The sequence below is a fragment of the Rattus norvegicus genome, chromosome 13 (assembly GCF_036323735.1).
Source record: "Rattus norvegicus strain BN/NHsdMcwi chromosome 13, GRCr8, whole genome shotgun sequence".
NCBI lineage: Eukaryota > Metazoa > Chordata > Mammalia > Rodentia > Muridae > Rattus > Rattus norvegicus.
In genome coordinates, this window is record NC_086031.1 from 76,268,059 (window position 1) to 76,537,646 (window position 269,588).

Consider the following 269,588-nt stretch of genomic DNA (forward strand, 5'->3'; position numbering starts at 1 on the left):
CAGTCCTTCACTGAAGCATTTGTTTTATATTTGTATTATTATACTCTGATCTTATTGGCCCTGCTCACTGACCTTCACCGTCAACCATCCCCATGCCTTTCTGGTCCCTTTCCCAAATGGTCCCTTCCGCTCTCAAGTCACATATTTATTCCTTTAGTCTTTCATGCTCTCCTTCTCCCTCTTTTAGACTCTCCTCCCCCTCTCATGATACCTTTTCTATTTTTATAAGCTACACATAAATATAGACTCCACATTATTGGAGAAAACATGCAGTATTTGTCTTTATGGACCTGGCTTATTTAATTTAACACAACAACAAGTGAATAGTTAAAGGAAAATAGCACATGTATAGAATGGAATTTTATTCAGGTTTAAAGAAAAGCAAGATTATGATATTTTCAGAACAGATATGACCTGACATTATCTGTCAAGCAACACCTAACAACTTGCTACTGATTTTAGCCAAACTACCGAATCATGTGGTAATCATATCATTCTTCAATTATTGAATAGCTTTCAGTAAACCGCAAGCATTTCTTGAGTTCCCCCCCCCCCCACAGGGTTTATTGAAAAATCTTCAGACATTGACAGACTAGTACAATGATTTTCAAACTGGGAAACCTGGATTCTTGTATAATTCTGGCTCCACCCACACTTTTTAATTTTTTCTTCAGGACAGGGATTCAATATATAGGTCCTGACTGGCTTGGAAATAGCCACATGTACCAGCTGACCTTGAACCCACAAGAGATCCACCAGCCTTTGGCATTTTGTGCTACTGTGCCTGGTGATTCAGACCTTTAGAATCAGGTGCTCTGTGAGTAAGTTGACCATCTCTACTTTTACTTTTCATAACTTTTCCAGGAGACTCTAATGCATCTCAGCATTAGACACATTTTCCGGTAGTGTCATTACCTGTCACCAGGCATTACATATACATATGATATAACCAGTTGTCAAATTCCTTGTATTTGCCACCTAGATACTCAGTTGTTCCTGGGCTCACTTGCTTGCCTGTCCCTCCCTCCCTCCCTCCCTCCCTCCCTCCCTTCCTTCCTTCCTTCCTTCCTTCCTTCCTTCCTTCCTTCCTTATTTTCATCATCTGTAACATGTCTGACACCCAGAGGAGAAAGCATGAGTTCTGGGTTTTCCCTGGATGCCGTCATGATGAGATCATTGCCAATCTGCTATGTGCCAACTTTTATTTTTCCTTCAAAGCTGGTGCTGAAGTGGGTACAGGAATAGAATATTAATGCAGCCTTCAAGGCAGTTTCTCTTCCTTTTATATTTGTATGTTCAGGAATGTTGATTTTAGGTCTGGAGGCATAGAGCAATAGTCTCTAGTTAGGAGGCTGAGACAGGAGCATCAAGAGTTCAAGGACATACTGGTATAAAAAATAAGCTTAAGGCCAGCCCAGACAACTTGGTGAGACCCTCTCTTAAAATAAAAACAAAAAGCATGGTTGCAGCTCAGTGAAAAAGCACCTGCCTTACATGGGCAAGGTCTTGGATTCAATCCCCAGCAACCTAAACAAAGGAAGAGAAAAAAGGGGGGGTGGGAATCACTGGATATTACAATAAAGAAAATGTAGTTGAGGACAGGAGTTAATTCTCTTCACTTTTGTGGTCTTTAATTTCTACCTTTGAGGCATTATCTTCAACACCAAGATGACTTCTGTATCCTTTGGTGGTTCTGATACAATCCTATTCAAACCCTGGGGCTGTACTCAGTGCTAATGATTCTGAACTTTGCTCTTCACTTATGATGAGAGACTTCACATTTTGTAGAATAAAGAAACTGTTCTGTAAGCTGTGGTCATGTAGAAACCCTTTGTCTCTTTGACATCTCCCAGATTCCTTAGCATCTGGAGATGCTCTGGGGAGTTTTGCTCTTCTTTGTATTCAGACATGGTGTTTAGTATGTGGAGGTAGACCAGATGTCTTTGGATTATTTTCTCATGAGGCCCAGGTTGTCTCTGGCCTTTGCTTATGATGAGAGACTTCACATTTTGTAGAGGTTTTGCTCTTCTTTGTATTCAGATATGGTGTTTAGTATGTGGAGGTAGACCAGATGTCTTTGAATTGTTTTCTCATGAGGCCCAGGTCCTCTCTGGGGTACAGATAGTCAGAACTTAATTCAAGGACTTTGGTAGTTTTGATATGTTCTTTAACTTATTCTTCCTTTTAAAAATATTTTATTTTTTTTCACTTTTCACATATAAACCACAATATTATGTAGGGTAAATTATAAAAATTATATGGATTTTGTTTTCTGTGTATCAAAGAATAATGTCTGATATTTGTTGACCCCCTTAAATATTTTTTCCGGAGCTGAGGACCGAACCCAGGGCCTTGTGCTTGCTAGGCAAGTGCTCTACCACTGAGCTAAATCCCCAACCCAACCCCTTAAATATTTTATGTCAAGTGTTAAACATTCACACATATTCTCTCATTCAACCTCACACCAGCCTTTTGAGATGATAGACTTTTTCTATCCCCACTTCACAGATAAGAAATTGAAAATCAGCAAGTTAATATAATTTTCTAATGGTCACATAAAAATATTCTAATATTATAGACAATGAAAATATCATTAGTCAAGAACGATTTTGTTTTATTATAGGGTTTACTATTGGGATTGTATTTTCCTTTTCTTCCGTTTCTTTTATTGGATGTTTTCTTTATTTACATTTCAAATGTTATCCCCTTTCCTGGTTTCTCCTCCAGAACCCCCTATCCCATCCCCCTCCCTCTGCTTCTATGAAGGTGCTTCCCTACCCACCCACCCATCCACTTCCTCACACCTCCCCATCCTGGCATTCCCCTACACTGGGACATCAAGCCTTCACAGGATCAAGGGCCTCTCCTCCCATTGATGCCTGACAAGGCCATCCTCTGCTACATAGAGACACTGCTACATAGAGACATGGGAGCCTCCATGTGTATTCTTCAGTTGGTGGTTTAGTCCCTGGGAGCTCTGAGGTGTCTGATTGGTTGATATTGTTGTTCTTCCTATGGGGTTGCAAACCTCTTCAGCTCCTTCAGTCCTTTCTCTAAGTCTTCCATTGGGGACCCTATTCTCAGTCCAATGATGGGCTGCAAGCATCTGCCTCTGTATTTGTCAGGCTCTGACAGAGCCTCTCAGGAGACATCTATATCAGGCTCCTATCAGCATGTACTTCTTGGCATCTGAAATAGTTATGGGTTTGGTGACTATATATGGGATGGATATCCAGGTGGGGCAGTCTCTGGATGGCTTTTCCTTCAGTCTCTGCTCCACAATTCTATGGTTGTAACTAATGTATAATGATATATATCCCCCCATTATAGCTTCACTATCCTCAAACATCTCCTGTGTTGCTCCTGTTTAGCCCTCCCCAGTTATTTTAGTGCAGTTTTGCTACAACCAGAATGTTTTACAACTGGAGTCACACAGAGTGTAGCCTTCACTGGTGGTTCTTTTATACAGACATACAAAGTGAAGCTACCCCCACAGCTTTTCATGACCAGATGACTAGTTTCTGGTTGGCACTGAAGATAATAGTCACTTTGTGGCTGCTCCACAGTTGCAAATAAGCATTGGCAGTTAGGACCTCAGCTTCTACAAGTTTTTGTATAAACAGAATGACTTAATATATTTGGTATGGGGACACAGCAATCAGGTATGAAGGATCTGATTTAGGCCTGAGGTTATGATCCCAATGGGCAAAACATATAAGTAGAAATAGACAAGAGAATAACTGAGAATTTCTGCGCAATTGCCATGTGTCAGCAAACTGCTACATTACTTTCCTTAAACTATACTGTTAGCTCTTGCGGGTATTCCAACTACAGTCCAATGCCAAGAAATGGTTTATGTATTTCCCAAATTTGCAAAGCCAGAGAAGTTACAATTTGAAACAAACCCAAGTCCATCAAATCTGCCTTTGTCTTGCCCTATCAGGTTCTTCATCTAAGGGGAAGGGGATTAAAGAAAAGAGTTGGTTTAATCATTAAATCACAAAAAAGATATTTGTGAAGTGTGAGTACAAGGTTGTAGCCAGGTCAAACATGATATTGGCTTTGGAACTGTGGGGATATCTCTGAACTGCATGGAAAGTCTCTGAGCAGTGTCTCTAGATATTGAAGCATATCTCTGGGAAATGTGGGAATGTCTCTGTGAAGGGATGAGGTGACTCTGAGAAATCCAGGCAATCGGGTGTGTGTCTGGGGAGCGTTGGGTGACTCTGGGAGACTCTAGGGCTTCCTCTGGGCAGTTGGGTAGCTAGTGCCGAACATCAGGTGCCCAGAGTGAGAGCAGAAAAAGTTCAGGGAACAGAAAGTATCAGCTTTTTTTTTTTTTCCAATACACAGAATTACCTGAATCTGCTAAATGGTTGTTTCTAAGAGGTTTCTGAGGATATGCTAATTTCCACTCTAGGTGACCTTTGGGAGAAGGAACAGGATGTTAGGGGTTGCAGAAGATCAAACCAGTGGAGGAAGTCACATGTGCTTTTCTGGCAGCCTCTTGACATTTCAGTCCCAGAAGATGCCCTTTTGGTCATAGTTCCTCTTATAACGTCAGGACAACAAAAAGAATCTACACACACACACACACACACACACACACACACACACACACACACGCATGCACGCACGCACACACACACACTACACGGAACCTTTTAGAGTCTTTCACAAAGTCAGTAAAAATAATCAAACCACATACCTAGTGAATTTAAAGTTGACAAGACTCTGTCATAATCAAAAGGTTTTTAGAAGGGTTGGAGGTGGCTTGGTGGTAGGACTGGTGAAGAATTTTCTTAGAATGTGAAAGGCCCTGGATTCAATTCCTAGCAAGCACCATAAAAAAAAGAAAAAGAAAAGGGAAAAAATCAAGTCACAAGGACTTTTGGGATCAGAAGTAAATTCGTGAATGGGGAAACTTCCTGTTTTCTTCACTTTCGATTAACTCATTAACTTGGGGTTGCCAATTTAGTTTTGTTTCTGAAATTTAAGACAATCTGAGCTTGCTATGTAGACTAGGATAAGATCCATCTGCCGCTGCCTTCTCTGTTGGAATTAGAGGTGTCTGCCACCTCACTGACTAGTTTTTTGTTTGTTTGTTTGTTTGTTTATTGCTTTTTGGGAGTAGTTTAAATATAACTATCATGGGAAGCTACTGCATGAGAAGCTGGTCCTGACATGGATGGCCACAGTGTTGTAGTGATTTTTAACAAGGACAATTTGATGCTCAGGGAGATTGTGATACTTAATCTAAGACCACCCAGTATTTTCTTGTCTGGTATCAGAACTCAAGAGCTGCATGCTGTGCTGAGCCCTATGCCACTGTGTAGGCCACTTTTGACAAGAGTACTGGCACCACCAGCCCCAGAGCACAGGGCCATTTATTTGTCTAGGGGATTGTAGTAGAGTGGGTAATGGGTCTCTTGAGAGGTCTTCTAGAATACTCCCTAAAGCACAAAGAAACAGCAGGTAAAGGGCTGGGAGCCAAGACTTGAATTCCTATCCAATGCAACCTTTCTCCCACCTGCTCATGGGTAACCATCATTGTTCTTTTCAGTCCAGGGACCAGCGGGGATCGGGGAAAGCCCTCTTTCTTCCCTGTTGTAGCCTGTTGATTTTAGCCCATGAAGGACTGTGATCCTATTTAAAAGAGAAGTAGGGGATTCCTCATTTGTGTGGGGAGTCCCCAGTGGAATCCTTTTGACTGTGGCTAACTAGTCTGCCAGGAAAGGGGGAAGCAGGGATTTCGCTGCTCAGGGCAGGAAAACAAATTTCTCCCAAGCCTCCGATTAGGATCTCCTGCCAAAAATAACCTTGCAGCTGTTGTTCTTGGCGGGAACAGTGGGTCTTCTTCTTCTTCTTCTTCTTCTTCCTCTTCTTCTTCTTCTTCTTCTTCTTCTTCTTCTTCTTCTTCTTCTTCTTCTTCTTCTTCTTCTTCTTCTTCTTCTTCTCCTCCTCCTCCTCCTCCTCCTCCTCCTCCTCCTCCTCCTCTTCTTCTTTGTTAGTAGGGAATCCAGCAAACGGCTCCCCTCTAAAACTGTAGACACCATCTGTAACTGGCTTCTTCTTTTTTTTATTTTTGGTTTTATTTTTTAAAATTTTTTCCATCTTTATTAAATTGGGTACTTCTTATTTACATTTCAAATGTTATTCCCTTTCCGGGTTTCTAGGCCAACATCCCCCAACCCCTCCCCCTCCCCTTCTATGTGGGTGTTCCCCTCCCCATCCTCCCCCCATTACTGCCCTCCCCCAACAATCCCGTTCACTGGGGGTCCAGCCTTGGCAGGGCCAAGGGCTTCCCCTTCCACTGGTGCCCCTATTAGGCTATTCATTGCTACCTATGAGGTTGGAGCCCAGGGTCAGTCCATGTATAGTCTTTGAGGAGTGGCTTAGTCCCTGGAAGCTCTGGTTGGTTGGCATTGTTGTTCATGTAGGGTCTCATGCCCCTTCAGCTCTTTCAGTCCTTTCTCTGATTCCTTCAATGCGAGTCCCATTCTCAGTTCAGTGGTTTGCTGCTGGCATTCGCCTATGTATTTGCCATATTCTGGCTGTGTCTCTCAGGAGAGATATACATCTGGTTCCTGTCAGCCTGCACCTCTTTGCTTCATCCATCTTATCTAGTTTGGTGGCTGTATATGTATGGGCCACATGTGGGGCAGGCTCTGAATGGGCATTCCTTTAGTCTCTGTTCTAAGTGTTGCTTCCCTATCCCCTCCTAAGGGTATTCTTGTTCCCCTTTCAAAGAAGGAGTGATGCATCTGCATTTTCGTCATCCTTCTTGAGTTTCATGTGTTCTGTGCATCTTGGGTAATTCGAGCATTTGGGCTAATATCCACTTATCAATGAGTGCATACCATGTGTATTTTTCTGTGATTGGGTTACCTCACTCAGGATGATATTTTCCAATTCCATCCATTTGCCTATGAATTTCATAAAGTCATTGTTTTTGATAGCTGAATAGTATTCCATTGTGTAGATGTACCACATTTTCTGTATCCATTCCTCTATTGAAGGGCATCTGGGTTCTTCCCAGCTTCTGGCTATTATAAATAAGGTTGCCATGAACATAGTGGAGCATGTGTCTTTGTTGTATGTTGGAGCATCTTTTGGGTATATGCCCAAGAGAAGTATAGCTGGGTCCTCAGGTAGTGCAATGTTCAATTTTCCGAGGAACCTCAAGACTGATTTCCAGAATGGTTGTACCAGTCTGCAATCCCAGCATTGGAGGAGTGTTCCTCTTTCTCCACATCCTCGTCAGCATCTGCTGTCACCGATGTAACTGGCTTCTTGGTGCATTCTTTGAGAGACAACTCAGTTTGTACAGGGATGTTTCTGGTTTTTTTTTCTTCATCTTTTTACTTTTTTATTGGATATTTTTAATTTACATTTCAAATGTTAATTGAGCTTTACATTTCAAATGTTAATCGAGCTTTTGGGCTAATATCAACTTGTGAGTGAATACATACATGTGTGGTTTTTGTGATTGGTTACCTCACTCGGGATGATATTTTCTAGTTCCATTCATTTGCCTAAGAATTTTATGAAGTCATTGTTTTTGATAGCTGAGTAGTACTCCATTGTGTGATGATTCTGTTTTTAATGGACTTGAATATATGGTTCTGCCCCTTGTTATGACTTGGATGCATTTTGAGTTTCTTTGCCTTTGGCTGCCAAATTCTGTGAGTTTTTATCAAGGTTCTTGCTGTTTTACTTCTCACTGCCATGTACCGACTTGATTCATGTTAGGTTTCTCAAGCTGTTGAAGAGAAGGGAAAGATCCAAGGTTTAAAACCAGCTAATTTGGCTGGTGGGTTGGCTCAGTAAATAAGAGCACTGGTCCTAATCCTAACAACAGGTGTCTGAGTCCCTGAAACTGTGTAAAGGTAGGAGATAACTGATTCTACAAAATTGTCCTCTGACATGCACATGTGTTCCGTGCCCCCCCCCCCACATGAATGTATGTGCAAACTCAGGGACCCATATGCACACACACTGTCTCATGTACCTGTGTTCTAACAGGTTAGAGCAGGTTATATTGACCCTTAAAAACAGGGTATGTTTACTTCTGTGCTGCAGTGGAAGAAAAAGCAAAGAAAAAGCTTCCATAACTTTTTTTCTAGTTTCTTCTGAGAGTCTGTGAGTTTGGATTCTGTTGTTGTTGTTGTTGTTGTTGCCTATAAAGTGTGCTGGTATTTAAATAGAGAAAGGGCTCTGTGAACCAACATAATAATCCAAAGAAGAGTTTAGCAGAAGTGAAGAGTTCAGATGCTTGCATGGTAGAGCGGAGCGATCCTCTCCCATTAGAAGAAATGTGATGTGTAGGAAAGGAAAGGCTGTGTAGCGAGTCCGGGTCAAATCCTCACAGAAAAAGCTGTCTTTTGTTGGGTATTGTTCCTGTGAGCTGCAGTATCTACTTCCCTTTTCTCTTTCTCTAAATATATATCTTTGTCCTTCCTTAGGCGAAGGACTCTCCAATCCAAAGACTCAGAGCACCAGTTACCGGTAAGTATTACTGAACGTTTAGTTGATCTTTATGTACTTATTGTGTGTGTCTGTTTGCTCCATGTGTGTCTGTGTTTATGAGCACACACACACACACGCGCGCGTGCGCGCGCGTGTGTGTGTGTGTGTGTGTGTGTGCGTGCGTGTGTGTGTGTGTGTGTGTGTGCATGTGGAGGCCAGGGGTTGACACTGGGTTATCTTCCCAATGTGCTCTTCACATTATATTTTGAGACAAGGTCTCTCACCATATCTGGGGATCACTGGTTTAGCCAAATAGGCTGACCAGCGAACTCCAGGGATTCTTTTGTCTTTGCCTCCTCAGAGATGTGATTATAGTCCACAGTCACCGTGCCTGACATGCATGTGTGCGTGCATGCATGTTCGTGTGAGGAACTGAGGAACTGAGCTCAGGGCCTTATCTTCAGCAGCAGGCACCTTATTGACTAGCCCACTATTATAACCTTGTTCCCATGTCTTTAATAGATTCTTTTCTGTAGTCTTATTTTTCTCAGAATATAAGATCTGTCATTTCCCTTAGGAAAGTGTTGCATCCCCAGATTGTTGGAGTCTCCTCCTCCTCCCTCTCTTCCTCCTCCTCCTCTCCCTCCTCCTCCTCCCTTGCCCCCTCCTCCTTCTCCCCCTCCTCCTTCTCCCCTCCCTCCTCCCCCCTCTTCCTCTTCCCCCTCCTCCTCCCCCTCCTCCTCTTCCCCCCCTCCTCCTCTTCCTCTTCATCATCATCATCAAAAAAAAAAAAACAAAAACAAAAACAAAAAACAAACCAAAAATGAAAAACAAAAACAAAATAAAAAGGGGAATAGTAACCAAAGAAGTGCCTGTCTCTGTGCTTGCCTTTCTTCATCCTCCCAGAAATATTTTCTGGGTAGGAATTTTATTTGGTTTTCATCTGTGGATTTTAAGGCTGCCTCGCTGTAAGACATCTGTCAGTTCTGCTTTGTAACTTGATGATACTTTAAGGAGAGCCAGGGAGGCCAGATATGAAAAAATTACTTTGATCAAAAGAATATCATTTGGCCTCTTGATCACAGCCAACCACCAGGAGTTTCTATATGAGTTTTCAAGGATTTATTAACCTCTCTGAGCTAAATGGGAAGTATTTTTCCCCTCAATAAGTCATTCTTATTTTCGATTCAAAGTACAGCTCCAGAGCCTAGTACAAAGTAAGACTTACTGAATTGGGGTCAATACTAGGGTTCTGCCATTTTCTATCAGCAAGAGCCATGAGTCAGAGTAAGTGTATATGATATAGTTGCTTAGCCATTCAAGGTAATATTCAGGCTGATGCAGAACTGTAAGAAAGTTGAGCTTTGGGGCTTGCTTCTAGAAAGGCCTGGCACAAACCTTCCAGTGCATCTGCTTCACTTCTCCCTCCTCTTCTTCTTCCTCTTCCTTTTCATTCTCTGTGGCAGTGCCTCTTTCCAAGTCATGAGTTAAAGGACGTAGAAGGAAGAACCACATGGCTATGTCTTTGGCCTCTTTCTCTGGGCTTTCAGGACTAAGCCCACTTTGATTCCACATGTATCCTGAGCTTGACTTCATAACTAAACTTATTGGACTGCTGCCAAAGACCACTTAGTAATGCTTTCAGTAAGTCTGATTCCCAGGGGCATGTGGAAGATGGGTATTTCATGGTCAGGTGGAAAGGTCTAGGGAAAAGCTAAATGCAAATGCTCTGAGTCGAGATAATCAGAGATGGACAGGACCAAGACAATGCAGGTCCTGTTGTCCCACCTCTGCCAACCTTTGTGGTAGTCTATGGACTATGTTGTAGACTCAGCTGGAGAATAAGCACTAAAGATGCCTGCCATTTCTTGTTTTTGAGAAAACCAGAGGATATTGGAACCTGTTTGTCTGTCCTGCCATATGTCTGAGGTGACAATGGCTTTTATCTCTCAGCTCTGTCTTACAATCTCTTCTTACGCTCTCTTGAAGACTGACATTGCCCCCCCTTCTATTCCTCAGGCACAGTTGCTTTGAGATATCAGTATACCACAGCACTTCTCTACTCTCAGTTTTTCCAAAGTCTCCTTCTTTGTTCCGTTTTCTTCACCTGATCTAGCTTTACTGGAAGTTTCTCATCTCATATTTTGCTTAGGGATAATCTTGTTTTCAATTCTTTTAGGATGTGAGGGGGGAAGACTATTCATTGGCACATCCAAGAATGAGTATGAAACCATGGAGGTGCAGAACAATTCGGTCATCATCAACTGCGATGGGCTTTATCTCATCCACCTGAAGGGCTCCTTTTTCCAGGAGGTCAAGATCAACCTTCATTTCCGGAAGGATCGCAGTCCAATCTTTGTGCCAATGCTGAACAATGGTCAAAGGGTTGTTTTCACTGTGGTGACCTCTTTGGCTTTTAAAGACGAAGTTTACTTGACTGTAAATGCTTCTGATACTCTCTGTGAACACCTCCAGATAAATGATGGGGAACTGATTATTGTCCAGCTAACTCCTAATGGATACTGTGCTCCTGAAAGACCTTATAGCAGCACTGTGAACCAAGTACCACTGTGAATTCCACTCTGAGGGTGGACAGGACACAGGTTCTTTCTTGCGAGAGATGAGTCCATCCTGCTCAACTCCATGACATGTGATGGAATGCAGATCCCACCCCACTTCCTCACTCAGGGATATTTAAGTCGTGTCTTACATAACAGTTGACCTCTCATTCCCAGGATTGCCTAGAGTCTGCTAAGAGCTCTACAGGGAATGAAAAAAATAAATGTCTCTTCAAGATGCATTGTTTCAGTTGGTCAGAAGATCATTGTAATAAACATCTGACACTGAAAATGGGGCTTGATTATTATCTTCTAGAATTTTGACATTGTCAAAAGAAAGAACTAAGAATGGGACTGTGAGTCTGGAAAGGGTGGTGTCTACCAGCCAGTAGGAGCTGGAGTGCTCTATTCAAGGTTAAGGTGATAGACAACTGTTTAGGTGATGAGGTGATGTATACTGTGAGCTTCTCCCATTATCTCTCTTCTTTCCTGGCCTCCAAATATACATAATAGAAAACGTCCTTCAAAGAGCTATCTAGGATGATACCACCGAGTACTGCATCAGTGATGTAAAGAAAACCAGTAGAGCTTTGTTTGTTATACAGAGCATAGGAGAGATTTTACCCCAACAGTTATTTTTATAATCTAGGATAATAGTGAACTGAATGTCGCAGGATAAAGGTCAAGAAGGGTTTTGACAGTCTAAGCAAGACTGTTTTCCAAGTTCTCTTTTCCAATATTTTATGTAAATCTTTGATAATTTAAAAATTTTTAGTATTTTTTGGCCATTTTCAATAGAAAATATAGCTCAAACTATTTCCAGATGACTTCATATCCCCATAAGGATTATATTGTGTTACAATACAGTGCGTATGTCTTGAACCTCCAGAAAGTCTGAAGGCTACTAATCCTTATACTAAGTGAATTCAGTTACATTTGGAATTTTTTGTCTGATAGTATATTTTCTCTTATGCATCTATCTATACTTCTATGTACCCTCTGTTTTAATCTGTTATTAAAAGAAGCCAAATAAAAATGCTACATAAAAGAATTTGTGCACAAGACAACCACAGATGTTAAAACTGGAAAGCCTGCCACAGGCTACACATTGGGTGAGATATTCTGTGATCTCTGTCTTGGTGACTTAAGAGACTTAGTGTGTGTGTGTGTGTGTGTGTGTGTGTGTGTGTGTGTGTGTGTGTGTGCGTGTATGTAGTTACATTTTTGCTATTGACTAACGTTTATAACTACAGGTAATATTTAAGAAAATGTATATTTATTTTTTAATTTTGGACGTATGTCTATATTTTTTATGGATTTGCAAGTACAGGCCTAGCATAAGCATCACTGTTCTGTTGTTCACAGCCTTGAGTACCACGCTCCCTGTTCCGGAACCTCACTCCTCTGGAGTACACCCAGCCTGCTACTTTTATTCTGGCCTCTGGTAGCCACTCAGGGATAATGCTGTTGTGTGCCAGCCTCAATCGTCCCCGTGCCAACACATGTGGTCTGTGTTTTAGTTCCTTTATCATTTCCTTCAAAGGAATATTTAACCCTGACTGTACTTGAAGAAGAGATTCCCAAGAAGAGAACTGAGTGAGAAATCAGGAGTCAGGAATTCTAAGTCTGACTCAAGGCACAAAGCAAGTACCCTTGGACAAATGACTTCCTATTTCTGCATTCTGCTTCCTTCCTGTTAAATGACAGAATTGCAAAATGTCTAAAAGCTTGGGATATTGTGTTTGTAATGTTAGCCGAGGATCCCACATGTTAAATGTCTCCGTGCTGGGCAACTTTCTTTTATTATATGGAAATAGTTTTGTTGTTGTTCTTTTCTCTGCACTCGACAAGCTACATATCTTCCCTTAGGAGTCTTGGTAACTTCTTCAAGAACAGTTACCCACCTTAACTAATGACTTTCAGTTTATAGGATACTATAAGGAGAATAGAGTCTTGATGTCAATCATGATGATGATCTTAAGCTTATCAAGTGCTTTCCTAGTTATAAGGCATAATTTTGTATTCAGTGTATTCCTGGCTCTCAGAGAATATAAATATTAATGTTAACTATTATAGACAACAATAGTGTTTGTGTTTACCTTTGAATTCCCTGATGGTTTGAGTGTTGATTTCCTTTGTGTTTCTTTTCAACATGTCCTGATCATCCCTCATACTTCCTCATAAGCTTGGAGGATGGGGCAAACTTCTGGTTTCCTACCTGCTCTGTGCAGGGGATGGTTGAACTGGCAACGTTCATCTTTGCTTTTGACAAGACTCTGGGAGTCAGTGCCCCTTCCTCACAGTTCGAGGGATCTGACTATCAGAGTCCTTTCACGGACATACTAACAGTTCACATGGGGTTTTTCTTCTCATATCTAACCCTGAATGATCTCTGAGAATTATGTCCCTTTTGTCTCATAGTCATTATTTGCTATGTCAAAACAAGGTCACAAGTATGAGTGGCATCTGTGACATAGAATGGACACAGGAATCTTGGTGCTGCCTCAATGATATTAATAACTCTCTCTTCCCTAACTGCTTTTTATATTTAGTGCCTTTGGTCTTCCTTCCCCCTTCTCTTCCTCCTCCCTCCCTTCTTTTCCTTCCCTTTTCCCCTTCTCCCTTCACTCCCCTCCCTTCCTTTCTTTATTACCACTCCCATTTTCTTCTTTCTCTTTCTCTTCGCTCCCCTCCCCTCTCCTTCCCTCCTCTCCCTTTCTCCTTTCCTTATCTTCCCTCTTCTCCCTCCCTTCTCTCAGCTTGCCTTTTCTCTACTCTGCCTTTCTTAATCTTTACCTCTTCTCTTTCTCTGTTCAGTGCCTCCGCCTTCTTCCTCTGTGCCAAAGTCCACAGTTAAGATTTCAACAAGCCATGATGAACATGTGTGTGTGTGTGTATGTGTGCGTGATATTTCTTTATTTTTAATTTTCAATATATAAACACTGAGAAATTTCTAAATGCTTTGAACAATGAAACAACAGACAGGTCTTAACTTTGGCATGCTAGTAACCATCTCCAGCAGGGGAACAGTTTCTGTCTTCTGGAATGTTCTTTTTACTTTTCCTCAAGTCCCATCATCCATCCTCTGTTCAAATATTCTCACACTACCTCTCTAGATGCTAGCCTGAAGGCATTTGCACCGTTGTAACTTCTCTGTGTATTCTTCCAGTGCTGCTGCTGCTTATACACCAAGAACATCTAAAGTCACTTTTACAAAACCCAGATCTTTCCATTCTAAAGTCACAGATTGTTATTATTTTCATCATTAATAAAAGAAGAACAAACAAGAAACTCTCATGTAGTGTGTACTCAACCTACTCTAGGCATTGTACTAGCTTTCAATGAAACTTATTTAATTCTGTCCTTCCATTAACTTTTTCATGTAGGTTTTCACTATGATTCCTATCATAAACACAAGAACTTGAGACCCATAGGTAAACTTGCTCAAAGAAATCTCACAAATGCAAGACCAACAACTTCTGACACCAAAGAGCATGTTCCTAACCACTTTACCTCTGACCCTCACAAACATCTCTATGTGGTTGTAGTGGGCACTTCTACACAGCATGTCTACTGTAGAAAAGTCTGCCTTCCTGGCTAAGCCCATCCTCCTGGTTCATGGTGTTGACTAAAGGCATCATAATCATTCCTGAATCTTCTGTCTTAGTTCCTTCACCCTCCCTTCATTGACTATGGCTTTACTTAGTCTCCCTATTATTGAGATTTGGTCTGTTGCTGTGTACTGTAAGTGCTAAGTGCAGGTTGCCCCAGAGATGAGAGAGGACACATGCGACTCTATGTGACCTTGCCCCCAAATTATTTCTGATTGGTGAATAAAGATGCCAACAGCCAATAACTGTGAAGAAGAGACATAGGCAGAGATAAGGGTTCCTGAGCTTGGGGGGTAGAAGGAGAACCACAAGGGGGAGAAGAGGGCAAATAGAGGAAGTTGCCAAGGGTTGGTTGAGCCATGAAATAATGGCCTTGTGGGTTGGCTAATTGGAGTTAAGAGCAGCCCAGACAGAACATGGCAAATTGTATAGTGGGATTATTGGCTGGGAAATAGACACAATATCATAGAGGATATATATCTGCCCAGCTCTAGTGCTGAATAAGGCTTATTGTTAATATAAAGGTTGTATGTGTCTTTTATCCAGGAACCAAATGGTTAAACACAGAGTAGAAAACCTGGATTGGGATTAAAATTCTCAACAACACCCTATTAGTCCTATTTTAACTATAGTAGCAAGTTCTCGCAAGGCCTACTAGTGATTCTAGTTTGGTATACATTAGTTCAACGAACAAATAAAATGTATAAACAAAACAAGGTTGGGGATGGAGAAAGCCTGGCATTGAGAACACAGTTTAAAAGACTCTTATTGCTTCCTGGTGGCTGCCGCCGTGGAGAGCTCATAAGCAACACCCCACGAGCAAACTTGAGCCTCAGGACCACAGGTAAGACCAACTTTTCTGCTGCAAGCGACCTGCCTGGTGAACTCAGGACACACAGAGGCAAAATTCCTCTAGGACCGGGCACTTCTGGTGTTTAATGGGAGTCCCAAACCGGCGGATCCCGGACCGCAGGAGCTCTCTGCTCCCAAACCCCTTGGGAGAGAGACCTCACTGCCTGGTCAGGTGGGCACTCCTGAGGCTGCAGAGCGGAAGAGACCACCAACACTGCCCACCCCTGCCCACATCCCTGGCACAAGAGGAAACTGTATAAGGCCTCTGGGTTCCGGTAGAGAAGGGCCCAAGAGCAGCAGGACCGCTGCATCTGAAACACCGCCAGAACCTGAAGGGATCTACCGGATAAACAGTTCTCTGCACCTAAATCCCGTGGGAGGGAGAGTTAAACCTTCAGAGAGGCAGACACGCCTGGGAAACCAGAAGAGACTGCACTCTGCACACATTACTGATTCCAGAGGAAAACACCAAACACCATCTGGAACCCTGGTGCACGGAAGCTCCCGGAAAGGGCGGCGCAGATCTTCCTGGTGGCTGCCGCCGCAGAGAGCTCATGGGCAGCACCCCACGAACAAACTTGAGCCTTGGGACCACAGGTAAGACCAACTTTTCTGCTGCAAGCGACCTGCCTGGTGAACTAAAGACACAGGCCCACAGAAATAGCTGAAGACCTGTAGATAGGAAAAACTACACGCCCGAAAGCAGAACACTCTGTCCCCATAACTGGCTGAAAGAAAACAAGAAAACAGGTCTACAGCACTCCTGAAACACAGGCTTATAGGACTGTCTAACCACTGTCAGAAATAGCAGAACAAAGTAACACTAGAGATAATCTGATGGCGAGAGGCAAGCGCAGGAACCCAAGCAACAGAAACCAAGACTACATGGCATCATCGGAGCCCAATTCTCCCACCAAAGCAAATACGGAATATCCAAACACACCAGAAAAGCAAGATCTAGTTTCAAAATCATATTTGATCATGATGCTGGAGGACTTCAAGAAAGACGTGAAGAACTCCCTTAGAGAAAAAGTAGAAGCCTACAGAGAGGAATTGCAAAAATCCCTAAAAGAATTCCAGGAAAACATAAATAAACAAGTAGAAGCCCATAGAGAGGAGTCACAAAAATCCCTGAAAGAATTCCAGGAAAACACAATCAAACAGTTGAAGGAATTAAATATGGAAATAGAAGCAATCAAGAAAGAACACATGGAAACAACCCTGGATATAGAAAACCAAAAGAAGAGACAAGGAGCTGTAGATACGAGCTTCACCAACAGAATACAAGAGATGGAAGAGAGAATCTCAGGAGCAGAAGATTCCATAGAAATCATTGACTCAACTATCAAAGATAATGTAAAGCGGAAAAAGCTACTGGTCCAAAACATACAGGAAATCCAGGACTCAATGAGAAGATCAAACCTAAGGATAATAGGTATAGAAGACTCCCAGCTCAAAGGACCAGTAAATATCTTCAACAAAATCATAGAAGAAAACTTCCCTAACCTAAAGAAAGAGATACCCATAAGCATACAAGAAGCCTACAGAACTCCAAATAGATTGGACCAGAAAAGAAACTCCTCCCGACACATAATAGTCAAAACACCAAATGCACAAAATAAAGAAAGAATATTAAAAGCAGTAAGGGAAAAAGGTCAAGTAACATATAAAGGCAGACCTATCAGAATCACACCAAACTTTTGCCAGAAACTATGAAAGCCAAAAGATCCTGGACAGATGTCATACAGACCCTAAGAGAACACAAATGCCAGCCCAGGTTACTGTACCCTGCAAAACTCTCAATTAACATAGATGGAGAAACCAAGATATTCCATGACAAAACCAAATTTACACAATATCTTTCTACAAATCCAGCATTACAAAGGATAATAAATGGTAAAGCCCAACATAAGGAGGCAAGATATATCCTAGAAGAAGCAAGAAACTAATCGTCTTGGCAACAAAACAAAGAGAATGAAAGCACACAAACATAACCTCACATCCAAATATGAATATAACGGGAAGCAATAATCATTATTCCTTAATATCTCTCAACATCAATGGCCTCAACTCCCCAATAAAAAGACAGATTAACAAACTGGATACGCAACGAGGACCCTGCATTCTGCTGCCTACAGGAAACACACCTCAGAGACAAAGACAGACACTACCTCAGAGTGAAAGGCTGGAAAACAACTTTCCAAGCAAATGGTCAGAAGAAGCAAGCTGGAGTAGCCATTCTAATATCAAATAAAATCAATTTTCAACTAAAAGTCATCAAAAAAGATAAGGGACACTTCATATTCATCAAAGAAAAAATCCACCAAGATGAACTCTCAATCCTAAATATCTATGCCCCAAATACAAGGGCACCTACATACGTAAAAGAAACCTTACTAAAGCTCAAAACACACATTGCACCTCACACAATAATAGTAGGAGATTTCAACACCCCACTCTCATCAATGGACAGATCATGGAAACAGAAATTAAACAGAGATGTAGACAGACTAAGAGAAGTCATGAGCCAAATGGACTTAACAGATATTTATAGAACATTCTATCCTAAAGCAAAAGGATATACCTTCTTCTCAGCTCCTCATGGTACTTTCTCCAAAACTGACCATATAATTGGTCAAAAAACGGGCCTCAACAGGTACAGAAAGATAGAAATAATCCCATGCGTGCTATCAGACCACCACGGCCTAAAGCTAGTCTTCAATAACAATAAGGGAAGAATGCCCACATATACGTAGAAATTGAACAATGCTCTACTCAATGATAACCTGGTCAAGGAAGAAATAAAGAAAGAAATTAAAGACTTTTTAGAATTTAGTGAAAATGAAGGTACAACATACCCAAACTTATGGGACACAATCAAAGCTGTGCTAGGAGGAAAACTCATAGCGCTGAGTGCCTGCAGAAAGAAACAGGAAAGAGCATATGTCACCTGCTTGACAACACACCTAAAAGCTCTAGAACAAAAAGAAGCAAATACACCCAGGAGGAGTAGAAGGCAGGAAATAATCAAACTCAGAGCCGAAATCAACCAAGTAGAAACAAAAAGGACCATAGAAAGAATCAACAGAACCAAAAGTTGGTTCTTTGAGAAAATCAACAAGATAGATAAACCCTTAGCCAGACTAACGAGAGGACACAGAGAGTGTGTCCAAATTAACAAAATCAGAAATGAAAAGGGAGACATAACTACAGATTCAGAGGAAATTCAAAACAGATCTTACTATAGAAGCCTATATTTAACAAAACTTGAAAATCTTCAGGAAATGGACAATTTCCTAGACAGATACCAGGTACCAAAGTTAAATCAGGAACAGATAAACCAGTTAAACAACCCCATAACTCCTAAGGAAATAGAAGCAGTCATTAAAGGTCTCCCAACCAAACATGCCCAGGTCCAGACGGGTTTAGTGCAGAATTCTATCAGACCTTCATAGAAGACCTCATACCAATATTATCCAAACTATTCCACAAAATTGAAACAGATGGAGCACTACCGAATTCCTTCTATGAAGCCACAATTACTCTTATACCTAAACCACACAAAGACCCAACAAAGAAAGAGAACTTCAGACCAATTTCCCTTATGAATATCGACGCAAAAATACTCAATAAAATTCTGGCAAACCGAATCCAAGAGCACATCAAAACAATCATCCACTATGATCAAGTAGGCTTCATCCCAGGCATGCAGGGATGGTTTAATATACAGAAATCCATCAACGTGATCCATTATATAACCAAACTGAAAGAACAAAACCACATGATCATTTCATTAGATGCTGAGAAAACATTTGACAAAATTCAACACCCCTTCATGATAAAAGTCCTGGAAAGAATAGGAATTCAAGGCCCATACCTAAACATAGTAAAAGCCATATACAGCAAACCAGTTGCTAACATTAAACTAAATGGAGAGAAACTTGAAGCAATCCCACTAAAATCAGGGACTAGACAAGGCTGCTCACTCTCTCCCTACTTATTCAATATAGTTCTTGAAGTTCTAGCCAGAGCAATCGGACAACAAAAGGAGGTCAGGGGATACAGATCGGAAAAGAAGAAGTCAAAATATCACTATTTGCAGATGATATGATAGTATATTTAAGTGATCCCAAAAGTTCCACCAGAGAACTACTAAAGCTGATAAACAACTTCAGCAAAGTGGCTGGGTATAAAATTAACTCAAACAAATCAGTAGCCTTCCTCTACACAAAAGAAAAACAAGCTGAAAAAGAAATTAGTGAAACGACACCCTTCATAATAGACCCAAATAATATAAAGTACCTCGGTGTGACTTTAACCAAGCAAGTAAAAGACCTGTACAATAAGAACCTCAAGACTCTGAAGAAAGAAATTGAAGAAGACCTCAGAGGATGGAAAGATTTCCCATGCTCATGGATTGGCAGGATTAATATAGTAAAAATGGCCACTCTACCAAAAGTGATCTACAGATTCAATGCAATTCCCATCAAAATACCAATCCAATTCTTCAAAGAGTTAGATAGAACAATTTGCAAACTCATCTGGAATAACAAAAAACCCAGGATAGCTAAAACTATCCTCAACAATAAAAGGTCTTCAGGGGGAATCACTATCCCTGAACTCAAGCAGTATTACAGAGCAATAGTGATAAAAACTGCATGGTATTGGTACAGAGACAGACAGATAGACCAATGGAACAGAATGAAGACCCAGAAATGAACCCACACATCTATGGGCACTTGATTTTTGACAAAGGAGCCCAAACCATCAAATGGAAAAAAGATAGCATTTTCAGCAAATGGTGCTAGTTCAACTGGAGGTCAGCATGTAGAAGAATGCAGATCGATCTATTCTTTTTTTTTTTTTTTAACTTTTCTGACTTTATTGAGGCATGATTGAGAAATAGTAATTTCATGTATTTACCGTATAGAATGCAATGTGTGGACATTTGTATATTGTAAACGGATTGTCATAATTGAGCTAATTAACATACCGTTACTTCATATTGTTCCCTGCTTTGTTTCATGTGGTAAGGGCACACAGTATGTGTTATTACTAACTATCCCCATCAAGCTGTCCACTGGGTCTCTGATAAATTAGTTTATGTGGATTTTGTCCGCTTGCTTGCTTTAGACAGGGCTGCTTTAGACTAAGACCAGGCTGGAACTAGCTGACAAGCACAGGATGACCTTAAACTTGTGATCCATGTGTTTCCCGTTCCCAAATGCTGTGCTGAGAATTGAACTCAGGGCTTCGCACATGCTAGGGGCAACATTCTACCAATTGAGCTCTCAGCCACCTCTTCCCTCTGCCTTCAGATTTTACCATTTAGTGGGGCATATAGAAAGTATTAAAAAAAACACGTGACATGTTATGGAAATAGGTTGATACGCCTATAACTAAAACTGCATGTACACACATGGGCAAAGAGAGGTATTTGGTGTGGCCACAGGTTAATTGGCCAACATGGTTTTGACGAGGTGTGACTCCTGACAACAGTCAAGTACTCACTGCAATATTGCCGTCTGCACACAGTGTGAATTAGCTTCAGATGTAAATTGTCTCATGCACTTTTCTTTACAACCTTAAGTAGACATTTTGTATCTTACTGATAGGAAAACCCAGGCTAACACTGTCAAAAACATTGCGTGACTTTAGTAGAGAAACCAGAGATTCCACATCAAGGGGCGCTGTCTTGGGGATCCAGGGAAGGACGTACACCAATGAGAAAGAGCAGGGGTCCAGCCATAAAGCAAATGGTCTTCAGTCTTGTTGGGCAAAACCATAGCTGAGTTGACAGCTAGGTGTCATCAGCGTACGTGTGTCTCTTTAGCCAAGCACTAAGTGAAGCTGGGGAACCCAGAAGAAGAGGGGGAGAAGGAAGGAATCTAGGAGATAGAGAGGTCAAGGACACCACAAGAACACAACCCACGGAATCAGCCTAGCAGGCCTACTAGGGCTTCACAGAGACTGAAGCAACAGTCACAGTGTCTGGGTCTGACTTAGGTTCTCTGCATTTTACTTTATGGTTGCATAGCTTGGAGTTCTCCTGGGACCACTAACAGCAGGCATGAGGAGTACCTTTGACTCCTTTGTATGTGCTTGGGACCCTTTTCTTTCTACTGGGTTGCTGGGTTGCCTCTGGCCTTGACCTGGGGGTTCGTGCCCAGTCTTACTGTATTTGTTATGCCCTGGGAAGCCTGCTTTCTTTTTTTAAGATAACTGAGGAGGAGTGGATGTAGATGAGAGGTGGGGAGGGAGACTGGGAGGAGTGGAGTTAGTGGAAATTGTAGTCAGGATGTAATGCATGTAAAGAACAAATATTAGAGAACAAAACACTCAGTTATCTTCCTGTCTCTCCAGCAGTGAGTGCTTTTCTTCTGTGTGGCTAGCTCTCCTTCTCGGCACTTCCTTGTTTCCTAAAGATTTTCCCAACATCTCATGCCTCCTTGACTTGGAGACAGGAAGGAGCCACACTTCCAGTTCTAAGTGCCTTCAGGGAAGGAAAGGACTGATTTCAAATCAACGGATGGTGAATGGATGGATAGATAATTTTGTCTAGCCCAGGATACCTACATTTTTGTTAAATTGGGTGTAGATGTTATTTGAAGGGGTCCAGAGTAGTTTTTTTTTTTTGTCTTTCTCCTTTTTTTTTTTTTTTATTAACTTGAGTATTTCTTATATACATTTCAAGTGTTATTCCCTTTCCCGGTATCCGGGCAAACATCCCCCTCCCCCCTCCCCTTCCTTATGGGTGTTCCCCTCCCAACCCTCCCCCCATTGCCGCCCTCCCCCCATAGACTAGTTCACTGGGGGTTCAGTCTTAGCAGGACCCAGGGCTTCCCCTTCCACTGGTGCTCTTACTAGGATATTCATTGCTACCTATGGGGTCAGAGTCCAGGGTCAGTCCATGTATAGTCTTTAGGTAGTGGCTTAGTCCCTGGAAGCTCTGGTTGCTTGGCATTGTTGTACTTTTGGGGTCTCGAGCCCCTTCAAGCTCTTCCAGTTCTTTCTCTGATTCCTTCAATAGGGGACCTATTCTCAGTTCAGTGGTTTGCTGCTGGCAATCGCCTCTATATTTGCTGTATTCTGGCTGTGTCTCTCAGGAGCGATCTACATCCGGCTCCTGTCGGTCTGCACTTCTTTGCTTCATCCATCTTGTCTAATTGGGTGGCTGTATATGTATGGGCCACATGTGGGGCAGGCTCTGAATGGGTGTTCCTTCAGTCTCTGTTTTAATCTTTGCCTCTCTCTTCCCTGCCAAGGGTATTCTTTTTCCTCATTTAAAGAAGGAGTGAAGCATTCACATTTTGATCATCCGTCTTGAGTTTCGTTTGTTCTAGGGATCTAGGGTAATTCAAGCATTTGGGCTAATAGCCACTTATCAATGAGTGCATACCATGTATGTCTTTCTGTGATTGGGTTAGCTCACTCAGGATGATATTTTCCAGTTCCAACCATTTGCCTACGAATTTCATAAACTCGTTGTTTTTGATAGCTGAGTAATATTCCATTGTGTAGATGTACCACATTTTCTGTATCCATTCCTCTGTTGAAGGGCATCTGGGTTCTTTCCATTTTCTGGCTATTATAAATAAGGCTGCGATGAACATAGTGGAGCACGTGTCTCTTTTATATGTTGAGGCATCTTTTGGATATATGCCCAAGAGAGGTATAGCTGGATCCTCAGGTAGTTCAATGTCCAATTTTCTGAGGAACCTCCAGACTGATTTCCAGAATGGTTTTACCAGTCTGCAATCCCACCAACAATGGAGGAGTGTTCCTCTTTCTCCACATCCTCGCCAGCATCTGCTGTCACCTGAGTTTTTGATCTTAGCCAATCGCACTGGTGTGAGGTGAAATCTCAGGGTTGTTTTGATTTGCATTTCCCTTATGACTAAAGATGTTGAACATTTCTTTAGGTGTTTCTCAGCCATTCGGCATTCCTCAGCTGTGAATTCTTTGTTTAGCTCTGAACCCCATTTTTTAATAGGGTTATTTGTTTCCCTGCGGTCTAACTTCTTGAGTTCTTTGTATATTTTGGATATAAGGCCTCTATCTGTTGTAGGATTGGTAAAGATCTTTTCCCAATCTGTTGGTTGCCGTTTTGTCCTAACCACAGTGTCCTTTACCTTACAGAAGCTTTGCAGTTTTATGAGATCCCATTTGTCGATTCTTGATCTTAGAGCATAAGCCATTGGTGTTTTGTTCAGGAAATTTTTTCCAGTGCCCATGTGTTCCAGATGCTTCCCTAGTTTTTCTTCTATTAGTTTGAGTGTGTCTGTTTGATGTGGAGGTCCTTGATCCACTTGGACTTAAGCTTTGTACAGGGTGATAAGCATGGATCGATCTGCATTCTTCTACATGTTGCCCTCCAGTTGAACCAGCACCATTTGCTGAAAATGCTATCTTTTTTCCATTGGATGGTTTTGGCTCCTTTGTCAAAAATCAAGTGACCATAGGTGTGTGGGTTCATTTCTGGGTCTTCAATTCTATTCCATTGGTCTATCTGTCTGTCTCTGTACCAATACCATGCAGTTTTTATCACTATTGCTCTGTAATACTGCTTGAGTTCAGGGATAGTGATTCCCCCTGAAGTCCTTTTATTGTTGAGGATAGCTTTAGCTATCCTGGGTTTTTTGTTATTCCAGATGAATTTGCAAATTGTTCTGTCTAACTCTTTGAAGAATTGGATTGGTATTTTGATGGGGATTGCATTGAATCTGTAGATTGCTTTTGGTAAAATGGCCATTTTTACTATATTAATCCTGCCAATCCATGAGCATGGGAGATCTTTCCATCTTCTGAGGTCTTCTTCAATTTCTTTCCTCAGTGTCTTGAAGTTCTTATTGTACAGATCTTTTACTTGCTTGGTTAAAGTCACACCGAGGTACTTTATATTATTTGGGTCTATTATGAAGGGTGTCGTTTTCCTAATTTCTTTCTCGGCTTGTTTCTCTTTTGTATAGAGGAAGGCAACTGATTTATTTGAGTTAATTTTATACCCAGCCACTTTGCTGAAGTTGTTTATCAGCTTTAGTAGTTCTCTGGTGGAACTTTTGGGATCACTTAAATATACTATCATGTCATCTGCAAATAGTGATATTTTGACCTCTTCTTTTCCGATCTGTATCCCTTTGATCTCCTTTTGTTGTCTGATTGCTCTGGCTAGAACTTCAAGAACTATATTGAATAAGTAGGGAGAGAGTGGGCAGCCTTGTCTAGTCCCTGATTTTAGTGGGATTGCTTCAAGTTTCTCTCCATTTAGTTTAATGTTAGCAACTGGTTTGCTGTATACGGCTTTTAATATGTTTAGGTATGGGCCTTGAATTCCTATTCTTTCCAGGACTTTTATCATGAAGGAGTGTTGAATTTTGTCAAATGCTTTCTCAGCATCTAATGAAATGATCATGTGGTTCTGTTCTTTCAGTTTGTTTATATAATGGATCACGTTGATGGTTTTCCGTATATTAAACCATCCCTGCATGCCTGGGATGAAGCCTACTTGATCATGGTGGATGATTGTTTTGATGTGCTCTTGGATTCGGTTTGCCAGAATTTTATTGAGTATTTTTGCATCGATATTCATAATCCCTTATTGGTCTGAAGTTCTCTTTCTTTGTTGGGTCTTTGTGTGGTTTAGGTATAAGAGTAATTGTGGCTTCGTAGAAGGAATTCGGTAGTGCTCCATCTGTTTCAATTTTGTGGAATAGTTTGGATAATATTGGTATGAGGTCTTCTATGAAGGTTTGATAGAATTCTGCACTAAACCAGTCTGGACCTGGGCTCTTTTTGGTTGGGAGACCTTTAATGACTGCTTCTATTTCCTTAGGAGTTATGGGGTTGTTTAACTGGTTTATCTGTTCCTGATTTAACTTCGATACCTGGTATCTGTCTAGGAAATTGTCCATTTCCTGAAGATTTTCAAATTTTGTTGAATATAGGTTTTTATAGTAAGATCTGATGATTTTTTGAATTTCCTCCAAATCTGTAGTTATGTCTCCCTTTTCATTTCTGATTTTGTTAATTTGGACACACTCTCTGTGTCCTCTCGTTAGTCTGGCTAAGGGTTTATCTATCTTGTTGATTTTCTCAAAGAACCAACTTTTGGTTCTGTTGATTCTTTCTATGGTCCTTTTTGTTTCTACTTGGTTGATTTCAGCTCTGAGTTTGATTATTTCCTGCCTTCTACTCCTCCTGGGTGTATTTGCTTCTTTTTGTTCTAGAGCTTTTAGGTGTGCTGTCAAGCTGCTGACATATGCTCTTTCCTGTTTCTTTCTGCAGGCACTCAGTGCTATGAGTTTTCCTCTTAGCACAGCTTTCATTGTGTCCCATAAGTTTGAGTATGTTGTATCTTCATTTTCATTAAATTCTAAAAAGTTTTTAATTTCTTTCTTTATTTCTTTTTTGACCAGGTTATCATTGAGTAGAGCATTGTTCAATTTCCACGTATATGTGGGCATTCTTCCCTTATTGTTATTGAAGACCAGTTTTAGGCCGTGGTGGTCCGATAGCACGCATGGGATTATTTCTATCTTTCTGTACCTGTTGAGGCCCGTTTTTTTGACCAATTATATGGTCAATTTTGGAGAAAGTACCATGAGGAGCTGAGAAGAAGGTATATCCTTTTGCTTTAGGATAGAATGTTCTATAAATATCCGTTAAGTCCATTTGGCTCATGACTTCTCTTAGTCTGTCTACATCACTGTTTAATTTCTGTTTCCATGATCTGTCCATTGATGAGAGTGGGGTGTTGAAATCTCCCACTATTATTGTGTGAGGTGCAATGTGTGTTTTGAGCTTTAGTAAGGTTTCTTTTACGTATGTAGGTGCCCTTGTATTTGGGGCATAGATATTTAGGATTGAGAGTTCATCTTGGTTGATTTTTCCTTTGATGAATATGAAGTGTCCTTCCTTATCTTTTTTGATGACTTTTAGTTGGAAATTGATTTTATTTGATATTAGAATGGCTACTCCAGCTTGCTTCTTCTGACCATTTGCTTGGAAAGTTGTTTTCCAGCCTTTCACTCTGAGGTAGTGTCTGTCTTTGTCTCTGAGGTGTGTTTCCTGTAGGCAGCAGAATGCAGGGTCCTCGTTGCGTATCCAGTTTGTTAATCTATGTCTTTTTATTGGGGAGTTGAGGCCATTGATGTTGAGAGATATTAAGGAATAGTGATTATTGCTTCCCGTTATATTCATATTTGGATGTGAGGTTATTTTTGTGTGCTTTCATTCTCTTTGTTTTGTTGCCAAGACGATTAGTTTCTTGCTTCTTCTAGGGTATAGCTTGCCTCCTTATGTTGGGCTTTACCATTTATTATCCTTTGTAGTGCTGGATTTGTAGAAAGATATTGTGTAAATTTGGTTTTGTCATGGAATATCTTGGTTTCTCCATCAATGTTAATTGAGAGTTTTGCTGGATACAGTAACCTGGGCTGGCATTTGTGTTCTCTTAGGGTCTGTATAACATCAGTCCAGGATCTTCTGGCCTTCATAGTTTCTGGCGAGAAGTCTGGTGTGATTCTGATAGGTCTCCCTTTATATGTTACTTGACCTTTTTCCCTTACTGCTTTTAATATTCTTTCTTTATTTTGTGCGTTTGGTGTTTTGACAATTATGTGACGGGAGGTGTTTCTTTTCTGGTCCAATCTATTTGGAGTTCTGTAGGCTTCTTGTATGTCTATGGGTATCTCTTTTTTTAGGTTAGGGAAGTTTTCTTCTATGATTTTGTTGAAGATATTTACTGGTCCTTTGAGCTGGGAGTCTTCACTCTCTTCTATACCTATTATCCTTAGATTTGATCTTCTCATTGAGTCCTGGATTTCCTGTATGTTTTGGACCAGTAGCTTTTTCCGCTTTACATTATCTTTGACAGTTGAGTCAATGATTTCTATGGAATCTTCTGCTCCTGAGATTCTCTCTTCCATCTCTTGTATTCTGTTGGTGAAGTTTGTATCTACAGCTCCTTGTCTCTTCTTTTGGTTTTCTATATCCAGGGTTGTTTCCATGTGTTCTTTCTTGATTGCTTCTATTTCCATTTTTAATTCCTTCAACTGTTTGATTGTGTTTTCCTGGAATTCTTTCAGGGATTTTTGCGATTCCTCTCTGTAGGCTTTTACTTGTTTATTAATGTTTTCCTGTGCTTCCCTAAGTGTGTTCATGTCTTTCTTGAAGTCCTCCAGCATCATGATCAAATATGATTTTGAAACTAGATCTTCCTTTTCTGGTGTGTTTGGATATTCCATGTTTGTTTTGGTGGGAGAATTGGGCTCCGATGATGGCATGTAGTCTTGGTTTCTGTTGCTTGGGTTCCTGCGCTTTCCTCTCGCCATCAGATTATCTCTAGTGTTACTTTGTTCTGCTATTTCTGACAGTGGCTAGACTGTCCTATAAGCCTGTGTGTCAGGAGTGCTGTAGACCTGTTTTCCTCTCTTTCAGTCAGTTATGGGGACAGAGTGTTCTGCTTTCGGGCGTGTAGTTTTTCCTCTCTACAGGTCTTCAGCTGTTCCTGTGGGCCTGTGTCTTGAGTTCACCAGGCAGCTTTCTTGCAGCAGAAAATTTGGTCTTACCTGTGGTCCCGAGGCTCAGGTTCGCTCGTGGGGTGCTGCCCAGGGGCTCTCTGCAGCGGCAGCAACCAGGAAGACCTGTGCCGCCCCTTCCGGGAGCTTCAGTGCACCAGGGTTCCAGATGGTCTTTGGCTTTTTCCTCTGGCGTCCGAGATGTGTGTGCAGGGAGCAGTCTCTTCTGGTTTCCCAGGCTTGTCTGCCTCTCTGAAGGTTTAGCTCTCCCTCCCACGGGATTTGGGTGCAGAGAACTGTTTATCCGGTCTGTTTCCTTCAGGGTCCGGCGGTGTCTCTGGCAGGGGTCCTGCCGCTCCTGGGCCCTCCCCCACGGGAGCCCAGAGGCCTTATACAGTTTCCTCTTGGGCCAGGGATGTGGGCAGGGGTGAGCAGTGTTGGTGGTCTCTTCTGCTCTGCAGCCTCAGGAGTGCCCACCTGACCAGGCGGTTGGGTCTCTCTCTCACCGGGTCTGGGAGCAGAGAGCTGCTGCGGGCCGGGATCCGCGGGTGTGGGACTTCCGGTAAACACAGAACGTGCCTGGTCCTAGAGAAATTCTGCTTCCGTGTGTCCCAAGCTCACCAGGCAGCTTTCTTGCAGCAGAAAATTTGGTCTTACCTGTGGTCCCGAGGCTCAGGTTCGCTCGTGGGGTGCTGCCCAGGGGCTCTCTGCAGCGGCAGCAACCAGGAAGCCAGATCGATCTATTCTTATCACCCTGTACAAAGTTTAAGTCCGAGTGGATCAAGGACCTCCACATCAAACCACATACACTCAAACTAATAGAAGAAAAACTAGGGAAGCATCTGGAACACATGGGCACTGGAAAAAATTTCCTGAACAGAACACCAATGGCTTATGCTCTAAGATCAAGAATCGACAAATAGGATCTCATAAAACTGCAAAGCTTCTGTAAGGCAAAGGACACGGTGGTTAGGACAAAACGGCAACCAACAGATTGGGTAAAGATCTTTACCAATCCTACAACAGATAGAGGCCTTATATCCAAAATATACAAAGAACTCAAGAAGTTAGATCGCAGGGAGACAAATAACCCTATTAAAAATGGGGTTCAGAGCTAAACAAAGAATTCACAGCTGAGGAATGCCGAATGGCTGAGAAACACCTAAAGAAATGTTCAACATCTTTAGTCATAAGGGAAATGCAAATCAAAACAACCCTGAGATTTCACCTCACACCAGTGAGAATGGCTAAGATCAAAAACTCAGATGACAGCAGATGCTGGCGAGGATGCGGAGAAAGAGGAACACTCCTCCATTGTTGGTGGGATTGCAGACTGCTACAGCCATTCTGGAAATCAGTCTGGAGGTTCCTCAGAAAATTGGACATTGAACTGCCTGAGGATCCAGCTATACCTCTCTTGGGCATATACCCAAAAGATGCCCCAACATATAAAAAAGACACATGCTCCACTATGTTCATCGCAGCCTTTTTTATAATAGCCAGAAGCTGGAAAGAACCCAGATGCCCTTCAATAGAGGAATGGATATAGAAAATATTGTACATCTACAGAATGGAATATTACTCAGCTATCACAAACAATGACTTTATGAAATTCGTAGGCAAATGGATGGAACTGGAAAATATCATCCTGAGTGAGGTAACCCAATCAAAGAAAAACACACATGGTATGCACTCATTGATAAGTGGCTATTAGCCCAAATGCTTGAATTACCCTAGATGCCTAGAACAAATGAAACTCAAGACGGATGATCAAAATGTGAATGCTTCACTCCTTCTTTAAAAGGGGAATAAGAATACACTTGGCAGGGAATAGAGAGGCAAAGATTAAAACAGACACAGAAGGAACATCCATTCAGAGCCTGCCCCACATGTGTACATATACAGCCATCCAATTAGACAAGATGGATGAAGCAAAGAAGTGCAGACCGACAGGAGCCGGATGTAGATCGCTCCTGAGAGACACAGCCAGAATACAGCAAATACAGAGGCGAATGCCAGCAGCAAACCACTGAACTGAGAACGGGACCCCCGTTGAAGGAATCAGAGAAAGAACTTGAAGAGCTTGAAGGAGCTCGAGACCCCTTATGAACAACAATGCCAAGCAACCAGAGCTTCCAGGGACTAAGCCACTACCTAAGGACTATACATGGACTGACCCTGGACTCTGATCCCATAGGTAGCAATGAATATTCTAGTAAGATCACCAGTGGAAGCGGAAGCCCTTGGTCCTGCTAAGACTGAACCCCCAGTGAATATGATTGTTGGGGGGAGGGCTCTAATGGGGGGAGGATGGGGAGGGGAACACCCATAAGGAAGGGGAAGGGGAGGGATTAGGGGGATGTTTGCCCGGAAACCGGGAAAGGGAATACCACTCCAAATGTAAATAAAAAACACTCAAGTTAATTAAAAAAAATAAAAAATACTCTTATTTACTAGCTGAGTGAATTGGGCAATTTTTGTGAACCACCAGAATCTTGCTTTCCTCATCTATCAAAGGCAGGTATTAATATATAACCTCTCAGTTAAGGTTTTATTGTTGTGAAGAAACATTGTGACCATGTCATCTCGTATAAAAGAAAGCCTTTAATTCGGCATGGCTTACAGATTCAGAGGTTAATCCATTGTCATCACGGCAGAAAACATGGTAGCATGCAGGTAGACATGGTAATGGAGAGGTATCTGAAAGTTCCACATCTGGATAGGACGCACTGATTTACCTGGCCAAGGTCACCTGGTATGACTGTGAAGAATTAAACCAGACTTGGGTTGGAGGGCCCACAGCAACACTGAGACTGTGATTATTGTATTGAGAATATTCAAACTTTTTATACCATGATCAGAAACAGATCATAATGGAAATTGCCAGGATTAATACAGTTGCAGAACACAGTGAAGTTTGCAAGCTATACAGGGTACACAAGATTAATATCCAAGACCAATTTTCCTGTCAGATTTCTATGGTTCCTTGATGACAAAGAAATACAAAGCAGCACGAACACTTCGCTGCCCACAGGAACATGCCAGTCTCTCAGAAACTGGAAGGCATATTTTGCCCTAGGGAGCCATGGACTCTAAATTGAAAGACCTATGATACCTGCCTCTGTAGGCAGCTAGGTCAGCCCAGCTCCATGTTATCTCTAGGCAGGCAGGCAGGCAGCAAGAAAAGGGACACTGGGCCTGCTTTGGGCATTCGAAACCCCAAAGCTTACTCCCAGTGACACCCTTCCTCTAACAAGGCCATCCCTACTTCAACAATGTCACCTCCTCATAGCACTACTCCCTGGTGACCAACTATTCAAATATACGAGCCTACATGGGGCATTCCTATTCAAACCACCACAATGTATACCTGATTTCTGTGTCATTGTGAACACTAGAGATAGTTCTGGGAAATAATTGGTTTCAGTAAATAATATATAAAAATCCTTTGTTCTGTTAGGGCTGAAAGTAAGGGTCAAATGCATAAGGACAGAGAGGTCACTGGAGCAAGAATGACAAGCTTTGGGATGCTTAGGTAAGAGAAGAAGAAAAGAATGTAATGGGAGGGTCAGCATGTGTGATGCACAGAGGTGGGACTTCTCATGGTTGTTTTCAGACACAGCAGGGTCCACTATTGTCATTGTACCTACTATGTCACTGTGTCCACTGTCATTATGTCCATTGTGGTTATTGTCTCCACTATGTCACCATGTCCATTGTCATGTGTCCTCTATGTCACGGTGTCCACTAAGTCACCATGTCCATTGTGTCACTATGTCTACTATGCACTGTGTCCACTATGTCACTGTGACCACTATGGTCAATGTGCCCATTATGTCACTGTGTACACTGTCATCATGTCCATTTTGGTCACTGTCTCCACTATGTCACCATGTCCACTGTCACTATGTCCTCTATGTCACTGCATCCACTATATCACTGTGTTCACTATGTCACCATGTCCATTGTCATTGGGTCCACTATGTCACTGTGTCTACTATGTCACTGTAACCTCTATGTCACCTAGTCCATTGTGTCACTATGTTCACTGTGTTACTGTGTCTGCTATGTCACTGTGTCCACTAAGTCACTGTGCCCATTAAGTCATCATGTGCGCTGTCATTGCGTCCATTGTGTCACTGTGTCTACTATATCACTGTGTCCACTATGTCACCATGTCCACTGTCATTGTGCCCACTGTATCACTGTGTCTATTATGTTGCTGTGTCTATTATGTTAGCATGTCTACTATGTCACTGTGCCCATTATGTCACCATGTCCACTGTCATTGTGTCCACTGTGTCACTGTGTCTATTATGTCACTGTGTCCTCTATGTCACTGTGTCCTCTATGTCACTGTGTCAACTATGTCACCATGTTCACTGTCATTGTGTCCACTGTGTCACTGTGCTTACTATATCACTGTGCTTACTACATCATTCTGTCTACTATGTCACCATGCCCACTATGTCACTGTGCCCACTATGTCACCATGCCTATTATGTCACTGTGTCCACTATGTCACTGTGTTCTGTATGTCATTGTGTTACTGTGCTCACTATATCACTATGTCCGCTATGTCAGTGTGTCTTCTATGTCAGTGTGTCACTATGCCCATTGTGTCATTGTGTCCTCTATGTCTCTGTCTCTACTAGGTTACCATGTTGACTATGTCACTGTGTCTACTATATCCCTATGTCCACAATGTCCATGTGTCCACCATGTCACTGTGTCCAATATGGCCCTATGTCCTCTATGCCACTGTGTCCACTAGTCATTGTGCTCATTTGCTCTTTCCCTTTTCTTGACCATATTCATATTTTCTAAGGTGAAAATTTGGTTTTGGTCACAATTAAAAATAATGATTAATGGGCAGTTTGAGAATAAAATTTTGAAACTGTTATAAGCTTGACTGAAAAATATTGATCCTACCCTATAATGAGATGCTGAAATTTTTCCAGTAGAGAAAATTTACTGCAGCTGGGGAAAAATTTAAGGTCTTGCTGATATTATGTTTTTCATTTAACCTAAAATTCATAGGAATATTTTGTTTTCTTTCAGTTGAGGAAAAGCACTGAAGTATTTTTATTAGATGAGAAAAGAAGAAATGGCATAGCAGATAAGTTCATAATATTTGGCAAAAAAAGTACATATCTTATTAAATTCAGATTGTATGTTTAATACAGATCAGGTTGTATGCTTTTCAGTAGATGATGTTGTGAATGCTACATAATCCCCATGGGATTTCAAACACTCCCATATACAAATTGCTTATTACTTAATATATCCTGTTAAAACACACACATATACACACACATACATACACACACACACACACACACACACGAGAGAGAGAGAGAGAAAGAGAGAGAGAGAGAGAACATCAAAATGTTATGTCAAAATGAAGTTATCTAGTTTAAATTAGGAAGAAAAATGAAACATTTAAGTCAAGACCAGAATGGGAAGAAACCGGGTCTATAGAACGCAGCCAGTGAGGTGGAGGAGACAGAAGGAAAGAGAAGTTCAAAATACCATCTAATAAATATAATCAATTGGGAAGGGAAGATGTCATTTTTGTCAATTTTATCATTATTTTAATATGACTATGTTTATATATGACTATAAACTGGTGCCTCCATTCAGCTTTTTTTTCTCTACCATCAATATAACAAGCAGTAAAGTCACAGGATATCGAAGCATGGGTATAACTCAGCAAAGAGAAAGAACAACCATCCAAAGATGGATCAGATTCATGTTTCTTATCTGGAGGGAGAACGAACATGGTTTTGTTTGCTGAAGAGATACATTCCTCAACTGAGTAAGAAGCATCTATTTCCTATTGTAGTGAGTTGAAAGTCAAATCTAATTAAAGATCTGTGTATTGATGCCAGGTTGCCAAAGGCAGAAATGTGGTAGGTTCTGTACTAGTACCAGTTAGCTAAAAAGAAGATTCTCCACCTGGGGTCATTTCTCTCTGATAGTTACAGGGAGAGTTCTGCCTGAGATTGGATGTATAAAATAAAGGGAAGCCATGTTGTTAATGAAAAGGTCAGTGCTAGACAAGCTCATTGCTGTTTGTGGTGAAGCAAGCATCTGGTCCTGTTTAGCTCACCGGAACCCCTCTGGCTTACATAGTTTCCTTATCTCAATTGTCAGCTTCTCCAAGTCATGTCCAGCTGTGTGTAGATTTTCAGTTAAAGTATCTACTTCCTTCTGTGAGTCTGCAATGTCTTTAAAGTTAGGAGTTCAATGTGGCTTCCGGCTTGCCTGTATGGGATCCAGCATTCAATAAAAAGTGAGAACACTGAGACTAAGCTGAGAACATTGGATATATATGAGAATATGAATCTTCCAAGACTGAAACAAGTATTCTAAGTGAAAAGTGCTAAAAACACTGAGCAGACTCCATACCCATCCTGAATGGTCAATACAAATTATTGGGCGAAAATATCTGAAGAAAACATAGATGATAAAAATATTATCATCCTACTTTCTGAGATTAATTCTCCATTAGTTTCTATTCCCAATATATTAAATGATCACAAACTAAATGACTTTAAACAGAAATACGTTATTTTTAGGTTTAAAGGCCAGAAATCTGAATCCATCTTACAGGGCAAAGGTCAAGGTCAGATGTGAGTAGAACTGGTTCCTTCTGGATCTTCTTCATTGGATTCATTTGGAACCCCAAGGTTATGGAACTTACCCTCATGCTTGCCTAGCAGCCCTGAATTTCATCGTTTCTCCTTTTAATTATTGCTCCTCCTTCTTTCATTTCCAATCTGACTCTGGCTCACTCTCACAAGGAAAGCATGACCCTGATGGCCCCCTGGATAAATATAGATTATTTCCCTTCTCGTGATCCTTGTTGCTTGTGAAACCTCTTTTGTCATATAAAATAATACATATAGATTCCAGACCTGAATATCTTTGGATGCCACCTTTTCAGACTACTACAAATACTTTTAAACCAGAAAAATTAAAATTAAAAATACCCAAGAAAATAAAATAGAAGCAAAAGGATTTTATATTCAGCAAGTCTGACTTTCACTACAATGGAGACAGATAAATTGTTCACATGCTCCTTCCTGAAGAAACCACTAGAAAATGAGCTATAGATGACTAAAACAACTAGATAAGTCATTAACCTAAGGAGAGCGTTGAACATTAAACATCCAGATTTTACGGAACAAATTGTAAGAGGAAGAGATTATAGCATATAATTGCTGTACATTCTGACTATATGCATGTAATACTACTGTAAACATAGGGTAGGGTAGATTGCACTAGAAGTATTTTTAAAATTATTCTTACCAATTGCATTGACAGTGGTTATAAAAGTATTGCTACAGTGAAACCTTTGTGTATAAATATGTGATAATGTGAGTGTATACTCATTTTTTAAGGATCAACAAGTTTTCAATGAGTTTGTCTTTCATTCTGCTTGGAAGGAGTCCTGTGGACTTCCTTTTCAAAGTATAGAATAGAGTTTATTCAGTGCATGGGGAGGGGAGTTAAGAGGGTAGGAGAGAGAGAGAGAGAGAGAGAGAGAGAGAGAGTAGTAGAGGTGTAGAGGCCAGCCATAAACACATGGAGAGAAGGGGGGAGGGAATGGGGCTAGAAGGGACAAAGGAAGAAGAGGGGAAGAAAGCAAGAGATGAGCAAGAGCTCTGTAGACTTTTCATTAGTTTGTTTCCTATTCTAGTTACACATTATATAATTTTATGACCTTTAGTACTTTCTGTTTTTGTATTATAGTGATTTGCATTGTCTACAGCACCACAATAATGGGTCTTTCTACATAGCATAGTGCCAAACACAGGGAATTGCTTAATAAGTATATGTCTGTGAATAAATAAAAGATTTCTTTTAAAGAAATAGCCACTCAAATCTCATACAGGGCCTTCATTTCTTCTTTCCCCAAATGATGAACATCTGGGGGATAATTATTTTTAATAATAATGGCTCATCATTACATAGTAAAATTTTCTTTGTAGATACCCAGATCCTGCTGGAAATTATTTTGTTATTACTGGTAGCATGGAATAGGTTCCCAAGGGCCCAGAATTTAAGATGGTTAGTTCTTAAGGATATATTTGTAAGGCAAGCTTCATAAATCATAATTATCTGTCCACAAATAGAGCAATTGCATCATTACTAATTACCTGCTACAACTTCTTTATACATAGGGTATGATATCTTATGTAAGATATAAGAAAGCTGTAGCATGTATTCTGGGTGTCATGTAAGCCATAAACTAACAATTGGAAAACATTTATAAGAATAGACTTAAGCCAGCTGGTCTTAGACTAGAGCAAAAGTAGAATTTCCTATTACCTTGGCAGACTTCCACAGTGTTCCAGTGTCAATTGAAAACATAACTCATGTAACATTTAAAGGAATTTTTCTGGAAGAGAAAGAAACTCTAGGAGCATGGAAAAAGAAGAAATACTAGTCTTAATTATGTTAAGTCTAGACATTCAGACAACTTGTGTCTAGAATCACATGTCATAAGAACTTCTGGCCAGAACTGACTGATTTCACCATAGACTTAAGTCAGGAACCTCTGCAAAGTTACAACCACCCTTTTCAGGAGAATTCTGCCAGATGTTCTCAAGCAAGTCAGTACAATTCATATGGAATCCATATGAATAAACTCCTTGTTTTCTCAGCAGGGTTAAGCCTGTGAACATAAGGAAAGGAACAAGAAACTAAAATGTAAGGAAGTTAAAAATATTATCAGGTGTAGAAGAGAAAAGAAATCAAGAAAAAGTTGATGCCAGTGGTTTTAATGAGTACAGGTTTATACCAGAGCTTTATCCAGAGCTTTATTAAACTTAAGATGTGCATTGTGAATGGCTTCCCAAAGACCCATGAGTCAGATACGTATTCCCCACAGTGATGCTATTGGTGGAACTTTTGGAGATTGTGGGGTCTCATGGGAGAGTTTGAAGTTGTTGACAGTGTGTCAAGTTGGAAGGTGTGTTAGGTAGGGTTTCTATTGCTGTGATAAAACACCATAACCAAAAGCAAGTTGGGAGGAAAGGCTTTATTCAACTTACATTTATATATATCACTGTTGATCATCAAAGGCAGTCAGGGCAGGAACCCAGAGGCCATGACGATACACTGCTTACTAGCTTACTCTCCCTGGCTTGCTTAGTCTGCTTTCTTATAGAACCTGGGACCACCAAACCAGGGATGGCTCCACCCACAATGGTATGAGTTCTCCTCCATCAATCACTAATTAAGAAAATGACTTACAGGTTTGCCTACAACCTGATCTTATGGAAGCTTTTCTCTTTTCTTCTTAAGCTTTTAAAAAATGTACTCTTCTCTCACATATTATATCCCAAATGCAGTTTCCCCTCCCCCCTCTCGTCTTCGTCTCTTCCCTACCTCTACTCCCCACCCATTCCAACCTCTATCTACTCTTCCTCCATTTCCCTTCAGAAAAGGGCAGTCTTCCTAGGGATATCAATCCAACATGACATATCAAGTTACAAGAAAATTAGGCACCTCCCCTCACTTTAAGTCTGGAATAGGCAACACAGAGGGAGGAAAAGGGTCCCTAAAGCAGGCCAAAGAGTCAGAGACAGCCCCCACTTCAATTAGGAGTCCCAAAGGAGATCAAGCTACACAAACGTGCCCTGGGTCAGACTCATGCAGTTGATTGTTGGTTTAGTCTGTGAGCCCCTAGGAGCCCAGATTAGTGGGTTTTCTTGTGGTATCCTTGGCCCTTCTGATTCTTACAATCTTCTTACCACTTTTCTGCAGGACACCAAGAGCTCTACCTAATGTCTGGTTCCTGTGTATGTTCTGCGGGGGGCCAGCCCATTAGTCTTTTTTCTTGTGTTGGTTCTTCTAGAGGCAGCAGAGGGGGAAGAGCATCGGCGGAGGGTAAGACTTTGTCTTACTAGATATGGGGGTAAGACTTGTCTTACGAGATATTTAGGGTTGCTGTATAATAATAATTTTGCTTATCTAAGTCTAAGTTACTATGTATCTATAGCTGTTTTACTTTTCTATGTCTAAGTCACTATGCTCTGCTACTGTAACTGACTAGTCTTCTGTGTTCCTCTGAGGCCGGGGAAACTGCAGTCTCTGGCATTTAGCACCTCATTCTAAAACAGCAGGAGATAAAGTAGAGGATTACTTACTGGAGCCTTTTCCCTTTTGTCTCTATGCCTCTTGCTTGTCAGGCTAAGGGGAAGTTTGGAGCAATAAACTTCTATTGAACCAAGAGAAATGAATAGTGCTTGCAGAAGGAAAAGCTTCTACATTGCCAAATATGCATAAACGTATATAATTTCACACACGTATTCATAAATGCGCATTTATACATTTCCACTCATAATCAGTTGGGCCCACCTTACCTACATCATCACAATTACATTCTTACACACACACACACACACACACACACACACACACACATGCATACATTCTCACAATTACATACTTACACACACATCCATACTTACATATGCATATGGAGCAAAAGACCAAGCACCAGTGCAGAAAGAACCCACTCATTCTGGTTGAAAGGGTAGAAAGAAATAGCTTCTACCCTTTTCATGCTAAGTGAATTAAGTTTGTAAGAGAAAATGCATGTTCCTTTTAATAAGACTAAGCCTGCCTTGCTATTGAGAAATGGCCTGTTCTGTCCCATGGTAAGGAAAAACCTGCCTGCTCCTTCTGCTCTCTCCAGCTTCTTTTTTCCTCTTTTCCTCTGCATTCTGCATATTGCTCTCTTATGCTACCTATAGTCTCTAAGTTATTCCTCTCTTCATTTCTTCTCAGACCAGACCTTTTAAGTTCAGTTCTCCTTAGCTCAAACCTGACTCTTCAGCTCAGTTTCCTTCTGTGTTCTGTCCTTCTGTTCAGTCCTTCTCTTTGTCCTCAGCACTTAAACATCTTTCAGAATCCATGATCACGTGTTACAAAGTTCACAAGTTCATATGAAAGATCAAATCATAAATTGAGATAGAAGTTTACAACAGAGAATGTTTATGTGCATATCCATCAGGAGTAAAAAGCATATAGTGTAGTATGACATCACAAAGTAGTCACATTCAGAATGACATAATATAACATGTATCTGGTATAAACTTAAAAAAAAGATCAACGCAGTATTCAGTTATAAATATATAGTACATAAAGATATGACATTGAAAACAAAATGTGTTTGGCATGGAGAAACAGCGTAGATAGTTCTTGCAATTTAAGTTGCTGACAACTTAAATGGGCTGATAGGACGATGTGATGGTGCATGCAAACTTTGTGTGGTAACCAGCAGGTGAAAGACTCTGAGGTACCACACTTATATTACAGTGAAAACTGTAGGAGACAAGGTGAGAGGGTTCAAAATGCATATAGGTGTGGAAAAATCACTGCACCATGAGGGAAGACATCAAGAAAAGGTAAGAGAAATAAAAGATCTATATATCTAGGATGCAGCTAAGCAGATGTCAGCAGCCCATACTCATTTGTCATCAACAGCATAGAAAGCATATGGATTCAATTCTCAAATCCACAGAGAAAGGCTGAAAGGATAGTAAACCATGCCAAACCAATTTACCACGCAAAAGCGAGGTAAAATGTCTGCGAGACATTGACCATGGCTTTTAGGACACACACATACTATGAAGGTATGTAAAATATATGCTAGGCTTTCTGCCAATGCTTTTAATTCCAGCATTCGCTCAGAACTCAGAAATAGGTGGTGGAGGTCTATGAGTTCAAGGCCAGCCTGGTTCAGGTAGTGAGTTCAAGGCCAACCAGGACTACATTGTGCGACTGTGTCTCAAAACACACACACACACACACACACACACACACACACACACACACACACAGGTATACATACTCCTTATAATGGTAGGTAAAAGAGAGATATAGATATAATTATTCAGGAAAGTAGGCATTAAGTAAAAAAACCTGAAAAAAAACCACAGAAAATGTCATCATACCTGAAGCTGTGGTTTTATTTAATAGTTTTGTATTTTAAATTTCCAAAAGATAAAAGAAAATTGTATACAATCATCATAGTATTAGAGTAGTCCTAATTTAATTACTTTTATTCTGGTTTTAATGTTTCAGATATAACATATAAAGAGACAAGAATTATACTATAGGAACATCTACTAAACAATATAAGCAAACATTAATTGTATCTAGATGGAGAATTAAACAATAAGGCAACAATAGTATAGGACTTTAGTACCTCCCTGTTTGCAATGAACTGATCATCTAGACTCAAAATTAAACCAGCAACACTGGACCTGAGCTATACTTTAAAACAGATAGACAAGGACACACAAGCTATTCTATCTCCAGTGGAAGCATACAAGATAGAGTGTATATTCAAATTAGGCCAAACATCAAGGCTTTCCCAATTTAAGAAGACAGAGATCAGAGAATGCACACCTTTTAACCATAATGACATCAAATTGGAAATGAATTAGTAGTAGGAAAAATGGAAAATAGACAAATGTGTGGAATTAAAAAATATGTTTATGAAAATCCAAATGGATCCAGGAAGAAATCAGAAAATTTAAAAACTCTTGAGGCAAATGCAAATAGGAACACAATATAGCAAAGTTTACAGAATGTGGCAAAAGCAATTCAATTAATAAGAGGTAAATTTGTAGCAATAAATGCGTAAATTTAAACGAATGGTCTTAATTGAACAATAGAAACCCCGCCTCCCCCTCCCCCCCAAAAAAGACAAATAAGAGAAGGATAAGGAAGAACACTTGTAGTAACAGCAGCAGAAGCAAAAGGCAGGTTGTTAGGAAATGCTGGATACTGTTCACCACGGAGACAGCTTGGACATCACTTTACCTCAGGGGAAAAGAATTATTTTATTTAAATGACTGCTCTGGTGGTTTCTATTTCTACACCATACACAATCTATAAGTTGTATTTGTGGCTTTCTGGGCTATGTGTGGCTTGCCTTTCCAGACTCATCTCCCATGACATCTGCCCACCTTTTATCCTCAATTAGTAAAGACCCACACCCCAAGCAGAATAAACAACTTTCAGTTCCCCATTCTTGTCATTCTGCTCACTCTGTCTGAAGTATTCTAGTCTCTGTGTGTGTCTACTCTTCTTTATAGTTTCCCTGCTTATTCCGGTAAGACTGTCTTTTTATCTGAAATCTGAATAATTATTTTGAATAATTCTCATAAAACATGTCTGGTATCAATTATAATTATTAAATCATCTGTCTGGTTCTTCCCCTAGGTTCTAAAGAGTACATCTAAAGTTTTTACCTCTAATTGTTTAGCTGGCATGTAGAGTGTTAGGACACGTGTGGTGACTGGAAACAAGTAGATAAATGAATAGCCCCTCCCCTTCCCAACACATTTTGGTGAAACTGACGGACTTGTTTTAATGAGTTCTGGACTAATTTACCGGTAAAGAGAGGTCAAAGCACGGCTCCAGCCAGCAAGAGCCAGCCACCCAGCCTCTCCCATTCCATAGAAATAGGCAAAGATGATAAATTTCCACTTCCGTGTTTGATTTACCTTTGTCACTTTACACACCTCATCTTCCCTCCTCCTGTTCTTCTTACCACAAAGCCCACACACCTCGGCTTAGAGGAAAAGCTAATTGTAGATGGATAGCTCTTCAGAGAAAAACCCTGTCTTTAAATCAAATTCTGAGGCGTTAGTCTGGCCCCTTTGAGGTTGAGCAGTGGGCTGGAGGTTGTGTGCTGTCACATGCCGCACCAGTGACCAACTCAGCACAAGGTTGACTTTCTTCCTCCCAGTTTTGCTGTTACTCACACTTTCATGTCCCCCTTTTCATCTCTTGTAAAGAAGTAGTAGTTTGCATAAAGTTGTCTTATTGTGGGGTCTGTGTCTTGAGAAACGAAACCTACTTGGAGATAGTGACGTTGAATCATGCCTTGTCTAGCACCTTCTAACAGGTTCACCATTCAGCCGTTATGCACGTAGCAGCTGTTGAGATGATCAGCTCAACCGTGGCAGTATTGCAGGCTATGCTCAAGTAACGTTTGCCTTGTAGCCTCACCTGACTAAACATAAGGCTAATGCTTTTTCATCTCACCATTGGACTCCACACTCACAGGATAGATAAAGGCAGTAATGGCACAGGCTCTCCATCCCAGCACTCTGGAAGCAGAGGCAGGCAGGCTGTGAGTTCAAGGCCAGCCTGGTCTTTTTTTTTTTTTTTTTTATTAACTTGAGTATTTCTTATATACATTTCGAGTGTTATTCCCTTTCCCGGTATCCGGGCAAACATCCCCCCCCTCCCCTTCCTTATGGGTGTTCCCCTCCCAACCCTCCCCCCATTGCCGCCCTCCCTCCACCAGTCTAGTTCACTGGGGGTTCAGTCTTAGCAGGACCCAGGGCTTCCCCTTCCACTGGTGCTCTTACTAGGATATTCATTGCTACCTATGAGGTCAGAGTCCAGGGTCAGTCCATGTATAGTCTTTAGGTAGTCAGCCTGGTCTTTAGAGAGAGTTCTAGAACAAAAGAGAGAAAGCCAGTCAGAACAGTACAATAAGACATTTCAAGAGGGAGAGCTCATATATTTATATTTTTCTAGAATACTGTTACAATTGTTCTGTTATTATTAATTATTGTTCCTAGTTGTTCATTGTGTTTTAATTTTAAAGTTAAACCTTACCAGGCTTACCACAGAACAAAATGTCCACCTTCAAAGATGATGAATAAAATTGTCAACTTTTAAGTGTGTGCAAAGTTAGTTTTTCATTTCGATGACTTTATATTCTGTTACCGAATGAAATGCATTTCCTTAATTTTATTTTTAATTGGCATTCAGATAGTTCCTAAGCTCTACAGAGGAATTTTGAGACTTTGGGGCCAGAAAAGCTTCACCTTTGTTGAGCTTTTTAGAAAAATTTCCCCAAAACATCTGTGTGCTCTCATCTCAATGATTAATGTCCTGACACAATGGAGCACAACTAAAATTCACGGTATGTTTATCTTAATTCTTTTAGGAGCAGTAACGAAAGTTTTCAAAGCCACTCAAAAATTTTGAAACTTTTTGTAGACACCTTTGAAGTGGTATGTTGAAAACGAGGTTTTCTTTTCTTTTTCTTTTTTTAACATATCAGAAATAAACAATGTACTCGAGTCTCACACCCACTGGTGCAAACTTAGAAAGCAGAGAAGATGGTGAGGAGATGTGGAGGCAGGTAGAGTTGGGCAAGAACAGGTTTAAGTATCCCACAGACTGTTGCTATCTCTTTACTGTGTGTAGAGCAGCACTAATTGGTTTAGATGGTCTCTTCCACTTTTTTGCTGTTGTAGAATCAGGAGTCTATTAGCCTAGTATTCTGGGTAGCCATTCACACTGATTGGCATCAACGAGACACGGATTTGTCCCTAAAGAATTAAAAGCAGAGGTGTTAAAAAACAAAACAAAACAAAACAAAACACTGAGCCATAATCACTGAGATGGGTTTGTCAGAGGTCCAAACAGCATGCCTGTGTGCCTGGGAGTATCAATGTGAGGCTGGAGGTAGAATAGTTGTTCCAAGGGATGAGGGACGTAGACGGAGATGCTGGCTTTGCACAAAGTGACTTGCCACTCTGATATAAATGGCATCATCTTCATTTTTGGCTCTGTGATTTTTGCACAGGTCAGTATGATGCTCTGTGCTGTTGTATCCCCACATGTGAGATTCCATGACAGAGCTGTAAGACTTAAATGATATTACCCAAAGGGTTTTTTTTAAACTTATAAAGTGTTATAGAAACTTAGTAGGATCAAGAGACTACTGATTGGTAGCCAATACTAAGGTATTTGTTTCACTGGTGTATGTGAAATGTTGAGAACTGCCGGAAGGCTAGAAAGTCCTCAATATAAGCAGTCCACCAAGATAAAAGATCTAGTCACCGATGGGAGAAAGTAACTGTGAAGGCAGAGGCGGTTGGGACCTCTTAGACTAAAACCAAGAGTTCTAGGAGACCTTAGAGCAGTGGTTCTCAGCCTTCCTAATGCTTCTGGTTGTGGGATCTCCCAACCATAAAATTATTTTTGTTGCTACTTCATAACTGTAATTTTGCTACGGTTACGAATGTAATGTAAACATCTGTGTTCTCTGATGGGCTTAGGTGACCCCTGTGAAAGGGCCAGCAACCTGTAGTTCGAGGATCACTGTCCTAGAGGCTTCCTCAGGGCGATGAATTGAGTCCGTGTTTGTGGTAATTAGGGTATTATATCACACAGTAAGGAGTCACTGTACTGTGTGTGGGTATAGACACGCAAGGAGAAGGTTCGGGTGCATATCTAGATCCTCCTTCAGAGAAATCTGAGGCAAGTTAGGTTATCCAGAAGTCAGGTCACTCAATGCAAAGCTGGAAAGACTCTTAAGGAAAACCTACACCATGGTAAAGAAATGCCAAAGTCAAGAAACAAAACTGTTCCCTATGGTTGGGAAAGTCTGTGATAGAAATCTGCATATGAAAGGAGAAACAGATTTCAGGGGAAAGGGATAATTTATCCTAACCCAGACCTAGGTGGGGATGTAAGTCCCAAAGCCACTGAGCAATCAACTACGTCATGAGCTATGTGCGTTGCTGATGCTGTGGACTCATTCATTACTCATGTTTTTGCATTATGGACTTGTGTCAAAAAGTTGTGAAAATGTTTGGCAGCTGATAATGATTCTAGAATAGACTTTGGGAGTGGGCAGAGTTTCTGCAATGGAGGGGTTGTGGGTAAGCACTGAGTTCACACAGCCTTTGGGTAGGCTTCTCATAAATTGTAGGACAGATTCGTGCTGAGAAAGTAACAGACCTTTGGTCATATACTCTTGGATTATCTCCTGGACGCTTTCTACTCAGTGACTTTCCATGACTCCTACGTGATATAATTGGTACTCACAGAAGATGATGGCATATATGTATTTCTGATCATTTGTCACATTTATTATGATGTATTAAGCATGAAAGTCAGATCTATGAAAGTATGAGAAATACTGATGGGTGGATTTCTCTTCCTTTTCTTTTAGCTGCTTTTATAAATAGACTAAATGACAAGTCAGCAACAAACCCTGTGACAGGAACCCTGGGGGCAAGTGAACAGCATGGACATGATTGGCTGCAGTGGTAGAAAAAGGAAAGGGGGTCATTGGAATTTTTGAGAAAACTTTATATATGTGGTGAACTACCATTAACTTTTAGGGCTTTCAAGTGATGGAAAGGATTGAAAACATTGTGGCCAGGCCTGCAGCTTTTAGTCTGTGCAGACTGTGGTCAGGATGGTACTTTGAAGGAGTTGCTAAGCCCAGCCCTTCCTTACCAAAGTTGGGGTGGGGGCAGGAGTAAGAGGGCATTTGCTTCCTTGGCAACAGTCTGGAAGAGAAATCATTGCGGGAACCACACTTCTCATTTACCCACCTTGAGTCAAGGGCATCCGTGATCGAGGCAGATGTCTTGACGTGCCTTTGTTATTATTCTTGCCTGCTCTATTTTGGATCTGGAATGCCCTTCAAATGTCTACATGATAAAAGTTTAGTCCATAGCTCAGTGCTGTTGGGAGGTGGTGGAACCTTTGAAATGTGGAACCTGGGGAAAGACCTTATGGCACTGGGGTTATGTGTTTGAAGACTGGCCTTTCCTCTACCTCTCTTTTGTGGCTGACCATGAAGTAAGCTGCTTTACTTCCTATGAACTCTTACCATGATGTGCTTTCACAATTCTGCAAGCAATGGGGCCAACCAACCAAAGATCCATAAACTGAGAGCCAAATAAAGTTTTCTCTGTATAAATTGATGACCTCATATATTTATTCCATTAACAGAAAGCCGAGGAAAATAGCACCTGTTTTTGGATAAGACGTTGCTGGAACCTAGTCTAGAGTCTACCAGTTAGCCTCATACATACAATTTCGAGATGATATATATGAGGAAAGTATGAGAGCAGGTGGCAGGGGTGGCTTGGTTCAGTAGTCAGTAGAGGGATCATTAAAGTATGAGCTTCAAGAAGCAGGTTTGGGAATCCCAGCCACTAACTTATTTCTGGGGTAGCTAAAAGTTCAATGATCAACTCTTGTTTCTTTCAGCTAACAAGAATGACTCTCTTTTTGTAACTGAAAGGCTTGGCTGACCTTCTCTGGGTGATTATTTTTTTTTTTAGACCATGGTTTTAAGTCTTCATCCCACTGAGTGGATCACATGACACATGATGACATGCAATAGGCTATCACAGAACTCATTACAAAATCAAAGCGTAAGTTCATTGTTTCCCTCCATCCAGTCACTGTTTAGTCAGAGGAGATAGTCCTTCCTCACTCCTAGGTTAAAAACTGTGGTCCTCCATGACCATGTTGTGCAGGACACATAACCATTTTGAATTAATGAATATATTCAAATCGGTAACAAGAACATTTACTAACAGATTTTAAAGTATAGCAGTGGCGCACCTCCATATCTAGATATACCTAGATCAGTCTGCTTCCCCTGGGCCTTCTGGGGGGAAGTGGGAAGTTGACTGTGTCTTTGTCTCCCTAACTTCTCGTGTTCTTTCCAAAACTCAATGGACAGAGAGTCTAAGACGGAAATGTAGGAAAATGCTTCCTGAACGGACCCAATAGGATCTGTTTAAGTACTGCACATTCTTAAAGCAGAAACCCTCAGGAGGTTCTTCAGTGGCTCCTTAGAAGCCAGGATTCCTTAGTCTCTTGGATGTTCATATCCTTGCCCTTTTGGAATCTGGGTGGCCACTTGCTCTTCTCTGGCAATCCAAAAGTCATTTTTAGTTTTTTTCTTTTAACAGTTTGGGATGGATTTATACAAGGTGATTATTTAATGTGACTCTAGTCTTTGCTAAACAGGGCTTCCCTTTTCATTCTTTGCCCTGACAAACCTAAGTAGTAGTGCCTGACTTTGACCAACACCTGCTCTGCCTCTGCCCCCAGAGCAGTCGTGCCGTATTTTTAATAAATTTTTTTTCCTGAATTCAAATCCTATATCTTACAAACTATAGTGATCATATGTCAGTCTGCCTCTCTGAAGTCCACACTTCCAGGTGTGAGAGGAGACAGATATTCCTTTTTTAAACCCTGATGTATGGGACAAGCATGTGTCTTGAGGAAAAAGAAAAGTGTTTTTGAAAATGCCATGAACTCAACTCAGCACATATGTGTCAGGAAGTGAGCTAGCCAATAGGGTGCTTTCTTCCTGCATTACAGAAAGAATGACACAGATCACTCTATTGGAATGGTGTTGGAAGAGCAGATTCTCGTAGAATGTGTGATGACACGATCCAGGGAAAGTAACCCATAATAATTCCATGGAAAATGCTTGCGTGTATGACTGACAAGAAAATATGGGAAAATTTGAAACGGAGAGACGATACTACGCTAGGAATTCGGCCTGTTGAGCTAGTTTCCCTTCCAGGGCAACTTTAGTTTGAGATTTCTTATCTTGAGGAAACACCCCAGGTGATACCTGGAAGTCTTATGGCGTCAAATATTTGCATATTTTGTTGGCTTCTTGTGTCTGCAGAAGTTGACTGTGAACCCCAGCGAACACTGCCAAGACTTTTGTTTCTTTAAAAACTCTTTCATGGGAAACAAGAGCCAAACAGTAGGAGTTCCTCCTCCTCCTCCTCCTCCTCCTCCTCCTCCTCCTCCTCCTCCTCCTCCTCCTCCTCCTCCTCCTCCTCCTCCTCTTTTTTCTCCTCCTCCTCTTCTTTTTAACTTCTTTTAATTGTTGTTGTTGTTGTTTTGGTTTTTTTTCTTTTCTTTTCTTTTCTTTTTTTCGGAGCTGGGGACTGAACCCAGGGCCTTGTGCTTGCTAGGCAAGTGCTCTACCACTGAGCTAAATCCCCAGCCCTTAACTTCTTTTAATTGATTGTGAATTTCACTTCCCATTTATTTCCCCAAGTTTGTATCTATCGTCTGCCTTTGCAACTTCCCCCAACAAAAGAAAATGAAATATAAAAATACAATTCTTAATGAGCAGAATTATTTTTCTCTGTGAGAAAGCAGGTTGTGCCAGCCTTCATTGGCAAAGAGGCCTTGTTGCAAATGTCTGTTAGCCAGTGAACCAGAAATGATGCAGTAGGGAGAGCCCATAGGTGACAGTAGTAGAAAACAAGGTGGAATTAGTGGAACTAAGAATGGAAGCTCTTTTTGTCAGCAGGGTTCTGCAACCGAGAGAAGCTAGTATAGCAAAGGGGAAACTGTCTCTGGAGGGAAAGCAGTGAAGAAAAAAAAATCTGGGAACTGGTAGGTTTCTCCACCAAGGTAACAAATCGAATTGAGTGCGATTATAGTATAAAGGCAGGCTTAGTATGGCAGCTCTGGGGTGCGTTCAGTGATCTCACAGGAGGAGGTCAGTGAAGTTGCAAGGCAGAGCTGAGGTAGGGGCTTCTTAAAGGGGAGGGGAGGGAAAGACGATGTGATGGCGAGGTACTGGGTAATAGCCTTATTTGGTGAGTCTTTAGGGCCCTAGTATAGGGTAGTCTTAGATTCAGTGGTCACTTTGGAATCTGGAGCTGGCTTTGTCCAGTGTTTTGCTCTGCCTTTTGTGAACATGGGCTCCTGATCAAAAGAGAAGGGCGGATGCCTCTTGACCCATGCCATCTTGGCTTTGTCCCAAAACTTCTGGCTTAACAGGAACTAATAAAGTAGCGTCTGAAAAACCTAAAACTGCTTGGGAAATCAGAACGCTGAATACAGACTGGGCTGCGCAAGAGTTCACAACTTCTACCCTGGCTTCTGTACTGGAGCAGCAGACGTGAAGACAAGTTGCAAGCCTAGTGTAAAATAGGGAAACAGTCACCACCACCACCCTGTGCTGGCAGCTGTTTGCAGTCCTCCAGTTTGGGGCTTTGTCCGAGAGATGCAACCTTCACAGCAAGATGGGACCGGAGAAGAAATCTGTCTCGTCGTGGCTCAGTAAAGTCTCAAAGGGCTCTCCCAGAAGCCACCTTGAGAAGGGTCCCTCAAGTTAAGGACTAAACCTTCCTGTGGACTAGAAGACACACAACAATCACAAGTTTTGTTTCTAGTGGTCAGCCGGCATTGATCTGGATGTGAGTAAGTCTACTAAGCCGGTTAGTTTAGCCGAGGGTGTCTTTCAAGAGATTGTAGTGATTGGGGATCAGAGAGGAGTGGGAAGTGAAAATATGTCATGCAGCTTTTAGAGATTTAGAATGAGACCATCATATTGTATTATTGGATAACCAACCAATAATTGGGGATATGGATACATATATATATATATATATATATATATATATATATATGTATATATGTGTGTGTGTTTGTGTGTGTGTAAGAACTATTAAAGAGGGGTTGGGGATTTAGCTCAGTGGTAGAGCGCTTGCCTAGCAAGCACAAGGCCCTGGGTTCGGTCCTCAGATCCGAAAACTAAAGAAAAAAGAAAAAAAAAGAACTATTAAAGAGACAATACATTTGAGAAGGAGCTAAGGGTAACTCATGGGAGGGATTGAAGGGAGAAAAGGGGAGAGGGGATAGTGTAATTATATTATAATTCCAAAATTAAAAACATTATTTTTTTAAAGGGGAAACCATGGTTGGAGTGAGGAGCTGGCCACCCTCCTCTACAACCCCCTTTAGTTTTTCCAGGGGCTTGCATGTTAGCCTGGACCCCAGGTGCTCAGTCACACACAGTCTGACATATCTGCTGAAACCTCGTCCAATCTATAAAATATGCCACTCTTAACTCTTAAGAGAGGTAGATTTAATAGAAAAAGTCTCCACTGTGGCCCAATGTTAGGGCTGCAGCAGGGTGCACAGAGATAGGGTCTTGGGCGAAAGGGAACACAGCACGGCTCTAAATATTCCGAAACTAGAGGGCTCCCAGCTGGTTCAGTAGCATGTATTGCCCTAGGGGTTCCCAGGAAACACATCCCGGACTTGTTCAGCAGTCTCTGAACCTACGCATGGAGAAACTTAGGGGAAGCATGCTAGAGCCCTAATTGGTTTGACAACTTGCCTAAGCAGATTGCATTAGCACCCTGTTCCCCACCTAGACCAGCAGAGGCATAGGAGACCTGGAACACAGGGCTTGTATTCCCAGGTCCAACCAGAATGTAGACAATATTCTATCGCTTCTTGGCCTTTTGGCCAAGATCAAGTGTAGAAAAGACATTCTACACAAGGCTTTCTTCTTTTCTGCTTTCTTTCCCTTTGTCTTGTCTAACTTTGATTTTTTTTTCTGCATTTTCATACGGTTAACTATTTCATTTATTTCTTTAATTGGATTTTTATCTTGATTTCTTTCCTTTCTCATTTTCCCCAATTAAATTCTGTTTTATTAAAAAAATTAGTGGCAACGAATTCAAACAAACACACTTAAATATTCAGAGTAATAATTAAATTTGTAAATTAGCAGTGGCTAATGAAAGGCAAATATGTTGGAGGCAGAAAGGTCTTTGCACCCACAGACCACTATGGAAACCAGGAATGTTAAAGACAAGGGTTATATCCTTGACAGAGGAAATAAAATGCCTGCAATCCAGCCAGGAAGCTGGGAGTGGATATTGTTAATGACCCGATGACCTTTTGATATCTCTAGAGGCAGCTGTCAAATCTTGCCCAAATCCCTTAGAATGTTATCTCAGACTCAATCCTTAGACTTTTATCATTAGCTCCCAGTTGATGGAACCCATCCTTAGGGGAGGTGTCACACGTACACATGGCCTGATGACCTCTATGCGATCTCAGTCAGAGACACACTAAATCCTAGGCCCTTAAGCTATAGAACCCATTTCCATGGTCACAAATCCTTGGTCATGGAATTCCTATGTAGCCCAGCCATAAGCTTTATTATGCATCTAGAATAGGAATGATGGTTGCCTGGAAACAAAATTTTCCAAATTCCATCATGTTTGAATATGCCTAAATAAACAGCCTGGCATCAGTCTCCTTGAAATTTGGTCCAGGATGACAAAGTCAATCTTCACTGAGTTCTCATTCTCACCGCTTAATGGTTAGCTTCACTGCTGTTTCCCCATATTTTTGCATCATTCTTTGTTATTATCTTCTCTTAAAAAAACAAAAAAAACAAGCAAACAAAAAAAACATTTCTGCAATATTCTTTGGAAATCTCTCTTACCTTTCTTTTGTTTTGCATTCTTACTGTTGTAAATACCGTTTTAGCATATATTGTCTCTTTTTAAAAACTAGATGCTATAGTTATAGTTTTTAATGTAGATTTAACTGTATTTCTGGATTTTTTGCATAAGCAGTGTTGAATGTCAAACCTGACACCTCAGACACACTTGGTGGGTGTTTCTCCACAGAGCTGTTTTCCAAATCTAGTTGAGAAGAATTCCACTCTTGTGTAGACCACATCTTGTTCTGCTGGAAATCTGGCAGATTTTAAGTATTAGTCAAAGTTAAAGCATCTCGTTGATGACCTGGGCCAGAGTACACATAGTTGGAGGAAGACTAGAAGTCCCAGTGAAAGCACAGTAATCAACACAGAGAGATAAACCACGGCTGTAGATACTGCAGCTACAAAAGGCAAGGGAGATGTGCCTGTATATTCACACTGCTAACTAACCCGGAAGAACAACCACATAGGATATTCCCCACACACCATGCTTGTTCAACACATCTGCCTTCACTTTCAAAGGGATTAGATAACTCTAGAGATCTGTAGGGAAAGCTGGCCACTCAGGTTTTAACATAATGACAGCAGTAGCAAATCCTACTGACCACAACCTAACAAGCCACCTGAAATCTCACACTGACGCGAGCGAACATGGAATGTAAACTCGACAGTACGAAGCTGGCCTACATTCTAGGGCACAGCCTCAGAAGAAAGCTGTCCCCTGCAAAGGCTGTCACGCAGAAGTTCAAGAGATTTGTATCCCAACTGGTGTCTCAAAGTGGAAAGACAAACGAACAAAAAACTTTTTTAAATGTCTAAACTCAACAATTCCATAACTGATCCCAATAAGGTTGAAGTACTTAACATACTATATAAAAAATTCAAAGTGATTATTGTAAAAACGATCAAAAGCTAAAAAAGCAAACACAAACAAAAACAGATTAAAAAAAAACCCAAATATATAACTGAATGAAATAAGGAAGCCAGGTTGGTGCTCCAGTACACACGTGCACAGCTGTAGTGAATGGCTGAAAAATCTCTTAACATAAATGTTGAAAACAAAAAGCTCCATAAATCAAACAATGTCAACAACAGAAAACTTATTTGAAAGACTTATCAACAGACTAGATAAAGAAGATGGCTGGAAGAAAAAGTTGACAATTTAGGCTATTAAGACAATAAAGAACACCTTAAAGACAAGGCCACATGTATCTAAAAACTGCTAAAAAGCTAAAAAAAAAAAAAAAAAGAGAATTCTCTTCAAATGCATAAGTAACAAGAAAATAAATGGGGTGTTTTAACTTCCTAAATAATAAGATAAACTGTATTTATCAATCCATTGATACTCATAAGCATACTTTATGCTTTGTTTTTTTTTCTCATTATTTTTCTTTTGAAGTAATACCTAAGATTATGGGGAACATTTCTCACTGATATCACATTTATTGGGGGCAGAAGAGTAAGTAGGGCTTTGGGAAAGAGGCACCAAGACTAACATATAAAATAAGTATGTTGTCAAAAAGACTACCACCTACACCCTCCCCATCATCAGGGATACATGTAACAAAATAGAGCATGGATGAGAAACAGCCCCAAAGTCCTCCCACCAGTGCAGGTGATATATATGTGGCCTATAAAGGCGCAGGTATCACACTCATGGCAGGGATAGAAATGGGAGGCCATTAGAGTTGTGACTTCTTAGGTCTCTGCCTGCTTCCATGCTTGGGAGTATTTGCTTTCTTAAGCTGTCTCTGCTTCTATAATTATCCACTTGCTCCAGGTCTAATTCTTTATGTTGCAATATAAGAAAGTGGAAATCTCACCAGGGTCCCGTTGGATTCTGATCCATGCCTCTAACAGTAAGACAGCAGTTTTGGAGGGGCAGAGCTCCCAGAGACATTCAGAGATTCTGTGGAAAAAAAAATGTGTATAAAGGATAGGGGTTTTTGTGTTTTATTTCCTGGGATTTGGAGGTAATTTTTATAAGCAGGGTTTCCAAGTCACTTGGATAGTGCAGGCTTTGTCATGTGCTCTCTGTTTCCTGTAGTTCCCCATGTCTCATTCACATCTTCAATCATTATAGGAATGAGCCTTTGCCCTTTAGGATTATAATGAGTCAGAGAGTCACCTTAAACATCTCAGTGCCTCTGCACCCCTGACTTTAGCTAGCTATAATCGGCTTGGAGGCACTGATTTATCCATCCCTTTTCTTTGCCAAAATGTTTTTCATCAAATGCTGATTCCTTTAGACCTTCTGATAATTTTAACTTGAAAAATACGTTTGGAATATTTGGTGGGAAAAAGGAATACAGGTTGTTACACAGTTTTTCTTCTGCAAACTCTGCCCTAAGGTGCAAGTGCAGGCTAACTATGTTTGGAATGCAAGAAAGAATCTCAGGAATCAAGTGAGAACACATCGATTATCAGCAAATCATCCCTTCTAGGCTTCAAGATTGAGTAAACTTGTGGAGTTTAAGGTTGGGGTGTGGAAAGTTCTACTCGAGAAATTTCCCATTCATTGTTAGCACAGGCCAATACCTGGGAAGCCACTTGGGGAAAAAAATGCTGCACTGGGGCGTGCTCTGTGATGATGACTTGTTCTCTTTCATGCACAAGAACTTGGCCCAGCTCTCACCACATCTAGGTTATAGCTAATGAGTGTGTAAAAATGTGTAAACAGAAGCAGGAAGCCCTGTAGACTGCAGCGGAGAGAATAACTGTCACAGAGAAGTGAAAGCCAATGAGAAAGGGGTCATGTAGAGAAGACAGCTGAGTCTTTGCATCTGCATCATAAGATGTTAATAGCTAATATCCTCAAACTGGGGGATTTTTTTTAAAACATGAATGTATACAAAAGATCAAGGCCAAGCTAGTTTTGGGAAACTCAAAATCCAGATCCAAATTTCCATGGCATACCTCTTAAGTATGTTGGGTTGTTTTTTCCCAAAGTGTGGGTTCTTTTTTTAATGACCTCTTCCTCTTGTTTACATAAGAAGAAACTTACCCATGGTGGCAGGAGTGAAAATATTCTTGCTCTTCCCTTTGGCTATCAGACTATTGAAATAATAGTTCCCAAAGAATGTGAACTTCTCCAGGAATTTTATTCTGGGAAACAAGACCGGGATGAAGCCTGGTGCTAGCCAGAGAAGGAAGTTGTCTCCCAGAAAGAGACAGTGCTATTTGTGAGACCACCTACAGGAGAGTCAGGAACACAGACAACCTACTAATGATGACTGGCTAGATAACCTAGAGAGGGACTGCTTAGTTATGTATGGAAACCTCTCGCCTTCTATTTAAACCCAAACCTCTTGTCAAGACCTCAGAGGTAGACTTGGGTCACTACAGCAGGGGAGAAGGGAGAATGGGGAGAGGAGGCATCACTTTAGTATGCAAATGAAGCTAGTTCTCAGAAGGACTGGAAACTCTCTCCACCAGGGAAAAACCTGCAGTCTCCAAATTCAGGAGAAGGAAGGCACCATGAAGAATAGCAAAAATGGCTTATGACTCCTATGGATCCACGCACCTCCCCACACCTCACTTCTGTCTTGCTGGCCTACCACCATCCTGGAAAGTGCTCTCCTAACTGTCTCTCTTTCTGCTGTTCTTTTATTCATGTTGGGATTCTGGTCTTGATCCCAGCAACTGAGAATCTTGAAATGGCAGTAGGTGCTCTCATAACTTTGATTAGCAATCGCCCTTATGCAGATCTACCTTGAAAAGGTGCCAGAGGGCAAAGAGTAAGAAGTACAAAATGTACAATTTGAAGGGAAAAGAGCACTGAGAAAAGTAAATTTGGAGTCAGTTCTTGTGCTCAAAGAGATAAAATACCTAAAGAAAGGCTGAAACACTTAAAGAAAGGCCAGATGTGACGTAGAGTAAATGGAATAGTGCCCTCTGGGAAAGACCTCACCCATCTTAGCTTCCAACTTGTAAAAAGTGACTAAAAGAACACTCACACAGACACAAACAATGCAAAGCTTATGCATATATAACTCAAGAAGTGGGCCAGGTCCCAGCCCCAGCAAGCAAACTTGGAAAGCTTCAGTCATGCAGTTCTGGCTTTAGAGTCAAGGATGACCCAGGTAAGAAGTAATGGAATCTTCCTCCTTGGTTAAGGAAGGCCAGTGAAGCCAGGCCTATGGCAGGAGAGTCATTGCATGGAGGTCCAGGAACACCAGCAATAAATCTTTTTACTCAGTCCCCTGCTGCTTTATGGGGTGTTGTTAAACAAGTTTCTGGCCTCAGAGGGACTCAGACAGGCAGATCAGCTACCCAGAGCTAAGTGACTTAGACTTAAGGCAGGAAAATGTTTTATTATTATACAGCAACCCTAAATATCTTATAAGACTAAGTCTTACCCCACTGATGCTCTTCCCCCTCTGCTACCTCAGGAAGAGCCAAATAAGAAAGAAGACCACAGGGGACCCCTAGCACCAGGCATTCTGGTCTCCGGTAGAATAATCCCATTTGTTTTATTTAACACCCTTGTTTGAGCAACCTCTTGGAAAAAGAATAGTCTTTGTAGGTAATCTTGATTTATGTTAGTTGGGTGAAAGTTTTTGATTCTCAGTCAGAAACACACACATGCATACACACACATATGATACAACAAACACACATACATACATACATACATACAATACACACACACACACACACACACACACACACACACACACACACACACACACACAGAGTTGATATCCTGGGAAGAGGGGCCTTTCCTTCCCAAGTTCTCTTACTTTCGCCTATGTTTCTATCTTGTTTCATATTCTGGGGACACCATACAGGAAGAAGTGTGGCTATTGTGGGAGCTGGTTGGTAACACAGTGTGGAATAAAAGGTATTTGCTCATTTGTCATATTATGGAGAAGAAAGACTACAGAGAAGATCAGGGAGGAATCAGAAGAGTCCAGGAAAACTAGCTAATGCATGTACAGGGCTAGCATTACTCTATGGAAAGGCACAAGGCTGCTGCTGTGATGGTTAGGAAAGTCTTTCTCCTAGAAGCAGGGTGGGGTACAGTAGCAGAAGAAATCAAGCTTGCTTGTAGGAATGACCATAAAGGGAGGCAAAGAGCCAAAGAATGGGAACAGGACGAGATAGCTTTGGTATTCAGGAGCAGCCAAGATTTTTAGGATAGTCTTGAGTTCTGGGAAGGAAGAGGGAGAGGCCAGGACCAGCTCTGAGCAGACTTACACAGTTTATAGTCACAGCGCTTTACTTTACATATTCAGATGATCGCAGCCCTACCGCGTATCTTGGCTATGCTTCCCCAGATGCGCAGTGTGGGGTGCTAAGTTTGCAGTGTCAGAATCATCAAGGCACTTACAGGTCCAGGAGCCAGACGCTCACATTTCATTTGAGTAATAGGGAGGTGAGGCTTCATCTGGCTACTAAAGGAATTTAAGGCATGCCAAAAGTTGGAGGGGCAACTGAAGTTCCTAAATCCCCACAGGAGAAACTTGTCTATCAGCATTGAGGTCAAAGCTTCCTTCTTTGCTTGGCCGAGGGAGCAAGCAGCTGAGGCTCAGAATGCAACAAGGCAGGGAAGCAGATGGCTTGGTTTCACTTTTCAAAGCTCCAACTAACATTATTGGCAGAGAAACTGTCTGAGACAGAATTCCTCTGGGGCTTCCTCTTCTTAATGATGTAACTGGGGCTGGGAGCAACAGTGAGGCAAATAACTTGGGCCAGCCCAGGAGGACTCTCTCTTCTGGGCAGAACAGTCCAAGGAGATTTTCTGTCAGTTGCCACAACGAGCATCAGTACTCAGTAGGCGGGGCATGCCTCTCACATGTTTACATTTTTGAAGCCACAGTGGAGACAGCCCCAGAGAGGAAGTTTGTGTTTTTGCTTCTATTCACTTAGTTGAATTGCTTTTTAAGGAGTGAAGTGACCCTCCCCACCACCTTCCTTCCACCCTTCACTCCCACCCCTAGAAGGCAGTTTTACCTTAAGTCACCCTAAAGTGATGGGAGGAGTCATTCATCCTTTAATAAGATAATACACTTTTTCTCTCTAGAATTCTTGCCCCCATGGGCCCTACTAACCGCCATGAGATTTGTTGGGTCTGTCTATTTTTCTGAAACTAAAAAAGTTCAACTGTTCTTTGCTTTGTCTCTTTCAGATGCTAGCCAGAACTCAAGGGACTTATTCAGTTACTTCAGGCTTCCTCGTTCTATCCCTAAGGTCCCCTTTCCCCTGTGTGGTTGACCTTGGAGTCAGCTTAAGTCAAATGGTGTGGCTTTCCCCTTCTCTTCTCCATTTCACTCCTCTGGGCAACTGCTGTGATGCACATTTTGCCTGCCCTAGGATGTTTTTCTCTTATTCTTTAATAAAATTATCCTTACACTTTTGTTTGAGTCCATTCTTTTTTTATTAATAATTTTATTTTTCTTGGAATATTTTATGTATTTACATTCCAAATGTTATTCCCTTTCCCACCTCTCCCATACCCTTCCCCCCTCTCCCGGCTTCTATGAGGATGCTCCCATTCCCACCCACTCACTCCAACCTCAACACATTCCCCTACACTGGGGAACAAGTCTTCACAGGACCAAGGGCTTTTCCTCCTATTGATGCTGGACAATGCCATCCTCTGCTACATATGTGGCTGGAATCATGGGTCCCTCCATGCATACTCATTGGTTGGTGGTTTAGTCCCTGGGAGCTCTGGTGGGGCTTGGTTGGTTAATATTGTTGTTCTTCCTATGTTGTTGCAAACCCTGTTTGAGTCCATTCTTAAATTCTTTACTAATGAGACTAAAAATCTAAAGAAAGAATCTACGTTTCTCTGAGATCACTGGCTCCCCCAAGAACTAGACACATGCCTTTTGGTACATTTAAAAAAAAAATCTCTCTGTGTGCCATCTTGCAAATGCCAGTGCCAAGGACTGCTTGGATAATGTAGAACAGGTAGAATCTGGTTGCTGTAAGACAGATAATTCTGGTTCTTCAGGAACTGGTGGCAACGGATGACATAACGATATGCTCATGTTTTGTGCTCTTTTTTTTTTTCAATTTCCAGGTGTCTCTGTGATTTGAATTTAGAATGCCAATACAGGGCTCGTGTGTTTGAACAGTTAGTTCCTGCCTGGTGGCACTGCTTTGGAAGATTGTGGAAACTTTAGTAGGAGACAGAGGGAGTGCTTCACTGAGACCTGCCTTGAGAACTTGTAGACCAGCCCCACTCTATGGCTTGATGGTAGACTCAGTGTGGCTGGTCTCCTCACGCCCCTGCTGCCAAGACTTCTCCATTCATGGACTATATCTCTTTAAACTGTGAGTTCAAATAACCCCTTCTTCTTTTATGCTTCTTTCTTATCAGGGATTGGTCACAGTCGTGTGACAAAGGACTAATACATCTCTTATAAACAGATTGAAACACTGACCAACACTTTTAAAGACATGATAAACTTGGCTGTCTGTACATCTATGGCACACTCCATAGTCAGCTGTTACTATGACAAAGCACTGAGGTACTCTCTAGAAACAATGCAAAGATAATCCAAAAATAACATTTCCTCTAGCATTGTTGATTAAAATGGACTCCATTTTTTTAACCTTTGGCATTTATCAAAAAATGTCACAGCTGCAATTTCCTATCCAAGGTCAAAACCTTAGAAGATTCCACCCTTGAGATGGAGGTGTGTCTTTTCTTCCAATCTGTCTTCCATATTCCCATGGTTCACTGCTTTTCTTCAGCATCTGACCTAAATTAGCCAAGAAATTTAGCTCCTAGCATCCTATTTTCCCGTAGTTAGTCTTCAGGATGTGTAGAGGCAATGCAGGCTGTCCTCAAAGCAATATCTCACTAGATTCTTCTTAGGAGGAAAAAAACAAAATGAAGCAAAAAACCAAGCCACCACCACTACCACCACTACCAATAACAACAAAGCTAACAAAACTAAACTACAACAAAACCAAGCAACACCAGCAAAAGTGTCTAGAAGTATGATGAGGTCCACTAAGAAGAGTTTCTGCTTGGGGGTGAGGAACGTATATACCTACCCAGGGCCCCAGAACCAACGTGGTCAGCTGGCGCTCCATGCTACCCTTCCTAAGGCTGCATCCTTTCCTGAAGGAGTGTCAGCAGAGCCATGTGATTATAAACTGACCAAACCTTATAGACACCTAGGCTTCCTTGTTTCAGGACTTGGGGGTCTATACCTTGTATCTGCCCTTCAAAGGCAAAGGTATGTACATTCCCAGGCCTCCAAGTAGCCATGCTAGAGCAGTTGGTAATGAAGTAGAGGAGGGGCTGTGGACAGAATTGGGATGTGTAAGTCAGGATAATGTCTGTATATTTACACCAACTTTCCTCAGTGTGTGGTAAGAAGCTAATGACAGAATGGGTAGGAGAGTGACAGAGGCTGGCTCTTGTCATGTCATTTTTTTATATCAGTTGTGAGGGAGTTAAGAATTTGAAATTTATTCCTGGTCTTCCAGATCATTTTCAAGGCTCTTTGTCAAATCAGTATGAAACTTGCTTTTTGACTCATGTCCACCTAGATCTGTGGTATGACAGATTTTTGACAATTCAGAATATGTCTTATGCTCTTGTGGCAAGGTTCTTCTAGTTCTTTTAATGCTCTTATGTTGTCTTTACATTGGGAGGCAGGGTTTCAGTGTATACATTCTAGAATTACACAGTCATACACACTGTTCTCTTCATTCCCAGTTGTTTTGTGATAGGCAGGGACAAAGGATTAGTTGTGTCCATTGGTGTGTCTAAAGAGTTGAACAGTAGAAGTCTAAAATTCATGTGTTCATGCCTTATGACATTCATGAATACAGCCAAAGACAGGGAAGAGAACCAGACTGCCCATGGTTTCTTAGGTCTTTCCTGACATTTACCTCTCTTCTGGACTTGTTAAAAGTTGGCAGAGAAAACAAAGTTCTCTACATTTTCTCATCTTTTTTCCCTATACTCTATCCTCAAAAGCACGCACCCATATGTATCAAGATTTTACAAGATTCTTATAAAAAACTGGAGCCTGTTTTATCATGTCTGAGGTTTTCTGGAACTTCCTTCATATTTTACTGCTGCAGGGCATTTTGTTGTTGTTCCATCAAAAAGGCATGGCTTAGAAAAAAAAGGCCTTCAGAAAAGGGAAGAAATCTCCAGAATATGGAAAACAAATTCTAAAAATAACTCATAGTTTCAGATTACCCTTCAGACATGATGCCAGCCCTGTGAAATTTAGGAACCACTGATGCCCATAACATTATATCTGGTACTGGATCTTTCTCATCAATGTCTTCTCAAATCTAGGTTCTGTATAATGATTCTTGAATGCACCCCTATAAAAAAGTAAACACTATCGCTGAGGATGGGGAGTTGACTCATCTAAGCACTGACTGCTCTTCCAGAAGACCAGGGTTCAACTCCCAGCAACCACATGGCAGCTCAGAACTGTCTGTAACTCCCAGATTCAAAACCTTCACGCAGGCAAAACATCAATGTGCATAAAATAAAATTAAATGAAAAGAAAAGAAAAGAAAAGAAAAGCGTGAGCCAAAAACTCTTCTGAACCTGGAGTGTTCTGAGTGAAGTATGGAGACCATGGAACGGGAGGTAAGTATTCAGATTGTTTCCCCAAGGGCAGCTCCCCCAAGGAAGTCAGCCAGACAGAAAGGGAAAGAGAATGAGGGTCTTTAAGGCAGAGGAAATGGGTACACTGAGGTCCTTATGGAGGGCCTAGTTTAATGGAGCTTGGTCATAAGGCTTTGTATGGAGATGATGCCCTGCGCTAAGAGTCAACATGGAAATTCACTTCTGCAAGACAGAATCACAGTTGTTGGGGGAAGAAGAGGACATAAGAGACTGTCGACAGCACAAAGGCTCATGTTTAGTTGGAAGAGGGAGTAATAACATTCCATCTAACTAGGAGAAAATAAGTGAATAGAATTGGGTCACTTGCTCTCTGGGGGAAAAAAGGTATACTTGTTTTCTAATGGGGATTACAAATATTTCTTTAAAAATACCCCAAGATTTCTCCAGTTTTTTATATTTCCAAGCATTAAACCATTAAGCTAATGTGAATTTAGGGTGATGTTTCACATATGTCAAAATGTTTTAACACAGGCCATTTTATTGTTCAGAAAAAAGAAAAATTACTAGTGGCTCCAAACATTTTCAATTTCTTTCTCTCTCACAGTGTTTAAAAGACTCAAAGAATTAGTTCAGAAGGGGTTTCAACAGTAATTTAATGTGTGTTGACGAACATCAGTTTTGTCATCTGTCTTAGAAGAGAGAAAAAAAGAAAGATTATATGTGTTAGTTAGACTTTTTATTGCTGTAATAAAATACCATGACCAAAAGCAACTTGGAAAGGAAAGGGTTTATTTCACTTATACATCCATATCATAGTTCATTGGTGAATGAAGTCAGGGCAGGAACTCAAACAAGGCAGGAACCTAGAGGCAGGAACTGATGCAGAGGTCACAGAGGAGTGCTGCTTACTGGCTTGCTCCTTTCGACTTGCTCAGCTTGTTTTCTTGTAGAACCCAGGACCACCAGCCCACAGTTGGCACCACTCACAATGGGCTGGGCCCTCTCCCTTCAATCACTAATTAAGAAAATGTTCTACAGACTTGCCATGGGTTGATATGATAAGCCACTTCCCTTCTCTCAGATGACTCCAGCTTGGTTCAAGTTGACATAAAAGTAGCCAGCACATTACAAATGGCATTCATTTCTTGGACACGTATAATCGGTACAGTTCTGATAAAGTCTCTGAAAATCACTCACTCTAGAAATAACCAGTACATTACCAGTGCCACGCACTCTCCTGGGTATGGGGGGTGGGTGCATAGCAGAGAGTGCAACAGACATTTCTGACTTGACAGAACTTGCTGTACTAATATTTCCTAGGAAAAATATGATTTGATTAAATACTTTCCAATTTATCCAACCTCAGAATAAGTTTTTCAAAATACCCTTTATGAAATACAAATCTACAGCCATCCACACCAGCTTCCTAATGAGAAGGTTAAGACAGAAAGCACCATGGGCATGTATCTAAAATCAGACAGACCGTGTTTTTAATGATGGTTGATGATTAAAAGGCACTGGGAATTGAGAAGAGTATAGCACTGTAGCACATGATTATGGGAGAATGTGAAGCAAAGCATAGGAAACAGCTAACAAAGAATACATGGGCAAGTGTGAGGTGACCCAGTTTTCTAGATCTTGGTGATTATAAATTGGTTGACAAATGCCAGACAATGGCATAATGGCACAAGGGAGGAGCAGGTCAATGTGTTCTAAAATAAGATGCTCATTTTGAGAAATCTAGGCACAAAGAATTACAAATTCTCTTTCTTTTTTCTTTCCTCCCCCCTCCTCCTCTTTTTCCCCTTTCTCCTCCTCTTCCTCCTCCTCCTCCTCCTCCTCCTCCTCCTCCTCCTCCTCCTCCTCTTCTTCCTTTTTCGAAATAAGGTTTCTCTGGGTAGCCCTGTCTGTCCTGGAACTCATTATGTAGACAAGGCTGTCCTCAAACTCAGAAATCCCCTGGTTCTGACTCCTGAGTACTGGGACTAAAGGCACTTATCATACCACTCAGAGTAAATTCTCTCTTTCAACTGTTGGAGAATTATGTAGAATTATAAATGTTCTCTATTGCCAAGTAGTGTATGCTGATAGGAGCCTGAAATAGTTGTCTGCTGAGAGGCTTAGCCAGAGCATGACAAAAACAGAGGCGGATGCTTGCAGTCAACCTTTGAACTGAGAACAGGGTCCCTGTTAGAGGAGTTAGAGAAAGGATTGAAGGAGCTGAAGGGGTTTGCAACCCCATAAGAACAACAATACCAACTAACCAGAGCTCCCAGGGACTAAACCACCATTCAAACTGTACACGTGGACAGACCCATGGCTCCAGCTGCATATGTAGCAGAGGATGGCCTTATTGGGCACCAATGGGAGGAGAAGCCCTTGATCCTGCAAAGGCTCGATGGCCCAGTGTAGGGGAATGTCAGGGCAGGGAGGCAGGAAGGGGTGGGTGGGTGGGTAGGAGAACACCCTCATAAAAGAAGGGGGGGTGGGGATGGGATAGTGGGTTTATGAAGGGGAAACTGGGAAAGAGGATAACATTTGAAATATCAATAAAAATATGCATTAAAAATGATTCTGTCTTCCCATATGGAATATTAAAGTTGTATTTCAGTCTTTAAAAAAATAGAATGTAGAAAGTTGCCCTTGTGGGGATTGGGGTATAAGCCTTGGTGGAGCTAGATACCACCATGGCCCAGGGCAAGTTTAGAAATAAGCAAATCTCAGAGAAACATCAAAATCAAAAGTCAAGACTTGTTTATTAAGTTCAAACCAATTCTAGTCAACTGGAGCATAGCTCTATTTTCCACACCTTAACCCTCTGCCATGGTTGAAGGATAGGCTCTTGCTTGATCAGCCACCTTTCAGTCAACATCATGTTTATAAGACAGCTTGTCTGGGGCTGATTCTCTTCCCTCCTCACTTCTTACCAGGCTATCCCTTCCCTACTCCTCACAGATAAAAACTAAACTCTCCTTGTCTTTCTTTTTTTCTTTCAGTGAAATACATAGCACATGCATTGACCATTTATCTCATCTCAAGTATCAGTGACATTAAGAACATTCCCAGTGGCATGTAGCTATTTCATCACCAGTCCCCTTTTCTGCCCAGAATGTTTTTATTTGAATGTCCATATAATAGAAGTTTGTGCTGATAATACCTCCTTAACAGTGTGGAAGAACCAAGTAACAAAGAATGTATCTGAATATTCTCCAGAAGCCTTTAAAATACCACTCAAATGTTTCTCTGATATAGGATGTAAATGTAATGAATCCAAATAAAATATTTCTGTTTATTTCTTCAACACGCACAAATGAAACTCTTGCTGTACCCTCTTAAGCCAAAGAGAGAAACTTTTCAAAAGGGTTTATGACAAAGTTTTGTTCCCCCTCCATGAAGTACTCACTAGTCAGTCAGAGAGCTCTCTGCATAAACTCTGGGTATGATTGACAAGTGGCATCATCTTGGGATGTCATAATGGTGAAGGTCCTCCCTGGCAGTCTGGTAGTATATGTCATCTGTGGGTACCAGACATCCATGTGGTACACATATGTACATGCAGGTGAAACACTCATGGGTATAGGTAGAAAATATAAAAAGTAAGTAAGTAAATAAATAAATAAATAAATCTTTCGAAGCAGAAAACAGTTTTTAATGCAAAGAGATAGCTACTTGTGAGCTTTGGGGATTCTGTAGAGAGAAAAACAGAGACAGCAGCAGGGAAGGCAGACTCATCTTTACACTTAAACGTAGGTGCTATAATTCCTCCCTTTCAGCCTCTGTAAGAACTGAATTTTCTATCCACACCTGGTCATTTACTAAAGCCACACTTGGCTCTGGCTCCTTTTTACAAAATAAATGGTAACAATGAGAATCAGTCTAACCTGGGGCTGCAGATCTCCAGACGGTTAGCTTGAGGCACTGCAATGGTCTGCTGTGCTGCTAAAAATGTGTGTGTTTCTTTCTCAATAGTTTCCAGCGATCTAAACTATGGGTGGGGAGAGATGAATTGAATCCAGCTGTCTGATCAGGGGATAACTTGGGAACAATCTCCACAGGAAATGATTAAAGTAGAAACCAGAAAGATAAACTCAGAAAACATTACTCACCAACTTTCTCCAGCTGATTTAAGTGCTAGGTCCATTGAAAGGGGGCTGGTGCACTGAATCTTTCTCAGAAGAAGCCTGACTGAGGATGCACTCAAGCCTCTCTGACCATAGTGTAGACCTATAAACCTGTCATGTTGTTCATGAAATCTGGGCAGCAAAATAATTTCAGTATTAATAGATTGATCCTAGCATTGATACTCCTTTTTCTCTTCATTTGCCCTTTGAAGAGGAGTTTGTACCCTAGAAGCAGAAGATGAGGGTCAGTGAGCAGTGTTTCCTCCTTGCTTACCTGTCTCTTCTTTCCCCTAGACTAGAGCATCCAGGACCTTACCTCACATGGGACAGATGAACATTTCTTGGAGTAGGTCCGCTTTCATATCTCTACGTTTAGTCTGTTTCATCGATATCTCCTAGGGCATAAGGCAGCAGCCAGCTTTGCTTTTAAAGTCATGATCATTCTCCATTTTCTCTTAATGACTGAATTTTCTTATCCCTCATTGTGTTCCAAAGCAAAACTCAGATGATTCTGAACAACATGACAGGTTTATAGGTCTACACTGTGGTCAGAGAGGCTAAGTCGTCAGCACAGGCTCACTTGCCTCCGTTTGTTCATGTGATTGGGGCTCTCATTCTCTCTCCTCTGCTACTCTCTTCCTGTACCTTCGAGTAGTCCCTTCCCTCAGCCCCATCCTCTCAAGTAAAATCTCTATTTTCTTGCTTCTTAACATAGATAGGAAATCCAGTTAATATACCCTCACTTTGGCATTAACATTGTCTTGGGTTCATAGTGTTGCCTGGCTCAATTGTGAGTCATATTTCTCTTCAGGGAGATTTCTAGTTGCGTCAATGCACTTGAAAATATTAATGACCCCTTACGTTTTGTTCTTAATGGGTCAATTGCTATCATTTCCTGGAATTTCTTTAAAAATCACCCAAAGAGTTGGTGATTGTGGTGATTTGAATGAGAATGGCTCCCAAAGGCTCATATAATTGAATCCCTGATCACTTGAAAGCCATGGAACTGTTTGGGAAGGATGACAAGGTATGGCTTTGATAGAGGAGCTGTGTCACTATGAGTGTGCTGTTGTCTCAAGATGTAAACTCTCAGCTACTGTGATGGCTATGAACTCTGACCCTCTGGAGCTAGGAGTTCCAATTCAATTTTCTTTTATAAGTTCCCTTGGTCATGGTGCCTCTTCCCAGCAATAGAAAACTAAGTAAAACAGTTATTTTATGTCAAAGGGCAGAGCCTACAATTTCATTAGTTAATTTACACCCTCCAATATTAGATAAAAAATCAAAAGGCAATCTTTTTTTTTTTTTTTGGAAATAGGATCTTGGTTGGTTTAGTACTTGCTGTATAGCCTGGGCTAGCTTCAAACATACAGCAATCATGCACTAGTCTCCAAAGTGCTAATATTAAAGACATGTATTAGTTGTCGACTTGACTATATCAGGAACTAACTAAAATCCCAAAGTGTCTGGGCACACCTGTGAAGAACTTTTGCTTAGTTAGATCATTTGAAGTGGGAAGATCTGTTTATGATCCAGATCTTTGAGGTGGATAGACACACCTTTAATCTGGAACTTTTGAGGTGGGAAGAACTACCACATATTCTGCTGGTGACCTATATAAAGAATATGGAAGAAAGAAGCTTCACCCTTCACCTACTTGCTCTTACCTTGATAGCAAGTCCATTCCTTCACTGACTTTAGAACCTACTTCTGGATTCTGGCATAAACTGAAGACCAACTGAGACATTCAGCCTCTTGGATCGAATAACAACTAGACTCTTGGATCTTGTTGTATTAGCTGGATCATAGCCCGTAAGTCGTTCTAATAAATCCCTTTTCTATATTTACAGAGAAATTCATTCTATAAGTTCTATTACTCTAGAAAATCCAGACTAATACACCCAGATTTAAAAGTGATACTTTAAAATCCCAAACTGGTGGCTGATGCTTCCCTAAGAAGGAACTTGGAGAGTTTATAGAGTCAGATTTGGAGCTGGTGACAGTCTAGCCTGAGACTTTGGAGCTTCCAGATTGGCCTTCTGGTTTTAGAATTTGTCATCACCTACTTGAGTAGAAATTAAGCCAGTAGCTTAGATGTCAGAACCATTGGCATGGAAATCTTTGGCAGCATATGTGATGATCAGGCAGGAAAAAAAATGAGAATGAGAGACAATGCCCTAGTGTGTGGCACATGTCTCTCTGTGTGTTAAGGCTTACTCTGGGGTGACAATGCTTATCAGCCTATGATGGAACTTAGTAGCATCAGTATGAATGGAAGCTAGCATTCTGAAGACACAAGATCAATTTCAAGAATGACTAGCCTGTCAACTTTATAGAGTGCTTCTTGAGAAACAAAGCCTGAAAGTTGGGTTTGAAAGATTTTATTTCTCGAGATCAGGAAAGCAAAGTAGTAATTTTTCTGAGCTGTCTCCCTCCAAGTAGATTACATCTCATTCAATTAATTATGGATTATAAACATTAATTAAGACCAATGGAAGGCTTCCCAGTTCTGGTTTTTGTTGAGAAACAGTAGATGTAGACAGGCTTTGGTTTGAAGTTCTTTAAATCTCAATACAATGTCCAAGGGGATGATGAATTTTTTTCTTAGCCATCCTTGTTCCTTGTGTGACTTAGTTCTCATTTGCCAGCAATGTAAGAGAGCAACATTTGATAGTTCTCCTTTAATATTTTATGTCTCAGTATAAATCATACATTTTTAAGGAACTTCATTCAGGCTCATTGGTTATCTATCATTTCATACTTTATTAGACTCCACAAGGCTAAATGACCTTATCATGCTATCCTCTGGATGGCTCTGTAGAAGACATACATCCTCTTTCTTTCCTAATAAGCAATTTGAAGTTTGTCATAGTTTTATAAAATGTGCCCATCTTCTTGAGGACATATCCTATGCTGACGTTTTGTACTGACAAGAGATTAGTTCAGATGGAGACTGAACTGAGTAAATTTAAAACACATGAGTACCTAAGGAAATACTATACTTCTATATAGAGAGAAAAATATATTTGCACTTCTAATATATTTTTTAGATTAATAAATATAAATATATAAAATTAGATGTATATCTTTGAGATATTTAAATGCATACAGAGACATATATTGGGCTTATTAGAGTGAGCTCTCATGAGATAAAGAACATGGAAATAAGAGAGAGAGAGAGAGCGCACACGTAGACAATAATAACTTGTGACTCAAAACAAGATAAAAATGATATTGTATATCTTTCTGGGTTTGGGTTACCTTACTCAATACCATCCAATTATACACAAAGTTTATGATTTCATTTCTCTTTATAGTTGAACAGTATTTTATAGTGTGGTTTTTTTTGCCACATTTTCATTATACACTCATCAGTTGTAGGACATTCTGGTTGTTTCCACTTCTTAGTTATTGTGAACAGAGCAGCAAGGAACATGGTTGAGCAAGTGTCTGTGGAGGAGGATGTCCAGTCCTTTGGGCATATGCCAAAGACATATGTATATACACATACATGTACACATACACACACACACACACACACACACACACACACACACACACACACACACACAGAGCCAAAGGTGTCGCTGAGTTATACATAGCTTTATTTTTAGCTTTTTTGGAGAATTCTCCACACTGATTTTCACAGTGGCAGCTACTAACAGCTCTTCTAGTTGAATTTCAGAGCTGTTCAAGAAATGATGTCTAGCACTGGAAACTCAGGCAACTACTCAGCGCTAGTGGAGTCGTGGTTATTGGGGAGGAATCTACAACTATTCATTTACAGAAAGAAGCGTGTAAAGAGAGGCTGGGGACTTGTATAAACTGAAAATTTGACATTCATTGTAAAAGTTCCTTGCTGCCAAACAGTGTGGTCTCATGCTTTTTTGAAATCCCCTCCTCAAAGTAGCAAGTCTCCAAGCCCCGAGTCCTTTTAGCTTTCTGTGAATTCTGTGAGAAGCCTATTGTCAAACTTAGCTGATCACCTGAGCAAGGATGACTCCATTTCCAGACAGCGCCATTTAGTAACCCCCCACATAGGTTTCATGTTTCTAGTTCCTGAAATGTAAGGTTCTTTTCTCCTGAGTTTCACCTCCCTACAAAATGTCAGCTTCTCTCCAAGGCCTGCCGCTCCACATTATTGGCCAATGCTCACTACTTCAGTGTACCTTTCTGCAGAAATCAAGTTGGTTTTACTGAGACACTTGTGTCATGTGTCTATTTCTTATGATGCTAACAACAGTAATTCTGTTCTCTGAGTGTTAACTCCTCAACCCAATCTGAGAGTCAGAAGGAATGTGTGGCTAGCCAAGAAGTATTTAGCAAGCACAAATTTCAAACTCCACAAGGGTGTGAGAAGTTTATGTGGAGACTGGGGAAGCATAACTCATAGGACCACCATTTCCAGAAAAAGCTTCTGCTGTGAATGACTGGTAATTCGGATGAGCAATTGAGCAGACAATCTGTTTCATGGCCAAAAGATTTCAAACATATTTTTTTGGCAAACATTCCCCTTATCCATTATGCATTTATGACAGTGCCCTTGTATGAAGGCTCCTATGGCGATGTCACAGGTTAAACATGTGATGCTTCTCAGGACATTGTCTTTGGGGTGGTTGTAAGGCACACTGGTAGTACATTCAACTTAGACCACAAGGATTATAGAGAGGATGGGCAGCAGAAATATTGAAGAAAAGGAGCCATGAGCCAAGTGAAGGTTGTGGAGACAATGGTAAAAATGTTTGAAGCCTAGTAGCTTGATCTAAAATCTAGAACTGAAGAATAATTCTGTATTATCATAGAGACTTCTCAAGAGTATGGTAAGGGATGAGGAAAAGTCAGCATAGTAGCAACAGATAACCAAGGACCAAGATTTTTCTGCAGACAGTGAAAATGCACAGCAAGTATCACAGAGTGATACTGCTGTGACACCTTCATTCTCCCCTTCTTCCTTCCCTCTTTTCACCTCATCTCTCTCTGTCATCATCTCTTTTTCAAAAGATCACGGTGGCTGTCATCTCTGGATAATGCATAGGAAAAAGCGAGAGTGGAAGTCATTGCTGTAGCAATTTAGGCGTTAAAACCAGAAAACAGTGTAACCACAAGATTTACTTAAGACTGTGATGGAGAAGGAAAAGAAGCAGTCTGTAGGAAGGAGGAATAAAGAATGAGCTGTTGGGTAGGTTGTGGTTTGAGCAAAGAGATTTCAAGGTTCAAAAATACAAGAAGGAATTATTTTAATGGGTATTAGATGAACTCACTTTTGGACACGATGAGTCTTGGGATTTCCAAATGGAGATGAACAGTGGGAAATTAGATACATCCATCTTTTAGTTACACAATTCTCATCTTGAGGTATAGCTCAGACTTGTCATCTGTCAGGTTACAATGATCCTAGAGTGACTGCACAGGAAGAGCAGAGGTCATGAACTTAGTGTCCAGGAATAGCAATGTTTTAGGAACGGACAAGCCAAGCCACGCCAAGCCATAAAGACTTAAAACGATGTTGCAGAGACGAAAAGGGACAGAGACACCAGAGCAAGAGCATTTAAAGAAAGAGTCATCAGTTGTCCACAGCAGAAACATTTTTTGGGAATAGTGATACTATGAGTTATGCTTCTGCAATAAAATGTATTACCGTATAAACTTCCCACACCATTGTTGAGTTCAAACTTTGTGCTTGCAAGTACTTCTTGGCAAGCAGTCCAATCCTCCCTGAACTCTCAAATATTCCAGGGTCAGATTCTTCTAGGAGCACAGATAAGACATTTGTTTTTCTCTGTGAAGAAAACCTGTTCTTTTCCTGATGAAAACTTTACAGGAAGCATGAGGCTGAGTCTACACAGGTGAACACAATAGCAGTTAATTTCTTGGAGTGCTGCCATCGGCATCATGACTAACATCACAAGTTTTGGAGAACGGCCCTTTCCCCCTCAATCTTCTCTATCACATAGATTTGCTGAGTGAAACTGTCAGTCTCTGTGGCAACTAGATTCAATGTATTATTTTGTTAATAAATATAAGAAGTGCAGCTATGGCCTGTGTGGGAAGGTGTTGACCCCACAGAGAATGGCTGATGTCATATAATTTACTAGAGTTGATCCCAAGGACTCATAAAGGTTTGGTTCTGTGGTGATTTGAGGAGTCCCCACTAGGACTCAGAGGCACTTGGAATCAGCTGACTCTACCCGGCTGGTCACATAGTCATATTTATGAAACACCAGTGGTCCATCAACTGTTCAGAGAAAGGAAGGACATGTTTGCAAAACTATTTCTTGTAGCTAAAAATGAGAGTAAAAAGGCATTCACTTCCACTAACAGATGTGAGGTTAATCTCCTCTAACTTGAGTGAGTACTTGGGAAATTCTACTCTACTTCTTTTCAACTTTGGTTGCTTTTAATCATAGTGTGTGGCTTTGGAAGCCAAGCTTTTTCTTCTCCTAAGAGGGTGTGGGACTCAGATGGTTTGGATTCTCTACATGATTTTCAATTTAGCACATTTTCAAAGTATGCTCAGAAGTACAATCTCAGAAAAAGAGAAGACAATGCTGACTTATATTAACAATTATATTCTTTTACAGATTGGTATCTTTTCTATGTTAAAAAATTTGAAAAAAAAAAACAAACAAAAACACCAATCCTTCCTCCTCTACCTTACTACGCATTCACCAGTAGGTAATGTGTGATGTTAGTTTTCCACTACTGTGAAGATGATAATCTTCAAAAAAGGGTTGGCTTAAAGTTTTGGAGTTTTCAATCTGTGACCAGATGGCCCTGCTGGTTTTGAGCTTGTGGCAATGAACTTATGGGAGCATATGACCAAGCTATTCATCTCATGGCCAGGAAATGAGATGGGGGGCAAAGAGAGGGTGAGAGAGACAGAGAGACAGAGACAGACAGAGACAGAGACAAAGACGGGGACTGGGGCCCCAATACCTCTTATAAGACCCACCATTACTGTCAGAAGATTTTCCAATAAGTTCTGCCTCTTAAAAATTAAGTTATCATTTATGTATCAGAGACCTGGGAGGTGAGAGACTCTCAGAACTCAAAACTTAGATGAAATGTCCAACAGTAAGGAGAGGGAAATTGAAGAAAGACAGGGCATTAAATGGAGGGATTGGGTTGCCATTCCACAATCAAAAACTCTGACCCAGAATTGCTCCTGTCTGAAAGAATTGCAGGGTCAAAAATGGAAAGGAGCCTAAGAGAAAGTGTGATCCAGATCAAGGGGAGGCCCCAAGGCCTGACACCATTACTATGCTATGGTATGCTTACAAACACGAGTCTATCATGACTGCCTTCTGAAAGGCACAACAAGCAGCTGAGAGTCAGATGCAGATATTTATACCCAACCAACGGACTGAAGCTGGTGACATCTGTGGTTGAATAAGGGAGAGGATGGAGGAAGCTGAGGAGGACGACCACCCCATAGGAAGACCAACCTGGACTCAACTAACCTGGAACCCCCAAGATTGCTCAGACACTGAACCACAAACCAGGCAGTATACACCAACTGATATGAGGCCACCAATACATGTACAGGAGAGGACTTCCGGGTCTTGACTCAGTAAGAAAATATGCACCTAACCCTCAAGAGACTTGAGGCCTCAGGAAGTGGGGAGGTCCGGTGGGGTGAGGGTTGGGGGCTGGGAGTTGGGAACATGCTCTTGAGATGGGGGTGGAGGAGGAGGAGGAAGTATAAGATGTGGAACAGGCTGTTTACCGGAAGTCCCACACCCGCGGATCCCGGCCCGCAGCAGCTCTCTGCTCCCAGACCCCGTGGGAAAGAGACCTCACCGCCTGGTCAGGTGGGCACTCCTGAGGCTGCAGAGCAGAAGAGACCACCAACACTGCCCACCCCTGCCCACATCCCTGGCCCAAGAGGAAATTGTATAAGGCCTCTGGGCTCCCGTGGGAGAGGGCCCAGGAGCGGCAGGACCCCTGCATGAGACACCGCCGGAACCTGAAGGAAACAGACCGGATAAACAGTTCTCTGCACCCAAATCCCGTGAGAGGGAGAGCTAAACCTTCAGAGAGGCAGACAAGCCTGGGAAACCAGAAGAGACTGCTCTCTGCACACACATCTCGGACGCCAGAGGAAAACACCAAAGGCCATCTGGAACCCTGGTGCACTGAAGCTCCCGGAAGGGGCGGCGCATATCTTCCTGGTTGCTGCCGCCGCAGAGAGCCCGGGGGCAGCACCCCACGAGCGAACTTGAGCCTTGGGACCACAGGTAAGACCAACTTTTCTGCTGCAAGAAAGCTGCCTGGTGAACTCAAGACACAGGCCCACAGGAACAGCTGAAGACCTGTAGAGAGGAAAAACTACACGCCTGAAAGCAGAACACTCTGTCCCCATAACTGACTGAAAGAGAGGAAAACAGGTCTACAGCACTCCTGACACATAGGCTTATAGGACAGTCTAGCCACTGTCAGAAATAGCAGAACAAAGTAACACTAGAGATAATCTGATGGTGAGAGGCAAGCGCAGGAACACAAGCAACAGAAACCAAGACTACATGGCATCATCGGAGCCCAATTCTCCCACCAAAACAAACATGGAATATCCAAACACACCAGAAAAGCAAGATCTAGTTTCAAAATCATATTTGATCATGATGCTGGAGGACTTCAAGAAAGACGTGAAGAACTCCCTTAGGGAAACACAGGAAAACATTAATAAACAAGTAGAAGCCTACAGAGAGGAATCGCAAAAATCCCTGAAAGAATCGCAAAAATCCCTGAAAGAATTCCAGGAAAACACAATCAAACAGTTGAAGGAATTAAAAATGGAAATAGAAGCAATCAAGAAAGAACACATGGAAACAACCCTGGATATAGAAAACCAAAAGAAGAGACAAGGAGCTGTAGATACAACCTTCACCAACAGAATACAAGAGATGGAAGAGAGAATCTCAGGAGCAGAAGATTCCATAGAAATCATTGACTCAACTGTCAAAGATAATGTAAAGCGGAAAAAGCTACTGGTCCAAAACATACAGGAAATCCAGGACTCAATGAGAAGATCAAACCTAAGGATAATAGGTGTAGAAGAGAGTGAAGACTCCCAGCTCAAAGGACCAGTAAATATCTTCAACAAAATCATAGAAGAAAACTTCCCTAACCTAAAAAAAGAGATACCCATAGGCATAAAAGAAGCCTACAGAACTCCAAATAGATTGGACCAGAAAAGAAACAGCTCCCGTCACATAATAGTCAAAACACCAAATGCACAAAACAAAGAAAGAATATTAAAAGCAATAAGAGAAAAATGTCAAGTAACATATAAAGGCAGACCTATCAGAATCACACCAGACTTCTCGCCAGAAACTATGAAGGCCAGAAGATCCTGGACTGATGTCATACAGACACTAAGAGAACACAAATGCCAGCCCAGGTTACTGTATCCTGCAAAACTCTCAATTAACATAGATGGAGAAACCAAGATATTCCATGACAAAACCAAATTTACACAATATCTTTCTACAAATCCAGCACTACAAAGGATAATAAATGGTAAAGCCCAACATAAGGAGGCAAGCTATACCCTAGAAGAAGCAAGAAACTAATCGTCTTGGCAACAAAACAAAGAGAGTGAAAGCACACAAACATAAACTCACATCCAAATATGAATATAATGGGAAGCAATAATCACTATTCCTTAATATCTCTCAACATCAATGGCCTCAACTCCCCAATAAAAAGACATAGATTAACAAACTGGATACGCAACGAGGACCCTGCATTCTGCTGCCTACAGGAAACACACCTCAGAGACAAAGACAGACACTACCTCAGAGTGAAAGGCTGGAAAACAACTTTCCAAATAAATGGTCAGAAGAAGCAAGCTGGAGTAGCCATTCTAATATCAAATAAAATCAATTTTCAACTAAAAGTCATCAAAAAAGATAAGGAAGGACACTTCATATTCATCAAAGGAAAAATCCACCAAGATGAACTCTCAATCCTAAATATCTATGCCCCAAATACAAGGGCACCTACATACGTAAAAGAAACCTTACTAAAGCTCAAAACACACATTGTACCTCACACAATAATAGTAGGAGATTTCAACACCCCACTCTCATCAATGGACAGATCATGGAAACAGAAATTAAACAGTGATGTCGACAGACTAAGAGAAGTCATGAGCCAAATGGACTTAACGGATATTTATAGAACATTCTATCCTAAAGCAAAAGGATATACCTTCTTCTCAGCTCCTCATGGTACTTTCTCCAAAACTGACCATATAATTGATCAAAAAACGGGCCTCAACAGGTACAGAAAGATAGAAATAATCCCATGGGTGCTATCGGACCACCTCGGCCTAAAACTGGTCTTCAATAACAATCAAGGAAGAATGCCCACATATACTTGGAAATTGAACAATGCTCTACTCAATGATAACCTGGTCAAGGAAGAAATAAAGAAATTAAAAACGTTTTAGAATTTAATGAAAATGAAGGTACAACATACCCAAACTTATGGGACACAATGAAAGCTGTGCTAAGAGGAAAACTCATAGTGCTGAGTGCCTGCAGAAAGAAACAGGAAAGAGCATATGTCAGCAGCTTGACAGCACACCTAAAAGCTCTAGAACAAAAAGAAGCAAATACACCCAGGAGGAGTAGAAGGCAGGAAATAATCAAACTCAGAGCTGAAATCAACCACGTAGAAACAAAAAGGACCATAGAAAGAATCAACAGAACCAAAAGTTGGTTCTTTGAGAAAATCAACAAGATAGATAAACCCTTAGCCAGACTAACGAGAGGACACAGAGAGTGCGTCCAAATTAACAAAATCAGAAACGAAAAGGGAGACATAACTACAGATTCAGAGGAAATTCAAAAAATCATCAGATCTTACTATAAAAACCTATATTCAACAAAACTTGAAAATCTTCAGGAAATGGACAATTTCCTAGACAGATACCAGGTATCGAAGTTAAATCAGGAACAGATAAACCAGTTAAACAACCCCATAACTCCTAAGGAAATAGAAGCAGTCATTAAAGGTCTCCCAACCAAAAAGAGCCCAGGTCCAGACGGGTTTAGTGCAGAATTCTATCAAACCTTCATAGAAGACCTCATACCAATATTATCCAAACTATTCCACAAAATTGAAACAGATGGATCACTACCGAATACCTTCTATGAAGCCACAATTACTCTTATACCTAAACCACACAAAGACCCAACAAAGGAAGAGAACTTCAGACCAATTTCCCTTATGAACATCGACGCAAAAATACTCAACAAAATTCTGGCAAACCGAATCCAAAAGCACATCAAAACAATCATCCACCATGACCAAGTAGGCTTCATCCCAGGCATGCAGGGATGGTTTAATATACGGAAAACCATCAACGTGATCCATTATATAAACAAACTGAAAGAACAAAACCACATGATCATTTCATTAGATGCTGAGAAAGCATTTAACAAAATTCAACACCCCTTCATAATAAAAGTCCTGGAAAGAATAGGAATTCAAGGCCCATACCTAAACATAGTAAAAGCCATATACAGCAAACCAGTTGCTAACATTAAACTAAATGGAGAGAAACTTGAAGCAATCCCACTAAAATCAGGGACTAGACAAGGTTGCCCACTCTCTCCCTACTTATTCAATATAGTCCTTGAAGTTCTAGCCAGAGCAATCAGACAACAAAAGGAGGTCAAGGGGATACAGATCGGAAAAGAAGAAGTCAAAATATCACTATTTGCAGATGATATGATAGTATATTTAAGTGATCCCAAAAGTTCCACCAGAGAACTACTAAAGCTGATAAACAACTTCAGCAAAGTGGCTGGGTATAAAATTAACTCAAATAAATCAGTTGCCTTCCTTTATACAAAAGAGAAACAAGCTGAGAAAGAAATTAGGGAAACGACACCCTTCATAATAGACCCAAATAATATAAAGTACCTCGGTGTGACTTTAACAAAGCAAGTAAAAGATCTGTACAATAAGAACTTCAAGACACTGAAGAAGGAAATTGAAGAAGACCTCAGAAGATGGAAAGATCTCCCATGCTCATGGATTGGCAGGATTAATATAGTAAAAATGGCCATTTTACCAAAAGCAATCTACAGATTCAATGCAATCCCCATCAAAATACCAATCCAATTCTTCAAAGAGTTAGACAGAACAATTTGTAAATTCACCTGGAATAACAAAAAACCCAGGATAGCTAAAGCTATCCTCAACAATAAAAGGACTTCAGGGGGAATCACTATCCCTGAACTCAAGCAGTATTACAGAGCAATAGTGATAAAAGCTGCATGGTATTGGTACAGACACAGACAGATAGACCAATGGAATAGAATTGAAGACCCAGAAATGAACCCACACACCTATGGTCACTTGATTTTTGACAAAGGAGCCAAAACCATCAAATGGAAAAAAGATAGCATTTTCAGCAAATGGTGCTGGTTCAACTGGAGGTCAACATGTAGAAGAATGCAGATCGATCCATGCTTATCACCCTGTACAAAGCTTAAGTCCAAGTGGATCAAGGACCTCCACATCAAACCAGACACACTCAAACTAATAGAAGAAAAACAAGGGAAGCATCTGGAACACATGGGCACTGGAAAAAATTTCCTAAACAAAACACCAATGGCTTACGCTCTAAGATCAAGAATCGACAAATGGGATCTCATAAAACTGCAAAGCTTCTGTAAGGCAAAGGACACTATTGTTAGGACAAAACGGCAACCAACAGATTGGGAAAAGATCTTTTCCAATCCTACAACAGATAGAGGCCTTATATCCAAAATATACAAAGAACTCAAGAAGTTAGACCGCAGGGAAACAAATAACCCTATTAAAAATGGGGTTCAGAGCTAAACAAAGAATTCACAGCTGAGGAATGCCGAATGGCTGAGAAACACCTAAAGAAATGTTCAACATCTTTAGTCATAAGGGAAATGCAAATCAAAACAACCCTGAGATTTCACCTCACACCAGTGAGAATGGCTAAGATCAAAAACTCAGGTGACAGCAGATGCTGGCGAGGATGCGGAGAAAGAGGAACACTCCTACATTGTTGGTGGGATTGCAGACTGATACAACCATTCTGGAAATCAGTCTGGAGGATCCTCAGAAAATTGGACATTGAACTGCCTGAGGATCCAGCTATACGTCTCTTGGGCATATACCCAAAAGATGCCCCAACATATAAAAAAGACACGTGCTCCACTATTTTCATTGCAGCCTTATTTATAATAGCCAGAAGCTGGAAAGAACCCAGATGCCCTTCAACACAGGAATGGATACAGAAAATGTGGTATATCTACACAATGGAATATTACTCAGCTATCAAAAACAACGAGTTTATGAAATTCGTAGGCAAATGGTTGGAACTGGAAAACATCATCCTGAGTGAGCTAACCCAATCACAGAAAGACATACATGGTATGCACTCATTGATAAGTGGCTATTAGCCCGAATGCTTGAATTACCCTAGATGCCTAGAACAAATGAAACTCAAGACGGATGATCAAAATGTGAATGCTTCACTCCTCCTTTAATAGGGGAACAAGAATACCCTTGGCAGGGAAGAGAGAGGCAAAGATTAAAACAGAGACTGAAGGAACACCCATTTAGAGCCTGCCCCACATGTGGCCCATACATATACAGCCACCCATTTAGACAAGATGGATGAAGCAAAGAAGTGCAGACTGACAGGAGCCGGATGTAGATCGCTCCTGAGAGACACAGCCAGAATACAGCAAATACAGAGGCAAATGCCAGCAGCAAACCACTGAACTGAGAATAGGACCCCCGTTGAAGGAATCAGAGAAAGAACTGGAAGAGCTTGAAGGGGCTCGATACCCCATATGCACAACAATGCCAAGCAACCAGAGCTTCCAGGGACTAAGCTACTACCTAAAGACTATACATGGACTGACCCTGGACTCTGACCTCATAGGTAGCAATGAATATCCTAGTAAGAGCACCAGTGGAAGGGGAAGCCCTGGGTCCTGCTAAGACTGAACCCCAGTGAACTAGACTGGTGGGGGGAGGGCGGCAATGGGGGGAGGGTTGGGAGCGGAACACCCATAAGGAAGGGGAGGGGGGAGGGGGATGTTTGCCCGGAAACCGGGAAAGGGAATAACACTCGAAATGTATATAAGAAATACTCAAGTTAATAAAAAAAAAAAAAAAGATGTGGAACAGCCAGAGTGCAGACTGAGATAGGGATAAAGACTGGACTGTAAAAAAAGATTGAAGAATAAAAAACGTTATGTTAGAATCTGACATTTTTGACGTTATTCATCTGCTTCAACACAGGGTCATTTGATACATTTGGAGAGCATTTTAAATTCTGATGAAAACCCCAGAATGAAAGGGTCTGATCAGATGTCAGCAAATGTTAGTCACAGAGGGTCACATTTCCATAGTTACTTTATTTTTTGTATAGAAAAATGGATATTCTCTCTTTTTTTTTAGCTATACATTATGGCTTTTTAAAGTTTTTTATTATACATTTCATTGCTTATATTTCAATGGTTATTTCCCTTCCCAGCTTCCTGTCCATAAGCCACCATCCCCTCCCCTCCCCCTCCCCCATATGCGTATTCCCACTATACAGTCCCCATATTTTCCTCTCCCATATTCCTGTGCACTGGGGGTCCAACTTTGGCAAGACCAAGGACTTTCTCTTCCACTGGTGACCCAACAAGGCTAGTTTCTGCTACATATGCAGTTGGAGCCTGGGCCAGTTCATGTATAGTCTTTCGGTACTGTTGTTGTTGTTTTTTCCATTTTTTTTCTCCATCTTTATTAAATTGGATATTTCTTATTTACATTTCAATTGTTATTCCCTTTTTGGTTTCCAGGCCAACATCCCCTTAGCCCCTCCTCCTCCTCCCCTTCTATATGGGTGTTCCCTTCCCCATCCTCCCCCCCCATTACCACCCTCCCCCCAATAATCATGTTCACTGGGGGTTCAGCCTTGGCAGGACCAAGGGCTTCCCCTTCCACTGGTGCTCTTACTAGGCTATTCATTGCTACCTATGAGGTTGGAGCCCAGGGTCAGTCCATGTATAGTCTTTGGGTAATGGCTTAGTCCCTGGAAGCTCCGGTTGGTTGGCATTGTTGTTCATATGGGGTCTTGAGCCCCTTCAAGCTCTTCCAGTCCTAACTCTGAATTCTTCAACGGGGGTCCCGTTCTCAGTTCAGTGGTTTGCTGCTGGCATTCACCTATGTATTTGCTGTATTCTGGCTGTGTCTCTCAGGAGAGATCTACATCCGGTTCCTGTCTGCCTGCACTTCTTTGCTTCATCCATCTTATCTAATTGGGTGGCTGTATATGTATGGGCCACATGTGGGGCAGGCTCTGAATGGGTGTTCCTTCTGCCTCTGTTCTAAACTTTGCCTCCCTATTCCCTCCCAAGGGTATTCTTGTTCCCCTTTTAAAGAAGGAGTGACGCATTTGCATTTTGGTCATCCTTCTTGAGCTTCATGCGTTCTGTGCATCTTGCGTAATTCAAGCATTTGGGCTAATAGCCACTTATCAATGAGTGCATACCATGTGTGGTTTTCTGTGATTGGGTAACCTCACTCAGGATGATATTTTCCAGTTCCATCCATTTGCCTATGTATTTCATAAAGTCATTGTTTTTGATAGCTGAATAATATTTCATTGTGTAGATGTACCACATTTTCTGTATCCATTCCTCTGTTGAAGGGCATTTGGGTTCTTTCCAGCTTCTGGCTATTATAAATAAGGCTGCTATAAACATAGTGGAGCACGTGTCTTTGTTATATGTTGGGGCATCTTTTGGGTATATGCCCAAGAGAGGTATAGCTGGGTCCTCAGGCAGTTCAATGTCCAATTTTCTGAGGAACCTCCAGACTGATTTCCAGAATGGTTGTATCAGTCTGCAATCCCACCAACAATGGAGGAGTGTTCCTCTTTCTCCACATCCTCGCCAGCATTTGCTGTCACCTGAGTTTTTGATCTTAGCCATTCTCACTGGTGTGAGGTGAAGTCTCAGGGTTGTTTTGATTTGCATTTCCCTTATGACTAAAGATGTTGAACATTTCTTTAGGTGTTTCTCAGCCATTTGGCATTCCTCAGCTGTGAATTCTCTGTTTAGCTCTGAAGCTCATTTTTAATAGGGTTATTTGTCTCCTTGCAGTCTAACTTCTTGAGTTCTTTGTATATTTTGGATATAAGGCCTCTATCTGTTGTAGGATTGGTAAAGATATTTTCCCAGTCTGTTGGTTGCTGTTTTGTCCTAACAACAGTGTCCTTTGCCTTACAGAAGCATTGCACTTTTATGAGATCCCATTTGTTGATTCTTGATCTTAGAACATAAGCCATTGTTGTTTTGTTCAGGAAATTTTTTCCAGTGCCCATGTGTTCGAGATGCTTCCCCACTTTTTCTTCTATTAGTTTGAGTGTATCTGGTTTGATGTGGAGGTCCTTGATCCACTTGGACTTAAGCTTTGTACAGGGTGATAAGAATGGATCGATCTGCAATCTTCTACATGCTGACCTCCAGTTGAATCAGCACCATTTGATGAAAATGCTATCTTTATGCCATTGGATGGTTTTGACTCCTTTGTCAAAAATCAAGTGACCATAGGTGTATGGGTTCATTTCTGTGTCTTTAATTCTATTCCACTGGTCTATCTGTCTGTCTCTGTACCAATACCACACAGTTTTTATCACTATTGCTCTGTAATACTGCTTGAGCTCGGGGATAGTGATTCCCCCGGAAGTCCTTTTATTGTTGAGGATAGTTTTAGCTATCCTGGATTTTTTGTTATTCCAGATGAGTTTGCAAATTGTTCTGTGTAACTCTATGAAGAATTGGTTGGAATTCTGATGTGGATTGCATTGAATCTGTAGATCACTTTTGGTAAAATGGCCATTTTTACTATATTAATCCTGCCAATCCATGAGCATGGGAGATCTTTCCATCTTCTGAGATCTTCCTCAATTTCTTTCTTCAGAGGCTTGAAGTTCTTATCGTACAGATCTTTCACTTACTTGGTTAAAGTCACACCGAGGTATTTTATATTATTTGGAACTATTATGGAGTGTGTCATTTCCCTAATTTCTTTCTCAGCTTGTTTCTCTTTTGTGTAGAGGAAGGCTTCTGATTTATTTGAGTTAATTTTATACCCAGCACTTTGATGAAGGTGTTTATCAGGTTTAGTAGTTCTCTGGTGGAACTTTTGGGATCACTTAAATGTAGAATCATATCATCTGCAAATAGTGATATTTTGACTTCTTCCTTTCCAATCTGTATCCCTTTGATCCCCCTTTGTTGTCTGATTGCTCTGGCTAGGAATTTGAGAACTATATTGAATAAGTAGGGAGAGAGTGGGCAGCCTTGTCTAGTCCCTGATTTTAGTGTATTGCTTCAAGTTTCTGTCCATTTAGTTTAATATTACCTACTGGTTTGCTGTATGTGGCTTTTATTATGTTTAGGTATTGGCCTTGAATTCCTGTTCTTTCCAGGAAGAACCCTTTTCATGAAGGGGTGTTGAATTTTGTTAAATGCTTTCTCAGCATCTAATGAAATGATCATGTGGTTTTTATCTTTCATTTTGTTCATATAGTGGATTACATTGATGCTTTTCTGTATATTAAACCATCCCTGCTTCCCTAGAATGTAGCCTACATGATCATGATGGATGAGTGTTTTCATGTGCTCTTGGATTCGGTTTGCAAGAATTTTATTGAGTATCTTTGTGTTGATATTCATAAGGGAAATTGGTCTGAAGTTCTCTTTCTTTGTTGGGTCTTTGTGTGGTTTATATATAAGAGTAATTGGGGCTTCATAGAAGGAATTCTGTAGCACTCCGTCTGTTTCAATTTTGTGGAATAGTTTTGGATAGTATTGGTATGAGGTCTTCTATGAAGGTCTGATAGAATTCTGCACTGAACCCATCTGGACCTGGGCTCTTTTTAGTTGGGAGACTTTTAATGACTGCTTCTATTTCTTTAGGAGTTATGGGGTTGTTTCAATGGTTTATTTGTTCCTGATTTAACTTGGGTACCTGGTATCTGTCTAGGAAATTGTCCATTTCCTCCAGATTTTCAAGTTTTGTTGAATATAGGCTTTTGTAGTAGGACCTGATGATTTTTTGAATTTCCTCTGACTCTGTTGTTATGCCTCCCTTTTCATTTCTGATTTTGTTAATTTGGACACACTCTCTGTGTCCTCTGGTTAATCTGGCTAAGGGTTTATCTATCTTGTTGGTTTTCTCAAAGAACCAACTTTTGGTTCTGTTGATTCTTTCTATGGTCCTTTTTGTTTCTACTTGGTTGATTTCCACTCTGAGTTTGTTATTTCCTGCCTTCTACTCCTCCTGGGTGTGTTTGCTTCTTTTTGTTCTAGAGCTTTTAAGTGTGCTGTCAAGCTGCTGATATATGCTCTCTCCTGTTTCTTTCTGCAGGCACTCAGAGCTATGAGTTTTCCTCTTAGAACAGCTTTCATTGTGTCCCATAAGTTTGGGTATGTTGTACCTTCATTTTCATTAAATTCTAAGAAGTTTTTAATTTCTTTCTTTATTTCTTCCTTGACCAGGTTTTCATTGAGTAGAGCATTGTTCAACTTCCATGTATATGTGGGCATTCTTCCCTTATTGTTATTGAAGACCAGCTTTAGCTCATGATGGTCTGATAGGATGCATGGGATTATTTCTATCTTTCTGTATCTGTTGAGGCCTTTTTGATGACTGATTATATGGTCATTTTTGGAGAAAGTACCATGAGGTGGTGAGAAGAAGGTATATCCTTTCGTTTTAGGACAGAATGTTCTATAAATATCTGTTAAGTCCATTTGGTTCATGACTTCTCTTAGTTTGTCTATGTCTCTGTTTAATTTCTGTTTCCATGATCTGTCCATTGATGAGAGTGGGGTGTTGAAATCTCCTACTCTTATTGTGTGAGGTGCAATGGCAATGTGTGCTTTGAGGTTTAGTAAGGTTTTTTTTTTTAACGTATGTAGGTGCCCTTGTATTTGAAGCATAGTTATTTAGGATTGAGAGTTCATCTTGGTGGATTTTTCCTTTGATGAATTTGAAGTGTGCTTCCTTATCTTTTTTGATGAACTTTGGTTGAAAATTGATTTTATTTGATATTAGAATGGCTACTCCAGCTTGCTTCTTCAGACCATTTTCGTGGAAAGTTGTTTTCCAGCCTTTTACTTTGAGGTAGTGTCTGTCTTTGTCTCTGAGGTGTGTTTCCTGTATGTAGCAAAATGTTGGGTCCTCATTGCATATCCAGTTTGTTAATCTGTGTCTCGTTGGGGAATTGAGTCCATTGATGTTGAGAGATATTAAGGAATAGTGGTTGTTGCTTCCTGTTATATTCGTATTTGGATGTGAGATTATGTTTGTGTGCTTGTCTTCTCTCTGTTTTGTTGCAAAATGATTAGTTTCTTGCTTTTTCTAGGGTGTAGCTTGCCTCCTGGTGTTGGCCTTTACTATTTATTATCCTTTGTAGGACTGGATTTGTAGAAAGATATTTTGTAAATTTGGATTTGTCATGGAAAATCTTGGTTTCTCCATCTATGTTAATTGTGAGTTCTGGATACAGTAACATGGGCTGGCATTTGTGTTCCCTTAGGGTGTGTATGACATCTGTCCAGGATCTTCTGGCTTTCATAGTGAGAAGTCTGGTGTAATTCTGATAGGTCTGCCTTTATATGTTACTTGACATTTTTCTCTTATTGCTTTTAATATTCTTTCTTTGTTTTGTACATTTGGTGTTTTGACTATTATGTGATACGAGGAGTTTCTTTTCTGGTCCAATCTATTTGGAATTCTGTAGGCTTCTTGTATGTTTATGGGCATCACTTTCTTTGGGTTAGGGAAGTTTTCTTCTATGATTTTGTTGAAGATATTTACTGGTTCTTTGAGCTTATCCTTCTATACCTATTATCCTTAGGTTTGATCTTCTCATTGTGTCCTGTATTTCCTGTATATTTTGGGCCAGTATCTTTTTTCATTTTACATATCTTTGACAGTTGTGTCGATGATTTCTATGGAATCTCCTGAGGTTCTCTCTTCTATCTCTTGCATTCTGTTGGTGATGCTTGTATCTACGGCTCCTTGTCTCTTCCTTTGATTTTCTATATTCAGGGTTGTCTCCCTTTGTTCTTTCTTTATTGCTTCTATTTCCATTTTTAATTCCTTTACCTGTTTGATTGTGTTTTCCTGTAATTCTTTCGGGGATTTTTGCATTTCCTCTCTATGGGCTTCTGCTTGTTTATTTGTGTTTCCCTGCATTTTTTATGTCTTTCTTGAAGTCCTCCATCATCATGATCAAATGTGATTTTAAATCTAGAATTTGCTTTTCTGGTGTGTTTGGATATTCAGTGTTTGCTTTGGTGGGAGAATTGAGCTCCGATGATGCCATGTAGTCTTGGTTTCTGTTGCTTGGGTTCCTGAGTTTGCCTCTTGCCATCAGGTTGTCTCTGGTGTTACCTTGTTCTGCTATTTCTGACAGTGGTTAGACCATCCTATAGGCCTGTATGTCAGGAGTGCTGTAGACCTGTTCTCCTGTTTTCTTTCAGCCAGTTATGGGTACAAGGTGTTCTGCTTTCAGGTGTGTAGTTGTTCCTGTCTACTGGTCGTCAGCTGTTCTTGTGGGCGTGTGTCCTGAGTCCACCAGGCAGGTCACTTGGAGCAGAAAAGTTGGTCTTACCTCTGGTCTCCGGCCTGAAATCACTCCTCAGAGCCGTGTTTCATCTCTCTGAGGACAGCAACCAGAAGGGCCTGCCCTGCCTTCGCTTGGGACCCTGTGCACAGGCGGCCCAGATAGTGCTAGGCGTTTTCCTGTAGCGTCAGAAATGTGGGCAGAGAGTAGTCTCCTCTGGGTTCCCCGGTATGTTTGTCCCCTGAAGGTCTAGCTCTCCCTTCCACAGTATTTGGGTTCAGAGAGCTGTTTGACCTGGATCCTTCAGGTATGGGCGGTGTCTGCACCGGAACATTGAGTGCCCCTATGTTCCTGTTTCCAGAGGCCCTATACAGTTTCCTCTTGGGCCAGGGACATGGGCAAGGGTGGGCAGTACTGGAGGTCTCTCCTGCCCTGCAGTCTCAGGAGTGCCCACCTGTCTTGGTGATGAGCTCTCTCTCCCACAGGGTTTGGGAGCAGGGAGTTGTTGGCCAGGATGAGCGAGGTTTGGGCCCCAGCTAGAAAATTGAAGTTCCCGGTCCTGGACTTAAATTCAAAATGAGCACTTCAATAATCATTGTATTTGTTTTGCACAGCTCTTAAGTAATTAAAACCAGATATAGTGCACAAGGACTGTAGCTGTGATCTTTTACATGATAATGCTCACATTTTGGATGGCATTATAGAGAATCTAAGACAAGAAGTAGCATGGCAATCAGATTGTGTGTGTTAGCTGCTTTTCTCATTAATGAGATGTTCTGAATGGTGTTATGTCAACTTGACACAAGCCAGAGTCATCAGAGAGGAAGAAACCTCAATTGAGAAAATGTCTCCCTAAGATCAGGTTTTAGGCAAGCCTATTATACATTTTTTAAAGATATTTGATTGATGGGGGAGCACCCAGCTCATTGTAGATAGTGCCTCCATGGGCTTGTTGGTCCCAAGTTCTATAAGAAAGTAGACTGAACAAGCCATGGGGAGCAAGCCAGTAAGCAGCACCTCTCCATGGTCTCTGAATCAGCTCTTGCTTCCAGGTTCCTCCTCTGTTCCTTAGATGATGATCAGTGATAGGACCAACATAAGCCAAATAAATAATTTCCCTCCAACTTGCACTTTGTTCATGGCGTTTCCTTATAGCAATGTCACCCTAACCAAGACATGAGGCAAAATACTTGACAAAAGCAACTTGAGGAAGGAGAAGATTTTGGCTCATACTTCCAGGGTACAGTAAGTCCGTCATGAGAGGAGTAACAGTGGTGGGAATATGAGGAGCTAGGCACATTGAATCCATAGTCAGGAAGCAGAGAGATGAGTGCTGGTGCTCCAGTCTGGGAGTCCAACCCATGGAATGATGCCACCTATAATGAGGATCAGTATTCCAACCTTAACTAACCCATTCTAGAAGCTTCCTCACATACATCACCAGAAACTTGTCTCCTAGGTGATTCTAGATCCTGTTAGGTTAACAATCAGTATTAACTGTCCCACCTGTGGTCTAATCTCAACTCTGGCCCTTGGCAAGCATTTTCACCTCTGTGTGCTTTAATTTTCTTAATGCACAGATTTAGCCTTATCTCCTCAAGGTATTTGTGAAAATCAAATGAAAACTAACTTTCTGGGGCACTCTATTTTACTTTTTTCTTTTCTACATTGTGTGTGTGTATGTGTGTGTGTGTGTGTGTGTGTGTGTGTAGGACACTTGCAGGAGTTGAATTTCAGTTTCCGGACTTGGATCTAATTATAGTAGGAGTCAATATTATGTGATGATGTTTGTGGTCGAAAGAAAGTCCTACTAGAAGTGACTCTTCCATTTTGGACTTCCTAGTTTCTAGCCCTGTAATCCAAATGAGCTTCCATTGTTTATAAACTACCCAGGGTGTGGTGTTCTGTTATAATAATAGAAAATAAAATAAAGCAGCCAGCATAGTCTTTAGCTTCCTCATTTACTCCTCTCTGATACATACAATGGCAGACATAGTGTAGATGGAGATATACAAATATAGTCCTAGTCCCCGAGATGTTTGCAGTTTAACCCAAAGACATTTTTAAAGGACAAGTATGGTATATCATGGCAGGTTAAAGGACAGAACAAGCAACATGATGGTTTCAAGCTGACGACAAACGCAAGGGTTGCTTGGGAGACATGTTAGCTGTTCAGCCCATCATAGATGAGTGGATTATTGTCCTATCTTGGGAAGCACTCTTTCTCTGTCCTTACCCTCTGAAAGGGCTGTGGTTTTGTGGCAAGGTTTATGTTATTGCATAGCTCGATACACATTAGGAAACAGACACACTGTAATCGCTCAAGGCCTACAGGATATCTAGTAAGTTCCTGCTAACTATAAACCACAGACAGGGTAGTTCTGGGCTTCTAGTAGGGACATGACTAGTGTGAGTCATGCTGCTTATGTGATAGGCTTAGGCAACACGGTGAGCACACACTGCTTACCTCCTTGCCTCAGTTCATCTCAGCAGTCATAATCTCATAGGGGAGAGAGAGGGAGTGAGGCGTTATGGTTAGATATGTTGGCCAGTACAGGTAGAATGGGCACCACCCTAACACCTATAGACTCAAGTTGTGGAAACCAAATCTGGTCTGGTTACTGCTCTATGATGATGTAGTATTAACAAAAATGTCCATCCATTCATCCAGTGTTTATTAACTATTCCCTATGAGACAGCCTTAGGTTGAGTTTGAGTGTTAGATAACTTTCAAAACAAAACAAAACAAACAAAAAAAAACAACAAAAAAAAGAAAAACAAACAAACAAAAAAAACCAAACCCTTGCCTCTGGAAGAAATAAAAAAACGAGCAGAAGATTGTACTATGGTGTGCTAAGCACTATGACTATGGGATCTGGGAAAACACAGAAGATAGACTGAGTTAAGATACCAGGATCAAACCGGTGAGATGGCTCAGCCAATAAAGTTGCTTATCATCAAGCTTGATACCTGAGTTTGATCTTCTGAACCAACATAGTAGAAGGAGAGAACACACCGCCTGCAAGTTGTCTTCTGACTACCATGTGTGTGCCTTGTCAGCGCCCCTCTTCCCATTAAATGTAATCTAATGTAAGAAAGACGGGAAGACCAGAAGGTGGTCACTCTAGAGAGAACTGAATTTCAGAGTGTGGCCATAGAGCTGGTCAGCACAAGGTTAGGAAACAGAGACACTGAAAGGTAGCCTTTTAACTTTAATACTGGCCTCTTACATGAGCTCTTCTAGGAGACAGATTCTGGACACGAGGCAAAGGCTTTTATGACCCATTTCAAGTTGAAAGTTCCCCTTAGCAGGAGACTCTTACTGAAGAATCCCCCTCACCCCAAATAGCAAATGTAACACACAGTGGCCGAACCCTTTCTGCCACAAAGCAGTGCTGAGCCTCTGCAGCACGGTGGGCAGTGACATCCCTCAGCTGAAGCAGCACTCAATGTAAGAGGAGAGCACCAGGTAGTTCCGACATCCACTCATACAAGCTTTCATCCCACATTCAAATTGCTCCTGTGCCCAGTTTTGAGTCCAGGTAATAAGTTCAAGTATAGAGAGACAGTGAGGGATAATATATCTAGAATCAGGGCCCACTTCATCTATGGGTTCTTTGTCATGGTGTTTAGCTCCAATGTCTATAGTCAGAATACCCTGAACTCACCTCATTTCATCTGTTTTGTGCCAAAGTTGGAGAAAGACATGTGAAGGCATTTCTAAACCATCTATTGTGGTATGCATTTATTATAGAGAGCATACACATACTAATTATTAACTTGTAGATTATTTACAGCACGGTGATAGCTATTCTATAGGAAGAGAAAAATGACAGGTATGGAACAATTTAAAAATATGGTCCTAGATTTGGTTATGGAAAGTGTTTGTCCTCTTCTTAAATACCTCGTAACTTGGTGACTGGTTTAGGTATTACCACAGAGACATCTCACAGCTAAAGATAAACAAATGGATGTTTTGGTGTAATGTTAAATTTGCAAAACATACAACTGCCTGCTCCTAGTTTTACAAAAAACAGCCTATCAAACTTCAAGCGATCTCCCTTCTTTCTTATTGATTTCAAACAGCCATAGTCAGGGAGAAGGGGCCCTGTCAGACAGAGGAAGGGTCAGGACAGCTCTGAGGAAAAGCCTCGTAATGGGGGCTACCTGGTCTGGTGTATGAGACCATGGCTCCTTTACATGCCTTAGGGCACTTTTCCATCTCTATACAACCAGGCCAGCCTGAGACCAGGTCACATGATAGAGAGTATCAGGCACAGTGGAGTCTTTCTTCAAAACCTTTAAAGATGAGCCTAGAGTAGAGGACTCCTGGAAACATTCCACTACACACAGAGAATGCAGCAATCCTTTCCCCTAGAAGGACCACCCAAAGATGTCCCAACCATAACCTCTGTAATGGGAGATCACTTTCTACAGATTTGATATGTATATGCAGTCATAAGAAGAAGTAATTACAGATTATTTACTAGGCCCAGCGAACTGCAAGGGCCCTTAAGAGCTGAGAACACTGTATGGCTGGTGTCAGAGAGCTTCAGAGCAGGACTCACTACTGAGGGACCGAAGGTAGAAGAGAACTGAATCCTGCCAACTGCCTGAGTGAAGCTAGAAGCCGATTCTTCCCAGCAACCATAGGTAAAAGGCCATGGTGGCTCTTATGTTGGTTGTGGCTTTATGAATCTACTAGATTTCTGGCCTATAGAACTGTAAGGTGAGAACTGTTTCAAACTATTGAGTTTGTGGTAATTTGTTACGACAGCAATGAAGACATGCCTTTTCCCACTTGGTACTTGACCTGAGATTGATTACTGGGCTGTGTAAAGGAATCACAGTCCTAGCTCTCCACTGAGGGCCTCTGTGGATCTGAGCAGTCTCCCTATTTTGTCCCAAATTCTTTATCTGCCTTTCCTGCAGCTATTGTTAAACAGCTGGCCCCAGGCATGGCTAAGATAAGAAAACAAGAATGCAGGTCACATCCAGACCATCTGTTTTTCAACTGTTATAGTCTTATACACATATAGAGTGCAGTGAATCAAAAAGGGAAAAACGTTGGCAGCAGCTGGTGAGAAGTCTCTGTGTATGTTGCTGAGTTTGAGACTTTAAGTCACAGTTCTACTATAATTATGAAAAAATAAAATTAATAAGTCTTGTACATGGAGAGTGTAAGCAGTTTATATACTTACTTATACATGATCTCAATTATTCACTATGCCTTTATGTACCCTTAAATATTATACAGAAATGCATATGCATTGAGACAATCCATTTTGTTTTCCTGAATGGCTTGCACCTCTTTGAGGGTGTAGACTAAGACTTATATAACATTTTCACCATATATTTCTGGAATGTTTAGAGTAACATCTTGGTCCTTGAAAAATCTGAGAAAAATAAATGTTTAAATATGTGGTCATTAAACCTTAAATATATTGACACTTATTAATTAGTAGAGTGTGTGTTACTGCAATACTTTAAATTAAATACTTAATTACTTAACAGAGTAGAAGCAGAATTTTAGGAATCCTAAATAGTTACATCTCTGTACCCATAAATCCATCGTTGGGAAAATGGAGAAGTTTAAAGAAATCCTTTCCAGTGTTTGCATTTTATGATGGGACGACCTCTAAGAATTCTGTCCTGTACACCCACACACCTCAGACACAACAACTCTGCAGAGTGTTCTCAGTTTGGCCGGTTTCTTCACACAAGTGAAGACTGATAGGGAATAAACACCTGGGAAATCTAGCTACTTCATTGTTCATTTGCCGTCACAGACTAGTGTGCATGTGTGTTTTTGTGTGTGTGTGTGTATGTGTTTGTGTTTGTGTGTATGTGTGTGCGTATGTGTGTGTCTGTATGTGGGTGTATGTGTGTGCATGTTTGTGTGTGTGTTTGTGTGTGTGTTTGTGTTTGTGTGTGTTTTTGTGTGTGCATATTTGTGTGTGTGTTTGTGTGTATGTGTGTGTGTATGTGTGTGTGTATGTATGTGTGTCTGTATGAGGGTGTATGTGTGTGTATATGTGGGTGTATGTGTGTATGTGTGTATGTGTGTGTGCGTATGTGTGTGTGTCTGTATGAGGGTGTATGTGTGTATATGTGGGTGTATGTGTGTGTGTGTATATGTGTGTGTGTATATGTGTGTGTATATGTATGTGTGTGTATGTGTATGTATGTGTATGCATATGTATGCATGTGTGTATATGTATATGTGTATGTGTGTGTGTGTGTGTGTGTGTGTGTGTGTGTTAAATAGCCTGGCAAATTCAATTACAAGAGCAGAAAAGCATATCAAATATTTCATATTTGTGAATAGTTTTATAGTTTATAACATTTTTTTTACAGATAAAGAAGTTAAAAATCTAATGAGATTTTTTTCATATTCAGGGTTACACATTAACCAGATACTATCAGACTTGGAATCTGAAAGTTTTGACCTATTGGCTGGACTCTCTAATTCACCAAATTATTACCAATCAAATTTTTCTCATTCCCTCCAGAACAGAAGAACAGTAAGTTGTAAAGAAAGTCTGGCTTCTCCGTATTCATTAGCTCCAAGTGACCATGTGAAACAGAAGTAGGCAAAGATAGACAGGGGCGGGACAGGAAAAAGGTGGAACTAGGGCGTACCGCTCATTCTATTAGTTCATGCATTTCAGAACTCTATTGCTTAGTCTTTGAGACAAACCACATACGCTTCCCATTCATAGGAGACACATAATTCCGGCTTTGACACTAAAATGGTCCTGTAAATCGATTGACCTCAAATCAACACGGCTAAGTATTTATGTTGGGGTGATCAACTCTTGTTAACTGAGAGGAGGATTTGTTGTTATGGCTATGATTAGATCACATTACTTCCAATGGAATATTCCCACCCATCTCTGTGTGCTCAGAATATTCACAACTGACTCAGAAGGTTGCCCAGATGTTAGCCCTATTCTCCTATGGCCCTGTTTCTTTTCTGTTTTAATCAATGAAATTACTGAAATTAGATCATTCATCTTTCTCACAGCTTTCCTTGGTTTTAAATTTCTTTTTAAATTCTGTTTTCCCTTGTCTCAGTAAATTTGCCCACAAAATTTACTTTTCATGTTCTCATCTATAAATTTTCACATAAAGAGTAACATTTATAATATATCATGTTCTACAAATATTATCAAAGTAAAGCATAAAGGTTCCCCCATTGTCAGTTGAGTACTTCTTTTAAGAAGAATTGAATACTGTGGCAAAAATTTTGTGCTTGGAAATACTAATTCTGTTTCCATAATATTTTTGTGTCTTCATTGTAATTTAAAACTTGATGTAAAATGGCACCACTTGGGAGCTAAATTTAGTTTTAGATGAAGGAGAACAATTTAAAAGAATATAAAACTGAATATAAAGCCAAAATATTATTTCTGTCTAATAAATTAGTTAATAACTTTCTCTTTCAGAAGAGGTTATTAACACATATTAGGACATGTCCTTTGTAAAGGTGCTTAAAACACTGCTATTTCTCATGTAAAAGTCCTTCTCCAAGTTCAGATGTTCATTTATACCTCAAGACATAGAGGGAAAAATGGATTTTAGAGTTAAATTGATTTATATCTGATTTTTATCAGTTGTGTGACTTTGGGTAAGTTATTATATAACTTAACCTGCTTTGTAATAATGTTAAGAATATCAAGTGATCAAAATAATCCATGAGTTTAAACTTTAAATATGATGCCTATAAGAGAGCACAACTTTAGTACAAAATTCATTTCCTATTACTAATTTATCATGATTAGTCTTTGGTGGAATTTTGTGATTGACACTACAAATTGCTATTCACTGGTGCTGAAAGCTGAGAGGCTGGATGCTGACATGGTCCAGGAATTCACAGGAGGAAGAACTAAGTGAAGATGTCTCGGGACAAGAGACCAGTGCTTCTGGGTAGCGATGTACGTGTGGGGAGGGGCAATAACTTTACCTCCAGCCAAGGAGATTTCCCTTAGGCTTGCTTGGCAAAGATCACTAGAAAGAATTTGGATCTTATCATTGCATGACTTTCACATGTAAGTCTTCAAGGGTATCTACTCTCTGCTCAGTGAACGGAAACTGCTCATTGCTTTCAGCTGGCTGCATTTCAAATCACAGCTACATTCCACAACTGTGCCTGTGATTCAGTGTTTTTTCCACTGCACACAGGCCTGAAGTTCCCAGAGAGGAACATGCTACTGTATGCATAGGTAATCATCAAACTGGATAGAGAGATAGTTTGGCTTGAACTCTGGATGCTTGGCCAATTATCACTTGAAATTGAATTACTTAGTACCTCTGAGGAAGTTACATAAGAAAGAAATGTGTCATTACAGACTATATTTTTAATACAATTTGGGGAGGCTTACATTTAGAAGACTCAGTGATGACTGAACAATGATTTCTGAAATTAAGAGAATCTTAACTTATTTCCCACCTTTCTCTATTTCCAAGAAAAATGCTTAGAATCATTGGAGTGCTCTACATAGAAGCACAAGTACACATATTAAGTACATTTGTGAATTACATTCTACATAAATATAGTATAATGCTCAAAAAATTCACTAATATAAATGGTAGCTAATTGGCTAATCTTCCTCATGTCTCAGCCCAAATATTCCCTCTTTTATAGAACACCTCAGTAGATATTGAGTACTCAGTTCAGATGTACAGTGCTCCTGATATTGACCTCATATATGTGTTTCTGTTCCCAGTGCCAGGAAGAAGAAAACAGTATGAAATTTGTAGTAATTGGCCTTCATCTATTAGCACCAAAGCATCCAACATTGTATTAGCACAGAGAAGGTATAAAGTAGTATTCCTAATGCAATCCTAAATGAATAAGGACAGTGGCATTTTCTATTGTATGCAGGAGTCATTGCATAGAGAAGTACCCAAGCCTTTCTTATTAATTTAACTTTCCAGTTCAACACCATAAATAAATAAATAAATAAATAAATAAATAAATAAATAAATAAATAAATAAACCAACCAACCAACCAACCAACCATGAATTGCAGGGTGTGGATTGAAAATAACCAGCAATGGTAGTGGATAACCAGGAGAGAGAATGTTTTTATAGAAACACGACTCAGGGTGGAGTGTTGTTCACTGAACAAACACTTCTCTACTTCTACCCTGGACCTGTTATGCTGTCATTGGAAGTGTGAACTTGTAAGATTTTCCTCAGTGAAGAGATAAACATTAGGTTAAGAAAAACTTCCCCAAACTCCTTTCCAGAGATGATCAAGGAATGCCAGGAGAGCTGGGTAAAATAATTAATCTCTTTTACTTCAACTAGATTGGCAGATGAAATGCATAATTTTCTGTATTTGCCCAAATCTCTGATAATGGGCAAAATATGTTTAACAGAAATGGAGGTTTACTACATCATCTAAGGTAGTGTTTTATGGTTTCAAATAGCTGGTATCGTGCCATATTGCAAAATGGGAAGAGCTATTTTAAGTATAAATTATGAGAAGGAAGCATTCCCTCTCATTAAAGGATGTTTAAAAAGTGCTTCTCCCACGGTCAGGATATTTACATGATGACTGACATAATGAATTCAGGGCTCCAAGTACAGAGTCAGGAACGTGCAACCTCACACATTCATTCTAAAAGATTCATAGTAGAGCAGATGGCTAAAGATATAAAGACTTCCATGGAAATTGGACAGTGGAACTGTTACTTAACAATTGTACTTGTGATAATAAAACACACACAAATAGCAAAAGTTTCCGTGAAAAGACGAAACAAAGGAAGACAATGTAGAGCATAGAGACAACTCTCTACATTAAGAGAGTAAAACAGTTTGATCTTATCCAGCTGTGAATCCTGCAATTAAATGGCTTGCCAGAGAAGGTGTGCCTTCCTAGTGCAATAGTGGCGTGAGAGCTGTCATGGAAACCAACCACTTTCTCATTGGATTTGAAGAGGCAACTCATGCATTGATTCTTTTAGTCTCATCAAGAGTTCATGGTAGGGGATGTCATAGGCCCAACTGGATACCTGATACTATTGTTTTGCTAAAGGATCCTACTGTCTAACTGCCTTCTAAACACTCATGTTAATACTTACAGATGAGTGCTATGGAGTTACAACCTCCATCAGAAAAGCTTCATTCTATAGCAGACAGCAGTTAATGTAGGAACTCACAACTGGCCAAAATGCCAAGAGTAAGTGATGACAGAATCCACATGGGACAGCTGCACTATGAGTTCATCTGGTTCAACAGATGAAGATTCCATTCCTCTACTTACATGAGCTAATGAACTATCCTTCCGAGTGTCAGCTTGATCATTTGTATAGAGGACCATGCAATGAAGAATTGCTTAATGTTCAAATGTAGTGATTATTCATGGAGTGGATGTCTAATATGGTTTAGTGTTACCTAATCCATAACTGAATTACAACTACTTATTTATACAATTAATTCATTCTCAATTTAAGACAGTAATGAATATAGTTACGTGATTTGATTGAGCGTGTCTCAGATCCCTTTCTTTCAACCTGAAAAAAAAAAACACATGGAAAGATTTTTAAAAAGTTTTTCTTAACATTTTCATTAATTTAATTTCTAACATTTACAGATGTCTCAACACAGTTCTTAGGTTTTATTATTCTGCCAGGACAACCATTCCAAACCTACCTTTTCAATGGTTTCAACTTACTATCTTATATGTAATATCCACATGGGTACAGATCTCCCTGTGTGTGATTTTAATGCTGTTAGGGTGGCAGGTTCTTTGGTAACTGTGATTTAAACATTCTCCCAAATCTCCATGCAAGATGGTGTATATTGGAGGGTTTGAGGGGATAAAAAGGAAGGAATATATTACATAATTATATCTCAAAAGAGAAAAAAAACAAATTAGATTTGATGGTTGGGTTTTAAGATTGTTTAAATTTTCATTTATGGATACCTAAGCCAAAAGAGTCCTAAATTAAGGCAAATAATTGGATTTGGTATTCATTTGCCTTTGTTGAATTCTGAGATGCCACAAAATTTTTTTTCTGGTTTATGTGAACAAGGCTCCAGTTATGACTCAAAACTTGAGAATGACAAAATCCTTCCCTAGTGGCTTCTGTGCTGACTTGAACTTTCATCATTTCTGAGTCCCGCTTAGTGGAAAGAAGCCCTGGAATGTACATTCTTCTCGAGATAATCGTGTCAATTTTCCTTTGATCCTGTCATAAAGCTAAAATAAGAATACACCCAAGCCTGATCTTATCTGAAGGTGGACGTGGATTTTTACTTGGACCAGTTCCTCATGAGAATGCACCTCTACTGAGGTGAGTAAGCAGAAGTTCCGTCTAACATTTGATTTGGACAGGAGACAAGAAAGGGGTAGATGGGATGAGCAAGGAAGAGAGCTCTGCCTCTCGGTGATGGCTTTTAAACTCTCTGTGTGAAACAGAGTGAAGAGTTACAGCAAAAGTGTTCTTCCTCAAGAAAGTCCATGTCTTGTTCACCCCTATGTAGTGGTATTTAGTCCACAGTCATTAAAATATCTGATATATTGAGGAATCATCTCTGTATTACTATCTTCCTCAATAGTAGCTTATTTTTAAGATACAATGGGGTCAAGCTGAAAATTTGACAACTCAGTAGGAAATACTACACAAAATAGTGTGAAACCAAGACAGATTTGGCTTTGTTACAAAATGCTATGTTCTCCAGACTGCTATTTCCATTTCATCAGCTGCTAGCGGTTTGAGGAACCCCCAGCCTCTAGCAGCCTTAGCTTCTGTTTTCAAAGGATGCTAAATCTGTTCTTTTTTTCTGCTTAAAAAAAAGAACTTGCTTTTCTTTTAGATTCTGTTTAGATTAAAGCAACAGTGTCTCCAAAAATACTTTCATTTAAACTAACTCCAGTTGAGATATTCTCTATGAAAAAATAATAAGGAATATTCATTCTTTTCTAGGATTTTATCATTGAGTTAATCTGAACACTTGAAAAGAGGGCAGGGATGAGCTATACTAACCCTTATGAAATGTTTTACATAAGCTAAACTTTGTACATTTTTTTTTATCTTTGCAAAGGTATGATGAAGTCTAAATGCAGCCTCAGAGAAATTCACTAATGTGCCATACAGAAAGTTAGGGCTGAGCTACACTGGGCAATGCTGTCTAGATTAAAAGTCCACGAGGTTTCTAGCAAATGATTCTAGCATTCTATAAGACAGGTAATATTTTTGTTTTAACTGATGAGTAGGCTTATGTATAGAGAACAAGGGATTTCTTCACTTTTGTGCTTAATTTGTATTTTGATAGCAGGAGGGAAAGTTTATATTTTTGGGTGGAGGACAGAGTATAAGCTGAGATTAGGAACAAGGTACCTAAAATGCCTTTTAAATGATAGGCCATCTAAAAGGAAATAACCTTTAAAGGATAGCTTTATTTCTACTCAATGGCAGAATGGAAATCTGGTTCCAACATGGTACAAGTGTGAGAAAATTGACCATTGTGTTATTTACTAACATTTGCTAAATTCTAGTAACGTACTTGCAGGGTATTTTTTAGATTTGTTTTATATGTCTAAGTGTTTTGCCCACGTATATGTATGCGCATCATCTGTGTGCCTGTCCCCTCGAAGGTCAGTAGATGGAGTTGGACTCTCTGGCACTGGAGAAATAGATGGTTGCTAGACACCACATTGCTGCTGGGAATTCAACTTAGATCCTTTCCAAGAGTAACACATGCTCTTACTGGCCAAGCCATCCATCTCTCCAGCCCCTAGTTGCAGGTTTTTGTTTTCAAAACTACTTCAGAATAAACACATTTTGTAACTGACAATACTTTTTGTGTGTGATTATAGCTTTGACTTGATGTCTTAAAACCTCTACCAAGGTGCAATTAACAAACAAAACGTGTGTATCTATAAACTGGTACCTACGTGAAGAGTACAGTGTGATGGCATCATGAGAACCACGTTGTTTAAACCGTGCTTCCTTACTCTTCAGCTCCTCACCTCGCTCTCTTACCCAGCCATTACATCTGCAGCATGACAAAACTTAGTGTTAAATTTTGTTTTGCCTAATAAGACTTTTTTTTTCACTTGGAAATAATTTGGAATGCACAGTGTCTTACGGCAGCTGAGGCTGGCTGTGCATGCACACAGGACTTCCTCTTGCTTTAGGAAAGACTTTTTCCTTTTGAACTTCCCTTGTAGTGGCTTTTGTCCCCCTCCCCCCCCATCCCGTGTTTCTGTTGGCTCTAAGCCTTCTCATTCCTTTGTTGTTTGGCCTGGTGCCATGATGACTAGGACTGCTTAGCAGTGTTCCAAAGGAAAGCTCCACCCTCCCACACACCCACGGCTAATTACTATAAAACATGACATTGCATCGTTCATCCATCACTTGTGCCTATCTGCTTTGCACGCTCTCATCCCTCCAGAGAATGAGTTCTAACCTCATGGAGGAAATGCCTTTGAGCGAGTCAAGTCCTCGAGGGACAGAGAGGCTCAGGAAGCCATGGCTCTTCTGCATAGTTGCTCTGTTGCTGATGCTGTTCTGTACCTTGGGTACACTGATCTATACTTCACTCAAGGTAAGATGGTAATAGAGCCTTCAGCTGCTAATTATATCATATAAAGGTTGTTCATTTGCTAGTCTGATTATTATCATTGGTACTCAGCATTGCTAGAGGTAGTGGGGAAGGAAGACATTTGACAGCACAAATAGTGTAAACAATTTAAACCTTGTAATGACATGACTCTTCAAATGTGTTTTCACTCATCTAAATGTTTTAAGAGGAGACCTGAAACATGGTGCTTGTCTTAGGTAATGCACAAAACAATAGTGGGAGACAGAATAAAGTGACAGGAAACAAGTACACGTTGAACAGGGGCATGGTGCCAAACTAGAAAAAAGGAGTAGCTGGGTTCCAGTTCTAGATTAACCTCCCCATAACCAGCTGTGCAAATTTGAGAAGGTTGGATCGTTGTTCTGATTTGAGTTTTTAGGTCTGCAACATGGTGATAAGGGAATGGATCTATTTAGTTAATGCCCTGATAGCAGTAATTACAGTGCTCAGTAATTTACCTAGGAGTAGGAGTAGGATAAACCATATAGTTGTAGTTTAGGTAGTTAGGACAATGACTTTGGGCTGGGGTGACCAGGGAAGGCTTCATGGAGGAAGAAGGAGCACATGTGTCTTTGGGAAGCCCCTGATGGTTATTAGGAATTTCCCATTGAACTCTGGTGTAAATTGTGGGTCTAGACAGGATCTGAACTGGGAATGTATATCAGTTAGGTTCTTTCTAGAAGTCTTTTCTTTTACAGGACATCCAGGGCTACCCAGAGAAAACAAAAGAACAAAAAACCAAAACAAACAGACAAAAAAAAAAGCATTGACCAGAAAGACCAGAAAGGAATTATAAAACTTGATACAATTCAAGACTTGGGCTATTTCTGGGTGTATTAAAAGATACTAAATCTTGGGCAGAATAAAATGATGTATACTGGTGTAAGAAAGGGTTGTGATGTGAGCCCAGGAACATTTTTCTAAGAAGACCAACCAGTGATGGTCTCAAAGGTATGCTTCTGCATTGGCAAGATATTGAGAAAAGAAGCAGGAGGAATTAATGCTCTGTTGATTCAAGGTTAGTTAGTATGGTACTGGCTAAAGGCTTACATAGGAGCCCATTATTTTGTAGTCTGTAACTGTACAAATGGATAGAAGGCAACGGGAATTCTAACCCCAGCCCCACCCTTCCAAAGAATGAACCAAGACACAAACTTTCTGAAGCAATGAATGTTGAGCAGACTATCAGATTTCTCAAGTGTTTAAAGGAGGAAAGGTGAGAGTGCATTAATTTCACACTGGAAATGCTCTTTCCTCCTGCAAACTTCCTCGAGTCTTATTTGTCAGGTGGCTTTGAGCATCAGTGAAGTCTAGGTGCCACTGACTCCTGTTTGTGATCAGCGGCCAACGGAAGTGCCTTTCTAAGAGGCATCACTTCCCACAAATCAAACCTACTTAATTCGTGATTTCTGAAATTTTGATTCCAGATTATCCTCTCAAAAGAACACACCCCTTTCAATGAAGGGTTCCTCTTCTAAACATAACTAAGAGTTTATCCCAAATTTAGGGAAGTATAAAGTTTTGGAGTCTTTTTTCCTGTCAGGATGCTTGGCAGCACAGTTACTATGGAAACAACATTGGCCTTAAGGATTAGCTTCAGTATACATGCTCCTTATTAGCTACAAGTAAAGGTCTTGAGCAAAGAGATCTGAGTGGCTGGCAGGTGGTAAGTCATTATGTGGTGGTCGCTTCCACCTTTCATACTTAGGAACTTAGAAGTTTTATTTTTTCCTTCTACTCCAGTTGTTTTTATTTTTTGTTTTTTTTGTTTGTTTGTTTTTTGTTTTTTGGTGCAAATCTCCATTTATAAAAAGCTCTTCTTCTAAAAAAAATCCCCATTTAAAAAAAAAAAAACCTCTTATGTTTAAAAGTAAGATATGAAGCTTGGTTTCTTTCAGAAGTCATCTTGGGAGAATTTTTTCTCTCTCTCTCTCTTCAAGGAGACATCTAGTTAATAGACTAGACTTGAGCTCAAGGAGGTTGGCCAATCCCTTCATGAAAGTAGTTCACAAAAGTCTGTGAAGAATCCAAAGAGTCAGGAAAGTCCCTTTCTTCAGTGATGAATGGTGGAATCCCAGAAGAGAAAATGGAATTTGTACAACTGTACTTGCAAACAGACAGATTAAGATTTCGTTCCCAAACATATGCAGTTAGGGTTAGCCTGGCCTTTGTTTTGGTCATTCTGAGACAAACCAAGTCGATATAGTCTTAAGCCAAAGTGAGGTTAGAAGAGCAACTGATCCTTCTAAATAAAAGCAAAACTGGAGTACACTGAAAGTTTTGTTTGTAGTCTTTTGTAACATCATCAGATTTATAAATAGAAACTGCCCCAGTGAGTCGTGGAGGTGAGGGAGAGTTTTGAATAAGTCTGGTTGGGGATGCCAGCCTCTCTTATCAGCCATATGACCCTGGGCTTGTTGCTTCATCTCCGTGCTCTCATTTCCTCATCTGCAGAAGGAACATGTAATTCTTACAGAGTTGCCTTAGGGAATAATGAGGCGGTAATGTGCCTGACAGGCCTGACTCATGCTAGGTTCTAGATGACTGTGGTTAATATTCATACCATTATTACGTATAAGGTTTACAATGGATACAAACCAACAAGGTCATTTAAAATATGCATGGTTTGTCTGACCTCCCTTCCTCAGTAAAAGACCTCATCTCTCAATCAAACTGATAATTTTCCATTTCCATTTTCACCTAGGGCAACAGTTACAGATGAACTCAGTGGGGTTTTCTAACCCTAAATAGATATTAAAGCAGCTCCCAATGGGCTTTCTGGATGTTTGTCACTGTCAGTTCATTCATCTATAGATTTAGATTTTCTGGGTACTCCTTACACATGGTGATAGCTGGAACAAAATTCGTGACATTTACATTTTGGTGGCTACTTAATTGCTTCATGGGTGATCATGTCATTCTAGTTAGGTTACAAACTTTCTGGGAGATAACAAGTGTACATTAAATTGTCTCACTTGCTTATAATGCTAGTATAATGTTAAGACTATAGGTAATTAAGTTGTTTAATTTTTTTATTATCAAAATAGCTGGTATTTACTGAGAAGCTTCAGGTGGCACTTCTGGAGAAGCCCTCTCCACAAATCAGCATAGTAAAGCAAAACAACAGGTTTAGTGACCCCTGCTTTTACTCCCTGGTTAATAGATAAGGAAATTGGAGCTCTGGGAGTCCCTGCATAAGCCTGTCAGTCTTTGTGCTGAATTGACTTTGGACATCATCTTTAAGAAAACCCAAAATGTGGATGAAATAGTAACAAGAGTACAATGATTTCAGGAAATTCAGTGCCTTTTAGTTTTTAGATTCCTGGCTTCTCCCCTTTTCTATTGCACCTTCTTATCTGTACAAAATGCTCTTATTATAACCTCCAGCAGATGTATACTAAATAGTATCTCATGTCTGTGTATAATACCATGTACACAGGACAGACACACAGGATAGAAATTCACAACTCTGAAAGTCTAATACAGATTTTCCAGTCTAAGTTTATTTTGCTTCAGTTAAGTTGTTGTGTATAATATATTGACATTTGATGCAAACATAATAAAATAACTGAAATACTGTTTCTGTGATGCTTACCCTCCCTACCTCTTAGTCATATTCAAAACCCTAGTGATTTGATAATATTTGTTTTATTTTCTTAATTTTTAGCTTAACATTTTACAATACAGTAACTTGAGGTTTATATTCTAATTTATCTTGATTTATGATTTTGAGTATACCAATTGAAAATTACCTTCTTGGACTTGATGTTCACATATAATGTCATGTCTGAGAGCAACCAATCTTGGCACCATATATCTTCCTTCCTACTTGATATCTAATAAGCACCACAAATCGATACCTTCAAAAGTTGGGATGGTTCCCCTCTTACTTTATTTCTTTTGTCTTGCCATTTATCTTAATTTTTTCAATGACCGCAGTCGCAAATCTTGGAGTTATCTTCCTTTTTTCCCATTGCCTCATGCCAGTATTCACGTCAGAAACTCCAGTTACTTCTTGCTTCCTTTCAGAGATAGCCTGGATTGACCTAAAAGCCACAGTTCTGTTACAGCCTTTTAAGTGCTATTGTGACAGTCATGTGTCACTCTATTAGACCAGTTGGCTTCTTTTCCCTCTGCCAGCACCTCGGTCAGAGACACTGTGCTTTCCGGTTTGTAGATTCCAGTCCATGCCTAACCGACTTCATTGATTTTGCCTTCCATTCTCTTTGTTTTTTTCCTAGCATAATACCTGGACAAATCCTTTAAAAGGAACATATATCAGTCTCCATGTTTAAAAAAAGTCTTTTGAGCACTTTGCTCCCAGAGAACCAATGCATTTTGAGTACCAAAAACTTTGATGTTTGTACCTTATTTTTATCCTGAAGCATTAACAGCATTTAAGTGATTGCATTTGTAAATTAGCCATTATTAATGTCACCTTTCAGCATGTAAGATGAGGCATGTTGCAGACATTTTGAAACACTTGTTTCTGATTCTGAAGACACCCTAGATATTATACATGGCATGGGGTTTTCTAAACATTAAATATTTCTAGAGCCAATACTGTTGTTTTTAAGTAAAGGGAAACAAGCAACAGATCATCTTAGGAAATGATAGGGATATGGAGACTGCTGCTTGTAGGAAACTAGAGAGGAAGAACACAGCTTCCACACTTGCCTTGTGTGTCAAAGGTGGAGGAACAGAATGAGACACCAAAGTCCTGGGTGAAAGATCCCTCTCCCCCGCCAAAAGATCTGCTGCCTTTCTTCTCATTATCAGATCTAGCATTCGATGACACCATTTTAAAAATTAAAATAATGCTGATCACCACTCTCTCCATGCTTTCCTTTGTCTCTGTGTACAGCTAAACTCGTGTGTCTAACATGCCTCTGGTCATGCATCCATACTCACTTGCTTCCTCCTGTCTTCCTAAAACTCAACTGTCAAATGTAAAGGACAGAGCCAGTCATTTGTAGAGGGAAACAAAGAAGTGAGCCAAGTATACAAGAGTCTGCATTTGTGTGTTGGGGAGGGAGTATTTTGGGGGAGGAGTTGGGGGGGGTTGGAAAGTAATTTGCTTCAGAAACTGTAAGCTCTGGATAATCAGTCAAGCAAGTAGCAATGGTACCATCATTCTGACCAGTTCTTCTTTTCCTTTTACAGCCAACTGCCAAAGAGCCCTGCATGGTTAAGTTTGGTGAGTAACCCATCTTCCATGGTTCCCCTTCATTTCCCATAGATTCGGATGCAAGAAGGCAACTGCCAGTGCCCTCAGAAAGCCCGTGCATCCTTTTGTTCGCTTTCCGTTCTGTTTACTACAGTCATTCATCCCACACTTGCCATCTGCCCAGGGAGACCTGAGGCTCCAGGGCTGAGCCCGATTGACAAGCCCACACTTGGTGACACTCTTGGTAGGCACAGACATCCCACTAAAAACCTTGGGGATCTGCACACAGCAGTCAGCTTTTAGTTCGGTGGTTTATTAAGGATATTTTTCAGACGCCTACCACCGTTCGTCAAAGCGTTTCTCATATTCCACTCATGTCTAACGTCTAGTAGGGCATCTGGAACCTTTACTGCTGTGAGTAAGTGCACAGAAGAGAAGGAAGAAGCACTTCCTCTTTGCTTCTGAGTCACTTTTCGTGACAGTCACCTGATATTCGCTCAGAAAACATGGAAAATAGTGCTGCTGACTGTTTCAGTTTTATTTCTGTTGCTTTAATAAGACACCCTGACGAAAAGCAACTTCTGGAGAAAAAGGATTTATTTTAATTCACAAGTGCAGATTACCGCCCCTCACTGTGGAGAAATCATAGCTGCAGTGGTTTGAAGGATTTAGTCAGTCAAGTGCAGAGGGCAGTGGAGCACACGTGCTTATCGCTTTCCTTCGTATGTTCAGTTCCTTTTCCTCGACTTCCTTACAGCTCAGGACATCTTGCCCAGGGAAGGGCGCCAACCATAGTGGGCTGGATTTTCTCATATCTAAAAGCTTAATTAAGAAAATACTCTCTATAAGACAAACTCAAATAGACAGTTCTTGCTTAGACTCTCAGGTAATTGTAGATTGTGTCAATTTGACAAGCAAGCCAACCATCCCACTGAGTCTCAGAGTATTTCTTAGAACACATCCAAAATATCAAGAGTATACCTATTTTTATTGTTCGTATGGCCAAACAAACGCATTTTCACTTGACAGGAGACAAATTTTTTCAATTCAGTTTTTCAATCTTCCATCTTTTGCTGCAATTTTTTCAAGATACTTTGGTGCCCTGAGGTTAGGACAGTCTTTGAATGTGTCCCTCTCTTATTTTGTGCTTTGTTTTTCTAGTGAAAGGAAAAGGATATATAATGTGTTTGAAATTTCTCTTTGATGTGATAAAAATGATGCTAAGGTGTTCTTTTAAAAAATTCCCATAACTGAATTAAATAGAAAAAAAATTAACTTGCTCCTGGAGACCCACCCGCTGCATGCCCCGGAGGAGAAGTGCAGGGTTCACTGGAGATGCAGCGAGTCTTTGCTTTGGCTCTATTGCTCATTCCTCCATTCTCTTCCAGCATCTACCTCTGAGTCTTATCCTAGTTATTCATGTAAATGAGAATCTAAGTCAGTCTTACCTCTCTTAGGCTATGCCCTCCATAAAGTTATGGAGAATTGGAGAAAAGTTTAGATAAGTACTTTGAATCAGTAAAAGCACCTGTTGAGGAGCCCTGAAGTTACATAGTTATACAAAACCACTAAGATTTGGGAAATATTTCAATGTAATACATGGGAAAAGACATTACTAAATTTGTGTATATCCTACTTCCCATGTGGCAAAATTAGGCCAGGGATAGTTATATTCAGTTAGATACACATATATTAATTAATTTGTACCAGTAAATATTTGGAAGTAAGCTAGATAATGCTATATGAAGTTGAAGTAGCACGGAGAACCATATTTTAGATACAAAGCATCAAATTCAGATATACAGAACTGTCAATCAATTTAGAGGTGTTTACTGATGCTGAGCTGGGAGGAGCACTTGAATTCAGAAATTTGAGCCCAGACTGAGCAATACAGCAAGACTCCCATATGAAAATAAAAGAAAAGTTTGTTGACTACACACAATTCTAAGAATTCATTTAGGTGATGCGAGTACAGCAATTGAAAAAGAAATGGAGAAAATGTATTATCAAAGACATCATACGTCAAGTGGATGTAAGGCAGTAGAAAAATGGCCAAATTAATTTAGAACATGTTTCTTGCTAACACTTTATGTGAAGAAAATTAAGGCAATATAGAGTTGGTACTCAGAGGAAAGCAGTGCTGAGTGTAGATTGATTAGGGAATATGTCATTGGTAAAGCACCACAGAGTAAATAGTATTCATATAAGAAAGAGATCGGGGTGCATAGATTATAAGCCGTCCTTATACTAGTCTTGTTATATGATTCGCCTCTCCCTTCCACTCTCTTCTTCATTCATATTACCTGAGAAGAGTTACAGAACCATTAGGATCTTCAGCTTTTGGAAAACAGAAAGATGGTTTATTCTCACAATAGATTTAAAATATGGTCTGGGAAAAGTAGTATAGACCAGGTAAAGAATCTACCTGAAGGCAGTAAAGAATGAAGTACAATCAGATAGAGGATGAAATAATAATATAAACATGATTTTTCTTCTTCCTTTTCAATTTCTTATAGAACTATTATCCTCAAAATGGCAAATGACAGCTCCTGAACCTCACTGTGTGAATATGACATCTGATGGGATGCTGGAGATACTTCAGAATGGCGTGTATTTAATCTATGGCCAAGTGATTCCTGTTGATAAGGAATACATAAAAGACAATGCCCCCTTTGTAGTACAGATAGTTAAAAAAAACCATGCCCTACAAACTCTAACAAACGATTTTAAAATCTTACCTATAGGAGGGATTTATGAACTGAATGCTGGAGATACCATATATTTGGAGTTCAACTCTGAAGACCATATTCAGAAAAGTAATACATACTGGGGGATCATTTTAATGCCAGATCTCTCATTCATCTCCTAGAGATTGGGTTTGGTCTTCTCATCTTCTTCAGTGTATCCAGAGATGCTGGTGGGTGGGCTGGAGGGGGTTGATTGCTAGCAATGTACACAGTTTGTGAGGGCTTACAAATCAACACAGAGCCTCTTGGCATATAAAAGTTTAACCCTCATATCTGTCTGAAGAGGACTCAGCAAATGAGCCGCATCCCTAATGTTGGGTCTGCAAGTGCACTTGCACAATCTATGATAAATGGAATATGGGCAGCAGAAGACAGAAACCCTTCCAAAGACTGTTTGCCCAACCTTGATCCTTGGGTAGAATGAAGTCCTGTTTCTGTGGAAGTCTTTCTTGGCTTGCAAAAAGGGTGTAGGGGCAGTAGCTTGGCCTTTTTTTCCATCATAATTTCCTTGAGTTGTTTTACCTTAATCCCTTCAAACTCACACCATCTGAGAGCCTCCTAATTAAAAGTTGTCAGAATGGTGGGGTGGCCAAGACATGCCAACAACACCTTTCTTTAGAGGTGGTGTTCTTAAAGGACAGAGAACATTACAAAGCCTATAGGGACAGAGGTCAAGATGGCATGAAATGGAATTGATCTGGGAAATTTTTTTTATTTTGTTATTCTCAGGATGCAGGTTCATTTTGAACTTTCCCCTATGCCTTCGTTGCTCTTGTGTGTATGTGTGTATAAATGCTGAAAACAGTAAAATGAGAGTTTGCACCAGTACTCACTAGATTCAACACCAGAAGTGGGTACTTCTCTGGCTGTCTTACACAACGATAGCAAATTTTTGGTTGGTGTTCCTTAACTTGCAATTATAACTGTTTTCTTGCACCACACAATAATGCTATGATGTTAGTCGGGTAGATATTTTTGGGAAAATAATTGCACAGTGAGAACATGGATAGATGAATCCTAAGACTCTTACCTCAACTCACAACTCACAATGAATTAAGTGAGTGGTGTTCTTCATTATGCCATTCGCATGGTCTCTGCTTTGAAACTGGTGTTTCTACCATCACAAGATAAATCTCTAAAATGGAATAAGTTCAACTCTGAAGTGGACGCATCGACTTTACTCCAAGGTGGCCAGAATGAAGCTACAAGAAAGCCATTCTTTTACCAGCAGACATTTTCCTCTTCTTGCCCAGAGTAAGAAGATCCAGGATACTGTTGGAGGAGTCCATCGCACTCCGGCATGCTGACTTTTGAAAACAATAATGAACATTTGTGTTCAGAGTTTGGACTCTGTTAAATTTAGCCAGCTTGTGAGTTCTTGTTGAAAAGTATTTTTAAAAATTTACAATATTTATAGGTATTTGTGAAAAGCTATATAGTGATATTTTATATAAAACTAATTTAAAAATATTTTTATTACATGTAACAAAAATACTTATGATAGGCTATTCTATTTCTTCTTTTTTTTAAATGAGTACTTGCTGAATTGCCATAGTGTACAAAGACTCTTGTGTCTGCATATCTTCTCAGGAAATTAAAATTATATCATATGTATTTATGAAAACCTCTTAGTGTTGATATTCATTGTGTTGTAAGCACCACTGTTTGTGTAGGCTACCACTACTCTATAGGAACCAATTGTTTAATTTTTAGGAATTGTGTAGTCTGAGAGTTTTTATATCAATCCAGAACATGTCTTTCGGAAAACTGGTTCACTAGGACGGACGCCATTCTTTGTAAAAGCGCTCGCTCTCTCTCTCTCTCTCTCTCTCTCTCTCTCTCTCTCTCTCTCTCCCTCCCTCCCTCCCTCCCTCCCTCCCTCTCTCTCTCTCTCTCTCTCTCTCTCTCTCTCTCTCTCTCTGTGTGTGTGTTATGTTCTATTTGTTTGTATGGAATATGTGTAATTGTTTAGGTGAAAACATGTATGTGCTGTGAGAGAGCCTGTGCAAGTGCGTATGTGCTTGTGGGTGGGGCACTGAGTGTCTTCCTTAGTGTCTTTTTCCCTTAATCATTGAGACATCATGATTCATCTATTTGGCTTGGCTGGCCCACCATTTGGCTGTAGGGATTTAGCTATTGCTGCTTTACCTCACCACCCACAGTTCTCAGATTACAGATGTGTGCTGCTACACCTAGATATCACATGGATTTGGGAGATTTGAACTCAGGTCTTATGCTTACATAGCAGGCATGTTATCCACCGAGTTATTTCTGTGGAACTTAATGATGTCATTCTGATGTCCCTGTCTCATTCTTAGGACAATCAAGGCAGGCACAATGACAAAATGGTATTGCCACATTCCCAGCAAAGGCCCAACAGAATTGAGATTTTTTTTCTAATACCAGTAGAGGTTTCTGTAGTCCAGGCAGTGGGATAGCTAACAATATATAGCATCTGGATTTCTTCCTATGTTACCATTTCAGCCTTTACTTTCAATGTATGCTCAGTTCCTTTTCTCTATTTTAAAACTACAATAAAATAATGTATTTATAATTGTACTGCAATTGATTTGTCTTTGGGTCATAGTCAAGTTAGTGATTTAAAGAGCACAAACTTACATCAGAGAAATCCTTTCCCATGCAGACACATCTTGGCAAGTGTTAAAACTTGCAAAAGAGAAAGTTAGGTGCAGTTCATGTTAGCTACAGCCGCCTCCATTCCTGATGAGTCAGACAGTTCATTTCTCATTTCTACCCTTCTCAGCTATTCCACCCTGCCCAGACTCACCCATCCAAGACTCTGCTCACACTAATAGCCTTCTGCATTCCACTTTCCCTCATCCAAGCTGTAACAAGTATGACGATACTGTGAATACGTGACTACTTCTGTAGACAGCATTTAGTTAAAACGTGATGCAACCCCTGTCCTGTTTTAATCATGAAAATGCATCTAAACACTTTGGAGATGGGATGCTTGCCTTGCTTGTCCTTTCCCAATGAGACAATTTCACTGAGTTATTTTTGGTCATTAAATAGGAGAAGCAGAAATATGAGTGATAGGTCAGCAGTTTGAGGATTTCTTTCAAGTAGAAACGGACATACTCCTCAATGTGAAAGAACATGGGGATATTCTAGCATTAACCTACAACTTCATTGATTCACCTCTAGGGAGTAGGAGCTGTACAGTCCTACCTCAATGAAAAGAAATCTTTCTCTCTCTGCCAGTTAGCAGTTGGTCTCTCCCTAACAGACTTCCTGGGTGGGGTTAAATTATAGCCCACAGTCAGCTTTAGCTTTCTTTGGTGGGAAACAGGCACCAATTCTTTGCAGATCCCAATTTTAAGAACTTCATTTCTTGGAAGTAAGTAAGTACCCTTGAAGTTTCCTTACTAGGCCCAAGCTTGGGGTGTTCTGTTGCTCCCTTTCCTTCCTGAAGCAGTGGGGACTGTCTTGACGGTCAACTTAGATGGCTGTGATGTTTCCCCTCAGTCTCTGCTTTTCTTCCCTTTGACCTCATTCTATTTCCTTCTCGATCTGACTAAAGTTTCTAATGGGCAGGTGGCAGGAGGGTCTCTTTCTGATTCCTGTGTGTTGGAGACAAAGGGATTATCTTGGTGTCATACCAGTAGCTAGGTACCAGATCACATTGTACTGTTAAAGCCAACTCCATGAGTCCTACTTTAGTGTGTGGTTTTAGTCTTATATATTTAAAAGATGTGTAGGAGACATAGTAAGTATAGACAATTTAAAAGGTCCAAACTATCATCACAGAGTCAGTTACATAAAAGCCAAATTAAAAGTCAGAAAGAAAAACAATGGTACTGATCAACAAAGTTGGACACCATAGAACACTACTAAAAAAACATCGAAAATAGTACTTTTAGTTTTTTGATAGCTAAAGAAAATTAGAGGAGCTTTCTTATCTGTGTTTCTAAGCACACTGTTTTATTAGAAGAAATATTCTTTTCTCTAGAGATAACACGAAGCACATAGTACCATATCCACACTAGATGTCTTAGTCGGCAAGATACAGAGTGCTTCCTTCATCCCATTTAAACCTATTGGTTTCTGACACTAGTCAACAACCATTTGGAATTCAAAAAAATTGAGCCAAAGACCCCAAAATATTGAGGAATCTTGTAGTGTTTGTAAAAATACACCAGAAGGTCATGTCATATACCCTTATAAACTTTGGGAATGTTTGGCAACAGAGAAATGAAATTTCACTGTACAAAATACATTAAAGTACACTCCTCATCTTTTTGGTAGCATAATAAGCATGGAAATCTTCAACTTCAGAGTGCAGCACAATTGTTCTTTTTCAATCCAGGGCCACTATAGAGAGAGTATATATTTCTCTTAAGGTTTTGAGAACCATTTTCATTCAGATAAGTCTGTTCCAGGGAAACAAGGCTGGTTTAGGTTCCTAGAGCTTCCTAGAAACACAGAGAGTATCTCTCCTTGTTACACTTCTTAGATGATTGACTGGTCTCTGAAATGAATGTGATAAACTAAAGTCCAGGCCTTAATGGTGCCTTCTTCAGAGTCCTTATTATCTATATAATGAACCAATAAGTGGTTCATAACATTGAGTGCTAGGGTTAACATAGCACTTCTTGTGCATTTTGAATAATGGTGCCCCCCAGTTCTCTTTGCTCATTGTCTCCCACCCCATCCTCTGTAGCTCTTAAATAGTCTCCTGTCCTGTCAACAAAAACTGATCTCAGAACACAGTTAAAGCAATCAAGGGGAGGAAATTTGTAGACTGTCTTGTACTAAAGGGAAGTAGCCTAATGACCTACCTTACCTTATCCTTCAAACAACAAAAGTACTATTTTAAATGGCCTGGGCCAGTTGCCCAGAGAGGCCCAATGACTCATTCCATGAATAGCATCAGAGCTTTACAAAGTGAGGTCAAGATTCTGTCTCATATTCATCCAGGATGATTGAAAACAGCAGGTGACTAACATTCATCTACATTCTACGGAAAAGGGCTTCTAGAAGCAAGGCCTGAGAACCAGTTTTTATAGCACTGACACATAGATCATATTTATTAAAGCCACACTTTAAAAACCACTGATTTATGAGCACAAAATTGAATCTCAGATGAACATTTTTTATTTTTCTAGCTATTTGCCCCCACCCCAAAGTCAAGGCTTCTAAACAAATAAGCAAAATAAATATAAAAACTCCAAGTTGGCTATATTCATGAGTCTTCATAACTCATCTCTCACCACAAAGGCAAAGGCCTTTATCCTCTGTGAGTCCGAATGGAGGTCCTACCCTCTTGTGTTCACAACCTAGTGCTAACTTGTAGCTTGAATATTGGCAACCTAAAGCATATTAGCATTGCCACAGTCAATACAACATTTTCCACTTATAGTCTTTTGACCCCTAAATATTTTTCTGTAATCCAGGATGTTCCCTTCCACTTCAGATTTGCAAATACAACTTACATGGAGGAAAAAGGAACACCATGGCTCATTATACCCAAATAGGGTCTCTAAATGTTGACCAAAGTCTTCATTGCCCTTCGACTTTTGTCCTTTATCCATCTAGCCAGTTAGGAAATCACATACATGCATATGTCCCCTCTTTTTCTCCTCCCCTTAAATAAAATATGATCTCTTTTCTGTGTCAAAATAATTATTTGAATAATTTCATAACTAATTTTGTAGTTACTCAAGTCTATTATTTTTGTAAAGAGGCACGTAGTAGGAGAGCTAACCTGAAAAAAATCACAGAAGTGATGAACTAATGAACATCCTATACAAAGACAGATAAGTGCTCTTAGTAACCAAGAATGTGATGGTAGGATCTTATTACTAGAGATACCACACACAGGGCAAGGGAAAATGAAATTGATACTAAGAAGCGCCTCCATGCTAGGTAGCTTTCATAATACCAGAAGGTTCTATACTAGGGTATGGGGTGAGTCACAAATAGTTTTGCAGAGCTGTGAATTCTGTGAGTTACAGCAGTGATCATGTGGTAAGATATGACCGTGGGTGAAATAGGGACATAAATGGGGGTATCCAACTGTTTTCTGATCATATTTAAGGTCAACTCCACAAACATAAGGAAATATATGCTTAATACTATTAATCTGGACAAGATCCAGTATTGGGGAGCTCATAAGACCCAGGTGTGAATATACTATTAATATTTGCTAAATGGTTAGTATTAAATTATTCTGTAAATTCATGTCTCTATATCTACAGATTAGTTAAGCTCTCTGACCTCATTGTAGAAGGTATTTCATTCAGTAGACAGCAGTTAACACAGAAACTTTTCAACTGGTTAAAGTACAGAGAGCAAGTCCTTTTAGAGTGCTCAGCAACAAATGATATGTCTATGTCAAATTCCCTTTCCTCAAGGCTCAGGAGTTATTGTGGAAGAGGAAGAAATATTGTAAGATCCAAAAGTTGGGGAAGAGAGCTGGACTCTCAGAAGTGTGGAAAATCCTGAGAGCTCAGGGGAGTCTACCACTTCTGCTCATATTCCTGGCCCAAGAGGAACCTGCCTAGTGCCCTCTGGATATAGGAACCTAAGAGCAGTCAGGAGGAGAACCCTTCCTGTTTATGCCTGACCCAAAATCTGAAAGCCAGTCACCTGGAGTGCTGACACACCTGAGACCAAATCTTCTGTCCAAGCAATCTGCTTGGAGACTTCAGGGCACACAAACCCAGGAGCAGCTCTCTGTTCTTAGATCCAGCTGAAAGAAAACTGGTCTACACAGGTTTACAGTAGGGTCAAGCCTTTATCAGAGACAGCAAGACAACCTAAGACCAGAGACAACCTGATGGCTAGAGGCAAGCACTGGAACATAAGCAACAGAAACTAAGACTACTTGGCTTCATCAGAGCCCAGTTCTCCTACCAAAACAAATACTGGATATCCAAACATACTGGAAAAGCAAGATTTGGATTTAAAATCACATCTCATGATGATGATAGAGGACTTTAAGAAGTACATAAATAATTCCCTTAAAGAAACACAGGACAACACAGGTAAACAAGTAGAAGCCCTTAAAGAAGAAACACAAAAATCTCTTAGAATTACAGGAAAACACAACCAAACAGGTGACAGAATTGAACAAAACCATCCAGGATTTAAAAATGGAAATAGAAAAAAATAAAGAAAGCAAAGGGAGACAACCCTGGAAATAGAAAACCTAGGAAAGAGATCAGGAGTCATAGATGAAAGCATCACCAGCGCAATACAAGAGCTAGAAGAGAGAATCTCAGGGGCAGAAGATACCAGAGAAGACATAGACACAACTGTCAAAGATAATGTAAAATGTAAAAAGCTCCTAGCCCAAAACATTCAGGAAATCCAGGACATTATGAGAAGATCAAACCTAAGGATAATAGGTATAGAAAACAGTGAAGATTCCCAAATTAAAGGCCCAGTAACTATCTTCAACAAAATCATAGAAGAAAACTTCCCTAACCTAAAGAAAGAGATGCCCATAAACATACTAGAAGCATACAGAACTCCAAATAGACTGGACCAGAAAAGAAATTCCTCCTGTCACATAATAGTTAAAACTCCAAATGCAGAAAACAAAGAAAGAATATTAAAAGCAGTAAGGGAAAAGGCCCAGTAACATATAAAGGCAGACCTATCAGAATTACAGCAGACTTCTCACCAGAGAAAATGAAAGCCAGAAGATCCTGGACAGATGTCATACAGACCCTAAGAGAACACAAATGCCAGCCCAGGCTATTATATCCACCAAAACTCTCAGTTAACATGGATGGTGAAACAAAGATATTCCATGAAAAAACCAAATTTATACAATATCTTTCAACAAATCCAGCCCTACGAAGGAAAATAGATGAAAAAATTCCAATACAAGGAGGGAAACTACACCCTAGAAAAAGCAAGAGAGTAATCTCCTTGCGATAAAACCAAAAGAAGAAAGACACAAACATAATTCCACCTCTAACAATAAAGATAAAAGGAAACAACAATCACTATTCCTTAATATCTCTTAACATCAATGGGCTTATTTTGCTTATTTGTTTAGTGGGAGATTTCAACACCCCACTTTCATCAATGGACAGAACATGGAAACAGAAATTAAACAGAGGCAGGGAAACTAAGAGAAGCTATGAACCAAATGGATCTAACAGATAACTATAGAACATTTCATCCTAAAGCAATAGAATATATCTTCTTCTCAGCACCTCATGGTACCTTCTCCAGAAGTGACCATATAATCTGTCACAAAACAGGCCTTAACAGATACAAGAAGATTGCAATAATCCCATGCATCCTATCAGATCATGACGGAAAGTAAGGCTGGTCTTCAATAACAACAATAGTGACAGAAAGCCCACATATATGTGGAAGTTGAAAAACGCTCTACTCAATGATAACTTGATCAAGGAAGAAAGAAAGACAGAAACTAAAGACTTTAGAATTTAATGAAAATGAAGGCACAACATACCCAAACTTATGGGACACCACGAAAGCAGTGCAAAGAGGAAAACTCATAGCTCTGAGGGTCTCCAAAAAGAAACTGGAGAGAGCATACTTTAGCAGTTTGACAGAACACCTAAAAGCTCTAGATCAAAAGGAAGCAAATGCACCCAAGAGGAGTAGACAGCAGGAAATAATCAAATTCAGGACTGAAATCAACCAAGTAGAAACAAAAAGAACTATAGGAAGAATCAACAAACCCAGGAGCTGGTTCTTTAAGAAAATCAACAACATAGATAAACACTTAGCCAGACTAACAGAGGGCAGAGAGACAGTATCCAAATAAACAACCTCAGAAATGAAAAGGGAGACATAACAACAGAATCTCAGGAAATTAAAAAAAATTATCAAATCCTACTATAAAAGCCTATATTCAACAAAACTGGAAAATGGGGATGAAGTGGATAATTTTCTAGATAGATACGAGGTATCAAAGTTAAATCAGGATCAGATAAGCCATCTAAACAGTCCCATAACTCCTAAAGAAACAGAAGCAGTTATTAAAAGTCTCCCAACCAAAAGGAAGCTCAGGATCAGATGGGTTCAGGACAGAATTCTATCAGACCTTCATAGAAGACCTCATACTAATACTATCCAAACTATTCCACAAAATAGAAACAGACAGAGCGCTACCAAATTCCTTCTATGAAGCCACAATTACTCTTTCTTTTTTATTTTATTTTATTTTATTTTATTAACTTGAGTATTTCTTATTTACATTTCGAATGTTATTCCCTTTCCCGGTTTCTGGGCAAACATCCCCCTAATCCCTCCCCCTCCCCCTCTTTATGGGTGTTCCCCTCCCCACCCTCCCCCCATTGCTGCCCTCCCCCAACAATCTAGTTCACTGGGGGTTCAGTCTTAGCAGGACCCAGGGCTTCCCCTTCCACTGGTGATCTTACTAGGATATTCATTGCTACTTATGAGGTCAGAGTCCAGGGTCAGTCCATGTATAGTCTTTAGGTAGTGACTTAGTCCCTGGAAGCTCTAGTTGCTTGGCATTTTTGTTCATAAGGGGTCTCGAGCCCCTTCAAGCTCTTCCAGTTCTTTCTCTGATTCCTTCAACGGGGGTCCTATTCTCAGTTCAGTGGTTTGCTGCTGGCATTCGCCTCTGTATTTGCTGTATTCTGGCTGTGTCTCTCAGGAGAGATCTACATCCAGCTCCTGTCGGCCTGCACTTCTTTGCTTCATCCATCTTGTCTAATTGGGTGGCTGTATATGTATGGGCCACATGTGGGGCAGGCTCTGAATGGGTGTTCCATCTGTCTCTGTTTTAATCTTTGCCTCTCTATTCCCTGCCAAGGGTATTCTTGTTCCCCTTTTAAAGAAGGAGTGAAGCATTCACATTTTGATCATCCGTCTTGAGTTCATGTGTTCTATGCATCTAGGGTAATTCAAGCATTTGGGCTAATATCCACTTATCAATGAGTGCATACCATGTGTGTTTTTCTGTGATTGGGTTACCTCACTCAGGATGATATTTTCCAGTTCCAACCATTCGTCTATGAATTTCATAAAGGCATTGTTTTTGATAGCTGAGTAATATTCCATTGTGTAGATGTACCACATTTTCTGTATCCATTCCTCTGTTGAAGGGCATCTGGGTTCTTTCCAGCTTCTGGCTATTATAAATAAGGCTGCTATGAACATAGTGGAGCACGTGTCTTTTTTTATATGTTGGGGCATCTTTTGGGTATATGCCCAAGAGAGGTATAGCTGGATCCTCAGGTAGTTCAATGTCCAATTTTCTGAGGAACCTCCAGACTGATTTCCAGAATGGTTTTACCAGTCTGCAATCCCACCAACAATGGAGGAATGTTCCTCTTTCTCCACATCCTTGCCAGCATTTGCCATCACCTGAGTTTTTGATCTTAGCCATTCTCACTGGTGTGAGGTGAAATCTCAGGGTTGTTTTGATTTGCATTTCCCTTATGACTAAAGATGTTGAACATTTCTTTAGGTGTTTCTCAGCCGTTCGGCATTCCTCAGCTGTGAATTCTTTGTTTAGTTCTGAACCCCATTTTTAATAGGGTTATTTGTCTCCCTGCGGTCTAACTTCTTGAGTTCTTTGTATATTTTGGATATAAGCCCTCTATCTGTTGCAGGATTGGTAAAGATCTTTTCCCAATCTGTTGGTTGCCGTTTTGTCCTAACCACAGTGTCCTTTGCCTTACAGAAGCTTTACAGTTTTATGAGATCCCATTTATCGATTCTTGATCTTAGAGCATAAGCCATTGGTGTTTTGTTCAGGAAATTTTCCCCAGTGCCCATGCATTCGAGGCTCTTCCCTACTTTTTCTTCTATTAGTTTGAGTGTATCTGGTTTTATGTGGAGGTCCTTGATCCACTTGAACTTAAGCTTTGTACAGGGTGATAAGCATGGATCGATTTGCATTCTTCTACATGTTAACCTCCAGTTGAACCAGCACCATTTGCTGAAAATGCTATCTTTTTTCCATTGAATGGTTTTGGCTCCTTTGTCAAAAATCAGGTGCCCATAGATGTGTGGGTTCATTTCTGGGTCTTCAATTCTATTCTACTGGTCTATCTGTCTGTCTCTGTACCAATACCATGCAGTTTTTATCACTATTGCTCTGTAATACTGCTTGAGTTCAGGGATAGTGATTCCCCCTGAAGTCCTTTTATTGGTGCGAATAGTTTTAGCTATCCTGGGTTTTTTGTTATTCCAGATGAATTTGCAAATTGTTCTGTCTAACTCTTTGAAGAATTGGATTGGTATTTTGATGGGGATTGCATTGAATCTGTAGATTGCTTTTGGTAAAATGGCCATTTTTACTATATTAATCCTGCCAATCCATGAGCATGGGAGATCTTTCCATCTTCTGAGGTCTTCTTCAATTTCCTTCTTCAGAGTCTTGAAGTTCTTATTGTACAGATCTTTTACTTGTTTGGTTAAAGTCACACCAAGGTACTTTATATTATTTGGGTCTATTATGAAGGGTGTCGTTTCCCTAATTTCTTTCTCAGCTTGTTTCTGTTTTGTGTAGAGGAAGACTAATGATTTATTTAAGTTAATTTTATACCCAGCCACTTTGCTGAAGTTGTCTATCAGCTTTAGTAGTTCTCTGGTGGAACTTTTGGGATCACTTAAATATACTATCATATCATCTGCAAATAGTGATATTTTGACTTCTTCTTTTCCGATCTGTATCCCCTTGAGCTCCTTTTGTTGTCTGATTGCTCTGGCTAGAACTTCAAGAACTATATTGAATAAGTAGGGAGAGAGTGGGCAGCCTTGTTTAGTCCCTGATTTTAGTGGGATTGCTTCAAGTTTCTCTCCATTTAGTTTAATGTTAGCAACTGGTTTGCTGTATATGGCTTTTACTATGTTTAGGTATGGGCCTTGAATTCCTATTCTTTCCAGGACTTTTATCATGAAGGGGTGTTGAATTTTGTCAAATGCTTTCTTAGCGTCTAATGAAATGATCATATGGTTTTGTTCTTTCAGTTTGTTTATATAATGGATCACATTGATGGTTTTCTGTATATTAAACCATCCCTGCATGCCTGGGATGAAGCCTACTTGATCATGGTGGATGATTGTTTTGATGTGCTCTTGGATTCGGTTTGCCAGAATTTTGTTGAGTATTTTTGCGTCGATATTCATAAGGGAAATTGGTCTGAAGTTCTCTTTCTTTGTTGGGTCTTTGTGTGGTTTAGGTATAAGAGTAATTGTGGCTTCATAGAAGGAATTCGGTAGTGCTCCATCTGTTTCAATTTCGTGGAATAGATTGGATAGTATTGGTATGAGGTTTTCTATAAAAGTCTGATAGAATTCTGCACTAAACCCGTCTGGACCTGGGCTCTTTTTGGTTGGGAGACCTTTAATGATTACTTCTATTTCCTTAGGAGTTATGGGGTTGTTTAACTGGTTTATCTGTTCCTGATTTAACTTCAGTACCTGGTATCTGTCTAGGAAATTGTCCATTTCCTCCAGATTTTCAAGTTTTTTTGAATATAGGCTTTTATAGTAAGATCTGATGATTTTTTGAATTTCCTCTGAATCTGTAGTTATGTCTCCCTTTTCATTTCTGATTTGTTAATTTGGAAACACTCTCTGTGTTCTCTCGTTAGTCTGGCTAAGGATTTATCTATCTTTTGGTTCTGTTGATTCTTTGTATAGTCCTTTTTGTTTCTACTTGGCTGATTTCAGCTCTGAGTTTGATTATTTCCTGTCTTCTACTCCTCCTGGGTGTATTTGCTTCTTTTTGTTCTAGAGCTTTTAGGTGTGCTGTCAAGCTGCTGACATATGTTCTCTCCTATTTCTTTCTGCAGGCACTCAGAGCTATGAGTTTTCCTCTTAGCACAGCTTTCATTGTGTCCCATAAGTTTGGGTATGTTGTACCTTCGTTTTCATTAAATTCTGAGAAGTCTTTCTTGTTCTCTAAGGGAGTTCTTCACGTCTTTCTTGAAGTCCTCCAGCATCATGATCAAATATGATTTTGAAACTAGATCTTGCTTTTCTGGTGTGTTTGGATATTCCATGTTTGTTTTGGTGGGAGAATTGGGCTCCGATGATGCCATGTAGTCTTGGTTTCTGTTGCTTGGGTTCCTGTGCTTGCCTCTCGCCATCAGATTATCTCTAGTGTTACTTTGTTCTGCTATTTCTGACAGTGGCTAGACTGTCCTATAAGCCTGTGTGTCAGGAGTGCTGTATACCTGTTTTCCTGTTTTCTTTCAACCAGTTATGGGGACAGAGTGTTCTGCTTTCGGGCGTGTAGTTTTTCCTCTCTACATGTCTTCAGCTGTTCCTGTGGGCCTGTGTCTTGAGTTCACCAGGCAGGTCACTTGCAGCAGAAAAGTTGGTCTTACCTGTGGTCCCGAGGCTCAAGTTTGCTCATGGGGTGTTGCTCATGAGCTCTCTGCGGCGGCAGCAACCAGGAAGATCTGCGCCGCCCTTTCTAGGAGCTTCCGTGCACCAGGGTTCCAGATGGCGTTTGGTGTTTTCCTCTGGAGTCAGAGATGTGGGCCGAGTGTAGACTCTGCTGGTTTCCCAGGCATGTCTGCCTCTCTGAAGGTTTAGCTCTCCCTCCCACGGGATTTGGGTGCAGAGAACTGTTTATCCGGTCGGTCACTTCAGGTTCCAGCGGTGTCTCAGACGCAGCAGATTTCCTGCTCCTGTGTCCTTATCCAAGGGAACCCAGAGGTTGTATACAGTTTCATCTTGGGCCAGGCATGTGGGCAGGGTGGGCAGTGTTGGTGGTCTCTTCCACTCTGCAGTCTCAGGAGTGCCCACCTGTCTCAGCAGTGAGCTCTCTCTCCCACGGGGTTTGGGAGCAGTGAGCTGGAGTCAGGGAGCTCGAGATTCGATGCATATCTTTCCCACAATTACTCTTATACCTAAACCACACAAAGACCCAACAAAGAAAGAGAAATTCATACCAATTTCCCTTATGAATATTGATGCAAAAATACTCAATAAAATTCTTGCAAAAGGAATCCAAGAACACATCAAAATGATCATCCAACATGATCAAGTAGCCTTCATCCCAGGGATGCAGTGATGGTTCAATATATAGAATCCATCAACATAATCCACTAGGTAAACAAACTGGAAGAAAAAAACCCACATGATCATCTCATTGGATGCTGCAAAAGCATTTGACAAAGTTCAACACCCCTTCATGTTAAAAGTCTTGGAAAGATCAGGAATTCAAGGCCCATACCTATGCATAGTAAAAGCAATATACAGCAAACCAGTAGCCAACGAGAGGCTGCCCACTCTCTCCCTAATTATTCAATATAGTACTCAAAGTCCTAGCCAGAGCAGTCAGACAACAATAGGAGGTCAAGGGATACAAATTGGAAAGGAAGAAGTCAAAATATCACTATTTTCAGATGATATGATAATATACTTAACTGAACCCCAAAGTTCCACCAGAGAACTTCTAAGCCTGATAAACAACTTCAGCAATGTGGCTGGGAATAAAATTAACTCAAACAAATCAGTAGCTGTCTTCTACTCAAAGGATAAACAGGCTGAGAAAGAAATTAGAAAAATGACACCCTTCACAATAGTCATAAATAACATAAAATACCTCAGTGTGACTCTAACAAAGCAAGTGAAAGATTTGTGTGACAAGAGCTTCAAGTCTTTGAAGAAAGAAATTGAAGAAGATCTCAGAAGATGGAAAGACCTCCCATGCTCATGGATTGGCAGGATTAATATAGTAAAAATGGCCATTTTGCCAAAAGCAATCTACAGATTCAATGCAATCCCCATCAAAATTCCAACTCAATGTTTCATAGAGTTAGAAAGAGCAATTTGCAAATTCATTTGGAATAACAGAAAATCCAGGATAGCCAAAAGTATTCTCAACAATAAAAGAACCTCTGGGGGAATCACCATCCCTGACGTCAAGCTGCATTACAGAGCAACAGTGATAAAGGAAACCTGTATGCTATTGGTACAGAGACAGGCAGGTAGATCAGTGGAATAGAATTGAAGACCCAGAAATGAACCAACACATCGATGGTCATTTGATCTTTGACAAAGGAGCTAAGACCATTGAACAGAAAAAAATATAACATTTTCAACAAATGGTGCTTGTTCAACTGGAGGTCAGCATGTAGAAGAATGAAAATTGACCCATTCTTATCACCCTATACAAGCATAAGTCCAAGTGGATCAAGGACCTCCACATAAAACCAGATACACTCAAACTAATAGAAGAAAAAGTAGGGAAGAGCCTCGAATGCATGGGCACTGGGGAAAATTTCCTGAACAAAACACCAATGGCTTATGCTCTAAGATCACAAATTGACAAATGGGACCTCATAAAACTGCAAAGCTTCTGTAAGGCAAAGGACATTGTCATTAGGACAAAATGGCAAGCAACAGATTGGGAAAAGATCTTTACCAATCCTACACCTGATAGAGGGCTAATATCCAAAATATACAAAGAACTCAAGAATTTAGAGTCCAGAAAGCCAAGTGACCCTATTAAAAATGGGATACAGAGCTAAACAAAGAATTCTCAGTTGAGGAATATCAAATGGCCGAGAAGTACCTAAAGAAATGTTCAACATCCTTAGTCATCAGGGAACTGCAAATCAAAACAACCCTGAAATTCCACCTCACACCAGTCAGAATGGCTAAGATCAAAACTCAGGTGACAACAGATTCTGATGAAGATGTGGAGAAAGAGGAACACTCCTCCATTGTTGGTGGTATTACAAGCTGGTACAACCACTCTGGATATCAGTCTGTAGGTTCCTCAGAAAATTGGACATTGCACTACCTGAGGACCCAGCTATACCATTCCTGGGCATATATCCAAATGATGTTCCAACATACTACATAGACACATGCTCCACTATGTTCCTAGCAGCCTTATTTATAATTGTCTGAAGCTGGAAAGAACCCAGATGCCCTTCAAAAGAGGAATGGATAGAAAAAAAGTGGTATATCTATACAATGGAGTACTACTCAGCTATCAAAAACAATGACATCATTAAAATCATAGGCAAATGAATGGAACTAGAAAATATCCTGAATGAGGTAACCCAATCACAAAAAAAAAAAAAAAATCCACACATGGTATGCTCTCACTGATAAGTGGATATTAGCCCAAAAACTTGAATTACCCAAGATACAATCTACAGAACACATTAAGCTCAAGAAGAATGACCAAAGTGCAGATGCTTCAGTCCTTCTTAACAGGAGAAACAAAAATATTCATAGGAAAGGTTATGGAGACAAAGTTTGGAGCAGATACTGAAGGAATGGCCATTCAGAACCTGCCCCACCTGGGGATCCAGCCCATATTTATACAGCCACCAAACCCAGACAATATTGATGAAGCCAAGAAGTTCATGCTGACAGGAGCCTGATACAGCAGTCTCCTGAGAAGCTCAGCCAGAGCATGACAAATACAGAGGTGAATGCTAGCAGCAAACCATTGAACTGAGAATGGGGTCCCCTTGGAGGAATTAGAGAAAGGATTGAAGGAGTTGAAGGGGTTTGCAACCCATAAGAATAACAATACCAACAACCAGAGCTCCCAGGGACTAAACCACTACCCAAAGACCCATGGCTCCAGCTGCATATGTAGCAGAGGATGGCCTTGTTGGGCACCAATGGGAGGTGAAGCCCTTGGTCCTGCCAAGGCTGGACCCCCCCCCCCCGCCCCAGTGTAGGGAAATGTCAGGGTGTGGAGACAGGAAAGGGGGTGGCTGGGGAGGGTGAACTCCCTTGTAGAAGAAAGGGAGGGGAATGGGATGGGGGGCTTATGGATGGGAAACTGGGAAAGGGAATAGCATTTGAAATGTAAATAAAAAATATCAACATCAACAAAAGAGAACTCTAACAGGAAAATATCAAATTTTAGGTAATTGTTAGGTAAAAGTGAGATGTTGCATTTTTATGCAGTAAAAAGTAAAAATTAGGTCTCTGGACAGAGTGTGCGAGGTGAGTTCTCATGGCATAGTAAAGGGAGTCAGTGGAGACAGTGGGTAGGAGCTGACCCTAGAGAGCAAGGAAGTCAAATCCCAAGAAGAATTTTGTTTTGCTACTGAGAAAGTTAGTTTTAGATGGTTAACGCTTCATTTTTACCTGATTTATGCAAAAGACGGATGAAATGGGTAGGCAAAACTTCTTAAAAAGGCCATTAATACTTCCTAGGTGAGAATGGTCTTCAGCAGCAGGGCAGTAGCAAGGTGGACGGCTGTGCTACAGATGCATCAGAAACAAACAAACGAAAACAAAACAACCCCCACCCCAAACCCAATGTGGATCTCAAGCAGTAAGCAACAGCAAAGTAATTTATTTATCTCATTTATCAAAAAATCTATTTCATTTTGGATACTTTTGCTTTTTTTTTTTTATTATTAACTTGAGTATTTCTTATATACATTTCGAGTGTTACTCCCTTTCCCGGTTTCCGGGCAAACATCCCCCTCCCCCCTCCCCTTCCTTATGGGTGTTCCCCTCCCAACCCTCCCCCCATTGCCGCCCTCCCCCCATAGACTAGTTCACTGGGGGTTCAGTCTTAGCAGGACCCAGGGCTTCCCCTTCCACTGGTGCTCTTACTAGGATATTCATTGCTACCTATGGGGTCAGAGTCCAGGGTCAGTCCATGTATAGTCTTTAGGTAGTGGCTTAGTCCCTGGAAGCTCTGGTTGCTTGGCATTGTTGTACTTTTGGGGTCTCGAGCCCCTTCAAGCTCTTCCAGTTCTTTCTCTGATTCCTTCAATAGGGGACCTATTCTCAGTTCAGTGGTTTGCTGCTGGCATTCGCCTCTATATTTGCTGTATTCTGGCTGTGTCTCTCAGGAGCGATCTACATCCGGCTCCTGTCGGTCTGCACTTCTTTGCTTCATCCATCTTGTCTAATTGGGTGGCTGTATATGTATGGGCCACATGTGGGGCAGGCTCTGAATGGGTGTTCCTTCAGTCTCTGTTTTAATCTTTGCCTCTCCCTTCCCTGCCAAGGGTATTCTTTTTCCTCATTTAAAGAAGGAGTGAAGCATTCACATTTTGATCATCCGTCTTGAGTTTCGTTTGTTCTAGGGATCTAGGGTAATTCAAGCATTTGGGCTAATAGCCACTTATCAATGAGTGCATACCATGTATGTCTTTCTGTGATTGGGTTAGCTCACTCAGGATGATATTTTCCAGTTCCAACCATTTGCCTACGAATTTCATAAACTCGTTGTTTTTGATAGCTGAGTAATATTACATTGTGTAGATGTACCACATTTTCTGTATCCATTCCTCTGTTGAAGGGCATCTGGGTTCTTTCCAGTTTCTGGCTATTATAAATAAGGCTGCGATGAACATAGTGGAGCACGTGTCTCTTTTATATGTTGAGGCATCTTTTGGGTATATGCCCAAGAGAGGTATAGCTGGATCCTCAGGCAGTTCAATGTCCAATTTTCTGAGGAACCTCCAGACTGATTTCCAGAATGGTTTTACCAGTCTGCAATCCCACCAACAATGGAGGAGTGTTCCTCTTTCTCCACATCCTCGCCAGCATCTGCTGTCACCTGAGTTTTTGATCTTAGCCAATCGCACTGGTGTGAGGTGAAATCTCAGGGTTGTTTTGATTTGCATTTCCCTTATGACTAAAGATGTTGAACATTTCTTTAGGTGTTTCTCAGCCATTCGGCATTCCTCAGCTGTGAATTCTTTGTTTAGCTCTGAACCCCATTTTTTAATAGGGTTATTTGTTTCCCTGCGGTCTAACTTCTTGAGTTCTTTGTATATTTTGGATATAAGGCCTGTATCTGTTGTAGGATTGGTAAAGATCTTTTCCCAATCTGTTGGTTGCCGTTTTGTCCTAACCACAGTGTCCTTTGCCTTACAGAAGCTTTGCAGTTTTATGAGATCCCATTTGTCGATTCTTGATCTTAGAGCATAAGCCATTGGTGTTTTGTTCAGGAAATTTTTTCCAGTGCCCATGTGTTCCAGATGCTTCCCTAGTTTTTCTTCTATTAGTTTGAGTGTGTCTGGTTTGATGTGGAGGTCCTTGATCCACTTGGACTTAAGCTTTGTACAGGGTGATAAGCATGGATCGATCTGCATTCTTCTACATGTTGCCCTCCAGTTGAACCAGCACCATTTGCTGAAAATGCTATCTTTTTTCCATTGGATGGTTTTGGCTCCTTTGTCAAAAATCAAGTGACCATAGGTGTGTGGGTTCATTTCTGGGTCTTCAATTCTATTCCATTGGTCTATCTGACTGTCTCTGTACCAATACCATGCAGTTTTTATCACTATTGCTCTGTAATACTGCTTGAGTTCAGGGATAGTGATTCCCCCGGAAGTCCTTTTATTGTTGAGGATAGCTTTAGCTATCCTGGGTTTTTTGTTATACCAGATGAATTTGCAAATTGTTCTGTCTAACTCTTTGAAGAATTGGATTGGTATTTTGATGGGGATTGCATTGAATCTGTAGATTGCTTTTGGTAAAATGGCCATTTTTACTATATTAATCCTGCCAATCCATGAGCATGGGAGATCTTTCCATCTTCTGAGGTCTTCTTCAATTTCTTTCCTCAGTGTCTTGAAGTTCTTATTGTACAGATCTTTTACTTGCTTGGTTAAAGTCACACCGAGGTACTTTATATTATTTGGGTCTATTATGAAGGGTGTCGTTTCCCTAATTTCTTTCTCGGCTTGTTTCTCTTTTGTATAGAGGAAGGCAACTGATTTATTTAAGTTAATTTTATACCCAGCCACTTTGCTGAAGTTGTTTATCAGCTTTAGTAGTTCTCTGGTGGAGCTTTTGGGATCACTTAAATATACTATCATGTCATCTGCAAATAGTGATATTTTGACCTCTTCTTTTCCGATCTGTATCCCTTTGATCTCCTTTTGTTGTCTGATTGCTCTGGCTAGAACTTCAAGAACTATATTGAATAAGTAGGGAGAGAGTGGGCAGCCTTGTGTAGTCCCTGATTTTAGTGGGATTGCTTCAAGTTTCTCTCCATTTAGTTTAATGTTAGCAACTGGTTTGCTGTATATGGCTTTTACTATGTTTAGGTATGGGCCTTGAATTCCTATTCTTTCCAGGACTTTTATCATGAAGGAGTGTTGAATTTTGTCAAATGCTTTCTCAGCATCTAATGAAATGATCATGTGGTTCTGTTCTTTCAGTTTGTTTATATAATGGATCACGTTGATGGTTTTCCGTATATTAAACCATCCCTGCATGCCTGGGATGAAGCCTACTTGATCATGGTGGATGATTGTTTTGATGTGCTCTTGAATTCGGTTTGCCAGAATTTTATTGAGTATTTTTGCGTCGATATTCATAAGGGAAATTGGTCTGAAGTTCTCTTTCTTTGTTGTGTCTTTGTGTGGTTTAGGTATAAGAGTAATTGTGGCTTCGTAGAAGGAATTCGGTAGGGCTCCATCTGTTTCAATTTTGTGGAATAGTTTGGATAATATTGGTATGAGGTCTTCTATGAAGGTTTGATAGAATTCTGCACTAAACCCGTCTGGACCTGGGCTCTTTTTGGTTGGGAGACCTTTAATGACTACTTCTATTTCCTTAGGAGTTATGGGGTTGTTTAACTGGTTTATCTGTTCCTGATTTAACTTCGATACCTGGTATCTGTCTAGGAAATTGTCCATTTCCTGAAGATTTTCAAATTTTGTTGAATATAGGTTTTTATAGTAAGATCTGATGATTTTTTGAATTTCCTCTGAATCTGTAGTTATGTCTCCCTTTTCATTTCTGATTTTGTTAATTTGGACGCACTCTCTGTGTCCTCTCGTTAGTCTGGCTAAGGGTTTATCTATCTTGTTGATTTTCTCAAAGAACCAACTTTTGGTTCTGTTGATTCTTTCTATGGTCCTTTTTGTTTCTACTTGGTTGATTTCAGCTCTGAGTTTGATTATTTCCTACCTTCTACTCCTCCTGGGTGTATTTGCTTCTTTTTGTTCTAGAGCTTTTAGGTGTGCTGTCAAGCTGCTGACATATGCTCTTTCCTGTTTCTTTCTGCAGGCACTCAGCGCTATGAGTTTTCCTCTTAGCACAGCTTTCATTGTGTCCCATAAGTTTGAGTATGTTGTATCTTCATTTTCATTAAATTCTAAAAAGTTTTTAATTTCTTTCTTTATTTCTTCCTTGACCAGGTTATCATTGAGTAGAGCATTGTTCAATTTCCACGTATATGTGGGCATTCTTCCCTTATTGTTATTGAAGACCAGTTTTAGGCCGTGGTGGCCCGATAGCACGCATGGGATTATTTCTATCTTTCTGTACCTGTTGAGGCCCGTTTTTTGACCAATTATATGGTCAATTTTGGAGAAAGTACCATGAGGAGCTGAGAAGAAGGTATATCCTTTTGCTTTAGGATAGAATGTTCTATAAATATCCGTTAAGTCCATTTGGCTCATGACTTCTCTTAGTCTGTCGACATCACTGTTTAATTTCTGTTTCCATGATCTGTCCATTGATGAGAGTGGGGTGTTGAAATCTCCCACTATTATTGTGTGAGGTGCAATGTGTGTTTTGAGCTTTAGTAAGGTTTCTTTTACGTATGTAGGTGCCCTTGTATTTGGGGCATAGATATTTAGGATTGAGAGTTCATCTCGGTGGATTTTTCCTTTGATGAATATGAAGTGTCCTTCCTTATCTTTTTTGATGACTTTTAGTTGGAAATTGATTTTATTTGATATTAGAATGGCTACTCCAGCTTGCTTCTTCTGACCATTTGCTTGGAAAGTTGTTTTCCAGCCTTTCACTCTGAGGTAGTGTCTGTCTTTGTCTCTGAGGTGTGTTTCCTGTAGGCAGCAGAATGCAGGGTCCTCGTTGCGTATCCAGTTTGTTAATCTATGTCTTTTTATTGGGGAGTTGAGGCCATTGATATTGAGAGATATTAAGGAATAGTGATTATTGTTTCCCTTTATATTCATATTTGGATGTGAGGTTATGTTTGTGTGCTTTCATTCTCTTTGTTTTGTTGCCAAGACGATTAGTTTCTTGCTTCTTCTAGGGTATAGCTTGCCTCCTTATGTTGGGCTTTACCATTTATTATCCTTTGTAGTGCTGGATTTGTAGAAAGATATTGTGTAAATTTGGTTTTGTCATGGAATATCTTGGTTTCTCCATCAATGTTAATTGAGAGTTTTGCTGGATACAGTAACCTGGGCTGGCATTTGTGTTCTCTTAGGGTCTGTATGACATCAGTCCAGGATCTTCTGGCCTTCATAGTTTCTGGCGAGAAGTCTGGTGTGATTCTGATAGGTCTGCCTTTATATGTTACTTGACCTTTTTCCCTTACTGCTTTTAATATTCTTTCTTTATTTTGTGCGTTTGGTGTTTTGACAATTATGTGACGGGAGGTGTTTCTTTTCTGGTCCAATCTATTTGGAGTTCTGTAGGCTTCTTGTATGTCTATGGGTATCTCTTTTTTTAGGTTAGGGAAGTTTTCTTCTATGATTTTGTTGAAGATATTTACTGGTCCTTTGAGCTGGGAGTCTTCACTCTCTTCTATACCTATTATCCTTAGGTTTGATCTTCTCATTGAGTCCTGGATTTCCTGTATGTTTTGGACCAGTAGCTTTTTCCGCTTTACATTATCTTTGACAGTTGAGTCAATGATTTCTATGGAATCTTCTGCTCCTGAGATTCTCTCTTCCATCTCTTGTATTCTGTTGGTGAAGCTTGTATCTACAGCTCCTTGTCTCTTCTTTTGGTTTTCTATATCCAGGGTTGTTTCCATGTGTTCTTTCTTGATTGCTTCTATTTCCATTTTTAATTCCTTCAACTGTTTGATTGTGTTTTCCTGGAATTCTTTCAGGGATTTTTACGATTCCTCTCTGTAGGCTTCTACTTGTTTATTAATGTTTTCCTGTGTTTCCCTAAGTGTGTTCATGTCTTTCTTGAAGTCCTCCAGCATCATGATCAAATATGATTTTGAAACTAGATCTCGCTTTTCTGGTGTGTTTGGATATTCCATGTTTGTTTTGGTGGGGGAATTGGGCTCCGATGATGGCATGTAGTCTTGGTTTCTGTTGCTTGGGTTCCTGCGCCTGCCTCTCGCCCTCAGATTATCTCTAGTGTTACTTTGTTCTGCTATTTCTGACAGTGGCTAGACTGTCCTATAAGCCTGTGTGTCAGGAGTGCTGTAGACCTGTTTTCCTCTCTTTCAGTCAGTTATGGGGACAGAGTGTTCTGCTTTCCGGCGTGTAGTTTTTCCTCTCTACAGGTCTTCAGCTGTTCCTGTGGGCCTGTGTCTTGAGTTCACCAGGCAGCTTTCTTGCAGCAGAAAAGTTGGTCTTACCTGTGGTCCCGAGGCTCAGGTTTGCTCGTGGGGTGCTGCCCACGGGCTCTCTGCAGCGGCAGCAACCAGGAAGACCTGTGCCGCCCCTTCCGGGAGCTTCAGTGCACTAGGGTTCCAGATGGTCTTTGGCTTTTTCCTCTGGCGTCCGAGATGTGTGTGCAGGGAGCAGTCTCTTCTGGTTTCCCAGGCTTGTCTGCCTCTCTGAAGGTTTAGCTCTCCCTCCCACGGGATTTGGGTGCAGAGAACTGTTTATCCGGTTTGTTTCCTTCAGGGTCCGGCGGTGTCTCTGGCAGGGGTCCTGCCGCTCCTGGGCCCTCCCCCACGGGAGCCCAGAGGCCTTATACAGTTTCCTCTTGGGCCAGGGATGTGGGCAGGGGTGAGCAGTGTTGGTGGTCTCTTCCGCTCTGCAGCCTCAGGAGTGCCCACCTGACCAGGCGGTTGGGTCTCTCTCTCACCGGGTCTGGAAGCCGAGAGCGGCTGCAGGCCGGGATCCGCGGGTGTGGGACTTCCCGATACTTTTGCTTTAATGGTCAATAGAATTATTTTAACTAAAATAATCAGAGACTACATGAAGTGTTGGCCATTCTAATAGTGTAAGAAGGCATTTCCAAAAATCATTATAATATATTAAAAATTCATCTTAGAAAAATATCCACCAAGAGAAAGTCTTAATTCTGGACATCTACACCCCAAATGCAAGGGCAACCACATTCATAAACTTTACTAAGCTCAAAACACACATTGAACCCTACACAATAGTAGTGGGAGACTTTAACACTCCACTCTCGCCAATGGACAGGTCATTGAAACAGAAACTAAACAGTGTAACTAATAGAGGTTATGAACCAAATGGATTTAACAGATATATACAGAACATTACACACTAAGCAAAAGAATACACCTTCTTCTCAGCACCTCATGGTACCTTCTCCAAAACTGACCATATAATTGGTCACAAAACAGGCCTCAACAGATACAAGAAGACTGAGACAATCCCATGCATCCTATCAGATCACCGTGGACTAAGGCTGGACTTCAATAACAATTCAAAGTCAGTTCAAATATCTTTCACCTTGAATCCTTCTACCTTTCATAGTCAATCAGAATTAGTGTTTTTATGTGACTGTGGTGTTGAATATTTTATCATATTCTACTAAATAGTTATAAAAACATCCATTTCTTCTAATCTGTTATAATATCCTCTAGAACATATACACACTTTGATTTGGCTTCCCAGGCTAGTTCATCGTGTGGATATGCCATCAATGCTGTTGGCATACACATATTCCAACTATTTTACAGGGATTCCAGTTACTGGCAACATTTACTTGGGCTATCTAGCTCTACAAATTTTGTTTTCATGTGGCATCAAACTATGTGCTCAAACAGGAAATGTGGGTGTGTATACTGTCTAAGGTGGACCTTAATACCACATTAGTACTACCTAAGGTGGACCTTAGTACCACATTAGTACTGCTTAAAGTGGACCTTAGTACCACATTAGTACTGCTTAAGGTGGACCTTAGTACCACATTAGTACTGCTTAAAGTGGACCTTAGTACCACATTAGTACTGCCTAAGGCGGACCTTAGTACCACATTAGTACTGCCTAAGGTGGACCTTGGTACCACATTAGTACTGTCTAAGGTGGACCTTAGTACCACATTAGTACTGCCTAAGGTGGACCTTAGTACCACATTAGTACTGCGTAAAGTGGACCTTAGTACCACATTAGTACTGCCTAAGGTGGACCTTAGTACCACATTAGTACTGCTCAATGTGGACCTTAGTACTACGATAGTACAATTATAGTAATATTAGCTCCGTTAGGTCATTGTAAACTCGAAGTTAGCTAAAGCTCTTTATTGCACTCATATAATCATGATATTTTTCTAGAGGCAGGAATTTAACTTTACCACAGCTAAATCTGAAACTGTTGGTCAGGTGGTACTTAGCCAAAGTACAATTAGAACTAGCATTTCTAATTCTAGTTCAGTTTTCCCCCACTTGGCATTCTCTACTACTGGGATGGGAGAGAGAAACCAAGTGCTAGCTTGGTATTTTGAAGGATCAGAATGAGCTTCGAGTGTGTGGATGAAAGAATACTCCCAGATCTAAATATTACCCTGAAGAAATGCTGACTCTCGACCTTTCTTTCATCTTTTCTTCAAGAACAGTGCCAGTGATTGCTACACTCCAGGAAAGGTTTCAGTGCCGGCCATCCCAAAGCATTAGGCAAATGAGGTTATTAATGGTTCTTTTTTCCATGGTCACCGTTAACGTATCTTCTCTCTCATTTTTCCACTTCTGCTTTCACAGTGAAAATAGAGAAGTTTATGCAAAAGATGAGAGGAAAGGAAAAACCTTTGCACAGATTCTTGTGCTCTTGAGCGTCTAGGAAAATCAGAGCTCTATTAGGAAGTACAATTTCCTGTTTTATTCCTATTGATTTGTACCATATAGCCTTTGATGAACCTCTTCAAAGTAATCTTTGCTCATACAATAACCCTCTGCTGTGCGGCAGGGGATAAAAATCATTCAGCCCTTTCTTCTCTCCACTGAGCACCACACTGGAGATATAGCAGAAATGACCGAAGAGCTGCCAAGGAGCCAGCGATCTGTCTTTGTATTTTTTATTAACCATGCTTGGTTAATCCCCCTTAGTTTTGGCACTGAACTCTGTAGTATGTTTTTTTTAATGAACAAATTAAATTTATTTTTTTCACAGTTCTAGGAGTGAGCAAGTCTAAAATCAAGGCACAATTTTACCCAATGTCTTGCGAAGCTGTGTTTCCTAGATGCTCACTTCTGCTGTAAACTCATGTAGTAAAATCAGTAAGGTGCACATTTGGGCTTCTATTTTGAAGCATATAGTTTTGAAATTAAAATATAACCATAGAATCTTCCTCTTTTCTTTTGATCCTCCAACCTTGCCCATGTTCTGAACCCTTGCTCTTTTTCCTAATTTCATGTCCTATATTCTTTAGTTTTATATATATATGCTTTAGTTATATGCTTTAGTTTAGCATATATATATACATATATATATGCTTTCCTAAATATATAAGCACAGCCGGCTTAGTCCATATATTACTTGGATATATATGGATTTAGAGCTGACCACTTGGTTTTTGAAAACCAATTGGAAGGTTCTTCCACAGGAAAAACTATTTCTATTATTCTCAGCATTCCTTGATTGCCTATAGTTCTTTGTAGTTGAAATCTTGGGCCTCTTTGTACCAGCACTAATTCTATTCACGACTTTTCATTTTCATAATAGAGCAGCCTATTCTAGTTTCATTTCTGTTGCTGTAATAAAACCCTGACCAAAAGCAATTCGGGGGAGGGAAAGGCTTATTCGGCTATGGTCCTTTATCTGGGGGAAGTCAAGGCAGGAACCCAAGGAGCTTGTCCCATCACTCCCACAGGTAAGTGCAGAGAGACACATCCCAGGCTTCCTGCTTGCTTCCAGACAGCCTCTTCCACTCTTTCTTGCTTCCATAGTCTTAGAACTCTTGTCAGTGGAATGATGCTACCAACAGTGGGCTGGGTGAGTTAACAATCAAGACAATTTAAGACAGTCCCTTGTAGACATGCCTGTAGGACAATCTGATATAAGCAGTTCCGACTTAAGCCTCCCTTCTCAGGTTGTGTCAATTGACAGTAATTCATTAACTAATTGTTAATTAATCAGTATACTTCCCAAAGGCTCCAGGTTTCTCACATGGTTATGTTAGGATTTTAAGGTGAAATGTGGGCAAATACAAATGTTAGATCCTAGCAACAGTTTGGCCTTGTAGGAATGTGCCAACATTGCCTGTTCAGTTCCTAGTAAAGTTACCTTGGCTGCCTCCAGTTAGGTGATGATGACTAAGTCTGCTACAAATGTTCATCTACCTGCTTTTGTATGAATGTGGGTTTTCAGGTTAGCTGACTATTTCTCTCTCCCTTTCCCTCTGCCTCTGCATCTCCCTCTGCCTCTCCCCAACCCTTTCTGGCATGGTGTTTAGATTCTATCATGATTATGGATGGATCAATATCAGTATCCACGAGTACGTCTATGATGTGAATTTTCAGGTGAGCTCAGTAGCTCTCAACTGTTCCCTCTCTGACATGGTATTTATATCATAGGATAACCATGGGAACCATAATCACGATCTACAAGTGTATCTAAGATGTGTGGACTACAGTAGTGTGTAAATGTGACCATAGTCACCTGCCCTTGCTCACAGTCCCGTTGCTCCACTGAGACTAAAATAAAGCCCTCCAGAACAGACTTAATTTGTAATGGATCCAGGGAGACACCATTTGCTCCTTATCCAGGTGCCACTCTCCCACAATGCCTAGAATGGCATTAAATGTGCATAGCTATTCTAGTTCATCCGCTAAAGCACGGTCTCCCTGTCCCTTCTTTGGGTCATCTTTATTTTATTCACACCTAATCATGTGATTGAACCCAAGTTCAGGGATTTATCTTTAGCCAAGTTTCATATTGTCTGCCTTGACTCAAATGCAGGAATATGCTGACTTGGAGTCAGACTGTTAGAGGATTTTTAAGCTAATCTCCAGTTTTGCAGTGTCTGCAGACACAGTAATTGGTTTTTGTTCTTCGCTTATGTACTTTCCACTGTGGGACTGGAAGATTCTATAGCAGGCCAGCCTGAGACTCTTCAGGGTGGAGTCTCCCAGGATGTCTGATGCTCCATAATTGAGCCTAAGAAAAGCCCAATTACAGGCTTTTTAATGGGCGAAGGTAATATACATGCCATCACACAGTATAGAGGCCAGAGGACAGCATTGTGCAGTCAAGGACTGAACTCTGGTATGTTCCTTTACCCACACTGCCACATCACCATACCAATCACTAGGTTTTCGTTGTTAGTTATTAGTTGATTGAATGGACAGGAACAATGCGGTTTATTTCCCTTGCCAGTTCTTACAAGAACTTTTGCTTTTTGAATGGAAAATTGATTATCTTCTAGTGGAAGCTGATGACTTCAGAACTTTCTATTTTCTTTGCTAAAGTGATGAAAATGTCTGATTCATTAGTTTTCGGGCTCTGAAGTTATTTAATGCATGGGAGAACTTCCTCTTTTCACGGGGATGTCTTTGTCATAGTCCTTCTGTGCTTCTGCAGTACAATTCCACAGATTGGGGGTTATTGGAAACAACATTTTATTTCTTACAGTCTGGGGTTTGGGAAACATAAAAGCAAGGGGGCCATGCCTTGTACCTTACTTAACCCTCTCCCAGCAGAAGATGGCACCTCCAGTCCTTATCAAGTCCCTGTCATTCTAGTCTTAATCTAGAATAGGTGTTGCTGGGACCTTTATGGTTACCATGCTCTCTCGAATCCTCAACTGCCAACACACTGGAACCCTGGAGAGTAAGTGTCTAGAGCTTGGAATTATTGTGGAGGGCACTTGTAGGTCATAGTAAGTTTCTTAGTATATCTTAAAAATCCACAACTCAATAGTCTATCTTCTGAAATATTGGTTAACTATGGAAAATTTAAACCACATTTCCAATTTTGGATGGCAAAATTTAATTTTACATCACACACACAATAATGGCTTGGTTTAAAACAACAACAGGGTTATGATGGTCATAAGTGGCCATGATGTGGATACATTATCATTGGTTGACTTTTTTTCTTTTAGAAGTGTCTACCACGGAAACAGTTATAGCTGTAAACACTGCCTTATTGCCTTTCATTGGTGAACTTAGCAACTAGAAGTCCTAATACTGATCTAACTTTGGAACTGCCCTGCTAGAAACTGACAAAATAATAAAAAGATAACGCTTTTTAAGAATGCTACCAAAGATCAGATGGCCAGAAAGGTGATGCTGGTAGGTGGACCTTGGTGCTTGGGCTTTGGAAATAGAGACAGGACCTTCTTTAGAGGCTTCCTGCATACCTGGGCATTTTTGTCACCTTATCCCATACATCTGATTTATTCTATCTTTTACGGTTTTGTGTCATCTTAAATTTCCACTGTTATAACCGTACTTTCCTTACACAAGTCAACCATTGCTAGAGTTTTCTACCTTAGAAAACCTCATTTGACCCACAGTAAATGTGTTGAGCTTTTCAACTCACTCTGCAGGCCTTTCATTATTACTTTCTTTTCTTGTTTGTTTGCTTTTTTTTTAACTTTCTTATTTTTTAGTCACACATGGATCCCATGCTTAACCTCTATCATCAAATTGAAAAAGTCAAGCTTGCCTCTGACATTGCAAACAGCCTACTGTCATTTCTTCAGGGTAAGGTAGAAGATGAGAAGTTGCTCCTGTGTGGCCTGGTGAAAACAAACCATCAGAATAAGAAAAAGTAGACTATATTCCTAAGCGAGAGGAGAGAAAAAGCTTTAGAAATTCACGAAATGGGCCTGAGGTAATAAGACAGTTGACAAAGGTTTGTCTCACAAGCATGAGATCCCCAGTTGGATCCCCAGGATCCATGTAGAAAGCCTGTGTGGGAGCAATCACCTGTAACCACGGTCCTGGAGAGATACATGCACAAGAACATGTACTACACATGAACACATAGACACAGAGAGAGAGAGAGAGAGAGAGAGAGAGAGAGAGAGAGAGAGAGAGAGAGAGAGGGAGGGAGAGGGAGAGGGAGAGGGAGAGAGAGAAAAAACTTAATAGGGAAAAGATGCTAACTCACATGCAAAGGAAAACACATTAAAAATGACATCATGTTTCTCATCAGTAACCCTAAGCACCAGAAAAAAAGAGGAAAGAAAGAGAGTTCCCATGGCGAGGACATAGGACAGAGTGCACTTCATGAGTGGAATGGGTGAACAAAGAACTGGAAGGTAATCCGCCATTCCTAACACAATAAACACGTAACCCCTGATGCCAATAGGGGAAATAATAATCCAATCAGCCAGAAAAACAATGTCGAAGTTATAAGAGTTACTAGACATCTCCCAATAATAATCTTAAATGTAAACGCCTCAACTCACCAGCAAAGAGAAAGCCTGGATGATTAAACTGGAAAACTAGAGCTGCTAATACTGTTTCAAAGGCCCCATCTTGGTCTTTGAAGGAGAAATTAAAAAAAAAAGGGACATCAAAAATGTTTCTTGAGATGACTGAAAATGTAAACATGACACAAAAATCAAAGGAAGAAAAAGGACTTCTATAAAGCACGTTTTTGTTAAGGCCTGGGTAAATGTTACTTTAATAGACTGCTATTATAAGGAAACTTTCTCATATGTTTCTGCTGCTCCCAGGAAATTTTCTAATGCCAAGGTTGGTTACATACTCTGTTATGTTCCATGCCTCTAGAAACTAATCACATTAGAAGTCAGTAGAACTGTTTTGTATAGTTACCCACAGTCAGCTTGGACCTGAACCAACTACTCAGTTGCATTTCTTGCGCCTATGTCTATGCACAAAAGCTTTTTATAGTATCAGCTCCCTCTGGGATGGATCCCAACACAAGGGAGAAACTAGCATCAATATAAGAAACTATTTGGAATAAGACTTTCATTTTGAGTAGTAGTCTAGTAAAGTTTAAGACACCTCCCTGGAAATTGGCATCCTAGTTGGCAGAAAGAGACTTGGACATGGGTAGCTGATATCCTGGCTGGCAAATTAAGACATGAATGTTAGACAAGTCCCATCCTAGTAGCAAGTTAGGACATGAATATTAGACAAGACAAGAAGTCCCCTGCCACAGTTAATAACCCAGCCAATGGGAGCAGGATAAATATACAACAAAGACATGTTCCTAAGGAAATCCCCTATCCCTAAATGCTGATTGGCGATATAACTTAGCATAGATGCTTGTGGATTTTTAGGCTTAAAAACCCTGTGGGATCTTAACTTAGGGTCAAGGTTTGGTTCCTGAATCTGGACTGTGGCTCTGGTTGACCAGTCCTGGGGTGTACGCTTAATAAAGTATCCCTGTCTGACTGACATCAGTGTGGTCTGTGTGGTTTTGGAGGCAATCCCTGACCTCAACAGTTTTCAATGATAGTTCCCCACTAGAAAGGAAGATCTCAAGTAAACAACCTGATGTCAGAATTTAGAAAGCCAGAAAAAGAACAAAGCAAATTTATACTTAATAAAAGAAAATAATACAAGCCAGGGCAGAAACAAAGAACTAAAACATTCTGAATATATCAGTAAATATATTCCATTGAAACTACAAAAGAAACATTTTGAAGAAAAGTGAGAAGGCCTAAAATCAGAAGTAGAAATGGACATATAGATATGGTATAGATTTTATCACAGAAATGGAAAGGATTAAAAAAGATTGCTATGAAAACTTACAGGTCAAACTGTAAAACTTTAAAAAATACACAAATTCATATAAATATAGATGAAGAAATAGAGAATGTGAACAGACAAATCATTCATAAAAGACACTGAATCAATAATAAAAATTTAATTTAAAAACACCGAATTTGATTACTTCATTGAGTGAATTATACCACTTCAGGAAATAATACTAATTATCATCAAATTTTTATGAAAGCTGGAGAGAAGAAGTACTCATAAACTGATTTTATGAGGTGCAAATATTCATGAATTAATTTTATGAGGCCTGTACTATCTGATACTAAACCCAGAAAGTGACTCTATAAAAGAAAACAACTTTACATATGTGTATTCCCAATAAACATAGATGGAAAAAATTCTTAACAAAATGCTACCAAACTGAACTCAACATCACGTTAAAAGGATTCTTCACCATTCTCAAGTGGATTTATCCTCAACCTACAGTGGCATTAAGAGTTCTGTGGCACCCAATTAGACAAGATGGATGAAGCAAAGAAGTGCAGACCGACAGGAGCCGGATGTAGATCGCTCCTGAGAGACACAGCCAGAATACAGCAAATATAGAGGCGAATGCCAGCAGCAAACCACTGAACTGAGAATAGGTCCCCTATTGAAGGAATCAGAGAAAGAACTGGAAGAGCTTGAAGGGGCTCGAGACCCCAAAAGTACAACAATGCCAAGCAACCAGAGCTTCCAGGGACTAAGCCACTACCTAAAGACTATACATGGACTGACCCTGGACCCTGACCCCATAGGTAGCAATGAATATCCTAGTAAGAGCACCAGTGGAAGGGGAAGCCCTGGGTCCTGCTAAGACTGAACCCACAGTGAACTAGTCTATGGGGGGAGGGCGGCAATGGGGGGAGGGTTGGGAGGGGAACACCCATAAGGAAGGGGAGGGGGGAGGGGGATGTTTGCCCGGAAACCGGGAAAGGGAATAACACTCGAAATGTATATAAGAAATACTCAAGTTAATAAAAAAAAAAAAAAAGAGTTCTGTGGCAATCACAAATCTAAGTAAATGCAAAAAAGAGCATTTAATAAAATTAACCATCTCTTCATATTATATTTATATATCCCAGAAAATTAAGGTGGGAAAGAATGTGCTTCAAGACAATAAAGGCCTTGTGTGGCATAGTCACAGTAGCATCATACTCAGTGGTAAAAGTCCCAGAGAGTTTTTTTCTGAAGATCAGGAACAAGAAAACAGCAAGATGCTCATTCTCGAACTTCTTTGGAGCAGTATCGGAAATCCATGTCAACAGGGAAAGCAGAGGTAGACAATAAACGAAGAACTGGAGCAGCCTGTTGTCAAATGACCATGTTTTTATAGGAAATCTTAGAAACTACCTGAATTCATTAAAATTACCAGATGTGGAACCATTATCCATTAATTAACAGCCTTTTTGTACATTCGACTATCTCAAAAGAAGCCATGAAAGAAATCCATTTTGTAATAAAAAATAAAAGAAAATACTTAGGGATAAATTTAACCAAGGAGGTATCTATACACTAAAAGTAATACTCATGAAAGAAATGGAAAGTGACATTAAGTAGGAAGACTGTCCATGTTCATGGGCTGGAAGAAAAAACAATGCTAACCTGTCCTTATAATCCAAAGCAATCTACAGGTTCAATATAAACCCCACTAAATTCACATTAGTGCTTTCAATAGAAGCAGAAACTTCTAAAATTCATACAGAATCACAAAAGACGCAGAATATTCCAAAGATCCTTGCAAAAAGAAAGCCTAAGGAATCATACAATCTAACTTAAATTATATCACCAAGCTCTAATAATCCTATAAACAACATGGGACTGGCACCCTTATAGGCACATAGATCAGTGGAACAAGAGAACCTAGATTAAATTCATATTTACAACTACATGATTTCCTGCAAAGAAAGCGGGTATGTGGCATGGAGAAAAAATAGGTTGCTTTAGCAAGTGATGTTGAGAAATCTGAATAAACCCATGTGGAAAGATAGAAGTAGGCCCTTATTTTTGTACCCCGTTAAAATACAAACTCAAAATATAGTTAAAAAATTTAAGAAAAAATACCTGTAAAGTTACTACAGGAAGACATGGGAAGAAAATTCCATGAAATTATTTGAGGAAAAGCTTTATTTTGCTAACTCAGCAAAAACTCCAGGTAACAAAAACATCCATAGCCAACATGGAATCCTCACAAACTCAAAGTTTCTGACAATAGAAGGAAAAATCAACAGGACACGGTGCCTCCTTGGTAATCAGATAACAGTGCACACGTTTTGTCACCTGGTAGGAGGGATGCTGTTACACAGACAAACATTGTAAGTGTTGGTATGGAAGTGAGTAACTTAACTCTTCGTATACATTTGTAGAAATGTAAAATTTTACATCTACCTACTCGCCATGGAAGTCCCCCCCACCAAATGAAAGACAGAACCAACATATTCACGAATCCCACTAAAAAAGTTTATAACCCAAAGAAATAAAGTTATCTTCCCCCACTGTAGCATTCTGCTTGGTGGCCAACACGTGGAATCAACCAAAGTACTCTTCAAGCAAATGAATGGGTGAAGAACATGGCAAGCATATGCAATGAAACATTATTCTGCCTGAAAGAAAAGAATTGTATTTCTAACAATGTGGATGGGCCTGGCAGATACTATGGTCAACAAAATAAAATTTATGCCTTCAGGGAATAAAAGAGGGAGAGAAAGGAAACTTCTTGGTTAGCAGGAATAAGTTCAAGAGACACATTGTACAAGTGCATACAGTTACCACTTAGTATATCCTTCATAAGGCAGTAAATTTTAGATGCCCCCACACAAGTAAATCATTAGCATTTTTTTCTTAAAGAACACATAGAATGTTGATCACTTACAAACTTTCTGCTGTTGAATAAGAGTGATTTAGTCCCTTAAAGCACATTCCATAGACGTAGAGAACATCATTGTTTTATAATATTAAATGTGTTTTGAATGACAGGAGAAAAAGGAAAGCTTTGTGTATACTTTGAAGTCATTTAAATAATTTGTTTTGTTTCATTGACACAATATGTATGGGAACTGGGACATTATCCTATAGCAGTTTATAATGGGGGCAGGGGTAGAAATAGGAAGTAGCTAGCCTGTGAAAATATGCTCTTGATGTATCCATAGTAATTAGGAAATAGGATCCACACACCATATGAAACTCAAGATTTCCCCATGGGCTTAACACTAGATCTTTTGGGAAATGTCTGTTTTCTACTTTGTCTTGCATATTACTTGTCCTCTTAGATCTCAGTGACACTTTCTTCCCATGACACAGAAGCTCTTACAATAGTCCCAGGAGGACAAACATCATCAACTGATTTATTAAGGTCATTGTGGAATGTGCATTCTGTTATTTTTTATTGTGTTTTGGGGAAATTGATGGCAAAATCTATTCTTTCTTTTCCTTTAGAGGTTCTAGAAGATATTATGTTTGAAAAGCTCTCACTTAGCAAATTAACAAACAACAGAACTGCAACATAGGCTACCTCATCTAAACCTATCAACCACTATTTGCCAGTGGTTAGATAAACCTCAACACAAGAACTATGTGCTTGTCCTCAAACACATGCTATATCAACACAGTTTCTGACACTGATAAACTTTTCAGTAAAGATACAGAATGTGCCTACATGATGCTAAAATGAAAACTTGGCATTTCTGTTTACAAATGCTTAAGGAGAGGAACAGTTAGTAAGGTCTGGCACTTCCAGAAGGGAAGTAGAAGGGACACATTTGAGTGCAGCGTATGTGAGTGGTAGTGTATACTGGTTGGTAGAGTATTAAGTAGCCAGATGTTTGGGATTCTGTTGTGTTCTGAAAGCCAAAGGAGATGTCCATAGTCATTGGCATTATGGATCTCTTTGCCCCTGGTTTCAGCACTCCACAGCTCTGTTTCTTCCTGAGCATAATTGCCAATTAACAAAGTGTGACGTTGCTGGGTGTTATGCCATTCTAAATACTGGTACTGGTACAACATTGGATAATGCTACAGTTAGCTCTTGAGTTGATTACAAAAATAATTTAAAAAAACCCACTAATGCCTATGTAAACAAAAAAGTAGAGGTATAGCTTTGCTGGAGAAACATGTAAGCAGCTGGTACTCTGCTATGAAGTAGTCCCCTGGAGAGAGTCATTCAGTTGACAACTTTATTCTGGCTATTTTTCATTGGGAGATTTTTCTTAAAGACAGTATGCAGGATCTTGACAGCTTTTCTGGTAACACACAGTCTCATTATAATTCTCCAGCTTCCCAGATAGTTTGAGAAGGTCATTGCCTTGAGTTTCTTCTGTTGATTTGTCCATTACATGTGTGGGAACATGGAGGTGTGCTGAACTTTTAGCTAGTTATTTTATTCTATAATAAATGGGAAAGGGAATAAATTTTCAGATAAACAAGGTCTCCTTGAATGTGGCAAAACTGCGCCTTCGTCAGCTCTAGAGTGGGTGAAGAAACTCTAACCAGTCTTTTGTGCCTTCTAGCTCTTTCTTTGGCCCAGGCCATTCTTCATAAGCATAGAGACATGAGGGGGTGGGGGTAGCCCCAGCTGTTCTTCTTTTTTGTTCTTTGTTCTTCTTGAGGCAGTGAAGGGGAAAGAGCATTGGTGGGTGTAAGTCTTTGTCTTAGATATTTAGAGTTGCTGTATAATAATAAAACATTTACCTATCTTAAGTCTTAGTCACTTTGCCTCAGTAGCTGACTTGCTTTCTGTGAGTTCCTCTGAGGCAAGAAACTGTAAAACAGCAGGAGATTAAATAATGTAACATTTGTTCTATCTTCACAGTAACTGCTTTGTTTCTAAGTTCTGAAATGTTTCCTATGAAAGCTCTAAAAGAAAAAGGGGGAAAGGGCTTCTAAGGAAAAGAGGAATAAGGGTTGTAAGAAAAAAGGGGGAATAAGCAGTTAAGGGCATCTGGGCTAAGGAAAAAAGGAAAAAGGAATTCCTTCTTCTCTTTGTCCTCAGCACTTATACATCTTTCAGAATACATGATCACATGGTAAAAAGTTCACAAGTTTACATTAAAACCAAATCATAAATTAAATAAGATGTTTGCAACAGAGAATGTTTTCACGCGTATCCATTTGGAGTAATTACCTGGCTAAACATTCATCATCTGTCACAGTGCTACTGGTTTATGGACAGTTAAAAACTGTAACTTCTGTGACTAAAGAGTTAGTGAAGTTTTGTACAGATAAACCCAGTCAATATCTTATCTTCTGTCCTACCACCTATAGCAAACCCTTAGCTCCCTTTTTATAACCTTTGGTTAACAGCTTTTACAACCTCTTGAAATGTGCTCTGAGTAGTAGAAGCCTGCTTGCTATCTCAGAAGCAGTTAACCGATGACACCTGAAGAATGGCAGAGTTCTCATTGCAGTTTTGACTATCAGAAAGGATTTAATAACAGGATCATTATAAAAGAGCTTAATAATTACTATGATTTTAGGAATTCTCCTAAGATCATTATTAAGAATTAAGAAACCATCTATTTGTTTATATAGCATCACTACAATACATCTTTGTTGTTCTGCAGAGATCTGCTCAAAAAGAGGGCTAATACCTAGTGACAGTTCTATATTTAATAATAACAGGGAAAGCATATTAATAGCAGGAATTTTTCCTAAAATGAAATCTTCCTGGGCCTTGCCTGCCAGAGCAAATCCATCACAGATTTTAGTCCAAGGTAGACCCATCTCAGGAAGATCGCCTGCTGGTTTTTAGTTTCTTTTATGATGGCTCCCAACAGAGCCATTTACTTCAGTTATCACCATCTTCTACTTTTAAAGGAAATGTCAACTCTTTAACAAACTTGCATTCTGTGACCAAAGGAGCTAAAGGCTACTTTGAGAAATACCTATTTAATCTAGATATCTAATTATTTTCAATATAAGGAAATCTCCAGTCTAAACCAGAATGTAATGACCCTGGCTCAGGAGAGAAATTCTTTCTTCTCTATATCTTTCTTCACGATGTGCTTATCCTAGAGAGATTTAAAGGCAGTGACTAGAGGCTCTTCTTTTCTACCATCCAACCTATCTTTTGTTCTGTAGTATTGGAGAGGAACCCAAGACTCACTCATACTAGATAAGTGCTCTACCACCCACCTACACATTAGCTCACTTTCCATTTGTTGAGCATCCAGTATGAAATCAGCCATTTTGCTCCACTCCAGAAAATGTGCCTGTTTAGACTGTCTTAGGAACTTTACTATTGCTGTGATAAAATACTGTGATCAAGGCAATTTATAAAATGAAGCATTTAACTGGACTTATAGTTCTAGAGGATTAGGGTCTGTGATGGCAGAGTATAGGTGCAGAGGCAGGAACAGCTGAGAGCTCACATCTTGAACCTCAAACAGGAAACATTAAGTACACTGGGAATATCAGGAGTTGGTTTGTTTTGAGATTAAAACACACTGACTTCAGTTTCTCCTTCTCCTTTCTTTCTCTGTACATTCCCATATACTCTTCTTGTTCTTTTTCAAATTCATGGGCATTTTTCATTAATTGGTGTTACATGCATATATACCCTCCTTCTAGGTTATGCCAGGGCACTGAAGCAGATGGGAATTTGCATTGAAAGTAAAGTGGGCCACTGTGTATTTTTCTGGAAAGATGCCTTACTGAGAAAGACAATTCTCTCAGCCTCTTTCACTGAGGGTGGATTGAAAGAGAACCAAGATTACCACCAGAAGGACTGAATGCTGGTTTTGCTGCCTTGAAACCATGAAATCTTCACTAGAAGGCAGTCTCCTTGTGAGGCCTGATGCCAGAGCAACTCAGGACATGCACAGGAATTCAGTACCTTCCCTACCAGCTACATGCTTGACCAGCTCATTCCCTTCTTGCTGTGAACATCTCTTCCTGATGATGTAGGATGGGGTTGAAGTCAGGGAGGAGTACGGGTTGGTGAAAGCATTTGTTATCAAGCTTTCTCTGTAAGCTGGCTCTTACTGCTTCCCTTCTGGTTTTATGATGCTCTCCAAAGAGTACCCGGAACTACTATCAAGGAAGATCCTTGGGATTCTTAGGTGCATGACAATGAATAATAAAGGGTGCCTAGAGCTGGAAAGGAGTGTAACTTGAATTCCTAAAGCTTTTCTTATCAGAAAATGTTACCTCTTCTCTGTTTCATACACATATACTCTTGAGTTCTTTGCCCTCTGTTTTATGTTTACTATTTGCAATGCTTCTCCCCATCACCTCTTCTCTAAATCTGGACACTGGCAAAACCCATATGAATCTACTTTCCTATGCTCTCTTTATTGCATGAGTAATGTCCACCTCCAACTCCTTTATTTCTGGATTCTCATCAAATGCTTACATTACTATTTAGATATGGTATTTTCTTAAAATGTTTTGGACATCTTCATTTCATTTTCTGGAATTAAAAAAAAGAGTCTAAGCCACAGAATGCTTTTCTACTCATAGCAGAAGATGCATATTGCTGGTCCAAATAGATACTTTCTTGATTGACGCTGGAGGGACCTATATAATTAGAAAACTAGAATAGGGTGATGTCTCAGGACTGATTGAAGATACAAAGATGTGGATAGGTAGGGGTGAGATGTTCAAGGGGTCACCTACAAATTATGGGTATACACCACAGCTTATTTAGAGGTATTGTCTGTGTCAGGGTTTCTATTCCTGCACAAAATATCATGACCAAGAAGCAAGCTAGGGAGGAAAGGGTTTATTCAGCTTATATTTCCACATTGCTGTTCATCACCAAAGGAAGTCAGGATAGAAACTCACACAGAATAGGAACTTAAAGGCAGGCGCTGATGCAGAGGCCATGGAGGGGTGCTGCTTATTGTCTTGCTTCCTCTGCTTTCTTATAGAACCCAGGACTACCAGCCCAGGGTTAGCACCACTCACAATAGGCCCTTCTACCTTGATCACTAGTTGAGAAAATGTCTTACAGTTGGATCTCATGGAGGTATGTCCTCAAGGGAGGCTCCTTCTTCTGTGATAACTCCAGCTCGTGTCAAGTTGACACAAAACCAACCAGTACAACTGACTCCTTGTCAACTTGACACACAAACACATCCCTATTAAGCCTCAACCCTTACTCTAAATAACTTTAAAAGTCCCACATTCTTTACAAATTTTTACATATTAAAATTTCAGTCCCTTTAAAATATCCAATTTCTTTCAAAATTCAAAGTCTTTAAACTATGGCCTCCACTAAAGTAAGTACTTTCTTACTTCATGAGGGAAAAATATCAGGGCACATTCATAATCAAAATCAAAATCAAACTCTAACCATCCAATGTCTGGGATTCATTCAAGATCTTCTGGACTCCTCCAAGGGCTTGGGTCATTTCTCCAGCTCTGCCCTTTGTGGCCCATAGCTTGTCTTCTAGGTTCCAGCTACCTCTGTTTCACTGCTTCTGTCACCTGTATGAGTTGCTCTGTCAGTGTGTGTTGAGCATTGACCATCAGCTTGCTCTGATTGGTTTGCAGTTCAATCTTGTTGGTCCTCACAACTAGGGACTAGCTAAGCAACTTCCTTCACAAGTAATTTGCCAGAATATGTTTATATATGACCAACAGTCCTGATATCCTGAATGGTTTAAGGCTTTTCTTTTGATTCATGGAGAAAATTGTTTATTTGGACTCAGTTTTAGGAAGATTCAAGGGCAGGGTTTTCTTCTGGTCATGGCTTTCCTGCTGGCAGATTCCCAAAGTATTTAGGACACATCAAGAAAGAGTCTGTAGTCAAACTCCCCAACAATGGTCAGCAGCGGCTGTGAATGGAAGTCCAAGGATCTAGCAGTTGCTCAATCTCACAAGGCAAGCAGGCAAAGAAGAGAGCATCTGCTTTCTTCCAATGTCCTTATGTAGGTCTCCAGCAGAAGATAAGGCCCAGATTAAAAGTGTGTACCACCATGCCTGGATCTGGGAGTTGCTTTGTCCCAGATGACCTGGAACTCTGAGATCTCCTTGCCTGGGATTCATAGCCACTATGCCTTAAAAATCTTCATGTCAAGATCCAGTTCAGAAACTTGTATCTCCCAGCCTCAAGATCTGGATCACAGGTGAGCAAAAATCCCTGAAAGAATTCCAGGAAAACACAACCAAACAGTTGAAGGAATTAAAAATGGAAATAGAAGCAATCAAGAAAGAACACATGGAAACAACCCTGGACATAGAAAATCAAAAGAAAAGACAAGGAGCTGTGGATACAAGCTTCACCAACAGAATACAAGAGATGGAAGAGAGAATCTCGGGAGCAGAAGATTCCATAGAAATCATTGACTCAACTGTCAAAGATAATGTAAAGCAGAAAAAGCTACTGGTCCAAAACATACAGGAAATCCAGGACTCAATGAGAAGATCAAACCTAAGGATAATAGGTATAGAAGAGAGTGAAGACTCCCAGCTCAAAGGACCAGTAAATATCTTCAACAAAATCATAGAAGAAAACTTCCCTTACCTAAAAAAAGAGATACCCATAGGCATACAAGAAGCCTACAGAACTCCAAATAGATTGGACCAGAAAAGAAACACCTCCCGTCACATAATAGTCAAAACACCAAACACACAAAATAAAGATAGAATATTAAAAGCAGTAAGGGAAAAAGGTCAAGTAACATATAAAGGCAGACCTATCAGAATCACACCAGACTTTTCGCCAGAAACTATGAAGGCCAGAAGATCCTGGACAGATGTCATACAGACCCTAAGAGAACACAAATGCCAGCCCAGGTTACTGTATCCTGCAAAACTCTCAATTAACATAGATGGAGAAACCAAGATATTCCATGACAAAACCAAATTTACACAATATCTTTCTACAAATCCAGCACTACAAAGGATAATAAAGGGTAAAGCCCAACATAAGGAGGCAAGCTATACCCTAGAAGAAGCAAGAAACTAATCATCTTGGCAACAAAACAAAGAGAAGAAAAGCACACAAACATAACCTCACATCCAAATATGAATATAACAGGAAGCAATAATCACTATTCCTTAATATCTCTCAACATCAATGGCCTCAACTCCCCAATAAAAAGACATAGATTAACAAACTGGATACGCAATGAGGACCCTGCATTCTGCTGCCTACAGGAAACACACCTCAGAGACAAAGACAGACACTACCTCAGAGTGAAAGGCTGGAAAACAACTTTCCAAGCAAATGGTCAGAAGAAGCAAGCTGGAGTAGCCATTCTAATATCAAATAAAATCAATTTTCAATTAAAAGTCATCAAAAAAGATAAGGAAGGACACTTCATATTCATCAAAGGAAAAATCCACCAAGATGAACTCTCAATCCTCATCTTCGGTTGGTTTATACACACGTGTGCAATTTCTAGGCTTGAAAGTAAAATGATGCTATCTGGTGCTGGATAGAGGAGCCTTATTTTTTATTATGGCAGCTTGCTATTTTTGTAACATAGTGATTTGGTTGAACACAATAAAGTACAGTAGTAACTGATCTCCCCTTCTTCCTGGATGAGTGAGGAGATGATTAAATGTTGATGTCAGCATCCTTGAGCATATTCAGATGAGCTTCTGCTTCTGTTGAAAAGGATGCTGTGTTTGATTGTGGTCCGAAGCTTTGAAGCACTACTTGGCATCTCCTTCCTTGGAGGTCTCACTGTTTAAACATAACAGATTTGATAGCTTGTTGGTAAGGTGAGGTCCAGCTTGTCTCCACTAGGTCATCTTCATGTGAGTCCGGTGGTTATACGGTTTTGTTCTAGGGATATTTCATTTTTTTAATAACGGTTTTAGCTGACATTCATGGAGAGAATGAATCCTTAGAACTGTGCCACTAGTGAAAGGAAATCCTGTCTAGAGTATGTTTCTTTACAAAGCTGTGTCACACCATCATTTGGGCCCTCTACTGGAAAAGTAGAATCAAGTCTCAAATAATGCCTTTAAATTGTATCCTCTAGTATTATAGATGTAGGACAGTACTGTATCATACCTCTGTGGATGTAAAATAGCTTGTACCTGCTTTATGATACGTAGTAGTGACCGTGCTTTATCAGAGCTGTTTTTAATGATGTTGCTCAGAATGTTTTCTTTCCAGATGATGACTGAGAAGCTAATTTAAAAAAAATGGTGCCAGGTACCACAAGAGTAACAGAACTGTGCTGTTTTCTCGGGTTTTGTTTTTTTACTTTTTTTTTTAATGGAGTGTGCTGGATGTCTCTACAGTTTTGTTCAGATGACTGCAGAACCTGGAAAAGCGGTTGCTGCTGTTGATGCATAACACACTGCTATTATTGGTCTTTTTATATAAATATAAATATATATATATAGATATATAATTTGAATTTTTTGAAACTTTAGCTGTGCTGTCAACTTTGGAAAAAAGTATCCCCGTTTACCGTGTTGAGTTGGCACTGTACAGAAATTAACAGCCATATTGGTCTAGAAATGTTGAACTTAAGTTTTTTCCATTTGTACAAGGGTAACACACTGTATTAAATATGTAAGGTCTTATCTACGTGGGTTTGATTACAAAAACTAATAAAGTATTCTCTAAATTTAAAAAAAATGCAAAAAAAAGAACTTCAAGACACTGAGGAAAGAAATTGAAGAAGACCTCAGAAGATGGAAAGATCTCCCATGCTCATTGATTGGCAGGATTAATATAGTAAAAATGGCCATTTTACCAAAAGCAATCTACAGATTCAATGCAATCCCCATCAAAATACCAATCCAATTCTTCAAAGAGTTAGACAGAACAATTTGCAAATTCATCTGGAATAACAAAAAACCCAGGATAGCTAAAGCTATCCTCAACAATAAAAGGACTTCAGGGGGAATCACTATCCCTGAACTCAAGCAGTATTACAGAGCAATAGTGATAAAAACTGCATGGTATTGGTACAGAGACAGACAGATAGACCAATGGAATAGAATTGAAGACCCAGAAATGAACCCACACACCTATGGTCACTTGATTTTTGACAAAGGAGCCAAAACCATCCAATGGAAAAAAGATAGCATTTTCAGCAAATGGTGCTGGTTCAACTGGAGGTCAACATGTAGAAGAATGCAGATCGATCCATTCTTATCACCCTTTACAAAGCTTAAGTCCAAGTGGATCAAGGACCTCCACATCAAACCAGACACACTCAAACTAATAGAAGAAAAACTAGGGAAGCATCTGGAACACATGGGCACTGGAAAAAATTTCCTGAACAAAACACCAATGGCTTATGCTCTAAGATCAAGAATCGACAAATGGGATCTCATAAAACTGCAAAGCTTCTGTAAGGCAAAGGACACTGTGGTTAGGACAAAACGGCAACCAACAGATTGGGAAAAGATCTTTACCAATCCTACAACAGATAGAGGCCTTATATCCAAAATATACAAAGAACACAAGAAGTTAGACCGCAGGGAGACAAATAACCCTATTAAAAAATGGGGTTCAGAGCTAAACAAAGAATTCACAGCTGAGGAATGGCGAATGGCTGAGAAACACCTAAAGAAATGTTCAACATCTTTAGTCATAAGGGAAATGCAAATCAAAACAACCCTGAGATTTCACCTCACACCAGTGAGAATGGCTAAGATCAAAAACTCAGGTGACAGCAGATGCTGGCGAGGATGTGGAGAAAGAGGAACACTCCTCCATTGTTGGTGGGATTGCAGACTGGTAAAACCATTCTGGAAATCAGTCTGGAGGTTCCTCAGAAAATTGGACATTGAACTGCCTGAGGATCCAGCTATACCTCTGTTGGGCATATACCCAAAAGATGCCCCAACATATAACAAAGACACGTGCTCTACTATGTTCATAGCAGCCTTATTTATAATAGCCGGAAGCTGGAAAGAACCCAGATGCCCTTCAACAGAGGAATGGATACAGAAAAATGTGGTACATCTACACAATGGAATATTACTCAGCTATCAAAAACAATGACTTTATGAAATTCGTAGGCAAATGGTTGGAACTGGAAAATATCATCCTGAGTGAGCTAACCCAATCACAGAAAAACACACATGGTATGCACTCATTGATAAGTGGCTATTAGCCCAAATGCTTGAATTACCCTAGATGCCTAGAACAAATGAAACTCAAGATGGATGATCAAAATGTGAATGCTTCACTCCTTCTTTAAAAGGGGAACAAGAATACCCTTGGCAGGGAAGAGAGAGGCAAAGATTAAAACAGACACAGAAGGAACACCCATTCAGAGCCTGCCCCACATGTGTGGCCCATACATATACAGCCATCCAATTAGACAAGATGGATGAAGCAAAGAAGTGCACGCCGACAGGAGCCGGATGTAGATCGCTCCTGAGAGACACAGCTAGAATACAGCAAATACATAAGCGAATGCCAGCAGCAAACCACTGAACTGAGAACAGGACCCCTGTTGAGGAGCTTGAAGGAGCTCGAGACTCCTTATGAACAACAATGCCAAGCAACCAGAGCTTCCAGGGACTAAGCCACTACCTAAAGACTATACATGGACTGACCCTGGACTCTGACCTCATAGGTAGCAATGAATATTCTAGTAAGATCACCAGTGGAAGGGGAAGCCCTTGGTCCTGCTAAGATTGAACCCCCAGTGAACGTGATTGTGGGGGGGAGGGCGGCTGGGGGGAGGATGGGGAGGGGAACACCCATAAAGAAGAGGAGGGGGAGGGATTAGGGGGATGTTTGCCCGGAAACCGGGAAAGGGAATAACACTCAAAATGTAAATAAGAAATACTCAAGTTAATAAAATAAATAAATAAATAAATAAATAAATAAATAAATAAATAAATAAATAAATAGAAAGGCCACTCCATCTTTCTATCAGACCAGCTGCTTCAGGATGATGGGGAACATGGTAAGACCAGTGGATTCCATGATTTTGTGCCCACTGTTGCATTTCTCTGGCTGTAAAATGAGTTCCTTGGTCAGAAGCAATACTGTGTAGAATACCATGATGATGGATAAGGTGTTCTGTAACTCCAGCTTGTGTCAAGTTGACACACAAAACCAGCCAATACAGGTATTTTGGTGAAGCTGTATTCCATGAGATTCAAGAGGAATGGACATACTCTGAAAGTCAGACTGTAGATCAGGGTGATCTTCCACGTTTCTAGTGAGAGAAAGTTTGGCTACCAAAACATGCTGTCATTACTTTCTCACTCAGCCTTGGCCTTGTGTGACCCATTCCATCCTTTGCCTTCATTAGCTAGATCTTGTAGCTACAATACCAGGATTTATGAGGCAGGTATACTTTATTCATATGAATAGAGGCACATCTTGCCAGGCAATGGTTTGTGTTTTCTATCTTTTACAGTCCATAATGTGCTTTTGAGGTTATTGCAATTCCCTGGGCTCTGGGTGACTTTGGTGCATCATGCTTTGATCAATATTTGATCATGAGATTCTCTTCATCAAGTTTCCAAAACACACAAATCACCAGACAAACTGGCACTCACATCTGGAAATTAACAAGCTTCTTTGGTTTATGCTGGGAGCTGTATCAGAAATGAGAGTGTGACCATGTGGACTAACACTCCTGTTTTCTAGTCAATACAAAAGCTACCTGTAGCAAAAGTCAGGAGGACAATCTACAAATTATTTCTTACTTCCTAAGTAATCATGGGGAGTTCAAAAGTAGCAACACTATAAGTTGTATCAGCCAAAGTACTGTCAGGCTTAGGATTTAGCAAGATCTTGTGACATCGCATGGGGCTTTCTGTTACAGCATCTGCAAGCTCATTCAGTCGGACAAAATAAAACCCTAGACTCTGACAAAATTTCCAATAAAAAGTCCCTGATAATAATAAAAATAATAGCAATTAGTTGAGGATTTGTATTGATAAGGGCTGACTTTAGCACATGATAGTTTAACCTTCACAATGGAGCTACAATATAAATAATATTGGCAGCATCCTAGAGATGAGTAAACGGAGGCATGGAATAGATAAAGGGCTTATCAAGGTTGGCTTTAGGCTACAAAGTCTTCTCAAATAAATGAAAGAAGCATATATGTCCTGGGCTTGTAGAGGCTAGAATCTGAAGAGCCTATATTTGAGACCTTGCATAGTATAGGCTTAAGATGATTAATTAATAGAGTCTCATGACAGGTCGATAAGGATCTCTTTCTTCCCATGTATTCTGCTAGTTTTCCAACTGTGATGGTGGGATTTTCAGAAACTCATTCCAAGAAACTTGTCATTGGTTTCAGGGGTCAGCAAAGTCACTTACCGCCTTCTCCAATATTTCCCTTCTTGGAAGAGTTCAGAGAGAGCTGGAGTTATGCAGCTTCCAGTCAGAGTTAAGTTGTTTGCTACAGAGGCCTTGATGCTGGAGCATAGGACAGCTAGTCATGTGTCTACACTCGGGAAACAAAGAAGGATGAATACAGGTGCTAAGCCAGCACTGTTGCTTTGTGGTGCTTTACTGAATCCCATAGAATGCTGTTATCCAGTTAGGGTGGGTCTTCCTATTCACTTAGCTTAGACTAGAAGTTGCTTTGCAAATACATTCAGAGGTCGTTTCTTAAGTGACTCTAGAGCCTACCAGTTTGGCAATCAACGTCAACTGTTACAACCTTGCTTACTCTTTACCTTGCTTGGAGATTTATCATCTAGGTGACTCTAGATCTTGTCAAGTTGACAATCATTCACAATCACATGTTCTGTAGTCTTTGTCTTATTGGAGCTCTGCTAGAGTTATGGTTATAAAGTCAAAATATAGGGTCAGAGATGATCCAGGCTTCAGGATCAAGTTGAGCTGAAGCTGCAAGTTTTGAGTCCATGAAGTCAATAGAGGCAAATGGAAAGATGGGGTCCCAATGAATGAGTGGGTAGATGGATAGGCCAAAGGTCCAGAGGGATGAATACGCAGACATATAGGGGGCAACGGTATTAGGTTTTGATCAGTAGTGGGGATTGAAGTACACTGTCGCTCTTGGGACAGTTGGAACTTTTCTGCTTTTCAGTGTCAGGTGATAGGTGGACAGGGTATATGTTCCACAGCAGTTCCTCTTTGTGGGTTTTATGTGAGGGAGTTGCAGCTTTTCCTCGGTCTGGTGTGTTAGGCAAGTTCCTGGGCCTAGTTTGCCAATTTGAATGTACTCATATGCTCCTACAGTCCTAATTGACTTTGATAAGTTTAGGGCGGCATCATGTCTATGTTTAGGAATAAGCTACCTATCAATCCTTATCATGCAAGGAGCGCTGGACAGATGGTGTTGTTTCTATGCCCAATGAGGTGCAGAGTGGTTATGTCTTCATGGGTTCATGCTCAAAAATATAGTTAAATGTTGCTTACAGAACATCCTTATATCCACAAATAAGTATAACCCTCATCCGTCATTAAGGAAATGTCTCCTGCAACAGGCAGAGACCATTACAGACAATTGCAATCAACCAAAAATGTGGAATAGTGAAGCCCAGTGCCAAGTGATACATCTACATACAGAACTGTTATGAGGACATCTGTGATAAGTGGGACTCAGGTATCTAAATTTTAAAAGTTACACAAAGAAATTTACCTCCTCAAACCAAAGCTAAGCGAAGAACAAAGAACAAAATAGCAACAACAAAAGCCCATTTAAACTGAAAGTATAGGCGAGAAATTTAAATTAAAAAATTAGCCCAAAATACTTTCTCTCCTTTACACCCTATACCCAGTGGCTTCTTAAATCTTTTTATGAATGTTCATTTACAACTGCTTTATCTAGGCCTTCGAGCTCTCCTGTCTAGATTTTTATATTAGTTTCATAACTAACAATCCCTTCCCCTAATACCTAGCCATTCTTTACACTGATTCCATATGATTTAGTAAGTACACGGTTTCATTGCTTCAGACTCATTGAAGACTCCTTCATCATACAGAGAATAAAGTCCAAAGTTTATAACACATTTTGGCTCACAGGATTTTATTCAGTCACAGTATTGGAAATTCAGTTTTGTATGTATCAAGTAAATCCCACGTATATAACTTGATTGTCTGGGGACTGAACAAGAATCTTGGTTTTCTGGCAGAGGGTTTGAGATATCCTCTTCTCACTCTATCTCCAGATCACGTTTTTCTTTTCCTCTATTAGCTTCATTAGGAAAGCAACTTTTAAGCAGCTGTGGGAAGTAACTACATAAAACTGAATAATCTATGTAGGTTATGAATTCAAAGAATAAGGATCTTTATCAGAGTTTCACTTGCCAAATCTTAGGAAAGGCTCTGATGAATTTAGCTTATAGTATGTTCTTTAGATAGCATGGTCAAGTGGTATTCCCTTAGACTTGGCAGTTTGAACCACTGTCTACCTATGGAAGCTTGTCACAAAAGAGCTCATTCAAGATTTAGAGTTTCAGAGGAATAAAGATCTTTATCTCAGTTTCACTCACCAAATCTTAGGAAAGGCTCTGATAGTCCTAGTCCATGGTGCATGCCTTCAACAAATAACTGTAGAAACTGTCTTGGAAGGTTAACTTATTGTTTACCCATGGAAGCTTGTCACAAATGACAGCTCATCTAAGATCACGAAAAGTACAACGTCAATCTAAGATCACAGAAATAAAGGAAAGCACAGTCCTGCTTCGAACTGAAGGGCAAGAACTATAGGACAGATAAACAACATGAACACACTGCCCATAGAATTCTCTCCACACCATAGTCATGATTGTTTTCATTCTCTCATGCCTACTCTGCTCCACTATGATTGATTTTAGGTGTATGTGTCTTTGCTAGGGCCTTAGTTAGAGTTACTATTGCTTTGGTGAAACACCAAAAGTTAGGGAAAAAGGGTTTATTCAGCTTACACTTCCATATTGTGACCCATCACTGAAGGAAGTCAGGACAGGAACTGGGGCAGGACAGGAACCTGGAGGCAGGAACTGATGCAAAGAGGTCATGGAGTAGTGCTGCTTACTGGATTACTCCTTATGGCTTGCTCAGCCTGCTTTCTTACAGAACTCAAGGCCACCAGTCTAGAGATGGTACCCACAATGGGATGGGCCCTTCTCCATCAATCACTAAACAAGAAAATAATCTACAGTCTGGCCTTACGGAGGCATTTTCTCAACTGAGGTTCCTTCCTTTCAGATGACTCCAGATGGCGTCAAGTTGACATAAGAGTATCTAGCACAGCCTGTCTGCCTGAAATATATGATACCACCTTTTATTCCTCTGTAAATAGTTTTGCTGGAATATCTTCATTGAACCCCCTCTGACCTCTTCTTGCTATGTGTCGTTACATACTAATTCTTTCAATGCTTTGCCTTGCTATTGTTCATCTTTCTGTTGGTTTGTTCTAACAGCTCGATGTGATACTGCTGGATCCCCAAACCACTGAACAGAGCACACAGCGATCCAACAAATTATTGCACTGATAAATGAACAAGCAAAAACAAATGGACAAACAAATAACAGATTTTCAGGGACAGAGATTCTATTAAAACTTTTTATTCTTCCTGGCTATGAGATCACCCCACTTTTCTATTCCTTCAGCCTTCTCTGGGAACACATGCACACATGGATAAGTATGCACAACAAGCATTCCAGATGGAAAATAGGGCCAGCTCTTAAGAACAAAGGAACTCCCCATCCTTTCTGGTTGTACCTTTTGTTTGTCTGAAGCAGAAGGACTTGTAGGTCTTTGAAATCCTCTTAGGATAAATGTGGGGATTGAGAAAGCAGAGGGATAAAGGGCATCTGGGATGAAGACTGGGGTTGAATTGAAAGGAAAGCATAAAAGGGAATAATAGGGTGACAGATAACATCACCCCAAACATTTCCCTTTGGCTGGTGGTTGGCTTAATTTGTCTTTTTTTTCTTTTATTGGCTATTTTCTTTATCAACATTTTAAATGCTATCCCCTTTCCCTGGTTTCTCTTTGGCAATCCCCTATCCCATCCTCCCTCCCCCTGCTTCTATTAGAGTGGTGCTCCCCCACCCACTCATCCACCCCCTGCTTCCTCCCCACCCTGGCATTCCCCTATACTGGGGCATCAAGCCTTCATAGGATCAAGGACCTCTTTTCCCATTGATGTCTGACAGGGCCATCCTCTGCTATGTATGTGGCTGGAGCCATGGGTTGCTCCATGTGTACTCTTTTGTTGGTGGTTTAGTCCCTGGGAGCTCTGGGTTATCTGGTTGGTTGATATTGTTGTTCTTCCTATGGGGTTGCAAACCTCTTCAGCTCGTTCAGTCCTTTCTCTAACTCTAGCCAAATTTGTTTTAATGATGAGAAAGTGGTTTGTGAAAGTCTTTTTACTATGAATGCAAGTAGCAGTTAACTTTCCTTTGTGTGATACATAAACAAGTCTGGTTTTGCCTAATACAACCAAATTCTTCTTACAGATGGTTGTTCTTGGAAAATGTATTAGTAGAGTAAGAATGCTTGGGTTTTTCCAATAGCACATGTGAGGTAGATGTGTAGTCCCTAAGCTCTCTGTATCCTACAAAACAATGAGGATTAACCTTGCTTTAGTTTTTGTATTTAAAGCATTATGTAAAGTCGTCAATGGCTGTGTGAGAAAATATTTTGTAATATGTCAAATACAGGGTGAGTCATGAATATCCTAGAATATCACATAAATATACAAGGCTAGACAACATGAACCACTAACATGCTATCATTTTTGAAGTCTCAAAATGCTTTTTTTTGGTTTACATTTTTTGAGCAATTGAGTAATAAAAAAACTGTGAGCAGATTTGCTCCATTTTTCTACTGAACCTGTGAATAGCATACACTGCTTTTATGAAGATTTATTAAATTTTGGCTGACAATAAACAAAAATTGTTTTATCTAAGAAAAAGAAATGGAAAAAAAGAGGAAAAAAGGAAATAACTTCAGAGGTAACCACAAGATAAGAGTGAACAATGGTGATAGGGTTCTTTGTGCAGAATCAGGGGAGAGTAAATGGGTTGATAAGTGTAGGAGTCAGACATGGGAGAAAAGGAGTAGCTCTTTGCATACTCGACTCTCTATATGCTGAACTGTTTAATTTTTCTCTTTGCTTTGCCTCCCATTATGTGAAGAAAAGATGGTTTTTATTTTGTTTTCCTTTACATGGAGAATTAATAGCCAAGAAGACTGCAAGCTAACCATGAGATAAAGTAGACCTACTGCTATGCTTTGGAAGTTTACATTCCCTCCAAAATCAAGGCGTCAGATTTTATTAAAGTGTGATAGTGTTAAGAATATAGGTTGTTTAGGTCATGATAGAGTTATGAAGCAGAGCCTTAGTATATGGCATTAAGGTCTTAGGAAAGGGGTTTTCACGTAACATGAGACTCACTTTCCTTTCTAACACACCGAGTTTGCAATGAAAACACACTGTTATGGAAGCATCAAGCAGAATTTACCAGACACTAATGTTGGAATATTTGTTATAGCAATAGTAGGCTATAATAATAGACAGAGTAGGCTAGGATGCTTGCCCTTCATGTTTAGGCTCAAAATGACTTGAAGATCTTTTGAGGGTATTCCTGTAACTTCAATTCATTGGAACAAAGGGCTGGGAGAAACTCATAGCTACAACATCTAAATAAGTATATTTGGTTGGTTTTTTTCTTTGGTGAATAGCATCCATCCATCTACCCATCTCCTCTGGCCCTCTCTTTACCACTCTCACACTTAGGGCACACCGCAAACCACTTCAAGGAATAATGCCTAGTTCTGTCTACACCCTAGCAGGTCTGGGCAATTAGTGTGATATGGATCATTGGAGATTGAGTAATTTATCTTGGTTTTCTTGCCTAAGCCTGGTTGGCTGTGATCTAAAGAAACTCTTTCCTCAGATTCACCCCACCCTTGAATACTTCTGCCTTGGTATTGAGTGAGTGGCATCACAAATATTGCTGGAGTGGAGCGGAAGGGAGTGGAGACAAATTGAAGCATAGAAAGCATTAGATTACAGGCAGCCCTGAGCTAAATATAGCCACTCCCAAATACTCTTCCTCATCAATGTCATCAACATACTTCCCATGTTTCGAGGCTGATTGAAACACAGAAGAGGCCATATTTTTCAAATGGTCATGGAAGAGATCACTTTTCTTTGTTTCTTCATGAATAGGGTTCAGACATGGGTATGCCTATGAGTTACCCCACCATATTCTCATGGAGCTAGAGTCTAGACGTTGAACTCCATTGTTAGAATGGTGGCAACCAAATTTGAACTATCTGTAGGGTTCTCACTTGCTATCTCAATTTTAAGAAGAGGAGACTGGAAATAGATGAAGTTAGAATCATTATCTTGGACTATTATAAAAAGGGGAGATCTGAAGGGCTAACATCTCTGGAATTACACATGTAGCCGGAACCACCTACACATTCCTTGGTTTTTTTCAGCTCTGAGAGCACCAAGGTCATGTTGTATAGCTCTTTGTGCTACCAAATCATGAGTGGCAGAGATGTTAATTTAGGGAATGATGGTTGATGCTGACTATTCTTGATATAAATTGGCTCACAGCAAACCAAAAACAGGGGGAGATGTTTAAGGTGTCCTAGATCTTGACCTAGGTCTTGTTAGTTACCATGCTAAAAGGCATCTGTGCCAGCCAGTTCTTGGAACAGTGGAGGAGGGAGAATAAAATCCAGCAAGTGAAATATTTTGGTTTTGTTTTTTTTTCGTCTTCTTCCTGCTTCCAAGCAATTTTCCATAAACTCCTTTCCATTAGTTCAAACTGAATGCACTAGTAGTAGTCATGTCTCTGTTCTTCAGTGCCTTGAAGACTACACCATTTCTCCCAGTTTTTCAGTAACTACAGGATAGATAATACAGTTTGTTATGGTTGCCACACAGGATCCTAGGAATACTTGTAGGATTTACATAAAATTTTAAATGGTGATATGTACCTCTCTCTGGACAAAGCAATATTACAGGTAAGATTGAAGGATAAGTTCAACTATAAAGTACCAGCAGCATATCCCAAACCTGTATGTTTTCTAGGTTAAAATGAGGATGTGAAATCAACAGATCACTCACAGAAACTTTAAGTGCCTGATAGTGCAACAAGCGCTATGGTATGTCCTTAGGCTACTGAGCTACTTATTACTGTCCCTGACCTCATGGAGGCAGACACACCAAGAGGTAATGGCAGTAAGAAAAGCATACAGAAACTGGGAAAGGGGATAACATTTGAGATGTAGATAAATAAAATAACCAGTAAAAAAGTAAAGCTTAAACAACCTCAAAAAGAAAAAAGAAAAAGGAAAAGCATGCAGTGTCAGAGGTGGATAGAGTGGCAGAGACTTAGGGGTAAGGTTTCTAGCAAAGCTTTACAGGAGGGGAAATATTTGGGTCAATTTGGGAAAGGCAAGTAGAGATTCCCCAAGTGGTCACGTGATAAGGCAACTGGAGAGCATGGAGAACTTTCTAGGCTAAAGGGGGATTAGTAATACCTCCATTTTAACTTTTCATTCAAGTACTCGTCTATGCACAACCACTTTTTCAGAGCATTTTCTTTATGAGCAGATCACTGGAGCAAGGGAACTACCAAATAAAAAGACATTTGGATTCAAAGACTTATGATGATAAAGATACCAATTTAATAGATCTTTATCTATAAATTGAATTTAAATCCTGTGAAAGTTTAATCTGGATTTCTGAGATACTAAGAAACATCATTCAAACATCTTAGAAAGACTAGTCTCTCATTCAAGTATTAACCAGGCCTGACGCTCCTTAGCTTCTGAGATCAGACTAGATCAGGTCATTCAGGGATGTAATGAATGACAAAAGAATTTAAAACACAGAGAATAAGTCACAAAAAATCAGTACAACCCAGTACAGCCTTCCACAAAGTGTAGTTTTTACATCTCAAGTTTAACAACTGTGGACTGAAAATACCTTCAAAAACATTGCATCTGTAGTGAACATATAACATTTTTATTGTAATGATGTCATAAACATAATATGCCAACTATTTAGATACTTACTAGGTTTTATAGGTGACTTAGAGATTGTTTAAAATAAGGATGCATGTTGCTTATATGTGCATACATATTTCACATAAAATAATTGAGATACATATGATAACATTTATATATAATGTATTAATATATAATGTATAATTAATGTATAATATATAGTGTATAATGCATAGTGTATAGTGTATAATGTATGGTATAATAAATTAATCATATAACATATAAATATATTATATATGCATATATAGAAAAAAGAAAGAAGAATTTCTGCCACAAAGTAAGAGTATAGAATAAAATGAAAAATTAAAGTTTCAATTTTCTAGATTCTCATGTATATTTTTTACATCCTGGAGTTTCTTTAAACTCTGCTTTACTTAGCTTATATAACTTACTTAATGGTCAAATCCAAAAGAAAACAGGAAAAGTTAATAAGCAAGCTCAAAACTCATTATTTAAGTATTTTAATATAATTAAAATAAAATGTTATTTTTGTAGATATTCAAGGAAAAACAAATCTAAGGGTCAGATTAAAATATAAGTTTTACACATCCACAAAATAAGGCAATTTCTAGACAAATAGTTTAGTTCACTTCCAGTCATAGAACTTGGTGATCATTGTGGAGACTAAACACAGCCAGGCAGACTAAATTTCAGGATTTGTGGACTATTCTGCTGTTGGTTAGGAGCATCCTTGGAGTGCTTCAAAGGCAGCTGGGAAATTCCTGGTGGAGCATGACCTCTATCTCTGCTGAATGTAAATCGCATCTCATTTTTTCATTTTGACAGCAAAGCAAAGGAATCTGACTTTCATTAGCTTAAAATTCTATACACAGGACACATTGTATATAATGTGTATATAATTCACTGTCCCACAGTGAATTTTGCAAGCAAATAGCAGCTGCTTCCAACATACCTAACCAGACACTGATTGATACCCAAGCAGATGGGTTGATTTCTTTTAGGAAATGTGGCAAACAGGAAAGCACAAACACCCGTCTCCTAGGAACTTCCACTTCCACTTTGGTATTTGTTTAATGTCTTGATTAAAACCATGGCCACATGAAACTTCCTGTCTGGAATAAATTGCAAAAGATCTGAAACATTTGATGAAAGAGTCATTGTATTGCAGAGTGCGTGTAAGTGTGTGGGTGTGGGGGGGTGATGGTAGGGTGTCGACAAAACACAGATTTCCCACTGCAACTGAAGCAATCATTGTGTGTGAGAGAAACATTCATTCTATAGCTTTCCTTCTTCATCTACAATGTGTCGAAGAATGGTTGGTTCTCCAGGCACTGTTCTCAGAGCTTTTAAGAAGACCAGGGATGCCTAGGAGTCATTCATGGACAAGAATGTTTAAGTTGATTGTTAAGACGGTTTAATGTGCCAGTGAGAGAGAATGAGGCACAGCAGTAGTAAGAGGGGAGAATGGAGGAGAAGGATAAGGGAACCAGGGAGAGAGGAAGAGGGGTGATGGGAGAGAGAGGGGAAAAATGTTTTGATGGTGGTAATTTTCCTGGCTGGGATGCCTAGGGCAGATTACTGAGGCAGGCATTTTTGTTGGACCAGGATGATGAAAGGGACAGGCCAACCTATGGGAAAGGATGTTCTAAAGAGAGCAAAGACATGGAATCAGGAAGAGGACTGACAAGTGTATAGATGCAGTCAGCGTAGCTGAAACACAGAGAACAATTTGCAGCGTAACAAGAGGTTTAGATTAGAATGGGGGTTTTGCCTGCAAACATTATGTCTGTGAGAGGAGGTGTGGTGGTAATAGGGTTAGTTTACATTTTGAAAGCTCACCCCGGCTTCTGAGCATGAAGAATAAGAATAGAATCAAGAAGGAAAGTTTTTTCTTTCTTTTTCATTTTTCTTTTCTTTTCTTCTTTTCTTTCTCTTTAATGGCCATTCTGTGAATCACCTTGGCTTGGGCCAAAATCCTACTGCTAGAAGTAGTAAGTTGTGGCTTAACTGGAAAGTTGCTGATGGGCTTGAAATAGTGTTTAAGAAAGGGTAGAAGCCAGGAACAGATTGAATCTGAAATTTTGTATGTCACCTGGTAAGTGACATACCACTAAGGATGTAGGAGACTGGAGGTCTTTGATGATATAAGAGATAGAAAAATAATTGTCATTTACTCGAGATTTTTCAGGAATGGGTGGGGCACTCTCATGTATTCATTTTTTTTCTGAAGAACTGAAAATTGACCAGTTATCTCTCGTGATTTTAGACTACGTCTATTGTCACCTGACTGGGGAGGCAATATGCAGTAATAATCAATACAGATCGAATTCTGGACAAGTAAGTCTAGTTGTAAAGTAATCTGAAAAGGAAAGACTGCAAGAGTAACCTTCTTAACCAAAGTGACCTTTCAGGAGGGAATATGCAATAGACTAGCATTTTCTGCTATAATCAAGTTTATTCGACCCTTGGGTCATCAGTGAACTGTGTCGTTAGCCGCAAAGCTGAATCCCAAGTATTAAAAGAATGTATTTATATTAGGCAGAGTTCTTCAGAGAAATAGAAACGATAAAAAGAAGTCAGTGTGTGGTGTGCATTGTGTATGGTGTGTATACAGTATAACCATGTGATGTGCCACATATACATATGTGGTGTGGTCTATGTGTGTGATATGCATTATAAATGGTATGTATGTTGCATGGTATGTGTCTAAATGTTGTCACCTCCAACATAATTACTAACATGTGGGACACAGAGCCACACTGGTCATGGCTTCCTTTCTTCCCAGCAGAATGTGGGAATAAGTGTGTGTATAACTCCTTCCCCTGTGCTGTGTGTATGATATGGTCTCCATGTGTACAGTCTATATTATGTGTGATATGTTTGTATATATGTATAAGTGTATATATGTATATATGCATATATATGTATATACGTATATATGTGTATATGTGTATATATGCTATGTGGATATATGTGTATATGTATATATGAGGAAAAAGAACATTTTGAAGGAATTGTTTTCTGTGTTTGTGAGGATGACAGCATAAATTGTGCAGTGTAGACCAACAGGTTGGAGAGAAGGGTCAGTCTGCAGCTCAAGTCTAAAGCATTTTGGAGGCAGACTTTCCTCAGTTGGGAGGATGTTAGACCTTTCCCTGAAGATCATCAACTGATTTAATGAGGACACTCACTCACATTATGGAGGGCACGATATTGGCTTTACTCAAAAGTTCACACATAAAAGTGACTACCACAATATTGATCCTATAGTTTATCCTAGACAATACTTTTTATTTTACACACAATATACTTTTAAAAAGTTCCAAGAAGCCCATGTAAGGAAAAGCACTCAGAGTAGACCAATTCATTTCATACTGTTTTCCTCTGGTCTTCCTTCTTAGCCAAAGTGCAATTCTTTGCTCCAAAGGGATTTTCTCAATAATTCATGTTTTCTCTCTACCTCCCCTTTTGTCTTGTTTATTCTTTTTTTTTTTATTAACTTGAGTATTTCTTATATACATTTCGATTGTTATTCCCTTTCCCAGTTTCCGGGCAAACATTCCCCTCCCCCCTCCCCCTCTTTATGGGTGTTCCCCTCCCCACCCTCCCCCCATTGCCGCCCTCCCCCCAACCGTCTAGTTCACTGGGGGTTCAGTCTTAGCAGGACCCATGGCTTCCCCTTCCACTGGTGCTCTTACTAGGATATTCATTGCTACCTATGAGGTCAGAGTCCAGGGTCAGTCCATGTATAGTCTTTAGGTAGTGGCTTAGTCCCTGGAAGCTCTGGTTGCTTGACATTGTTGTTCATATGGGGTCTCGAGCCCCTTCAAGCTCTTCCAGTTCTTTCTCTGATTCCTTCAACGGGGGTCCTATTCTCAGTTCAGTGGTTTGCTGCTGGCATTCGCCTCTGTATTTGCTGTATTCTGGCTGTGTCTCTCAGGAGCGATCTACATCCGGCTCCTGTCGGCCTGTACTTCTTTGCTTCATCCATCTTGTCTAATTGGGTGGCTGTATATGTATGGGCCACATGTGGGGCAGGCTCTGGAGGTGTTCCTTCAGTCTCTGTTTTAATCTTTGCCTCTCTATTCCCTGCCAAGGGTATTCTTGTTCCCCTTGTAAAGAGGGAGTGAAGCATTCACATTTTGATCATCCATCTTGAGTTTCATTTGTTCTAGGCATCTAGGGTAATTCAAGCATTTGGGCTAATAGCCACTTATCAATGAGTGCATACCATGTGTGTCTTTCTGTGATTGGGTTAGCTCACTCAGGATGATATTTTCCAGTTCCAACCATTTGCCTACGAATTTCATAAAGTCATTGTTTTTGATAGCTGAGTAATATTCCATTGTGTAGATGTACCACATTTTCTGTATCCATTCCTCTGTTGAAGGGCATCTGGGTTCTTTCCAGCTTCTGGCTATTATAAATAAGGCTTCGATGAACGTCAGTTTATTCTTATACTATCAACTCCTCCTGATAAAACACAGTGCAAGAAGGGAGACACATATCTGCTGGGAAGAAAGGAAGCCGTGACCAGTGTGGCTTTGTGTCTCACATGTTAGTAATTATGTTGGAGGAGACAACAGTGAAACCACAATTCAGGCTCCTGTCCAACCCTTTCTTCTCTTAGCAGGCAATGCACTGGGCAGTACTACGGAGTCACAGGAGAGAAACAGTGGGGAAACTGAGACTTTTGGTTTCACTTCAGGGTTGGCAGTTGATATTGGACACATGGGTGACCTAAAGAAATGGAGTAATTTAAACTAAAAATATTTAAACATTTATTAAATGACTGTGAACACCAGCATACACCCTCCAGTTTATCTATTTTGAAAGCAGAATATTTAAAAATGTTTTGTTAATATTTTTAATAATTTAATTGTATTAATATTGAGAATCACAAAACATATTTTTATCCTATCACTTCCCCTAATTCCTCCCAGATCCACCCTACCTGTCATATTCATCCCGCTTTGATTCCTCATTTCTTTAAACCTGTGGAGTCCAATTTGTGCTTCCTATACACTCTTGGGTGTGTGCCCATCCACTGCAGTGTGACTGACCTACTAATGGCCACACCTTTGGGAGCCAGAGGTAGTAGATGACTACATCAGACACATCACAGAAGCTGCACATGTGAACTTATAGCAGTTGTGACAGCATGGACAAGACCTGGACAAGATCAAACCAGACAAAAACACCAACATGGAAGGAGGAGGTAGGTTCAGAAGTCCCACTCTTAGCTGAAAAGCTGTTGGTATTTGATAGGTTCTGGGAGATGGAGAATTAGTTTTCTTCAAAGTAAAGTATTTTTATGACTTCATAAAGAAATCTGTGGCTTATGAGGCATGTTCTTGCTTGTTTATTAACTGAAGACTTATAAACGCAAATGTCAGCTGTCAATCGGCCCAAATTTATTTACCCCATCAATCTTTGGAAAACACACAGCTCCTAAGAGACTGTAATGAACATTTTAAAGTCAGCAAAAGGGTAATTGCTAGTTACTCAGGCCAACCAGCTTTGGTCCATATGGTGGTTTGAATGATAATGACCCTCATAGACTCATATGTTTGAATACTTGGTCCCCAGTTGGCGAAACTATTTGGAAAGAATTAGGCAGTGTAACTTTCTTGGAGGAAGTATGTCATTTGGGGTGGGCTTTGAGTTTTAAAAGATCTGGAGCCCTCCCCACTGTTTTCTCTTTGTGTCCAAATCATGAGTCAAGATGTAGGCTGATTCTGTCACCATGCCTTTGTTCTGCCACAATGGACTCTAACCCTCTCAAACCATAACTTCCAAATTAATGTGTTTTAAAGTTAGCTTGGCCATAGTGTTTTATCATAGCAACAGAAAACTAATTAGGACAGTCCAGTTGTGTTGGTGTGCTAGGGAAGAGATTTCACCAGAAGGTGGTTTAAAAATGTCCTTAGGACGCTGATTTTTCCCTCAACTGTGGGAAATACCATCTTATTCAGAAAATAGTACTTTGGGTATAGTAGTAGACACTTTTCATCTCAGGATTAGGGAGATATTTCGAAATAGGACAGTCCTTGAGTTTGAAGCTAGCCTGGTTTACATAGTGAGACGCAGGCCAGTCATCGATATACAACAAGGCACTGTCTCAAAACAAAAACAAGACCTTAGTTAGCTGTATGTAATATGAACCTGATTCATTCATGTCCCTGGGAATTGGACCTGGTGGAGATGGGACACTGGTAAACCACAGTCTCTATACTCCTTACAATTACAGTCTAGGATATAAAATCAAAATCATACATCTTACAAGTCAAAATAAAATCAATAACCCTAGAACAGAAACATTTATATGTAGGCCAAACCATCCACTTGAAACTCCGGAGGAAGAGAGTTGGGGAGACCAACACTTATTTACCTTAAGACATTTTATCCTGTGAAGAGACATCATGAGCATAGCAACTCTTACACAAGAAAACATTTAACTGAGGTTTGCTTAACAGTTTTAGAGGTTTAGTTCATTATGATCATGGCAGGGAACATGTTGGAGAGACAGGAAGACCTGGTGCTGGAGAAGTAGCCAAGGGTTCTGTATCCAGATACAAAGGCAGCAGAAAGAGATAGACAGAGCAGAGACAGAGCCATATAGAGGGAGAGGGAGAGGGACAGGGAGAGGGAGAGGGGGAGGGAGAGGGAGAGGGGGAGGGAGAGGGAGAGGGAGAGGGAGAGGGGGAGGGGGAGGGAGAGGGAGAGGGAGAGGGAGAGGGAGAGGGAGAGAGAGAGGGAGAGGGAGAGGGAGAGGGAGAGGGAGAGGGGGAGGGGGAGGGAGAGGGAGAGGGGGAGGGAGAGAGAGAGGAAGAGGGAGAGGGAGAGGGAGAGGGAGAGGGAGAGGGGGAGGGGGAGGGAGAGGGAGAGGGAGAGGGAGAGGGAGAGGGAGAGGGGGAGGGGGAGGGAGAGGGGGAGGGGGAGGGAGAGGGGGAGGGGGAGGGAGAGGGAGAGGGAGAGGGGGAGGGAGAGGGAGAGGGAGAGGGGGAGGGGGAGGGAGAGGGAGAGGGAGAGGGAGAGGGGGAGATACACAAAGACAGATGAAGAGAAAGGGGGAGGGACTTGGCCTTGCATGGGCTTTTTTTTTGAAATCTCAAAGCCACTCCCACTGACACACTTCTTCTAACAAGGGCAAACTCCCTAATCCTTCTCAAGCACTGCTACTTCCTGTTGACTAGCATTCAAATATATGAACCTATAGGAATCATTTTTATTCAAAACACCTCTACCTAGGAATCTTGATAGTTAATTCAGCTTACTTTGGAAAGAGTCTCCCCCAGCTCTAAGAGAGAAGCCATCTATGTTGCATTTTTCCTGTTCTCAGTCTTTCCAAAATTAGTTCTCCATGAAGACTTTGGAACTCATGTAGGTGTATCTAGCCAAAGTGGTATGAATCTAGTCATACAAATGTCTTTTGGTGAGTCAGCAACGTCACTTCCCTCCAGGAACCTGGAGTCCCAAATGTGTACTGAGTGCAACTAATAGCCTGTGTGTTCATTACAACTAGTAGCAAGTGTGTTCTTGACGTGACTTGAGTCTTCATCTCTCACCTAACCTTTACTCCCTTGATGTGCCCAGGAACTAATCCAAGAGTTCTTTGCTTGACTGACCTTCTTTCCTTTACCTTCCATCCCTTCTTTTTCCCTTCTCTCTTCCTGTCTTCAGATAAACACTATGAAAATTGTTCACGTTAGCCTATCCTTATGCTCAATTTCATTGATCACAGACATGGTAGCCAAGTTTAACGACCACTTTTATTGTACAGTCCAGCTTCAGGCTAGATGGATAGCTGGCTCCCACTACACCTCAGCTGATGACTCTCTGGTAGAACCTTTAAAAAATAGTTTCAACCTTGCAAACTACACCCGTTATCAGTGTAAATTGATTCCAGTGTAAATTGATTATGAAGTTATTTCCAGTGCTTTCTTCTTTTTTATTTATTTTTTTTTTTATTAACTTGAGTATTTCTTATATACATTTCGAGTGTTATTCCCTTTCCCGGTTTCCGGGCAAACATCCCCCTCCCCCCTCCCCTTCCTTATGGGTGTTCCCCTCCCACCCCTCCCCCCATTGCCGCCCTCCCCCCAACAGTCTAGTTCCCAGTGCTTTCTTTTGAGAAGCTCTAAACGCTTGACACAAGGAAAATAGAGCCACATTTTTCCTGACAACTCTTTTTCATTCATATTTGTATGGTTTAGTTACCTTATAGTTGCTCTGATAAAATACTTCAAAGCAACTTAAGAGAGAAAAAATTTATTCTGGATCACAGTTTGAGGTTGCAGTCTACTATGGTGAAGTCAAGGCAGCAAGGACTTGATGTATGACATCTCATCCACTCACAATCAGAAAGTAGAGGTGAGTTGAAAAAAAACAGCACTACTAACACTACTGCTCAGCTCCCTTTCTCCATTTATACAGTTCAGGGTCCTAGCCAGGGTAATGGTACCACCCACAGTGGGCAAGTCATCCCATTTCAACTTAATCAATCAAGTAGATTCAGGCATGCTCTGAGTCCTGTCTCCCACATGATTCCAGATTTTATCATGTTTACAATTAGCACTATCTATCATACTATCCTATTTCTAAATTCAAAGGAAACTGATTTTGTTACCAGAACTCTTGTAAATCATATAAAACCTATAGTGTTCAGGTCCAAAGAAGACTATCTCTCTGTCAGTAAAAGTAACAATTTCTGGTGGGCTATGTCTTTCCAGAACCTTTTGGTATGTCCCCCTATCATTTCATTCATCTAATCAACACTCAATTCTTTACTAAATATATCTATGGATCAGAGACTGTTCTAGTATAGAGAGCATATCAAGAGTTAAAAAAGGGGTTGGGGATTTAGCTCAGTGGTAGAGCGCTTGCCTAGCAAGAGCAAGGCTGTGGGTTTGGTCCTCAGCTCTGGGAAGGAAAAAAAAAGGTTTAAAAGAGTTAAAAAACACAACAATCTCTGCTGTCATGGAATTTATATCCTTTATAATAATAAAGGGTAAACACAATAGATTGTGTGTGTGTATGAACATATGGTAATGTATACTAAAACAAACACAGCAGATTATATATTATTAACAATAGTCTTAATTGATATAAAGAAAAAAGGGAATGAAAGCCAGCTGTAGTGGTGCATGCCTTTAATTCAAACACTTGGAAGGCACAGGCAAGTGGATCTCTGAGTTTGGGGACAGTCTGGTCTACCTCATAAGTTCCAGGATAGTCAGGAGACACAGTTTAAAAAAGAAAAAAATGAATGAAGAGGTTAGAACAAGAATGAAAAATAGAATTGAATAAATCACTGTATGTCAAAATGTTGAGGTATTAGGAAGGACTGGTAAAACTTATTGAGGAAGAAACAAAACAAGAAGTATGTGGTTTTAGAGGTCAAGGGAACGAGAACTGAGAACTGATTTACCATTGTGAAGGCCATTTGTTACTGGACCAGTGTGGTTTGATTAGTGCGATGGATGGGAAAGCCTGACAGGAGTGATTCAGACAATAGCAGCAATGTGTGTGGGAAGATCAGCATTCCTGGCTGAAAGTGCAATGAAGATAATGAGTTACCAGAGCATGCCACCAGATCAGCGTCAATTAAAACAACAGCTAGTGAAGGTTGGCAAGGGTTTGGTGATTTCCATTATGTTGTTGTTGGCTCTGTAAATAAGTAAAATTGCATTAGATAATGACAGTACTTTCCATAGTCAAGTGATTCTATTTATGCTTTATAGCCAACAGAAGTGAAGGTTTACTTATGTACAAGTAAACATGTACAAAAGAGTTCTGAGAAGTTGTATTCACGGAACTGGAAATTATCTACCTATAAACTTATAGTCCAAAAGACCAATGAACTGAGGTCTTTGTATGATGGAAGACAGAAATGTAAAAGAAAGGGCTGTTGATATGCTTGATAACATGGACACACTTCATAAAAACAGTATTGCATGTGAAAATGTAGACATAAAAGAGTGTATACTGTATGGCTTTATTAATATAGCATCCACAATTTGTGATGATGGAAGAATACAAAACAGATTATTTCTCTTGGAGAGATAGTGACAGGGAGGGATGGGCGGGACCCTCTCCTGAGGAGTAGCATTGTTTGAATCTTAAGGATAGTGGTTAAGTGCTTACAGTTTAGATCTTCCCAAGTTATAGTATGCATAGCATACAGCTGTAGGTAGTTTTGGAAGAAGAATTTAAACACGTAGTAGGTACATTTCTGCCTCCAATATTAGAGCAGAAGTTCTAAGCACATAAAAATCTTTGTGGGTAGGTGATCCCATCCAACTTCCTCCAGGGATCACCTGTGGGTCATGCTCTTTCCCTGTGGATGGAGGTAGGGCATGTGGCATTAGTTTTCTCAGTGCCTACATATTTATTCTTGTTGACCTTCAACTATGATAATACAGCAGCCAAGAAAAAAAAAGTAGGGATAACATAAGGATTAAAAAGCCTGAAACCATGGCTACCCTCAGTTCCACATCCCCCACTGCTACATATTAAAAGTCCCAGGTGCCAGGGACCAAAGAGGTTCCCAGGACCCAACAGGGATGTCATTAGCCAAAATACCCAACGCAGGGGAGATAGAACTTGTAGAGACCATCTCCAGTGGATAGGCATGGCTCCTAGTTGAGGGATGGGGCTATTCACCCATCTCAAAATTTTTAATCCAGAATTTTTCCTATCCAAATGAAATGTAGGGATAAAAAATGGAGCAGAGACTAAAGGAAAGGCCATCCAGAGACTACCCCCACCTAGGGATCCATTTGCAGACACCAAATTTCAACACTATTGCTAATGCTAAATGCTTCCTGACAGGACCCTGGTACAGCTGTCTCGTGAAAGGCTCTGCCGGCACCTGACCAATACAGATGCAGATACTCACAGCCAACCATTGAACTGAGCTTGAGGACCACAATGGAAGATTTACAGGGAGGACTGAAGATGCAGAAGTGGATTGCAACCCCATAGGAAGAACAACGATATCAGCTAACTGGACAACCCAGAGCTCCCAGAGACTAAACCACCAACCAAACAATACACATGGAGGGACCCGTGGCTCCAGCTGCATATGTAGCAGAGGATGGGCTTATCTGACATCACTGGGAGGGAAGCCCCTTGGTCCTCTGGAGGCTCGATGTCCCAGCATAAGGGGATACTAGAGCAGTGAGGCAGGAATGGGTGGGCGGGTGAGGGAGCATCCTCATAGAGGCAAAGGGGAAGGGAGATGGGATGAAAGTTTGCAGAGGGGAAACCAGGAAGGGGGACAACATTTGAAATGTAAATAAATAAAATAACCGATTTAAAAAATAACCTGAGATGGGTCCCATTTTGAGATGCATAACAATTAACAGCTCCTCTCTGACATTTTAAGAAGCACAATCTAAGGGTAGAGAACATATGTTTTCAGTACGGGGCATAGGTGGAGATGGGAGGCACCCCAGCAAATCTTAGCTTATTTCAATGTGGAGTTTCTGTGCCATGAATGGAATACAAAAATATTTTAAGTTGGATTTTTATTTTAAATATTTTAGGCAAACTGGCTTAAAGTTAATACACAAAAGAAAGACTCAAAGTAGTGTCTGATACCAAAATCACCCACCCATCAAACTAGTACTGAGGCTGCACTTCATCACGCCCCCAGTAAGGACCCTCTCCCGTATGCTCATTCAGAAATAGTTGATGATAGAACATAAGACAAACCAAGTCAACTTTCCTAGCTATACTTTTTTCTTGATCAACAACACATCTTCAGCTACATGAACTTTCTTTCAGTGGCAATGTAGCAACAGCAGTATGGATGGGAAGGCATGAAGTAGGAGAAAGGCAGCTGGTCCAGAGTCGATCTCCCTCTTGCCCTCTGTTTTAGCTCACACAAGTAAGCAAGGCTTCTCTTCTATGAAGAGATGGGCTGTGGGGCCTGCTGGTTTGCAAAGGGAAGAGCTGAGGCTGGGAGCAGAAAGAAGGGTCAGAGTAACCCTGCCTTATTGAATGAATTCAATGCTATAGTGGCACAAATGTATTCATGGTTTTTTTTTGTGCTTTGTTTGTGCGTGTGTGTGTGTGTGTGTGTGTGTGTGTGTGTGTGTGCGTGCATGCGTGCACGTGTACACGTGCGTGCGTGTCAACTAAGGATTTTTTTATTTTTCAGTCATCTGTTTTGGTGTTTGTTTTGTTGTCTTTTTACTTTCTCTTTTTGAGAGAGGAAGAGAGTGAGATTGGGTGGGGAGGGAGGTGGGAAGGATCTGGTAGGAATTCGGGGAGAAGAAAGAATATGAACAAAATATATTACATAAAAATTTTTAATTTAAAAATTAACTGGGCAGTGGTGGTACACACCTTTAATCCCAGCACTTGGGAGGCAGAGGCAGATGAATCTTTGAGTTTGAGGCCAGCCTGGTCTACAAAGCAAGTTCCAGAATAGTCAGGGGTACATAGAAAAACCCTGTCTCAAAAACAAAAACAAAACAAAACAAAATTACTTTCTTAAAGTTACTTAACTGAGGTTTTGTCAGTATTGAGGTTATGAAACTACCATTGTTTACCCCCTGAGAATCTTAACTTCATAATGGGCCTCTGCTCCTACATTTGTTCCTTATGCCTTTCCTTGGATTCTTTTCCTTCTGTTTGTTTTGTGTTATTCTGATGTGTTTGTTTTTGTTTTATTTTTATTATATTTTATTATTATCCCTGAGATACCTGTTTATTTTCCAGTGAAAGACTAAAGGGGAGGATCTGTGTGGGAGGGGAGGAGAGGAGGAACTAAGAGGAATAGAGGGAGGGGAAATGGTAATCAGAAATATATTTTATGAAAAAAATCTGGTTTTTAAATATAAGAAAATCATGCTTTTCAAAACAATAAAAATAGCACAGCTGATAATAAAGTTAAGAAAAGATAAAGTTCAAGATATTTGTTCTAAGTCCAGAAAGCGGAGAGGCAGGCTGAGTTTGTAGCACAGTGCTAGATTCTTACTAGTATGTCTGAATCCTTCAGTTTGATCCACAGCACCAAAGAAAATGTGAAGGAGAAAGAGAGGAAGGGAAGGAAGAAGAGGAGGGATCAACAACAACAGGGTCAATTTAAGCAGTATGAAGCATTTGACCTGTGCCTTAACATAGAGACACAGCTGATGGTTTTTAGAGACCAGGAAGACATTCTTATGCAACAAGAATAGAGGTTGCATTAAATACAGAGATTAAAAAGTAAACGTGTATTATTAGCAAATAAGTCTTTTAAAGGAAAACTTGGATGATTTCTTATTTAAAAAATATTACAGAGCAATAGTGATAAAAACTGCATGTTATTGGTACAGAGATAGATAGGTTGATCCATAGAACAGAGTTGAAGACCCAGAAATAAAACCACACACTTATGGACACTTGATCTTTGACAAAGAAGCCAAAAATATACAATAGAAAAAAAGAAAGCATCTTCAATAAATGGTACTAGTCTAACTGGCAGTCGGTGTGTAGAAAAATGAAAATAGGCCCATTGTCACCATGCACAAAGTTCAAGTCCAAGTGGATCAAGGACCTCAACATAAAACTAGATACATTGAATCTAATAAAAGATAAAATGGGAAAGAGCATTGAACTCATGGGCACAGGGGGAAATTTCCTAAACAGAATTCCAATGGCTCAGGCTTTATGATCAAGAATTGATAAATGGGGCCTTATGAAATTGAAAAGCTTCTTTAAGGCAAAGGACAAAGTCAAAAGGACAAATCGGTAACCTACAGATTGGAAAAAATTTTTCACTAACCCCACATTTTATAGAGGGCTAATATCTACGATGGATAAAGAACCCAAAAGGTTAACCTCCACAAAAACCAAACAACCCAACCAAAACATGAGGTATAGAACTAAACAGAGAATCACAACAGAGGAATCTTGAATTGCCTAGAAGCACTTAAAATGTACAAAGTCCTTAGACATCAGGGAAATGCATATCAAAACAACCCCGAGATTCCACCTTACACCAATCAGAATGGCTAAGATAAAAAACTGAGGTACCAGCACATGTTGGCAAGGATGAAGAGAAAGAGGAACACTCTTCCATTGTTGGTGGGATTGCAAACTGGTACAACTACTCTAGAAATCAATCTGGAGGTTCCTCAGAAAATTGGAAACAGATCTCCCTAAGGATACAGCTATACCACTCTTGGGCATATACCCAAAAGATTCCCAACCATGCCACAGGAACACATGTTTCACCATGTTCATAGTGGCCTTGTTTGTAATAGCCAGAAGCTGGAAACAACTGAGATGTGGTTCGTTTACACAATGGAATACTACTCAACTATTAAGAACAAGGACATCGTAAGTTTTGCAGGCAAATGGATGGAACTAGAAAATATCATCATGAGTGAGGTACCACAGACCCAAAAAGACATGAATGATATGTACTCACTAATAAGTGGATATTAGCCAAAAAAGTACAGAATACACAGGATACAGTGCACAGAAGGTTAACAAGCCAAATGGCCCAAATAAGGAGGCTTAAATCCCACTTTGGAGGGAGAAGAAAGTAGTCACAGTGGAGGGGAATGGAGGGATCTAGGTGGGAGATGGGACAGGGAGAGGGGAACATGTCAGCTATTGGAGCGAGAAATGGGAGTGAAGCCGTGAGGGCCAGCAGGAAGAATGAAAACAGGCAACCTCCGGAGGTAGGATGTAGGGGACCCTCTAGAATGTACCAAAGCCCTGGGAAGTGAGAGACACTTAGGACTCAAAGGAAGGGACCTTAGATGAAATGCCCAACAGTGGAGAGAGGAAACTTGTAGAGTCCATCTCCAGTGGAAGGACAGGGCATCAAGTAGAGAGATAGAGTTGCCATCCCACAGCCAAGAACTCTGACCCAGAATTGTTCTTGTTTAAAAGAACTGCAGGGACAGAGATGGAGAGGACACTGAGGGAGGGGACAGGCCCAAATTGGGATCTGGCTCAGAGGAGGATCCAAAACCTCACAGTGTTACTGAGGCTCTGGTGTGCTTACAGATGGGAACCTGGCATGGCTGTCCTCCAAGAGGCCCAACAGGCAGCTGAAAGAATCAGATATAGACGCTTACATCCAACCAATGGACAGAAGCCGGAAACCCCTGTGGTTGAATTGGAAAAGGGCTGGAAGAAGCTGAGGAGGAGGGCAACTCCTTGGGAGGACCTGCAGTCTTAACTAACCTGGACTCCTGAGATCCCCCAGACACTGAGCCACCAACCTGGCAGCATACACGAGCTGATATGAGGCCCTGACACATATACATTGGAAGACTGTCTGGCCTGGCCTCAGTGAGAGAAGATACACCTAACCCTTGAGAGACTTGAAGCCTCAAGGAGTGGAGAGGTCTGGTGGTGTTGGAGAACATCCTCTTGGAGATGGAGGAGTGAGTGGACTGTGAAAAAAGATGTAATAATAATAATAATAATAATAATAATAATAATAATAATAATAATAATAATAATAATAATATATTCATACCAAAATGACTTCTGTTGAAAAACTGCAAATGTTTTTAGCCTTAATGGTGCAGCTAGAATTTGATGATGGCGGGAAGGGGAAGGGGAGAGAAGATGATGAAACTCAAGCCTTTAGAGTTATTTGTTTGTGGTATGCATATTAGTGCCATCTGGGCTATTCTGATTTCATGGTTTGGAGACATCACCTCTGGTGGTACTAAAGCCTTTCAGGTAGCTTTAGTGGACAACCATGACTAGGATCAATGCTATGGTTGGTTCTTGGCAAGCACAACATACCATCACCTAGGAATGATTGAAAGATAAATAAGGGGCCAGAGAGATGGCTCAGCAGTTAGAACATTTGCTGCTGAAGTTTAGTTCCCAGCACCTACGACAGATGGCACACAAATGCTTGCGACTCGTGCTCCAAGGGATCAGGCACCCTTACTGATGTGAGTATCCGATTCTTGGAAATGTTACGTAGTTGTTGCCAATGACATTCTTTCCCACAATAAAACCCTCAATGCCACATCCAAATGAACATTTTCACATCCAACAGTGACCACACCATCTCTACCCTCTTTTAAAAAATATCTTTATGACTTTCCCATGCCCACAGGCTGAAGATTAAGACCCACAGCACAGATGTGGAGGCCTCACACATTCTGGAGCTGACCTGCTTCCCGGCTTGTGCATCACATGAATCATATGTTCCTGCTTATAGTAGCTGTCTGTCTGTCTGCCTGCCTGCCTGCCTGCCTGCCTGTCTGTCTGTCTGTCTGTCTGTCTGTCTGTCTGCTTGCCTATCTGTCTGTCTGTTTACTCTCATATTTCCAGGCAGATTTTCACCATGCTTTCCCCTTCTTTGTTTATTTAATTCCTGTCCACGCTTCAAATCTCAGTTCAGCTATCACCTCAACAGGACATCTTTCCCTGGTCCCTCCTCCACCCCAATCAGTTCAGACCCTCTTCTATGACTGAAGAGCACAGTCTTATTTTTAGGAGCGGGTAGACTCTTGTATTTCTCTGTGGGGTTCCCTCATTGCAGTCTTTTTTCACCATATATTCAGTTCCATATGAGAAAGTCCTGCTTTATCTCCCCAATGAGCACAGGGCTTTTCATAGAGCAAAGACTCAGGGGTGTCTTCATAATGAAACGATAAAACAATAATGGGTGAATGCTTCTCTCTCTCTCTCTCTCTCTCTCTCTCCCCCGTGTGTGTGTGTGTGTGTGTGTGTGTGTGTGTGTGTGTGTGTGTGTGTGTCTGTGTGTGTGTGTGTGTTTCTCTCTGTGGCTCTATGATGTGTCTGTCTCTATCTGTGTATTTCTCTGTGTGTAACTGTGTGTGTGTGTGTGTGTGTGCGTGTGTGTGTGTGTGTACATCCAAGGGAACACATGCATAGGCCAGAGAATGATTGGCAGCTAGGATGGTGACCAATAAGCTCCAATGATCTCCCCTACCCCTTAATCCATCTTCATCTCAGCCCTACTGGCACTGTGGTTACAGGTAAGCATGGCCACACCCAGTTTTATGTATGTGGAGAATCAAACTCAGACCTGCATGCCTATACATAGAAAACATTCTTAACTGCCTCAACACAGGGGCTTCTTAATATTTAAGATCTTAATAATAATTTGATTTGCATCATAGCATCTTTACTTCCTCATTTAAGAATAAGGTAGTATTACAGGAAACAAGACATTCTAAAAACAAACAAACAAACAAACATTGTGTCTCTTGAGCTTCTACCCAGTCTGACTTGAGAGCAGCTTGAGGAAAGAACTGAACGTAGAATTCAGTTGTCTTTCTCGGCTATGACGGTCTCCATCGCTGCGTGCATGCTGGCCTCCATGCAGTGGGTTGGCTGTGAAGACTGTTGCTTTCTGGCACCTGACAGCAGGCCCCACCCAAGTTTCTCTCTACTGAGCTTGCTCTGACAAGTTGAGAACTTTCGCATACCAAAAGTTGATGTCAAAAGAGGTATTCCCGTGCATTTTAGCCAAAGTGGCTGAGGACATCCATAGTCCTGAAGAACTGGGGCCCCTAATCAGATCCTGCTTCAAAGGAAATTTATGGATTACCAAAGCTGAAGGCAGTTTTTCAAGCAGTAATGGTGGTTGGGAGAAAGGAAGGGATTCTATTTGTAAAACATTGAGGGCCAGCAAGATGGCTCGGCAAGTGCTTGCTGCCGAGTCTGATGGCTTGTGTTTGATTTTTGAGTTTCACACGGTAGAAGGTAGTACTAACTCTCACACGTTGCCTTCTGATCTGTATTTGTGTACAATGGTGTGTGTGTGTGTGTGTGTGTGTGTGTGTGTGTGTGTGTGTACAGAGAGAGAGAGAGACAGAGAGAGAGAGAGGAGAGACAGAAGAGAAAATAAAGAATAAATGTGAATATTCGGTGGAAATAACTCTGAATGAAACTATTTGCATCCAATTGCATTTTCTTTTAAGAAGAAGTTAAAATATTCATAAGTCTAGACTTCAAGTTTGTCTCATAAACATATTTCATTGAATATAATGTTTGAGAGTTTTCCACAAAAAGAAAAAAAAAGAAAAAGAAAAAGAAACACATCTAAGAGAGATGAGGAAACAAGAGTGATCTAATATCTTGGTGATGTTCATTTTATTTAAAATATCACCTAAAAAAAGATAAAATGCCAATTGCTAATTCAGTACCACAACTTAGACAAGATGAATATGAAAGCAAAAACAGTAAGGTATTTTTATGATAAGATAAAAAGCATTGATTAAATAATCAGTAGAGGTATAAGAACATAAAAGTATAGATCTTAAAAGAAGAGGAGGGGGAGAATGAGGAGGAGGAGGAAAAGGAGGAAGAGGAGGAGGAACTGGTGAGATGACTCAGTGGGTAAAATATTTGTCAAAGTTTGTATCTCCAATAGTCACATAAAAAGCCCGTAATTCCAACACCAAGGAAAGAGAGCTAAGAGGATCCCTGGGGTTTCCTAGTGAGCCAACCTAGCTGATTACTGAGCTCCAGGATTAGAGAGAAATCTTATCTCAAAAAACTAAGATAGAAGAATTGAAAAAGACACCCAATGTCAACTTTTGCCCTCAATGTCTGGTTTCTATGCACATGTGCACACATGCATGGATACCAGCACACACACACACACACACACACACACACACACACACACACACAACTTTTGACATTGCAGGATAAGAGGGTTAGATCTTTGTCAGCACACACCACCCACTCTCAAGAAAAAAAAAAACCCAAAACGTTAGAAATTAAAGGATCCAGAAAAGGGAGTTTGGCATCTACTAATTTCTATTAAGTATATTTAATATTTAATTCCTCTTAGGTTCCGTGGAACAGTCAAATACAAGTAACGTAAAAATTAAAAAAAATCCTGCTTACAGAGGATTCAAGTTTAACACCTAATATCCATCCTGGGCAGCTCATAATCACCTACAACTCCAGCTCCAGGGGAATGCTGTGTTGACAACCTCCAAGTATATGGACATTCATGTACATATATCCACACATAGACACGAAATAAACATAAATAATTAAGATAACAGGAAGAGACGTTTTGAAAATGTCCTCCTTGGAAAGCAGGAGAAGAGAATAGAAAAATTAGAGGAAGATATAAAAAATACATAAAGATTAACTCTTTGAATCATGAGAGGGCAGTGGATGTGATCTGGTACAAGCCTATGGAAGAGGTAAATTTACGAAAGCATTCTATTTTGAAGAATAAACTCCTGACAACCTCATCGTGGCTAGTCATTTCTGGCTATGACAAAATGGAGATGGTCATTATTCCTAGCTAACCATTGTATCATCTAAGAAAGTTCTTGGAAATATAAGAATTTCATATCATTTTCCTATTCCAGGAAAGTTCTTGGAAGCCTTCCCAAGGTTCACACTTCAAATTAGGGAGTCAGCTATCAGAAACAAATGGCAAGCCAGACTATTGACTCTCCCAACCAATGTTGTAAGGATGCGAGACATACTGTTTATCCATAGAGTTGTCATTTAGAAAATGAGTCACACATATACAATGTGTAACAAACATAATTATCAACTAATTGTAAAATTTGGGGCCAAAATAACCTTAAGGCTAAAAACCACACTCTTAAGAATAAAAACATCAACCCAAACCTTTGAGCACTAAAAGTTTACACATTTAACTTTTCTGTTCGTACAGAAACTTGGCCTTGCTTCCAAATGAGCCATTGGAGGAGGATTAGTATGAGGGGAAGGGATTCGATTTCTGGTTTGGATTAGTGTGGGTGCATTACAACCGTTTTTGTTCAACATTCCAGCTTCCCGGGGACTTATCAGATGTAATAAATATTTCAAGAAGGAATAGTAATGTATGGCATTTGAGACATTTTTGGAATAAGACAGACTTTCCAGAGCATTTCTCTGACCGTTTCTGAGCAGGGTGTGCATTTCTTGGTGTTATGGATTCCTGCCAGAGCTGAAAAGGTATGGAGAACCTCAATCTGGGAGGATATCATCCCCTATACTGAGTCTGGGTGACTTGGGTAGGAGCAGAGGTCTTAATTTCCAGCACAATCAGGCACAGTGGAGCAGCACAGTAGAGTGGGGGCATAGTCTGGCACCCAACAGAAGCAATGGAAAGTTCACACTCATTACTCCTTATTTATCGGGTGGAGAGATCTTTGTCAGCACACACCACCCACTCTCAAGAAAAAAAAAAACCCAAAACGTTAGAAATTAAAGGATCCAGAAAAGGGAGTTTGGCATCTACTAATTTCTATTAAGTATATTTAATATTTAATTCCTCTTAGGTTCCGTGGAACAGTCAAATACAAGTAACGTAAAAATTAAAAAAAAAATACTTACTCTATGTCTGAGCATTTTGCCTGAATGTATGTCTATGTGTGCCTGGTGCTCGTGCAGGTTACAAGAATGAGCTGGGTCACCTTGAACTGGCGTTAGAGATAGTTGTGAGCTGCCACGTGGATACTGGGAATCGAATCTCCACTAAAACAACCAGGGCCATAAGCTTTCCTGCAGCTTTTTCAATGTAATTGTTGGAGAGACCATGGCTGACTGCTTTTCCTAAGTTTCCCTAGGCCATGCTAAGTATTTGAATAAGTGTTCTTCCATAGTCTACAGATTTATTTAAGAGTTTAATTAGCGGGTTGGGGATTTAGCTCAGTGGTAGAGCGCTTGCCTAGGAAGCGCAAGGCCCTGGGTTCGGTCCCCAGCTCCGAAAAAAAGAACCAAAAAAAAAAAAAAAAGAGTTTAATTAGCAAAAACACTGTGCAACGTATATAGCCCCCGTACAGCTTGTGTGAGCCAACACTTACACCCCTAGCCAGCTTAGCTCGCAAAGCCTGTCCACCAGTCCTCTGCAGGGGACATGGAGAGGTATGAACCTCTGTGACTTCAGCTCTCTTGAAATTTTATGGAGCTCGTTGCTTCTCATTAGGAAACAACTGTTTGCAGTTGGTTCCAGAAGGACTTCCAGAGGCTTGACCTCTGGCTCTCTAGGATTACTTGGTTCTAAATTTATATGGATTAGTGCCGAACCGTGGATTAGCTACTTGTTTGCTGCACTGACAACTTTTCATCATTAATTTTGCTCTTTTAACCTTTTCTTTAAATTATGAAAATCAAAAACAAACAAAACTAAAACAAAGAAAAAAGCCCTTGAACATCTTAAAACGATAAAAGAGTAGAAAGAGTAGTTTAGTTCTACTAGATTGTTTATATTTGTGTAAATGTGTCTCCTCTCTCTCTCTCTCTCTCTCTCTCTCTCTCTCTCTCTCTCTCTCTCTCTCTCCCTCCCTCCCCCCCTCTCTCTTTCTCTTCCTTTCTCTTTCTCTCTCTGACTCTGGCTCTCTATCCACCTCTCACTTCAGTTGAAAGTGACTTGACCTTCCCTTATTACCTTAATTTTACTGGCATATTATAAAAATAACGTTCTTCTGCATAAACACAGTAGCAGGACATGTCTGAAACAATAGTGTTCTACTGATCCAGCTAATCAATATTCAAGTTGTTAAGCCAGCTTTAAAATAACGTTTTATGGGGGTTGGGGATTTAGCTCAGTGGTAGAGTGCTTGCCTAGCAAGCGCAAGGCCCTGGGTTCGGTTCCCAGCTCCTAAAAAAAGAAAGGAAAATTAAAAAAAAAAACTTTTTATTTTAATTCAATTTCTGTTTTTTAGAATGGCCCCACACTGTTTGGCAGTGTTTTCGGCATCCAGGGGTTTACAGCATTTCAGGGGTTCTTATGATTACCTTTAGTCATAGACAGTTAAGTGGCTGGTAGAATGACCCATACCTGGATATTTTGGTGAACTATCTTGTGGTGTTGTGTTAGCTTATTTCTCTAGACCTTTATTTGCTACCAAGTAGAAGTCAGTAAATAACCCTGAGGCCTTATATAGCCCTCCCTGTTTTCCAAAGGAAAATGAGGGCTTAATAAGTTTTGTTAAAGGACATATTTTTTCATGCTTTTGTCCTTTCTTGGCCAATCATTCCTTCTCAAACAACTGGTCATTTCCCCTGTCTCCTCTGCTCTTAATTCTGCATCCCTGTGCAAAAGACATCACATCCATGTTTTGGGGATGCTTGCAAATAGAAATTCTAGAAGTTTCATTTTCACAAATCTTTCACAAAGATTTTTAATCCTGAAGCCTCCCTACATCTTAAACATTCTTTTTATAATATATCCATGCAGTTCATAAAGATGACTTTATAATCCTAGTGGTTGATATTCACTTAAAGTTTCTTTAGTCCAGCCTGCCTATGTATTAATTATTTTGCTCATTTATCCAATAAACTGTATTCTAGGTACACCACTGGTTAAAAAAGGCAGAAGAAAAATTTAGATGCTGTTCCCTCCCTGGATGACGTAAAATTTGTGTGGGGAAACATACTAATAATTATTACTTCACTCAAAAACTTTTCTAGTTTTCTCCCTCTGATTTGAGTTGATTTTCTCCCGTCCTTTGTGTTGCCATGGTAGTCTATGCATAGCCATCATTGTGTTTATATCAAAGCACTGAGATTATTCATTTGCGACTTGTTCTACACTGCCGAATGTGTCTTGGGTTCTCTGAGATGTTTTACCATTGTGTCTCCAACACATAACATTATCCTTGAAGCCTAAGAGATGTCAGATAAATGCCTGTTGGTCTTTACCTGTTCCCTGTAACTCGAGAGGAACAGGACAACTGGTGTTTACATAATGAGAAGGTAGTTTTTTAATTGTGCTAAAGGATGAATACATGAAGCTGGGAGGAAGACCACAGGAGAGGGAACTCCGTACTGAGCTGCTTATAAATCCCCTAGAGCAAACTGACGTTTCAAAAGGCAAAATGTAAGGAACAAATTACCAATAGACAAATGCTATTGGAATTATCATTTGAAAAGTCTTGATTGTTAAGGTAAAAATTGTGGATTTTTCCCATAGGTAATAAACGGTGTGTGTACAATTCATGAAAAAGAGGACAGAGGGCATGAATTTGAAAAAGAGCAAGGTGGGTGGGGAGATGTGGGGGGGTTTTAAAATATTAAAACTATTATATTGTGTATATGTTTGTGGTCTGTATACAATTATGTGTGTGTGTTCATGTGTGCACATGCAGGCATGTGTATTTCATGGTGCATGTGTTGAGACCAGAAGACAACTTCTGGAAGTCAGTTCTCTTTTTCTCTTTCCTTTGGACTCCAGGGTTTGCATGACAAGTTTCTTGACCTGGCATGGTACTAACTCACCTCTCCCCCATGTTATCTGAGACTGGGTCACTCACTGAACCTGGAGGTCCACAGTTCAGCCTAGGTTGCTGAGTTAGCAAGGTTGAGTGATCCTCCTGACTCGGGCTTCCTCAGTGTGGGATTACAGACACACCTTGTCACACCAGGCTTGTCACGTGAGTGCTGTGCATGTGAACTCAGGTCCTTATGCTTGTATGGCAGGCACTTTACTGACTGAATCATAGCCCTAGCTCCCAAAGCTTTTGAACATCAGAAAGTAACATTTTTAGGACAATTAAACTTGTATCGGACTAGAGTAGAGCAATCCAGTGTCTAAGAAGACAAAGAAGGAATACACACACACACACACACACACACACACACATATATATATACACATATACACACATACATATATATGCATGTATATGTATATATATATACATATAGATACACATGTATTTTCTCATGTATACACATGAGAGAGAGAGAGAGAGAGAGAGAGAGAGAGAGAGAGAGAGAGAGAATATATGTTACAGGCCTAGTCTGCTGTACTTATTACTGTTGAGTTTAAGGTTATAGGATATGGGCATAAGTACAGTTCCAAAGGCAATGAGACAAGAGAATTGAGTTACTCTAAATAGAACCACAGGTAAGAAGGAATTAAGTGTGATCATAGCAAGAGTTACAATGATAATTAAAGAGGCTAAAAGGGAGAAAAAACATTCAAAGCATGAACTCCAATAGAGAAAGCAATCCAACTGTTGTGAATGTGGCTGTAGCCTAGGAAATGAAGGAGGAAATGAAGCTGTGGAGAGAGTTAAGCATGTAGATCTCCAGTGAATAATGTTCTCAGCCCCATCTGTTCCTGTTTCCATGTGTCCAGGTGGACGTTTGCACATACACGGAGATGTATACGCCATCTACATCTACAACTCTATTCTGGCAAACATAGTTTCTTTAGATAGCTGGATAAGCTAAAGGCTGTTAGTCACTTAGTCGATTACTTCAAACCAGCATATTTTATAAAGGACTCCTTCCTGGCTACTCGTTTTTCCACTGCTTGGAGGTGGGTATTTTATTGCTTCTCATTACTGTCTACCGCAGATGAAACTGCAGTTGAAACTCATTGACAGGTTGATAGGAAGGGCATGCTAAGACAGGCCTGTGAGAGACTGAGAGCATCCTAAAGACACTGGCCCATCTCCGCTCGATCAGAGTTAGGCTTCATTCTCCATGTCACTAATCCCAGCCCCAAAGAGAAGGCGTGTTCCTGAGGAATTTGCTCTGAGGCTTGTTCCCCACAGATCATCGTAGCAAATCTTGCAGCAACCAGAGATGAGTCACGAACCCTGCGTGGTTCAGGATTTGGGTAAGGAGAAGAAGGTTGAGATTCAAGACTTTGCCTCAGGAGTTTAAAGTAATCCCATAGGCTTTGAAATGAGACTAAGAACAGAGCTGCGCCTAATCTCCTTTTTTTCTGTTAGTTTATGATTACATTTTTTTGTTAGTGGAAAATGAATGGGCCAGGAAACAGTCCTTTAGAAGATATGGTGACCCAAGTAGTTAGAACAGGCAAAGAACAACACTAAACAATTATAACCTCTATTTAGTTTGATGAATCAGCTCATTCATTCGTCTTTCCGTCCTTTTAACATCATTTCAACTATACATCCAGCATTGATCCAGACATTAGAGTGATATCAGTCAACAAACATATTCCTTTGCTTTCATATAACTTAACCTCCAGCAACAGGAAACATTAAATAATAATCACACCGGTTAAATCTAGACTATTTCATAAGGTACTGGGTACCACAGAGAATGAAATGCAGAGGGATGCTTTGGGGCAAGGAAGACAATAACAGAGGCCATGAGAATTGCAGTTCATAGAGCAGAGGTCCCAGAGGCACTGGTGTGTCCGTTGAAGGTGCTTTCCTCAAGGTGATTTGGAAGGGAGCCTTCCAGCACTGTGGCAATAACGCCAAAGCAAGCGGCTTGAGCTGTGCGCATGCTGCTAAGAATGCAGAAAGGACGGTAAGCACTGGATTGACTGAGCAGAGCTTCATGGGCAAATACACTAGTTGAACGCTAAAACAAAAACCTGAAATGCTTCCTTCAGAGAAGCATGTGTTCTGGGGTAGTTCCTTGACAAGTCAGGGCCACTGCTATAACCTGAGATGCTGGGATGGGAGTCATTTGAATGTGTCCTGCAGTGGGAAACCCAGAAGGGAAGGGTTGGGGTCCCCCTGTGACCATCACGAAGGTGGAAAGAATGAGGCTGCTGCTTTGAAGGAACGGACTGAAATGGGTGGCGAAAGTAGGTATCTGTCCCAGTGGTTTGTTCTGAGCTCCATGTTTGACAACTTCTGTGCTGGGACAGGAACAGAGGCATTGTCGGCCTAGGAAGGTGGGGTCCTAATGCTTCACCGAGCTCCCGGGCTTTGTTATACACCGTTCACTGTTTTCTACTTCATCCAGGGGTAGATCTGATAGGAGTTCCACTCAGGCTGGTTTCCCCTAATGTAGTGCCTCGTCACTCATGCTCTCAGGCACTCCAAAATGGAAATCCCTTAAACTCCTGGGGGTCAGCCAAGGCAATTTTCCTAGGGGAACACTTCATATTTTACTTCTACACCAGTCTACAAATTCCATTCAAGTGACTGTGCATACCTGCAGATAGGATCCTTGGTCTATGTACTCTACTGCCTAGGGGGCGATGACCTATGTGCTCACCCTGTGGATTTCCCTGGCAGAAAATAAAATATCATGAGTCTCAGAGCTGCAAAGACCTTTCAAGATCTCCAAGGTCTGTGTTTGAGTCACTTCTGATGTAGACAAGTCAATGCCTGGCCCAAGCTAGCCAGATGGGTGTTTAACACGAGTGATGGAAAGTGATGCCAGTTGGATTGTGTTCTCTAGCCATCTTTGGCAGTACTCCCCTTGCATTGATGCTTCTTCCTGGTCTCCAGCAAGAAGATAATCCCTTGCCCAGGTCTGAGATAAGGAGTGCTCAGACTCGCTGAGCCTTGTCCTTACCTTCTCCACTTATGATTCTTCTAATACTTCTGAAAAGCATGTGTCAAATAATCAGACATATTACCTTCTGGAAGATCCCAACCCACATTTTTTCAGTCGGCCTCTGATCTAGAAGTAACTGTCAGAAGGTTTACAATGAGAATAGAGTGTGTACGGGTGTCCTAGAATTCTACCCTTGTTTTAAGAATTTCAGAAACTTTGTGTGAAAATTGCCTGACAAATTCAAATAAACATCTCCTCGCCCTCAACAAGGCCCCAGGGATAGGCCAATGTAACAGTTCTAGGTAAGTCTAGCTTGTTAAGCCAATGAGTTTATTTGGCTTCCTTACAGTACCATGGGCGACTCCAAACAACCCTATTACCAAAAGTTCCACCCCAGCATAGATGATGACTTTCCTGTGGATACAGAGAGGGTGTTGCCACTTCAGCTAACTTCCCACACTCTATATCTTCTAGTTCCTCCCAAGACCATGAGAAACGAGGGCAGGATTACATATAGCTGGTAGGAGGGATACAGGAAGGAGTGGCTGGAATCTCAGGTGAAAGTCTCTTGACCCTCCCTAACCTCTCCTTCTGAGGGAATGCCAACAGGTTCTATCCTGAGGGGCCCTTGTAGGTAGTCACAGCTGCTCTAATAGAGGTGGTAGTGTCTGTAATGTACAGAGAGCAGCATTCCAAGAGGGACAAGTATAAACAAATCCAAGATCCTCCTCTTCATCTTTTAACTTCCATTGTGTATTTTTCCTGCTTTATTTTGCTTTCTTACAGCAACATATGGAACATCAATGCCCTTTTGTGTATGACCCATGTTGCATCACTCTGGGCACAAACTGCCTCTCTGTGGCTTAAAATCAATTTCCTGAGGATCCTTTCATGTTAATGCCTTTGAATATAGGCAGGAGACTGGAAGTTTAGTGCTTCTCTAGAAACCTTAACCTCATAGCTTGGAAGACCCAATGACTGTCAGCTGTCACGGTGTTAGTGCAGAAACAAGTGGTGATACAGTGGTTAAAAGGAAACAAGGCTTACTAAAACAACAGAGGGACACTTCAGAGTAAAGCGAAGACGAAACTTTTATTCCCCTCCTGACCTCGTTCAGTTCTTCTTGCCAAGGCGTCTGAAAATACAATGTTTCCTCTAAGTTGTCCACACATGTCCAATTAAACACTTATGAGGGTTTCTGGTCTATGTAAATTTCCACCGTATTAATTAGGAAGACGCTTCATAGATTGGAGGCCTCCCTCCCGATAATATAAGATAGGCAATCAATGTTTGTGTTTGGAAGCAGACGTCAAGTGCAAAACTCCCTCTGCCATCTATTGTGTTCCTTAGAGCCTTTCTTCTCTAAAACTTACTTCACCCGGTCTGAAAACGGAAACAATACATGCACAGGTCATGGTGAGGACTGCCACAGAGTAGAAGTGCATACTTAAGCAGTCATGGAAAGCTCAGCTCTACGCTATTCCTTAGAGGATGGTGAAAGCTGGGACTTGGTGAGAGGCAGCCAGGAGACAACACCTTATGACCCAGAGGATCTGTGTTCACTGCACAGAAGCAGGAATGCTGGTTCCAGCTGCCCGGGAGAGCTCTTCCACTCCCTCAGGTGGGAAGCAGCGGAAATGATTCATGGCATGTGGAGGAGAGTGACGCTGCTGTGGGCAGGGATACTGTGTAGGAAGGCCTTAGAGCAGCACCGTAACTTTCCTTGTTTCTCTTTTCTCCGTTCAAGATCTACCCCCAGAGTGTAATGATGACCAAATATCTGTAGTTCTCTGGAAAAGGCTAGAGAAGGTTCACAAGGCTGGCCCACTTTAGATCCAAGCCAATGTTTCTTCAGGTCTAAGACTATCCTGTACAAACCAGACCGGTTCCACATAGTCCTGAGAAGAATGGGAAATGTTTCGTCAATGGCTCAATAATGGAGTACGTCTTAGTTCAGGTCTTGGTATTTGAGCAAGTATGACATATTAGATCATAAAAGTGCATCTTTCCCCTAACGGACCTTATACAGGTCAGCATTTTCACCCCATCCAAGACAAACCTCAGTATTCCTATGTATCTGTAAGTACGTATGTATATATGTATATGTGTGTGTGTGTGTGTGTGTGTGTGTGTGTGTGTGTGTGTATTTGTGGGTGTGTATGTATGTCTGTGTATACCTGCATGTGTGGAGACCAAAGGATGGTGTTAGGTTTTCCCTCAAACTTTATACACCTTATTAATTAATTATACACCTTATAATTAATGTACTTATTAATTATAATTATTTTTAGATAATTTGTACCAGTATGAAATACATACTGACCAGCCACTCCTACCACTCTATCTCCCCATTCCTCACCACAAATCTCTCCCCTGTTCATGTCTCTTCTTTCTTTTTCTCCTTTTTTCTTTTTGTGACCCAACAAGACTAACATGGTTGTCGACGTCGCTATGGGTTTAGAGCTAACTGTTGGAACCAATGGGTTCTGTAGTTCCCCCTCTTCAAGAATTAGTCAGTTGACAATGGTCCAGAAGTAAAGGGTAGGGCCCTGTGAGTCCCTCTCTTTCTTCATTTATTGTTGCTAGGCCTGGTCTTATGTGGTAACTACACATTAGCCCAAAAGCAGGTATCTGTGGTTGTTGTGAGTTAACTAGTGATTATAATAGTTGTATTTAGTCTAGAAAATGGCAGTTCATAGCCTTTCACTCTGCCTACTGCCTCTTATATGCTTCCCATCCCCTCTTCCTCAACATTTCTTGAGGTTTAGGGGTGGTATTGAGTTTCTCATTGAACCCAGCACTCACCAATTTAGCTAGGCTTTTAGGCCAGCAAGTCCCAATGATTCTCCTGTCTCTGTCTCCTCTGCACTGTGATTAAAGTCATCTATTGTCATGCTCAGCTTTTAAAGTTGATACTGGAGATCCCCTTGGTCTCCCAAGATTTAGTTACCATTAACTAAAGCATCATGATAGCAGGGCATTATAGACTTCCCATAGATGGTCTCAGCTTTGGTTGTAACCCTGTCGACTTACTGTTTCCCAAGGCTTTTGTCTGAACGGAGATATCCAGACCACTGTGAATTCAACAGCTATCCTTGGAGATTAGCCTAGAGAAAATGGGAAATTATTATTCAATTTATCTTATTGTGTCAGCTTTTTTTCTTTTGTCAACCTGATAGATGACATTATATACCTGTGTTTTTCTTTATGTGTTCCTATAAAATCGAGTGGTTCATATTTGCTAACCATTAAATTTTCCCTCTTTTTACACAGCCTGTTTCTTTCATTGGTGTAGAGTTCATGTCTATAATACTTTAAGTGGGTTTTTAAAATATTGTACTTCTTTCCACTGTTTCCATGGGTAGAGTATCATTGCTTCGTACTTCTGTTTAGGAGTTGCTAATGCAAATACTAGATTCTTTGGCCATCCAACTTCCATATGGTAATCTTCAATATCCTACGTATGTTAATAAGTTCTTTTTCCCATGTATCAATTCCTAAAACTTCACCACTGTGTCTGATGAAAATTATGGTCATGCCCACCATACTCTCTTACATTTCAAACTGGAGAAACCCTCACCTTGCGGCCATCGGTTGCCCTGCAGCCCTTGCTAGTGGTGACCATCTTTTCTCCTGCTGTGTTCATGCCACTGAGCAAGGAAATTGGGGATGTGCCAGCTTACGTATCCATGGCTACTTTTAGATCATGATGTTTTCAACACCTAAATCATTCCCTACCTCACAACCTGTGTATCTCCTGTGACAGCTTCAAAACATGGTATCTAAACTCTTTGCTATTCCCTTTATTGAGAAGTAAAGTCTATGCCCTTGCTTTTCAACCTGACCTCAGAGAATGTTTGACCTCTAGAGTTCAGTGAATACAGTTCTGTGGCTGTTTCTAGATTTAGGTGTCACAAAACATGCTGCTTCTATTTCTTGTCACTTTGGATTCTGACTTTTGAGATTTAGCTTCTGTACATCCCATAGATCAGCCAAAGTGGAAAGACTTAACCATGCTCCTTCTTCAGTCCAAGGTGAACTCTCATCCAACAGCCAGCACCTATTGGCTACAAAGTGAGCCACTGTCAAAGGAAATACCTTTCTATTCAAATATATTTTACTTCTGACACCAGAAGAAAACCATAGAGGGGTTTTCCTGTATATTAAGTAATTTTTCAATTATCTGTGTTCATCATCTAGATTTCCTATAATTTAATGTATTTCTGATGCCCAGCTACCTAGAATGTGGTGACCCACAGGTTAAAGTCTCAGTCCCTTAAGACTTTCCCTAATCCATATTCTCATTGCACTTCCTATGCTTCTGACAGAAGTACAGATGCTGCCTGTACTTCTGGTCAACTGCCTGTAAATCAAAGATTCCTATACCCTTCTTTGGATTTAACAACTTGCTCCTAGGGCTAATATACATGAGAAACTTATTGTGTTTATCAGTGTGTTACAAAGCCTATAATCCAGGAATAACCACATCACAACACAAAACATAAAGCAAGGGTTGAGGGTGAGATAATATAATATTATATAGAGTTTCTGTAGATTTTGCCGGTGCGCCACCTTCCCTATACCTCATGGTCACCAGACTGAATTCTACCACTTAGGATTTCTTATGGAGGCTCCAAAGACGCATGATTGAACAAAAGATGGTTCTTCAGTACTTGAACTTAATCTCCAGCTTCTTCTACCTTGCTGGAGAGCTGTGGATGGAAATGAATGTTCTCACCACTTGTTCATCACAGAAACCATCAACTATCTCCCACATGTCACTACCTTAGCATAAATTCAGGGACGGTAGGAAGGGTTTTGTGTGATTAGTGTTGATGGCTCCATAGCCAACAGTATGTGGTCAGCACAAAATGGACTCAGGTTTTCTTGCAACTAGAAGTAGAATGAACAGACTAAAGATCTTCATCTCTCCCTCTTCTCCAGATCCAATGCCCCAGTCTCATCCCCCAGCTCTGCCGAAGAATACCTGTGGCAGTCTCCCGAAAACCCTGGCTCTAGTGGATCACACAGCACCTCACCTCCAAATTTCTTTCTTCAGACCCATTACTTTGTTCCAGCCCACAACTCAGCAGGCATTCCCTGGGGACCTACCGGCCACTCTGACCAGGGAAACAAGTGAGCTAAGTACAGATCTTCACTTCCCCTCCATTCCTTCAAGTTCAGTTCCTCAGCCTTTCTGCCAACTCTGAAGCAGACAATCTGCTATAATCTTCTTAGTATCTGCCCCCCATTTCCAGGGTATTAACTAAACAGATTCTGGTGAGAACACCCTGATTTTCTCATTCCTATATCCCCCCTCAGCCACCCACGATCCATCCCAATTCCTAAAGGTTAGAAACAGATTTTACCAGGAACTCCAGGGACCACACCTACCAAAACCCCAGAAGAATTTCTTACCAGGCAATACACAGCCATCACATTCTCCTAAGAACCAAAGAGGAAACAGAAATCAAGATACAAAATACCTACCCAGCAAATTAGAACCTAGAATTATAACCTTCCTCCTAAAGAATGAACTGCCTATCCAGGTCCAAGAAGCATGTAGAACAGCAAATCCACTGGACCAGAAGAGAAAGTCTCCTTGGCACATAATAACAAAAACACTAAACACACAGGACAAAGAGAGAATATTAAAAGCTGAAAGGGAAAAAGACAAAGTAACATATAAAGGCAGATCTATTAGATTTGCGCCTGACTTCTCAAGGGAGATTCTGAAAGCCAGAAAGCCCTGAACAAATGGGCTGCAGACTTTAAGAGAACACAGATGCCAACCAAGACTCCTACACCCAGAATTTTTTTTTCAGTGACCACCGATGGAGAAAATAAGACAGTCTATGATAAAAACCAAAGTTAAGTAGTATCTACAAATTCATCTGTAAAGAAGGTGGTGCCAGAAGGAAAACTCTAACATAATAGAGGTTAACAACATCCAAGAAAACAGAGGAAAATAATCCCAGATCATCAAAATCAAAGGAGACCAATTTCTCCTACGAACATAGATGCAAACATTCTCAGTAAAATACTTGCAAACTGAATCTGAGAATACATCAAAAAGCTCATCTATCATGATTAAGAAGACTTCATCTTACAGATGCAGGGATGGTTCAATATACATAATTTGATCAATGTAATCTATCATAAAAACAAACTGAAAGACAGAGATCGCATGATCCTCTCGTTAGATTCAGCAAAGGCCTTTGACAAAATCTAACACCCCTTTATAAAAGTTTTAAAGAAAGTAGGAATAGAAGGGACATACTCAAACAAAATAAAGGCAATTTACAGAAAGCCATAGTCAGCATCAATGTAAATAGAAATTAGAAGATGGAAAGATCTCCCATGTTCATTGATTAGTAGTATTAACATAGAAAAATGGTCATCCTACCAAGGACAATCTATAGATTCAGTACAGTTGCCATCAAAATTTCAACACAATTCTTAACAGATCTTAAAAGAACAATTTTCAGCTTCATATGGAAACAAACGAACAAATCCAGGATAGCTAAAATAATCCTGACTAATAAAAGAACTTCTGGAGATATCACCAACCCCGATTTCATATATGTTGAACTACATAGCTACAGTAATGAAAATAGCATGTTACAGTTGGCAAATAAAACAAAACAAAACAGCAAGCATAACCAACCCCACAACAACAACAGAACCCAAAGAATGTTGATCAATGGAATTGAATTGAAGACCCAGAAATACATCCACACACCTATGGCCACTCAATTTTTAAATAAAAAAAGCCAGAAATATACATTGGAAAAAAGACAGCATCTACAATAAATGGTGCTGGTCAAACTGGATGGCTGCATGTAAAAGAATCAGATAGATCCATCCTTATCATCCTGCACAAATCTCAACTCCAAATGGATCCAAGACGACAACATAAAACCAGATACACTGAATTTGACAGAAGAGAAAGCCTTGAATTCATTGGCACAGGAACAGACTTTCTACCACCTACACATCCAATCTGTCTAATACCGACAGTATTTGAAGAACTCCAAAACTTAGATATCAAGAAAACTAGTAGACCAATTAAAAATAGGGTACAGATATAAACAGAATTCAGAGGAAACTCAAATGGCTGAGAAACACTTAAAAAAAATGTTCAACGCTTTTAGTCATCAGGGAAATGCAAACCAAAACTACTTCGAGATTTCATCTTATACCTGTCAGAATGGCTAAGGTCAATAAAACAAGTGACAGCTCATGCTGGTGAGGATGTGAAGTAAGGGGAACATTCATCCACTGCTGGTGGGAATGCAAACTTGTATAGTCAGTATGGAAATCACTGTGATAGTTTCTTGGGAAGACAGGAAGAAATCTACCTCAAAATCCATCTATACCGTTCTTGGGTGTGTGCCCAAAAGATGCTTCATCCTACCACAAAGACACTTGCTCAACCATGTTGATTGCTGCTCTATTCATAATAGCCAGAAATTGGAAACAACTTACATGTCTTTCAACAGAAGAGAAGATAACGGTGATGTGGTACATTTATACAACATAGTATTACTCAGTTGTTAAAAAAAAGATAACATCAAGATATTCTCACATAAATGGATGGACCGTGGGGAAAATTATCCTGAATAAGGTATCTTAGAGCTAGGAAGACCAGTACAGTATATATTCACTTATATGTGGTATTAGTTATTAAGTCAATGATAAACAAACTATAATCAATAGACTCACAGAGGGTAGTTATTACAGGCAGAAGTCATTAGGAACAGGAAATAAAATAGATAATTATGGCTGGAAGGAGTGCAAGAATAGGAAGATCAAGTGGAGAGGAGGAAGATAGAGGGCATGAAGGAGGTGATATGGGGAAAGGCAGCTAAGATTAAGGGGCATTTGAGGGGCAATATGGAAACCTACTACAGGAAAGTATCATAAATATATGTATATATGAAGGTGATCTAAATGAAAGTGCCAAATAATGGGGAAGATAGAGCCCCAACCGGCCATCTCTTATCACCAAATGAAGCTTCCAGTTCCAAGATTGGGATACATTGGGCAAAAATGTCCCATGGGAATCCCTAAACAACTGAGTCTGTTACCGAGACTATGGGTTACTCTCTACAAACTGATAGCAAGGTCCCATTGCTGAAGACAACACCTGCAAAACTCATTGAACATGGAGAAGTTGAGCTGGACTCTGCACAAAGCCTTCACCCCTGTGTTCTAACATTTTTGGTGCAGAATCAGAATGGTATTCTGAATGCTACCAAAAGAAAAACATAAACATCAAGCCAGCCACAAATCCTTTGATCTACAAAATTGTCCTGCCTTCAAGAGATGTTAGGACAATGGTGGCACAAAGCTTGTGGGAGTAACCAACCAATGTCTGATTTGACTTAAGGCCCACTCCATTTGATGGAACCTATACCTAACACTGCTTAGGTGACTGAGAACCTGAAAGTAGGTAATCCAAAGACCTAGGGTAAAACTAGTCACTATTGGTCTTAAAAAATTAAGAATGAAAATAAAACATAGTGATAAAATGACTCCTACTGATATTCTGCTATACTCATAGATGGGTGCCCTGCTCAGCCCATCTGAATGGGAACACCCATTCAGAGCCTGCCCCACATGTGGTCCATACATATACAGCCACCAAACTAGATAAGGTGGATGAAGCAAAGAAGTGCAGGCCGACAGGAGCCGGATGTAGATCTCTCCTGAGAGACAGAGCCAGAATATGACAAATACATAGGCGAATGCCAGCAGCAAACCACTGAACTGAGAAGGGGACCCCTGTTGAAGGAATCAGAGAAAGGACTGAAAGAGCTTGAAGGGGCTTGAGACCCCAAATGAACAATAATGCCAACCAACCAGAGCTTCCAGGGACTGAGCCACTACCTAAAGACTATACATGGACTGACCCTGGACTCCAACTGCAAAGGTAGCAATGAATAACCTAGTAAGAGCACCAGTGGAAGGGGAAGCCCTTGGTCCTGCCAAGACTGAACTCCCAGGGAACATGATTGTTGGTGGGAGGGTGGTAATGGGGGGAGGATGGGAAGGGGAACACCCATATAGAAGGGGAGGGGTTAGGGGGATGTTGGCCTAGAAACCGGGAAAGGGAATAACAATTGAAATGTAAATAAGAAATACCCAATTTAATAAAGATGGAGGAAAAAATTCACCAAAAAAAAATATGCAGAGACTGAGAGACCATGAAACACTTAGCTTCAAACAGGATGTCTCCATCAAATCTCTTCCTTGAGACCTCGGGGAACCCCAAGGAAGACCTCGGGGAATCCCAAGGAAGAGGAGGTAGAAAGAGTGTGAGGTCCAGAGGGGATGGAAGATAGCAAGAAAAGAAGGCCCTTTGAATCAACATGAGCCAAATTCATATGAACTCACAGAGATGAAGCAGCATGTATAGGGCCTGGTAAAGCCTTTACCAGGTCCTCTGTGTATAAATTATAGCTTCCAGTTTAGTGTTCTTATGGGACTCCTGCATGTTCAAAGAGTGGTTTTCTGATTCGTATGAGGTCTTTTCTTTCTGTTGGCTTGTCTTATACAACTCTGATGTGATTGTTTTTGTTTTATCTTGTTATATTATTTTGTTATATTATTATCTCTTAGAAGCCTATCCTCTTTCTTCTTTTAATTATTTAATTAATATATTTACTTTACATCTACGGTCAGTTGTAGCCCACCTCCCTCCTCTCCTCCCAGTCCAACTCTCACAAATCCCTGCCCCATTATTCCCTTCCCCTTAAGGGGAAACCCCCAAAGGTACCAACTTACCCTGGCACATCAAGTTCCTATAGAACTAAGTTCATCCTCTCCCACTGAAGCCCTACAGTTCAGGTAGGGGAAGTGATCCAAAGACAGGCAACAGAGTCAGGGATAGTCCAATTGTTAACAGAGGAATCTCTAATGGCTGAGAAGCACTTACAGAAATGTTCAACATCCTTAGTCATCAGGGAAATGCAAATCAAAACAACTCTGAGATTCCGCCTTACACCCAAAAGAACACCTAAGAACGAAAATTCCACTGACAGCACATGCTGTCAAAGATGTGGAGCATACCCTGGGTTCGGTCCCCAGCTCCGAAAAAAAAAGATGTGGAGCATAAGGAACTCTCCTCCACTGGTGGTGGAATTACAAACATGTACAACCACTTTGGAAATCAATTTGACTGTTTCTCAGAAAATTGGGAATAGTTCTATCTCAAGACCTGGGCATATACCCAAAAGGTTCCTCACCATACTATAAGGACACTTGCTCAAATATGTTCATAGCAGCTTTATTCATAATAGGCAGAAACTGGAAAACAATGTAGGTTTCCCTCAACTGAAGAATGGTTAAAGAAAATGTGGTATAATTACACAATGGGATACTATTCAGGTATTAAAAACACCATGAAATTTGCAGGCAAATGGATGGAACTAGAAAAATATCGTCCTGAGTGAGGTAAGCCAGACCCAGAAAGACATGCATGGTAGGTTCTCATTCATAAGTGGACAATAGCCACAAAGTACAGGCTAACCGTGCTACAATCCACAGACCCAAAGAAACTAAGCAACAAGGAGGACCCAAAGGGGGAAGGCTTGAATCTCAGTCGGAAGAAGTAAAGAGGTCAGAGGTAGATGGAAGAAGGGAACTAGGTGAGAGGGAGGATGAGGAAGGGAAGGGGATGGGATGGGAATCAGATATGAGGAAGGGGAGGGGAAAGGGCTGGGAAAAGGGATGGAAATGAGGGGGGCATCTCTGGGATGAGCGGGAGACCTGGGGTCGGGGAGGCTTCTGAGAGTCTACAGGGTGACCCTAGCTGAGACTCCTAGCAGCTGGGATTATGGAGACTGAAGTGGTCACATCCTATAGCCAAGAGGGACTTCCAGTGGGGGGAGGGGAACACCAATACACCCAAAAAACCTTCAACCCAAAATGTGTCCTGCCTACAAAATGCACAGGGACAAAGATGGAGCAGAGACTGAGGAATTGGCCAACCAATGACTGGCCAGCGTGAGACCCATCCCATGGGAGAGAGTCAGTCCTTGACACTGTTAATGAGGCTCTGCTGTACTTGCAGACAGGAGCCTAGCCTGTCATCTGAGAGGCTTCATCTAGCAGCGGATGGGAACAGATGCAGAGACCCAAGCCAAACATCAGGTGGAGCTCTTGGAGTCTTGTGGAAGGGGGGGGAGGATTGAGGGAGAGGGAGGGGTAAAGGACACCACAAGAAGACTTATAGAGTCAACTAACCCCATGGTGGCTCACAGAGACTGAACCATCAGCCAAGGAGCATGCAGGGGCTGGACCTAGGTGCCCTACACATTTGTAGCAGATGTGCTTCTTAGCCTGTCCTCTTCTAGTGATACAGTAAAGGAGTAAATCCAGCATGGGAGGTAGAGAAGAACTGGGAGGAGGAGAGAGAGGGGGAACTGTAATCAGGATATACTGTGTGAGAAAAGAAACTAAATAAAAGGGGGAAAGAAGAGGTAAAGGCCATAAGAGTCAGAGCCTGACACATCAGAATTCAAGTCTGTGCTCTGCTTCTTAATGAGCCACAGAAGCTGGGGCAAGGACCTTTCTGGATGTGAGGATTCACATCCGTTTAATGATATTATTTATTTCACAGGCTAGCTATGGAATTTAATGAGTTAAAAAGGTATATATCAGTGCCACCTATCAGGGACTGAAAAACCCACCTCTCTCCATCTATGTGCCATGCACTAAATATTTGAGGTTTTTCATGACTAAATGTTCAGGTTGATGATCACAGTGAGCACGCAGACAGGGAACATGTAGACATATAAGCATGACTGTGTTTTAATAAAACTTTATGTGTGTGTGAGAGAGGGGGTGCATCAGGGAAGAAATAGGCAAGTTTGGGCTCAAGACCCAGTTTGAAAATCCTAGCACTCCCCATCTTCCTTTCTCTGATTTGTCTTTTCAGCAATTCAAGTTCTCATATATAATGGAGAAAACTGACTGCCGTGGTTTATTTCTTGAGCATCTGTCGTTTACCAAAAACTGTGACAGTTATGAACAACAACAATGAAAATATAACTCCCCTTGGCCCTTGAGGGTCTAAGAGGACAATAAGAAGTGGCTAATCGGAGAGAGAGACCCAACTGCCTGGTCAGGTGGGCACTCCTGAGGCTGCAGAGCGGAAGAGACCACCAACACTGCTCACCCCTGCCCACATCCCTGGCCCAAGAGGAAACTGTATAAGGCCTCTGGGCTCCCGTGGGGGAGGGCCCAGGAGCGGCAGGACTTCTGCGCCTGAGACACCACCGGAACCTGAAAGAAACAGACCGGATAAACAGTTCTCTGCACCCAAATCCCGTGGGAGGGAGAGCTAAACCTTCAGAGAGGCAGACAAGCCTGGGAAACCAGAAGAGACTGCTCCCTGCACACACATCTCGGACGCCAGAGGAAAAAGCCAAAGACCATCTGGAACCCTGGTGCACTGAAGCTCCCGGAAGGGGCGGCACAGGTCTCCCTGGTTGCTGCCGCTGCAGAGAGCCCCTGGGCAGCACCCCACGAGCGAACCTGAGCCTCGGGACCACAGGTAAGACCAAATTTTCTGCTGCAAGAAAGCTGCCTGGTGAGCTTGGGACACGGAAGCAGAATTTCTCTAGGAGGCACGGTCTGTGTTTACCGGAAGTCCCACACCCGCGGATCCCGGCCCGCAGCAGCTCTCTGCTCCCAGACCTGGTGAGAGAGAGACCCAACTGCCTGGTCAGGTGGGCACTCCTGAGGCTGCAGAGCGGAAGAGACCACCAACACTGCTCACCCCTGCCCACATCCCTGGCCCAAGAGGAAACTGTATAAGGCCTCTGGGCTCCCGTGGGGGAGGGCCCAGGAGCGGCAGGACTTCTGCGCCTGAGACACCGCCGGAACCTGAAAGAAACAGACCGGATAAACAGTTCTCTGCACCCAAATCCCGTGGGAGGGAGAGCTAAACCTTCAGAGAGGCAGACAAGCCTGGGAAACCAGAAGAGACTGCTCCCTGCACACACATCTCGGACGCCAGAGGAAAAAGCCAAAGACCATCTGGAACCCTGGTGCACTGAAGCTCCCGGAAGGGGCGGCACAGGTCTTCCTGGTTGCTGCCGCTGCAGAGAGCCCCTGGGCAGCACCCCACGAGCGAACCTGAGCCTCGGGACCACAGGTAAGACCAAATTTTCTGCTGCAAGAAAGCTGCCTGGTGAACTCAAGACACAGGCCCACAAGAACAGCTGAAGACCTGTAGAGAGGAAAAACTACACGCCGGAAAGCAGAACACACTGTCCCCATAACTGACTGAAAGAGAGGAAAACAGGTCTACAGCACTCCTGACACACAGGCTTATAGGTCAGTCTAGCCACTGTCAGAAATAGCAGAACAAAGTAACACTAGAGATAATCTGATGGCGAGAGGCAAGCGCAGGAACCCAAGCAACAGAAACCAAGACTGCATGCCATCATCGGAGCCCAATTCTCCCGCCAAAACAAACATGGAATATCCAAACACACCAGAAAAGCAAGATCTAGTTTCAAAATCATATTTGATCATGATGCTGGAGGACTTCAAGAAAGACATGAACACACTTAGGGAAACACAGGAAATCATTAATAAACAAGTAGAGGCCTACAGAGAGGAATGGCAAAAATCCCTGAAAGAATTCCAGGAAAACACAATCAAACAGATGAAGGAATTAAAAATGGAAATAGAAGCAATCAAGAAAGAACACATGGAAACAACCCTGGATATAGAAAACCAAAAGAAGAGACAAGGAGCTGTAGATACAAGCTTCACCAACAGAATACAAGAGATGGAAGAGAGAATCTCAGGAGCAGAAGATTCCATAGAAATCATTGACGCAACTGTCAAAGATAATGTAAAGAGGAAAAAGCTACTGGTCCAAAACATACAGGAAATCCAGGACTCAATGAGAAGATCAAACCTAAGGATAATAGGTATAGAAGAGAGTGAAGACTCCCAGCTCAAAGGACCAGTAAATATCTTCAACAAAATCATAGAAGAAAACTTCCCTAACCTAAAAAAAGAGATACCCATAGGCATACAAGAAGCCTACAGAACTCCAAATAGATTGGACCAGAAAAGAAACACCTCCCGTCACATAATTGTCAAAACACCAAACGCACAAAATAAAGAAAGAATATTAAAAGCAGTAAGGGAAAAAGGTCAAGTAACATATAAAGGGAGACCTATCAGAATCACACCAGACTTCTCGCCAGAAACTATGAAGGCCAGAAGATCCTGGACTGATGTCATACAGACCCTAAGAGAACACAAATGCCAGCCCAGGTTACTGTATCCAGCAAAACTCTCAATTAACATTGATGGAGAAACCAAGATATTCCATGACAAAACCAAATTTACACAATATCTTTCTACAAATCCAGCACTACAAAGGATAATAAATGGTAAAGCCCAACATAAGGAGGCAAGCTATACCCTAGAAGAAGCAAGAAACTAATCGTCTTGGCAACAAAACAAAGAGAATGAAAGCACACAAACATAACCTCACATCCAAATATGAATATAAAGGGAAACAATAATCACTATTCCTTAATATCTCTCAATATCAATGGCCTCAACTCCCCAATAAAAAGACATAGATTAACAAACTGGATACGCAACGAGGACCCTGCATTCTGCTGCCTACAGGAAACACACCTCAGAGACAAAGACAGACACTACCTCAGTGTGAAAGGCTGGAAAACAACTTTCCAAGCAAATGGTCAGAAGAAGCAAGCTGGAGTAGCCATTCTAATATCAAATAAAATCAATTTCCAACTGAAAGTCATCAAAAAAGATAAGGAAGGACACTTCATATTCATCAAAGGAAAAATCCACCAAGATGAACTCTCAATCCTAAATATCTATGCCCCAAATACAAGGGCACCTACATACGTAAAAGAAACCTTACTAAAGCTCAAAACACACATTGCACCTCACACAATAATAGTGGGAGATTTCAACACCCCACTCTCATCAATGGACAGATCATGGAAACAGAAATTAAACAGTGATGTCGACAGACTAAGAGAAGTCATGAGCCAAATGGACTTAACGGATATTTATAGAACATTCTATCCTAAAGCAAAAGGATATACCTTCTTCTCAGCTCCTCATGGTACTTTCTCCAAAATTGACCATATAATTGGTCAAAAAACGGGCCTCAACAGGTACAGAAAGATAGAAATAATCCCATGCGTGCTATCGGACCACCACGGCCTAAAACTGGTCTTCAATAACAATAAGGGAAGAATGCCCACATATACATGGAAATTGAACAATGCTCTACTCAATGATAACCTGGTCAAGGAAGAAATAAAGAAAGAAATTAAAAACTTCTTAGAATTTAATGAAAATGAAGATACAACATACTCAAACTTATGGGACACAATGAAAGCTGTGCTAAGAGGAAAACTCATGGCGCTGAGTGCCTGCAGAAAGAAACAGGAAAGAGCATATGTCAGCAGCTTGACAGCACACCTAAAAGCTCTAGAACAAAAAGAAGCAAATACACCCAGGAGGAGTAGAAGGCAGGAAATAATCAAACTCAGAGCTGAAATCAACCAAGTAGAAACAAAAAGGACCATAGAAAGAATCAACAGAACCAAAAGTTGGTTCTTTGAGAAAATCAACAAGATAGATAAACCCTTAGCCAGACTAACGAGAGGACACAGAGAGTGCGTCCAAATTAACAAAATCAGAAATGAAAAGGGAGACATAACTACAGATTCAGAGGAAATTCAAAAAATCATCAGATCTTACTATAAAAACCTATATTCAACAAAATTTGAAAATCTTCAGGAAATGGACTATTTCCTAGACAGATACCAGGTATCAAAGTTAAATCAGGAACAGATAAACCAGTTAAACAACCCCATAACTCCTAAGGAAATAGAAGCAGTCATTAAAGATCTCCCAACCAAAAAGAGCCCAGGTCCAGATGGGTTTAGTGCAGAATTCTATCAAACCTTCATAGAAGACCTCATACCAATATTATCCAAACTATTCCACAAAATTGAAACAGATGGAGCCCTACCGAATTCCTTCTACGAATCTACAATTACTCTTATACCTAAACCACACAAAGACACAACAAAGAAAGAGAACTTCAGACCAATTTCCCTTATGAATATCGACGCAAAAATACTCAATAAAATTCTGGCAAACCGAATTCAAGAGCACATCAAAACAATCATCCACCATGATCAAGTAGGCTTCATCCCAGGCATGCAGGGATGGTTTAATATACGGAAAACCATCAACGTGATCCATTATATAAACAAACTGAAAGAACAGAACCACATGATCATTTCATTAGATGCTGAGAAAGCATTTGACAAAATTCAACACCCCTTCATGATAAAAGTCCTGGAAAGAATAGGAATTCAAGGCCCATACCTAAACATAGTAAAAGCCATATACAGCAAACCAGTTGCTAACATTAAACTAAATGGAGAGAAACTTGAAGCAATCCCACTAAAATCAGGGACTAGACAAGGCTGCCCACTCTCTCCCTACTTATTCAATATAGTTCTTGAAGTTCTAGCCAGAGCAATCAGACAACAAAAGGAGATCAAAGGGATACAGATCGGAAAAGAAGAGGTCAAAATATCACTATTTGCAGATGATATGATAGTATATTTAAGTGATCCCAAAAGTTCCACCAGAGAACTACTAAAGCTGATAAACAACTTCAGCAAAGTGGCTGGGTATAAAATTAACTCAAATAAATCAGTTGCCTTCCTCTATACAAAAGAGAAACAAGCCGAGAAAGAAATTAGGGAAACGACACCCTTCATAATAGACCCAAATAATATAAAGTACCTCGGTGTGACTTTAACCAAGCAAGTAAAAGATCTGTACAATAAGAACTTCAAGTCACTGAAGAAAGAAATTGAAGAAGACCTCAGAAGATGGAAAGATCTCCCATGCTCATGGATTGGCAGGATTAATATAGTAAAAATGGCCATTTTACCAAAAGCAATCTACAGATTCAATGCAATCCCCATCAAAATACCAATCCAATTCTTCAAAGAGTTAGACAGAACAATTTGCAAATTCATCTGGAATAACAAAAAACCCAGGATAGCTAAAGCTATCCTCAACAATAAAAGGACTTCAGGGGGAATCACTATCCCTGAACTCAAGCAGTATTACAGAGCAATAGTGATAAAAACTGCATGGTATTGGTACAGAGACAGACAGATAGACCAATGGAATAGAATTGAAGACCCAGAAATGAACCCACACACCTATGGTCACTTGATTTTTGACAAAGGAGCCAAAACCATCCAATGGAAAAAAGATAGCATTTTCAGCAAATGGTGCTGGTTCAACTGGAGGTCAACATGTAGAAGAATGCAGATCGATCCATGCTTATCACCCTGTACAAAGCTTAAGTCGAAGTGGATCAAGGACCTCCACATCAAACCAGACACACTCAAACTAATAGAAGAAAAACTAGGGAAGCATCTGGAACACATGGGCACTGGAAAAAATTTCCTGAACAAAACACCAATGGCTTATGCTCTAAGATCAAGAATTGACAAATGGGATCTCATAAAACTGCAAAGCTTCTGTAAGGCAAAGGACACTGTGGCTAGGACAAAACGGCAACCAACAGATTGGGAAAAGATCTTTATCAACCCTACAACAGATAGAGGCCTTATATCCAAAATATACAAAGAACTCAAGAAGTTAGACCGCAGGGAAACAAATAACCCTATTAAAAAATGGGGTTCAGAGCTAAACAAAGAATTCACAGCTGAGGAATGCCGAATGGCTGAGAAACACCTAAAGAAATGTTCAACATCTTTAGTCATAAGGGAAATGCAAATCAAAACAACCCTGAGATTTCACCTCACACCAGTGCGATTGGCTAAGATCAAAAACTCAGGTGACAGCAGATGCTGGCGAGGTTGTGGAGAAAGAGGAACACTCCTCCATTGTTGGTGGGATTGCAGACTGGTAAAACCATTCTGGAAATCAGTCTGGAGGTTCCTCAGAAAATTGGACATTGAACTGCCTGAGGATCCAGCTATACCTCTCTTGGGCATATACCCAAAAGATGCCCCAACATATAAAAGAGACACGTGCTCCACTATGTTCATCGCAGCCTTATTTATAATAGCCAGAAAATGGAAAGAACCCAGATGCCCTTCAACAGAGGAATGGATACAGAAAATGTGGTACATCTACACAATGGAATACTACTCAGCTATCAAAAACAACGAGTTTATGAAATTCGTAGGCAAATGGTTGGAACTGGAAAATATCATCCTGAGTGAACTAACCCAATCACAGAAAGACATACATGGTATGCACTCATTGATAAGTGGCTATTAGCCCAAATGCTTGAATTACCCTAGATCCCTAGAACAAATGAAACTCAAGACGGATGATCAAAATGTGAATGCTTCACTCCTTCTTTAAATGAGGAAAAAGAATACCCTTGGCAGGGAAGGGAGAGGCAAAGATTAAAACAGAGACTGAAGGAACACCCATTCAGAGCCTGTCCCACATTTGGCCCATACATATACAGCCACCCAATTGGACTAGATGGATGAAGCAAAGAAGTGCAGACCGACAGGAGCCGGATGTAGATCGCTCCTGAGAGACACAGCCAGAATACAGCAAATACAGAGGCGAATGCCAGCAGCAAACCACTGAACTGAGAATAGGTCCCCTATTGAAGGAATCAGAGAAAGAACTGGAAGAGCTTGAAGGGGCTCGAGACCCCAAAAGTACAACAATGCCAAGCAACCAGAGCTTCCAGGGACTAAGCCACTACCTAAAGACTATACATGGACTGACCCTGGACTCTGACCCCATAGGTAGCAATGAATATCCTAGTAAGAGCACCAGTGGAAGGGGAAGCCCTGGGTCCTGCTAAGACTGAACCCCCAGTGAACTAGTCTATGGGGGGAGGGCGGCAATGGTGGGAGGGTTGGGAGGGGAACACCCATAAGGAAGGGGAGGGGGGAGGGGGATGTTTGCCCGGAAACCGGGAAAGGGAATAACACTCGAAATGTATATAAGAAATACTCAAGTTAATAAAAAAAAAATATGTAATGAAAATGTGCTAAAAAAAAAAAAAAAAAAAAAAAAAAAAAAAAAAAAAGAAGTGGCTAATCTTTGCAGCCACATAGTGGCTTGATGATATTCATTCCAAAGAGTTTTTATGAGACTGACAATACTGTATTGTACTCTAATGCAGGTGTAGTTCTGTAGGTTGATGTCGTTATGCAGGTGAAGGCAGACACAAGATAAAACAAGGCCCGTCATTGGATGAGAAAGAACGGAGGCAGGAACAAAGTTTTAGAGAAGGAGAGGGAGAAGGAGAAAGGAGGAGAGGCAACATGGAGGCAGACTTAAGCGATCCATCGCCATGCATCTCTACACAGATACAGGTCATTATGAATGTTTCTTAAGGGATGGATTTCTATAGGTCAATTTATCTTATCTAGGTGGGCGGTTTATATCTTAACCAATTGGTTTTGTGAGTTTATTGTGTGGATGTGTTGTGGATTGAGAGTTTAACATATAAATCTGAGTGATAAATTACAGTTTATTGAGTCCTGATTTCACCAGGTAGTTGGAAGTTTATACCTTAACTACCAGGAGGCAGTTGTTGGGAGTGTGGGCAGAGTCCCTGTCAGAGAGCCGCAATAGGCCTGCCCATGCTGGACTTCTAGAGCTCTGATTTTAGGTTGTTCCATATGGCCCACCGGTGCCGGACCTAACTCTAGGGACCATCGTGGCAAGGTGCCACACTAACAGCTCGTAGACCATCTTGATTTGAGAGTACTTGAGGTCAGTGTGGAGCCGCTGAGACAAAAGTACCCCTACCTTGTGGCCAAAAGGTGCCGATGCTAGCCCAGGATAAAAGGCTCTGCAGTTTTTAATATTTACCGCAACATAGCTCCAGCTATAGGGGAGGAATGTTTACTGGACTTCTCTTTTGCTGTGAAAAACTGTAACACTGGGTCAATTCCCTAAAGAAACTGTTTCCAGACATTGGAAAGCAGGTAGTACAGAGCCCAGAATCTTGGGATAGAGAAAAAGGCCGTAGTAGCCATACATAAAAGGCAAGTGTAAATGCATTATAGACTCGAATGTAAGCCCTGAAGTATTAAGAACCTCCAGAGGAAATCTTAGAGTAAAAACTTCTTGGTTGGGGATTTAGCTCAGTGGTAGATCGCTTGCCTAGCAAGTGCAAGGCCCTGGGTTTGGTCCCCAGCTCCAAAAAAAAAAAAAACTTCTCAGACATTAGCCTGGGCATTTGCTGTTTGTTTTGTCTTGTTTTGTTTTTGTTTTGTTTTAAATGATCACAGCTGATATCACACACGTCAGAGACAAACCATCAAAGCCTGACTACTTAAATCCAATAGGTTTGGGATTGGTTGAACAGCTAACCTCCCTCTTCTGATGAGTTTGTGGTTTCTGTACAGGTTTATTTCGATTTTAGGCTGAGAGTGAAGCCTACATGTTCTTTGTAGACCAGGAATTAGTTCTCCGATTCTCTTATTAAAGTAAGTATCCTCTGTAGCTGCCCAGAGCTGATAAGTAACATGGTTGAAAAAGACAACCTTTCTTTCACTTAAAATTGGATTTAGGTGGTAACTATGAGCGTTCCTTGACATTTAAATGGACTCAACCATTCCCAGCTTCCTTATGACTCATTTCTAAATGAAGTAACAATTGAACTTTATACTTGTCATTAGTGGAGACTTCAGCTGGAGATAAATGGGCCTTGAAGAGAGACATGCCTCTGGAAATGTCACAGGAGATCGATCCATCCTTCCTACCTTGTATCTCATTTTCCAGAGATAATCCAAGACAGCCCTTTCTCTCTACCTCTGTTTTGCTCTCATGGAGGTGGATGTGCAACAGGAAGTGATGGTGTTAACTCATTTTTTCTTCTTTACTTTGCTCTTTTTTTGGTTTTGTTCTTATTTGAGATATGACCTCACTATGCAGCTCTGGCTGTTTTTAAAGTCAGGCAGATGAGGGTGAACTTGAACTCAGAGAGATCCCCCTGCCTCTGCCTCCCAAGCACTGGGACTAAAGATGTGCATTGCCATACCTAGTGCTCTCTTTGTTTTCCTACTTAATACAGAGGTGGAGCAGTTATCAAGCACTCACAATCCCCTTAACCTCTTTCCTGCTCTTGCTCTTTTACGAGTCCAGAAGAAAGGGCAGTGACTTTGCATGGAGCAGTGTAGGTAGGCTTTTGTCACTGTGTCAAGGTTACTTTTGTATTATTCAAATGCTGATTTCTCTGCCCTCATATTTTGTTCCAATCTAGACACAGCATTGTAACACGCATATCAAGAATCTCCCATCTCAAGTTTGTGCAAACAATTCTCATTATTTACTCTTTGCCTTGTCAATAAATGCTGATACTCCAATGGCTGGGCAGAAGAAAGAATAGAGCAGAACTTCTGCCATATGGGGGAAGGAGAAAGAGGAGGGGTGATTCAGATTAGCCATAAGGAGGAGAAGGAGGAAGAAGAAGATGAAAAAGGAAGGAGTTCATAGAGTTCAGTTGGATCAGAAGGTCTAATTAATTGCAAGTATTATTGGGATATTGCCGGGGAGGTACCCAGGTTAGTTTAGGGGATTAAGATAGATCATTTAACTGCCCAGACACTGAGGTGAAGCTTAGAAATAAATCTTGGTCTCTCTGTGTTGTTATTGGGAACTATCTAGAAATATAAAATGATTAACTGGTGTATTAATTTACTAAATACATTTACGTTAAAAATAACATGTACAGAACAACACCTTAGTTTGTACTTCCTCTCTTTTTATTCATGCCAGGAAAGGATGAAATCATTTTCCTTAGAAAAACAAAAGTGGGATATTTCCCCCATATAGAATGAAGGAAGCTTGGAAGATGTAGAACCCAGAAAATTCAGACTGTTTCGTGTAGCCACTGGGTTCTGTGCCAGGAAAGCTGTGTGTCGGGGGTGGTAGGGGTTAGACTGGACACCGCATCCACCCATTTCTAAATGGTGCTTGGTTTTGACTATTTACTCTGTCATGGTTTTTGAAAACAGTTTATTGACAAAAAGGCTATTGCTGTCTTATTCTTGTGTTTTATTGTGTGTACATACTCATGCATGTGTAGGTGTGTGTGGTGGTATACGTGCATGTGTGTGGTGGTATACGTGCATGTATGTGGAGTTGTATGTCCACAGTTGTATGTCCAGCATCTTCTGCAAATATGGTCTACCTTTTACTGAACCTGGAGCCCACTGGCTGTCTAGACTGGCTAGTCACCAAGGCATCCTCCTGTCTTTGTCGCTCCAACTTTGGCATCACTGGCATACTCTACCACGTTGGCATTTGGGGGGGCGGCTGTAGAAATCTAAACCCAGGTTGTCTTGCTTGCACAGCAATATTTTACTGACTGAGCCATTTTCCAAGCCCCACGCTACTGTTTGTAAAGGCATGCAGACCATCTATCTACATTAATCACTCTGTTTTACAGATGGTGAAGTAAAGAGTCAGGAAGAGAAGTGAACCTGAACGTGGACCTTTAAACCTCCTTTTTGATACTCTTTTTTAACTCAAGGTCTTTCTACTACTCACACTGCAAATGTTGCATGATTCTATTAGTTTCAAAGGACTATGGATGGGGACATGGTGATGATAGAAACTGGCCTTGTTTTAATCTCCTGAGGGAGATCTCATTACTCTTTGTAACAGACTCATCATGAGCTAGAAGCGTGATTATCTGCTGACATGGTGATCATTTCATATATGGGTAACAAGGGTGGAGAAAGCAGATTTCCTCACTATTGAGAACAGGGTCCTATGGACTCCCCCAAGTTTCAGGCAACATATTCCTTAAGACAATAGTAAGTCTATAGCCTTAAAAGTGTAAATGGAAAAGGAGGTAGAAAGATTGTAAGATCCAGAGGGGAAGGAGGACACCAAGGAGACAAAGCCTTCACACAGCAAGACCAGGGCACATATGAACTCAGAGAGACCGCAGCAGCATGAACAGGGTTGATGGCTCCCAGTGCTGACAGTGGAGATAAACACAATCCCACACCCTGAACCCAGAGGCTATCTGTAATTGACAAGCACTTGCTAATGAAAAATTCCTTTTCTCCAATAAAGCCTCACTGGGTATACAAACCAGTCTTAAGTTCAGGTTTCATGCCCAACAGTACACGATTAATACAAAATGAACTCAATCATATTTTTTAAAGCTTTTAATTAATTAATTAATTAATTAATTAATGTCTCAAGATGTTTTATTAGCCATTTCCCTCCCCCCTTTTTCTTACCCTACAGGTCTTCTGTTTACATATTATAGTTTCTGATTTTGTATTTTTATGGGATTTCTGTGTCTGCTAAGATATGTGCCTCTGCATCTGTGTTTCTTGTGCTTTTTCTTTGGCTCTGTTTTCTTCTATTCAGATTTTTAAAATTTTATTATTTTTATTGTTTTTGTTTTAAAGATGATGGTTTTCTAATGAGAGAGAATGAGAAAAGATCTGGAGTTCGGTTGGTGGAGAGGTGGAAAGGATATAGAGAAATTGGAGGAGGGGAGCCATAATCTGAATATATTCTATGAAAAAACCCTATTTCAATACAAAACAAAAGCATGAGTGGCGAGCATGTCTGTGGGTTTAGTGCATGAAGATTTTCTTTTCTTTCCAATGCCGTCTGCGCTGGACTGGCATCGCACTGGTAACTGCACTAACTTCCATGACACTTCACATTTGCAGGCTAACAGGTTTTTCTTTCTTCTTTCTGTTGATGCAACAGAGTGGAAAACTCTTGAAACCCAGGAAGAGATTCTGAGAACCAATATTTTCCAAACCTCAAAAGAGAAACCAAATATAAGAATTTGCATAGAAGGTGTAGACAGTATATGAGAATTTAGGTCTAATTTGGAAGATCCAGCATTTGAGACAGTTGATCACATACACACACACACACACACACACACACACACACACCACACACATGCACACACATGCACACACATGCACACACACATACACACACATGCACATACATGCACACACACATACACACATGCACACACACATACACACACACATGCACACACATGCACACGCATGCACATACACACATACATACACATGCGCACACACATGCACACACACATACACACATGCACACACACACACATGCACACACACCACACACACACATGCACACACACATACACACATGCACACACATGCACACACACATGCACACACATGCACACACACATACACACACATACACACACACACACACACACACACACACACACATACACACACATACCAGATTGCTATGTTCTCCATTGATTCCTTTGGAGAAAAGATATAAGCTACAAAAATTCCATGATATCTGTACAAATGGTCTAGAAATGGTCGAGTATAAAATGAAATGGATGAGGAGATCTTTGATGTTAGACCGAATGAAGGTAAGTACATGTTTGAACTATAAGTGTGAGACATTATCTCTAGGTGAGAAAGTGATACTAGAATTCTGAGGTAATTGTGTAGGAGAGTTCCAAAACAGAGGTAAAGCAGGACCAGAGAGGGAGCCAGAGTAAACAAGTTGTTTGCCACCTCAAAGGTTTAAAATGAACTGGAGTTTCTACAGGACCATTTCAAATCAATCAGGCTCTGGGTGAGTTTTATTGTAAGGAAGAATACAGGATTGGTTGCAGTGTTAGGAGTTACTTGGAGACACTGAGGCTGCAGGAAAGGAGGAAGCAGAGACAAGGACTTATACTGTAACCTGGGCTTCTTTGATAATGAGACACACAGTACAACGGTAACAAATGGGCTATTTGGCAGCAGTGACAGTGTTGGTCTCAGTTGCTTAGGAGAAAAACTCATAGTTCTCGTGGTGAAATGGAAAGCAGGAAAAGGCCAAGTTCTATCCTTGATGACATAGCAATGCTCATTTTTTTCCTTAAATACTAGAACGGAACCTGGTGAATGGAAATAGAAATCACTACATCTATTCATGAAGACACCCGAGAGTTTTGTAAAACAACCCATTTGTTCTAAATCTGTCTCTTTGAGTTTTCCTTCCTTATTCTTAGTAACAATGTTTTCTTAAGGCCCTGGATGCTGAGGCTAGTTAAGTAGTACAAAGAATATATAGCTAGGCTGAGTTCAAAGGAAGGGGGAAAGGCAATGTCAGAGGAAACAGAAAAATAATACCTAGATCTTAGTCTCCAAGGAGGGTAATATGAGAATTCCTTCCATAGGGAGATGTAAACAAATGTCCACCCCTCCTCATAAGGCCCCCACAGTGAACCAAAGTATGATTTCCCCAGAACCTGTCTTGGAGGACCAATGAGTTTATTGGACTTGCTTACAGACCATGAATGACAGGTTCTTACAGAAGCATGGGTGGCCCTACAGTAGCTGCACCAAAGGAAAGTCTCATGCCAGCATGGATCGTGTGTGTGTCTGGGTCTGTGCATATGCTACAGTCAGCAGAGAAACGACCCCTGTGAGGCAAGGAGGAAATCTGGTTTAACATGTCTCAGTTAGCCAGTGTTGGCTCAAACATCTAGAGTCTGACTCCGAGGGGTTAATTTTTGACATGTTTAAGCACAGCACACCTTTGGAAAGAAATTTCCTCATGACACGAATCACGACAAAGCTTGAGGCATGACTACATTGAAAGTCCTTTTGCAAAGTACATGTTTTTTGCAAAGTACTTGTGACCTCTTCCATAAAGGATGAATTCTATTGACTGAGAATCAGTGCTCAGGAGTATGGAGTCCTACAAAAGCTCTGACTCTACAGATAGCAATAATATATATTTATATACATTATGTAAATATATTATAAATAATATAAATATTTTAAATGTATTATATAATAGTATAAATATATAAATATGTTATATAATAGTATAACTATTTAAATATATTATATATAAATATATTAAAATAACAAAAGATAATATCAGGCTGTTATCAACACCCACTCCCAGGCTTCTGAGTGGAAAACAGGTAATACATTACTTCCATTGAAAAGAAAAACCTGCATGCTTAAAACTTCTGATTTCCCTAGCACTTACCAGTGAGTGCAAAAACCTTGTGCCCTCTATATCTTCCCATTCCTAAGGTTTTAAAGAAAAAAATGGTGACTATAATAGAGTCTGAGGCTGAATGCATTGTCTTTATGGCTAGTCCAATTAGTATAGGCAAGCACAAGAAAATTACAAAAATAGTGAGCAGAGGATCAAAGTAAGGGAAAAACCATTCTAACCAAGATGGCGATTCAAAGATCCCTTGAGAGATTTTATCTATGTCTTTATGCAAATCATTAATGCAATCATAAATAGTATGGGAAAATCTGACACATTAAAGCAATACATGCAAAGAAACTTGATAATCAAGATTATGTTTAAGCGGCAAATAAGATACAGTGGCTCTATTTTGAAAACCTGTGGTCCTCAATTCCCCCATCCCTTGCTTAATTTATGCGGTACATTTACTGTAATATTAGTAGTTTCACTAATCATACAGATCATCTTTGAGACCTCTCTTTGTATGCCTGTAACCATTTCTGGGATAGGAAATTTAAAAAAAAAAATGTGTTACAGCTCCAACCATTACAAGATCCAATAGATACAAAGAATCATCACTAGTTTCATGGGAAGCTCTCTTAATTCTATTATCAATTGCTGTCTGTAGCATTTGCCCAGACCCCCCACAATGATGGCTTCCCTGTAGATACATAAGTGGAATCTCCCTGCTTCCCAGGCAACCTTCCAATTTCTATATATTCTCGCATGTCTTAAGCTCTCAAGACCATGTGCAGTTAGGGCAGAGACACACATAAGAGGTACAAGAAGGAGTAGCTGGAGTCTCTTTTATAAGGAAATGCCCAGAGTCAGCTAGCCCTATCTTGCAAGTGGCAGTATTCTGATAAAGATGGATGCTGCTTTGGCTGGAGGACAGCATTCATTCCACAGCAGATGGGAAGGATTCAAATCAAGTAAGGAGAAGGGTAAAATGAAGGTCTTGTCAGGAAGAGAAATGGCACACACCAGAAGCAGACACAACAGTAAGGACACCATTTCTCCCAGTTTTAGCAGGAAAGAACCTACAGATCTCAATACATTAACTTACTCATTTAAGGATACACTGCTTCTGGTTGGGGATTTAGCTCAGTGGTAGAGTGCTTGCCTAGCAAGTGCAAGGCCCTGGGTTCGGTTCCCAGCTCCGAAAAAAAAAAAGGATATACTGCTTCTAGGCTAAAATGAAGTTTCTTGATCCTAGAGCCCACATCCCTTTCCCAGATGCCTCTCCTCCCCCGTCGCACAAGCTCACAAGGATGGCAGACAAATATGATGTAATAAAAACCCATAAATCAAGAGACATTTTATTATTTTTCATTTCCATCTAGTTAAACTTTCAGAGTTGGGTTCAAAAAGAAGCAAAGTGGCTTTCTAGAGAAATACTTATTTCCTGAACTGGTGTAGCTCAATTAACTTACATGGGAGGTTAAGTTAACCTCAATTAACCCTCTAAAGAAAGAGGTAGAGATACAATGTAGCCCATCATCTGGTGAACAGCTGAGGGAGAAGAGATATTGAGGAGGAGGAAGGGGAGAGATTGAGACCTAGACAGCTGCTTAGTTACAAAAGGTTGTGAATTAAGTTTATAATCTTCTGCTAGACAGTCCAATTTCTGCCTTTGATCTTTAGGCGTTGTGTGCTCTGAGTGTTTCAAATCAAGGCAAATGGCCAACCTAGGATAGATTACTGCTGGCCCCAGTTAAGCAGTATCTGAGTTACTCCTAGCTGCCTCTGGAAGTAGGAATGAAATGAACCAAGCAAATAGGAAATAAAAAGGCAAGGGAAAAATTAATCTCTTCATTAAGAGTAATGTTTCTAGCTCTCTGCTCCTCCCTGTTCCAGAGACAGCTGCATCTTCTCCTGCAGTGCCAGCCTCGTACCATGGACAAGATGGTGAAGGTCATTGTGAACGGATTTGGCCGTATTGGGCACCTGGTTACCTGGGCTGCCTTCTGCTCTGCATCTGGCAAAGTGGACATTGTTGCCATCAACGACCCCTTCACTGACCTCAACTACATGGTCTACATGCTCCAATATGACTCTACCCATGGCAAATTCAATGGCACAGTCAAGGATGAGAATAGGAAGCTTGCCATCAATGGGAAGCCTATCACCATCTTCCAGGAGCGAGATCCTGCTAACATCAAATGGGGTGAAACTAGTGCCGAGTATGTCCTGAGTCTACTGGCGTCTTCACCACCATGAAGAAAGCTGGGGCTCACTTGAAGGGTGGGGCCAAAGGGGTCATCATCTCCGCCCCTTCTGCCGATGCCCTCATGTTTGTCATGGGTGCGAACCACAAGAAATATGACAACTCGATCAAGATTGTCAGCCATGCATCCTGCACAACCTGCTTAACCCCCCTGGCCAAGGTCATCCATGACAACTTTGGCGTCATAGAAGGGCTCATGACCACAGTCCATGCCATCACTGCCACTCAGAAGACTGTGGACGGCCCCTCTGGAAAGCTATGGTGTGATGGCCATGAGGCAGCCCAGAACATCATCTCTGCATCCACTGGTGCTGCCAAGGCTATGGGCAAGCTGAACGGGAAGCTCACTGGCATGACCTTCTGTGTTCCTACCCCCAGTGTATACTTTGTTGATCTGATACGCTGCCTGGAGAAACCTGCCAAGTATGATGACATCAAGAAGGTGATAAAGCAGGCATCAAAAGGTCCACTAAAGGGCATCCTGGCCTACACTGAAGATCAGGCTGTCTCCTCTGACTTCAACAGCAACTCCCACTCTTCCACCTTTGATGCTGGGGTTGGCATTGCTCTCAATGACAACTTCATAAAGCTCATTTCCTGGTATGAGAATGACCCCATGGCCTACATGGTCTCCAAGGATTAAGAAACCCTGGACCATCCACCCTAGACCAGCAAGGATACTGAGAGCAAGAGAGAGTCCCTCAGTTGCTGAGGAGTCCCCATCCCAACTCAGCCCCCAACACTGAGCACCTCCCTCACAATTCCATTCCAGACCCCCACAATAACAGGAGAGGCTTAGGGAGCCTTCCCTACTCTCTTGAATACCATCACCAAAGTTCTGCTGTACTCCTCCCCCAAAAAAGAGTAATTTTCCCAATATCTTTCTGGCTCCGGCATCTATTCCCAATGTCTGTAGTGTCCTGGGCTAGCCTCACAAATAAATATATAGTTGACTGCATAAGCTGCTTAGTTATCCTTGAGTGTAGGGTTTGATTAACCCAGTCTTCCATATTCAAAAATGAAAATTGATCAGATTAGTTAACTGGTCAATTGAGCAATAGATAGACATTTAGAAAAGTACCATGTAGTAGACAAGGGTAAAATATCTGAACAATGTCTCTTAATACCTGGGGAAATGTGCACAGCACTCTAGTGAATATTAATGAAAGAGTAACTCGCTCTTCTCATACCTTTGAGCTGATCAGATCAAGTTAGATCTAGTTTCCCCCAAACTCTACTAGTTCCTATCAGAAACATCTCATTGTATCAGTAGCATCTGCTTGTGCAGATTAGGTCATCCTTGGTAGATGAATGGTTGGGACCAGTGACACTATTTTATTCTTCTTGGTATTTCTAGGTATTTGTGCACAGTAGATGCCCATGAAAGACACAGAGTATGTGGGTGGGCAGGTGAGCAGCTGGAAGGAGAGAAGTCATCAGTGGCTCTGGCTAAGCAACTCAAACTGGGCGGCAGAATGTCTATTAGCCTGAAGATGAAAAAGGACACACACTATGCTATGATGATCTAGCTTCCGGGAGACATCTCAGCAAAACTGGCTGACAATGTGCTTTGAAAATTAAAGGACTACCTGGGTGGAAGAACATTTAGGTTTCAGGGAAGGTAGCTTATACATGAGGGCATCACCTGCTTCTACTTTTGATCATGATGCTAGACAACTGCTTGAGATATGGTGAACCTTTGTCCCAGCAAAGGCTAATGAGAATAGAGATCAGGGAATCTGGCAGTCTTTCCTTTGACAAGTTCATTATTCAAGCTGGAGGGAGTTTTAGATGCTCTCCTTACTTTGTGTTTTCTGCAAGACTCCACATCTTCCCTCCCCTTCCTTACCTTCTCCTCATCTCTTCTCCTTCCCCTTCCCCTTCTCTCCTCCTGACTCTCACACTTCCTTTGTGTCTCCCTTCCTGTATTTGCTCAGGCAGCTGTTACCCTCATGTTTAGTGTTCTAGGGGAGCAATGTGACATGATAGAATGTTGTGAACAGTTTGTGTCTTTTGTACTAAAATCCTCAGCTTTACGCTCAGAGGGGGTTGGGTTTACTGCCCAAAATAGCTGACCAACAAAATTGGAAGATACATTGCCCCTGCACTCAAAAAGTTCCTCCAGGATGGGAGAATGTAGAGAAAACAAAGATACGATGGCCATAGGTCAGTGGGTATGAGGGAGACAACCCCTCCGCTCCCCCACACTAGGGAAAACGGTGACATGGGAAGAGACAGAAACATGATTGAAGCTTCTCCCTAGCAAAGAAGCAAGAATTCCAACAAATCTAGTAACATTATAAAGGTTCCTGACAGGCACAATATTTCTTTCACATATAAGTATTTTATGCTAAAATACAAATGGCCCAGCTTATGGCCACCCTGTGTATGACCCTGGTTAGGGCCTTATTCCTTCTCGAGACACTTCCTGGGGACCTCAAACAAGAATGTTAACTGTGTTTACAGTGAAGGTAACCTACTTTCCCACATTTTTATTGACAGTAACCTGTCGAGGCCCCTGAGGAACCACTCTGTGATCTCATTTATGTTGCCCATCAACCCTTTGAAGATAATAACTTCAAATTATACAAAAATTCTGCATGTAACCATAGTAACAATAATGAAGTAGACTCTTAGAGAAACCATGGCCATGATTTACCTTTCTTTCTTGGTGTCCTTTCACTCTTAACAAATATCTTTAATAAAATCCAAACTCCAGGTTGCAGAAATGGCCCAGTGGATAAAAATTTTGTCTCACAAATACAAGGACCAGACTTTTAGTCCTTAAAACCCTTGTAAAGCTGCTGTGTAGACATGTTTGTTATCCCAGCACTCCTAAATCCAGATAGAAGGCAGAGATAGGAGAATCCCCAGAAGCTTGCCAGACACCGTGGGCAGGAAATCTTATTTCAAATAGAGAGGAAGGTGAGAACAGAAACCTAAGGCTGCCTTCTGATAGCCACATGTGCACTTTGACATACACATACCTACATGACCCACATAAACGTGCACATGCCCATATATATATATATATACATATATATATATAATCATTCACTCATTCACTCACACATGAAAGTATAACATAAAAACAAAACCCCAGCTCTGCTTCAAATTAGTTTGTACTAAAATTGTTTTCTGTGTCAAAAAAAAGAATCCCAGCCCAACCTAAGCTGAGGTCCCTAAAGTGCAGGAGAACTCCTCAGGTAGCAGCAGAAGACAGAGTAGAATGGAGCTATGCCTCCTACCTCTGACTGCCTTCCTGATAACAAGTAGATTCCTGATCAGTTTAGGGAAATGGGGTGAATCTGCCCCCATCAGGAGAAAGAACACAGCCACAGAGAGGGACTGAATTTGTGGTGGTACCGTGTAGACAGTTGTTTTCTGCACTTCATGAATAGGATTTTAAATATATATATTTTATGCCTCTAAATCGCTAAAGTCTATACCATGCACTTATGAGGCATAGAGTTCATGCAGTGGACTCACTTCACTGTGACACACTTGGTTAGAATGATGAACTAGCTGTCTGGGCATCTGAACTGCAGTGACTGGTCCAGACCGAGGATCTATTATGCTCACACCGAAGTTCACTTTTATTTGCATGTGTATGTGTGTATATGTGTTCACATGTGTGCAGATGTGGGCAGTGCACATATGTGTGCATGTGGGCGTATGCTCTTTGATTGCTCCATCTTATATATTGAGGCGAAATCTCTCAACTTGAACTCAGAACTTGGTGGTTTGGCTGATCTGGCTACTCAGGTTGTTCTGGGGATCCTCTGTCTTTGCCACTTCAGCACTATGATTACAGGATGGTGGCCATTTCTGCCCAGCATTTGTGTGGGTGCTCAGGACCCACACTCAGGTGCTTGTGTTTATATCTTACCCACTAGAGCATTTCTCGAGCCCAGCTGGAATATATATATATTAAAAAATCACCTTAGGCTCTTCCTGGAGGATGCAAGGGTGAGTGGACAGAAAAACAGATAACAAAGAACTACGAAGACTCAACCAGAGTAGCATGCAGGATATTACAATTCTTTGTATTTCATAATTGGTTAGTTAGTATTTTGAGCTCACAGGTCCACTCTAGGAAGGCACCATGCTTAAGCTTCCTTCTCCCATTGTAAAGGGCACTGGCTCATTCTGAAGACAGCCACTGGTTTGCAGGAGTGATGTGGTTCTCACATCATTTATTCCCACAAGCTCCCCCCGCGATGCTGGTCTAGCCTGGTCTTCAGTTCTGAGTCCATCTAAAACATTACTGAACTGCTTATTACATCCCAGACCTCATCTGAGTCATGGACAGGGGACATTTTCCTAAGACCCTTTCTTTCTAGGCCATGAAAATAGCCTCATAAAGATAAGCCAAGTTATTTCCAGATAGTTGGGGGGGGGGTTGTTAAGAGAAACCAGATCTAGCAATACTAGGACCTAGCAATAGTCCTAGTATTGCTGTTTCTTTCTTAATTTTATGAGTTAAGGTCAGTATCCTAAGCTGGTCTAAAACTCCCAAAAAAGATGACTTTGAACTCCTTATCCCCCAACTTCTAACCCCCAAGTGTTAGGATTACGGACATGCACTGCTGCGCTGGCTTTATGTGATAATAGCACCAAACTGAGTGTTTTGTGCAGGCAAATACTCTGACTGAGCCGAAGCTCCAACCTAGATTTCTTATCTTCTAATAGCAACAGATTCAGATGTATTGCTGATCAGCAAGGCACTAAGTCTGTCTCTTGGCAGGAGCTGATGGTTAAGGGGCTGAAGCTCTCCGTCTGAAGAGCAGAGTGCTTTCTGGCTGTTACTTGGCCATCTCTAGCCACATTGCACTGCCAGGGACATCAGTTCTAGAAGCTTCGGCCAGGTCCAGTCTGAGGAGAATGGGACGAAAGGAGTGCTGTCACTTTATGCCTGGTCCCCTGGCTACACCCAGGAGATATATGTAAGGAGCCTTGGATAACTAGAACTGGCAGATGATGCCAAGGCTGACGTGTTGCTGGTTTTTTTTAATAGATTTTGATTTTCTAAAGTTAAAATATAAATTATATCATTCCTCCCTTCCCTTTTCTTCCTTCAACTCTTCTCATGCTCCTCATGTTCACTCTCCAATGTCTGCCTTCTATTTCCTTAATTGTGTGGTCTCTCATATGAAACCCTGCTGCTGTGTGATGCTCCTCCAAGCACAACAGTCATTACCACCCTACTTAGAACAACCGTGTGATTACCTCCAAGAAACCAGCAGCAAGGGCGTGAGAGGATCACTAGACACCCACGTGAGACTCCAACCACTCCTTCCTGTGCCCCTTCTCAGCAATACATAATTCTGTCCTGCTTGCAAATTGTCCTGAGATATTCAAGAGTACAAAGAGGTTAGAAGGTTAATTGAAGGGGAATTCCACCTGAACAGGTATGGTGAAGTTGGCATTTGCACTGGGGTGGAATCTTTAAGTGATGTAGCTATTCTGGGATCATTCATACTCCTGTAAATAATCCTTCACCTGTGCTCTTATGAGTTATCCTGACAAACTCATTGGCTCACCAATTTAGACTTGAGCAGAATTACTAGCTTAATCTATTGTTGGTGGCTATTTGGGGAGAACAGATGCCTCCCCTAGAGAAGTTAGCACACCTACAAATGGCTACTAACACCTTCATGTCTGTCTCCTTAGTCATGGTGAACTCCTGGAGGTTGAGAACACTCTTTTATTTCTGTATCTCGACTCTAGGCATTTATAACGAGACCAATTTTCTGTGTGACTAACTTTTCCTGGGGAAATAAAACATACCTCAGATAGGAAACGGATGACTGCCAAAGGACAGACACCTTCAAAGTCTACCTTGGTGAATCAGTGAGTTTTATTGAGGTGATATACAGAAATATGAGTGAGGGGTTAGTGACAGGAATGTAATTGACTCAAACACAGCTCTATCACCAAGGCCCACCCCAGTGTGGGTGGCAGCTGACAGAAGCTAGGAACCTGGAGTATACTGCACAGTCTGCAGGCGCTGTGGGAGAGCATCTTTTCCATGTGTCTCAGCTAGTATTTGTTTTTTCTGGGCATTTTGGTTGCTTTCTGTTACTTTCAGGCTGCGTGGCTGCACCCTGCTTCCTTAGGCATCTGGGCTTGTCTCAAAAGTCTCTTGTGAACTTGGATCCTCTCAGAGTGATTCTCAGCAACCTTTACTCTTTATATACTCCTGGGAAAAGCCAGGGTCTAAAGAAGCTGATCAGTTTCAGGAACTTCCTGAAGCTATTTTGAGTTGTTTTCTTCCTGTCTTAATAGAGTGTCCCTACAGGATGGAGTGTTTTACCTTCCTCTAGAACCATCCTAATGTTGCAATCCTTTATTACAGTTCTTTGTGTTGTGGTGAACCCCCCCATCCAAAACACACACCATAAAATTAGTTTTGTAGTTACTTCATTACTGTAATTTTGCTACTGTTATGAATCATAATATAAATATATAATATGCAGGCTATATGAAATATGACCCCTGTGAAAAGGTCACTTGACCCCCAAAAGGGTTAAAACTCACAGGTTGAGAACTCTTTCTCTAGAACATCCTGTTTTTTAACCTCCTTGCTAAACATCTGACAAACCAATTGGCCTCCATCTTGAAAGCCATTTTACAGTAACCCATCCTCCACCAGTTGTAGATGTAAAAACAAACTAGCCTCGTCTTTGTTTATGGTTAAATCTTTGTTTCTCAAAGATTGGCCTATGCTCCACCTGTAACCTAACTAAAGGTGATTCTTTATTGCCTGTTCTAGGAAACACCAATTGTGGCTTTGTTTCAAAAAGCTATGACCAGATTACTTTGTTTTGCAGTCCTGCACATGATGCAGCAGGAGAGGGTGCCTTAGTAGGTGCATGCTGAGGCACTCTGCCCCCTGAGGTACCAGCTATATGACAGGTCTAGTACAAAATGAAGTTTATTTGGGGTGTGAGAAGTTGGGTGTGTGTGAGAAGGGAGTGGAGGCAGAGAAAGAAAGGGGCAGAGAAAGACAGAAAGAGAGAGGAGAGGGAAAGAAGGGAAGAGGATGGTCAGGAACACATGGAGAGAGAAGGAAGGAGGGAGGGAGGGAGGGAGAGAGAGAGAGAGAGAGAGAGAGAGAGAGAGAGAGAGAGAGAGAGAGAGAGAGAGAACTGTCCTTTAATAGCAAACCAGGCCAGTACATGACTGTTGCCAGGTAACTGTTGGACAGAGCCTAGGATGAAATGCTACCACCATCCAAACTTGTCTTTGTTTCAGGAGGTTGTTATGACCAACTTGTTATGTATGCATTCTACCTTTTTAACCCAGCCTACTTGCCAAATATTACCAAATCCCCTATTTGGAAACCCTGACTCCTGAACTACAAAAGCCATGTCCATTGTTCATCTCTTGAGCTCGACCTTAGGGAAAGACAACTCATGTAAATGGAAAAAAAAAAGGTTGCTTTAACTAATTTGGCCATGATTTGAGTCAGTGATCTTTCTCCTCCCATCTGTGGAGTTAAAATGCTCTATCCTAAAGTATCCTATTGCTTCTCTTCCCCTTTATATCCTTTGTCTTAAGACCTTTCCCTCTTAATTGGAAAGTTTTAACCTCAGAGGAAACTGCTACACAACACAACTGGAGGCTTAATTACTTCCAAAGGCTCTAGCATCTAACAGGCATTTATTGTGCTAGTTTTTCACCACTGTGACAAAGTATCTGACATGGACAATTAAAATGAAGACTGGCTTTGGTTGACTGTAGTTCCAGAGCCTTCTGCTAGGTAGACTGGTCATAAGGTCCATTTCAACACAAAGCATTGCTTCTGCTCAACCACACTGTGTGTGTGCAGACCAATAGCACTGTTTTTGTGCAGATATCTAACATATTTGTGTTTAGGCTAACTGTTATCTCAAGATCCCGAAAATTTATTAAAAAGTTAAAGTTTATGCAGTAGTAAAGTCATAGTAAGCTAAGGCTAACTCACTGCCAAAGAGCTATTTCAAACAAATTGAGCGTGGCCTAACTGTTCAATGTCTATGGTGGATGGCAGAGGACGAGGTCCTTCAAGCTCAGTCACCACTCACTCATCGACTCAATAGCACTTTCACTCCAGGAAAGCCTGTGCATGATAAATTCCTACATTCCTCCACAACTATACTTTCAAATTTCCCTTTTTACTATATTTTATGGTTTTCTGTGGTCACATATGTTTACTATACACAATTATTTTTCCGCTGTGTTTCAATATTGCCTACTGTATTCTGTACAGTGGCTGGCTAGGAAGATTGGAAGCCCAGGAGCAGTGGGATATATCATATAGACTCGGTGGGAAGGAGTAGCCTGCATCATCTAGCTATCCCCATCACTAAAACACGACTGTAGTCTGCCAGTATTTAAAGAAGGCAAGAAACTTTATTCAGCCCGAGTTCTCTGTGTGCAGAATCAAATCCAAGGATATCTAATTGTACTGCCCCAACTATCAGAAATTCATTCTGTTGTGGACTTGCCATATGACCCATCAGAAAAGGATGCTACTCCACTCAGGTCCAACAAACATAATGCTACTACCACCTTCCTCCTCCATCAGTTGTAGATCATTTCATGGCTTTCTTTGGGACTAGCCCACAAGGAAGATGGATTCTTACCTTTGAAACATAATGGAAAGATCCCTGTGAGAGAAATATATCTTTCTTTAGAGAAGGGTTCTCTATAGGGATTAGATTGGAAGCATTTGGTAGTGTATTCATAGGTAATTTTAAATAGGGTCCACATGCTTCCTTTGTAACAGAGGGCAATATAATTGTGGTGACCCACAACCATAAAATTATTTCATTGCTATTTCATAACTGTAATTTTGCTACTGTCATGAATCGTAATGTAATTATATGATATGCAGGGTATCTGATATGTGACCACTGTGAGAGGGTTGTTTGATCCCCCAAAGGGTCATGACCCACAGGTAATTTTGCTACTGTCGTGAATTGTAATGTAAATGTCTGATATGCAGGATATATGACATGTGACCCCTATGAAAAGGTTGATTCTCCAAAAGGGTCATGACCCAGAGGTTGAGAACCATTAGTCTACACTATATACAGGTTCTCAAATTGTATGAACACCTTTTGTTCAGGACATTATTTCTTCTTCCTGTTCTCACAAATCCTGTTACAGAAAAAGTGCAGCATGGTCCTTAGTGAATAGATTTCTCTGGGATTGTTAACTACGGGTCATCTTGGCAGTGAATATAAATATTGATTAGACATTATCCCAGGTATGTCTTGCGAGGGTGCTTGTGCATGAGCTCAGTGTCTGAACTGGGAACTGGGGTAAAGAAAAGTTGTTCTCTGAAGTGCCTCATAAAACTGATCAGGTGAGACAAAGACCCACGTGGAAAGGAAAAGCTGACTGGCTATGAATGGATGAGACTTTCTGACAGACATTTTGACCTTCCATGGTCTGTCAAACTTCAAAATGAAGCATTGGCTCATTTGGGTCTCCACCCTGCTACCTGACGATTTTAGAATTCCTCAGCTTTCACAACTCTTATTCTCACTCCTTCTCTCCAACCTCTCTTTCTCTCTATCACTTAGAAATGACATTTTTTTCTATTTTATGGAACATCTGATATGCTATTAAATTTTAATGTGTTTTCAAATATATTATGCTATTTGTTCAATTTTAGTGACAATAGTTGCAGGGGTGGGTGGTGGGTGGAGGAGGTTCCATACTTTTCTGCAGAATGCCTAGCCTTATTTTCCCATTAGTTTTTTTTTAAGTATGTGTACGTCTCGGGAGGGATATGTGCACATGGTATGTGCACATGATATGTGCATATGATAGCAGCAGTCCTCTGAAGGCAGAAGAGGCATCAGGTATCTTGAAGCTTGAGTTACAGGTAGTTATAAGCTGCCATGTGAGTATAAGCACCAAACTCTGGTTCTCTGGAAGAACAACCAGTACCTTAAACCTCTGACCCACACTCCACTTCCAGCCTTGTTTTATGAAAGACAGTAAAGTACACACTGAGGTAACACTATCTTGACAGCTTGTGGCATGGGGTGCACACGAACACCCACGTGAGCCTAAAGAGAACAGTTAGACTATGATTTGGTTTCTAGCCATAAAGAGAAAATGAGACTCATCTACAGCAGGGATCCAAGTTATTTCATGAGAGTTGACACCTCATTAAGATGCCATTTAGTTTCTGTAACAACCTAGCTGGAAGGAGTGAGTGAAATTGTGATTCCTGGTGATACTGTCCAGAAGAAACAGGCTCCACAGAGTGGGGGCGGGGACTTTTCTTTAGGAAGTTTTCCTAAAGGAGAAATGATGACATTTCCCTCTAGTGGCTAAAGGGATATTAAATCAGTTGAGGAGAATTTAGGAGAACTCAGTAAAATGAGAATGCTTTGGCTAAGAGCAGCACCTACCTGCTGGCCTTCTTCCTTTGTTTGTTCATCCCCACGATCATTGCCTTCTGTTTTCTTTCTATGGTTTTCTTTTCTTTCTACCTTCTTTCTTTTTTAATGTAATAGATGTCAGTTATATGTTAGATATGATTGCCACAAATAAAGACTTTGGCCAAATACTTTGTAATTGCACTGGGAAAAGTTGATTAAAAATAAATAAAGGGAAATCTGGGTACAGGAGACCAGCGTGAAGCTTGTGAAGTGAAAGGGTGTGAGACTGAGGTTGTATTTCTGTTACCTGGGTTTCACTAAGCAACAAAATATAATGTTTCTGCTCTGGTCCTATCTCTGAAAATATTTTTTCTATTTTATTTCTATACATTTTTCTCCATGGTTGACATAAGATATAGTTATTTTTTAAATGAGTAAGAATTAGTTTATTCTGAACCAAATATGAGTGATCATGATCTAAAAATATGCAATATAGGTTAGCCTGAATGGCATAGTCTTGTGTAGGTGAGGTTACAGGAACTTTTAAAGTCACAGAACAAAAGAACAAATTCTAAGTCCCATGTATTTACTAGATACATTGGCGGGGATATCAGATAGGCAAACTAGGCAAGGCCGGAAGATAACTTTCATAAGGTTCAGGTAGTTGAACAACCTTAGCTTTAATGTCAGTTGGGTTAATGGCCTGCTAAGCTTAAAGATAAATTCAAAAAGTTGTAGCTAGCAGTCTCAAAGATATAAGGTCAGTCACAAAGGGTGGTGGTTGATGCCTATTCAAGAGATTGAAGACAATCCAAGTTAACCCTGGGCCTTCATCTCCAGCATCCCACTTCTCCATAATTATGATGTTCTAGTCTAGCATTATTCGAGATCTTTGACATAAATGGGCTTCCTCCAAGAATATCAGGCCACACCATTAAAACTTACTTTGCTACATTACACTTATGAATTCTTTTCTTTATTACACTGCACTTCATGATTTCTTTTACAACTATGTTTTATGTTCAAAAGTGGGGTACTCTCAACACTTGGTGTCTCCTGCCTATTGAGCACATGGAAATGGCTGTTAGGGTCCTTAAAGGGGGATGTGGACCAGGCTTTTTTGCTACCCTGAGAAGTACCTCAGCTAAGGCTTTGGCCAATCTGCTGCCACCTCCTAAGCCTCCCTCCTACTTTCTGCTCCTCCCCTGACCCTTATTTGGAGCATCCCAGGATAAAATCTAATGCACAGTAGGTCCAGGGCTATCCAGCACCTTATTGTGCCTGGCGTTGGGTCCCAGTTGTGCTGGGCCAGTGGGCTTGTCTGGAAGCAGGAGGCTTCCCTCTGCCTTAGGAGACACCTGTACTTAGGAAAAGGCCTTGTGGCTTTCCAGCTGCTCTGTCCCTGCTGTACAGCCCTCCTGCTCACCAATCCTGCTCACCCCTGCCTTGCCTGGCTTGGCTGAAGTGCATTTTAAAGTCAAGTATCTGCCCTGTGGTCCAGTTTCTAGTTTGCTTGTGAATACCACCGTTTCCCCCATGACATCTGGGGGTCCTTGGTGGCTGCGCATGTGGTATGTGGTATGAGTGAAGCAGGTGAAATGCTGACAGAAGATGCTCTTGGCCCAGTGGAGAGATAGTAACTTCTTTCCAGTATCTCTTAACCCAGAACACCTCAGAATAGTCTCTGTGGATGACGTCAGTCTTCTGCCAGCATGGAGCAGATGAACTCCACAATGGGGTCCACCACAGCACAGTTACCAACTATAGGTCAACTCAGAGAAGAGGAAAGTCATCACCAGTTCCCAGAATATTGGGGTGGAGGCAGTCATGGGTGTTGGAGGTGTCTCTTGAGGAATTGAGTCCCTCTGCTAGGAATTCCTCTGGGCTTTAATTGGTCCCAGCCCTGTCTTTTGTCTTTCATCCATTCCTGCTGTTTGGCTTCCTTACATGGCCAGAGTAGGGGTGTCTCCCAGAGGAGTCCTGAACTGAGGCCAGGGTTTTGCTCATGTGTCTGCTCCTTACCACATACTGCAGAGTGCAGCCAGACAGGCAGTGAGCAGGCACAGCTCTGCCCTGCCTTTTGTCTTCCTAGTTGAAACTGCTGTCTATAAAGAGCTTGTTCTTCATGTTTTGAGGACTTTATGAAGAATAAAAGGTTCGTGTACCACAAAAAAAAAACTTACTTTGCTACATTACACTTATGAATTCTTCTCTTTATTACACTGCACTTCATGATTTCTTTTACAACTATGTTTTATGTTCAAAAGTGGGGTACTCTCAACACTTGGCTCCAAATATGTGGTTTTTAAACCCTAACAACCAATATGGCCATCAATAATATACACAATGATTCCATCCAATTCTGTCACTAACAGTCTAGTGCTGGCACAGATTCTACAAGCTAAGGACTTAGTCTGAGGAGTCTACCCTTTACTTCAGATGCAAATCACAAGTTTAGGCCACCCACATGTCCTAGAAAGGTAGGAATCTTGTGACCTCCCCCTCCTTCAATAATTTGCTCTAGTTAACACAAGTTAGGAAAAGGACATACTAGGTTCAGCTTGTTGTAAAGAATCCAATCTTCTCATTTATTTTTCTTCCCTTTTCCGTTTGTTATTTCATTTTCTTCTTTCCTCCTCCTCCCCCTTCCTTGCCTACAAATAACTGAATCAAACAAAGCAAAACAAAATAAAACGAAAGGAAACAAAAACAAAAGCAACACACCAAAATAATAATCAAAGATTTCAAAACTTTAGTTTTGAAAGTGAACAATCAGCTCTAAGAGAGTTCGAGTAAGCAGATGAGCAAATTCATTCAAGACATGAATGAGAGGCCCACACACTTGGACGAGAACATTACTCAACAGGATAAAGGCTGCATCTAGCAAACACCACTCTTAATAGGAAAAAGATTGAAACATTTCCCCTAAAATTAGGACTCTAAGTCAAGAATTTCCACACTTTCTTACTCTTGTATAATATAGTACTTTAATTCTTAGCCAGAGTTTTAAGGCAAGAGAAAGAAATAAAAAGTGATATAAATATTAAAGAAAGAAGTCAATTTATCATATGATCCCATACTTAAAAAAATAAATCCTGACAACTCCACCTTTACATCCAAGAGTCACTTCCAACAACTAGCAGGGTACGAAACCCATGAAACAATGTAACTAGAACTTCTATATATCGATATAGTTATTAATAAAAGAGTTTAAGAAAAATTCCTATTTACAATAGCCTTAAAAATAATAAAAGAAAATACCTAGGAACAAACCTAACCGAAGAGGGAAAAGAACTCACAAAGGGGAAACTAACATGCCAAGGAAAGAATTTGAAAAGCACTAAAGGTTTAAAAGATTTCCCATGCTCATGGATTGGTAGAATTAAAATGGAGATATTACCAAAAACAATTCAAAGATTCAAATATAATACATGTTGGATGATGTTAATGATAGGCACTGCAGTATAAAGAGAAGCTAGGAAGATGCTAAGCTTTCATTTTCCGAAGGAACAGAATGGTTCAGCCTTCTTGGAAAAGACTGACACCCAGCTAGCAAACTCCAGTTACTTTATTCAAAATTTGTACCAGATTAATTGGGGCTGGGAAAGGCTCCAGCTACCAAAGTTATCTTTCTCTTGCCACCCATGAGAGCAAACAGCCCATATAAATCTCAGTCCCTTTTGACCATGGCTAGCCATAATCAAAAGTAAGAACTCCAGGTTGGCCAAGAGTGTCTTGGGACCAAGGTTGGTATAGTTACAAGTTCTCCTGTAGCAAGAAGTGCAAATTCTCTTGAGAGACAACATTTCCTTAGGGTTCAAACAGTTTCAAAATAATTTCTCAGTCTCTACTGATTGACCCAAACATGGCGAAGGCTTTGCTAAAACCGTTCACTTAAAACCAGATACAAAAATTTTCATTTCATTTAAAGCCAGACATAAAGGCTTTACTATACGTATCACTACAAATACCTATTAAAATCACTATACAGTCTTCATATAAATTGTAATAAGAGTCTTAAAATTCACATGGAAACACAACAGACTTCAAATGGTCAAAATAATCTGAAGGAGGGACTAATCTGGAGATACTACGGTACCTGATTTCAAACTATATGATATGTGGTAACAAAACATTTCAACACTGGCACAAAACCAGATGTAGAGCCAATGGGAACACTAGAAGGACCCTAGTAAACCCATGCAGCTACACACAGCCAGTAGACTCTTGACAAGGATGACAAAAACGGTGTTAGAGAAAAGACTCTTCAGCAAGTACTTCTGGGGAAACTTGATGTCTATATGCAGAACTCTAAAATTAAATCCATTTCTCTAGCTATGTTTAAAAAAAACTCAAAATGGATCAAATCATTTAATATTATATCTGATGCTTTGGAATAATTCTAAGAAATCAGGGGGGAAACACTTAAAGACATAGGAGTGCAGTGACTTTCTAAAGAGAATGCCAATCGCTCAGGAAATAGGAGCAAGAAGAGAGCTGTCATGTGCCAAAAGCCTGTGGAAGATGACGTAGGGATGGTGTTGGGTTAAAAAGTCTCTACACAGAAAGGGAGCAGTCATAGGAACAAACATTGGAAAGAACGGAGAAAGCCTTTGCCAGGCATTCTTCTCACAGGGAATTAATATCCAGATAATATGATTTCACTAACTACTATATCAATAAACATTAGAAACATTCTAATCCATTGCCAAATAAATTGGACAGTTTTTGAAAGAAGTAAAAAAAAAAAAGACCCCCAAAAATGAAAAAAAAAAGCTGTTCAACATCTTTACCTATTAAAAAAATAGGAAACCAGAACTACAGCGAGAGTCCATCTCACCCCAGTTAGGATGGATATTCTGAAGAAAAGAGACAACAAATGCTGGCGTGGGCACACGTAAAGAGACAGCACACCAGTGAACCCCTACAATGAGGGTTTGGATTGACGTAGCTTTGAACATGGTGTAAATCAATAATGGAGTTTCTCAAAAAAGCTGAAATTAGAATCACCCTAAGATTGAATTTTCTGATGTTGAAGTATATATCTAAAAGAATTCAAGTCGGAATACAAGGGAAATTTTGCACAGCCATATTTATTCTGGCAGTATCCGTGGCAGACAAGTTATGGGATGAGCCTATGTGTCACAGAAGGAAAGATGGATAAAGAAAAGCTTATAAACAGGAGGATTATTCCACTGTGAAGAAGAAATTGCTATTGTAGAAGCATAGCGGAAGCAGAAATCATGGTAAGTGAAATAAGTTGTATTTGGAAATATAAATATTGCATGTTTTCTCTCAATTCAGATAGCATATTTAATATGAAAACATGAAATTAGAAGTGGGATCATTTGAAAAGAGGAAGAGAATAATAAAGTGGGAATGGGACAGAGGCCAGCAGATGAATATGATCAAAGTACGTTATTTGCATGAAAAATGTCATCATGAAAACTCATTTTTTGTACACTTAATATAAATTGCAATGACAAGGAATTACTGGGGGAGAAAGTCTGGAAAATGCAGGTTTTGGTGCTGTGCACTGCAACAGTGGGTTTGTCTTGACTGTCAGCATCTAGGATGCTCAGAGGCACACGGAGGTTGGAACCCTGTTTCCAGAGATTGAGTGTGGGCTCACTCAGTGATGATGGCTGCGGTCCAGTTCATCTTTCTTTGATCAGGGAAGCTGCCATTGGCTTTATCTTCTTGGTAGCTGTGGTTTTTCTTTCCAGAATACTTGTCAGTGCTCTGGTATCTGAAGACATACCTCAAGCAGTCTGTTCTATTCCAGGTTCTCTATGTGGGAGGCCTGATGGTTTTCAGTTTATAATGAAGTTTCTTGTATCAAACTCATTAAGACCTACAGGCACAGTCAAGAACCTTCCGTACTTGGAAGAACAGACTGAGACTTCTGAGAACTACTGTAGAGATGAATTGTCTGGAGAACTGCTTACAACACGAATAGATAGAACATAGAGAAAAACTAAATTTCTCATCTGCTTCCTTCAGAGTTGGGCAGGAAATCCTTCTGGCAGTCATCTTGCCAACGTGTCTTAGCATGACTGTGACTCACCTCCATTCTCTGTTTTTAGTAAGTACCCAGAGCCGACGAAGACTGCCAAGTGATTACGATTTCAAGTTCCCTTCTATCCTTACCCAGCATTTCCCAGGCAGCCTGAGAGCTGGCAAACACCGGCCAACAAAACAGAAATGTTCCAAATAAGTGGCTGGAAAAAGCGATGTCACAGGCGAAACGAGAATCAAATGCATAGACCAAACCTGTTTGTCTCTGTTTTCAGGAAGGCAAGAGCCAGTCTAAAACCAGGCTTCCGAATACACAGAAATCTGCTTCTTGTTGTTGCTGTTGTTGTTGTTGTGAATGTGTTTTAATGATGCATATGGGAGCTAATGACTTTGAAAAATAATTCTAATATTTTTATACTACAGAAATCCTCGAATATCTGAAAATAACCTTACTGTATAGAACTGCTCTCCAAGAGCCATTCTGGTTGACCACTATGGCATGAGCTTTCCCTATTTTCTTTCTGTTCTTAGGCTAATTCACGCAAGTAGGCACCCTGAGAAATCAACCTTTGTCCCTTCCACTCAGCTCACAACTCTGCATTTAGAACTTGGAATTGGCTTCGGGGTAGAGAAAGTCAGTGTTGGCAAAGTTAGTGAGAGGCCACAGTAATGGTTACACACACTGACCTGGAAAACACTCAGACACCCCAGTGCCCAGACCTCATCCTTGATCTTGACACAGCTCCCATGGATTAGTTATTTCTAAATAGTCCTTCATTAAGTCAAGTGTGAGAACCATAGTGAAAAACTATAGTGTTAACAACCAAATGTCAAATGTCATAGATGTGATTTCACTGATTAACCCAGAATCCTAAGCTCCGAACCATACACCCAGCCGAAGAGTAGAACTTGCCGCCCTGAGATTGCGTTTTTTTTTTCAAGCTGGAATTCATTATTTTAACACTTTTCTCATCTGGAATACATTTTAGTTCAAGTCAAAGATAAAGATTTAATCTTTATGCCACTATTGCACAACCGCAGCGAGCAGAGCCTTCAGTCACTGCTGCCTCGTCTCCATTTCTCACCTGTCATTCTGTTTTCTGTAGGTCAGCACTTCTCGAAGCACATTTTTCCGGACTGTGTCACCATCACCACTTGTGAATATGTAGAACGACAGATCCTTGGGCTCCATCTACTGAGTCTGAAACTGAAGTGAGACCCAGGAATCTGTCTTTCAACAACCTTTCATGTGCTTCTAATACGTGCTTCTCTTAGTGTTTTGCTGTTGTAAACAGGCACAGTGACCAAGGCAAGTCTTATAAAGGACAACTTTTAATTGGGGCTGGCTTACAGGTTTAGAGATTCAGTCCGTTGTCATCAAGGTGGGAGCATGGCAGCATCCAGGCAGGCACGGTGCAGGAGGAGCTAAGGGTTCTACATCTCCATGTGATGGCTGCTAGCAGAAGACTGGCTTCCAGGCAGCTAGGATGAGGGTCTTAAAGCCCATGCCCACAGTGACACACCTACTCCAACAGGGCCACACCTAATTGTGCCACTCCCTGGGCCTAGTATGCTGGAGTGGCCCTGCATTGAATCGTTGGGAGATGGCAATATATACCATGTGCTGTGAAGCTTAGAGATAAACAAGTACCTCATAAGAAGAACAATATTAACCAACCAGACCCACAGCTCCCAGGGACTAAACCAGCATCCCAAGAGTACACATGGAGGGACCCATGGCTCCAGACGCATATAGAGCAAAGGATGGCCTTGTTGGGCATCAGTGGGAGGAGAGGTCCTTCCTTGGTCCTGTGAAGGCTCGATGCCTCCATGTCAGGGAATGTCAGGGCAGGGAGGTGGGAGGGAGTGGGTGGATGGGATAGAGGGTTTCTGGAGGGGAAACCAGGGAAAGCGGATAACATTAAAAATGTAAATTTAAAAAATCCAATAAAAGAAAAAATGTATTAAAAAAGAAGGTAAGGAGGGTTCTGGTACTGTTGTAGGGTAGAACACAAACTCCACCTTTAATTCAAATAGGTCAGCTATAGGCAGCAGAAGAAGCCAATGGGCTTACTCAAGGGACTGTAAGTCATTGTGAGTGTCTTTCTGTTGTTCTTCCCACTATCCTTTTCTGTTTGCTATGTATCCTTTCTTGGATTTCCTTTGAGCAAATGGTTCCCTCTGGGGACTTGCACATACCAGTGTGAGCATTATCCTCCCCACGGACATCAAACCTTACATAAATTGCAAAATTGGATGCAAAAAAGCATGGTATCCGTGATTTTTGTTTTATCAACAAGTTATTAGAAAGCATGGTTTGGAGAAAGAGCTAGAATTTGGCTTCGGTCAAAGATGATTTTTACGTTAGAGTTCATCAGTGTGGTAGCCCTTGCTAACAAGTGGCCCAGTGCTACTGAATTCCTTCTGTGAAGCCACAATAACTCTTATACCTAAGCCCAGGAGGAGAGAGGACAAGAGAAGGTTAAGTGGATGAATATGAAAGAAGTCCAATGATGGATGTATGGAAGTGTTATGATGAAACCAATTATTTTATAGGCCAACTAAAAATATTAATAAAAGAAAATGTACTTGGTTTTATTCCTTCCTTGTGTCAAGAAGGCCTTCTAATCATTCAACAATTAGATACTCTTCTCCCTAAATAAAATCATCCTTTCTCTTGTCGTCAGTGAAATGTCCAGCACCTAAAATGCAGTATGGTAAATCATTTTCTGATCCACCTTTAACATAATAGGATATTTGCAAACCATAACCGTGTTATTTAATAAATGTAACTTAACAAGTAAGTGAATTTACCTGCCTCATAAGCGGATATATCTATAAAGTTAAGGAAGAAAATAAACGAAATATCCAGGTGAACTTTTTATTTTAAAAGTTTGTGCTAAAGTAGAAAGAGGCTTGAGAGAAAAGATGGCCTCATTTGATAGGGAACTGGGCGTCACTTAGTCCAAAGTTTCACTAAAGAGGCCCCACCCCTATAATATTCTTAACAGCTTTCCCTTGCCCATTTTCACCCCATTACCTCATAGGACAACCCATGCCATGTTTGAAAAGTTCTAATTATTAGCTGATTCTTTCCAAACGTGGATTTAAACTCGCTTCTTTAAACCTTTTGCCATGCGTCTACAAATTACTCTGTAATTCATGGTGCGTACAGCTACTCTTTTGACGTTGGTACTGTGCCCAGAGTGATTAAGATCTCACTGCTTTATTGCAACTGGCTCATATTTAGAAATAAAAGTCTTCCACCGAGATTCTTTCATGTGGCTGTTATCCCAAATCTTCTGCCAGATTTTAAATGGGGATATGCTCTGCAATGGGGGGAATTAATCTAGTTCACTTGAGGATTTCCCCAGTGGGTTGAGTTCAAAATTAAGCATTACTTTTTTTTATTTTTGTTTATTGATTGGTTTCAGTTCTTTATCAGCAAATTTTCTTACAATCTTCTGGCTCTCAGAAAGACGTACCCAGAGACAAACGTGAACCACCTCAAGGGCAGCCTTCACAGCTTGTTTCTCTCCAGATTTGAGCTCACAACTCCATTGCCTAGGTACTCATTTTCCTACTTACACTTCCCCCTTTCCCTCTAAACATGCATGCCTCAGCACCATGAAGCAGAAGGCACAAACCCCAGAACTGTAGTTCCAAATAGCCACATGGAACTTTATCAAAACCTTGGGAATTTCCTTCTCTTGTTCTGACAGGCACTGACTCTCTGACCTTCAAGGCATTCAGCAAGGTTCATGTTTATCAATAGTCATCCCAAAGCATGAGATGATCTAATTAATCTGAGACCATTTTTGCATGACTTTACATTTGCCTCTGGCAAGTAAAATGGAAAACTGGTTCGAAACCAAAACATTCCTGAGCCGGGAACTCGGCACATTTATCAATCTTCCCTATCAAAGACTTCGATGTCTGCCTGGGATGCAGACAGTTGGTGCGTATGTTCACAAGAACGTCTAGACTGATGCGACAGACTTTCTGGATCTTCCACAAAGCTTCTGGAAGGAACCCAGCAGAGAGCCATAGTGATAATGGCCTAACCATTTCCACCCTTGTGTGTAAGTCCTTAACCTCTCTTCCTGGGACTGGAAGGCTCCACCCATGCTGTGTGGTTACCACTGTCCTGCAGACACTGCTGCAGCATGCTTCTCACACTTGCAACAGAAGGCATCACCACTGTTCCCTCCAACAAACACTCAGCTGTTTTGTGCTGCTGCTTCTCCAGGTCCACTGGAAAAGCTGGTGGAGGAAATCCAGTGATGGTAAGAGCAATAGTGATCGCCTGTTAGGTGAGGTTAAGTGGGGATTAAGTGCCAGCTGTTGACCCTAAGTTCCCTGGATATGAACTCTAGTTCTACCACTTACCAATGAAACCACAAGCAAATCATTTGATCTGTGACCCTATTTCATGATCAGCAGGATATGGATAATAAATACCATATAGTGTTGTTAGGAGTATAGAATTCATGAGAATCCTACTTAAAATAACTGGGACGTGATACATACACAAATACTTGACCAGTTATTATCTCTCATTGTTACTACCAATAAAGCATTTTAAATGTATTATTCAGATGATCGATGGTAAAAAAAAAAATACAGGAATGAGTGCCTTGATAGAAATTTAGGAATCAGGAAACATTTTGGGGTTGCTATTTAGGTGATATTAATGGACACTTTGCCATCACTTTAAAAAAAAAAGACATCTGAGATAACTGAAGCCAACACACTAATCTAATGGTTCTCTACATGTGTGAGGACTTCTGCAGGATGGTCAGATGCAGATTTGTCTTCTTGAGACAGTCACACTATGTAGCCAGGCTGCCCTCAAATTGTCCTCAAGTAGCCTAGGAGGCCTTGAACTTGCTCTTTTTCCAGTATCGTCCCTTCTGGTAACTGGATTAGAGGTGTGCACTGCGGTAATGGGCTGATAGAAGGTTTTGGGGCACTGTTTCCCTGTGGTCAGCTTCTATGAAATGTTTCCTTTACAATAAAGGATAACTTACCTTTTTCTTATTTTGAAAAAACAAACAAACAAATCTTTCCTCCTTGTCCTAAAGATGTTTCAGAGTATAAAAACATGACAGTTAAGGATCAAGAGAACATTTAAAGCTCTTGGCATTAGTACCCAGAAGCAAAGAACTCTTACTAAGCTTTTTGGGGATGCACTGCAAGTCAAATAGTTTTCAGCTCCTCGGTTTTGGAGGATAAGGACGAGGATTTAATCAGTTCTTCAGTTGGGAGATCCTTAAGCTAACTCTTCTTCCTCTTCTGAGCTAAGTGTTGGCATTTCGAACAAGAGAAGGATGATTATTCCAGTGGGTGCAGAATTATATGAGTACAAGTTTTCTAACAACATTGTTATGTCAAAAATTAAAAATGAAAACAAAACTCGTGTTCAGCCCTGTTATATTTTACCTGTAAGGTTCATTCACAGATACATGGACTAATGGGAAATAAAACAGTCCTGTTTAAAGTTTTATTCACTTATATTACATCCCACAAACTTTACATCCACATTTAATCAACTGTTTTTCTAATTAGTATAGTAATGCAATCTTGGGAGAGTTTTAAATGTTGAAATTTAAACATATGTAAATATAGCTATAAATTGTTACAGAGATTTTTATAAGGTAATTAATGTAAGACTTTTAGGGCAAGGCAGCTATTTTAGGATAAAATTATGTGGCAATGGGAATATTAATTCAAAAGTAAGTGATAAAAATTCAAATATGTACAGTCACCTATTTTACTAAAAGTATCAAATCATTATGACATTTGGATCCCACTGGATATATTTAAATGATTTAAAGTTTGATAATAATATGTATAATATGAGAAATAGTACACCTTTCAATATCTAAACTTCGGGTAAAAAAATTGGGCTTAAAGATGTAAGATGTTCTTCACAGCTATATGTGTATCCCTTTAGGGATATGCATATAAAGTGTTTTCAGATGAGCATGTTTTAGCATGTTGTTCTTTAGCTGTTAGTGATCACTCTGGGTCCAGCATGTATTGTGCTGAGACCAAAAGTGGTCAGGATTTGCAGTCATCTAATTTCCTAGAAGAAACTCTACCACTTGTATATGATTGCTGTCTGACGTCATGCTACATAATCCTTTTTCTCTGCTGTACTTCCTGGGTCTAAGCTTCCTTTCTCTCAGATGAGCCTCTGTTACAACTAACCACTGGAAACCTGGAGAATGCCTAGTTTTGTTTGATTTCCAACACCCTCCCCAACCCCCCCCCCCCAGAAGATTGAAGTTTAAGACTGAGTTTGCTATTGTTTCCACAGTGCACATTCCACTCTTTTCTGAGTTATAGAGGAAAAAGGCTGTACAAGTGGAAGATTTTGCTGATGCCCAACTAAAAACACACAGATCAGAGAGAAAGGGCTTAAAAAGTCTGGATAGGAAACCACAAGAGATGGGCTCAAGTAGGCAACATGGAGCAGTGTGAGAAGGAGGGGCAGGATGCATAAGGAAGAAGCAGACCACAGTGCCTTCTTGCATTAGCCATTAGGCAGGTGTGTAGTGGGTGGAGGGACAAATACGAGTCTAAGAAACCAGGGAGACTTGGGCCAGAAGTTTGAGGAACTCTGTGGGTTCCCCTTCATTCTTGGGATGGATGAAATAACCACCGTGGTTTAAAAGAATCACTCCGGGCTTGTTTCCAGGTAAGAAGATGCCAGCTGTTAACTGGCTTTATTCATTGATCAGTTAAAGTCTATGACATACAGGGAACCAATCAAGGTGCCACGTAAACAGATACGACTTCCCTTGTCTAGGATTTAACGATTTAGTGGGAGACAGTCATTGAAAGTAAATAAATGAAACCTTAGTAACTGAGGGTGTGAACCACTATAAAGACAAAGAAGATGCTTTTTTCCACTGTATATTTTTGGCTTCTTTGTCAAAGATCAAGTTTTTAGCTTCTTTGTCAAAGATCAAATGTTCGAAAGTGTGTGGTTTTATTTCTGGGTCTTCAATTATAGTCCACTGATCAATGTGTCTGTCTCTGTTCCAATATCATTCAGTTTTTATTACTATTGCTCTGTGGTAGAGTTTGCGGTCAAGGATTATGATTCCCCCAGCCATTCTTTTATTGTTAAGAATTTTTTTTTGCCAAATTAACAAAATCAGAAATGAAAAGGGACACATAGCATCAGAATCTGAAGAAATTTAAAAAATCATCAGATCCTACTACAAAAACCTATATTCAACAAAACTGGAAAAACTGGAGGAAATGGACAATTTTCTAGACAGATATCAGGTACCAAAGATAAACCAGGAACAAATAAACCATCTAAACAACCCCATAACTCCTATAGAAAAAGAAGCAGTTATTAAAAGTCTCCCAACCACAAAGAGCCCAGGTCCAGATGGGTTCAATGCAGAATTCTATCAAACCTTCATAGAAGACATCATAGCAATACTGTCCAAACTATTCCACAAAATAGAAACAGACAGAGCACTACCGAATTCCTTCTATGAAGCCACAATTACTCTTATACCTAAACCACACAAAGACCCAACAAAGAAAGAGAACTTCAGACCAATTTCCCTTATGAATATTGACGCAAAAATACTCAATAAAATTATTGCAAACCGAATCCAAGAGCACATCAAAATGATTATCCATCATGATCAAGTAGGCTTCATCCTAAGGATGCAGGGATGGTTTAATATATGAAAATCCATCAATTTAATCCACTATATAAACAAATGCAAAGATGAGAACCACATGGTCATTTCATTAGATGCTGAGAAAGCATTTGACAAAATTCAACACCCCTTCATGATAAAAGTCCTGAAAAGATCAGGAATTCAAGACCCATATCTAAACATAGTAAAAGCAATATACAGCAAACCAGTAGCTAACATCAAACTAAATGAACAGAAACTTGAAGCAATCCCACTAAAATCAGGGACTAGACAAGGCTGCCCACTCTCTCCCTACTAATTCAATATAGTACTCGAAGTCCTAGCTAGAGCAATCAGACAACAAAAGGAGATCAAAGGGATACAGATTGGAAGCGAAGAAATCAAAATATCACTATTTGCAAATGATATGATATGATTTAAGTGATCCCAAAAGTTCCACCAGGGAACTACTTAACCTGATAAACAACTTCAGCAAAGTGTTGGGGTATAAAATTAACTCAAACAAATCAGTAGCCTTCCTCTACTCAAAGAAGAAACAGGCTGAGAAAGAAATTAAGGAAATCACACCCTTCACAATAGTCCCAAATAATATAAAATATCTTGGTGTGACTTTAACCAAGCAAGTGAAAGATCTGTATGACAAGAACGTCAAGTCTCTGAAGAAAGAAATTGAGGAAGATCTCGGAAGAAGGAAAGATCTTCCATGCTCATGGATTGGCAGGATTAATACAGTAAAGATGGCCATTTTTCCAAAAGCAATCTACAGATTCAATGCAATCCCCATCAAAATTCCTACTCAATTCTTTATAGAGATAGAAAGAGCAATTTGCAAATTCATTTGGAATAACAAAAAACCCAGGATAGTGAAAACTATACTCAACAATAAAAAAACTTCTGAGGGAATCACCATTCTTGACTTCAAGCAGTATTACAGAACAATAGTCATAAAAACTGTATGCTATTGGTACAGAGACAGGCAGATAGATTAGTGGAATAGAATTGAAGGCCCACACAACTATAGTCACTTGATCTTTGTCAAAGGAGCTAAAACCATCCAATGAAAGAAAGAGCATTTCAACAAATGGTGCTGGTTCAACTGGAGGTCAGCATGTAAAAGAATGCAAATTGATCCATTCTTATCACCATGTACAAAGCTTAAGTCCCAGTGGATCAAGGACCACCACATCAAACCAGATACACTCAAACTAATAGAAGAAAAAGTGGGGAAGAGTCTCGAACACATGGCACTGGGGAAAATTTCCTGAACAAAACACCAATGGTTCATGCTCTAAGATCAAGAATGGACAAATGGGACCTCATAAAACTGCAAAGCTTTTGTAAAGCAAAAGACACTGTCATTAGGACAAAATGGCAACCAACAGACTGGGAAAAGATCTTAACCAATCCTACATCTGATAGAGGGCTAATATACAAAATATACAAAGAACTCAAGAAGTTAGACTCCAGAGAGCCAACTAACCCTATTAAAAATGGAGTACAAAGCTAAAAAAAAATTCTCAACTGAGGATTATCGAATGGCCATAAGGCACCTAAAGAAATGTTCAACATTCTTAGTCATCAGGGAAATGCAAATAAAAACAACCCTGAGATTCCACCTCACATCAGTCAGAATGGCTAAGATAAAAACTCAGGTGACAGCAGATGCTGGTGAGGATGTGGAGAAAGAGGAACATTCCTTTATTGTTGGTGGGATTGCAAACTGGTACAACCACTCTGGAAATCAATCTGGAGGTTCCTCAGAAAGTTGGACATTCCACTACCTGAGGACCCAGCTATACCTCTCTTGGGCTCCAACATACAACAAAGATGCTCCAACATACAGCAAAGACACATGCTCCACTATGTTCGTAGCAGCCTTATTTATAATAGCCAGAAGCTGGAAAGACTCCAGATGCCCTTCAAGAGTGGAATGGATTCAAAAAATGTGGTACATCTACACTATGGAGTACTACTCAGCTTTCAAAAAAATGACTTTATGAAATTCATAGGCAAATGGAATGAACTAGAAAATATCATCCTGAGTGAGGTTACTCAATCACAGAAAAACACACATGGTATGCACTCATTGATAAGTGGATATTAGCCAAAAACCTCGAATTACCCAATCCACAGACCACAGGAAGCTCAAGAAGAAGGATGACCAAACTGTGGATGCTCCCACTCCTTCTTAAAAGCGGGGGGGGGGGGGGATATCCACAGGAAGGGATATGGAAGCAATGTTTAGAGCAGCAACTCAAGGAATGGTCATTCAGAGCCTGACCCACATGTGGCCCATATACACATACATATATATATATATATATATATATATATATATATATATATATATATATACATACATACTATATATATATACTGTCACCAAAACTAGATAAGATTGATGAAGCTAGAAAATGCATGCTGAAAGGGACAGGATATAGATCTCTCCTGAGAGATACATCCAGAGCATGTCCAATACAGAGGTCAATGCTAGCAGTAAACCACCAAACTGAGAATAGGACCCCCTTGCGGGGAAATTAGAGGAAGTATTGAAAGAGTTGAAAGAGCTTGCAACCACATAAAATCAACAATGCCAACTAACCAGAGCTTCCAGGGACTAAACCACTACGGAAAGACTATATACATGGACTGACCCAGGACTCCAACTGCATGTGTGGCAGAGAATAGCATTGTTGGGGCACCAGGGGAAGAGGAAGCCCTTGGTCCCGCCAAGGTTGGACCCTCAGTGCAGGGGAATATGGGGGTGAGTAAGGGGTATATATAGGGGGAATAATATCCATGTGGGGGAGGGGGAGGGGAGGGAATGGGAACTTATGGACAGGAAGCCGGGAAGGGGAATAACCTTTGAAATGTAAGTAAAGAAATATATCTAATAAAAAATTAAAAAAAATTGTTTTTGCTATTCTGGGTTTTGTTTTGTTTTGTTTTGTTTTGTTTTTTGTTTTTGCCTTTCCAGATGAATTTGAGAATTGCTCTTTTCATGACTTTGAAGAATTGTGTTGGGATTTTGATAGGGATTGCATTGAATCTGTAGATTGCCGTTGGTATGGGATGTGGAACAGTTGGAGGGCGGACTGGTAGTGGAATAAAATCTGGAGTGTAAGAGAGAGGGGGGAGAGAGAGAGAGAGAGAGAGAGAGAGAGAGAGAGAGAGAGAGAGAGAGAACCAGGGGGTACTTTAAGGTTCTTAGTCAGCTTGAGGTTTTGTTTTGGTTTTGGGGGGGTGCGCGCGCGCGCCTGCGTGTGTGTGTGTGTGTGTGTGTGTGTGTGTGTGTGTGTGTGAGAGAGAGAGAGAGAGAGAGAGAGAGAGAGAGAGAGAGAGAGAGAGGGAGAGAGATCATGCTGCCTAGAACCAAAAGAAGTGTTAAGAGTCAAAGGAGAGGCACAGTTATGGCTTGATTACATCCTAAATTAACCTAAGAGACTGATGGACGCAACAGAACAATGAAATTGATTCCCAAAACTACCCAAGAAGTTGTCCACCCACTTTCAGTCTACATGTCAATTTCTTACTTGCATGTAACCTTCTCTTAAGTGTAAACCACAATTCACCATACACCATCATTGAAATGTGAGAAAATGCCATGTGAGTATCATTCTGAAGGAGAGATTGCAGGTATGAATGCATGGGAAAAGCCCCAAGTGCGCTCCATCTTTCTGGGTAGAGGTGGTGGGAAGTTGCCCATGATAAAATGCAGAAGTGCCTTTTGCTGGAGTGTGCCCTCAGTCCTGAGTCATTGTCTGCTCTGTTTTACAGATGAACTTTTCTCCTTCAGTGTGGTAGGTCCCTGGGACTCACAAATAAAATGAATTGGAAAGAATACTGTGCTCATAAAAAGAAAAGTGACTCTCTGGGAGAACCACAGATGACAGGAGACCACTTGCCAATGAGAAAACACCAGACTTAAAAATGTAGTTCAAGGTTGGGGATTTAGCTCAGTGGTAGAGCACTTGCCTAGGAAGCACAAGGCCCTGGGTTCGGTCCCCAGCTCCGGAAAAAAAAATGCAGTTCAAGAGAAAATAACACAGGCATGGCATAGCCGTCTCCAGTCACTAGGGTGTGATAGGATGCTCTCAGGAACTCACCTTCCCCAAAGACAGGAGACCTTGTAACATTCCTCTAAGGGCAGCACTGGTGAGAGTGGAGTCTGGATAAGTCTTAAAAACTTCCCAACCCACCTACCAACTGAAAACCAAGACAACTTTCCGTTGCCAGGGTAAGTCCTCAGTTGGGAAGTTTTTGACAGTGAACCTCTTGGCTGGAAGGAAATTAAATTCCAGTGAAGATCCACAACTACTGGGTGTGTGGCTCAGCTGTAGTCTCAGAGAGGCCTGCAGAAAGCCTCATGCCTCTGGGGCTCCTGCTTATATCTAGGAAGCCCCAAAGCAGTGAGCCCGAGAGAATGTGGTGATGGTGAAAAGATATGTAGCTAGAGTTAGGAGGAACAGAAATTCCAAAGATCTGTAGAGCATACACCTAGTGCTGATACAGGCCTGAAAAGATACAGAGACTGGATAGCAAATTGTAGCACAAAATGAGACCCCAGTGAGACTGTACATTTGCTAATTAGCTACGTTTAACCATTCCACAATTCATGTTAGAAAGTATTTTTAAATGGCATGCTATGCATGATAAATAATACAATTTACTAATACAAAAATAAATCTATGTAAAATTTAAAATTAAGTAAAAGCAATTGCTGCTAGCTTAGAACAAGATTACAGTCCCACAATGTGCCCTTTTGTGAAAAAAAATAAGAAACAATCCAAAATATCAAGACCACGGCTTTCTGTAAATCCAGAAACCTTCACACTTCTCTTTATATCCACCCCTCTTGATGGATGCGTACATCCATCAACTCAACCATTTGTCCTCTCATTCACACATCCACCCATTCACTCACTCCACCCATCCATCCATCCATCCATCTATCCATCCATCCTTCCTTCCTTCCTTCCTTCCATCCATTCAACCATGCATGCATACATATGTACATCTGTCTATCCATCTACCCATCCATCTATTCATTAAACAAATGTTAACTAAGCCATTGCCAAGTTTCTACTTCAGGTTTACAAATCAACAAAATAGGGTTCCTCATTTCAAAGAAATAATCGTGGTTTTACAATAAGCTCTCTGTGTAGAGAGGTGCTAAGGCGATTCATGGCCGTATAAGGAGTTAAGGTAGGTATCTTTTAAGGATGTGTTATATACATGCTGATGTGGAGAATGTGAACAACTGGCAGAGGAAAGAAGAAAAGACAGACTACTGATAGAAAATGAGGATGTGAGCTAGACAGACAGCTGTTAGTAAAGTGCTTGCTGTGCAAACATAGGGACCTGTGTTTGATATGTCCAAACGCATGGTAAAAAGCTGAGTAAGGCAGCACATGGCTAGAATACCAGCACTAGTGAGGCAGAGCTGGAAGAATCCTAGGGACTTGCTGGTCAGACAGGCTAGCTCCATGTTCAAGGAGAGACCATGTCTCAAAAAATATAAGATGGAGAATAATTGAGAAAGACATCCAATGTTCATATCTGGCCTATATGCAAACATCTCTATGCATATAACATGTATATAAACACACACACATACATACACACACACACACACACACACACACACACACAAAGAAAATAAAATCTTTTTATGCTGTTTATTTCTAAGTAAGTTTCACCCTTGCTGGGCTTGTAGCTCAGTTGTGTTTTTAATGGGCTCTGTAGAAAGCCAGACACCTCTTGAGTCTGAGACAGTACACACAGAGAATACTTTAGCAACCTGACACTCCACTTGGCTTGGGCTATGTACAGGCCTTTTCTTCTAATGCACTTGGAAGCCTGGGACTTTCACCTGCGCTTACTAAGTCTACATAGCGGCACACACTAAGTCTACACAATCCACTGTACACAATTAATTTGTTAATAGTCTTCACTGATATCAATTTGTATGCTTCCCCTACTCGAAAGAGTGGCATATGTTTTTCCCCTTTATCAACCATCAAACTTGGACTGTTTTTTTGCAAATGCATTTTCAATATATCTGGGAACAAGGAGGGCCCATCTGACCACAATCATTAAATGCTCAATATGGAAAATTATGTCCTCTAAGTGAGCTCTTATTTAACAAACTATCAAACAAAAAATCTATTTTAACATTGTATACCTCCACATATTTGAGTGAGTCTATGATTAAAATGAGATGCATTGTGGGAAGGGAACGTGAACAAAGATTTACATAATCCGAGCCTCTGAATCAAAACAGAGAACTGCTTGTCATGCCCTTAGCAAAGGAACTCTATCTTGTCTTGGATCCCCAAAAGGGAGTCCCTAATAATAATTGCAGTCTTGAGTATTCTTTCACTCGTGTGGCCCACTGTCAAGTATGACAGCAAACTCGATCTGTAAATTGCTTTGAATAATGTTACCTTGCTAGTTGTGTTGTATGTGCACCTTTACTTCATTTCTGAATAAGACACCAGGTACCTGACCCACACCCTGACCACCAGTAGCAAGTTCCTAATGTCTACTCAGACCCAAAAGAGTAAGCCTAGTGATTCATGAGAATATGTGGTACCATAACTGTTTTCAGATGGTAACTTGAAATAAAAATAAACTGATGAAGCCTGGGGCCAATCCCCAGTTGATAATGCCCAATTCTTCTTTTGAAAAAAAAAACAAAACAAGAGAATTAACAATATTAGGTGACTATAAGAATGTAAGTAAGAATTCCAGGTAGAGTAAATGCAACATACTGTGGTGGGGCCTCGGGGCAGCCAGAGCTCAGTGGAAGGTTGATCAGTGAGGCAAGCAGGAGGCTGGGGAAACCCAAGGCAGGTAGAGTTGGGGAAAATCTGTGGAAATACTTTGAGTGTCTCCTAAAGCGGCAGATCTTTGGTCTGTGGCAGTCTATTGTTGAAAGTAGCAGGCCCTTTGAACCCCAAGCTGATGACTGTGGCAACCAGTCTGAAAGAGACTGTTTAAGAACAAATTGAAGTTTAAGTTGTGTATTAGGCAGGGTTCTCTAGAGTCACAAAACTTATGGGTAGACTCTTTATAGTAAGGGAATGTGTTGATGACTTATGGTTTGTAGTCCAATTCCCCAACAATGGTCAGCAGCAACTGTGAATGGAAGTCCAAGGATCTAGCAGTTGCTCAGTCCCACAAGGCAGGCAGGGGAAGAAAGAATCTTTGTTCTTCCAATGTCCATACATAGGTTTCCAGCAGAAGGTGTTTCCAGATTAAAGGTGTGTACCACCATGCCTAGATCTGGGACTTGCTTTGTCCCAAATAACCTTGAACTCAGAGATCTCCTTGCCTTAGTCTCCTGGGATTCACAACCACTATGCCTCAAGATCTCCATGCCAAGATCCAGCTTAGAAACTTGTATCTCCCTGCCTCAAGATCAGGATCACAGGTGAACCTTCCAATTCTGGATTGTAGTTCATTCCAGATATACTCAAGTTGACAACCAGGATATAGCCAGTACAAGTTGTGACATGACAAGATTAACACTTTCATATAAGCTAGAGATGAAGGGCCATTCATTCCATAGCCAGGCAGGAACCCCAGGGGAGCAATAGAGACATCAACCTACCTACAAAGTTTTCAAATCAAAATTTATTCTGTCTATAAGAAATGCAGGCACAGAGGATAGAACAGAGACTGAAGGAATCGCCACCCAATAAACGGTCAAACTTGAGACCCATCTTGTGGGCAAGCACCAGTTCTTAACACTATTAATGATACTCTGCTATGCTTGCAGACAGGAGTAAGTTGTCCTCTGAGAGGCTTCATCCAGCAGCTGACTCAAATAGATATAGACACCCACAGGCAAACAGTGGGTGGAACATAGATGCTTATAGAAGAATAGGAGGAAGGATTGTGAGCCCAAAGGGAATGGGAACTCCACAGGAAGACCAACAGAGTCAACTAGCCTGGACTCTTGGGGCCCTAAGAGTTTCAACCACCAACCAAAGAACATATATGGGCTGGACCTAGACCTCCCTGCACATACGTAGCAGATGTGTAGCTTGGTCTTCATTTGGGTCCCAAACAACTGGAATGGGGGCTAAGCCAAAAGCTATTGCCTATCCATGAAATATGTTCTTCTAGCTGAGCTGTCTTGTTTGGCCTCAATGGGAGAAGAAACATCTAGCCTTGCAGAGGCTTGAAGTGCCAGGGTGGGGGGATATCCAAGAGGATACCCCACCCACTCAGAGGAGAAGAGGAATGAAGGGAGTATGGTTGAGTACCAGGAAGGGGTCAGTGAGGGAGATGTAACGTGAATAAGTGTACTGGCTGGTTTTGTATGTCAACTTGACACAAGCTGGAGTTACCACAAAGAAAGGAGCCTCCCTTGAGGAAATGCCTCCATGAGATCCAGCTGTTTGACATTTTCTCAATTAATGATCAAGGTTGGGAGGCCCTAGCCCATTGTGGGTGGTGCCATCCCTGAGCTGGTAGTCTTGGGTTCTATAAGAAAGGAAACTAAGCAAGCCAGTAATCAGCACTCCTCCATGACCGCTGCATCAGCTCCTGCTTCCTGACCTGCTTGAGTTCCAGTCCTGACTTCCTTTGCTTCTGAACAGCAATGTGAATGTGTAAGCTGAATAAACCCTTTCCTCCCCAATTTACTTCTTGTTCATGATGTTTTGTGCAGGGCTAGAAACCCTGACTAATACAGTAAGGAAAACTAAAATAAAATAATACAAAACAAAACAAAATAAGATAAAATAAAATAAAAAGAAATTGAATCTTCTTAAAGTAAGCACAAAGCTGTCAAAGGTGACCCCCATAGCATAGCAGCACCCAGAAGCATGTAAATTTAGCTAGTGCCATTTATTGTTTAGGTTCTGGTTTAGTGATGTCTAATCTCTCAGGCACGTCTGACTACCAGGTAGATACTTGTAAAGATGCTGGGTAAACTGGAAAGCACACCTCATAGTTATGGTTAAGTCTTCCTGAAGGACATAAGGGGACCCCCCCCCCAGCTCTCACCCTGAGCACCCAGAAGAGTATCCTTATCCTGTCTTAGACTGTTCCTGGGCTTCTTACTGGAGAAGGAGAAAGAATGTTGGTTTTGCATGATTTCCAGGCACACAAAGGCTCAGAGGAGACAAGATGGGTGGCAAACCACAGCAAAGAGCAGGATGGGACTCCCAGCAGATCTCTATACATAGAAAGGGTAGCTTAAGAAATCCAATTGCAATGTCATTCCAAGTGAATATTAATTCAAACTGAGCTACTTAATTGGGGTAGGGTTGAGCTCTCCCAAGCTCTTCTCGGGGGTTTCAGAGAATCATGTTCTTTTTTGTTTTGTTTACTTAAATCTATTTTCTTCTAGAAAAGAAAGCTACGTGATAGCTAAATGGGTTTTGGTTTGGTTTGGTTTGGATTAGTTTTTACCCTATTAGAGACCTATCACATTTACCATCTATTTATTCTACAACACAGAACGAAAGTAAGGGATGAACTGATGAGAGAATGGTAGGCTTCAGTCTAGAAAAATGAACTTTGAGGTAATTCAAATGGTGTGAAGAAGACTGGTAGCTCTGTTATGTACTGGAAACTACTCATTCTCCTCCTCAACTCATCAAGAATGGGTATCTAAGCAAAGGCCGAGCAGGTGTTCAGGAAGTCCTTGCCAGAGTGCAGATGCTGGTATGGAGAATTGTTTAGAACCAGAAAGCATTTTGTGAAACAGAAATACTTAATCGGGGCTGGGGAGGAACTAACAATTCTGACCTTAACAGTCAGGAAATATGGTGTGCAGCTGTGCAGGAACAGGGACTCTACCTGGGATGTGCACTGGTCTAAGGTTATCCGTCTTCTGACTGCTAGGTAGAAAGAGAGTATTTTGTCATTATCTTTCCATAGTGCAAAACTCTTCTACTCCTACATGTTTAAGGTCAATGTTAGAAACACCTTATTCTGTCAACCTGATCACACAAAGCTTCTATGACTGAAGGTTATTTTCTTAACTCCCGTCATACCAGTAAAATGGGAAAAACCAGCAACTTGGACAGAATGTACTTCAGAGGATGTGATGCATTATTTTTTCTGACTCAGACAACACTGGATTCTAAAATAGATTGTTGGGCATCTTCCTCAGGATATACTTGAGCTTCCACAAAATCAGGGAATATCCACAAAAAGAAAACCCTGAAGTGCCTCTCAATTCCTGTGAGTCTATTTTTGAATGTAGCTGGCCTAAGAACACAATATTTAGAACAAATGTTGATTCTCACTTCCTTGATGGAGTCCCAGAAAGTGTTGCTTCCTACTTTGGAATAAAATGTATAAGAGGACAGTCACAGTCAGAGCATCTCTGAGGAACTCAGTTTTCATTGGGCAGTAAGACTTTTTCTTGTTAATGTTCTGACAATCCCAGCATGAGAAAACAGAAAGACTTTTCTATAGGCACTCACTACTACTTTCCTGTGGAAGCCAGAACGACCCGCTAATTAGGAAGGAATCACAAGAAGAACAAAATACCTTCTCTAAAATAAGCATTGGAGAGTTGAGCTCCAATACCCTAGGAAGTTCATCTCTCTGAACCCAACTCTTTATCAACCTTTTTTCCAGCTTAGTTAGCTTTTCTGTTCTGCAATAAAAATTCTCATCTGAAGGGCTAGAAGAAAATCATTCTGACTTTTCCTTATTCCTGTCAGTATATAACATGATCCACCTCCCAAATCCCCCAAAATGCTTGGCTGTTTTCTGATATTTTATCATACATTTTGAAACAAAAGTAAAACTCAATTAAGTATACACTCCCCAAATGTTCTCAGAAACTATGATTAAAATTCAGATGTCACTACTAGAAATATCCATATAGACAGGGCATGATAAGATAGTTGAATTTGCATAAAGTAACCTTGATTTGAAGAGATTTATCAGACTTCTACATTTTAGGACTATATATTATCATAGTAAACAAAATACAGAAATAATTTCTTTATGTGATCAGAATAATTTCAATCCAATTAACCCATGTAAATCACCAATGAAATCCTCTAGGAATTCCCAAGAGGGCAAGTACATGAATGAGTATTTGGTAAAATTTCTCCATCCATCAAATGAATCATAGAAATTCTCTCTTTGATACATTTTCCCCATGAACTGGAGATCCATCTCTGCCTTGTCACTAACCCCTGAGAGGTGTGACTATGATGAAGAAGGCATAAAGTGATGAAGGCTTTATTTGCTAGAATTACATGGGAATGGCTCCTTAGGAGAGAATCAGTCCTAACCAAGGACAGAGGGAAGTTTCTCTCCTAGAGGCACAGGTGGTTGGAAAAGAATGAGGAGTGAGCCAGGGAAAGTCCAGTAGGGACCACTTGGCTCTGAAGAGATGTAAGAGACAGGGCTAGAGAGAAGTGGCATGGTTTTGCATAAGAACTGTGATATAATTGGTGGAATAGAAAGACGTAACTGAAGAAGGTTTTAGAGATCTTGATCTATGATATCCTCCATAAATATCTTCTGCTACTACTCTTATATAGAAAATAGATTTTTTTCCTCATATATTTATATATTCTGATTATGGTTTCCTTTACCTCAACTCCAAATTCCTTCCCACCTCATCTCTCATCCAGATCCACGCCATGTATTCCTCTTATTAGAAAACAAATAGGCTTCTAAGAGAATACATAATAATAACAATAATAATAATAACAATAATAATAATAAAATATTACAAAACAGCACATCAGAATTGGAAGAAAACAAATAGAAGGAAAAGAGCCCAAGAGAAGGCACAGGAATCAGAGACCCAGTCAATTCTACATTCAGTAATTCCATAAAAACACTAAGCTGGAAACCATAATATATATATATATATATATATATATATATATATATATATATATATATATATATATATACAGAGAACATAGTGTAGATCCAAGCAGGCCCTTTGCATGCTGCTTCAACCTCTGTGAGTTCTATGAGCTTTGCAATGAAAATAGTATGGGATTGGCACAAAATAGACATGTTGATCAGTGAAATCAAATTAGAGACCCAGATATAAATCCACACCTATAGATATCTGAATTTTGATAAAGAAGCCAGAAATACACACTAGGAAAAAGATGGCATCTTCAACAAATGGTGCTTATTAAGCTAGATAACTATTTATGGGAAGGATTCAGATAGAACATAATTAACACCTTACACAAAACTCAAGTCCAAATGGATCCAAGATCTCAACATAAAAACAAAGACATTGAATCTGGCAGAAGAGAAAGTGAGGAAGAGCCTTGAACTCTGGCACAGGAAAAGACTTTCTTAACAGAACACTATCGGCACTGACATTAAGATCAACAATTAATAAACAGGACCTCATGACACCAAAAAGCTTCTGCACAACAAAGGACACTGCTGATTGGACAAAATTGCAGCCTCCAGAATGGAAAAAGATTTTTCCCAATTCTACATCTGGTAAAGGGCTAATATACAAAATATATAAAGCATGCTAAAAAAAAACCTAGATACTAAGAAAACATATAACCCAACTTAAAAATGGGTACAGAATAGAGAATTCTCAGGAAAGGAAACTCACATGGCCGAGAAGGACTTCAATGCTCAACATCCTTAGCTATCAAGGAAAATGCAAATCAAAATTACCTTGAACTTTCATCTTAAACCCTCCATATTGGTTAAGATCAATAACAAAACTCACAGCTCATGCTGGCAAGAATGCAGAGTAAGGGCAACTCTGGCCCATTGCTAGTGGGAGTGCAAACTTATACAACCACAACAGAAATCAGTGTGGCACTCCCTCCAGAAGATGGGAACAGATCTAACTCAAGATCTGGCTATTCTACCCCTGGGCATATACTTAAAGGGTGCTTCATCCAACCACAGAGAATTTTTCCATTCTGGAGGCTGCAGTTTTGGAGGGCTAGTCCATTATCATCATCATGGCAGGAAGCATGGCAGCATCCAGGAAGACATGATGCTGGAGAAGGAACTGAGGGTTCTACACCTTGATCTGTAGGCAGCAGAAGGGAACTGTGTGGCACACTGGGGGGATCCTTTAGCATAGGAGACCTCACACCCCACCCCCACAGTGACACACTTCTTCCAATGAGGCCATGCCTCCCTATGGACTAAGCATCCAATCACGTGAGTGAATGGGGGCCATACCAATTCAAATTATCCCCACCGCCAGCTTTTAGGACTTGATAGTTACAATAAAACCAGCCTAAGACTGTGTGCACTTGCTCAGTACATCATAGAAACGATTCTAAATTTCTGTTACATAGCATGAGACAAGTCTGGGTTTCTTAATGTTTAATACTTTATTTGAAAAATGTTGGAAAGCAATAATTCACTCCACTTGTTAGAGGAATATTAATTCCTATTGAAGGAACACATTTGAAAATATGACTCGTTCTACTTGTTAGAGTAATATTAAAGCCTATGGAAGAACACATTTAAATATGTGACTTGCCTGAAACTTTTACCTTTCCTAAAATCTAAGCTTCAGATAATTTCAAATCATAGGATCAGAAAGAAAAAGTCTAATGCTGCTTTAAAACTTCAAAAAAGAAGTGTGGTAATTCATTTATTCTTGGCCCAAGGAAAATGGTCCTGTTAGGAGGTGTGGCCTTGTTGGAGTATGTGTGGCCTTAGTGGAGGAAGTGAATCACCACCGTGGGGTTGTGATTTGGGGTCCTATGATCAAACAACACAGTATGGAAGAGATCCTCCTCCTGACTGCCTGCAAAAGAGTCTCCTGCTGCTGCCTTTGGATCAAGATGTAGAACTCTATGCTTTTCTGTCACCATGTCTGCCCGGCACCTGTCATGGCCACTGCCATGTATCCCATCACGATGATAGACTAATCTTTGAAACTGCAAGCCAGCCCCAATTAAATGTTTAAAAGAGTCACCTGGGTCACGGTGTCTCTCCATAGCAATAAAACCCCAACTAAGACAAGAGGGAAGACTTTCCATTGCCTTGTGGAAAGCCACAGTAACACAGACACCAAACTACACAGAGAGGAAACCCTTTCTGATTAATCTTGAGGCAATGATACTGCAGTGAATAATGATACACAATTTCAAGTTAAGGGCAGGAACTATATGCTCAGTGGTAAAGCATTGGCCAAACACAGATAAAGCTCTCAACACTGCAAAGAAAAACTCAAGTTAACATATCCACAAATCCAAGAGCATATTTTTAAAAGACCATAGTAAATAAGAATTGTCCCCATAACATACAAAGGAGTTTAAGGAACATATGAAGTTATTTGGCTCAGCCAGGTGGTGCATAGCTTTAATCCCAGCACTGCAGTAGAGGCAAGTGGATCTCTGTGAATTGATGAGAGGGAGTTTCCATAGAAGGACAGGAAGGGAGATGCTGGGTTGGAAGTCATGCCATAACCGTGGAAACCACTGTATGCCATTGTTCATTTTGCTAGTCCCCTGGACTCAGAGTGTAATTCAGTGGTTAGTATTTCCTTTAATCCCAATGGGGCTAAAGAGGCTATGCTCATTTTTACATCACATTTTCCCCTTTGAAATAGAGTGGGTATAGAATTCGGACCTGTTCTGTCTTAGAACAATTGTTTGCACACCCGAGTGTTGGTCTTTCCAACCTCACAGCACTTTTTGTTGAGGAATAAAACCAACAAATTACATTCACACTTGGGTGAACTGTGAGTAATAATTCTTGCAATTTTCCATAGTTTTCCTCCTGTGCTATTTTCTAGACCTTAACACACATCGGTTAGTCCCCAGCAACTGAAAGCCAGAGCAGAAACTACATAAGGGAAATCCCAGATTTTCCAAACCAGAGACCTTCTGCTAAGTAACCCAAGAAAAATGTTAAAACAAGCCAGGGATAAATGGCTGAGGTGCCTATTTAACTTATCAAACCAGACCTGGCCTCCAGGTTCTCCCAGCATCCCATAGTTCCTATCTGTTTTCCAGTATGACTGAGACACTCTGCCTCCTACCCTGAACTCTACAGCCCAGGGTGTGGGCTGCACTATCCTCAGAGTCTCGTATCTAGATAATCGAGACATTTGATTACCTGCCCCATTTTGTACCTTTGGTCTTCTAACTGCTGTTCCTGGTGCCCCTCTCTCTGCTCTCCCTTCCCCTCCCCCTTCTGCACATGGCTCAGGGCCATGTCCACTCAGGACTGTCTCAAAGGTCCCTGCCTCTGGCTGAGTTCTTCCATATATCTACATTAAACCTTCTCCTCCACTGTTCCTAGGAGCAGTCATGTCCTGTCCCTTCCTGCTTATTTCTTTTTCTCATTCAGATAGCTGAGAGAGAGAGAGAAAGAGAGAGAGAGAGAGAGAGAGAGAGAGAGAGAGAGAAATTGTCTGTGTCTCTATGTATATTCAATAACATAAGAAGATTTGTTAAATTCATAAGAGTAATTTTCTCTTAGCAGGATGAAAGTACTTTGAAAGAAATCAGAAGCCTCAATAAAGGTAAGTGATTTATCTAGCTCTTTGCACTTCCTGTGTCACACGATATGGGAGGAGGCTTTCTGAGGTTTGCTGAAGAGAGGTCAGGGAGAAAGACTGGAGGCAGGTTCTCAGCTCTCCGCTCTCACAGTGAAAGCAGGACTGTAGTGAGAACACGAAGGAAGCAATGGGCCTGCAGGCTCTGAATTCTGGTAACAACTAAACAAGCCTTGACCTCAGCAGGTTTTACGCCATCTTGCATGGGTAGTGGGTGTGGGAGGTTGAGTGAGGGCCGACTTAAGTTCAATGTCCAAAGGAACTCAGTACAGTTAATAGGCACACTGTCCTCCCGTGTGTCTTTTAGACAATGGGAAGAAGCTAGCCTGCTCAGCAGAGCCTTGAAGGTTGAAGAGTCACTGTGGTAGGTGGATCCTGAGCGTGGGCATCCCGTCCCTAGAGAGAGTGCTACCTTCACAGCTGTCTGCATATCGCCATGTCCCAACTTGTTGTGAAATCTCTTAAAAATAATACCTTGTCAAAAAAATAATAAAAACAGAATACTATGGTTTGAAATACGCTACACTTCTAATATCTCAGCCAATGTAGATTAGAAACCTATGATTTTGTTTGGCAGTAATGGTGATTAGCCAAGCCACAGTGGATTTTTTTTTCAGATGTCTCTGTTTGCATCTCCTCCATCGACTCACGACACTTTTGGAATTAGACCCTTTTCTAGCAAGCTCTGTGATAGCTTCATCTTGGCACTTGACTATTTTGTGCAGAAGTCTACCGAGGTCTTTATTTTCTGGTCTTTGAAGCTGCTGTGTTTTGTTTAATTAGACTCCTTATACTTATTAACTATGATTGCCCCCTTGCTAAGTATAAAATACAAATGAGCGTATTCATTTAGTCAGGTATGCAACAGTTAACTATTACTCAATTCTTACCCTGTTCCTCTCAAGAATCCCCCCAAAATGCCACTCAAAACAAGTCTTTTTTCCAGAGGTCAGATGGGTTCCATGTTTCTCTGGGAATCTTACAGTCTACACGGGGTATTTAAACACCCAACAGCAAGGCAGTTCTCTACAACTGAGTTCATTGTTTTTGACATGGGATCTTCTGATTTTTCCTTTTGGTTCTATATTTCTTTTACAGTCGGTTACAGCCAATTCAGCACTCTGGCTTATATTTAAAAGATATATGTTTCTTGAGATATTGTGTAGGAATGCCTAGTAGCTTTGCTTGTGTTTCTGATAGATAATGACTGGGTTCGTGATGATCACATGAATGGTGTTTTTCCCCCTGGTAGCGATGGGTTTAAATGAAGCCTTTATAGAAGACACTTTTTCCGATCCCTCCAATCTCCTCCCGTGTTCTGTTCATCCTTCTAAGACCCACACAGCCACTTCTACACACTCTTTTGACTGCTGAAGAACAAAAAGGCAAAACAGTGCTTAGAAAGATCTGCCACCTCCCACTTCCCCTCCCTCCGACTAGACAGCGACTGTGTGTAGAAGCATGAATACCCTTACTTAACTCACAGCTTCTTGAGGTTAGACTGAAGCCACTCTCCAGGGGATTCTGCTTGAAACTCAACCCTTGTGGATGGACTGTTAGGCCGCTGGATTCGTATGCCCAAAATAAGCCCTCCCTTCTATAAGTTGCCCTGGTCATAGTGTTTTATCACAGCAATAAAGAAATAACTAATCTAGGCTCTATCTTTGTCTGACCCCAGCCAGAAACTTTCGGGGGCAGATGTCCCACATTCCTGACATCTCCGGCATCTGCCCATAGTCTTGCAGGAGGAGCTGCAGGCAATATGAGTATATGGTCCACCATGAGTACCTCAGAGAGGCAAACCCCGAAGGTCCTGTTTCCTGAAGAGTTCTTGCTACTGCATGGCCTTGCTATTTTGCTCACCCTGTTTATTGCCTTGACTAAATATCCTTGAGGGAAGGAGTTCAAATTCTCTGCTGAACGATATATCACAATGTGTAGCAATAGTGGTGATTTTCTAAAAATCAGTGTCACTCAGCTAGATTAACGATTTAGCCGAAAATTTCTAAGAAAGCTTTAAAAATGTGTATGATTAAAAAGATGGGGTCAAGGTGATTTTTATGCGCCATTAATTAAATTAGATCAGGATGTTTTACCAGTTGCTTTGTAGCAGAAAGACCTAGGGTTCAACATGAAAGTAAAAGTAAAAATTAAAAAAAAAAACAAAAAAACATATTCTTAGTTATCTAGTGAAAGGCCTGCTAAGGTCAGGGTAAGGTCAGAGAACAAGAATAAAGTGTGCCCAGGTGCTAAAGGCTCATGAGTTTCCCCTGCTTGAGGTAGGCTAATGATCAAAGGCAGTAGTTGAGCTTCAGTGCCCACTATTAAGATTGAGCTACCATGTCTATTGTCCTGGTTTGTAATGATAAATTTGCTCCTGTGCTGTGGTGAGTGTCTTGAGGACTTTGTGCTGTGCAGCACGTAGACTTTTTCTGTTGTCTCAAGAAAAGTAAAAGATTTCTGACCTACAGTAATCTAGTTAGCTATACATTTACGTTACTATGAGAACAGTCTAAGAATTGGCATATGGTTACCTGTGTTAAATAATAAGAACTGTGTTAAGTTAGAATAACATGATGTCTATCTCTTTTCTTGTAATTGTAAATTTCTACCTGCCAGGAGCTGGCTGTTAACAATAGTTGGCTTGCTCAAATTCTGCTCACCTGTAATAGAAAAACTATTACTTTAGGATCTAGATTATTGTAGGAAGAAACCACATGAGAAGCTGAATGACTTAGAATAGCTCGTTTCTAAAAATATGAAACTCGTAATCATTATGCGTCATTGAAACTCATAATTAAGAAGTGATTGTGATGTGATTGTTTATTTGCATGAGGGATCGCATTCAAAAGGTATATAAGGACTAAGAGAAAAAGACAAAATTGTTGGAGCCTTGCTTCATCCACCAAATGTGTGTGGCTGAGCTTCTGTTTTCTGTTAGTCACTGATCCCACATCCTCTCCTCTTTGGATCTCTGAACACACTGCTGGAACTGGCTTTGGATAAACATTCCTTACATGCTGGCCCTTCAGGGACTTCACTTATTATTTCTATTGCCTTTTATCACTAGCATTTTTCTGGAACCTTGGTGTAAACCCCCATGACCTCATAGCTCTTCTTCACCCTCCATGCCTACAAAGGCAGCACTGCATGAACAATAGCACAGTCTGCTGCCAACCCAGGAGTCCCCCCTATTATCCGCTGAAAGGTCACTGAGTCACCATTGGCAAAACCTGGGCAAACACTCCTTGGCATCTCTGTTCAAGCAGGGCATTCCTGCGGTGGCACTCTCTGTCATGTCCTTCTTTTTAAATGAAAGCTTTCCAAGTGTGGGGCTCACACAGCCTGAAGCCTCCGATGAGGGAAACTTTCCTGGAGGTGCTTTTTATACTGTTAGAGTGAAAGGTTTCTCTTTAACGGTAGTGATCTCACTAACAGGTATAGCCTTTTACAGCACTTTCCTTGAACATAACTTTAACTCAGTCTACGTTCTTTTTTTTTTTTTTTCTTGAGCTGGGGACCAAACCCAGGGCCTTGGGCTTGCTAGGCAAGCGCTCTACCACTGAGCTAAATCCCCAACTCCTCAGTCTATGTTCTTTTCCTTATCAAACTGAATGCTCTCCCGCCCCCTCTTAATTTTACTGGAAATCTGGCTAAATATAGTAAGTAGTTATGAGACAGCCTGAATTCTGTTGCCTTGGAGTTTTGTCGTACAAATTAATTAGCCCATTACTTTTGAATTCAGCCTTGCTCAAGTTATCAGGACACAGACAGAGCATGTCTAGTTTCTTTTAGAGTGGATCATGACTTTCCTCTAGTCCAGTTTCCAATAGTCTTGTTTCCTCCTGATAGACTACAATTTATTATATGCATTTCCATCAGAACTCAGGCTTTCCAGGCTCTCATGAAAACTGCCCATTAAAATCCATTTACAGCATTCTAAGGTTTTATAGGAATAGCCCACAGGTATATTTCTTCCTGCACTGGCTAGGAACTTGTATCAACTTGACACAAACTATTGTTACGGAGAGGAGCTAACCTCATTTGAAAAAAAAATATCTCCATAAGATCTGCTGTAGGCAAACCTGTGAGGTGTTTTCTCAATCGATGATTAATGGGGGAGCACACAGCCCATTGTGGGTGGCTCATCTCTGATGAGTTCTACTAAAAATAAAAATGAGGGCTGACCAAGCCAGGGGATTCAAGCTAGTAAGAAGCACCTTCATGGCCTCTGCATCAGTTCCTGCCTCCAGATTTTTACACTGTTTGAGTTCTTGTCCTGACTTCCTTCAGTGATGAACAGTGATATGGAAGTGTAAGCTAAATAAACCCTTGACTCCCCAACTTGCTTTTGATCATGGCATTTCATCACAGTAATAGTAACCCTAACTAGGATACTTCCTAAACACCAGTTCTGGAGTCTCTAAGATCACATGATAGGTCACTCTGAGAGTCTTATGTTTTCTGCATTGGTTACTCTTAATGTTTGTGAAAATACCATACCAGTGGTCCTCAAGCAATTAAAGGAACAATGGCGTGACTCTTTAATACAGTTCATCATGTTGTGGTGACCCTAACCATAAAATTACTTAGTTGGTACTTCATGACTGTAATTTTGCTACTGTTATGATTCATACTGTAAATAACTATCTGCTATGCAGGATATCTGATATGTGGTTTCTTGGGGTTTGTGAGCCACAGTTTGAGAACAGCTGGCTTAGAAGTAGTGCACAGAAGTAGAGCCATGATTCATTTGGCAAACAGTGCAATTGGAGTTTTGTTTAAAAAGAAAGATAACCAGTACCAATGAGTCTGCATGCAGATGTGTTATTGGGTTGGGGAAAAGTGTCCAAAGAGCAAGAATGGAATTCCCACAGGGTATGAGAGTTATGTGTTCAACTGTCTAAAAAATTAATGGCAAATTTCCCTCTAGGTTTTTCTCTATCAAGGTTCATTTATTGTTTCAAGGTTTCTTGCTCCCAATTTCAGTTTTAATTACAAAAAAATTTCCCTAACTGGAGATTAGAGTATTCAGACTTAATGGACTGAAAAATGAAGATAATGCCCTTGAGTGCTTTAGTTTTATTGTTAAGTGAAGTCTTAAAAAGTGAGCTTGGGCTCTTCTATGACTCTGTGTAGAGAGTGATGGATTCACTTAACAATATGAGGATGCCTTTCCCTTGAATGGTTATATCCCTTGACGTAATCCTAACTCTTGATTCTTAGTAACATTCAGTCTCTGAGAAGTAGAGAGTCCTGCAAAATGTTAACCAATCAAAGCATTTTATTTTGTATACTGTATTGCCACATGCAATTTCATAAAACTTCTATAGTCTATGTATCTCTACAATTGACTCAATGGCTAACAGTGTCTAGTAAACACAAACCAATAGCAGTGTTAGTCACTATTTTCAAAAACCAGCTAGCATGCAATCTGAAACCCATGTGAAACAGCAGAGCCTTGTCTACGTTGACCAGACGGACAGTAGTTTCAAGGCTTCTATAAGGTCAATGCTATATCATGACATTTAATTTAAATAGCAGAGAAATGAAATGACATGACTCCAGGTTCAACATACTGCTAATCATTTGTGAAATGTCAAAACATAACAGCCCCTAAATTGAAGCATATCAAATATGTGATTTGGGGATGATATTAGTTAGCTTAGTAAACTAACTATTAGTAAGCCCCAGTCCTCAAAGCATTAAAAAAGTGATTCATGTTTTTTAAACTTTTCATTGATTCCTTATGAGTTTCACATCATGCACCCCAGTCCCACTCATCTCCCATCCACTCATGTCTACCCTTTGCCTTTGTAACCTCCCCACAGAATAAAACACACACACACACACACACACACACACACACACACACACACACACAAAACAACAACAACATGAGCTTGAAAATATATATATTTTTTTTTCATTTCAAGAATTTGAGTGAAGGCATTCCACATGGGTGAATAATGGTGTGCCCACAAGCCAGAAATTCCGTCCCAGGCTATCTGGGATAGCTTGATATCTTAGGTATACAATGGGATACCTCTTGATGAGATGATGGTCTGGGAGGACCTAGAGATCCCCAAAATAATACAAGCTATTGCCATTGCTCTTGTTTACCCACCAGAGCTAGATGATAAAGACCCTATTGCTGAAAATACCAGACTTCGGTTGCAGAACATAGAGAAACCAAGCTGGAAGTGACCTGGAAACTTCTCACCGGTATGTTAGCTTTTACAGTGGCAGGGAGTGCCATGCAGGTCATTGGGTGAGAAATGCTGGGTTGATCTTACCCAGTGGGTCCTGGATACTACAACAGTGGCCTGCCAGGTAAGTTGTGCCCACTGATACAACAGTGCTATGGATTGTACCAGGATAATCAATCACTTTCAAGGACATAGTGCTTTCTTCCAAAATCATTACAGGGCCTAAGTCAGAGCTGTAACAACCTGAGCATTATTACACTATTTGCTTTAATTTAGCAGAATAATGAGGAGATATAGTGGTGCAGCTGGAAGTAGGGAAGAGTGAGGAAATTAAAAAACCTCGAAAATAAAACTACACCAAGAAAGTTAAAAGCCAAAACCATTTCAACACTAATGTTCAGTAGATGTAAAGGAAAGAAATTTATAGAATTAATAATAAGTAAATTTTAGAGTTGAAACTTAAAAACTGTTTTGTTTTGTTTTTGTTTTTTGGGTTTGTTTGTTTGTTTTTTGAGTGCTGTTCAAGCTTTTTTTTTTTTTTTTTTTTTTTTATTAACTTGAGTATTTCTTATATACATTTGGAGTGTTATTCCCTTTCCCGGTTTCCGGGCAAACATCCCCCTCCCCCCTCCCCTTCCTTATGGGTGTTCCCCTCCCAACCCTCCCCCCATTGCCGCCCTCCCCCCATAGTCTAGTTCACTGGGGGTTCAGTCTTAGCAGGACCCAGGGCTTCCCCTTCCACTGGTGCTCTTACTAGGATATTCATTGCTACCTATGGGGTCAGAGTCCAGGGTAAGTCCATGTATAGTCTTTAGGTAGTGGCTTAGTCCCTGGAAGCTCTGGTTGCTTGGCATTGTTGTACTTTTGGGGTCTCGAGCCCCTTCAAGCTCTTCCAGTTCTTTCTCTGATTCCTTCAATAGGGGACCTATTCTCAGTTCAGTGGTTTGCTGCTGGCATTCGCCTCTATATTTGCTGTATTCTGGCTGTGTCTCTCAGGAGCGATCTACATCCGGCTCCTGTCGGTCTGCACTTCTTTGCTTCATCCATCTTGTCTAATTGGGTGGCTGTATATGTATGGGCCACATGTGGGGCAGGCTCTGAATGGGTGTTCCTTCAGTCTCTGTTTTAATCTTTGCCTCTCCCTTCCCTGCCAAGGGTATTCTTTTTCCTCATTTAAAGAAGGAGTGAAGCATTCACATTTTGATCATCCGTCTTGAGTTTCGTTTGTTCTAGGGATCTAGGGTAATTCAAGCATTTGGGCTAATAGCCACTTATCCATGAGTGCATACCATGTATGTCTTTCTGTGATTGGGTTAGCTCACTCAGGATGATATTTTCCAGTTCCAACCATTTGCCTACGAATTTCATAAACTCGTTGTTTTTGATAGCTGAGTAATATTCCATTGTGTAGATGTACCACATTTTCTGTATCCATTCCTCTGTTGAAGGGCATCTGGGTTCTTTCCAGCTTCTGGCTATTATAAATAAGGCTGCGATGAACATAGTGGAGCACGTGTCTCTTTTATATGTTGAGGCATCTTTGGGGTATATGCCCAAGAGAGGTATAGCTGGATCATCAGGCAGTTCAATGTCCAATTTTCTGAGGAACCTCCAGACTGATTTCCAGAATGGTTTTACCAGTCTGCAATCCCACCAACAATGGAGGAGTGTTCCTCTTTCTCCACATCCTCGCCAGCATCTGCTGTCACCTGAGTTTTTGATCTTAGCCAATCGCACTGGTGTGAGGTGAAATCTCAGGGTTGTTTTGATTTGCATTTCCCTTATGACTAAAGATGTTGAACATTTCTTTAGGTGTTTCTCAGCCATTCGGCATTCCTCAGCTGTGAATTCTTTGTTTAGCTCTGAACCCCATTTTTTAATAGGGTTATTTGTTTCCCTGCGGTCTAACTTCTTGAGTTCTTTGTATATTTTGGAAATAAGGCCTCTATCTGTTGTAGGATTGGTAAAGATCTTTTCCCAATCTGTTGGTTGCCGTTTTGTCCTAACCACAGTGTCCTTTGCCTTACAGAAGCTTTGCAGTTTTATGAGATCCCATTTGTCGATTCTTGATCTTAGAGCATAAGCCATTGGTGTTTTGTTCAGGAAATTTTTTCCAGTGCCCATGTGTTCCAGATGCTTCCCTAGTATTTCTTCTATTAGTTTGAGTGTGTCTGGTTTGATGTGGAGGTCCTTGATCCACTTGGACTTAAGCTTTGTACAGGGTGATAAGGATGGATCGATCTGCATTCTTCTACATGTTGCCCTCCAGTTGAACCAGCACCATTTGCTGAAAATACTATCTTTTTTCCATTGGATGGTTTTGGCTCCTTTGTCAAAAATCAAGTGACCATAGGTGTGTGGGTTCATTTCTGGGTCTTCAATTCTATTCCATTGGTCTATCTGTCTGTCTCTGTACCAATACCATGCAGTTTTTATCACTATTGCTCTGTAATACTGCTTGAGTTCAGGGATAGTGATTCCCCCTGAAGTCCTTTTATTGTTGAGGATAGCTTTAGCTATCCTGGGTTTTTTGTTATTCCAGATGAATTTGCAAATTGTTCTGTCTAACTCTTTGAAGAATTGGATTGGTATTTTGATGGGGATTGCATTGAATCTGTAGATTGCTTTTGGTAAAATGGCCATTTTTACCATATTAATCCTGCCAATCCATGAGCATGGGAGATCTTTCCATCTTCTGAGGTCTTCTTCAATTTCTTTCCTCAGTGTCTTGAAGTTCTTATTGTACAGATCTTTTACTTGCTTGGTTAAAGTCACACCGAGGTACTTTATATTATTTGGGTCTATTATGAAGGGTGTCGTTTCCCTAATTTCTTTCTCGGCTTGTTTCTCTTTTGTATAGAGGAAGGCAACTGATTTATTTGAGTTAATTTTATACCCAGCCACTTTGCTGAAGTTGTTTATCAGCTTTAGTAGTTCTCTGGTGGAACTTTTGGGATCACTTAAATATACTATCATGTCATCTGCAAATAGTGATATTTTGACCTCTTCTTTTCCGATCTGTATCCCTTTGATCTCCTTTTGTTGTCTGATTGCTCTGGCTAGAACTTCAAGAACTATATTGAATAAGTAGGGAGAGAGTGGGCAGCCTTGTCTAGTCCCTGATTTTAGTGGGATTGCTTCAAGTTTCTCTCCATTTAGTTTAATGTTAGCAACTGGTTTGCTGTATATGGCTTTTACTATGTTTAGGTATGGGCCTTGAATTCCTATTCTTTCCAGGACTTTTATCATGAAGGGGTGTTGAATTTTGTCAAATGCTTTCTCAGCATCTAATGAAATGATCATGTGGTTCTGTTCTTTCAGTTTGTTTATATAATGGATCACGTTGATGGTTTTCCGTATATTAAACCATCCCTGCATGCCTGGGATGAAGCCTACTTGATCATGGTGGATGATTGTTTTGATGTGCTCTTGAATTCGGTTTGCCAGAATTTTATTGAGTATTTTTGCGTCGATATTCATAAGGGAAATTGGTCTGAAGTTCTCTTTCTTTGTTGTGTCTTTGTGTGGTTTAGGTATAAGAGTAATTGTGGCTTCGTAGAAGGAATTCGGTAGGGCTCCATCTGTTTCAATTTTGTGGATAGTTTGGATAATATTGGTATGAGGTCTTCTATGAAGGTTTGATAGAATTCTGCACTAAACCCGTCTGGACCTGGGCTCTTTTTGGTTGGGAGACCTTTAATAACTGCTTCTATTTCCTTAGGAGTTATGGGGTTGTTTAACTGGTTTATCTGTTCCTGATTTAACTTCGATACCTGGTATCTGTCTAGGAAATTGTCCATTTCCTGAAGATTTTCAAATTTTGTTGAATATAGGTTTTTATAGTAAGATCTGATGATTTTTTGAATTTCCTCCGAATCTGTAGTTATGTCTCCCTTTTCATTTCTGATTTTGTTAATTTGGACACACTCTCTGTGTCCTCTCGTTAGTCTGGCTAAGGGTTTATCTATCTTGTTGATTTTCTCAAAGAACCAACTTTTGGTTCTGTTGATTCTTTCTATGGTCCTTTTTGTTTCTACTTGGTTGATTTCAGCTCTGAGTTTGATTATTTCCTGCCTTCTACTCCTCCTGGGTGTATTTGCTTCTTTTTGTTCTAGAGCTTTTAGGTGTGCTGTCAAGCTGCTGACATATGCTCTTTCCTGTTTCTTTCTGCAGGCACTCAGCGCTATGAGTTTTCCTCTTAGCACAGCTTTCATTGTGTCCCATAAGTTTGAGTATGTTGTATCTTCATTTTCATTAAATTCTAAAAAGTTTTTAATTTCTTTCTTTATTTCTTCCTTGACCAGGTTATCATTGAGTAGAGCATTGTTCAATTTCCACGTATATGTGGGCATTCTTCCCTTATTGTTATTGAAGACCAGTTTTAGGCCGTGGTGGTCCGATAGCACGCATGGGATTATTTCTATCTTTCTGTACCTGTTGAGGCCCGTTTTTTGACCAATTATATGGTCAATTTTGGAGAAAGTACCATGAGGAGCTGAGAAGAAGGTATATCCTTTTGCTTTAGGATAGAATGTTCTATAAATATCCATTAAGTCCATTTGGCTCATGACTTCTCTTAGTCTGTCTACATCACTGTTTAATTTCTGTTTCCATGATCTGTCCATTGATGAGAGTGGGGTGTTGAAATCTCCCACTATTATTGTGTGAGGTGCAATGTGTGTTTTGAGCTTTAGTAAGGTTTCTTTTACGTATGTAGGTGCCCTTGTATTTGGGGCATAGATATTTAGGATTGAGAGTTCATCTTGGTTGATTTTTCCTTTGATGAATATGAAGTGTCCTTCCTTATCTTTTTTGATGACTTTTAGTTGGAAATTGATTTTATTTGATATTAGAATGGCTACTCCAGCTTGCTTCTTCTGACCATTTGCTTGGAAAGTTGTTTTCCAGCCTTTCACTCTGAGGTAGTGTCTGTCTTTGTCTCTGAGGTGTGTTTCCTGTAGGCAGCAGAATGCAGGGTCCTCGTTGCGTATCCAGTTTGTTAATCTATGTCTTTTTATTGGGGAGTTGAGGCCATTGATATTGAGAGATATTAAGGAATAGTGATTATTGCTTCCCATTATATTCATATTTGATGTGAGGTTATGTTTGTGTGCTTTCATTCTCTTTGTTTTGTTGCCAAGATGATTAGTTTCTTGCTTCTTCTAGGGTATAGCTTGCCTCCTTATGTTGGGCTTTACCATTTATTATCCTTTGTAGTGCTGGATTTGTAGAAAGATATTGTGTAAATTTGGTTTTGTCATGGAATATCTTGGTTTCTCCATCAATGTTAATTGAGAGTTTTGCTGGATACAGTAATCTGGGCTGGCATTTGTGTTCTCTTAGGGTCTGTATAACATCAGTCCAGGATCTTCTGGCCTTCATAGTTTCTGGCGAGAAGTCTGGTGTGATTCTGATAGGTCTCCCTTTATATGTTACTTGACCTTTTTCCCTTACTGCTTTTAATATTCTTTCTTTATTTTGTGCGTTTGGTGTTTTGACAATTATGTGACGGGAGGTGTTTCTTTTCTGGTCCAATCTATTTGGAGTTCTGTAGGCTTCCTGTATGTCTATGGGTATCTCTTTTTTTAGGTTAGGGAAGTTTTCTTCTATGATTTTGTTGAAGATATTTACTGGTCCTTTGAGCTGGGAGTCTTCACTCTCTTCTATACCTATTATCCTTAGGTTTGATCTTCTCATTGAGTCCTGGATTTCCTGTATGTTTTGGACCAGTAGCTTTTTCCGCTTTACATTATCTTTGACAGTTGAGTCAATGATTTCTATGGAATCTTCTGCTCCTGAGATTCTCTCTTCCATCTCTTGTATTCTGTTGGTGAAGCTTGTATCTACAGCTCCTTGTCTCTTCTTTTGGTTTTCTATATCCAGGGTTGTTTCCATGTGTTCTTTCTTGATTGCTTCTATTTCCATTTTTAATTCCTTCAACTGTTTGATTGTGTTTTCCTGGAATTCTTTCAGGGATTTTTGCGATTCCTCTCTGTAGGCTTTTACTTGTTTATTAATGTTTTCCTGTGCTTCCCTAAGTGTGTTCAGGTCTTTCCTGAAGTCCTCCAGCATCATGATCAAATATGATTTTGAAACTAGATCTTGCTTTTCTGGTGTGTTTGGATATTCCATGTTTGTTTTGGTGGGAGAATTGGGCTCCGATGATGGCATGTAGTGTTGGTTTCTGTTGCTTGGGTTCCTGCGCTTGCCTCTCGCCATCAGATTATCTCTAGTGTTACTTTGTTCTGCTATTTCTGACAGTGGCTAGACTGTCCTATAAGCCTGTGTGTCAGGAGTGCTGTAGACCTCTTTTCCTCTCTTTCAGTCAGTTATGGGGACAGAGTGTTCTGCTTTCGGGCGTGTAGTTTTTCCTCTCTACAGGTCTTCAGCTGTTCCTGTGGGCCTGTGTCTTGAGTTCACCAGGCAGCTTTCTTGCAGCAGAAAATTTGGTCTTACCTGTGGTCCCGAGGCTCAGGTTTGCTCGTGGGGTGCTGTCCAGGGGCTCTCTGCAGCGGCAGCAACCAGGAAGACCTGTGCCGCCGTTTCCGGGAGCTTCAGTGCACCAGGGTTCCAGATGGTCTTTGGCTTTTTCCTCTGGCGTCCGAGATGTGTGTGCAGGGAGCAGTCTCTTCTGGTTTCCCAGGCCTGTCTGCCTCTCTGAAGGTTTAGCTCTCCCTCCCACGGGATTTGGGTGCAGAGAACTGTTTATCCGGTCTGTTTCCTTCAGGGTCCGGCGGTGTCTCCGGCAGGGGTCCTGCCGCTCCTGGGCCCTCCCCCACGGGAGCCCAGAGGCCTTATACAGTTTCCTCTTGGGCCAGGGATGTGGGCAGGGGTGAGCAGTGTTGGTGGTCTCTTCCGCTCTGCAGCCTCAGGAGTGCCCACCTGACCAGGCGGTTGGGTCTCTCTCTCACCGGGTCTGGGAGCAGAGAGCTGCTGCGGGCCGGGATCCGCGGGTGTGGGACTTCCGGTAAACACAGAACGTGCCCGGTCCCAGAGAAATTCTGCTTCCGTGTCCCAAGCTCACCAGGCAGCTTTCTTGCAGCAGAAAATTTGGTCTTACCTGTGGTCCCGAGGCTCAAGTTCGCTCGTGGGGTGCTGCCCAGGGGCTCTCTGCAGCGGCAGCAACCAGGAAGACCTGTGCCGCCGTTTCCGGGAGCTTCAGTGCACCAGGGTTCCAGATGGTCTTTGGCTTTTTCCTCTGGCGTCCGAGATGTGTGTGCAGGGAGCAGTCTCTTCTGGTTTCCCAGGCCTGTCTGCCTCTCTGAAGGTTTAGCTCTCTCTCCCACGGGATTTGGGTGCAGAGAACTGTTTATCCGGTCTGTTTCCTTCAGGGTCCGGCGGTGTCTGTCAAGCTTTTTTTTTAAAGAAAGCATGGATTCACACACAAACTGCTGGAGACTTCAGAGCCTTCTTTATATCTGAGGCTTAATATTCCAGATAACTGAAGGGCTATCGGGGTCTATCTGGTGCCGCTATGTAGTCAAATGCTAAATATTTTATCCCAAGACCTGGTTGCCCCAAAATGAGTGAATTCTCAAGTACACCAACTTTTGTTGTGCAAATGTTGCTCCCCAAGTTAATTGGTGAATAAAAGGCTAAAGCCTGTGGTTGGGCAGTAAAGAGAGGGAGTCTGGTTTTCAGTTATCTGGCTGGGGGCCATAGGGAGAGAAGAAAGAGGAGGGAGAAAAGACAGGGAAGGAGAAGGAAGTTGCCAGGAGAGGAGATGTACCACGAGCATGTGGCCAAGAGAAACAGCAAGTAACTAGGAACATATGGCTGGGATGTAAGTTAGACTAGTTCCAAAACCTGACCAAACCAGGCTCAGAGCTTGAAAATAAAATACCCGGATTGTGTGTCTTTTACATAGGCTACCTAGAATTTATAATTCCCATTACAAAGGGCCCCAGTTCTTTGGAGATGTAAAAGAATGATCTTATTTTATTAACTACTTTTGTTTTC

The 269,588-nt window shown here is 40.6% G+C and overlaps 2 protein-coding genes, 3 long non-coding RNA genes and 1 pseudogene across 6 annotated transcripts in view; 4 read left to right on the forward strand and 2 right to left on the reverse strand.

Moving 5' to 3' along the window:
- Tnfsf4 (TNF superfamily member 4) overlaps positions 1-12,075 on the forward strand; it is a 23,480-nt gene extending 11,405 nt beyond the window's left edge. The window contains exons 2-3 of the mRNA NM_053552.2: positions 8,466-8,508; positions 10,649-12,075. Coding sequence (NP_446004.1) covers positions 8,466-8,508; positions 10,649-11,043 — 438 coding nt within the window. The 3' untranslated portion in view covers positions 11,044-12,075. The remainder of the gene's footprint in view (positions 1-8,465; positions 8,509-10,648) is intronic.
- A 36,846-nt stretch (positions 12,076-48,921) lies between these two features.
- Positions 48,922-61,427, forward strand: LOC120096296 (uncharacterized). Its single transcript, XR_005492578.2, has 3 exons — positions 48,922-49,049; positions 58,128-58,381; positions 60,375-61,427. It is a non-coding gene; the product is annotated as an uncharacterized LOC120096296 (long non-coding RNA).
- Positions 49,439-98,574, reverse strand: LOC103692000 (uncharacterized). The gene is made up of 3 exons (XR_595520.4): positions 98,324-98,574; positions 95,897-95,936; positions 49,439-53,006 (listed from the first exon to the last, which is right to left on the reverse strand). It is a non-coding gene; the product is annotated as an uncharacterized LOC103692000 (long non-coding RNA).
- A 157-nt stretch (positions 98,575-98,731) lies between these two features.
- Positions 98,732-172,615, forward strand: Tnfsf18 (TNF superfamily member 18). 2 transcript variants are annotated; one of them, XM_039091401.2, is made up of 3 exons: positions 98,732-98,976; positions 104,176-104,209; positions 172,135-172,615. In XM_039091401.2, the coding sequence occupies exons 1-3, from the start codon at positions 98,761-98,763 to the stop codon at positions 172,176-172,178; spliced, it is 294 nt and encodes a 97-aa protein (XP_038947329.1). In that variant the 5' UTR covers positions 98,732-98,760; the 3' UTR covers positions 172,179-172,615. The 2 variants fall into 2 exon arrangements, with proteins under 2 accessions (XP_038947329.1, NP_001385525.1); NM_001398596.1 differs by lacking the exon at positions 172,135-172,615 and adding an exon at positions 106,696-108,550 and having other exon boundaries at positions 98,795-98,976.
- LOC134481582 (uncharacterized) lies at positions 160,021-167,908 on the reverse strand. Its single transcript, XR_010057265.1, has 2 exons — positions 166,256-167,908; positions 160,021-160,172 (listed from the first exon to the last, which is right to left on the reverse strand). It is a non-coding gene; the product is annotated as an uncharacterized LOC134481582 (long non-coding RNA).
- Positions 172,616-215,454: 42,839 nt separating the features above from the next.
- On the forward strand, positions 215,455-216,673 carry Gapdh-ps108 (Glyceraldehyde-3-phosphate dehydrogenase, pseudogene 108; annotated as a pseudogene).
- Positions 216,674-269,588: the final 52,915 nt, after the last annotated feature.

Bases quoted from the DNA above. Each gene is read 5' to 3' on its own strand.
- Tnfsf18 (NM_001398596.1), top strand. From the start codon at position 98,842: ATGGAGGAAATGCCTTTGAGCGAGTCAAGTCCTCGAGGGACAGAGAGG. The intron at 98,977-104,175 runs GTAAGATGGTAA...TTCCTTTTACAG, and splicing joins TGATCTATACTTCACTCAAG to CCAACTGCCAAAGAGCCCTG. The intron at 104,210-106,695 runs GTGAGTAACCCA...AATTTCTTATAG, and splicing joins GCCCTGCATGGTTAAGTTTG to AACTATTATCCTCAAAATGG.